Source organism: Peromyscus californicus, unplaced genomic scaffold (assembly GCF_007827085.1).
Source record: "Peromyscus californicus insignis strain IS unplaced genomic scaffold, ASM782708v3 Scaffold_22__1_contigs__length_63687245, whole genome shotgun sequence".
NCBI classification, from domain to species: Eukaryota; Metazoa; Chordata; class Mammalia; order Rodentia; family Cricetidae; genus Peromyscus; species Peromyscus californicus.
Genome location: NW_026294525.1, coordinates 8722627 through 9009407, shown reverse-complemented (window position 1 = coordinate 9009407; position 286781 = coordinate 8722627). Strand labels below are relative to the sequence as shown.

The following is a 286781-nucleotide window of genomic DNA, read 5'->3' as shown; positions in this document are numbered from 1 at the left end:
ATGTATTTCCGTGTCTGCAGAGACTGAGACATCGGGTCATGTGGGAATGCTGCTATGGTTGTAATATGCCTCCATAAACCAAGTGTTGAAAATAAAATCCCAATACAACAGTATTGGGAGATGCGGCCCTCTTGGGTGAGTTAATATTGTTATTACAGGAGTGGTTTTACTGTAATGAGGAGAATTTGGGGACTCTAGACTGGCGTCCAACGTGGTGGCAAGAGTTTCCACCTAAAACCTGAGAAAAAAGATTCTAAAACGGAGCGAAAAACAGCTTCCTAATTGTCTCTCTCAAATGAGCAGCAGCTGCCGGTTTGAGCTACTGGCGGGTTCCTAGCGTGTGCTCTCGACCTGCAGTATGGCGGGAATGAGGCCTCTGCAAGTGGCACATTAAGCTACATTGTGGATTTAGCCTTTGCTAGTACAAAACAAAAAAAGAGGTTTCTGGGCTACACGCTGCTTGGATAAAAGCATAGACCCACGATAGCTCCCAGAGCTGGTGGTAAAGTACACCGCCATGTTGGGAAACTGAGGTGGGTGGAGCCAGCAGCCACAGCTGCTGCAGTTTAAGGCAATAGATTCACAATAAGACAGATTCAGATGTAATAGTTTACAATGTGTGTAAAAGATACGTAGGCTTGAAAGAGACAAAAAAGATGATATATAGAGTTATAGAAACAAATACATGGTTTTAAAAAATAAAGTCTTTAAAGAGACAGTAAAATTAATATAAAAAATAAGCCACGTAGAGATGACTATTACACAGAGAGTCTGGATTGTGTTGTCTTTGGGATTCTTAACTACAGAGAGATATTTGATTGTAAAGGAAGCTGAGTTAAACCAGTACGTATATTTTAAAGATACTTTGACTTCAAAATTTGGATGTAAGGATATGTTGCTTTGGAAAAGAGTCTCTTTTGTTTCCACAGAAAGCAAGAGGCTATGGATTTGTTCCAGAGTAAGATACATCAGGTTTGACCAGCCAAGACCCCCTGAAAGGTCTCCGATGACACCATGGCCCAGATGATCCAACATCCAGAACCGTTTCAAGACAACTGGCTCAGATGATACAGCCTCATGGACTACTCCATGATCCTAAAATTTTCTTTGTTTCCCCAGAAGATACAGCGCCCCCCTCCAGCAGGAAGTAGTAAGAGAAGCTACGCCCAAATTCCCAAATATACCAAGCTGACTTTGGAGATGTGTAAAGGTTAAAACCTTCCTTTTTAAGAAAAGAAAAGGGGAAGTGCTGTGGGATGGTCTGTATGTCAAATGTGTTGCTGATTGGTCAATGAATAAATCACTGATTGGCAGTGGCCAGGCAGGAAGTATAGGCGGGACTAACAGAGAGGAAAATTGAGAGAACAGGAGGCTGGTGGGGGAGACACTGAGAGCCGCCATCAGGACAAGGAAGATGTAAAGTACCGGTAAGCCACAAGCCACGTGGCAAGGTATAGATTAATAGAAATGGATTAATTTAAGCTGTAAGAACAGTTAGCAAGAAGCCTGCCACGGCCATACAGTTTGAAACCAATATAAGTCTCTGTGTTTACTTGGTCGGGTTTGAGTGGCTGTGGGATTGGCGGGTGAGAGAGATTTGTCCTGACTGTGGGCCAGGCAGGAAAACTCTAGCAACACTAGACTTCATGCCCCCTTCCTTATCTCCTCTTTCTCTCCCTCTCCTCCCTCTTCTCCCTTCTCCCCTCTTCACTGCCCACTCCATTCTTGCCTTCCCATCTTCCACCATGGATGACACACTAAGAACACCCTCACCTTACCACTGCCTTGAGCTTGGACTTCTCAGCTTCCAGAATTATGAGCAAATAAAATCTATTCTTTCTAAATTCTTATGCAATCTCTGAATTTCTGTTATATCAACACAAATGGACTCTAGCAGATGGTGACTAACCTGAGGTGACCATGGAAGACAGACCCAGGGTAAAAAAGATTCTTCCTACTGCTTTGGGCGGAGAGCAGACAAGTGTTTACATTCTTCTGAGAAGTATTTCCTACCCTCCAACTTGCTCCATCTACATGATTGCCGCAAAGGGGATTATTTTCCATGGCCCATGCCGCTCCAGGAGCTGCAGATGTTAGATGTGGCATCCAGTGGCCAAATGGTTAGTATTGTGGTTTGAATCTCCAAGTTCCCCCACAGGCTGATGATTTGAGAACTTGGTTCCAAGCTTTGGCCTGGTTTTGAAAGGCTGTGGAACCTACAGGAGCTAGCCTGGCAGACGTGGGTGATTGGATGCTGTCCGTGGAAGGTTGAGTCCAAACTGGCTCCTGTCCCACTCTCCATTTCCTCCACATGCTCCCATAGCCTCGCCTTCTCCACCGTGATAGAATGAACTCTCTGGGACTGTGAGCCAAAACAGACCCTCCTCCCTTAAGTTGTCTCTGTCAGATGCCGTGGACACAGCGATGGGAAGGTGACTCATTCAGCTGTGGTCCTGTAGAAGGCTCTGCTAGCTGAGTACAGAGGATTATTGCATGACAATGAGGAAGGAGAAAGGATATTTGGTGGCTCTAAGTCCACAGCTCGCGTTATTCCTGAGTCCTATCTATAGTCTTGTCCTTAGACTTTAGACAGTCCAACTTCCTAGGAGAGCTGATCATAACTTACCATCACAATTCTGTCCAGCACAGTCTACATGAACCCCCAGAGGAAGAAGTCCAAGAGCCCAGTGGAGACAGCAAATATATCTAAAGCTTGATGAGCCTGGACCTTGGAGCATAGTGTGATCATGGGAACCAGCACATCCAAATGGTCTTGGAAGGAACCAGGCTGTAGGAAGTTCCCCGACCCTGGAAATCCTCCTCAGGGTAATATTTTCTTGTAACACATCATTGGTGACAGCAGGGATGGGGATAGCTGCCACAGCACCAACCCAACAGCTCTTCAGACAGGAGCTGACCACGAAACACATCAGAAGGCCAAGGGCATTCCTTGTGACCCAGGGTGATCTATAATTTTACCCAATGAAGAGAATTTACCCAGCATTTAAAAAAAATAATAGATTAGACAATTCAGCCAGCAGTTCCCCAGCAAGTCCCGTTCTCGCTGCTGTAACCCAGCACAAGAGGCACTGAGGGCTCCTCCCTGTGGCCCTGGGCTTGAGCTGGAGCATCTGGCATCCAGGGAGAGCTGATCACTGGGAGCTAAGCCCTGGAGAGGCGCCCTTGACAACAGAAGCCAAGAATGTGTCCAAGTCCGGAGGAGACACATCACAGCTCATTAGCCGACGGCCTGTATTTCCTAACCACCTATGCAAATATTTGTGCCTCCTTCTTTCCCCGTGATCCAGAATGATGATAAACTTGTGAGAAATGCACAGAGCAGTTATCGAGACAAAACTTTTCCTTGTACCGATCTTTCCTTGAACTAATATCCTTGACAACTAATTGCTAGAAAAATGAAGAGTCCCTGAGAATAATGATTTTTTCCCCACTCAGAGTCTTTTGGATTAGGAAAACAGTTTATGCATAGTCTCATCATTCCACAGCCTATAGACACATCACCAATTAGTGAATCCAGTGCTTCCAAAGAAAATCTCTGTGCCTAACCAAAGAAGCAAATAAGTTAGTTCTTTGGCCTCCTAATGGGCAATTCAAGTTGCTGCACCATGAGAACAGGGAAACAACCTGAGTCAGTCAGGGAAGGCTATTTGTTACATAGCTATAACGAAAGATTCCCAAACCTTGGTGGCTGTGGTGGTTTGAATAGGAATGGCCTACTCTATAGGCTCAAAACTTGAATGCTCGGTCATTAGGGAGTGACGCTACTTGAGAAAGATTAGGAGGTGGGGCCTTGTTGGAGTGGGTGTGGCCTTGTTGGAGAGAGTGTGTCACTGGGAGGGGTAGGCTTTCGGGTTTCAGATGCTCAAGCCAGGTCCAGTGGTTCTCTCTTCCCACTGCCTGATGATCCAAATGTAGAGCTCTCCGCTCCTCCAGCACCATGTCTGCCTGCATGCCACCATGCTTCCCATCAGTCTGATGTTAAATGCTTTCCTTTGTAAGAGTTGCTGTGGTCATGGTATCTCTTCACAGCAACAGAACATTGACTAAGACAGTGCCTTAAACGAATTTGAATCCTTTGTTCCACATCTAACACAGACTGTCAAGGTACTCCACTTACCACTGTCCCTTAGTATAGGCTGAGTCACTAGGCTGATAATCTCCAATAACCTATTTTAAGTGGCAGAGGGAAGGGCAAATGTAGGGACCATCACATAGGGTCTTACTCTTTCCACCCAGAAAATGTACACACCATTTACTTTTCATCAGCCAAAGTCGATCACAAGAGCACACCCCACTCCAGGTGAAAAGTGATGTAGAATCCTACCACATACTTGGAACCGATGTAAACTAGAAATACTTGGCAAAGGGTGTTAGAGAGAGGATTCAAGGGTTAAAAGCTCTTGCAGAGGACCCGAGTTCAGACCCCAGCACCCACTTTAGACAACTTACTATTACCTGTACCTCCAGCTCTAGGGGATTCAACACCTTCTTCTGGACTCCGCAAGCTCCTGCACTCATGTGTATACACCCTGACACAGGCACACACAGAGTTTAAAAATAAAAATAAAACTGTTGGGCTGGAGAGATGGCTCAGAGGTTAAGAGCACTGACTGTTCTTCCAGAGGTCCCGAGTTCAATTCCCAGCAACCACATGGTGGCTCACAACCATCTATAATGAGATCTTGTGCCCTCTTCTGGTGTGCAGACATACATACAAACAGAACACTGTATACATAGTAAATAAATAAATCTTTAAAAAAATAAAATAAAACTGTTAGCCAGGTGGTGGTGGTGCTCATCTTTAATCCCAGCACTCAGGAGGCAGAGGCAGGTGGATCTCTGAATTCAAGGCCAGCCTAGTCTACAGAGCAAATGCCAGGGCAGCCGTGGCTACACAGAGAAACCCTGTCTCTAAATAAATAAGTAAAGCTGTTTTTAATTACTTGAAAAAATAGATACTTGGAACATTAACCAACCACGAACCATCTTTGGAGATAATCATGAGATACTATCAATGGAAAGAAGTTTAGAAAAGGCCCAAGACAGCTGGGAAGAGTTCACAGAAAGGCCAGGCAATATCTGCCCTTCAAGGAGGGAAGGACTGGATGAACTATGAAGGGGCAGAAGCGACAACGTGGATCTGGCATGGGGAAGCTAGGCGGTGGCTCTGGGCATGGCATTTGCAAAGGACAGTGGGGAAATTGCCCAGTGTGTTGAAGCTCCCAGGACCCGCAGCCTTTAAGATCTTCAGAGAGGCGTTGGCAGACCTCCACTTCATGGTAGTGTAAAAACACGCTTTAATCTGATTCACAGGAAACTGGAAGGAAATATTATACTTAACAGCACAATAGAAGTAAAGAGTGTGGCTCTTACCACATGAGAAAATCTGAACACAGTTTAACCTGCCTTTTCTGTTCCACCACAAAGACATAAGTTGTTGGGACCCATGACAGTCAGGACATTCATCACGAGAGGGTGACATTTGTCTTCAAGCACTCAGTTCTTCCAACAGGTCTTGGGAAGGATGGCTGCTTCCAGCTTCCAGTCTGGCATCCCTAGGTGAACACCTGAACACACTCTCAAGAGTGATTAGAACACCATACCTGTTTCCAAACCACAGCCCAGTAGACTGTCATCAATACACACACACACACACACACACACACACACACACACACACACACACACACACAAATACAAGTTGCTGAAGAAGCTCTTGAAAAATAGCAAGCTTTAACTTGGGAAAGTCATAGGGCAGACAGGCAAAGCCAGACGAGAGCAGAGGAAGCACTCGGTCTCTTAAGCTAAGTGCTTAGGATCGCTAATGTTGGGCCCATCTACTCTGACACAAAAAGAACAAGCCTGGTTCTCAGCACCCACCTGAATCTGGTGGCTAACCACCCGTAACTCCTAGGGGAATGGGTAGATACCCTCTTCCGGCCTCTGCAGGCACCCACACTTGCAGATACACACAGAGATATACAACTGAAAAGAAAATACAACCAGCCTGGATGTTCACCAACAGATGAATGGGTAAAGAAAATGTGGTGCACACACACACTGGATATTTACAGCCATAAAAATGAAACACGCCATCTGCAGGAAAATGAATGGAACTGGAGATCACAGTTAAGTGAAATAAGCCAAATTCAGGGGGTGGAAAGACATAGTGCATGTCGCTTTCCTATTACTGGGACAAAACACCGTGACCAAGGCAACTTATAAAAGAAAACATTTAGTTGTGCTCACAGTTTCAGAGGATTAGGGTCCATGGTGATGGAGCAAGGTAAAGTGGCAGGAACAGTTGACAGCTCACAGCCCCCAGTAACACACCTTCTCCATTGAGACCACACCTCCTAATCCTTCCCAAACAGTTCCACCAACTAGGGACCAAGTATTCAAATAGATGAGCCTATGGGGGGCCATTCTCATTCAAACCATCACACATGGCAAGGAAGTCATGATGGCCAGAGCTTGGGGCATCTGCATTTGGGAAGCTGGGATGAATGCTTCTCCTTTGTATGCAGTGCCCCAGCCCAGGGAATGGTGCCACCCATATTTAAGGTGGATGTTCTCACCTCAGTTAACTGAATCCAGATAATCCCTCACATACATGCACAGAGACTTGTCTGCTATGTTATTCTAGACCCTACAGATCGAAACTAAGACTAATCAACATGAGTGTTGAAATCCTTACCTCCAGTAAAATGGTATTCAGGGGTGAGATCTTTGAGGGGTCATGAGTGGGTCATGAGGGTAGAGTCCTCCTGAGCAAAACTAGTGCTTACATGAAAGAAGTGCCTGGGAGGTCCTTCACGTGTTCCACCACGTAAGGATAGAATGAGAAATAGCAGCCTGCCCTCCAGAAGAGGGCTTGCCAGAAACGACTATGCCAGCATTATGGTCCATTGTCATAGCAACCTGAACTAAGATGAACTAGGAAAGGAATCACATCACTTTAAGAGAAGTGCCGAAAACTATTTCCACTCTGAATTAATAAAATGAATTATCACTCCACCATTGGCTGTCCCAAAGCAATAAACCATATGAGAAGTTAATATGAGAGCTACAATTTTTCTTATCTGGGACACTTATGTTCTGAATTTTCAAAATCTGTCAATGGACCAGCAGGAGAGCTCAGTGGGAGAAAGCACTTCCTGTCTGATGGTGTAAGTCTGATGACCAGAGTTCAGTTCTGGAACCCACGTACAGGTGGAAGAAAGGAACTAAATGCACAAAGTTGTCTTCTGACCTCCACACTCGCACCATGGCAAACGTGTGCACATGTGCACTGGTACCCACACATAGACATACACATGCACTGGTACCCACACATAGACATACACATGCACTGGTACCCACACATAGACATACACATGCACTGGTACCCACACATAGACATACACATGCACTGGTACCCACACATAGACATACACATGCACTGGTACCCACACATAGACATACACATGCACTGGTACCCACACATAGACATACACATGCACTGGTACCCACACATAGACATACACATGCACTGGTACCCACACATAGACATACACATGCACTGGTACCCACACATAGACATACACATGCACTGGTACCCACACATAGACATACACATGCACTGGTACCCACACATAGACATACAATAACAACAATAAATAATTTTGACTGGCAGTGGTTCTCCACTCAGTGTCATTTAGCTCTTCACTTTCGTTCCTTTCAGCTGAAGGTGTGGTAGCTTACACCTGCAATCCCAGCACTCGAGGCAGAAGCCAGGGAATCTTCTCAAGGTCGAGCCCAGTCTGGTCTACATAGTGAGTTCCGGGCCTATAGTAGGACTTTCTTGTCAGACTTTCTTTGGACCACCAGCTCCCAAATAATGACATGGAGACTTATTATTCATTATGGAAGTTTGACCTTTAGCTTAGGCTTGTTCACAACTAACTCTCATAACTTAAATTAACCTGTTTCTATTCATCTTTGTTTTGCCGCGTGGCTTTTTAAACTCTCCATGCTGACTTGCTCTGTGTCTCGCTGATGTCTCCTCTCCTCTGCCCAGAGTTCCTGTTTCTACCCACAAATCTTGCCTATTCTCTCCTGCCTAGCTACTGACCATTCAGCTCTTCATTAAACCAGTTACAACAACACATCTTCACACAATATACAAATATCCTGAAACATGGGCCACCCTAGGCTATATAAAGAGATCCTGTCTCAAAAATAGCCGGGGGATGTTCAAGGTCATTTAGACAGGAGGAACAGTATAGATCTAAGAAGCCTGTTGGATTTTGATCCCGACTAGTGTTTCTGGCAACATGTGACTCTGAAATGGACTCATCTTTCAGAAATTTATGAAATGAACATTTTTCTAAGTAACAAGAGTCACTGTGTAAACGAACTCAGAAAACCTTTTGCTAACAGGAAAGACAGTGTGGTTTACATGATGTATATCTGTCATTATTGCTTTTTGTTTTCCTCAGATTACATTAACACCACTTGTTACAACTTAACCATCCAAGTCACCTCGCCTGAGCATAAAGCTTCATAGAGTGTTGAAGTCATTTGGGTAGAGATTAAATGATTTGTGTTCTCTCTCTCTGTCTCCATTTCCCTCTCTCCCTCTACCACTGAGGTATTTACCCCCCCAGCTCACATTGCAACAGCCTTAAAGAGCAGACCTCTTACTCAGTACATTCATGCTTAAAATAAATGAGACTTCTTTTCCTAGACAAGGGGAGGGGTCGAGATCTTATTCTTAGTGCTAACACTCTATACTTGGCTCAAACACAGAAGACTTCAGAGTCACAAAGGGTTTGACCCCAAGACAGTCTAAAATCTGCCCCAGACAGAAGCAGACGCAAGTTAACAGTGTTTCCACACTATTCCTAGACTCAACATTTTGGAAACTTTTAGTGTCCTTCTATCTGACATTTACAGAGAAATTCCAAAAATGTCCAGTAAAGCAGGCTTTGAAAGTAGTTCTCTTCATCTGCACTGTCCACTTAGACATAACCAGTGAGTGCAGTTCAGCGCTGGCCCTCCGCATAGCGCAGAGACATCATCATCGATGAGTCTAACTGAGCTGAGGGACCCAAGACAAAGGAAGAAAGTGTTTATGGGGCCTCATTAACAGTTCTGAGACAGCTTCTCCCTCCACACTGCTTCTGCCTTCAAGAATAGACTTTATACTGGCTTCTTTATATTGCTAGGTTCAAGGAAGCCAGAGAAATCTCCAAAGACACAGCATTGCTCTAAACAAGTCTTTGGAAACAGAATGGGGTTGGGGGAGGGGGTGAACTTTAAACAGAAGTGTCAGCTTGCAAATCCCCTCTGGAGCAGACTCTCCAGCTTGGGCTCTCAGAAGACCCACATACAAAAGTCAAACAAATACGTACTCACAGTTGAGGATCAAATTCACAGGAGAAAAGTGGCTGTGAGTATGCCTTTAAAGAAATAAAAAGAAGCCGGGCGGTGGTGGCACACACCTTTAATCCCAGCACTCGGGAGGCAGAGCCAGGCGGATCTCTGTGAGTTCGAGGCCAGCCTGGTCTACAGAGTGAGTTCCAGGAGAGGCGCAAAGCTACACAGAGAAACCCTGTCTCGAAAAACCAAAAAAAAAAAAAAAAAAAAAAAAAAAAAAAAAAAAAAAAAAAAAAAAAGAAATAAAAAGAACATGCTTAGGCTCTGTGTTGGTTACCTCTCTCCTTCACTGTGAGGAAACACTGAACAGAAGCAGTCTGAGAGAAGAAAAGCTTACCTCTGTTCACAGTTAGAGGGTGACGGTCTGCCATGGTGAGAGAAGGCATGCATGCAGGGTTAGCTGACGGTGTGAGCAGGTTGGGATTGGCCACCTACAATAGAAGAAACATGAGATGGAGGGATGGTCATGTGGCAGCAGAAAAAGCAGGCTGGAACCAGGGATGGGTATATCTTTACGTATCTTCAGTATATATACTGACCCCAATCCCACCAACTAGACCATGCTTCACAAGGGCTCCAAGCCTCCCTAGACCATGCTTCACAAGGGCTCCAAGCCGCCCAGACTTCAAAGCATAAGCCTATGGTGGGAGGGGCAACATTTAAGATTTAAAATAGCAAACATCTCCTCATGAGGCCCTCAGGTACAAAAATCATCAGACCTACATAAACTCCAAATAAAATAAATATGAAAATAAAAAACCAGTGAAAAACTAGAGTGGTGGTTTAAATGAAAAATGACCCCCATAAGCTCATAAGAAGTGGCGCTATTGGGAGGTGTGGCCTCGCTAGAACAGGTGTGGGTGGCCTTATTGGAGGAAGTGTGTGAGTTGGGGTGGGCTTTGGGATTTCAGAAGCCCAAGTTGGCCCAGTGTCACTCTCTCTTTCTGCTGCCTTCAGATCCAGATGTAGAACTCTCAGCTCCTTCTCCAGCACCATGTCTACCTGCATGCCACCATGCTTCCTGCCATGATGACAATGAACTGAACCTCTGAACTGTAAACCAGCCCCAATTAAGTGTTTTTCCTTTATAAGAGTCGCCACAGTCAAAGAGAGGGAAGAGGGACTCTATGAGCAAGGGGCATCAAGATCATGATGGGGAAACCTACAGAGACAACCAAACCAAGCTAGTAGAAACTCATGAATTTTAGACCAACAACTGTGGAGCCTACAACAACTGGAGTAGGCCTTCTGCATAAGTGAGACATTTATGTAGCTTGGTCTGTTTAAGGGGCTCTGGCAGTGGGATCAGGGTCCATCCCTGGTGCATGAGCTGGCTTTCTGGAGCCATTACCTATTGTGGGACACCTTACACAGCCTTGATGCAGGGGGGAGGGGCTTGGACCTGCCTCAACTGAATGTACCAAGCTCAGCTGACTCCCCATAGGAGGCCTTACCTTTTTGGAGGAAGGGATGGGGGGTGGGCTGGGGAGGGGCACATCTAGGGGAGAGTGGGGAGAGGGGTGAGAGGAGTATCTGTGGTTGGTTTAAAATGAATAAAAAATTTCTTAATAAAGAAAAAATAGGGGTTGAGAATTTAGCTCAGTGGCAGAGTGCTTGCAAAGAAATAAATAAAAAAGTGAAGAAAAATAAGGAAGGAAAAAAGAGTTGTCGTGGTCATAATGTCTCTTCACAGCAATAGAAGCCCTTACTAAGACAACTAGCAAAGGTCAGGTTGAAAAAAACAGAAATATCTTTCAGAAATAAAAGATACATTGCTACAAAGAAGAGGTTATTGCAGAAATACTTACAAAAGCAACCAAGAAAACCTGTTTCAGCAAAGCAGACTGTCCATCAGGTGCTCATGCCAGGCAAGGGAAGGATATACTCAAGGGCATCCTGGAAATTGAGGCAAAAGGGGGATTGCTTATGTTGGTGAGACTTCGTGGGTGCAGTTTCTGATATGCCTGGGTGAGACCGTCTAACCGCAAACTCCCTGTTCCTCTGACTCTTACAATTTTACTGACCCCTCTTCCACCATATTCTCTGAGCCTTAGGTGTGGGAATGTTCTGTAGATGTGTCCATTTGGACTGGACTCCACAACTCCACATTTTGATTGGTTGTGGCTTTCTGCAGTGGACATGAGTGTGACATGTGGCCTCAACCTTACACAAAGAACTACAGGCAGCTAAGGAATGCCGAACAGGGGAAATAGTCATCCCCAGGGAAGAGCACACCAACTGGTTATCCAAAACCAAATGGTCAGTCCTGAAAACATACATATAAGTAACATTATACAGTGTGAGTAGATTGTACCTGTATATTTAGAAATATTTGTATGTATGTATATAATGTATGTATGTGTGTAATGGCAATTAGTGAAGAACAGGCTTTTCATGGATTCATTAGAAGATGTCTGTAGTAAATGAGTTTGCAAAAGGAATTAAAAATGAAAACTCAGATCAACCTCACAAACAAGAGCATACTTTATTAGTCTGAGAGGGGCATCTCAACGCTTGGATACACTGTAACCAGGAGTGCAGGAGACCGGTACAGGGTCTGAGTACAGTGTGGAGTTGCCAAGGGGAGAGCAGGGTTTCATTTAGAGTAAAATTGGGAAGTGAGTATTATGTCTAGATAAGTTGTTTCCTAAAAGCTGTTGGATGGAAGGTAGACCAGTTGTCTGTATCCATAATTCTTGGGGTAAAAGGTGAAAATTAATTGCTTTTCTTTTTACCACTTCCTGGAACTTCATGAGCATGAGATTTCATAGAACTTTGAGCCTGTTTTATGGCCTTGGCTCTGAGTGGATTTTCTTTAATGATACTAACCCAAAGCAGGATGTATGAATGTGAAGATAAGCCTCAGAAAAACCAGTCTAGTTAGGACGCAATGGAGGCAGGACAGCAAACATTAACGCATAAAAGAGGTACGGAAAGACATCAAAGAGGAGTTAGAGAGAGCACACTTAGCGGTTAACAACACTGACTCCTCTTCTGGAGGACCACAGTCACTTCCCAGCTCCCACACGGCAGCAAAAAACCAGATGGAACTCCAGTTCCAAGGAATCGATGGCCTCTTCTGGCCTCCACAGGCACCAAGCATGCACTTGGTCCATAGACATACATGCAAATAAAACACCCATACACATAAAAATGAAGTAACTTTTTTTTATTTTATTTTATTTTATTTATTTATTTATTTATTTATTTTTGGTTTTTCGAGACAGGGTTTCTCCGTGTAGCTTTGCGCCTTTCCTGGGACTCACTTGGTAGCCCAGGCTGGCCTCGAACTCACAGAGATCTGCCTGGCCCTGCCTCCCGAGTGCTGGGATTAAAGGCATGCGCCACCACCGCCCGGCCCTACTTTTTTTAATTTTTAAAGAAGATATCAAAGAGATTTCATCAGAATCCTAGAAAGTCAGAAGAAAGGGGATACAGATGTGGCAAAACCTGAAGATATAGCTGAATTTTCCAGAACCAGTGAAAGACATAATAAAGGATTTGCACAATGAATATAATAAGATAAATAATAAAAAATTCACATGTAAGTATAATGATCCTATGAAAGAGCCAAACCAATAATTAACAGAGACTGACAAGAAAGAAAAGGCTGATAAATGACTTTGCCACAACCACTTGGCAGCCAGGGGAAGGCTATATTCAGAGTCGTGAGGAAAACTGGGTTAACCCAATATTGAATCAAACACCTGACAAAATGACCTTTCAGGAACAAAGATAAAAAACACATTCAGATAAACAAAAGTGAAAGAATGTCCTGCCAACATAACTTCACCGAAGAAGTTTCAAAAGAACTTGGGTCAAGACAAAAGAAAATAAAACCGGAAGAAACATCCGTGTCTCAAGGGCAACTGGGCAAGAGCGTTGTTGATGAGACAAATGGTCTTGTTAAATAATAGCAATGTTTAAATTTCTCAGTAAGAAGCCCAACTCTTAAATAATGGGCCACTATAGAATGCAAATTTAAAAAATGGAAATTGGTTTAAAAATCTTTGTTCAGCATGGAAGCTAAAACTTTAAGATACTGATGAATTTCAAACTTTATTAAGTTTGGTATGGTAAGAGTTTGTCAGTTCCAAATGAGAATAGAGACAGGATGAGGAAATCAGTAAACTCAATGAACCCAAAGGCAAGAAAAAAAAGAAATAATAGGAGAAAAGTCACAGATATAGACAATTTGAGTGACACCATTGAAAAACTGACTTAAAGGACACCTGTATAACCCTATTAGCTGTGGCCATGGTGATACAGTCCTGCAAGCCAGGAACCTTGGAGGCAGAGGCAAGAGGAACGAACTAGTGTTCAAGGCTAGTCTCAGCTGCGTAGAAACCAATCTAACCTACAGGAGCCCCTTAGCAACAGCTGATGGGATGGGTATGCATACTTCTGAAACATACTTTAAATTCCACATGTGACTCCATAATACAGTTCTCAAGGAATATAGAGGGATGGAGGGGGCAACTTTCTTTTCCATGTAGGAATTAGAAGTTAAAAGTCAGGCTTCGTAGTTCCAGTCCACGGTCAGCTCTCTCAGTTGCCTGTGAGCCTGTGTTGAGCCAGGCCCATCATGAGGAGGGGTCAGAGTGGAGAACAGGAAGTGGGGTGTGGTGTGTGCGGCAGGAAGGGAGCAGTGGAGGGTACATTCCCAGGAACCTGACTTCCTCCTACTAGGCACCATTCTAAGACTTAGAAGTCTTAGAATCTAAGAGCTCTACCACGTCTCAGTGTCACCACAACATTTAACAGACAGCCCTAGTGAACCCTCTTTTCTGTTACAGGCATGCTTTGAAGACAGACTATCTTTAAAGTTCCCTGCCGGCCCCGAATGAAACATCAAGTGCAGTCCTGTGGTGGAAAGGCAGCACAGATATGAACTACAAGGTCAAAGGCCCTAAACGCTCTCACTTTCGAGGTCCCCACAGAAGAGTGATGCCGGGGTCGGAAATCTCCACCGGAGGAAGCATGCTGAATCTGCACGTGTTGTTAAGTCCCCTCCCGGGAGACCAGCTTGCCTCTATTCCAAAGTACCTTGGTTTCTCCTTACAAAATTCAACATCGGTAAGCCTCAGGGAAAAGGAAATGAAGGAAAACTTCTGTTTTAGTTCTGAAGTATGTAAACCTTTTTCAGAGCACCGACAGAAAGCAGAGGACTCCAAGGTGGATCCTGAAATGGAGACAGAGATAAATGAAGAGCCTTCTCCTCCTAGATTCCAGTTCTGTCCTTGGAAAGACCAAATCCCATCCTGATACTTAGGCTCTTGGACCCCGAGTAATGTAAGGAGTTAATTTACGGCAAAGTTGTATACTCTTTTGACATGAGGGTGTTTATTTTTGAAAAAGAGTTGTTTTCTTTTTCATTTTACATACCAATCCCAGTTCCCTCTCCCACCCTCCCCTCCCCATGTCCCCCAATCCTAACCCATCCACTCTTCAGAGAGGGTAAGGCCTCCCTTGGGGAGTCAACAAAGTCTGGCATACTAAGTTGAGGCAGGACCAAGCCCCTTCCCCTTGTGTCAAGGCTGAGCAAGGTCCCACCCTAGGGAATGTGCTCCAAAAAGCCATTTCATGCAGTGGGACTTATCCCGGGTGCATGAAATGGCTGTCTGGTTAATTTCTAAGAGTAAACTTTAACACCAGTTATGGTGGTACATGCCTTTAATCCTATCTCTTGGGAGTAGAGGCAGGTGGATCTTTGTGAGTTCAAGGCTGGTCTATATAGCAAGTTCCAGACCCTGTCTCAAAAATAAACAAACAGATAGACAAACAAACAAACAAATGAATGAATGAATAAACCAAGCTTTAAATTAAAACCTACTTCTGAGAACAAGTAGTTTTTTTTCTCTATTGATTCCAATGAACTACCAGTCAACACCAGTGCCCACAAGCCTGACCCAGCCAGGGACACCTCACACAGACCAAGGACAGCAAAACTCCCCCTGAGATCTTTTATAGCCGGAGAGAAAAAGGAGCCCCCAACCTAGGGGAACTCACCAAGCATGGGTACAGTAGTGACTCATGTGCCTAGGGAGAAGGAGATGTAAGAGTACCTGGTGCTGTGGAATATTATTGTAAGATGTGTTACAGTCGTCTCTGCTGTGGAACATTTGTTTTAATGATGCAAAGATGTGTTGCATTCTTTTATGCTGCATTTTTTAACTCTGTGAAGCTGTGTTACTTTGCCTGTCTAAAACACCTGATGGTCTAATAAAGAGCTGAACAGCCAATAGCGAGGCAAGAAAAAGGATAGGTGGGGCTGGAGGGCAGAATAAATAGGAGGAGAACTCTGGGGAGAGAGGGGATCAAGAAGTGAGAAAAAGAAGAGGAGAGGAAGAATCCAGGGGCCAGTCACCCAGTTACACAGCAAGCCACGGAGAAAGAAGTAAAGAAAGGTATACAGAAATAGAGAAAGATAAAGTCCCAGAGGCAAAAGATAGATTGGATAATTTAAGATAAGAAAAGCTGGTTAGAGACAAGCCAAGCTAAGGCCGGACATTCATAAGAAAGAATACTCCTCCATGTATTTATTTGGGAGCTGGGAGGCAGGTCCCCCTGGTAATCAGAGGGTGAGATCAAAAAGAGGATGGTGACCCAAGAAGATGGGGTCTCAAAGACAAGCAAGCCCTCAACAAATAAAATTTATCTCTGTTGGTGGGGCACCCCAAAAGTTCCGGAGTCCATGAGGCGAAAGTTCTGTAGAACACCTGGCATGGGATCTGGTGGTACAGAGGTGCCTCTGTGGGACACCTAAGGTAGGGGCTGGGGGTACAGAGGTGCCTCTGTGGGTCTCCTAAGGTGGAGCTGGGGGTACAGAGGTGCCTCTGTGGGACACCTAAGGTGGAGCTGGGGGTATAGAGGTGCCTCTGTGGGACACCTAAGGTGGAGCTGGGGGTACAGAGGTGCCTCTGTGGGACACCTAAGGTGGATCTGGTGGTTTAAAGGTGCCTCTGTGGGACACCTAACTTGGGAACTGGCCATATAGAAGTGTTTCCTCTTGCTCCTGCCCTCTGGAAACTCCCTGTGTGGAGGCTGAAGAAAGTGTCTCCTCTTGAAAACTGTCTTTCCACCACTCTTAGGCCTTGTCCTCTAGAACATCGATGTCTTTGTAGATCGATCAAGTCAGGGACACAAAGCTGAGACTTCCCAGTTGCTGGTTCCACATGTAACTCTGCGTTCACTGAGATAGTGTATTTGGAGCTTAGGCTGTATTGCTAACCAAAATGAGAAAAGTGTTCAAATGCTGTTTAATCCTGCCTGGGAATACACAGGTACGTTGTAACCCATCAGGCCACTGACATATGATCTACCTCCAACTCACATGGAGCCCTATACAGACACATACTTGAATAATCCCATCTTCCCTGCCTAAGGCAAAAAACTTAGCCTGGTTCTCTTTTCTCCCTTCCTTTTTGTTTAAAGAAAAAGTATAATTTCATCAACTCAGTCTCCTGTTTGTTCATAAACAGGAGGGCAAATTAAGTCCAAGCCTGGTTGGCAGTGGCTCTCTTGAGACAGACTTGACCCCACAGGGCCCTGTGAGCTGTAGTTAGGAATGTCTAATGCTGGTGACAGCAAAAACACTCTTATTTTTAGCAGAGAAACTTTGATACCACAGTCCCAGCAGCAGACCCTTCGGGGACCCAAGGTCCTGTCTCTGCTATGGTGTCTTGTTCAGTGCCGGGTGTTGTGGTCACATGGTCCCTGGGGACCTGCACACTGGGCCATGCTCAGCCTGCAGCTAGCACTGTGTTCAGGCTCCACCGTTCCCAGGTAGTTAGACATATGGGGAGAAGGGTGTCATGGGAGGTTGGTGGGGAGAAGGGTGTCATGGGAGGTTGGTGGGGAGAAGGGTGTCATGGGAGGTTGGTGGGGAGAAGGGTGTCATGGGAGGTTGGTGGGGAGAAGGGTGTCATGGGAGGTTGGTGGGGAGAAGGGTGTCATGGGAGATTGGTGGGGAGAAGGGTGTCATGGGAGGTTGGTGGTGTAAAGTCCATCACTTTACTTTGGTTCAATTTGCATCTGTTCTTTCCGTTCATCCTCAACTCACCATGGAAGTAGGAGAAACAGACTGGAGAATGATTCCCCCCAAGTTCCCTTGCAGTATGATCAATGGGCCCCCACACCCTCAGCTATGGGAAAAGGGGGAACATCCATGGCAGGAAACCACACAGATGGAGGCCAAGGCCACTTCCAGTGCAGAAATTTGACTCTGAATGGGCCTCTTCCATACATCCACCCCACCCCTCTGCAGTGAAACCCATTCACACAGAGGAGCCAGAATTAACTATTCAAAATATAAGTTGGATTGGCACTCACCTGCTCAAAGCCAAGCTGTGGCTTCCCTGTCATGGTATAAAGAAGAGCTCCTGCCTGCCCTGCCAGAGGGGCTTGCACCTAGCTATCCATGCTCCTCTGCCTCCGCCACCAGCCTCATCTCTCCATCCACCCCTCCATCACCTGTCTCCTGTGCACCTGACCCCAAGCCTCAAGGCATTTGGCCACTCTGACCTCACATATTCTGTTCCCCCTGCTGGGACCAGCTGCCTCATTCATCTACGTCCTTCTGGCTGATATGACTGCCTTGAAGAGGCCCAATCCTTGGTCTTTACCTCTCTAGGATTGGGTTAGACAAGGACCCCTTGCTATTCTCATCCACAGTGTTTTGAATCCTCCTTCATGGAATTCATGGTGGTTCAACAATAACACAGATGGCTGTGTGGTTAGGCGTCTGCTGCCTGCCTCCCTGTAGGTCAGACACTCCAAGCATCCAGCGATGGTTCTGATGAAGCTAGCACAAAGCCAGATAGAAATGGATGAGGGAACAAATAACACAGCCTGGGTTTCAGCTTCCCACTTCCCCAGTGTCTCTGGCTGCCATTAAGGTCACACACCTTAGCATCTCCTTGCTGGACTCAGACCAGCTAAGGACTCGGGGCTAAGGAGTTACTCAGCCTCTTTCTGACACCACCTTTCTATTGGTGGAAATATTAAGGCAACTCCACGTAGTTAAAAGAGAGGTTTATTTTGTGGGGTAACTCACAAGTAAAGGGATAGGTTACAGAGTCCGGTAGAGGAGATGTGCAGTCCATCGGTGTTCTCTGGAGAATTCTGCTCCATCTACATCCAGCATCCAGGGTCCAGAAACCAAGGGAGCCGGCACATCCGGATCTCAGGTCTTAAGGGCTCCTGTCTTGGCCCTGCCTCATAGGCGTGACAGTTACCAGAAGCCTCAATGGGGGTAGTACTTCCAGGTCAAAGCTGGAACAGCTACCCACTACACCTTTCTGCTCAGGAATTCTACCTCTCACCTCCAGGCATTAAGAACCTGCAAGAAACTGGTACTTTTGCAAGCAAGATGCATGTCCTACTGAGCCGCCTGCATCAGGTTTGGAGGGTACCAGCAGCCCGCTCCTCCACTCCCACTTACTAATGAGGACTTGAAGGGTCTCTCCTGACCAAGATGGTCGGAAGGGAGCCTTTGGCATAGGCTTTGCTAGGTGCCAGGGCTGCCCGTACCAGGAAGTAGACTCTTGGATCCTTGGCAGGCCACTCAGTCCCCACCCCCTCCATCCCTTGAACAGAGCTTCAGTCGTCAGCAGAGAGGAATAGGAACACTCCCAAGCTGCTGTGAATAGTAAGTCCTGACTTCAGAAGGACATTTGAGACATAATAACTTCAGACTTAAAGCAATATTGATAGAATCTAGCCACACAGTACTTTTTCCAGCTCTCATTAGGAAAGCAGCATTTCCAGTATTTCCACTCTAAATATTTCACTTCTAACATGGTCCAGCAATAAAACCAATCAGATGGGATTGGGGATTTAGCTCAGTGGTAGAGTGCTTGCCTAGCAAGCACAAGGCCCTGGGTTTGGTCCTCAGCTCTGGGGGGGAAAAAAACTAATCAGAGCCACTCTGTTAGTGGGTATGCCTAAACACACACTAGGGCCCCCTAAATAGCTCTTCTCTGGGACCCCAAGGTCAGTGGGGTGGGATAGAATTGAGGAAGGGTTCTCAAAGATCCCCAAAAGTGCATAAATAGTTTGATGGCCACAAAAAGATGGAGTAAGGCCTCCCAGCCACAGGAGGTAAAATGAGGTGAGAGAACCATCATTAAAATGTGTGTGATTTGAAATGGAGATGGGATATGTTTAAATAGCAAAACTTCTCGGAGACAAAATTAAGCTAACACAGGCAGCCTGGAATATTTTCATATGTAAAAACAACAATGAAGATTATCAGCCCCTACCCGTCCTGGGGGATTATTGTCTGAGAGCAGCATATGAGCAAACTTCTGGAATTAAAGCCCTTTAACAGAAAACATGTGCTCGGGCATCTCTTGATGATAATATGTTACAGAAATCAAGAGCTGAGATGAAGAAACACCAGTGTGACATGTAAACTGGCCACTCCAGACTTCAAACACTGTGAGGGAAGAACAGTTCAGGGGGGGGGAGCATGCTTTAGATTCATCTCTCTTCCCTTCTGCAATTCTTAAAAACATCTGTCTCCTTATCTTCCTATGTGATGGATGAAGCAACCAGAACCATAAGCACCGACTATGAGGGAGGTCAGGCCTCAAAACCATTTCCCTATTAATATTTAGTCGGAGGGTCAGAGGAATGAGCCCTTGACAGGGTTAGAAAACCTTAACCAAAGAACAGAAATCGGATTTTCACTTTTCAGTTGGGGGATGCGAAGAATGAAGGCCCATGGGGCCACAGCTTTTATCTTTTAAGGATCTGTTTGATTTTTTTACTTATGTGTGTGGGTGTGTCGTGGGTCTGTGTCTACACACTTGTGTGTGGGTGCCTGTGGAGGCCAGAAGAGGGCACTCCAGATCCTCTTGGCCTGGAGTTAGAAGTGGTTGTGAGCCATCTGATGTGGGAGCTGGGAACTGAATCTGGGTCCTCTGCAAGAGCAGCAACCCTCTCTCAACAGCTAAGCCTTCGCTCCATCCCTCTTCCAGCTTTGAAAACAGTCTGTGTCCCCACTGTCCCCAGCATCCCAACCCCAAGGACTCCAACAGCTGTCGCTCTCTCTTAGAATCCGTAAAGTACACAGAGCCCTTCCTCCAGTCTCCTGGAAACCACCAGCAGATCTGGTTGCCAGGCACCCGTAAGACATAACACTATTACATCCTTCCTCCTGAAACTCTCTTCCTTGGAGGGATTTCGTTTGCAGGTCTGTCATCAACCCCTCACCCCTTAACCATCGGTCGTTTTTAGACCTCCTTTGCAGCTGCCAGAAGCTGCCCCTCACATGGCATCTCACTGCCTGATTCCAAGCTTCTTCCTTCCTGAGGTGTTTACCTCATCCCTGGTTTCCCTAGGTTCCAGCCACCTCCCACCCCACCCCCATCTCCTGACTGTCTCCAAATTTGTAGCCTAAAGGATGAGTCTGTCATGTCCTCTCCTTCCCCCACCCCAGCATTCTCCTGAGGTTGCTCTTGGCCCTCATGATAGAATCCGAATTTCTCAGCTCTCGCTTCCCAAGCAGGACCCTGCTGGCTACTCCAGACCCTGCCCCACTGTCCCCTACAGACATCCTTCTCGCCAGCTGCTCTGGCAGGAGTCAGACCCTGGCCTCAGCCCTGGCCCTTCAAGTAGACTGCTCTGTCCACGTGGGATGGAGATGGCCCCTCCCTTCACCTCCTCCCCACTCACCCATACCCTTCATGTGTGGCCCAAGACAACTCTTCCTCCAATGTGTCCCATATCTGCTAAGCCTCACCAGGCATCGCTCTCTGCCATGTCCAGTGCTGGCCATTTGTGCTTCCTGTTTCATGGTTTAATTGATCGGTTTCAATCATGGTTTACCCTGGCTGTTTGTGCTTCCTGTTTCATGGTTTAATTGATCGGTTTCAATCATGGTTTACCCTTTCCTTTGACTTTTCAAAAAACAAAGCAGAACTTTTAGCTTTGTTGGCGTCCCCCTTTGTTTCATTGATTGGTATTCTTGTGTTTCCTCCATTCTTCTAACTTTTTTGTGTTTGTTTTGTGTTTAGCTTTCCAGGTGCTTCAGAAGAAAACAGCCCAATGACTTTTTTTTTTTATATCGTATCCCTTTTTTTTAAACATCATTCTAAAGTGAAAATATCCCCTAAAGTACAACATTCTGTGCATTTTGATATTGTAGAATTTTGGTTAAGCTTTATTCTTTGGTTACGTTCTATTGAGATGTATTTCCTTTTTCAAATATTTTATTTATTTTGAGAATTGCGTACAATGTGTTTTTATCATATTCAACCCCCATTCCTTCTCCAACCCCTCCAAAATCTACCCCACTTCCCTACCCTCCTCAATTTCATGATTTGTTTGTTTGTTTTTAATACCACAAGGAGTTCAGTTGTGCTGTCCATATAGTCCTGGGTGAGGAGCTAGCCACTGTAGCGTGACTGGCACACCAGGGACCACACACTTAGTGACAACTGTCTCTCCCTCTTAACTGTTAAACACATGGTGACTATCAAGTTACCTTCTGTTGTTGAACTTGGTCACATTAGACCTTCTGTCGTTTGAATCCTTTGAAATTGTCGGCGTTTGCTTCAGCACCCAGGGTATGATAGAGTTGTGCAGTGCTCAACGTGAGCATTGCAGACGTGTTCTCTGTCTCTTAATATGTCTAGGCGAGCATCTCTACTTGGTCTGGTTCAGGCATCTTTCTCAATATTTTTTAGTCTTGTTTAAATGTTGCCCACTTCTTCTCTTGGTTGCTGAGAGATCCACTGACTCCATAACAGTGAGAAATGACTTGTTTAATTTAAGCAACTTTTTGCCTTAAAATCAATGTATTTTAGCCAGCTTTTTTTTTTTTTTTTTTTTTTTGGCTGCTGATTACCCGGTATAACTCCTTCTGATCTTTATTCTCAAACATTTTTATCCTCATTTTTTAGCACGGGCCTTGAGAACAGAGCATCATTTAACTGAGTTTTAATCAAGAATGAAAGTCTTTGATTTTTTTAATGGAGTCTGCAAGCTATTACATTTAATTGGTGATAAATTTAGCTTTAAACCATTTTATAGCAAACTGTTTGCTGCACCCACTTCCTGCTCTTTCTCTTTTCTTGTCTTCCCTTGGAGTGAGATTTTTATCATTCCATATTTATTTGAAATTTTTTACATTTTCACTGTATTTTGATAGTCATCTTGGATATTTAACTTATCATAGTTTAGTGATAAATCCAACATTCTGATAGTGCCCACATGCAAACACACACATATGCACACATGCGAGCACACACATGAACACACACATACATGCATACATACATGCCGACATGCACCTGCACACATGCACACATGCACACACACACACACACACACACACACACACACACACACACACACACACCCCATAAGATGTTGGTTGTTTTATAAACTTGGGGTTCTCTTGGCTTTACTGCTAGCTCATTTCCTTTGCTCTTCTTTTCTCCTCAATCCCTAACCTACCACTTAGAACTCTTTTTTCTCTGCCTGAAGAACGGTCTTCACTGTCCTCTCACTGAATCCTTCTGGCAGTAAACCCCTGGTTGGTTGTCTACACAGCCTGCATTTCACCTCCTTGAGAATCTTCCTACTGAGGGTGACGGTCAGTGTTAGCAATTATTTCTTCTACTCGGCTGGAGATGGTGTGCTGAAGGCCTCCTGCTACTTCCCCACTACTACTATTTTTGCTTTTTATTTCTGTGATTTATTTTATGACGTTTTCATAACGAGATCAAACCCACGGCCTCACACAAGCTAGGCAAGTGTGGTCCATTGAGCTACACCCTCCACCTGGACATTTTTCAAGCAATCTTTGTTTTCTCTCTGATACCTCTCAGGGTGTAATTGTTTACAGTTTCACTGTAACACTTTTCACTTGTTTCTACTAGAATTCCTGGAGCTTTTAAATCTGTAGATTCTGATGCCTTAGGGGAAAATTCTCAGCCACTATTTTTTAATAAACGTCAGTTATGTCCAAGACTCCTCCGGAATATCCAAGTGAACAAACATAAAAGCTTCTCACTGTCTTCTATACGCCTACCATTTGTTGTTACCTTTTGCCATTGTGTGTTCTTTGTATGTTTCCTTCTGAACAACCCTTCAAGTTCACTAACTCTTCTTCCACTGTGTCTTGTGAAAAGGCTGCATAAACCGTAAGCTGTTGAAATGATCCGCTAAGTTAATGTGTTTGCAAATTCTACAGTGTTGCTTTGGTCTTGCTTGAATCTAATGTGTCACTTTTCGTGGTTCCAAATACTCTGCTAACTTCCTCGCACTTGTCTCCTCTGTCCCTGAAAGTATGGAGTATGGTTTCTGCACAGCCGCTCACCACTGTCCCTCTGTCTGGAACCTTCCTGACTGTGTTTCCACTGCTTCTTCTTTTCACTGATTCATTTTCAGGTGAGTTAGCACCTCAAGTGCCCACTGTTTCGTGATGTCTGTTTTACTGTGTGCTTGAGGTTATGCTTTTAAAACTGCTTACAGAGGGGCCAGCAAGACGGCTCAGCAGGTAAAGGTGCTTGCCACCAAATCTGATGACCTGAGTTCAATTCCCAAGACCCATGTGGTAGAAAAAGAGAGCTGACTCCTACAAGTTGTTCTCTGACCTCTACATAGGCACTATGGCATGTGTCCCCACACACTAAATAAATAAATAAATTTAAAAAATTATTTATTAAAAAAATTATTTTTGAAGCAGACACTCATTTAGCCCATGCAGGTTCTTGAACTATGTGCCAAGGATGGCCTTAAGTTCATAATTAATAGTAAGTCCACATGTCATTACTTGCAGGCTGGTGGTCCAAAGATAGTTCCAACAAGAAAGCTTGCTACATTTGGCACCAAACATGGGCCACATAAATCCACATAGGGCCTGAAAAAGCTGGGGGGAAAAAGATTCTGAGTCAGCTTGGTGCTCGCAGTATACAGAGGCATGGCTCTTTTAAGAAGACCTGCCACTGAGCACTTGAATGGGATTTATGAGCAGCAAGCAGTGTACTTCTTGGTGGCAGAAGACTAGGTGGAAGTGCCTACCAGAGCTGGGACAGATAGACTGGCTTCAGACCAGGGCCTGCAGGCATGAGACTCCACTCTCACTGACCCAAAGTGGGGGAAGCCAGCTGCCAGGCCATGTGATAAGCAGAGCCAAGCAGAGGAGGGACTAGCCACCGCTTAGCAATTTAAGGTTTGGCTCACATGGTCAGAGAAGGCTGCAGACATGCAAAACGTCAAGTCTAGCCTGAGAAAAACCTCCTAACAGATATAGTAGGCTTTAAAATGTCTTAGATGCTAAAGAAAGAAAAGAAAATGGGTATAGATGATTGCCATAAAAAATAGATTAAAAAAATAAAGTCAAGTCTTTAAAGAAAGAGTAAAGCAATATAAACGGAAAAGGCCAAGTAAAGATGGGAAATACACAAGGTGTCTGGATCCTGTATGGTGCTTTGTTGACTTCAAATTTTTTTAATCCTAATGAACAAAAAAACAATAGCTACTGAGAGATATTGGACTATGGAAGCTGCTAAATTAAACCAAACTATATATTTTAAGAATGTCTTAACTTCAGAATGGAAGTCAGAAAATATGTTGTGTTGGGGGAAAAGTTATGCCTTTGTTTCCACAGGAAACAAAAAGTTATGGTTCTCTTCAAAATTAATGAAGACCAGATTTGATTGGGGGAGACCTCCTGAAAATCTTGGCTACAAACATTTTAAAAAAAAGAAAAACTACAAGACAGGAGACAGGTTACATGTATGCTGATCCCTCAACATGAGAGCAGCTCTGAGACTGGATGAAACATGATAAATTTTGTTGGCTACAGAGCCCTCGTGACTTATTATTACATGTCATCCTTTCATATGGCATGGATGGAGGTTTGGTTATACAGTCCAAACAGACTTATAAAGTTAAAAGATGACTTTTACCTGTTCAAATATAAATCAAAAAAATCATCATAGCTGACTTGTGCATACCACACATTCCATATTTGTATTAATACAGATACATATGTTGCCTTAAAAGTTTATGTGTTTTCAGAAACAAAAAGGACCAGACACCAATGAAGATAAGTAGCCCAGGTGACCCAGACCCTCAGAATGCCTCTGTTGTAGTTTCCTCAAAATTCTACATCAAAAACAACTTCAAAGCTGCTAGCTGAGATGGTCTAGCCTCATCGACTACTCCAGTAAGGACTTCAGATAAGCTCTGTACTTTTCCATCACAGAGACTAAAAAAAATTAATACAGCTAACTCTCCCAGGATTTGGTCATTATCCCAATTTTCTCAGAGCCCCCTAGAGACACTGTCACCCCCAGATACCAGGAAGCATTCTAAAGAACACAACACTCACATTCCCAAAAGGTGGGATGGATGGTTTTTGGTCATTTAATGTATTATGGATGCTTATCATCATTTAGGGTGGTTGGTTACAAGTTGTTGTTCATCATAATCAGAGAGAAAGCTGAGCAAAGGAGATTAGATTCAGGAATCTCATTCTGAAAAGAAAAGAGGGGATATAGAAGTGATTGGATAAAAGAATAGATTATTGAATCTACTTTTAAACTAAAAATGCAACTACTAGTCTTTAATATTTTACACTGGTATGGATTTTTGTATATTGATACAAATTTAAGGTTATTTTTTGTTATATTGTATATGTTTCTGCTCTTGTTCAAGGTATTGTATCTATACAGCTCATTTGACAATGTGATGTAAATTTCTAGTCCTTAAAAGCTATTATTATAAACAATTTAGGATAATTAAGAAATGTAAGTTAATAGTCATCTATAGCAATCAAACTTATAGTCATGTTAGGTATGTTTTCAAGGTCAAACAGAGATATATTTTAGATAGATAGGTAATCTTCAAACACTTCAAAGACCTACAGAGTATGGCATTTAAGATGTTTTACTAACATAAGGATTTTCATGACAGTGAGACACGTCTGCTCCTGGCAGCACAAATTTACTTCAGAAAGGGATGACGGGAATCAAAGAACCTCCGTATGAAGTCTGCTTTCTATGTGGCAAAGCCAGTCATTTTGGGCAAGAAACTGCCCTTGCCTTGACTGCTGTCCAAATTGGACAAGAAGGACACAAAAGAAGGCAACTGCCAAACTTTGCCAAGACAGGGTAGGACAGTCCTTCAAAATTTTGCTTCACAGAAAATTCTGTCAGATATTCTAGCCAAAGATGGATGCCCCAATGTTGCAGAGGAACCTTGGGTGACTGTCCAGGCAGCCAGATACCTTTGTCATGTCTATAGCTTTAGAAGTTGCTTGTTTTGCACTTCCTGTTTACTCAAGTAATATTACATCCTTCTCTGGTCTCTAATAGAGTTGAAGATGAGGTAGTTATAGTTTTACAATTTCCCTTGTTACCAAATTTAAAAAAACTTACATAAGAGATTTTAAAGTGTATAAGGTTGAGAAACATAAAAGCTTATGTTGTTTATCTAAAAAAATGTTTTAAGGTCTAAAATGATATTCTTTTAGAATGGTAATACAAAATATGATAGAAAATTGTTTAGGTATAAAACTTTGGACTCACTGAGATAGAACAGTTAATACAGTACTCTCCAAATTTGCCAAATACGTATGGACTAAACATTGTGAATGTAATTCTTACCTAATAATTGTTCTTATTGTATATAGTTTTACTGTCTTAGAGTTAAAGCCTTTTCTTTTTATTTAGACAAAAAGTGGAAGATGTGGGATATCTGTACACCGTGTGAAGATGTGTTGCTGTGATTGATGTAATAAAAAGCTGAATGGACAATATCTAGGCAGAAGGTATAGGCAAGACTTCAAGGCAGAGTAAGAAAAACTGGGAGGAGGAATCTGGGCATGTGATTTCACCAGCAGACTTGAAGCAAGTCGGACATGCTGTACTAAGAAGTGGTAACCAAACCACATGACAGAACATAGATTAATAGAGGCAAGTTAATTAAGTTATAAGAGCTAGTTAGAAAAAAAAGCCTAAGCTAAGGCCAAGCTTTCATAATTAATAATAAATCTCCATGTTGTGATTTGTAGCCTGGTGGTCCAAAGATAATCTGACAAGAAAACTTGCTACAGATTTCTGTTTGTGCTCTTAGCAAATAAAGGTTGCCTGAAGATCAGAGGACAGAACAGCCACTGGATTAAACATAGAGGCCAGGCAGTGGTGGCACACACCTCTAATCCTAGCACTCGGTAGGCAGAGGCAGAGATCCGTCTGCATTTCTGTGAGTTCAAGGCCACACTGGACTACACGAGATTAATCCAGTCTAAAAGAGAAACAGAGCCAGGCAGTGGGGGCACACACATTTAATTCCAGCACTTGGGATCACACACCTTTAATCTTAGCACTAGGAAGGTTGAAACAGAAAATGATATGGCCAGGCAGAGAAAGGAATATAAAGTAGGAGGATACAGGAACTTGGGCTCTTTCAGGCTGAGGAGTTGGTGAGGTAAGAGGTGGTGGCTGTGGCTTGCTCTGCTTCTCTGATCTTTCAGCTTTCACCCTGATATTATAAGACCAATTAGGATTCGTGCAACAAATTTCTACTTGCCCTTTGGTCAACAAAAGTCCTGAGCATCACTCTCTCCTCCTGAGGTTCCTACCGAGTTGTTAGTTCATTGTTGCTTTCCAGAATTTTTTTAATGTCACATAAATTTCATTGGTTATTTTAGTAGAATTATAGGTCTGAGTTATCCTACCCACCATTAACAAAGAATAAAGGGTGTCCTTTGATACTTCAAGTAGTGCCCTCACCTTTACAGCATTCCTGTGAAGTAAATATCAGGGAATAAATACTGTTGAGATCTAGAGTACAGAGATTCTGTGGGAACCCAGAGAGCTGAGTTAACAGTTGATGCAACTGTGGATACCGGAGTCCCTCCCATCCTTCTCTCTCTCCTCACTGTTCATCTGTGTAACCACTGCCTCATGAAACCAATTCATCTTACAAACTGCCTTTGAATATGTTCTCACGTTTTCATGTTTTTCATCTTTAAAAAAAAAGGCAATTCTATCCTTGTATATTCAAAGGGCTGAATTTCTTTTCCTTGGGGAAAAAAGTCATTTGCACCAAACCATGGAGACTTTGAAAAACAATGTTATATGAGAATCCATCACTCTGATAGTAAGTGGGAAAGCCTCCAATGCACACTGGAGGAAAAAAAAATGCCATTTAGAAAGATGGTCTCTTGTGTTTAAAGTCATAATGATCATGAGTCCTGTGTAACATTTATTGAGACATAAATTGTTGGACTAAAACTTATACTCAACAGAGAAATGTGTTCCGACACCATTTTACCTCGCCTTTATTTACCATGTACCTTTTACCATTTGCCTTTATTTTTATTGCTCTACCACCAGGACTGATCCAATAATTTCAGAGGTGATACTGTACTACAAGCACTCCCATTCCTCACCTTCCACACGCTCAGCATCCCTCCAGATGAGCATCTGTAAGCATCACCTCCGAAAACACTCGGATTTCAGAAAAACACCAGGAATCAATCCAACAGTGCTTTGCTTATTAGAACAAAGTTTGAAGTCGGAGTTCCCTGAGTTTAGATGCTTCTCCAGTCCTCATGCTGCCTTCAGAGCCTTCAGTCTTACAGACTACCATGTTTTCCTTTCCAATGGACACAAATGCACAATAGGTAAATTTCTACATCTATGACAAATAAGAAGCCAGACAACGTCCTACAAAATAAATAAATAAATACTTGTAAGTGGTGAGACAACACAATAAATTTTAAGGTCTATTAATCTCCTCTTCATATTTCTATTATAAAGTGACCAAAAAATTCTAATGAGTGTCTCCAAGGTGAATTCCATTGTGATGAAAACCAAATCTATGAAGAGATATGAGGCACATTCTAATGCACTCAAGGCTAACCCATGGGCCTGGCAATGGGAGGTAATTTCTCTATGAGGAGGTCAAACATAAATGTATACAAAGAAACTTACAATCTGTTTGATGAAACACATGTAGTCTGACCAGCACAGAGAAAAATGTCCCCTCCTGAAACTCTTTGGTCCTGCATCACAGTGTACACCTGCTGCATGGTCCTATGAGGTTGCACCTGCTGCATGGTCCTGTGAGGCTGACTGGGTTTCCTCTACTGGACACTCTACTGGAGTGGCTCACAATGAGCTGGATGCTCAGCTCACTGACAGCAGGAAGTTCAAGAGCAAGCAGAAGCCCCTGGGGGTAGAAGGGTCCTGTGCTCCTTCAAGCAGCATTAGGAGGCATCTGTCATGCTCACAAGTATCTGTGGATGCTTATGTGCTCCAGGCTAGACAGGTGGTTGTAGGTGAGCCCTGCCCTTCCCATACTCAAGAGCCAACTCTAGGTGGCATCTCAGCTCAAGAGCCACATCCATCATTTTCCTTTTCTCTGTCATTCCCCCAAGCAAAACACAAAGCAAGCACCAACAGAGGAACTGTCATTGCTCCTAGTTTTCAGTGGGGTGCCAGACTCCCATGTGCTCCTAGTGATGCTGCCCAGACCTCTAGTACTCAGGGGAGCGGGCTACATGTGTGCTAAAGGAAGGTCCTAGGGGCACTCTGGGTGACAGACACACACCAAGCTGTGGTTAACACAGTCCACTTCTTCAGAAGGACCTGCTGCCGCCAACCTTCCTCACCTTCTAGATCTTGCAGACTTTTACTGACTTTGAACTTTGCACCCCAGACCTATCAGACATACTGTCTCCAAATTAATTGAGCTGCACCTCCAAAAGGCTTCTGACTTGCACGTGTTCTTGGTGGGTTATTCCACGCCTGGATAGCCACTAAGCAATGGGACTATGATACAGTGGGACTCCAGGATAGTAGGTTGGAGAGTTGGTGCAAAGGTATACCTGGAAACGACGGAATTCATCTTCCTGCAGAGAACCATCTACCCCAACATATTCTTTGAAAGAGAGTGTCCCAGCCAGAACATGCCCCCAATCTGTTCAGATTCTGCCTCGTCAGACCTCTACTAGCAAGAAGTCAGCAAGAAATAAAAAAAAAAGACTTCAACACTTCCACCCGTAGAGGGTAGGCTCCCCCGCCCCGCCCCCTTGACCTGACTAAGATCGCAGGAACCTGGAATGGGAGGGGATGGAGACGTATGAAGTGAATGCCCTACCCACTGCTGCCCGGAGAAAATGCCTTGAAAGCGCATTGCAGAGTGGGTCATTTAGAATTCTCTGTCCGGGGCCTCCCTGGCCCTAGCTTCTGCAGAAAGCAGAGAGCCAGGACTCCTACTGGAGTCATGAGGAGAGTGCCAGCCTCTCTGAAGTGATGCTTTTTCCTTCAGGGAACCAGACTCTGGGAATTGCTGAGCTAGGACGGGCTCCTGCTCCACCCAGTGTCTGGCTAGGCATCGTGGTGCCCACAGCTTCTTGACCATTACCTCATTACCAAACACTTTAGGCTACCCCTCCCAGGAGCACAGAAAGAAGAGAAGCTAAGATCCTAGTTCAGACCAGGCACCTCCCCTCTGTGTCCCTCCAATGAGCTCCCAGGAAGTCTACCCTACACTATCAAAGCCTGCTCCCTCTCATCATGGATGATAACATAATGGGCCAGGCATGTACCGGGGTGGCCTGAGGGTACTTTCATGGTATAGTTCCTCAGCAGGAAGCTTGAGTCCTGATTCCTCACTGCCAGCGTGTGGAGGGAAAGGCACAGATGTCTTCAGAGGCCTCTCGGGTAGTTCTTAGAAACCCTTGCATCTTCCTGGCTCACTCAACTGCACATACACGGACAAAAAAACATACCCTATCCCCACCCAACTCATAGCCATGCTGATACCCACTGTCCAGGCTGTTGGCTACCTATGAGGTCTCTACAGCAGGCTGTGAGAAGATAAGGAGAATTGATTAGGCACGTCCACTTAGCTGTGGACTGTGAGTGGACTAGGCTGAGCCAGTCTGGAGGTAATTGCCAAGGTGGTGAATCTACCAGGGTTGCTATGGGAGACAGAACCTCTAAGCCAAGGTGTTTAGGTTGAAATGGGGCCCTAGAGAGCATCTGAGGATACAGGCTTCCCCCTCTTAGAAGCAGATGACAGCTAGACTGGATATCAAAAGTATTTCCAGATCAGACAAAGTCTCACTGTCAGCGAAGGTTTCTGGAATCGTGGGGAAATAGTCACAGGTGTAGCAAGAGATGAGAAGTAGCTGAAGGATGGAGTCTTTCTGTGGCAGGTCTCCAAAGTCTCAGGTTCACCCACTCAGCCTAGCCCAGGCTCCCCTGCCACCCAGGATCATGCATGGCACAAACTGCAAGCTGCAGCCAGGCTCACACTCCACCTCAGCGTGAGAAACCTGGGAGCTTGACATGAACCACACGTTTGCTGGTGGCTGCCTTTTCTCTGGGCCATATTTCAGCTCCTTCTTGCCACTGTTCAAAGCCTGATTCTAAATCTGCAGTTTCTTTCAGAATTTCAGCTCTTCTCCAGAGTCAGACCAAAGCCAAGCAGAGTCCTGGAAAGAGAAGATCTTACTTACTCTGAGCATGTAAGAAAGCTTGATAGGAGCTGGTGAGATGGCCCCACGGTTTAGAGCACTGGCTGCTCTCCCAGAGGACTCAGGTTCAATTCCCAGCACCTACATGGCAGTTCACAACTGTCTGTGACTCTAGTTCCAGGGGACCTGACACCTTCATACAGACATAAATGCAGGCAAAATACCAATGGACATAAAATAAGAATAAATAAGTCATTAAAAATGATTTTTTTAAAGAAAGAAGACTCGATCATTTGGGTTTGTGTCAGACCCCACATACATCCACACACAGGGTGACACTAAAGACCTTCCTGTGTGTGACCTCACCAAAAAGCAATGGTAGCTCTCAGAGAGGCACTGTTCCTGTTCTACCTCACAGGAGAGAAAAATGAGGAGCTGGATGCCAATGAAGGCCACTGTGGAAGAGGGGTCAAAGAGATTGGAGAGCTTGGCTATGGCTGGCTTAGCCCCATTGAGTTATGAAGTCTATGAGGATAGGAACAAGGCATGGCCAGTACTGTGTCTCCAGGACCTAGGGTGGTGCCTAGACATTGAGGATGGTGCATAATGGTTGGCATCGATTGCCAGCTTGACAAGATCTTGAACCATCTAGTAACTCAAACCTGCAGGAATAACAGTCCCAAATGGCCAAGTGTCAAGGTCAAGGAACGGATTTGAAAAGATAAAGAAGACAGAAAGTTAGGACCAGGAGGTCTTGCACAAGCTAACAGCTTATGCCAAGCAAATTTATCAAGAAGTACAGAATCTTGTACACTACTTTCAGGAGGCAAATGGGCCAAGGTCAGCAGAAAGCTAGATCAAACAACATTGGCAAAGACAACACAGGGTACCTCCGCCTGAGAACCGACAACCACTGCCCTTCAGAGAGGAAAGCCAGGTTCCCGGGAACCAATACCAGATGCCAAAAGATACGCTGGGACTATTCAAGGCCCCCTCAACAGTCCTGCTCTCATGGACTCACCTTTAAGCAAACACAGACTCACCCCAGGCCACTGGTGCTCACTAGAATCTCTTGGACACATCTATAAAAATAAAGATTGGGCAGCATTCACCATCTTGAGCCAATGCCACTATGCAGATATGGCCAAGATCATCAGATCACAGAAGACTAATGTCTCGAAGTCTTTTCCCACCACACATTTATGAATGGTAAAGGATAAAAGAACTTTCTGATGGAAAAACTGAAGAGAACCACCGTAACAAGATGATCAAAGCTACTATCACCATAGTTGAGCCAATCAACAGCAGAGGCCACTTGACTCCACATACAGAGAAAGGTGTGTGGACACTAATGTCACACACCTGCCCGTGGTGCATCACCCGAATCCAAACAGACAGACGTTCTGTGAAAATCACACACAATGCCAATGTCATGAGAACTGAACCCAAGTCTCTAGGATTGGTCCAGATTAAGAAAGACCAGCCAGACACAGCAAAGAAATATTAAGATTTAGGGTTATGATTTTCTTTTACTTTTACATTGGTAAAATCTGAACCAAATTATTAAACTAAATAATAGTGTTGTGTGAAGACTCCTGATTCTGATCATCATCCTACCCATGCTGCCTCTCCCCTTTTTACGGCTTATATTACTGTCCAGTGTCACCCTGGGGCTGCAGTAGCTGTCAGTCAAGCATTGGATCACAGAGGAGAGGTATGGCTACTGTTATTTCAGCCAGCCAATGAGCTTCAACCATCCACAGTAACCTGTATCCACAAGTCTATATGTGTGTGCACATGCACGTGCATAAGCACACACACACACACACACACACACACACACACACACACACACACGTGCACATACACTTACACAGAAGACAGGGGAATATCCCTGTGGACCCTTTTATTCTGTCTCAACTACGCACAGGTCTTTGATCTCCACAAGAGTACTAGAGGGCTGAGAAGCAGCTTGTGTGGTCCCTGGGGACTGTGATCGCCCTCACCACTCCAACAGGTCTCCTTGGGTGTGGCACCACAGAGGAGAGTCAATAGGAGATGCAACTGTGAATTTTCCTCAGCCACTCCAATCCATCTTTCTCTATTACCCCCGCGTGTCCTGCCCACCATTGTCCTCAGTACTTGGTACTCTTGAATCCCACCCCTGCTAATATTCTTCCCTCCTGGCCCTGCCCTCACCCGTACCTGTTGCTGAATCAGGCTCAAGGAGAGATCATGTATCCATGTTGCCAAGCGTGACTCAGAAAGACCTCCTCAAAGCGAGTGATTAATGATGGGACTGGCAGGCTCTTGGTAGAACAAAGCTCTGTAAAGTCAGAATGCAGATGAAGTCTGTGTCTCTTCTCGAATCTCAACATGAGGCAATGCCCACACCATGCTGTTATCCACTTGTTCTCCACATTCTGCCCATATCTTTTTACTGAGGGCCTACTGTGTGCCAGGCATCTGCTGAACATCTGGCTATACCAAAACAACACATAAGAAATCAAGGACAATGTTCATACCACCATCCTGAACCCAGGGCCAAGTTGATCCTGCACAGGTCCACTCTTGCTGTGTGTTCATACTCAGCGGACCCTGCCCTTGAAACAGAGAGGGCACACAGGTTGTGCATGTGTTTCTGATGGCTTTAGCAACAGATGAGAGCTCTGCTGTGCCCTTCAGAACGTGCAGAGGTCAAAGTTCATGCTGTACTGACACTGGACTTGGCTAACATCATGGCTGATGGACAATGAGATGGGCACTGCGGTCCCACCCTAAAAACTTTGACATCACACTTGCCTTGACCCTGATTCTTTTCTTTCCCAGGTATGTGTGATGGGGGGGTGTATGGGTATGGGTGTACCTGTGTAGACTCATGAGCACACACCAGGATCCCGAGGTCCCCAACATTGCTATGTACTTGTCCTACCCACCCTACAAACAAGCAAGAGCACTTCTACCAAGAACCTGCCTTGGGCCCCAGTTCAGGTCCACAATTCACTACAAAAGAAAAGACTTAGAGTCTTGGCAACCCCAGAAATCCTCAGGCTGCCCAAACTATGACTCAAAGATCAATATGGTTTTCAGTTCTTAGAATGGGAGGCTGTTTCTGAAGGAACCTGGCCCAAACCTTCCCAATTTTATAAACAGACAGAGCTGTTCTGGGAATTGATCAGCTTCTCAGTCATGGGGGTGAGGAAAAGATGAATGATCAGTGTCGGTCGGCCCTGCCCAGCATGAGCTCACATGAAGACACTCAATGGGATGACACAAAGTCAGCATCCATGAGCTAATGGAGCATTTTCTTCATCCTGAAAAAACAAAAGGGGAATATAGCTGGGGCTGACTTTGGCAGTCTGACCTTGGCACTCTTAGTTGGTCTGTTCCATAAGGTTGAAGATGTAGGCTCTGGGGTGAGTCCATCAATGTCTGGGAGGCTGATTTATGGCCCGTGATGACAGGAAATGAAGACACAATGACTGAAGACAAAGCAGGAAGAAATAAAATGTTCTAGGAGGCCGCGAGTCCCGTTGGGGAACGGGTGAGAGACCTCCAGGAACCGGTTTCTCCCAGGAGCAGACCCCGAAGAACTAGAGAGACCCCCCACACTGTAACCCACAGGAATGATGAGACACACCAGGCCCCAGCCCTGCCCTGGGAGGTCAAGAGTTGAAGTACTGAGTGCAGGGGGTTATGGTGGACCCTGGAAGGCTTTCTTCACCTTTGTCCACCCACCCTTGATTCCAAAACACCCGATGCAGGAAGGAGCACAAAATTTCCCTGCAATGCATGGTTAGGAGTTAACTGTGGAACCCTCAATCAACAGCAAGGGGGCACTTTGCAGAAAATGTAAGGGGAAAGCCTCAACGGGAACTGAGGGGGCAATCCCAGTCATTGCAGGCTAGACTTAGAAGAGCCCAGCCAGAGGTGATCATCTGCTGTGCCCACCAGGGACAGGAAACTCTCCATTTATGCCTGACCTGCCTTAAAGGCCTCACAGCCAGAAAAGGGTGGCCCCTCTGGGACACGCGCCCAGAGTCCTGGATGAAGTCATTGCCGTGTGCTGTTATTCTAGTTTTTAAAGGGAAAAATTCCCTCTCAAGACCAGGGACCATTGCCAAATTGCTTGGTTACCAAAAGTGTGTTTGTAGTCATGTTTACAAACCCCATCTATCTCCTTTGCCTGTCTTCATCACCAGAAACCTTCTTGGTTCATGTCCCAGGGCCCGGCTTTTAAGATCAGACCGCCCGAGGCTGACTTAAAATCCACTCCTGTTTGGGAGTTGCACAATCCGGTTGTCCCTGTATCTCAGCTGCCATCATTTCCAGTAGCCAAAGAAGCGGCTTCAAGCCATGCTTCCATCTTCTTGTGTCCCACATCGTGCCCATGTCTTTTTACTGAGCCCCTACTGTGTGCCGGGCCGCCGATGAACATCTGGTGCAATGATTCTGTGCGTGCTAATCTGTTATCCTCACAGTAAGCCTATGAAGAAGATAGGAATAGTCCTCATCGACAGAAGGAGCATGTAGAAGCCCAGAACACTCTAAATGACGTGATAAGGGCCTGGGGAGATGGCTCCATCAGTAAAATGCTTTCTGAGCAATCGTGGAACCCTGAGTTCACTCCATGGTACCCAAGTAAAAAAGTGACACAAAGAGGCACACACCTTAGAAGGCTAACACTGGGGAGGTAGAGACAGGGGGATTCTTCAGGCTCACTGGCCAGCCAGGCTACCTAAATTAGCAAGCTCCAGGTTGAGGGAAGGAGCCTGGCTCAAAAAAATAAAGTGAAGAATGACTGAGGAAAACATCCGATGTTGACATCTGACTACCATGTGCACACAAATACACATACAAACATTTCTACACACACACACATATGTGCAAGAACACGCACACATGTATATACATACAAAAATTTAATATGATCAATGTCATATTGCTCCTAAGACCAGATTTGAACTCCAAAAGTCTGATCCCAAATCTCATGCTAACCTGCTACACTCCGATCAAATCTCATAGGCCAGTAGTGAACTGTTTAGATCACCAGTGCTACACTGCCTGCTGAGTGACAAGATGGAGATAGACCCAGGGGACAACTGGGCACACACAGGGGCCAACTTCCTCTAGAGTCCCCTTATTGAACAAACAATATCCCGGATTTGTCTCCTTGACCTTGGAGTCCTCTCTACAGCATCACGGCTACATCTCACATGTGCCCAGAGCGTAAGGCCCACCTTCAAAACACCACTGTGAGTAAATGGAAACCAGTTCCCCTTCTGAGCTGTGTGAACACAAGAGTGTGATCTCGTCTTGCAGCCTCACGGCTCTGTACCTGCTGGGAAGAAGGGACTGGCAATACCACAGGGGACTCAGCAAAGGCTGCAGTCTGGGATACCAGATGTCACCACAGATTTTCTCCTGAGTCTGTCACTGACATCTCACGCTAGGTCTTCCCTTTCTCCTGCCACCCTCTCTGAGTGGTTGTGGCCTCACAGAATTTGCTCAGCAAGCAGCTGGTAACATCTCCAGGGCTCCATGTCCTGGTGCAGGCTCTGGTGAACCACCCACGGCGATGGCGACACTGCGGCAAGCCACAGAGGGGGAACAGCCTGCTCCCATGAAGACTGGATGCCCAAACCTAACTCCTTTCTTAAGTTCCGAGAATGACAGGCAGACGCTGAGAAAGGTCTGTGTCCCATGTGGTAGTGTTGATCACACTCCACGGGAATGCAGAGCACAGAAGAACGGGGCCATGCAGGCTGGAGTGGGGGCTGTGATTCGAAGTGGTCTGCAGAGGTGTCACTAAGAAAGGGAAGGAGGCAGCTAGGAGACGAGGCAGAAGGAAGAGCAAGTGGAGGAATCCTGAGGCAGGAGTATATGACATGCCAAATGTCCCATGTATGCTAGAGGACGCCACCTCTTCCTCTGTGAGCACAGTGTTCTGGAGTCAGGGCAGCAGACCCCCAGGGCACTATGCAAACAGGCCAAGCTGCATCGGAAACCCATTCTTCCATGGAACACACGTGCCAACTCCTCCATCTATCTGAGTTTTCCCAGCTCTCGGAACAGGAAGCCATAATATATGCAGTCTATAGCATTGCTAAACAGAGTAAATGACAGTTTACCTGCAGCATTCGGAGGAGAAGAAACTCAGTTTCTCTAGTGTCCTGTCACCTAGACATAAGAGGCCCTGCCTTTCCTTACATTTCTGCTGCCGTACATGTGGGCACATGTGGTGATATTGTTCCCCAATATATTGTGCACCCTAATAAATTTATCTGGGGTCAGAGAACAGAACAACCACTAGACAGACATAGAGGCCAGAAGATGGTGGCACTCACACCTTTAATCCTAGCCTTCTGGAGGCAGAGATCCATCTGGATCTCTGTGAGTGTAAAGCCACACTGGAAACAGCCAGGCATGGTGACTCACGCCTTTAATCCCAGGAAGTGATGGCAGAAAGCAGAAAGGTACATAAGGCGTGAGGACCAGGAACTAGAGCCTGGTTAAGCTTTTAGGCTTTCGAGCAGCAGTTCAGCTGAGATCCATTTGGATGAGGACACAGAAGCTTCCAGTCTGAGGAAACAGGATCAGCAGAGGAATTGATGAGGTGAGGTAGTTGTGGCTTGTTCTGCTTCTCTGATCTTCCAGCATTCACCCCAATAACTGGCACTGGGTTTGTTTTTATTAATAAGACCTTTTAAGATTCGTGCTACAGGCATACCTTCTGCCAGGGTTAATAATATGACAGCAACATCACCTGATACCAGAGGAGGACCATCGCCAGCTGCCTCACTGAGACATCCAGGGCTGGTGACATTGGCAGAGAGCTCACCACAGAAGGCCATGGGCAAGGCAGAGAAGTCAAGTGACTCAGCTCATAGTAACGGGGTAGGATTCAAGAGAAGGTATCCACGGGGAACAGGCCCATCTGCCTGCCTGGGTTGCTTTTGCATTCCTGCTCCAGAAACCAGTGAGGCAGCATTGCAAAGGGCGGCTTCTGCTGAGGCCAGACTCCTACCTAGAACCTCAGGTGCTGGACTCCAGCCATTGTGGATGAAGTAATGGGTGGATACAGTATAAAGGGCTGGCTGCCAGCTGGATAGGGGCCTGGACCAGCTCACCATGCCTGTGATGGGGATGCTCAGGAAGACAGGGCTCTGATGGAAAGGGTGGAGAGCAGACAAAATAAAACACAAAATAAAGTAAAAATAAAACAACCTCATTACTAATCCAGCTAAAGGCCAACCCCATCTGTGGCCAACTAGGACTCTTGTAATTTGGTCGGCATGTCTTATTTTAAACTCATTGAACAGTTTATTTCCAGACTAGCCTGGGGCTGTGTCTACACAGTCACAGAATCACAGAATTTCCGAGGAGGAGGAACATTTGAGGCCATTCGGACCAACTGCCTATTTTCTGGGTCACGACACTGAGGCCCGGAGGTTGATAGTTCAAGACCGCTATTCTGCCAGTGTAGAGAAGGAATAAAAACGTCTTTTCCTGCCCTGTAACCTAAGTTTCTCCTGCTTTCCAGAGATACAAGAATCCATGCCTGAATCAGGCTGGCCTAAGCTCCTTAAGTGTGTTGAGGTGCTTGTCACCAAGTCTGATGACCCGAGTTTGATCCCCAGGACCTACGTGACAGAGGAGTGAACCAGTTCTCACAAGCTGACCTCTGACCTCCACACACATACACACTCAGAAACACATGCACAAAATAAATAAATAAATGTAATAAAAGAGAAAGGGAAGGAGTCTATGACTAAATGAATTGGTATGTTTGTGCCATGGGGACAAATATCTGGAAATATCTCACTCTCCTCTGCTTTCCTAATAATGGCTGCTCTATCTGTTTCCACAACTCACACCCCTGGATTTTATTTTCACTGCTTTTATTCTCCTCCCCTCATAAAAGAATCCCATTTATTTCTAAACATGTCTCCCTCCTCAGAAAGTGTGTACCTCCAATCACCCTCTGACCTTAGAGTACATGGTAACACCCAGGACAGCAGCAGGCAGCAAGCGGCCATGTGATGTGACGTCCATTCCATGGTGAACACAAGGGAGAGCTGAGCTGAAAGAACAATTATGGTTACACACTCTTTGTTCGTCTCCATGGCTCATTTTCTAAGAATGATGTTAGGCAAAGTCTTCCAGGCTAAGAAGTGGCCTGTGACTGAACCTTTGGCACCCTCTGCCAGCGCTCACACATGGACTCAATTTTCTGCCTTGGTGACTAATCTTATGTGATATAGTAAAGCAAGCAGAGTCCATACAAAGAGAGATGGGAGGACTCAGAGATCTACAATAGCTCCCAGGATGCAGATAATCAGGTCAGTGTGAGCAGTACCACACTGTGAGTAGTACCACACTGTGAGCAGTACCACACTGTGAACAGTACCACACTGTGAGCAGTACCACACTGTGAGCAGTACCACACGTGAGCAGTACCACAGACGAGACACAGGGCAGGTTTGAACAGTTCCCAAGATTCTGCAGCTAGGTTCTTCCATTTATTCCGAAGACTCAAAGGAGGTGAAGTCAGTAAAGACAGTGGACAGGGAGAGAAGGGGCTCCACCGAGGCTTCCAGGAAGAGGCTCGAAGAGGCCCTAGCCGAGCAAAGAGGAGAGAACGAGCATCCAGACAGAAGTAGCTGCAGCAGCAAGGCAAGCAGGAGACAGCACAGGGCACGTTGGGACACACACACGATTTAGTAGAGATGGAACGTAAGACACCGGGGTCTGAAGGTGGAGGAGATGAAGCTGAGAGGGCAGACACAGGCTGGACCAGGAAGACCATCATCTACCAAGCTGAGCGACTTGAACCTGGAGGGACGTAGGTTCTAGAAAAGGAGTTCTCTGAGTCCCCTGCAATCCTCCTTGAAATATCTGTGTCCACATAGTTTTCATAAATGTTTCAAAGACACCCATGACTCCCAAAAGTTTCTAAATCAACAAACAGAAGGGATGAGAGGTCATTGGCTTTTTTTACCTCCTTCCCATAAATTCAGCTTTAAGCCCATGGTATTTCCGTTTCCTTGTGGAAAAGATAACAAGAAATAGTTAAAAATATGCCCAAGGCTTATGGAGTGGGTTGAGGATACATAGAAATAGATACTAGCAGGGTATCTAGATACTCCCAAGGCATCCCAGCACTTGGGAGGCGGAGACAGGTGGATCTCTGGAAGTTCTGGGGCAACCAGGGCTACACAGTGAGACCCTGTCTTAAAAGGGAGTTGGCGTAGAAATAGCTGCTCACACTTATTCAGGTGAGTATGAGGACAGTAATAAGACCACCAAAGAAGAAAACGCATCCAGAGACAGTGGCCCCCTCACCCCAAGCCCAGCATCTGAAAGTGGAGGGAAAATGAACATGTGAAGAGGCAGAAAAGGAAGTGGTCCAGGAAGTTGAAGGGACAAAAGTACAAACTAGATGCCAAGAAGGATGAGGTCACACACTAACGGCTGTCAGGAAAGCAACTCATGCGGCCTCAGAACTACTCATTGGGTGTTGCAAGGATGAGGCTACAGGCCACCTTGACTAGAAAAGCAGTGTCTAGTCCAGCAGGCAGAACGGCTTCGGGTCTGTTTGCAAGGTGTTGAAGAAGAGAGTTCGAGAGACAAGAAGGAAGGGAGTTAGAAACGAATCAGGCCAGGCGCGAGGGGCGTGCTTTTCGACCTGCCCTCAGGGTAGAAGAGCCTTGAGCCTGCCGGTAGGCAGAGAACAGACAAGCAGAGGGGAGGGTGCGGGTCTGAGAAAGGGGAGGGCAGAGATAACCTCTGAGGAGACAGTGTGTATGGCACAGAGGGGAGCTGTCCCTGGGGACTAATGTGTTTCTGAACCCCACAGGGTTCCACAGAGAAGCTGCAAAGCCTAGGAGTTGATGGAGTCAGGAAGGAAAGGGTGAGGCTCCAACTGTCCCATGCTCCAGAGTGAGGTGGTGGCATGGAGCACTTCTGTCCGCTTCCTCTTTCTGTGGTTTTAAAAATAAGCATCTGTGTTGCTCATGGTAGGCTCTAAGGGGCTGCGGTTGGCTGATAACCATGCACTCTTGCATCCAACCCTGAGTTATCCATGGCTCAGGACTAATGCCCAGAGAACATATCCAGCTATGTCTGCCAAAGGTCAGCCTGACAGTTAACATTGTTTCATTTCTTTGTCATTGATCAGGAATAAAGAGCAGACACACCCATTCAGCTTGGTACACGGTGTGGGGTGGAGCAACGGAGCTCACATCTTGGAAAAAGAGAGGCAGAACTCAGTGACTTGAGTGAATTAGACAAGTGGATCAAAGGGAGAGGGGAAAAAAGAAGATAAAGTTTGCCAGGAATGAAGTTAGAAATGAGCATCACGCATGCATGGAGACTGAAGAGTCAAGGTCGCGCTCAACAGGAAGAAATGTGACCATGTAAACACAGCTTCTCTCCAAAGCCGGGGGAATATGTTTCCACTGCCACACTCCCAGACATGCCACCCCTGTCACAGTAGATCTAAAGAAAGAGTTGGTGTGTTTAAAATACGAGTGTTTTCAAAGTCAGGCAGGATAAAGAAAGTGGATAGGAAATGTTGCCTATTGAGAAAGGGCAAAGAATAGGAACACAAAATCATCTGAGAACTTTTGTGAGCATCCTAAAACTTTTTAGAAGAGAGTAACAGTGTAAAAAAGTGGTCATGTCTCTTGAAGAAGAATTTAAAGAAGATATCAGAAGATGGGAAGATCCCCCATGCTCATGGATCAGTAGGATTAGTATAGTAAAAATGGCCATCCTGCCAAAAGCAATCTGCAGATTCAAAGCAATCTCCATCAAAATTCCAACACAATTCTTCACAGAACTTGAAAGGACAACTTTCAGCTTCATATGGAAACACAGAAGTACACAGGAGAGCTAAAACAACCCTGAATGATAAAAGAGCTACTAGACGCATCATCATCATCATCATCATCATCATCATCATCATCGCCGATCTCAGATTGTACTACAGAGCAGTGGTAATAAAAACAGCAGGGTATTGGCACAAAAAGACAGGTATGCTAACCACTTGAATAAGACTGAACTCAGAAATAAGTCCACACACCTATGCACAATGATTTTTTTTTAAGAAGCCAGAAATACATGCTGGGGGAAGGGGAGACAGCATTTTCAGCAAATGGATGTCTGCATGTAGAAGAATTCAAATAGATCCATACTTACCCCTGCACAAAACTCAACTCCAAATGGACCAAAGACCTCAACATAAGGCCAGAATCACTGAACCTGATAGAAGAGAAAGTGGGGGATAGTCTTGAACTCACTGGTACAGGAAAAGTCTTTCTGGACAGAACATGATTAGCACAGGCACTGAGATCAGCAATTAATAAATGGGATCTCATGAAACTGAAAAGCTTCTGTATGGCAAAGGACACCGTCCTTTGGACAAAGTGGCAGGCTGCAGTATGGGAAAAGATTTTTATCAACTACACATTCAATAGAGGGCTAATATCCAAAGCATATAAAGACCTCAAACACTGGACATCAAAGTAACAACAAATACCCAGTTTAAAAATGGGATACAGATCTAAATAGATAATTCTCAAAAAAGGAAAACTCAAATGACTGAGAAGCACTTAAAAAAATGTTAACATCCTAAGTCATCAGGGAATGCAAATCAAAACTACTTTGAGATTTCATCTTACACCAGTCATAACAGCAAAAAATCAATAATACAAGTGATAGCTCAAGTTGGCGAGGATGTGGAGTAAGGGGAACACTCATCCATTGCTGGCGGGAGTGCAAACTTGTACAGACACTATGAAAATGTGGTGGTTCCCCAGAAAGATAGCAATCGATCTATTTTAAGATCCAACTATAGCCGGGGCGGTGGTGGCGCACGCCTTTAATCCCAGCACTTGGGAGGTGAAGGCAGGTGGATCTCTGTGAGCTCAAGGCCAGCCTGGGCTACAGAGTGAGTTCCAGGAAAGGCGCAAAGCTACACAGAGAAAGCCTGTCTCAAGAAAAAAAAAAATCCAACTCTACCACTCTTGGGCATCTACCCAAAGGATATTTTCTGCTACAGAGACACTTGCTCAACCGTGTTCATTGCTACTCGATACATAATAGCTATTGGAAACAACCTAGATGTCTGTCAACAGATGAATGGATTAAAAAAAAAAGGGATACATTTACACAATGGAATATTCCTCAGCCATTAAAAAAATGAAATCATGAAGTTTTCAGGTAAATGAATAGAAGTAGAAAAAAAATCATCCTGCATGACATAACTCAGACCCAGGAAGACAAGATACAATATGTATTGCTTATAGGTGGATGGTAATCATTGATAAGTCATTGATAAGCAAGCGACAATCCATAAACCACAGAGGTTAGGTAGAGAGTCAGGGACTAGGAGAAAGGGTAGATCTCCCTAGAAAGGGGAAATGTAATAGATAGTTATAGACTCACAGGGGTCAGGTGGATATCGGAATGAGAGGATGACACAGGGAAGAGGGAGGTGAGTGAGGAAATACAGGAGGGACAGCTAAAACTAAGGGACATTAGGGGAAGTCATATGCAAAACTAATACAGCAGAAGCTTCCTGAAATATACACTATATGAAGGCAATCTGAATGAATTTGTCAGATAACAGGAGAGACAGAGACCCAACTGGACATCTCTCATCACCAAATGAAGCTTCCAGTACCAGGACTAGTACTAGGTTACATTCAATCAAGTTCTTGGCCAAAGGGGTCTCGTGGGGACCCCCAAACAACCAAGGCTGTTGCCAAAGTTATTGATATCTCCCCATAAACTGTAAGGCCCTATTGCTGAAGAGTTCAAGGTCAGCCTGATTTCAAAGCTCATGTTTCCACTCCTAAGTCTAAAGGAGGGTATTTCTGGCAAATACATTAGAGATTAATAGTTAATATAATTAGATAAAAATGTAGTTCTGTTCATTTGTGGAATTAAGGCAGTAGGGGAGGTTCTTTATCTAATCTGAAAGAGAGAGAGAGTTCTTTCCATTCGCTTTTGTTATCTGAAGTTCCTTAAGAGACTAGCATACCAAATTTTAGGACCAGATAAGAAAGTTTAATTTCATTTCAGAAGAATGAAGAGTCAAAAATAGAGCTTAAGACAGAGCCCAAAGTTTAATTATCCTGAATTTTAGGCAACAACAATATAACAAAAATGAATAAGCAAGGGATGGTGCTGGGTGTCACAGTACTGCCTGGTGCTGGGTGTCACAGTACTGCCTGGTGCTGGGTGGCACAGTACTGCCTGGTGCTGGGTGTCACAGTACTGCCTGGTGCTGGGTGGCACAGTACTGCCTGGTGCTGTGTGTCACAGTACTGCCTGGTGCTGTGTGTCACAGTACTGCCTGGTGCTGGGTGGCACAGTACTGCCTGGTGCTGGGTGTCACAGTACTGCCTAGGCTGGGTGTCACAGTACTGCCTGGTGCTGGGTGGCACAGTACTGCCTGGTGCTGGGTGGCACAGTACTGCCTGGTGCTGGGTGGCACAGTACTGCCTGGTGCTGGGTGTCACAGTACTGCCTGGTGCTGGGTGTCACAGTACTGCCTGGTGCTGGGTGGCACAGTACTGCCTGGTGCTGGGTGTCACAGTACTACCTGGTGCTGGGTGGCACAGTACTGCCTGGTGCTGGGTGGCACAGTACTGTCTGGGCTGGGTGGCATAGTGCTGCCTTGCCTGCCATAAGGCCGCAGGTTCAGCATTCAGTACTGGAGGAGAATAGCAGCATGCCTGTCAGAAAGGATCCGTGGGTCTGATTGGACTGGAGGCCTCCTCCACAGGATGAAACTCATGCCAGATACTGCAAAGCCAGCCGAAAGCCCGCGGCTAGGGAGGCTGTAGAGAGGAACTTACTATTGCTGTTTGCTAAGTGGTCATGTTCTCAAACCCCCTTCTCAATATCTGCGTTCCCACCCCTAGACACGGGCTGCCCTTGACCTTGGTCAGAGAAGTTTCTTTTGCAGTGGGCAGCAGTGAAGGCCGACTCATAACTGGTCAAAACACTGAGACTAAGTGATCGCGAATGCTCAGCCGTAGATGGGACAACCGTGCCAACCTCCCCGACCACCACCCTGGGAATACTGGGGAAGAGAGGGTGGAAGGATGTAAGAGCCAGAGGCTGGAGGACGGCCGTGAGATGCTGTCCTCTGAACACCGCATGGATGTCACACACATGAGCTCACAGCAGCTGTGGATGGAGGGGGGCCTCCAAGGGTCCCGCCCCTGAAAAGCTGTTGGCATTTGATGGGTGCTTGTGGAAAGGGAGTAACTTTTGTTGTTGTTGTTTTGTTTTTTGTTTTTTGAGACAGGGTTTCTCTGTGTAGTTTTTGCATCTGTCCTGGATCTCGCTCTGTAGACCAGGCTGGTCTCGAACTCAGAGAGATCCGCCTGGCTCTGCCTCCTGAGTGCTGGGGCTAAAGGCGAGCGCCACCAGCGACCGGCGAGAGCAATTTTCTTTAGGGGTATGGGCCCCAGTGGATGGATGACCCAACACCAAGGTGCTTGTGGGTGGCACTAACTGGACTCAGTAGGTTTAAGACGAGGTGAGAGGCACAAAGTTGGGGGCGAAGTGAGGAGCTGGAGAGAAAGTGTGCAGTGAATGTGGTAAGATTTATCTTATACATATATAAAGAATTTTCAAAGAAAAATAAATATTTTAATTAAAATGTTATAAGATTATAAAGTTTTGCCATATAATCATTTTCTGTTTACCGTGTCAGTATAGCCTTGTTGTTTTGTTTTATTTTGCTCTCCCATCTCCCCTACCCCCTACCCCCCCCACCCTCCACACACACACCCCTCCCACAAAAAAATAAGGGAAATGGATTTATTTGCAGTTTGGGTAGATCAAGCTGGTATTGCAGTCTAGTCTTGACTTTAATCAGATTGTTTCCTTACTTTTCCTTTTTTGTGTTGTTGTTTGTTTGTTTTTTGTTGTTTTATTTTGAGATAGGATCTTACTGTGTAGCCCAGGCTGGCCTGGTACTTTCTAAAAAGCCCAGGCTAATGTCAAACTTGAGACAATCCTCCTGCCTTAGCCTGAGTGTGGGGACTGCAGGCCTCAGCCACAGCACATGCGGCTTTATCCGTTTGAACTCAAGCCCCTCTGTGTAAGGCAATCCATTTTCTCAAATACTTGAGAGAGAGGGGAAAATTGCTTTCTAATGTATGCCTTAATTAAAAGAAATTGGGGGGAAGACGATTAATCACAAATGAAACCCTCTTAAGCTCCCATGGTGTGGAAATGGCCAAAATTGCCAAGCGACTCATTTATCTGAAACTGGGAGGTCTCTGGCAGGAACGACTAGATACCCTCAGCTTTGAAGTCACTGGTTTATCTTTTTTATATAAATTCCTCATCTTTGGCTTTCAACACTGTTGCCAGGTTCCGTGAGAAGATGCCCGAAGATAAGTTACTAAGAATAGCCAGCAGTTCTGCGGTTGAGCAGGGACCTCCCACTTTCCTGCCCACCCCGAGACCCCGGGGCCTCCAACAACACTAAAATCCTTAACTGTCCTTCCATGTGCTGCTTGCCACACCATGTTCTCATGTCTACACGGACATCAGTCTCCTCCAGTGTGGCCACTCGGGTCCTGGAAAACCTCAAGGGACCCAAAGCCTTGGTCTTTCTGTATACTTCCACCTCCGTTTCCACATCCCGCGCAGCTTTGAGTCAAAGTGAGGAAAGATCTCTCTGTGGCCTGGAGCATGCAGAAGGGAGGTCTCCACACTCTGGGCAGTAGACGTGGATTCCCCACAGAGGACACTTCACCATCTCCTCACCTCCTTGAACTTCACACATCAGAAGGAGGAAAAGAGAGAAAGAAGGGGTGGGTGAGGAGGTCCTACTTGGAATATGCAGGCAGGCAGTACACCCTACCACTAACCCTGACCCTCCAAAGCCCTCAACTCCGTCTGCCTCCAGAGCCCAAATGTCCTCATCTTCTTAAAAAGTACTGGGGTGCTCTTCCCTCTGTCTCTTCACTAGATAATAATTACAATTGTTTTCACTACCAAGTGTCTTAAATATGTCCAGATCTGCAATGACTAACACAACAAACATATGGACCTATCATCTAGATATTTTAAGCATTGAGGACACAAAAACCCATGGGCTGGTAATGTCCTCCAATCAGCTCCGAATCCAATGGCCTCTGACTCACTCCTGTGCCTACACCATGCGGGTCATGAGTTTGCACCATGGATACTGGCTGATGTGTGATAAAAGGTGCTATGAAATACCATACTGTCTTCAATGGGAGCTTTTCATATTTAAAATACATGGGGGAACATGGGTCACTGAAGAAGTGCTTCCTATTGGCAGAATCATAAATCTTACTTTGTTCAAGGTCACCATTATCCGACCTTAGAACTGGAAGAAGTACGAAGGGTCCACCCAATCCTACCTCCTCACCTAGAAATGGAAAAAGTGCAATCCAGGGTCCCACAAAACTCACTCAAAACAGGGCTGCCGAGTGACTTCTCTAGTGTCACCTGGCTAATGCTTTTTCCATCATGACATATTTTGCTTTCACGAGAAATAAAATAAAACCCACGTGTCCTCGCCTCAGCCATCAGCAGGAGCTAACGGAAGAGCAGACATGGTACTCGGTGCCTGCTTATCAGGCTCCCTTCCTCTGGCTGGGTTTCCAGCCCCCCACTCTCCTCTGATTGTCCAGAGCCTGACTGTCCTGGGGTGGCTGTCTCCAGAGTTTGCCCCATTTTCCCATAAACTGCCACATGGAGTCCCATTCTCTCTGTCCTTAGCTGCAGCTGGCTGATCCGAACAAGGCCCTGGCCTGCCTGGTACCCCTTTAATGGCCTCAAATCCTACCATGTGAACAGAACTGCCTGCCCATGCCTCCCACACCTGCCCCACATCACTGACCAAAATTCCTTGAGTAGATCTCTCTCTCTGTCTCTCTGTCTCTCTCTCTGTCTCTCTCTCTGTCTCTCTCTCTCTGTCTGTCTCTCTCTCTCTCTCTCTCTCTCTCTCTCTCTCTCTCTCTCTCTCCATCATCACATAATATTACAAGATGCAAAGAACATAGAAAGGAAATAACAGGGGCTGCCTACATGGCTCAACAGGTAAAGGTGTTTGCTGCTAAGCCTGATGATCTGAGTTTGATCCCTGGAACCCACGTAGTGGAAGAGTGCTACCTCCTGAAAGTTGTTCTCTGACCTCCACAGGTACACCATAGCATGCACACATGCGTGCGTGAGCACACACACAAGTGCCTGTGCACACATATACACACGTATAAATAAATGTGGTTAAAATTTTTAAAGAAAGGAGGAACTAAAGAAGGAACAAAAAAACATACCTAATCCACTAACAACAATCTTACACTGAAAAGTAACTAATAATCTTCTTTTGAACAATTTGCCAAATGGCTAAGTCTTCAATCAATCAGTCAAGGCACTGAAATCACCAAAGACACAAGAAGACTGCCACACCCGCGTTTTTATGTCAGGGAGAAAGCGAGGCATCTGGACTTCTAATTACTTACAGCCTTGATACTCCACATGAATCCAACTCATACTTCCCAGATGCCTCCCAGAGAGGCCAGGCTCTGGTTTCACGGGCACCATGCCACCTCAGAGTGGTGTCTGTGTCTAGACTCCATGAAACTGAGGAGTCTTTGGTCCAGAAAGAATTCTGCCTACAACCTTCAGGCCTTTGTGATCAGCCCTCCAGGGAATGCCCCAGAGAGATCTGGTTCTTGAAGCCTTGGAACCTACCAAGTTAGACCCTAGGTCCAGAAGAAATTAATGCACTAGAATTAAGCTTTTGTAAATTTTAAATTTCTAAGGTGTGATGACTTCTGGGTCACTTTCCTGCAGAGCTGAACTTACTGCTGTTTCCAGCAGGGTCTTCCTACAGAATTCCTCAGTGGCTCCCACAGGAGGCCTTTTTTTCTTCCCTTTATCTAAGTTCTTGAGCCCTAGGATTTGGATAAAAATACATTTTTTTAAGTCCTAGTTGTAAGAAGGACCCCTGCAGTTGACCATGCACCATCACTAGGCTGGATCTATTCGCTTGGTCTCTTGCAGTCACAGTCGCTTGCATGTGTCTGTGTTGGGTGGTGATGAGCCCTAATGCACATACTAAACAATCCCTCTGCCACCCAGCCACACCAGCTCCTCCTCCATGTCTTCGTGTTTCTGGACACCTGGGAAGTGCAGCTGGTCACCTGCTCACTCAGTGCCCTTCAGAAAGGCAGGCCCAGAAACCAGAGCACTGCTTCTAGAACCTTCTTTGCCCTGAACCCAGCAAATGTCTCAAGCTCTTTCAGGCTCAATTTCTTCCTCTTAAACAATGGCAATAGTTTTTTACCTTCCAAGAGTTATTCATAGTGTATAAATGAGTAACTGCGTGTGCACCTCTGAAAACCATTGCCTAGCACACAATGAGCCCACATGTATAGTCTCACGGCTCTCAGTAGGCCTCATAAATGCCAAGTCCTGGAAGAATATTGGAGATGGGCTTGTATGCAACCCCTTCCAATACTCAAGACAGATACCTAGGGAGATTAACTAATCTCCCACATGTATGCCGCTGGTTGGGGTGGGTATCCCTTTGCTCTAGCCACAATCTAAGGTGCCTATCGCCCATTGCATCCTGAAGGCAGTTTTCTTTCTTAGCTCAAGCCCTCTCCTAGAGGCCACAAAGCCATCTTTAAAACAGACGATGTTCTCTGTTAAGCTACTAAGAAGGCCTGCTTGCACCCCAGTCAGCCTGACTCAACTTCCAGAGCCACATCTGACCTGTGCTGCATTTCATGAGCTTGGCCCAGAACCTCCTTTCCCTTCCTTTCTCCCCCCACCCCCTTTCAACCCTCTCCTTTCCCCCCCAGACCTTTAGGTCCTCTAGATACTCACCAGAGCCTTGCCTAAACTTTATTTAAGGGTCCAAAAGCTTGGGTTGGTTTACAGGGAAGATCCAACCCACCTATCATGGATCACAGTCTCCTGCTCATCACGCCTCCTACAAATCATCTCAGATCCAGAGCCACCAAGGGCCATGCCACCTCACCCCAACGACAAGAAAGTAACCACAGGAGAACATTTCACAGCTAGGCTGATGGACATAGTTTCAGCATAAGAAACAAGTTGGATAAATGTGCTTTCTTGTTAGGATTCTCCAGCGACTTATCCAGTGACGACTATGACACTTGTCGTAAAGTACATACATCTTCAGAATCCATTTCTGAGCAAGTGAGTAAAATTCAAGGCTACCCAAAACGAGTTGGTTGAGTTCTTGGGTGAAAAAAAAAAAAAAGAACACTTAGAAGAAGGGCCAAAACTCACAACAGAAAAATTCTGCTTTCAAAGTCTCCATAAACAGGCTATGCACTAACATTTCTATAAGTCATAAGGCTTTGAAACACCCCGGAAATTAGATCTCATTCCGTAATGTTTTCTGTGATGATTAGAGGGAATGGTGGGACAGCCCAGGGTTACAGGCAAGAAAAACATCTTCCCTATGAGTTCAGGGTAACAGTCACACATTTCCCTGCTTGTGCGGTCTATAGAGCAAGCATTGCGTTTGTTAAATTAATATTCTGTCAGGTTTCATAAGAAAGCGGTTAATTAAGATTACTTTATTCTGAGACTATGACGAAAGAATAACAAACCTTTAGTTGCTATTTTCACTTGCATCATCCTTAAGAAAGCCAGGTGGGTGGTCGAAGCTTGGAGGGTCTCCAGCGATGCGCCTGCACTTCTCAGATCTGGAGTCTGCTCCACCTGACGGACACACAAGGTCCTAGGCGGGGTCCTTCTAGAGGCAATATTAGATACAACTAAAGGCAGAACACACACAAACCCTTCCACATCTCCAGCAAGTCTGCATGGAGGGCTGGCTGTGTCCCTGGGGTGACAGTCTCAAGTGGAGACACTTACTTGGTTGTGAGTCTTCCATCACCCTAGTGGAGCATCTCAGATAAAGTCAGCATCTGGATGACAATTAGAAACAGGCCAAGTCCGTTGTCATTCTCACTGCTGGATGCCCGAGCACTCTCTCAGATCTTCTGCCCTGGGATGCACATGCTCTGAGACCTTGCTGATCGGGGTGAAACCCTCTGCTATAATTGAAAAACCATCTATCATGCTGTTTCTAGGAGCCCCGAGGCCTCCCTTTGGTCCAGCTGGTTTCTGCACAAGCCCTGCCAAAGCTGGAAGGTGGTGCTCCTCAGGTCTGGCTGTAGCAGAAACAAACCCACCTCGCACCCTGACACTGGGTAACTCACCAATTCAAGCTGCAACTCTGCTGGGCTCAGTTTCCCTGGTTGGTGGCCCTAGACCTCCACCCTACCAATGCCCTCATTTGTTACTTTTCTCTTTTATTGAATTTACATGTCTTCATATCATGCACAATAATTTTTAAAGATTTCTTTTTAGTTTATGTGTATGAGTGTTTGCCTGAATAGAATATATTTGACTGTCCTCACAACCTGCCTGCCTTAAAAGGCCCTTTCTGGACTACTCACCACTCTTTTCATGTCAGGATTTCAAGTCCTGAGTCAGCTTGACACAATCACTCATCTGCCCTCTAGAGGCTGCCCAACTGACCAGCTGTCTCAGGAGACTACCCAGAATGCCCTCTCCTCCCCACCTCTCCGTCCATTGCATGATTCTTACTCCTCCTTACAGATTCCATTCAGCTCCATCAGTACTGGTCTTTATGCAATCAACTGTAGGAGCGTCATGTGTCCCTAAGTCACCTAGATCACACTGTGTTACACACAAATGATTGGGAAAGACTTTAAAAAAAATCACCTTCACATGAAATGAAGTCTATTAAGTTAAGCATAAGGGGACATAAGGGGAAACATGGAGTGGGGATTACTGAAATTAAATTAAATCAATGATAAGGGTGGAACTGACTAGAAGGTAACCTGTAAGCACAGGCTGTGCTTCAGTGTGATGGGCCCACTCTGTGAGTCACTCAGGGCCACCTAGGCTCTGTCCCACACTGGCCATGCTTCTGGTTCTTTTTCCTTTTGACACAGGATGAATCGGGGCAGATAAAGCAAGGATATTACCGTCTGATGATGGAAAGCTTTCAAAAAGACACATAACACCATAAAGAATTCAAATCATAAACGCTGAAGAAAAACTATATATACCAATAGCTAGGAAAGAAAGAGGGTACAAATTCTAAGGAGATTCATAGAGGAAAGAGGCTTCAGTGAGCCCCAGAAGGAAGACAGGGTGAAAGGAAAAGGCAATTAGACATACTAGAATCTTCATGAGGACAGGAGAGAGCTAACAGACCACCCACGGTAAAGCAGGTGGTAGCACAGGTATGTTAAAGAGAGCTGAGCATGTGTGGAGGATGACAGGCAGGAGGAGGGACCTATTTCAGCCAATGAAAAGAGCCCAACCCAATCCTATGGTTGAGTATTCCCTGGGGAAGTGATGAAGGACAATGGAAATAGAATTGCTGGGCCTGAAGGTCAGGCCTAGCTCTTCCTCTGAGAAGCACAAGCCAGCATGAGGATTCAGATGTCCACGTGAGTTTCCTCTGTAAAGTGGGAGCCACCAAGGTCCTTGCCAAGGATGAGCAAGTTATAGGGAGGGTTGGGAGATGAGAGAAGCAGAAAAGATGTATGATAAACATTGAAAATTGTGATGACTGGTCAAATAAAGACAAATGAGCCAGGCAGTGGCAGCACACACCTTTAATCCCAGAGGCAGAAGCAGGCAGATCTCTGAGTTCAAAGCTGGCCTAGTCTACAGAGTGAGTTCCAGGACAGCCGGAGCTACACAGAGAACCTTGTCTTGAAAAAAAGAAAAAAAAAAGACAAATGAAGGGACATAGAGTATTGGTGAGTAGAAAGCTCAGTTTGCAACTTTCCCTCTGATGCTCACATACTTGAAAAAAAAGAACAGAAGTACGAGACTTAAGAGAACAATATAGTGTGGTGTGGGCAGGAAGAGGACAGAGCCTGGAGCGCAATGAGTGACTCAGAGCCCAAAGACTGCGAGACCCCACTCTAACAGACTGAAGCAATGTCATGCTAAAATCTGCTCTGCATCATTAGCAGTAGAGTGAGGTGACCAGGAAAATCATCATATTAGGCTGGAATGCCTTCAGATTCTGTTTTAGGATCTGAGTACCGGCATGCCTGATTTAATCTTGCCTGAGCCTCCAACACCATGGAACGAAATAGGAGGATACGCTATTCACGCAAAGAACCTTTAGCATGGCATATTATTCTGTCAGTTGTGCAGCAACACTCGTTTCCACCGCTTAGTTCATGATCAGTGAGGCAGGCACAAGACCAAATTGCATAGTTCTAAAGAAAATATAAACATACACACATAAACAGTATCTCCATGAAGCATAGCATTTGGCAAGTTCACTCTAAATAATTCACACTTGTCTTCTACCAAAACACAACCCTTATGCAGCTCAGCCCAAATATATATATACCCAAGCTTTATATATGTCACCACTGACAGAGTATGGTCTGTTCTTTGCATTCCGATGTTTTGTTTTCCTCAGACTGTGTTTATTATGTAAAATATTTTAGGGTTCCCAAAAGTGATGACATTGAAGTGATTCATTTATGTATTAAAAATAGATCACTTTCTGTATAGTTAGGCAAAGTAGACATGCTTGGCCAATATGTCATTAAATTGGCTGCCAAAGTTAGCCTGGCTGTGTGGTAAAGCAAGGGTAGTAGTCATAAGCCAAGTGGGAGACTGTCAAGACAAGGAGACTAGAGGACCAGGCAGGATGGTGAGGATGGGGAGAAAGAAGAGCAATTTTTCTAGAGGGAGGCATGAAGGGAAAGGGCAGTCATGGGGGTGGGTGGGGTGTTAGAGGTATGCACAGGGAGGATGGCCAAGTTCGCACACAGAGTGGGTCCTAAGAACAAGGATCCAAGTGTGAACGGGGTTGCTGGCCCCGTCACCTGGAATGAGAAGGATGAATCTCGGTCATGGTGTGGTTTTCCTTCTCCCATCTCTTCACCGTAAGATCACTCACTTCTCCAATACCCGGTCTGCACTCAACTGTTCTGCATCTAACAAACCCACTTGGCCACTCTTGGCACCCAGTAAAGGCTGGTTGCTTGTCTCTACTAACGTACAGTCCTTTAAGAGGCCTTCCTGAGCCCGTAGACTCTTGCTTCTTCACTGTGGGGAGGTGATGGAGACCTTGTACACTAGTGTCACTAGCCTTAATGCTCTGTGTGGATGAACAGGTAATCCATCTGTCCTTTTCTGAACTATAAGATCCCACAAGGCAAGAGTTGTGTTTATGAATGTCCATACCCCAGGCTGACATAGGGTTTGCGCTCAACTAATTAATATTTAAGAGTAGAGGTTTGGGGCTATGGAGCTGGCTCAGTGGGGAAAGTGATTGTTGTGCAAGCACAATGACCTGCGTTCTAGTCCCTAAAACCCAGTAACATACATACTGTAACCTCAGCAGGACATTATGAAGAGATTGGAAGAGGAAATGAGAGAATCCCCAAAAGCTCAAAGGCCAGCTAACCTGGAGTATTCTACAATGGGCAAGAGACGCTGTCTCGAACCACTTGGAAGGTGAAGACCAACACCTAAAGTTGTCCCCTGACCTCAGCATGTGACATACATGTGTGTGTGTGTGCCAACACACACCATAGACACACCACAAAAAGGGTTTTGTTTAGAATAGAAGTCCTCAGCCAGTGACTATTAAATCTTCTGGGTCATGTCTCAGAACACAGAGCCCACCCAAATCCTGGAGGTTCTAATCTCCAGGCTGCATTGGGCCACTGGCATGCTTCTTGGCTGAATTTGGTGCTGTCTACGGCCTTGAATCTTTTCTGTAGAGATGCTTAGCTATATTCTGTAGTGGCTCCTTCCCTCAATCTTGGGATTAGGAAGCCGCAGGGTTCTGCCAGAAACCTAGGCTCCTAGGCCAGATGAGTACACAGTCAAGTCCAAGCCCCAGGAAATAGTGCATGGCTAAGGAACCAGAGGAACTTAGGCAAGTCCCTGCACTTCTCGGAGCCTCGTCGTAACATTTAATAGTACCCTACAGCACAGAGTGGACACTCAAGCTGGTCATGATAACATGTCTAATTGAGGGCATGCCCTCACCATTCAGACCTGGTGATTCTATTAGGAAGGATGAGTAGCTTGGTTACTGACCTCATTAAAACCTCATACTAGCTCCCAAAAGCCTAAGCAGAGAATAGCTCTGTTTCTTCACATCATGGACGAGGGAATTCCATTGGAGGCAGGTGTCACACCCAAGCACCTGAGTGTTCCAGCAGAAGCAATCATCACCTTCCTGCCCTTACTCCACCCACCGGCTCATCAGTGCACACCTGCCCTCTTCCTGGGGAAACACACGAAGACGCTCCAGGTGGCAGGGGTAGTTGCAGGTCCATTCAGCCATCAACGGAGTCAGCTGCAAACTGTTCAGATCAAGAGGAAAGCAGCATGCTTTCATCCAACTTTGTCCAGGACAAAATTCAAACCAAAAAGAATCCTGTGAGCTCAAGTAGAAACCAGACAGAGGTGTCTAAAGAATGAACAAAAGAATGTGCTGGAAGGGAGCAGTGTGGGAGGATCATAGAGGCCCTGGTGACATTTATACACTGCAGACTATTAACTAGAAAACCAGTAGGTTTAACACTCCGTGTCTCCGAAGGGATTCGAATGGGGATGATAATGACAACCAAGGCCAGTCATTGGCCAGATTGTTTTATAAGAACCAATTCATCAAAACTTATACCCATATTTTGGGTTGTGTGCATCATATTCCTCATTCTATAGATGAAGAAACCAAGATGAAAATATCTTAAAGGGTGTGTCAGAGCCTGTAAATACCAGAGCTGGAATCTGCTGATGTCTGACTCAAGAGCAGTGTTCCCAATCACTGCATGAGTGTTACCTTCCAAAGAGCTGAAAAGCAGACAGAGCAAATAGCAGGTGGCAGAAGTAGGCATAATTTAAAACAAACAAATATAGAGCCTATATGATCACAAGTTCAAAGCTAGCCTGGACTGCATAGCAAGAGCCTGGATCAAATAAAATTAAATTAAATTAAATAAGTAAGCATAGTACTTTCCCCCAAGATCATTATTTTGTGTTTGCAGAAATCTAATCTGTTGCTCAAAACTCATCTCTCCTGGGACTGGTGAGATGGCTCAATGGTTAAGAGCACTGACTGTTCTGCCAGAGGACCTACGTTCAATTCCCAGCATCCACATGGTAGCTTATGACTCTGCAACTCCAGTTCCAGATCTTCTGACTTCCTCGGACACTGCACATGAGTGGGGCACAAACATACGTGTATCATATATATAAAAAATAATAAAATAACATTTTTTAAAATCTGCCCTGAAATATTTTCGTAGGAGGGCTGTCAAGAACAGCTTGTTTTCGTCTGTTTGGCAGGTAAGGTAAGATGCACAGATGTTAGACTAGCTCTCCAGTTATTCCGTCCAGTAATTCGTCTGGTGGGAGCAACCCTCCTCACCTCACAGGAACTGAAGAACCAATGACTCAAGGGACAGGACCCCAAGGACCGGCTCCCAGGCTGCGTCTGTACTTCACTGCCTCTGTCTTCTCAGACCGTGATTTCTAGAAGACATCTGTCAAAAAGGGAAGAGAGAATCACTGTAGGGAAAGGTAAAGAGAAGGACCAAGGCTCAAAACAGAAGTTAAAAACATTATCATTGAAAATGACAGACACCTAGAAACATAAAACATTTTCAGACTTGCAACTGAAATGGAAGACAGGGGGCACTGATAATGAAAGCATGCCCAGAGTCTTCCTTAAGCTGTCCCAGGTGTCCTGATGCAGGAGTGCTGAAGGCCCCGTGCTGAGAGAGGCCCCATCTGGATGCTTTGGAGATGTAACTAGGTGACCTCATGTTTGTTCCCTGAGCTCATTTTGGACGGCTCCGTGGATCAGCAGATTGTCTTCTGCGGCTTTTAATGTCTGCCTTTGCTGTCTTCCCTTGGCATGATCTCCTAGTTAGGAATTTCATCACAAACTTCCCTGAACTCTCTCCCTGTCATCCTGGTTGTTCATCATTGGACTCTGCTGAAGTCACTCATGTTGGTAGCTTTCACCATGCAATGCTCCTTTATAGATAGCTGTGGTAGAAACTGGTTGCTTAGCACCCACTGCTCCTGCTTCCTTCTGGGCACACAGACAGCTTCCCTGTCTATTCAGTGTACTAAGAGATCTACAGTGTGATCTGGTCCTGGTGGGAGAACCTGAGTGGAATGATGCTCTCTGTCTTCAGGATCCTAACACTACCTCTTACAGTACTGAGTTCTGCTTTGGTCACGTTGTTTGAGCTGCCCGTGGGATACCCAGCTCGATGGGTTTGAGATGAGTGTGAACTTGAGCTAGAATCATTGGCAGAGGAGCAACCACCGTGACCCACATCTATAATCCCAGCACTTGCAAGGCCGATGCAGGAAGATCCCCAGCTCAAGGGTACCCTGGGCTACATAGTGAGCTCAAGGTCTGCCTGTCCTGAGTGTCTTCCTGCAAGGCTATCACCAAAAACAGAAGGGGGGGAGGGAAAGAAGGAGTATGGGGAGGACAGGGAGGAGGGAGAGGAATTGGCAGAGATGTAAATGTCCAGAGATTTCAAAACAAGGATATCAAAGATAGATTCATGAAGAGCTAGCACTTAATAAATATTGAAATTCCATGAAAATTAAGAGAGGCACTTCCAGGAGGTGGCAGCCAGATGTGACAACTGTCACTACATGTTTTATGAGAGGAGGAATGAGAAACAGCTGTAGATTTTGATGGTGCTAATTCCACTGACAGAACAGGGCTCAGGGTGCAGAGCAGTTTTTGCAAGTCGGAGATATAGACAGAGGTTTCTGTCCCATGAGCAACTCTCAAATACCCAGCATCTGCTTCTCAAATTGCCACATAGAGGCTTATATCAATTATAAATGCTCGGCCAATAGCTCAGGCTTGTTACTAGCTAACTCTTACATTTAAATTAAACCATAATTCTTATCTATGTTTAGCCATGTGGCTTGGTATCTTTTCTCAGTAGGACATTCTCATCTTGCTTTTCTGTGTTTGCCGGTGACTCTCTCACTCCGTCCTTCCTCTTCCCAGAATTCCCCTAGTCTGGCTCTCATGCTCAATCTCTTCCTGTCCAGCTATCAACCAATCAGCTTTTTCTTAGCCAATGAGAGTAATACATAGTCATAGTGTACAAAAAGATGGTTCCACAGCACTGGGGGTAAATGAAGGGCAGGGGTGCAGGCAGGGAATAGAGACTTCTAGCATTTGTGAGAGCCAGGACTTCAGCAATGGGGCAAGGAATTCACATGGGACAGTGACAAACCAAAGCAGAAATTAGGTCCATGGAACTGGAGAGGTGGCTCAGCATTTAAGAGTGCTTGCTGCTCTTCCAGAGGGTCCATTTCAGTTCCCAGCACCCATGTCAGCAGCTCACACCTTTAATTCTAGGCCCAGATGATCTGATGCCCTCTTCTGGCCTTCATGGGTACCTGTATGTTTACCATTTTAGAAGTAGTGGGACTTGGGAGAGTGGAGCCTAAAACTGAGGCAGAGTAAAGTCTCGTGCAATAGCCGACTTTATCCAAAGCATCAAACAATTTATACTTGAGGGTAAAGTGCCCCAAAACAGGGCATGCCATACATGGCAAAAAACAAGTTTTCCACAGAGGCATATAAACAAATAACAACAGCCAGTTATAATGAATAATCTGAAGTACACTCACTCCTATCTACTCCACCTGGGAGGAGCATGAAAACACATCCCAAGAGCAATTCTGTGTTTTTGAAGAAACTGAGGCCACAAGACTCTTGTCTTGTTTTCTCACAAGAACCCAGAATTCTCACATGTCTCCATTCTTAGACTCTTCCACCCTAAACCTACACAAACATACACACACACACACACACACACACACACACACACACACACACACACACCACTAAAATAAACTTTTTAAACAATAGAAATTAGAGAGTATCTTAGGGTTCTATTACCATAATGAAATACCATGACCAAAAAGCAGTTTAGGGGAAAAGGGTTTATTTGGCTTACACTCCAGGGTCATAGTCCATCATTGGAGGGAGTCGGGACAGGAACTCAAACAGGGCAGGAACCTGGAGGCAGGAGCTGATGCAAAGACCATGGAGGGGTGCTGCTTACTGACTTGTTCCTCGTGGCTTGCTTAGTCTGCTTTCTTATAGAACCCAGGAATGGCACCACCCATCACTAGTTAAGAAAATGTCCTACAGCTGGATCCTACGGAGGCATTTTCTCAATCGAGGTTCCCTCCTTTCAGATGACTCTAGCTGCTGTCAAGTTGACATAAAACTATCCAGCACAGGGGTGTATCATCTCTTCAATTTGGAAATGATAGAGAAATGGGTGAATAATGGGAGACAACACACATTCCAACTAAAATCCAAAAACTAACGTACAAGATGTTAAAGGTGGCAGATGTACATGCAGGTTTTAATTTTCTTCTTTTTTTAATTTCTGTCTTTCTGGTGTTTCCAATGTAAACTTTATATTCATTTGTGAGAGTAGGAGCGCTGGGGACGTTGTTTCAGTGAGAGATGCTTCACTTACTTGTAAGCAAACAACCAGAGACAAGAGAAAAGAGCAACTTCCAGGGGCATTGTGAGGACAGAATTCCAGGCTAGTCGAGACTCATCCAGTGTCTTATTTTCTGTCACACAGGAGACAAAGACACCAGCCGAGGAAGACAAGGGGACATAGAATGAGGAGTTCAGAACCAAGATGCTGAGGACACTCGAGGAGTGTGGACCAACACTCATGCCCCACCCACTCAGCGCCAGCCCTGCCTCCAGCACACCTTGGCTGCATTACCTGCCTCTTCATCCAGACAGGCTCCTCCTTTCATTCTATAAAAAACAATTTTCCAAAAAGAAACTAAGCTCCTTATTGGTTCCTGTGTAATCCCACTCCAAACCTGTCATCCTTATCCCACCTGGGAATGGGAAACAACCATGAATTCACTCACCACGTGTTACTAACGGTGGATAATAATGCTGCTACTTCCTGGTGGTAAAGTTGCATTGTGGGATTTCTAGAGCTGTATATTTGAACCCAAAGGTAGATATTTCCAGCTCTGTCTTGGGTGAGAAAGACACTTTGCAAAAGAAGAAATTTGCATATGTTAGACCAACCTTGCATCCATGACATGAAAAGAACTTGGTCACAGTGTATGATCTTTTTGATATGTCCTTGAATTCAATTGCAAGCACTTTGTTGAGAATTTTTATATCTATGTTCATCAGAAAAATCGGTTTATGTATTAGCCTTATCTGGTTAGGACTATCTTTGCCGAATGAGCTTTTCAGTCCCTTCTCTGTGAACGATTTGAGGAGTGTTCGGTGGAATCTTTTAGAGATTTGGAAGAATCAACACCACAGTCCAAAGGGACTTCATTTATTTCAGTGTTAGATATAAGGGGCTTAGTCTGGGGCTAGAGAGATGGCCTGGCAGTTACAAGTATACACTGCTCTCGAAGGGGACCCAAGTTTAAGTCCCAGCACCCACATCAGGTGACTCACAACCACCCCTAAGCCACTCCAGCTCCTGGGAATCCTATACCCTCTCTGGCTTCCTCGGGTCCTAGCGTGCACAAAACCCTACACACACCGGTCAGGACCCAGCAGATTTGGAGAGCGGCAGGTAACTAACATGAGACAAGGGCTAAGAGCATCTAACGTAGAGACTGTGGACTCACACACACACACACACACACACACACACACACACACACACACACACGATTGCAAAGGGATTGTGGCTTGAGAAAGTACAGAAGTAGTTATCATCTGACCCGCACCTGAGCAGCGGGATTTGTGAGGAAACAGACAGGCAGCCACTGCTTCCTCCCAGTCCTGATTATGTGTTAGCTGCTCTCTCTTCACCTTCCTTCCTCATCTCACATTCTCCTGAGCCGACGAAGCCCTCGCTGGCATCGCCTCCTCTAGAAGCCATGTTTCACGGCAGCCGTCTTTCCTCAGTACTAAGCTTTCTCCTGTCCCAAATCTGTCACTGTGTCACTGGTCATGTCTGTGCTCTCCCGGTTCTCGTAGGACAGATGACTTTTGATGGTGTCCTGGGGACTTTGCAGGCCACATCACAGGGAGCAGGTGATTTTGGAAACACCCAAAGGCAGCAGCACCTCTGCCCCACGCACTTGGAGAGGACTCTGGGCTCTACCTCTGTTTACTGACGGTTCCCATGGAGACAGACCCATCAGCCCCATGGGCTCTTCCAAGTAAGAAAGGCATAAGATCAGTGTGATTTGTTCCTTGTCTCCAAGGACTGTCAAACAATTGGAAAGAGAGAGAGAGAGAGAGAGAGAGAGAGAGAGAGAGAGAGAGAGAGAGAGAAACTAAAAAAAGAAACACTGTAAGTTGCTTAAAATTTCTCAAGTTTGAAACACACAAGGAAACATCTTGTTTCTTGTTTCTATACATGGATTCCCCTAAAACATAGGACACTGGATTCTGGCGGGTCCTTTGCTAATGAGTTATTTATTATGACAAAGCCAGTTGTCAGTGGCCACATGGAGTCCCCTGGGCCAGAGTGTGGGAGGCCCTGGCTAAGGAAACCATGTCATTCCTTGAGCTATGGAATATTGTTCTGGCAGAAAGCTAGTGGCTGTATGTTCTCATTCCGAGGAAAGCATCCAAAGCCGGCCCTCCTCCAGTTTATCATAAGCATGCCATTCCTTAGACTGGCTTGCTTTTCCTGGGACAAGCTCTGTGGGCATGCTCTTCTGCTGGAGGGCTGTCATGCTTCAGCCATCCTGCACACACAGTAGTAAGGACCAGAGCCTCAGCTTGCACCGCTCCAAGAGACAGTGGGAAAAGTGATCATTTCAGGGTGTTCTCAGGGGGAGGGGCCTAGGACTCCAACCAGAGGAGCCCAAGAACAGCCTGCAGCTCGTATTTTTTTTTCCAGTTCAATCTATTTAAGATCTGGCTTACCAGGGAGGAGGGAAGCACATCTGAGAAATAAATCAACCCTAGTCCCAAGGTTCTGTTTCAATTGTTTCAGTCCGCAGTCTGCCCTTGCTGTGATGCTGTTGCGAGGGCCTGCTGCTGCACGCTCCCAGAGGCGGACTGTGTTCGCACAATTTACTTTCACCTGTGTGGTCTTTTGTAAAGCAGGCTTTCCGTGGACCCACGGGATACCAGAGCTGAAAGGAAGTTTAGACTCCAACTCTTCTAACGCTCTACCTTTGTGGGTGGAAAGATGAAGCTCCCGCAGCAATCCGGTGCAGAGCCAGGGACAGCACTGAAGGGTACAGAATCCGAAGGGTTCTTTCCACCTCAGAGTCAATTGCACTCGGCTTTCTTCTTGGTCAAGTTTACCTTCAACATTGATTCTGGGGCGAGGGAGATGACGGCTCAGCAGTTAAGAGCATTCATTGCTCTTGCAGAGAACCCCGTTTCTGTTCCCGGCGCTCACATAGTGGCTCACAACCATTTATAACTCTAGTTCCAGGGGATCTGATGCCCTTTTCTGACCTCTGCAGGCACCAAGCACACACATGGCACACATGCATACACACATGCAGGCAAAATACTCACACACATAAAAAAAGATAAATCCAAAAAAAATTATCCCAAATAGTTTTATTTTTTTAATAATAAAAACCATTGGAAGAAAGTAGAATGTTTATACATTGCTGATGGGGCTAGCAATAGCTTCAGCCACTGTGGAAATCATTGTGGAGGATCCTCAAAAGACTAAAAATACACCTGGTCATATCACGTGACCCAGATATACCACTCTTGGGTACATGCCTGAAGGACTCTAAGGTAACACGGCACAGAGATACTCGCACATCTGTTTTTATACCTCACTATTCACAAAGGCCTAGGCACAGATTCAGTCTCAGTATCCAACCACAGCTGAGCAGATAAAGAAGATGTGGTACAAATACACAATGGAATTTGAATCAGCCATAAACAAGGACAAAATTATGTTGTTTGCAGGGAATAAATGCAGCTGGGCAACATCATATTAAACAAACTCACACAAATATCACCCGTTTCCCCCTCGTTTGTGAATCCTAGGCATTACATGGGTATGTAAAATCACACATGCACATGAAACTTGGAAGTAAAAGTGAGAGCACAGGGGAATGTATTAGATTAATAGTGGGAAGCAAAGGATGAAGGGGTGGGTACAGTCAACACACATGATACACTTTAATGAAAATGTCTTTATAAAAACCATCGTTCTATATAATGAATATACATCAAAATTAATATTTAAAAATTGTGGGAGCCCACAGAGGTTTCCTAGTGAGATCTGAACTTGCTTTACCCAGCAGAGCTGCATAAGGGGATGGATTGACCATGTGTGTGGTTACCAAGTGTTAGGAAGGGTCTGTACTAGGCTGTGTTGGGGGAGGTCTTTTGTTCCACCCCTTGGCACTCCTAGAAATAGCCCTTTAGAAGAGACAGAAGGGACCAGCCTGGTCTAAAGAGCAAGATCCAGGACAGGCACCAAAACTACACAGAGAAACCCTGTCTCAAAAAACCAAAAAAAAAAAAAAAAAAAAAAGAGTATCCTGGGGGAAAAGTTGGGGGCAGGCCCCCCACAAAAAAAATCTTTAAAATTCTATTATTTTCTCAATACCTCTGCTTCTTTAGAGCTAATATTGCATTATTTTGGAATTCAAGTTATCAAAATTTGAAGAACCATAACACAGTCCTATTCAACTGAACCAAAAGACTTTAGGCTTTGGGGTAGTTAGAATGGCATTTAAGCCAATTCTGGGTCTATGTTTAGTGTCATAAGTAAACATGTCACATCTGTCATCTTCTTTTATTTATTTGAAGCCTATGGTTAGTCACAACCTATTAACCCAGCACCACATCCTCCAAAGAGAAATTAATCAAATCATCATGGTAGAAATGAGATTGGCATGTCAGACACTGTTGACATTCCAGCCAAAAACACAAAGCCAAGAAAGCAGTTAGCGGATAGGACATATGTTCAGCCTGACGCGGAATCTACACATACAATGCCCAGGCAGGCATAGACCTTGAGTTTTCTATAAACAGTAATTGATCAATGTCTGTGCACACAGGAAGGTAGATTCCACATTTCCTATAGAAAATGTTGTTTCAATAACAATTGTCCATAAGGTAATTTTTTTAACTGAATTTGCATTTTGGAGATGTCACCAATCTTGGTCTTGCTATCAGTCTTTGGTGTCTGCACTGGCTGCTGTTACCGAGGACCAGGGCTCAGATCCCAGGACCCACATGGTGGCTCCCAACCATCCCTAACTCCAGTTCTAGAAAATAAATCAGGGCCAAAGGAAGAGAGACCCATGGGGTGATGTCTGACCTAGGTGGGCGCCAGGCATGCATGTGGTACACATACATACATGCAGACAAAACACTCATACATAAAAGAATAAAATAAAATTGAAAAAAACATAACTTAGAGGCTTCTGTGATCTTCTCAGGTTTCGTAGTTTCCTAAAACCATTCACAGAATTCAGGAAAACTGTACGTGAGAAAGTAGTTTTAATATCACAGAAAGGAGTAAATCCAGACCAAGGTGGGGACACGTGGGGTGATGTCTAGGAGAGTTCCAAACACAGCAATCTATAGCCTCAGGATGGTTCAGCCTCCTGCCACATTGACCTCTAAGTAGCAGGGTTTTTGCGGGGTTTCATTATGTAAGCGGGCTTGTGGGAGCCACTGAGCTTTCCTCTCCCAGGAGGTCCTGCTGCTATCACAGCCCACACTTCTCTCACAGGTGGCCTTTGCTCTCCAGCAGGGCCAGATTGCTCATCCTGAAGCAGTCTAAAGGCCAAGCATGAGTCACCTCCTTGCTGTTAGCTCAGGTGTGGTCCAGCAGCCAGCGATGAATAACAAAGACACTCCTATCTTCTGCTCAGGAAATTCCAGGCCTTTGGAGGCTTCCTCCGGAGAACCAGGGACAAAGGCCAGCCAAGTTCATTAGACAAGCGCTGGGATGATAAAACCGGTGAAGAAGGGTGCAGCCAGGTACACCTGCCCCCACATCACCTACCACACAGAGGAGCCCACCTGTAGTCAGAGGGTAAAGCCAACAAAGGGATGTGGGATGGGAACAAGGGCAAGCCCCAACAACACAGGATCCTTTGTAGCCCCGCCTTTCCCAATCACAAAATCTTGGGTCAGCCACATAGAGTCGAATCCCCATCACTTCAAGAGACGCAAAAGAGAAATTAGTTACCAGGTAATAACCTAAGAAAAATAACAAATAAGTCCTAAATAAGGAAGAGAAAGCTGTTATTCCAGAGGAAGTTAACAGCTGTGAAACTCACCTTTGTTCCAGTTTTTTAAACAATATACCAAAGCATGGAATAACAGGAAAAAGTTTCCAGGAAAGACACCTGAGAGAGGCTAGACTGGCAGTGGATCTCAACCTGTGGGGCATGACCCCGACTGAACAACTCTTTCGCAGGGATCACCTGAGACCATCGGGAAAGCACAGCTGTTTACATTATGATTCGTAACAGTAGCAAAATTACAGTTGTGAAGTAGCAACAAAGTAATGTTATGGTTGGGGGTCACCACAGCATGAGGAACGGTATTAAAGGGGTGCAGCATTAGGAAGGTTGAAACGCACTGGGCTACAGATGGCTTGGTGGCTAAGAGAACTCTACCGGAGTTGGGATGCCAGCAACCACGCAACAAGCCAGACTTCCTGTGTACAGCTGCAAGCCCAGCTCCAAGCTGGGGGGACACAGGAGGATCGTGGCAGTTTGCTGGCTTTCAGCCTAGCAAAGAAAACACATAAGCCCCACATTCAGGGAGAGACCCTACCTCATAGGAATAGATGGAAGGTGATACAGGAGAAAACTATCACCTTCTTCTGGCCTGCTCAGTCACACCTGAACACACACACACACACTAGCAAATACACTCACACAAACGCAAACACACTCACACAAATACAAACACGAATGAATGAATGAACCTCTTTTAAAGAAAGCTAGGAGCAGGAAGAAACACAACACGAGGGATTGGCCTTTTAATCTCTGTTTCAAGGCAATTTCCATTACTTTCAAAGGAGGAGTAAAACTATGAGCTGAGTCAACAAATTCCAGAAATACAGACTGATTTTTAAACAAAGTCAGCACTCTCTATTCTGAATATTAATTTACATCCCCTGAAGCAGGTGGGAAGGTGTACTTCACTGGATGGGAAGTGGAAGACAGTGGTGGCTGATCACACCGATGACGTTTCCACCTCACAGAACACTGGAACCACTGCTTTCCACAGCAGGTGTGAGGCTGACTCTCAGAGCCGCTGGGATGCAGGTCCTAAGTTAACACTGGGGACACGGTCTCCCCGACCTGCAGAGACCGGGTAGCACCATCTGCTAACACCTGGAGCAAGAGCCAAGCAAATATCTGCCACAGCCCCGAGGGCCCATTTCAGCACATCATCAGAGCCCTGAATCCAGGTCGCTGGTCTGAACAGAGGTGGCCTAGACCACAGTGGGCAGGCCTCATGGCCTGAAATGTGGAAATTCCTTTCCACAGACTCTTCCCCAATTCCCACTACCAATTCACACTAATGCCAATCCCAGATACCCCTCATTGAATCCAAATTCTTTGGTACACATTTCAAAAAACCTCAGGAGTTGGGAGGAGTTAAGTTACCACATCTGTAAATTAATAATTTTTTTATTACACTTATTTATTTGTAGAGGGAGTGGCTCGTGCGTCCACACACGTGTCAACTTGCAGGGGGTCAGTTCTCAGCTTCCATCATGTCGTTCCTGGGGACTGAACTCAGGTCCTCACACGTGCACAGCAGACACTACACCAGCTGAGCCACACCCCTAGACCCACAAGGGGGCGGCTTGGGAGAACGAGAAGATAAGCCCCAGACTGGGGGAGAATATTTGCAAAAACTTTATCTGAGAAAGAACTGTTACCTACAATGCACAAAACCTCTTTAAGCCGAACAATCCTAAAATAAAGACCCTGATGAAATCATGGACCAAAGCTCTAAACAGACTCCCCAAAGATGACGCGCAGATGACAAATACTTTGAAAAGATGTCCCACATCATGTCATCACTAAACTGCAAACCGAAAGAGTGAGGACCAGCACACACTGTATAGAACAGCCAAAACCAGAACAGAGACAACACCAAGGGCAGAGGAGGCTGTGGGGCGACAGGACCGCTCGCTCACAAGCTGTGTGGGAAGGGGACACAAAGAGGAAGCGTGAAGAAAAGTGTGGGATTTCTCACAAAGCTTAAGAAACTCTCACCAAAAAAAAAAAAAAAAGAAACTCTCACCGTATAATTAAAAATTGCATTCCTTACTATTCACATAAATGAACTGAAAATGTATCACCCTCAAAAGCTGCACAAGTCGGTGTTTATAGATGTTTTATTCATAATTGCCCAAACCTGGAAACAGTCAAGACCAATAAAACTGAGGTCCATCTATAGATGAAACACTGTTTATCAGTTAGAAGAGACTAGCTATCAAACCACAAAATGATAGGAAGAAGCCTAAGTGCAGATTCCTAAATGAAAGAAGTCCATCTGAACAGACTGCACGCAGTACCACATGATTCCAACACTAATACATTACTTTAAAAGGCAAAGGAACACAGACGGTAAAAAGAGAAGTGGTTACCGGGGAAAGGACACGTGTTTGAAGGCAGTGACATCATCGTATATGAGACTAAAACAATGGAGAGAAATCGCTAAATCTTCCTGCAGCCCTTAGGTTATACAACATGGGCAGTGAGCCCTACGTGAATGGAGGAATGATCACATGCCGTTGTAAGTTCATTGATTACTCAATGAATGTGCCTCCCTGGTGTAGGATGGTGATAGATGGGGAGAGATACAGACTGGGGACAAGGAAGCTGCTTTTTGCTCAGTTTGGCTGAATCTAGACACATGGCTTTTGTTTTTGTTTTAAGTTATCTATTTGATTGGCTTATTTTTAAGGATGAGGTTGGTTGATGTTGGGGATGCTCTCCTTTATCTATAAGAGAATGCTCCCCTCCTTCCCTCAATCTTCTGTTCCCAAGTCAGGTCTCAGGACCTGCACCCACGTTTCTCGTTCTTTCCCACCTGCTTCCTATCTCTTGCTAACTTTGCTGAGTCAAGCTACATCTTCATTTCAGCTTCCTGGGGTAATGACTGCACAGTGACCTTCTCTCCTCTAACTCATCTGTTGAATTATGTTTAGTTAGTAAATTATGACTTTTAGTTCAAAAAGTCCTTTCTAGATGTTCTTTAGTTCTTCTTCAGTTTCTCTCTCTCTCTCTCTCTCTCTCTCTCTCTCTCTCTCTCTCTCTCTCTCTCTCTCTCTGTGTGTGTGTGTGTGTGTGTGTGTGTGTGTGTGTGTGTGTGTGTGAGTGTGTGGTCATGTATATAGAAGTCAGAGGACAAACTCGCTGTCAGTCCTTGTTGTCCACCTTGTTTAAGACAGAATCTCTTTGTTATCCTTCCACTGTGCACACCAGGCTAACTGTCCTTGCGCATCTAGGAATTCTCCTATCTCTGTCTCCCTCTCGTCTTCTGATGCGAACACTGAAATCACAGACATTTGCTTTTGGGGTCTGGGGATCTGAACTCAGGTTTCCATACTTGCACAACAAATGCTTTTACCCGCTGAGCTGTCTCCCCAGCCCCTTTTGATTTCCTGAGATAGGTTTTTTTTTAATTTTTGTTTTTGTTTTTTAATGTAGCTCAGGCTGGCCCTTATAGCTCAGGCTGTCCTTTACTCACTGTTCATTCTAGTTTGCTTTCTGTTTCTGTGACAAACACCATGATCAAAAGCAACTTAGGGGAGTGTACTGGCCAGGGTTCTCTAGAGAAATAAAACTGACAGAATAGATACATGATAGATAGATAGACAGATAGATAGGGGATTTATTAGAATGGCTTACAGGCTGTGGAACAACTAATCCAACAACTGTTGTCTACCTGTGCAAAGTCCAAGAATCCAGTAGTTGTTCAGCCCCTGAGGCTGGGTGTCTCAGGTGGTCTTCAGTAGTTGGGGAATCCCGAGGAAGTAGCCTCTAATGCCCGTGAAGGAATGAATTTGCCAGCAAGAGCAAGGGCAAACAGAAAGAGAATAACCTTCCTTCTTCTATGTCCTTTATATATAGGCTGCCACCAGATGTGGCCCAGATTTAAAGTGGATCTTCCCACTTCGAAAGACTTAATTAAGAACAATCCCTCACAGGTGTACCCAGCTACTTGGGTTTTAGTTAATTCCAGATGTGTCAAGTTAACAACCAAGAATAGCCCTCAAAGGGAGGAAAGAGTCTCTTCGATTTATAATTTCAGGTCATAGTACATCACTGAGGGAAGACAGAGCAGGACTCAGGCAGGAACGGAAGCAGGAAGCGTGGGGGAGCGCTACTTACTGGCTGGTTCTCTGGTTCTTGTTGGCTAGCTTTCTTACACAGCCCAGACCCGCCTTCCTGAGAATGACTGCCACGGTGGGCTGGGGGCTGGGCCCTCCCACACCAATCTTTAATCAAGACAATCTCTTATAGACATGGCCACAAGGCCAATCTGACCTGGGCAATCCCTTAATTGAGATTCCCTCAAATGATGCCAGACAGTGTCAAATTGACAGCCAGAGCTAACTAGGACAGTGGTGCAGACTGGCCCCTAATTCTTGGCAATTCTCCTGCCTCGGTCACCTGAGTGCTAGGATTACAGGCATGAGGCACTATCTCTGTGAAGGCTTTTTGTGATGTCTAAGATTCCCCACAATGCTCTAACTTCTTGAATTAATTGACCTGTGTCTCCTCAGACAGCTCGCCTTGTTTTCTCCTCTCCCCTCTTGGAACACGACTCACTTGAAAGGCTGTGTCTAGTCTTCATGGTTTCTTACCATGGTACACCCTGAAGGCAGATGTCTCAACCATGGAGAAAGCAAAGCAAGTACAGGGTCCATTCTCTGCCAAATCCCCTAGACCAACCCTCCAGCCTCGGAGCCAGAAAGGACTCCCAGGGGCATTCATTCACTCACCTCACACTGGGCCTGCCTTTCCTGGTGCTCTCTCAAAGTCCATCCTCCCACCAAGCCAGAAGAGAGACTAGAGAGAACGCAGATGAAGAAACCATGTTCACTCAGAGGACCCAGGGCTAGAGTCCTGCCTAACTAAACTCTAGGCTAAATCATGGTATAAAATCAAGGCATCAGTCAGAGAAAATCCTAAGCATCCTGGCAGTACGTATTGTTCTCTCTTGCAGCTGATTGAAGGATTGAGAAAACTCAAACCATTGAAACCTGGAAGAACCAAGAAGGGAGATCAGACACACTGAGAAGAAGTGCCAGAGACACAGACGGTCTTAAAAGCAACTCTCAGGAAATAACTGCTTTGGTTAGAAGTCAAGTTGGAGTAACACTCAGCTCATCTTTTCCCAGAAGGCCTGATTCACAAACTCACTATGCTTAAAACCCACTAGGATCCCCTATTCCCAAATTAAATTAGCTACCCAGTGTAGGTGGGGTTTTCCCATGCCAGGAGCCACTTACAAACTGCCACACAGAGGCTTATATATATTGTAAATGCTCGGTTGATAGCTCAAGCTTATTACTAACTAGCCCTTACATTTAAATTAACCCATTTCTATTAATCTATGTTTTACCACGGCGCTCACGGCCTTACCTGTCCCCTAGGATGTCTCATTTCCCCGGTGGTTGGCTGGCATCTCCCTGACTCTGCCCATTTTTTCCAGCATCCTCAATCTAATCACCCCACCTATACTTTTTGCCTTGGCTATCAGCCAATCAGCGTTTTATTAACAATGAGCATAATCCACAGCAACCCAGACCACCAAAATTAATATATATATAGTTATTTGAAGCTGAGCTTTTAACAAGACACATGTTTTTTTTGTAAGTTTCCTCATTGTTAATTTCAGGATAAATCTTGCATTCAGTAAGTAATATGAGGGGACTGGAGAAATGCCTCAGTAGTTCAGAGCATGGACTACGCTGCAGAGGACCTCATTCAGTTCCCAGCACCCACCTGGCTACCTGAAATCATCCATCACTCCAGTTCCAGGGGAATCCAGCACCCTCTTCTGGCCCCCATGGGCACTGTATTCACATGGTCTTCATACATACATGCAGTCAAAGCACTCATACACATAAAATAAAAATAAATGAATCCATTTGCGCAGCCTTGGTGCAGGGAGGAGGGGCTTGGACCTACCTCAACTGAATGTACCAGGCTCTGCTGACTCCCCATGGGAGACCTTACCTTGGCGGAGGTGGAAATGGGGGGTGGGTTAGGAGGGAAGGCTAGGGGGTGGGAGGAGGGAGGACAGGAAAATCTGTGGTTGGTATGTAAAATGAATAGAAAATCTCTTAATTAAAAAAAAATAAATAAATCCGTTTTTTTTTTAAGTAATGTGATGAAAATCTTAAACCATCAATGTTTTCAACAAGTAGGGCATTATTTATGGAGATTATTTAAAAGTGTAATAATGTCCAACTGGCTCTGGTACATTGCTTCACTATTTTACAAAAATAAATAAACGAGTGAATGAAAACTGCGGCAGCAGTCAAAGTGGCCAGTTTCCCCAGTCAAGGGCAGCAGACCGCACCTAGCCACAGACTGCCAGCCCAGAGTCCCGGCCTTTGTCACAGCCGGCAAATCAACAGCCTTGTTGTTTCTCAATCCAAGATGCATCGAGGATACACTTCAATGTTCCTGTGTGGCAAACAAGTCAGTGGGTCTACATCCACATCCCTGAACTCAAAGATCTCCACGCAGACTTTACCTTCAAAGTGCCCGAAATACCACCTCACCCCACCCCTCCTCTCCTCATCTCTGCATCCATCACCTTAGACGGAGCCGTCAACCTTACATAGCTCACCTAGGCCTGCACTGACCTTCTAAGTACCCTACTTGCTCACTCTCTCTGTTTGCATTCCAGCCCCTGGACTGAAAAAGCACAACAGCTTCCTGTTACCCAGCAAAGGCAAGAGCCAGACATGGTTCGCAAGAGACTGCTTGGCTCCTTCCCTTCCTGGAGCCCAGTCTTCCCACACCCCACTCCAGTAGGCTTCAACGGCTCCCGCCTGCTTGTTTTGTTGGTTTGTGGAGTAGTCACATATTTTTGGTTTTGTTTTGCTTTGAGACAGGGTCTTTCTATGTAGCTCAGGCTGGCCTGAAACTCACTGTGTAGTACCAGCTGCCCTCAGACTCACAGCAATCCCCCTGCCAAAGTCTCCTCAGTGCTGGGATAGCAGACGTGAGCCACCACGTTAGCTGGCCTTTCTTCTGTCTTTACACAGCCCCCTATTCTCTCCATGTTTGGGACACTTCGCCCACTGCTCTGCCTCTTGATCTTTGCTTGAACCTTATTTTCCAGAAGAACCTAGAAACTTCCTAACATCCTTGGGCAGGTTGCATGCCACCGTACTCTGCTGACAGGAGGTATGTCTCCTGTCCAGAAAGCATTGATTTGGGTCGTTACTAGGCTAATGTCCATGAGCCATGAGAGGGTATGTTCATTCCAAGTGAGTGTTACATCCCCCTAGCAGACAAGCAGAGAGAGAGAGAGAGAGAGAGAGAGAGAGAGAGAGAGAGAGAGAGAGAGAGAGAAAGATAATGTCTCTACAAACACAAGAGACATCAGGAAAGAGAAATAGTACACCAAACACCTAAGGGAAAACAATTATGTTAAGGAACCACAGAAAGTCACCACAATCTTCCTGGCAACATCAACCAAATAATAATAATAATAACAACTATATTGAAGTAAACTCTGCAATTTTAAAATAACAGAAAAGAATGTAAACTTGTTTGATATGAAAGGGATTTTTTTCTATAGCTGTCTAAAGTCCCTCCAGTATAGAGTTTATAAAGTGCTCAAAGAAAATGCGATTTCATTCTATTTTTTTAGACTTTTTCACAGTGTTCACCCAGGATAGATATTCAGCCAACCCAAGAGGAAGCAACCATTAGATTTACTGATCACTAAGCAACTCAAAGAAAAACAACCCTGAACCTCTGATTTAAACTATAGGGTAAGTGGTTGTAGTTGGAAAGAGCTGGGATGGTTATGTATATTAACTACATTTGAAGAGGTCACCATAAGGCCTGGTGAACCGTTAGCACTCAATAACCTATGATTTCTTAGTCACAGAGAACGTGCATTTGACTTCCCTATGCTGTGAGAACAATCATCTCTCCATCTCCCACTGAGCCATGGATGGGCACACCCCACGCCTGGACATCCTGGACACAGAGTTAGCACTGCCCTGGACCAGCTAGGTGTCTTTACTCACATTCCTTCATCTTCCTGGTCCTAAATCCCATCACATATAAAATGAGGATAGTAATGGCGCCCATGTTCCCAGGACTGTCGAGAGTAAATAAATGAATACATCGAGCACTTAGGACAACGCCTGGTGCTTTATGAGGCTCTGTGAATATTTGTTGCTAGTTGTAGAGGACAGATTAAGCCAACAAATGAAATGTACGTCCACTGTGCAATTTGGGGAGCTCTTTCCCAAGGGAGCCAAGAATTGAGGTGGGAAGTTAAATAATACTGATCTTTTTCACTGGCGGTTTGCAGTGGGCTAAACAGGATATCCATACTCCAATGTTGGAAGTTTGCACTCCAGAGCTTAAACTACGGTTTCCATATTTTTAATGTGTGTGTACGTGTATGTGTGTGTGTGTGTGTGTGTGTGTGTGTGTGTGTGTGTGTGTGAGAGAGAGAGAGAGAGAGAGAGAGAGAGAGAGAGAGAGAGAGAGATGTGGTGTATAAATGTGCATGTATATTTATATAAGTATGTGCACATGTGTTACCCAGTTTCTCTTTTCTCGTTCCTAAGTGACCTCTGCCAGCTTGTGAGCCAGGAAGGAGGCCATTTTCTTAACAGGGAGGGTACAGTGGTTCAGCGACAATGAGCTCAGAGTCCTTACACCCTGGCATCCAGCGGCAGCCTTTCCTGAGAGTGGGTGGCTTCTCAGAAGCCCCAAGTTGACAGAGGCAGCTGGAGCAATTGTCTGAGCAAGGTGTCAGGCCACTCTGCAGGGAGAGAGGTCTGCGTGGAGGCTAGCAGCAGCTGCTCCACGGAAGCAGAGGGGTGTCAGGTGGATCTTTGAGGGTGCCCTGAAATCTTGTCTGGAGACTGAAAATGACATAGCCTACTTCATCAGAGTGTGGGTACTCATCAGCGCTGTGGATGAGCCAAGGTCAGACAAGCTCTAAAAGGAAGGCCTAGGGGAGTGGGGACTCCTCTCTCTCAGTGCTGGGTGACTGATAAGACAGTCTTGTTTTGTGTCCTGGCACAGGAGTCACTGAGTATTTACAAAGAGAACAGAACCTTCCCTCCAGGTCGAAGCCTCTATTTTAAACAACAGAGCAAATGGCTTTTGTGTGTTTCCTCCATCACGGGGAGGATGAAAAGGGGAGCCTTCTTCAAGGAGACAAATCCCTGTGGGTTGAGCTGCTTCGTGGCATTCGGAGGCCCCCCTGTGGTGGAACCACGGTGAGCAACCCAGGGAAGGCCAGCAAGGAAGGGGAAGCTCTTGAAGTACTCCTGCTGCAGGGACCAGCTCCCTCTCAAATCTAAGCCATGACTGCTCCCAGATGGTGCTTATCCTATGGCCGAAGATTTAAAGCAAACATCTGGATCTGAAGAATCTGCATGCTTATGTCACAGAAAGAACGAAGTTCGGTCATCTAGGGCTATGATTCCCCATTGACTGATAAAATCAAAGTTCAAACCAAGGGCCAGCGAGGTGGCTCCGTGGGTTGCTGACCTGAGTTTGACGCCCGGATCCCACATTAAAGTTGAAGGGAAAACTGACTCTGCAAAGTTGTCCTCTGATGTCCACAAGTGCACTGTGGCACACCCACGTCCATGTATGTCATATATTCACAAATAATGTTATTATATATAAGATATATCATTGTTATTATTAAATATATAATAACATTTTATAAAGAATTTCCACATGAGGGCAAGGGGTAAACAGAATGTACTATATGCATGTATGAACTTGTCAAAGAAAAAATTTAATCAATAAAAGAAATAACATCCAGATGACTGCTGAGCCATGGGGGGGAAAATCCTCTAAGCAGGTCTGTTGTAGGGACATCCCACATGGGCCTGATCTCCCCAAGGATCTCTAGATCCTGTCACTTTGTCTAACCCCAATAAGTCAAAGTATTAGAGACCAAGAGATCTTGGAAACAAGGATTGTTAAGCTGTTACCCCTGCAGTGGGGGATCAATCCTGGCCCAGTTTCCAAAGCCGCCAATAGCCCTGACAGATCAGAGAAACCACAGTATTCTGTATGAAGCTCTGAGGAGATGGAACTACACAAATGTTTACAGTGAACATCCATTAGCTACAGATAAGAGGGGTGGGACACCGTGGGTCCGGAAGTCTTGGCCTTGAAGAGGTGTGCCACGTGGTGGTTGCTTTTATGGCTGTGGGCAATGGCTGAGCTCCTCAATTAGGGAGTCGGGGATCCAACACTGGTCCTTGTGAGAGAGTTCAGACTTTTTCCCTCCATCCAGAGAAAGAAATCAAGATGTTATGCATAAGGAAAGATATAATCTGAATGATGTCTTTAAAGTCCTCTGTGCTGATGTGGGGAAAGTGGTAATATAACCTTGTGGTTTTTTCCTAGCAGTGCTGCAACAAAGAAACTGGAGGGCTTAGCACAACAGAGGGTTATTCCCACAATCCTGGAAGTTAGAGATCCAGGATCACCCATGAGTTTATGGGTAGTGCAAATTAGACTCGGTGGGATACATAGTGGGATGGATGGATGGACGGATGGATAGATAGATAGATGATAGAGATAAATATAGAGAGATAGATAAAGATAGATATACACAGATAGAGAGAGATAGAAAGAAAAAAAGATAGATAAAGATAGATAAGATAGATAAGAGATATGAAGTTAAGAGAGAGTGGGGGTGGGACTGAATCTGGGAGGAATTATAAGGAGGAGTTGGGGAGTAAATGGGATCAAAATACATTATGAGCATGTATGAAATTCTTAGTGTTAATAAAAATATTATATTATTTTTTAATAAAGAAGCCCAGGATCAGGGCATTGGGAGGCATACTGCCTCCAGCACCCCTGGGAGAGGAATCCTTCCTTGCTTGTCCCCAGTTTCAGGTAATCCCAAGCACCCACACTGTCCTATGGCAGTCTCTGTGTACTCTTCTTTTAAACCTAGTTAAGACTGAAATGGAGGCCAGCCTGGTAGCATCACCTCCAAGTCTGCTTGCATCTGCAAAGATCTGATTTCTAGATAAAAATCAGGTTACAAACCACAGAAAGGGGCCTGGTGAGACAGCTCCGAAGGTAAAGGTGCTTGCACCAAAGCTGAGGACCTGAGTCTGACCCCCAGGACCCACATGGCAGACGGAGAACCAAGCTCTACAAGTTGTGCTGCGACCTCCACCCAGTAACAGTGGTACACGTTCACACAAAAATAAATAAATAAATACAAATAAACGTAAAGATGGTTTTTTAAAGTCACCGGAGGGCAGGGTAAGAAAGCAACATAGTTTCTGGTCCAAGTCAATCGATACTAGGGCTCTGGGAGCAGAGGCAGGGGCTATCAGGAGGATCCTGCAGGGCAAAGACCTGGGACGGGGGTGCTGGGACTCGGGAGAGAAGAGGCATGGTTTCCATCAGGTTTTGGAGCTCTAACAGAAGGACTTGTGGAGATTGGGAACAGGAGCGACTGAGTGACGTCTAGATTTTTAAGTAATGCACCTGGAAAGATGATGATGCCATGCACAGACAGAGATGCTAAGAGGAAAATCAAATTTGTAGTGCAAAATAAGTTCTTTTGCAAGCACAGTAAATTCAAGAGAACCGCTAGAGATCCAAACCTAACCACCAAGAAATACCTTAGCTGGGGGGTCTGAGTACGAGTTTAAAACTTCGCAGTTGTTAAAATTTGCATTTGAGCTGTTAGACTCACATGATTCTGGGGTCTTGAGTTCAAATTTTAAAAAAAACACAGATCAAAGTCTACAATAAAACCAAAGGTGTATCTGATAGTCAAATTCTGCCAATTAATCTCTAACAAAGGACACTCCGCTTCAGCTAGTTAGATCTTCCTTGTGTTGCTTTTGTGAGCGTCTTACAAGGTCTTCCCCTTTGCTTTCTGCCCCTCTGGCCCATGGGACAGCAGAAAAACACACGGTCTTATGCCTGACTCACAGTCATCTCTTGGGCTCTTTATTACAGAACTACAGATATTTGAGTCTGTTAGCAAATGTGCCCTGTACCACCCGGAAAACCTGTACTCTAAGGAACCACACAATTCTAGAAGTTATGGTTCATAGATTTGTCAAGTTACAGACCGCTTCAATGACTGACAGCTCACAACTGCTGGCTTTTAGAAGTTTATTCTAGAAATTAAAGTTAGTAAAGAGTTAAGAATGCTAATGAATACATGGTAATTAAAACCAGAAATAACAAGAGCAAGAATGATAGAAGTAGGCCGGGCGGTGGTGGCGCCTGCCTTTAATCCCAGCATTCGGGAGGCAGAGGCAGGCGGATCTCTGTGAGTTCAAGGCCGGCCTGGTCTACAGAGCAAGATCTAGGACAGGCACCAAAACTACACAGAGAAACCTTGTCTTGGAAAAAAAAAAGAAAGAAAGAAAGAAAGAAAGAAAGAAAGAAAGAAAGAAAGAAAGAAAGAAAGAAAGAAAGGAAGGAAGGAAGGAAGGAAGGAAGGAAGAAAGAAAGAAAGAAAGAAAGAAAGAAAGAAAGAAAGAAAGAAAGAAAGAAAGAAAGAAAGGAAAGAAGAGAATGATAGAAGTAAAGAAAATAAAACAGACTTTTGCTAAGTGAAGCTAGGAAGTAGAGATGAAATGGTTTGTCTTAAATGAAAAGAGGACAGTTCTTGTCTTAAACTCGATTAGCTGGTCCACGTGGGAAAGCCGGTGAGCATAGAGCAAAGGGGAACGGGTTGAAGAAGTTTTTACAAGGTTTGGGGAAGTGGAATCTTGAGAAAGAAGTTCTATGTACGGAAAAGCTAAGACATAAACTTGAATTAGTTTATCACTTGATATAAAGTTGTCAGAGGATTTTCTTTAAGTAGTCTGCCTCAGAAACTAAGCTGTCATCACGGATTTTTTTTTTTTTTTTTTAGTTTTTTGAGACAGGGTTTCTCTGTGTAGCTTTGCGCCTCAGGAACTCACTCTGTAGACCGGGTTGGCCTTGAACTCACAGAGATCTGCCTGGCTCTGCCTCCTGTGTGCTGGGATTAAAGGTGTGCACCGCCACCTGGATTTTGAAGAATACTGAACCTAGCTGGGTGGTGGTGGTGCACGCCTTTAATCTCAGCACTTGGGAGGCAGAGGCAGGCAAATCTCTGAGTTTGAGGCTGGTCTATGTAGTGAGTTTCAGGACAGCTAAGGCTACACAGAGAATCTCTCTCTCTCTCTCTCTCTCTCTCTCTCTCTCTCTCTCTCTCTCTCTCTCTCCCTCAAAAAAAAAAAAAGTATGTCTAGGACAGGACAGGAGGTGGGCCGAGGTATGCGTCTGAGATAAGGACACTGTAGACAGAACCATGATGGCAGGAAAGAGCGTGACAAAGCCTTGCCTCTGTGCATCCCAGGAAAAAGAGGACAGGACACTTAGAGAACTTGGGGCAGTATAGAAAGGAAGATGCTGGTCTCAGATCCATAAATTAGGTGAGAAATGTCTAATGTTTAATTTCTCTCTACCTTGATTTCTCCTCCATCAGATCGTAAGGTCAAACCAGGTGCTCTCTAAGGCATGCCGTCCTACTTGTCATGTTATTCACAACCTCTGACTCAGGAGCATCAAACTGTAGGCTTGAATCCCAGGAGAAGAAAGCCACACTGTAGTGGGTAGCTGTTCCAGCTTTGACCTGGAAGTACTAGCCCTAGTGTGGCTTCTGGTAACTGCCACACCTACCTATGCCCCTGGGGCGGGACCTAGATGGGAGCCCTTAAGACCGGAGATCTGGACTTGCCGGCTCTGTCGATTCCTGGTGATCCTGGATGCTGGAAGACAGACTGAGTCAGAGTTCTCTAGAGAACCCTGCTGGACTGCACCCCACCTCTCCCAGATCCTGTAACCAACCCCTTTACTGGCTGTAAGTTACCCCAAAATAAACCTTTTTAACTACGTGGAGTTGCCTTGATAAATCCCCACATTACCACACCTATGTTAAAGGTCCTACAAGATGACTGACTGAGTGGACCTTCCATGATTGTGGAGAACTGAATGTTGCACATCGAGAGCCAGAGTATCTTGGGCTATCTTCAGCCCCAGGGCTGGTTAGTTTTCTGTCATCTTGACACAAACTAGAGACACCTAAGAAGAGGGAACCTCAATGAAAGAATTGCCTCCATCTTGTTGGCCTTTACGTAAGTCTGTGGGGCATTTTCTTGATAACAATTAATGTGGGAGGGCCCAGCCCACTGTGGGCAGTGCCACCCCTGGGCAGGTGGACCTGGGTTATATAAGAAGGCAAGGTGAACAATCCATAGAGAGCAAGCCAGTGTGCAAAATTCCTCCATGGTCTCTGCTTCAGTTCCCGCCTCCAGGTTCCTGCTTGGAGTTCCTTCCCTGACTTCCCTCAGTGATGGACAGTGATGTGGAAGTGAGAGCCAAACAAATCCTTTCCTTGCCCAAAGTTGCTTTTGGTCAGAATGTTCCATCTCAGTGATATAGACACAAAGTAATACACCCCTTTAATACCACCCATCCCCCAAATCTGTGTGTGGTCTAACATCCATCCTTGTGAGTATTAGGTAAATCTTTCTGGGAAGTACTAACAGAACCCTAGCTTCCACCAACCCAGAGACTATGAACGTCATCAGGCGGCATCTGAAGCCAATGGCAGAGAAGTTTCCAAGCCTTAGTGTAACCTACCTACCTGATGTTTCTACCAATGGATTGAAAAGTGCCTTGATTTATGCCTTTCTTTGGTTTTGTAACTCTAAAAACTTCATGAAATTGTTACCACATTGGAACAAGGTCTTTAGAGTAAATTGAATCAGTGTTTCCGGGCCATAGTCATTTATAAGTGGCTCCAGAATAAACTATCTCTTCTTTCCTTTGAGATGAGAGCCATGTTTTTGCTTTGACAAATATAAAAAGAAAGACAGCAGGGAGGAGGTGTGGGCATATGCAAGTTTGTTCCAGAAGATCTCCCTCCCTCCTCTCCCCCCACTTCCTCCCTTCCCTCCCTCCTTCTCTCCCCCGCTTCCCTCCTCTCCCCTGCCTCCCTCTTTTCTTCTCTTCTTCATTCCCTTCCCGTATTGTCTCATCCGCGAGTCCACCCAGACAGCATCCCGAGCCTCAGCCTCTGCAGTATCCCTGGGCAGCACCCAGCCATTGATAATCCAGGGCTTGGGCGTTGGATGCCAACTTCAGACCTCCGCCACTCACCTCTGCTCTCGTCGTGGGCCAGCTGGGGGAACTCAATCCCTTCAGCTCCTGTGGGCAAGTTATAGAATTGCTCCGCTTGAGCTGCCAAAAGTCTCCCCGCCCCTTCCCGCAGATGCACAGGCCGCAGTACAAAAGGAAGGAGACTAAACAGGAGCTCGGAAAAGGGCCAGCCTCCCAGTGCTGCGGGAAGCCACCAGGGCTGACGTTGATTTAAGGCCTCAAAAAGGAGGAGCAGGAAAGGGCTGGTTTCCTCTCTGTTTTTAAGGCATGTGAGGAGCTACTGTGAACTGAGACTGGGAGCCCGGAATGCCTTGAACGATGTATATACCATGTTGGTTTTTGCATTGTGCTGTCGGCCAGCACGACAGTGGAACATCTGTTTCTAGCTAGAAAGCTGCTAGTGGGAAACATTCAGGCAAAGGCTCCGCTCCACTACATCCTACAGCAAGATCCGTGCCCTGCAGGACCCCGGGAAAGTCAGGAGTAAGGAGCCTTGTGGCCCATGAGCCTGCTTCAGCTCAGGCCCTGCTGAGCAGCACTGATGACGTTTCCAGGGGAAAACCAGCCAGAGATGCAGCTTGCGTCTTGGTGAGGCAGCATCCCAACCCCTCTGAAATGGATGAGAACAGGGATTCCCATCAGCAGCCTCAGTCATATTTCAGGCCTGCAGGGATGTCCTTACTGCCTGAGTCTCCTGCTACCATAGACAGAAGCCCCTGTCCCTGGCGGCTGGCCTTGGGAACATCTCAGTGGAAGATGTAAGAATCAAAGAGAAACGGCCATACTTGAAGATGTCGGATGTACCACTAATTCATATGGCTAAACTGCAGTCAAGTACAGCAGGAAACTGAAGGGTAGACTTGGGTTTTGACACTTTCGCATTATGGGCTGTTTTTTTTTTTTTTTTTTCACAGTTTGATTTTTACATGACAGTTGTATCTTTTGAAATGTGTGATCTTTCCTTTAGGCAAATATCCACACTGAGCTCCAGCTCTGACCATCCTGAGTATAAAGTTATGGAGCCAACTTCTCCGCCTCCTCTGCTCATTAGGAGTTTTCTCGAACTCTATATCCTTTAACCCTCTGTCCTGGTTAGTTTTTATTGTCACCCAGACACAACCTAGAGTACCCTGGGAAGAAAAAAAGCCTCAATTGAAAAATCGCCTCAAAAGAAATTGGCTCGTGGCCATGTCTGTGAGATTGTTTTGATTGATGATTGGTGTGGGAGGGCCCAGCCCACTGTGGGCAGAACCATCCCTAGGCAGGTTGCCTGGGCTGTATGAGAAAGCTATCCGAGGCATGAGCCATGGAGTAAGCCAGCAAGCAGCATCCTCCATAGTTTCTGCTTCAGTCCCTGCTAGAGTTCCTTCCCCAACTTCCCTGAGTGCATGACTGCAGTTTGGAAGGGTAAGATGAAGCAAACCCTTTCCTCCCCAAGTTGCTTTTGGCCGTGATGTTTATCACAGCCACAGGAAAGCAAACCAAGATGACCTCTTTTTACCTATCAAGGTCTTCACCCAGGTAAGTGAGGATGGCAAGCCCAGGAAGCTGAAGGCCATCATTCCTGACCAAAAGAGGTGTAACACTCAAACTTCACTTGAGAAATACACCAACAGATTCATGTTGCCCTGCTAGTTACGTGAGCCTACACAATAGTCATGTGGAAGGGCCCTCAGTCTTGAGATCCCAGAAGTCTTTGACTACAGGAGCCCATAGATAAAAGGTCCCCTCTGAGAAGTCTTTCCTGCTCTAAAATTTAACCTTTTCTGTTATTAGCATCTTGTTCCAAAACCTTCCTTATACACCTCATTTATATTTTTAATTGTTTTGTGTGTATGTATGTGTGAGCACATGGTGTTAGTGCATATGGTGTGTGTAGGTATGTGTGGCCATCCACACACATAGGCTAGAGGAAAATGTTGGGTGCCCTACCAATTCCACTCTCTGCCATATTCCCAGTCTTTTACTGAACCTTGAGGTGGCTTGATACTATGTGTGGTATACACACATATGTGTATGTGTGTGTGTGTTGCGGTGATGGTAGTTCCTTCTGAATTTCACACCTGCCATGTTGACGTTCACTAGCATGTCAACCTTTTAACATGAACACCTTTTCAGGGTGTTTGATATTCCAGCACGTATCGTGAAACCTCATGTTTGACAAAGGTTCTTCTAAGTTGGCAAGGACCCTGCTGTGCCTGGTCTCCAAGTTACCTCTGCTTTCCTGTGGCTACTAAGCCACATTGGAAGCCTTCCATCACCTGCAGAATCATCCAGGAACAGGTAGGTATATGGTGAGCAGCAATTAAACACCAACCTCAGCTGCACGCAGTGACTATCTCCCTGCTGCGAAGTACACCACTACCACCCTTCTTTGGGGCTGAAACAACCACATAAAACCCAGATATCACCCCAAAGGGAATAAAGAGGCAGTTTATTCTAAAGCCAAATATGAGTGACCATGGTCCAGCAACAGAGATGTGTGTTACCTTAAATACCATGTTCCAATATGCTAACAGGTTTTGGTTTTGTTTTAGGTTCTCTAGTTCAAAAATAAAAGAAAGTCATAAATCAAGTCAGTTTTCAAATGCATTGATGGTCGCACCAGGTAGGCAGGTTACAATAAAGTGGGGAGATACCTATTAGAGAGCTCAGACGCTCCCAGTGACATTCTTAGCTTTTAGATTAGCGGAAGGTAGTGTGTTGTGGAATATTGGTTTAAGATGTGTTACATTCGCTCATGCTGTGGAATATTTGTTTAACGATGCAAAGATGTGTTGCATTCTTTTATGTTGCATTTGTTTAACTCTGTGAAGCTGTGTTACTTTGCCTGTCTAAAACACCTGATGGTCTAATAAAGAGCTGAACACCAATAGCGAGGCAAGAGAAAGGATAGGCAGGGCTGCTAGGCTGAGAGAATAAATAGGAGGAGAAATCTAGGAAAGAGGGAGAAGAGGGAGGAGTGAGAAAAGGAGAAGGAAAGGAAGATGCCAGGGGCCAGCCATCCAGCCACACAGCCAGCCATGGGGTAAGAAAGATATATAGAATAAAGAAAAGGTAAAACCCCAGAGGCAAAAGGCAGACAGCATAATTTAAGAAAAGCTGGCTAGAAACAAGCCAAGCTAAGGCCAGGCACTCATAAGAAAGAATAAGTCTCCCTGTATTTGTATTTATTTGGGAGCTGGGTGGCGGGTCCCCAAAAAGTAAAAAGAGTTTAAAAAAAAAACTACACTAGTGATCTATAAACACATTCCAGAATGATCCAGCTAGTTGTCTAAAGAAATTGGGTCACACACACACACAGGTGGGTAATCCATGGCTACTAAGGGGTTAAGACAGCCCAAGGTCATTTGGTTCCAGATCGGCAATATCACGATTCTCCACAATCATGGGAGTTCCGATCAGTTGGTCAGCATAACACAGATGTGGCTTTATTTTTTTCTAGGGACTTGGATTCACGATGACCACCAGACTCATTGTGACTTTGACCTGTGCAGCTAAAGGCTAAAGTACAACCTGTGCTTTCTTTGTGTCTGAACACTTGGAGTGTGGAACTTTCCCTCACTGAGTTATGGATTGTTGTCTCAAGGAATTAGTGCCCCGTGTGTTCCGCACTGAAATGCAATCTTAGCAAGAAATCTTAGCTTGGACACCCATGGCTCTGCAAGCCTAGGGCAGGAGTGTTGCCAAAACCTCATGGAGTTTTCCGGGAAGAGTCATATGGAGATTAACGATGTCCTCCTCTAGTTGCCTCTTCCCTATTCCCTTTCTTCAAATCTTTCCAAAAGTGAGAAACAAAGTCCTAGTCCGCTGGAGGAATTCCACCCATCTGTGTGACCATTAGGAACAGAAAACTGCCACCCTGGACATAACTCGTCTCAGCAGAGCCAGGGGAAGGCAAAAGGGATGGGCATTGACTTTCATGTGTGCCAGGACTGCAGCTGTGGCATGGGGCACTTGTTTTGTGACACCAACGGCTTCATAGTGTAGTCTAAATGAGAAACTCGGGCCCTGAACCCAGATTTAATTTGTGCATGATCACAGCAGAGAAACCCAAGTACGTCTGATGCGGAAGCTCGGGCTGACTCCATGCTTAATTATGTTTTGAATCTTGGGTGTTTTTAAATATTAAATAGTTTTATGTCAACTTGACACAAGCTAGAGTCATCTGAAAGGAGGGAGCCTCCGTTGAGAAAATGCCTCCATAAGACCCAGCTGTAGGGGATTTTCTTAATTAGTGACTGATGGGGGAGGGCCCAGCCCACTGTAGGTGGGGCCATCCCTGGGCTGGTGGTCCTGGGTTAAGAGAGCAGGCTAAGTAAGCCATGGGGAGCAAGCCAGTAAGCAGCATGGCCTCTGCATCAGCTCCTGCCTCCGGGTTCCTGCCCTGTGTGAGCTCCTATCCTGACTTCCTTCGTTGATGAACTGTGCTATGAAAGTGTAAGCCAAATAAACCCTCTCCTCTCCAAGTTGTTTTGGTCATGGTGTTTCACGACAGCAATAGTAACCGTAACTAGGACAGATACCCAGGATGATTCTTAGTGACTGTGACTGGTGCTGCAAAGTCCATGGATACACGTACCTTAAAGATTCAGTCCCCGGAGCAATGCCATTGTGAGGTGATAATTTTTTTTTAAATCAGAGTCTCTCTTTGTAGCTCTGGCTGGCCTGGAATTCACTATGTAGAGAGGATGGCCTCAAAATCACAAATATCTGCCTCCTAAGTGCTAGAATTAAAGGAGTATGTGCACATGATGCCACCACAAATGGTTTAAAGGTAGAATCTTTAAGAAGTAAGACGTAGTAGTCTTCAGGTCACTGGGGACATGTACTCAAAGAGGACTATGGAGCCGTATTCCTCAACCCCCCACTTCTTTCTCTCCTATGCTTCCTGGCTTATGGCACATGTGAGCACACACACACACACACACACACACATACCTCACCGGGTTGAAGGAGTTTCTTTCTATTCCTAGTTGACCGTGAGATTTTATTTTGAATAAATATTGAATTTGATGATCTGTTGTGATAAAGATAAGGTTTGTTTTCCATGTTGTTTTCATTGTGTTTTTATAGTTGTTATTTGAACTTAATAAGGTGATGAATTGCACGGGCTAAATTTCAATTAAACTAATTTTGCATTCCTGAAGTTAACTCTTGCTGATCAAATAGACTCCTGTCTACCTTCATGGCTCCTCTCCAGTCTCCCAGATCCCATATATCAAAGAAACACACAATACTAGTTTTGAGACTAGCTTATTTCACTTAACATTATCTCCAGATCCATCCATTTTCCTGCAAATGGCATTATTTCCATTCTTTTTGGTATACATACACTACTATCCTGTAAACATTCATCCATGGACTGACACTCAGGCTGATTCCATAGCTTAGTGATTGTGTCAAGTGCCACAATACCTGTGGATGTGCAGGTGTTTCTACTCTTTTGATTTCTATTCTTTTGGGTATGTGTTAATTTTCTCAGCTAGAAGTTGAAGGGGCCTGCCTCAGACCTTTCTTGTTTTTGAAATCATAATTTAGTACTAAACATGTCTTTAGTGGCATGCCAAAACTGTTTTCACTTGAACTCAATAGAAAAGAGTTGCCAATCCCTTCTTCTGTTTGATTTTGTTTTGAGACAGAGCCTCACCAGGTAGCCCAGGCTAGCCTCAAATCTAAATCCTACTGGCTGAGCTTCTTGAGCACTGAGGCTGGTTATGGGTATACCACTGAGCCCGCCTTTCTAATTTCACTTTGGAATTTTTTTATTTTAATTTTTTTATTTATTTGAAGTGGGGACAGGTGCACAGATGCCCTGGTGCACTTGTGGGGAACAAAGGACAATGTGTAGGGGGTGGTTCTCTCCTTCCACCATGGGTATTATGGGGATCAAACTCAGGTCATCAGGCTTGATTACAAGTGCCTGAACCTGCTCAGTCGTCTCACTGGCCCTGAGGTTTTCCTTTGATCCAGGATGTTTTTAGAAGGTGCATTGTTTAATTTCCAAGATTTGAAGGTTTTTGTAGAGCCCTTTCTGTTATTGATGTCTGATTCAATTTCCTTGGGTTAGAAAGCATACATGTAAATAGAATGCTCTTCAGTGTGTGAAGATTTTTCTTACAGGCTCATACACAGGCTACCTTAATAACCGTTCTGTGTGAGCTTGAGAAGAAAGTGTATGATGCTGTTGCTGGGTGGTGTGTTCTGCAGATGTCAAAAACCGAGTTGATTCTGAGTGTTGCTCAGGTTTTGTAACATCTTTAACAGTCTTTCTCTTGTCTGTATCAGTTCGTTTCTGAGAACGGTAAATTGAAATCTCTGACGTGATTGTGGGAAGTCTATTTTTCCTTCTGAATCTGTTGGTGTTTATGTTATGTATTTCAAAGCTCTCTTCTTCAGGTGCTTTAATATTCATTATTATGATTCTTGATAAATTGGCCTCTCTGTGATGATGAATTTTCATATTTCAGTTCACTGACTTTGTTCTGAAATGTCTTTTCATATCTATGTAGCCATTTTGATGAGTATGATACATCTTTTTCAATAATTTTACTCCTATTTGGTCAAAATTTGCAATCTTCTGATCTCTTCCTCCCTTCTCCCCCGACACCAATCCTCTTTCTTTCTTCCTTAACCTTGATCTAAAAGACAAATTGACATGTCCTCCCTTGACTCAGAGAGTGAAACACAATGACAGCAGGACAGACTTCTCAAGTTATGGAGCTTCATGTCAGGGGTATATCAGCTAGGGGAAGTGGAGATGGTATGCCTGCCTTGAGCTCCACTGCACCCCAACTAATCTTCTTCATGGCCAATGGGGCTCTGCAGCTATCCAGATGTTCACCCCAATGCCCCACCCATGATCTATCCCCTGGCCGGGTCTGACCTCTACAGGTATTTTTGGACCTTGCTATATTTACAACTTTTATTTATAAATTTTAAATTTGACAGTCAGAATTGAATTTGCAGCATATACCAGAAAATCAGAACCTCTAGCCACACTGGATCAGCCTTTCTACCAGCAACTCTCCCTGACCAGACACTCTGTGATGTGGCTGGGATCCACCTGACGACTGCCTTCGTACACCTCACCTGTTGGTTGCCATAGTCACCTGAGGACTGCCTTCGTACACCTCACCTATTGGTTGCCACAGTCATTTCTTGTTGTCGCCTCAGACACAGTTGGAAACTGCTGTAGCATTAATGCGTGGAGACACTTTGGTCCTCTTTAGTGGATGTTACAAGCATGATGGCCGGATGCAACGACCACTTCCAATGGAACAAGGTCATAAAACATTTGTCCTGAATTATAAATCGTGATGACAACACTCAAGATTTTGCATTGAGAAGTCCTGCTCTAAGCCCCGCCCTTTGTCCTCACCTGCCTCGACTCTGAGAACCACGATGCAGCTGCTCACTCTTCACATTGGTTTAATTTTTAGAAGATTTGTTTAGGACGTTTGTATACTGACAAATTAAGAGATGTGGGCCGCGGCGTTTTTAAATCAAAATGGTATGGAAAATACCTCACAAGGAAATTTTGAACCTTAAGGAAAAGCCTCTTCTGACACATGTTTTCCATTATTTGGAGATGAATTGGAAGCTATGGAGACCAGGTTTGGCACTGTGACCACTTGGCCTGGTGACCTTCCCCACGGCTTTCCATCAGCGACACAAGCCAGCTTCTGAGCAGTGCTCTAGGGTCAGCTTCCAAGTGTCATCTGGCCCAATGCAGACCTTTGACAAAGAGAGGAAAGTATGTATTATGAAGCCCTCCAGCTCAGGCCCCAGTGAGTAAGTCAGGAGGATATGAGTTTCAGATGCTTCATTTGTTCCTCACATTTCATCCCAGAGGTGCCAGCTGCCTGTCTACCATCTTCTGGATTTCATTCTTCACTGGAGACAGAAAGGCAGCTTTGGACAAACCTTCCTCTTTTAACACATGTTGCCTTTGAGGGATGGTTTACTTTGAACACCTGCCTAGTTGAATAGCCACATTTCCTGAGTCGAAGGCACATTGTTGTTTTCTAGTCAGATACAGTGTGTGTGTTTGAACTCACTGTAGCAGGAGAATTCCAGGGAAGAGTTCAATTGGTGTGTCACGGATAGATCCCAAAGACTCCCAACTGTGCCTCAAGATACCTGATTGTTCCACACAAACATTCAGGGACTGTGTCAAGAAGAACTCACTAGCCCCACCCACCCACCCACCCAGGAAGAACTCACCAACCCCCCCACCCAGGAAGAGCTCACCAGCCCCCTACCCAGAAAGAACTCACCAGCCCCCCCACCCAGGAAGAACTCACCAGCCCCCTACCCAGAAAGAACTCACCAGCCCCCCCACCCAGGAAGAACTCACCAGCCCCCCCACCCAGGAAGAACTCACCAGCCCCCCACCCAGGCCTCAGCAGCTACTTTGACTCCATGGGATTCGATATGCACTTGTAGGGAAATGCTCTAAGGAAAACTGGCTCACTGGGGACAGCTCAGTGGGAGAGCACTTGCCTAGAAGGCACAAAGCCCTGGCTTCCATTCCCAACATCTCAGAAAATAATAGAACAGAGGGAGACGGGGCTGGGGCCAGGAGGAGGAGCTGGGGTGAGAGGGTGGGGAGTAGGTAAGGAGAGGAGGAAAAGGGGAGTTTGGAGAAGAGGTAGAAGGAGAGGAGAGGATGGGAAGGAGAAACAAAATTTGGCAAAGACAGAGAGAAAGAATATTTAATGGAGAGAGAAGATGAGGAGAGGGAGAGCAAAAGGGGAGTATTTGATGGATAATTCTTTCCCTTCTATGCATGAGCCCAGAATCTGGTCCTCAGAACCAGGGCTATTTCCTGAATTAGCTGCAGGAGTCCTGACAGACTCATAAGGCTGATTCCGTGCTGTCCAGTTTCCACTGACACTTCAGTTCGTTCTACATATTTAAAAGTGCTTCCCTGTTTGTTTGGGGTTTTGTTGCTGTTGTAGTTGTTTGTTTTTTACAGGGACTCTCTATCCCTGGCTATCCTGGAGCTCTATCTGTAGATCAGGATGGACTTGAACTTACAAAGACCCACTTGCCTCTACCTCCCAAGTGCTGGAATTACAGGTGTGTGCCTCCATGGCTGGCAATGCCGGCATGCAGAAAAGTTAGGGTGGTGGTGGTTTTGAATGAGATATCTATCTTCCAATAGTCCCCAGCATTTGGATACTTGATTCCCATTTAGCGGTTGCTTGGGGAGGCTTAGGAGGTGTGGCCTTGCTGGGGGAAATATGTCACTGGGGGTAGGCTTTAAGGTCTCAACAGCCACGTACATCCCCAGTTAGCTCTCTCTGCTTCCTGTTTGTGGTTTAAGATGTGAGCTCTCAGCAGCGGCTCCAGCCACCTGCCGTCTGCTGTCCCCACACCACCATCAATGAACTCTAACCTGTGAGGGCTCATCTTGGTTGTCAACTGGACCACATCTGGAATCAATCACATCTGGAATCACCAACTAAAACCCAAGCACCTGGGCGTACTTGTGAGGCATTTTTCTCTATTGGATCATGTGAGGTGGGAAGGCCCCATCCTAAATCTGGCATCACCTTCTGGTGGCAGACCACATAAAAGGACATGGAAGAAAGAAGTTTCTGCTTTTTTTGCGTGCTTGCCCTCACTCTTGCTGGCAAGTTCGTCTGTCCTTCTACTGGGGCGTTCCTTCACTGGAATTAGAATCTTCAGATTCCAACACAGAGTGAAGGCTAGCTGAGTCATCCAGCCCCGTGGACTGAACAACCACCAGGTTCTTCTCCTTTCCATAGGTCAATAACCACTATACACTACTCTAATAAATAACATATATGTATATGTTATTGTATATGTATATGTGTGTGTGTATATATATGGGATTCATTATATCAGTTCCATTGCTCTAGAATCTTGACTAATAACATGTCCCAAATAACTTTCTTCTGTAAGTCACCTTGGTCATTGTGTTTTATTTATCACAGCAATAAAAAGTAGCTAAGGCAGTTAGCAAAGTGTCCACATGCATTTGGACTTCTGAAGGCGACTGAAAACACACACACTCTTGGTTACCCTGAGCTGGGAAACTGATTAGCTTGCAAAAACTTGGTCCCTCCTACAGCCTGACCCCACTAGCCCTTCTTGAACAAAGACTTCTTCTATAACCAGGCTAACAAAAAGCTGAGTCCTAAGGAGCTCACTTGGGCCAATGGCTCAGACACTGCTCTAAACCCTAGACCTGCGTCTCAAATATAAAAGCTAGACCTCTCTTCCCAACCCTACCCAACCCCGCTCATCTAGCAAACTCATGTATACTTTAGGAATTTATGCTAAATAATTGAAATCAGAATTCTCACAAAGTTCCAATAACACTCTTGTAGTTTCCTGATTCCCGATGGAAATCATGGGAAGCCAGGAGAGAAAGAAAATCAGGAAGGCAGAGCAAGGCAGTGGGCAGGCATAGGGTCCCCCCACCTCACCTCTTATTCCTCATGAGCCCTGAGGATCATGGTTGCATGCAGATGAAACAGAGCCCCAGAGGCTATTGGGATAGGTATATGCCAGTATATGCCAGGCTGGGGAAACACCCAGCTGTTTAGGAACATGACCAAGGTCTCCAGCTTGGAGTGAGTTTCTAAACTAAACTGCAATTTAGAAAACATTAGATAGTTTTTCTTTATATCAACCTAACAGTAGGCTCCTAGGATAAAAAGAAAGCCAGTCCCAAGAGGAGCCTGGAGGAACCACTCTTTGGCCCCAGACACCAAAGCGAACGGCCTGATTTCTCCAAGACACGTGAATGGTCAGAGGGAAAATGCAGTACAGGAAATAAAATTAAGGAAATGGCAACTTTATTCTAGCACATCAAAGATAGAAAAATATTTGTGTTTCCTAATTTTACTAAGTAAAATGACCCTGTGGTAGGTTTTTAATTACGTTTTAAATTTTTATTAGATTTATTTATTTTATTTTATGTGTGTTCTCCCTGCATGTTACATATGTGCACCACATGTATGGCCCACAGACGCCAGAAGAGAGTATCAGATCCAATGGAGTCGCAAATGGTTGTGAAGCTACCATGTGGGTGCTGGGAATCGAACCTGGGTCCTCTACGGGAGCAGCAAGCACTCTTTACTGCTGAGCCATCTCTTCAGCCCCCAGTTACTTTCTTCAGTTTCTCTTCTTCCTATTGGCATTTCGGTTTTTCTACCTCGTGTTGGACCAGAGCTATGAAGCTAAATAAACATTGTGTATTGAGTGTCAGAAAATATTAAAAAATCACTCCATATGCCTTTATAAATGTTTTTATAATTTGTATATGTCCATCATGTCTTTACAAATATTAGCTTATTTATAAATTAATAGTATAACGTGTTTATTAATAATAAAAGGTCTATAAATATTCATTGCCTTTTACTATCTGCATTTTAAAGTCTGAGGAGGAGGAAAACATGGCTAGGGACACGTCACAGGCTTTCTCTGATTCCAGCGGAACAAAAATATCAGAGAAATAAAAATGAGGAAACATGGGGACTAGAGAGATGGCTCAGTGGTTAAGAGCACTGACTGCTCTTCTAGAGGACCCAGGTTCAATTCCCAGCAACCACATGGCAGCTCACAGCTGTCTGTAACTCCTGTTCCAGGGGTCCAACACCCTCACACAGACATACATGCAGACCAAACACCAATGCACATAAAATACAAATAAAGTATATTTTAAAAATGAGGAAACAGAGAGTTGGGCAAAGAGAGAGACAACTACCCACCCTATTATCCTCCTGCTACCCTAGGCAATGGCAGCAGCCAGCCACTCACTCAGGAAGACCCTTTTCCCAGCAGGCTGGTATCTTTCCTCTAGAGAAGGGTCTTCTGGAAATAGTTCATGTTTCACAAAGAAATAAGGGGGCGGGGGGTGAGAAGAAATAGAAAGAAAGGAGGAAGGACGTCATTTTATCTCAAAATATGGGCCAGAAAGGCACAGGATGGGTAGGGACGGAGATTGCAGCAAAAGCCAGATGGCAGCATCTTTTCCAAAGACTTGGAAGGTGACGTCGCCTCCATATTATGTGCTAATGAGACATCATCTCCATATTATGTGCTAATGAGCCCTGTCCGTGTCGTTTCCGTCCTTCTGACTGTATCAACCACTTGGAGCTATGAGGACTGTGAGTGTTGGGGTCCCAGCAGCCACAGTAGTACCATCAGGCCAGAACCTCATGTCTATGGATGAAATAAGAAAAATAGTGATTCATGCTCCACTTAGCGTCTACCGCTTCATAAATGATAAAGCTGTGTGGGGACATTAAGGATAGGGATTTTAATCTTTGTAATTTTTTGCAATGATGAAACACAAAAATATATTACTAATATGAGGCATGTGTATTTTTTTCTTATTATATTTGGCGCCAACTCTCCAGGACAGGCAGGAAACTCAGGCTTTCTCAGGCTTGCCCTTTCTCAGATGCAGAACCAGAGTTCCGCCATCAGAGACTGTGGCAGGTGTTCGAATCCTCAGAATCTGGGTCACAGTCATCAACCATGTCCAGGCTCCAGGACTCTCTACCAAGTCTTCAAAGAGAAGGGAAAAGAAAACACAATCTTCTGTCAGTGATGACCTGTCATCTTCAACCAATCGTTGTGTAACTGGGAAACAAAAGGAACTATACAGTGGTCAGTCTTTGGTGTGTGTGTGTGTGTGTGTGTGTGTGTGTGTGTGTGTGTGTGTATGTGTGTCTGTCTGTCTGTCTGTGTGTGTATGTGTGTCTGTGTCTCTATGTGTCTCTGTGTGTATATGTGTGTGTGTGTCTGTGTGTGTCTGTGTGTGTGTGTGTGTGTGTGCACACCCACACATATATGTGAAGGCCAGAGATGGATGTTGAGTTTCTTCCTCAGTCTCTCTCTACCATATTTGTTGTTGTTTTTGTTGTTGTTGTTGTTGTCTAAGACGAAGTCTCTCACTGAACCTGAAACTCAACAGTTCAGCTGGACTAATGGGTCAGCAACATCCTGGGATCCACCTACCTCTATCTCCCCAGTGCTGGGACCACAGACATGCGCTGCTGTGCCCAACTTCTTACACAGGTGCTGCGGGTCCAGCACAGCAAGACCTTTACCTGCTGGGCCACAGTCCTAGTGCCGTGCAGTGGTTTTAACGGAGAAGGTTCAATATAAAAAATTATTAACAATGATAGAGGATTAACTGTATATGTGTAAAGAGAATTCTAACAAATACCCAAGGAACAAAGAAAATTGCCAATGGAAGAATAAACCGAAGGGGAAGATCACCCCCAGCCCCAAAGAGAGGGTTCAGATCACACTGGAAAAGTCATGGTCTCAGCCCACTGGCTTGGTAGAGTGATGTGCTACATTGCCCTGTTGTGGATGGGGAGGTTGGCACACAGAGTGGTGTGAGCTGGGGTTAGTGAGCAAGGAGACTCCCACTGGGTACTGAAATGCCAAGCCCAGACAAGGAGCAGCAGCTGGAACTGGTGAGCAAGAAATAACCATCACCATGTGGAAGGCACAAAGCTAAGGAACAAGCCGCTTAGGTTCTACCAGATTCATTGAACTCCAGGGGAGCAGAGCTGAATATCCCCAACTTACACCACTGACTACTATAAATAAATAAATACCACATGGGGACTAGGAAGGGATGCCAACTCTTTCCTGTTGGTCTGGTGCCCTCTACTGATAGAGAACAATGTGCCAGCTGCAGAGAGACTCTCACAAGGTCTAGTTCCAGTATTACAGAGTAGGCAATGAGGGTATATTTAGACCTTTGGCAATTGCTAGACAATTAGTACTCAAAGAGAGGGTAGTACAGCCATTAGTTACAATCAGGTCGTCATGTCAAAAATATTTGAGAGCTCATCAACATTAGGCAACAGTTACCTCCTTGTTACCCTTTCAAAGGCTTCAGTGGGCATCATCTCTATGAAGTCCAGTTCCTATGACCACAGACTCCTATTTGCTCTCACAGGACACAAACCTTTTCTAACCCTTCTCCCAGGGACCAGGCTTGGGAACAAATTTCCAATGCGCATATAATTATCTACAATATCTGTTTGAAGACTGAGATGCAAAGACTGAAGAAGGTCACACCACTTTACTGCATTCCCAGTGAGAAATTGTGTAAGCCATTGTGGTTCCATTGTTAATGTCCCCAAGTAGATGGTGTGCTGGAACACACACTTCTGTAACAGGAAGTATGTTCAACTGCTGTAGCCACCCATAAATGCATCATCATTACATATACCTGCATTCCTGTGTGCACTCATAATGTGTGTGTATGTGTGTGTGTGCCTCTATTTCTGTATGCACTCATGATATATATATATTCCTGTGTTCTCTTTTGAGATATATATATATATATATATATATATATATATATATATATATAACCCTGTGTATCAAATTAATGAAAACAAAGTAGATCTTAGTACTTTTTATCATTTTTAATAATTAATTTGTTTTGCTTTTTAAATTTTCATACAAGTTATTAGGTATCACTATGGCATTTTTTAACAAAGTGTGCTTTGGTTGATTTCTCCTTTTTTCATTTGAATTAAAATTTTTAAATCTCCACTGAGTTATACAGTAAGTCTTATTTGAAGAAATTATCACTGTAAATAAGACAAAAAATCTGCAAGTGATACAATCCTATACCATAAAGAGTAGAAACAAAGATTCAAAATTACAGTAACAGGGTTACATACAATATTAGTAGCAGGTTTTTTTTAAGATCTCTTCATTTTATGTATATGAGTGCTTGGCCTGCATGTCTACTTGTGCCCTACATGCATCCTGGGTGTCTCAAAGAGGGTGTCAGATCCCCAGGAACTGGAGTTACATAAGGGTGTAAACCACCATGTCGGTGCTGGGAATCAAACCCAGGTCCTCTGTAAGCAAAAGCAATAAGTGCTCTTAACCAAAGAGCCATCACTCCAGCCCCCAAAGGACAGGTTTTAGTAAAGTCATCATAAATGAGAAAAGATACTTAAACTGTTTCCCAAGTCATACCAAAAATACTAAACTACTATCTTATAAACTCCCTTGGGAGTGTATTAACAGTGATGGTATTTAAGAATAAATCATGCGTGTTAATGAAGGTATGTGTGTAAACCTGCATTTAGCCCTGTGTCTGGCATATAGGAGGATCTCGGAACTATTTACTGACTTGACTGGAATGGAGAAGTTAGCAAACTGACTTTGATTTATCCAATCATATTTGAAGATAAGCAGAGTTAGACCTTAGCAAACATGTCCAGTCTGCAAAATTCAATCCAAGAGATTCTGTGCTTGACAATTTTGTCCTGGGATGGCTTTATTTATTTGTTTGTTTGTTCCTTTCTTTTTTTTTCTTTCTTTTTTTTAAGATATGGAATTGGAATAACACATTCCTAGAGAGCAGGGAGTCTGGACAACAACCACCTCCCAAGTTCTTTCCTCCTGATGCTGCTGCTAAGGTGAACCTATGAGAATGAGAACTTCACAATAATAAACAACTAGAAAATATATGAGAATGAGAACTTCACAATAATAAAAAACAACTAGAAAATATATGAGAATGAGAACTTCACAATAATAAAAAACAACTAGAAAATATAGTGGCTATTTAAAGGATAAAAATTTTAGGAGCTGTTAAAACATGAATTTTCATTAGCGTGTTCAAAAATGCATCTTTTATGTAGAGTGGAAACAATTAGGAGAACAGTCTTGGGCTTTGATCCAAATGAGACTCTCTGAGTTCAATTTAAGGAGTTTTGTTTGTTTCAAGATGTACTTATCACTTAGATGTGTGTATGTGTGTGTGTGTCTCTGTGTGTGTCTGTGTGTGTGTGCCTGTGTGAGTCTGTGTGCATGGTGAACTGTGAGCTGCCACATGGGTGCTGGGACCTAGACCTAGGAGCTCTTAACTGCTCAGGCATCTCTCCAGTCCCTAGATTTACGTTTTTATGGGTTTTCACTTTGTGAATGTGGGCGAGTTAGTTGGTTGATATTTTAAATTGTAGAGACTAGCTTAGTTTTGACAGAACAGTCTTGCTGGATAAACACACACACACACACCATCAAACAAAACTCCTTCAACCCACAGTGTTTCTTTAGAATCACCGCCACTAAATACCCAACAGAATGAACGTTAAGGGAGGAATTACTTGTTTGGGCTCTGGGTTTCAGGGGGATTTCAGTTCACTGGAAAAGTGAAGACGTGACCAAGCGTCACATGTGGTCTCATTCCCAGACTAGCTCCAGAGGTGCCTTCAGCCTTCCTCTAAAGATAATCCACATTACTGATGTCTTCAACAGCTTGGAGTCTCAATGCAATTCAGGCTTCACCTCACAGCTTTACATACAACCCATTCAGTAGCTTCCTTCAGGGAATGCCACCCTACTACACATTGTCTGGCCCTACAGGCTTCTCTCTGGAAGGTTGTGTATTACTCAGGATTCTCTAGATGAACAAAACTTACAGAATGTGTGGATATATGGTTTTGATTGGAAGGACTTACAGGCTGTGGCCCAGCTAACCCAACAATGGCTGTCTAACAAAAGAAGGTCCAAGAACCCATTAGTTGTTCAGTCCCCGAGGCTAGATGTCTCAGATGATTTTCAGTATCCTCTGAAATCCTGAAGAAGTGGGCTCTAATGCCAGGGAAGGAACCAAAGATGAGCAGGCAAAGAGAGAGAGCAAGCTTCCTTCTTTCATGTCTTTATATAGGCTTCCAGCAGAAGGCATGGCCCAGATTAGAGGTGAGTCTTCCCACCTTAAAGATCTGGGATAGATCTAGATCTTCCTATTTCACATCCCTCACAGGTGTACCCTTCCATTTTCGGGTTTTAGTTCATCCCAAATGTAGCCAAGTCAACAACCAAGAATGGCCAACGTGAGCCGGGCGTTGGTGGCGCATGCCTTTAATCCTAGCACTCGGGAGGCAGAGGCAGGCAGATCTCTGTGAGTTCGAGGCCAGTTTGATCTACAGAGTGAGATCCAGGACAGGCACCAAAACTACACAGAGAAACCCTGTCTCAAAAAACCAAAAAAAAAAAAAAAAAAAAAATGGCCAACACAGTTGGTGTAAGACCCATGACTTTATAACTCTTCTGCTCTGCATGCAAAGTGAGCACTGCATAGATAATGTCAAATCCTGCTGCCAGCTTGAGACACAGTCCAGAACACTTGGACCACAGCTGCGGTGACTGAACTGGAGAAAACACTTCACTGGGCAGTGCTGCTCAAGCAGAACAATGCCGGCTTTCTCTTCAAAGGGACCGGTTTGCATTTTCACATCTGGGAACTTGCAGTGTGGGTATGCGACCTTGCCTGTAGTTCAAAGTTTACAGCTCATCCTCAGTAATCTCCTCACACTTACAGCCACTTTGTCCTCGCTTGCTTTGTCTGTGTTAAACACGCTTTTCTATGGAAACAGATTCTTTTTACTACTCTTTGCTTCATTGTCTTATTTTTGTTGTTGTTGTTGTTGTTGTTTTCATTTTTTGGTTTTGTTTTGTTTTTCGAAACAGGGTTTCTCTGTGTAGTTTTGGTGCCTGTCCTGGATCTCACTCTGTAGACCAGGCTGGCCTCGAACTCATTGAGATCCGCCTGCCTCTGCCTCCCGAGTGCTGGGATTAAAGGCGTGCGCCACCGCCGCCCTGCCTCATTGTCTTATCTTAATTTTCAGTGTAAACCTGCCTTAAAGCAGTCAGATATAGACATGCCACAGTCTGCTAGGCTGTCTTGAAATTCTCCCTGCCAATTACTAATCTGTTACTTTTGAATCCAGAATGATTCAGTTTTCAGGACATGGTCAAACAAAACACAGGCAGATTGCTTGTGAGAGCGCTAAAATGATGGCCAGTTTAGTCCCGAAAATCCTTGTTCCTGTGTGGTACCCCAGGAGCAGTCCTCACTGTCTACACTTCTGTCCTTGTTTGCTTTCTGCTGTTGTCCTAAACACCAAAATCAAAAGCCACTTGGGGAGGAAACAGCTTATTTCAGCTTGCAGGTTACAGTCTATCACCAGGGGAAGCCAAAGCAGGGACTAGGGCAGGAGCCTGAAGGCAGGAACTGAAGCAGAGACCATGGAGGAACACTGTTTACTAGCTTACTTCAGGCTCACATTCAGATACCTTTCCCACATAGCTCAGGCCCACCTGCCTAGAAGTAGAAACGCCCACAGTGAACTGGGCCCTCATGTGGCACATCTGTGGGGCAGCAATCAAGAAAATGCCCCACTGATATGCCACAGACCAATCTAAAGGAGACAGTTTGTCCACTGAGGTTCCCTTTCCCTAGGAATGTCAAGTGGACAACCAAGATCAGCCATCACAACTTCCATCAGCCTTCTGGGCTGAACTCCCGGCAGAATGGCTCACTGAGCTCAGCTTACAGCGTTCTCCAGCTTCTCTGTCTCAAATCCCCAAACTCTTCCACATCCTTCTAGACAGGCCAGTTCCAAATTCCTAAGAAGCATGTAATCAGGTTTATCAGCATGGCCCTACTTCCAGCACCAAGTTTCAGTAGTGATTATGTTTGTGTCACTGTGATCAAAATACCTGAAAAGAATAGCCTTATACAGCAAGAATTTATTGTGTCTCGTGGTTTCAAAAGGATTTCGGTCCATCCCAGTGGGGAAGGCATGTCAGAGTGGCTCCATCAGGGCACCTGTGATAGTGGGTCTTCACATGGCGGAGGATCAGGAAACATAGGAAGCTAGATTGGAATAAGGACCGGGCATTACCATCAGAGACCTATCCCTAGGAACCCAAAGCCAGGCCCTACCTCCCAAAACTCTACAGCCTCCACACTAGCACCCCAAGTGATCAAGAACTCAAAACACAAGCCTCTGGAGGGCTTTCAGATTCCAACCATAGCATCACCTTTCAGACTTGTGGCACAGACATAAAGCGGTTGTTTTCTCTTGTATCTATGAAACAAAATGCAAGGGGAAGGGAGAAGGAAGGAGAAAGGGGAGAGAGAGAGAAGGGAGGGAGCACGAGGGAGGCAGTGAAGGAGGAGCTGGTTTGTGAAGCTTCTTTCAGAAGGAACTTACGTTAAATTGCATATTTATATGTGATTTGGAAAATACATATATATTCTGAAAGGATAAACAGATGTTTTTTTGGCAAATTGGCCATTTTAAAACCTTAGGCCTTATGGAGTTCTCCTTAAAGATAAGGACATGTAAACGGTGCATGGTACTCCCATTCTGTAATCCCAGCACTCAGAGGTAAAGGAGTCCAAGGCCAGCCTGGGCTACAAAAGACTGTCTCAAGAGGAAAGAAAAAAGCATGCACATGAACTTGGATCTAATTTGGAATGCATTGGCCAGAACATTGAAATCAAGGTAGGGCTTTTTTCTGAACACAAAGATAATGTTTATAATAATAAAATTATACTTAAAAGGAAAAAAGAGCCCAGCTGTCACAAATTCAAATTTGAAACACATTGCTACTTCGGGCTTTAATTCTTATTGAAGTTTGTAAATTATTAAAAACCAGGACTAATTACTATTCTTTTTGGCAGACTTCCTGCCTTGGTTAAAATACAAGTTTAGGGTCATTAAGATGTTCTCAGCAGAGCGGCCAACTCCTGAGAGTTGGGACTCCCCACACAGACTCCTGGAAGCATAGGAATGATCAGGTAGTTAGCTAGGAAAGCTTTCCTGGTCCAAATTCCTTCACCAATGCTGAGTGTAACAGAAAAAACAGCTGTGCTTCCTCCTGAGAATGCTGTGACTTCAGATTTGTCGCCATCCTCCTGCCTCAGTCTCTCCAAGTACTGGGGTCACAGACATGAGAAGCTGCTATTGGCTTTTCTGTCTATGTGTGTGGGGGATGTGCATACAGTGGGATGTGCACACAGTGGGATGTGCATACAGTGGGATGTGCATACAGTGGGATGTGCACACAGTGGGATGTGCATACAGTGGGATGTGCACACAGTGGGATGTGCATACAGTGGGATGTGCACACAGTGGGATGTGCACACAGTGGGATGTGCACACAGTGGGATGTGCACACAGTGGGATGTGCATACAGTGGGATGTGCATACAGTGGGATGTGCATACAGTGGGATGTGCACACAGTGGGATGTGCATACAGTGGGATGTGCACACAGTGGGATGTGCATACAGTGGGATGTGCACACAGTGGGATGTGCACACAGTGGGATGTGCACACAGTGGGATGTGCACACAGTGGGATGTGCATACAGTGGGATGTGCACACAGTGGGATGTGCACACAGTGGGATGTGCACACAGTGGGATGCGCATACAGTGGGATGCGCATACAGTGGGATGTGCACACAGTGGGATGTGCACACAGTGGGATGCGCACACAGTGGGATGTGCACACAGTGGGATGTGCACACAGTGGGATGTGCACACAGTGGGATGTGCACACAGTGGGATGTGCACACAGTGGGATGTGCACACAGTGGGATGTGCACACAGTGGGATATGCACACAGTGGGATGCGCACACAGTGGGATGCGCATACAGTGGGATGTGCACACAGTGGGATGTGCACACAGTGGGATGTGCACACAGTGGGATGTGCACACAGTGGGATGCGCACACAGTGGGATGTGCACACAGTGGGATGTGCATACAGTGGGATGTGTACACAGTGGGATGTGCATACAGTGGGATGTGTATACAGTGGGATGTGCATACAGTGGGATGTGCATACAGTGGGATGTGTACACAGTGGGATGTGCATACAGTGGGATGTGCATACAGTGGGATGCGCATACAGTGGGATGTGCATACAGTGGGATGTGCATACAGTGGGATGTGCATACAGTGGGATGTGTACACAGTGGGATGTGCACACAGTGGGATGTGCACACAGTGGGATGTGCATACAGTGGGATGTGCACACAGTGGGATGTGCACACAGTGGGATGTGCATACAGTGGGATGTGCACACAGTGGGATGTGCACACAGTGGGATGTGCACACAGTGGGATGTGCACGCAGGCCAGAGGTCAGTATCAGATGTTTCTTTGCTTGCTTTCCACATTTTTTTTTGAGACAGGGCCTCTTATTAAACCTGGAACTCAATGATTTGTCTAGGCTGGTGGGCCAGTGAGCACTGGGATTCACCTGACTCACTGTCTCATAAAAAATTCACTGTCACAATAACAGCGCCAATCTGCTCAGGAGGGAGGGTCCCTCTGACCCAAATATGCCCATGAGATGCCACCTTCCAAATATACCACTCTGGGGATGGAGTGTCCATCCCCGTGAACTTCAGGGACACAGTCAAGCCAGGACACATACCGTGGAACTTTTTGCATTTGCACAAGTCTCCCCTGCCTGTTTGCACAGAAGTGCTGTGCTCCCTGTGAGAGGAAAATGGAAGAAGAAAATAAATGTTTTAGATGAAACAAAGGCCGATGTGGTGGCGCATACATTTGGGGGGGGGGTGGTCGGGTGCGCGCAGAGGCGGGCAAAATTATGAGTTCAAGGAATGCCTGGTCTACAGAGTGAGTTCCAGAGCTACACCAAGAGACTGTCTTGAATACTAAAAAGAAAAAAGAAAAAAGGAAAAAAAAAAAGGAAGTGAAACAGATATGCTACATGTAAAATGCAAGTGTCTGATACTCAGTTGCCTAAAAAGAAAAACCACACATAGTAGTTTTTCTTTATTTTCCTCCCCCCACCAACCAGAATTGTGGTGCAACTCTTTCCAAAGTTCACGATGCAATTTATCATCAGACTGACTTCTGCACATTCTGAAGGACTTGGAGGACTCCTGAAAGCAGATGAAGAAGCCACGGAGAAGACTGTACTGCCTAGGAGGCAGCTGAGGTGGCAAGTGTAGGCTCCTCGGAGCTGCTGCCTCCTGGGACTCTGCACATGGTCCGAAGTCCTTGCCCATGCAATCTATGCAGCGCATCCTAACCAAACTGAAACGGGGACATGGGTGTGCGTGGTGCTCCCAGCGTTTTGTGATATTTACAGTAGAACAAAATGAAGCAGCCTGGATACAGCGGTCTCACAGTATCTGAGCGAGGTTAATTCCAGGGCCTCACAAAGTCTGAGGATGCTTGAATGCCTTTATATAAACGTCTTAGTTAGGTTTTTACCGCTGTGAAGAGACGCCATGACTATGGCAGCTTTTATAAAGGGAACATTTAAGTGTGGTGGCTCGCTTACAGTTGGGAGGTTCTGTTCATCACGGTGAAGAGCATGGCGCTATGCAGGCAGGCATGGTGCTGGAGAAGTAGCCTCTTGCAGGCAACAGGAAGTCAACTGAGTGTCACACTGAGTGAAACTTGAGAAAAAAGACTTCACAGCCCATTTCCAACAGAAGGTGTGGCCCAGATTAAAGGTGTGCCCTCCAGCCTCAAGGTCTGAATTAAAGGCCTGTGTCATCCAGCCTCCTCCAACAAGACCACACCTCCTAATGGGGCCACATCCTGTGATCTTACAGGGGCCAAATAAATTCAAACTACCACAATAGAACAATTGTAGCACTCATATGGAATCTATGGTCACCAACCCCACACAGTTTAAATCATCTCCAGGTTGTTTATTTGCCCCCTCTATCAAGATATCTCTTTCATTACTCTCCCTCTGCATCCCTCCCCCAACTCGGCCATCCCAATCCCTCATGTTCCCGTCCCCTGTATCTCCCCTCTGCCCCCCTGTTTACTCAGGATATCTCATCTATTTCCCCTTCCCAGGGTTATCCATGCATCCCTCTCTGGGATGCTTCTCTGGGGCTGTGGATTGTAGCCTGGTTATCCTTTACATGCCTGGTTTTTAACACGGATGCCAGGGATTAGAACTCAGGCCCTTGTGTTTGCACCATAAGCACCCTTCCCAGCTGAGCCATGTCCCCAGGCACCTGCGTGTGGTTTTAATCATCTACAGAGTAATCATGATATTCTAGCCATTCCTAGATTTGGGACCAGGAATGAAACCTATAACCAGAGAAGGAGCAAGATTACTCTGGAAGGAATCAAAAGGCCACAGTATTTTCTCCAAGCAACTTTGAATTCATGTTTACAGCAAAGCCAGCCCAAGAGGTGGTTGTCTAACTCACAACACTACATTGGTCTCGCTGACAAATTCTTTCTGGTGGCAGGCTGTTCCCAGGGTTCAGCGTGGACTTCCCTACAGGCACGTTCCAGGATCTTGGGCTGAAGGGAGTAATTGGAGCCTCTCTCCTACAAACATTAGCCACAGGTCATCAAGCTGGCATGGGGCTGGTCTGGGTGCCTCTTGTAAGCTTTCCATGTTCCTCATTTTTCCAAACTCCAAATCAAGACTGCTGCGCTCCTCTCAGCTTTCTCCAACATATGGGTTTTGGAAATGTAACAAAAAGAAAGTCTGAGGAGACATTGTAAGTGGGGGCCCAGCAAAAGCCAGAGGAAATGGAACGATGCGGCGTGTTCTGCTATTCAGCACGGCTGTGTTACCACATCCAAATGTGGCTTTGGCGCTTACAGTGTTTAGCTCACACCCCTGGCCATGTTCCGTAGACCCACAGACCCGACTTGTTGGTAACAGCCTGCTCTCTCTCTCTCTCTCTCTCTCTCTCTCTCTCTCTCTCTCTCTCTCGCTCGCTCTCGCTCTCGCTCTCGCTCTCTCTCTCTCTCTCTCTCTGAAGGGCGTTGTTTAAAGATAATTTGCCTGATTGTTCTTTCATTAGTTCTCTTATTTGGTTGGCTGAGTGGTTGGTTGGTTTTCAGAACACAGTTCCAGTACCCCAGACAGTCACTCACCAAGCAACAGAGGCTCCTGGTCATCCCACCTCCACCTCCCAAATGCTGGGATTGCTCACAGGCAGCACCATACTGAGCCCTGGCTGGATTTTGGTTTTGGTTTTGGTTATCTGTTTTTAACTAACTCTCCTTCAGTGACTTTCAGATATTTCCTCCTGCCTGCAAGGTAAGTAACATATTTTAATTCCTCTTCTGTACATTAATAAGTTGCTTGTCATATTATTGGGCTCCTGAGGAGATTTGCTTAACTGAGCTCCCTACATCGCAACCACTCGGTACCCAACAACAATAATAAGCTCCTATGTGGTGCTCACGCTATCCTGACACTTTGTGGGTGTTTCCCTCTCTGACACAAGCATTGTTTTAACACTTCATAGATGCAAAAGCTAAACAGCTCACCCAATGCCACACAGCTAATGGCACTGAGGCCCTAACAGATCCACCGCGCTCTTCCTCGGCACTCAACCTCGGTAATATTTCATGATGTCTTGCCCATGTTTATATTTTTATCCAACTCCTGCTTATAGCTTTTCCAAAGAACAAAAGAAAAAAATAGATCCATCCCAAATAATCATGAACACAGCCGAAGTGGGAGCCAGCATCCTTGTGATTGACCGATGAAAGCGGATTAGTTGTAATTCTGTTCTTCCCAGAGGATGGGTCATTCATATATAAGGAAATGACTTGGACACATTTGCTTTTCCAGGCCTCAGGGACAACTCACGGCTGTAATTTAGATCTGGAATGTTCCTTCACAGCCTGTGTGTCTCGAAAAGACAAAAAATAGGTTTCATTTATTCATTTGTTTGTTTGTTTCTTGTATGAGTATTATCTAACACATGCTTAGAGGGAATCCCTATGGTCAGAGCAAAAATGAAAAGAAAAGGAACCATCTCAAGTCAACTGGTGATTAGGAAAGTGCAAAGTAAACTAGGAGAGTGGGGGTGGGTCTTGGAGGACCAACTGATGGTGGGTGATAGGAGGAGGGGATGAATAAGATCAAAATGCATTGTATAGATGTATGAAAGTCTCAAAGAATTAATAAAAATGTCATATTATTTTTAAAGTAAAAAAGCATTTGACTTGTCACCTATGAGACTAGTAGTTTAATGTGAAATTATCGAGAATTGGAAAGAGATAAGCATGGTGGTCCACACTAGCTATTATTCCAAGTACCTGGAAAGCTGAGGTAAGAGGATTATGTGTTTGAATCCAACCTGGGCTACCCAGAAAGTCCCAGGTCAGCCTGAGCTATAGAGTGAAACTGTGTCTCAAATAAAAGTGGGAGTACCTATTTCTTCTGAATTGAAATATCCAGAGGAAGGAGGCTTCCAAGACTCAGGAAATAAAGGAGACATACAAGGCTCAGGAAGTTCCTGAAAGTTAAGATTCACACTTCACACGCACACACACACACACACACACACACACACACACACACACACGAGTTATATAAATAGTAACAAATTCTAAAAGAAACACTCCCATGGCAGTGAGTCATCAGCCATGCCAGGATGGATTTTTTTTTTCATGGGTAACAACTGTGTTTGAATCATGCATGCTTTGACTTTGTTAGCTGGTCCCTGTTTGGTTCCCAGTTGTGTTGTTGAAGTCACCTCTTACCCGTACTGCTGTGAGTGACCACAGTAAAGTCACTCATTCACTGAGCTAGACTTGGGTTTAGAAACCCTCTGTGGTTGGTCCTCAGTGCTCTTCCTTAGGGTAAACAGATGTGTGTTCATGTCTCCTCAAGGAAAGTCACCCCAAAGCGCAGAAAGGAGACTTTGGATCACTCAACCATAAGTACGTCTTTTTCACACCCGTTCCCTCAAGGCTCAGGGATCGATGTGGAAGAGGAAGAGGTGGTGGTCGACTCCAAGGAAACAGCATTTTCCAGACATTATAGGACGGATGCATACATTCAGAGACTGAGCAGCATGAGCAAGGCCTGCACAGGTTCAAACCAGATGGGGCCCCAGCACTGAGAGGGGGAAGTGAACGCAAAATTCCTCCCCTAAACAAGAAGCTATTTGCAATCGATGCCTCCTAGGGAAAGTAAATCAGTTTTCTCCAATGGAGTATTATCGAGCAGGCCTCAAAAACAGGAGTAGTTGGTCAACATAAAATTCCATGTTTTTTGTTTGATTGTTTTTTGGTTGGTTGGTTGGTTTGGTGTGCATGTGTGCCTGTGTGTGTGTGTGTGTGTGTGTGTGTGTGTGTGTGTGTGTGTGTGTGTGTGTGTGTTTTAAGAGTGAAAAAGTACGTGAAGTTGCCTGGGGGAAAGGGGTAAAAATAAGGTCAAACTCTATTGTACAGAATTTTTTTAAAAAAGAAAAAAAGCATTACAATCCAATTGGCAACCAAACAGGGACCAGCTAACAAAATCAAAGATGCTTTACGGAGAAGTGGTCGCATGGGTGAGAAAACATGTAACTAAAGCTGATCCTTATGAGGGTGGAGTATTCACAAGGGCAGTCCCAACGTGACTACCTGTCCCTATGTGGTGTGCACAGTAGGGGTGTCTGCATGTTCCTTCCAGTGGGTGTAAAAGGCCAAGCCATCTGGGACTGAACCGTCCTTGGGAGCCCCAGGTGACCTCTTTCCTGTAGTTGATATGGCGGCATGCCTATGGGGTAAATGGGATCTACCACATGAGCATAGAGGTGCCCCTAAAAGTGATGATGGCAGCCCTTGAAAGTAGCACATGGGGGCATGGTCATCAACAGGTTGTGACATCAGTTGCATACCTCTGATGATGGGTGGTAGGACAAGATGCTGAGGCTTATCTATCCATCCACGAAGAACTTGCCCATGTAAGGTAAGAATTACAGTGAAGAAAGGACATGCAGATGCTAACCTCTACAACCGGTCTGCTGAGGGAAGGACATGCAGATGCTGACCTCTGCACCTGGTCTGCTGAGGGAAGGACATGCAGATGCTGACCTCCGCACCAGCTTCTGGTTTTCTGGGAAAATGGAAAAGGGGGATGTTTCTCTCAGCTAACAAGATATAAGGGAAAGAAAATTCAAGCCAGATCTGTGCTAAAGAGCCCTTGTGGGGTCTCCAAATGTGGAACTGAAGGGACAAGTTAGAAAGAGAGGAGGAGAAAGAGGAGGTGGCGGAGCAAGGTAGAAATTATAGACAATAGCCCTCAGGTCTGACCTTTAATAGAGAGGAGGGTAAAATATATGATTCAGTGCCCAAGTGGATGCCTTAATAATAGTCTAGTACAAGAATCTATTAAATTCAAGAGATACGTTGTATCTAAATTGCTTGAAATTGGGGAAAATTTAAACAAGCAAGGAAAGCCACTCACAGGGTGGCTCCTGGGGCTACAGGATACAGGGTGATGGGATCTGAGTGACATGGAACTCGAACACTGGGCGGTAAAACTTCCTGCTTCCCTCTAATACAAAGGTTGCATAACACGGAGGAAAATCAGTTCTCGATGGGCTGGCTCACACAGTTATTAGGGAACTCGGCTATGGTCCCGTGAATAGCAGGAACTGAAGACAGTAGAAGATGGAGAGGCATTACTGAGAGAATTGGACATGAGCAGGGTGGTAATTGATGCCAGCTCACTGGGCTGGATAGCACTGGATAGGACCGGATAGAACCGGATAGGAGAGCTAAGAGTGCAGTTGATTGCACAGGGACCTAGGGACTTGTATGAGGCTTTAGTGGCTCTGCTGAGGCCCACACTGTGATCTTTATGAGGCAGGAAAGCCCCTAGCAGTCCTAAATATTTAGACTAGTGTGTAAATCGAGTGTGTAAAGCAGCCAAGAGGGCATGAGAGAAAGACAGAGCAGGCGCAGGGTCTGTTTGGGTCAGTCAAAGGCAAACGTGCCAGGATTTGGGTCAAACGGAACTCCTAAGGGAAAAAAGTAATAGAAAGCCGAACGCTGAGCTACTCGGCTTCTAGAAGGCTTCACAGCCCACAGAAACGCTAAATCGGTGCAGGTAAAGAGTTGTCCTAGAGAACAAGCAGTTAGCATCTCAGAGTGTGCAGTCCACATTTCTCTCCTTCAAGAAAGTGAAGATGATCCGCCCAGCCTGGAGGCCTTTCGGCAGCTGGGTACAGATTAGTGGAAAAGTAAGGCCCATAGTGCTGGCTTGGAGCCTGTCAGAACCAAGGCCCAGCTCTAGCAGAAAGCATGGCAGGCTACAACATAGACCTCAGGCCTGACCCAGGCGGAGCAGGGCAAGTCAGCCCCATGAAGACCGTCAGGGGTGGTAGAAGCACCGCATCCCTGTAGCAGGACCTGGATGAGGTCACGAGCTCATGGGAAATGACTGTGATGGGGGCGACCAATTGATTTCTGGTTGAATTTAACAACCACTTCACAGGAGAAAACGCATGCCTGGCACTATAAGCCAAAGCAAAAGCCTATGACTGGAGGGTCGTGGGCCCCATGGGGTGGCCACTGATAAGGTTTTGTTAAATGGATGACTTGCCTGTCTGATTGTCTTCTGAATATGTGTGTTTGTAACTCTGGATTTCTGCTGCTGCCAGTCTGTCAAGGAGAAAGACTTCTTTTTGCAACGGTTGGTGTACTTTGGAGACTCCTAACTGTTCTAGATCTTGAGGCTATAAATGACTGTTGCTGTGATATAGTGACTCAATGCTTAGCTATAGATGGAAGGAAATAATCAGGTAACTCCATAGCCCCCTCAAGGATCGGGGAACATTGTGGAAGAGGGAGCCAAAAGAATAAAAGAATGGAGAAAGGAGTGGAGTGCTGGGTAACTATTTCCTCCTGGAGAGAGGAGGGAGGCTGAGGAGGCTGAGGAAATAGATAAAAAGCACAAGGCCCAAGAAGTAAATGAAAGTTACAAGGCCAGGAGCTCCCGGAAGTCATAAGATCAACAAGATTCCTCCCCAGGGTTATATAATAGTAATAATGTCTAGGGAGAGGAGACTGTTATCAGCTGTGCATCTAAAAGGAAGAAGAAATCCAGGCGTGAAGTTTTATAAATCATCCTCCATGCTGGGGTGGTGCAGCTACCTTTGAGCCATCCATGTTCCTGTCAGTGACCCCTCATTCATCCTCTTGTAAGTAACCCCAATAAAGTGACAGGTTCACTAAACTAGTCTTGGGTGAAATCGTTCCCGTGGTCTCTTATCAATACCCTATCTAGAGTGGATGGACATCTGTCAGTGTCGCCCCAGAGAAGATCAATCCATGTTGGAGTGGAGGGGGAAGGATGTGGAGAAATAAGAATCTCCTACAATTCTTGGCAAATTTCGAAGAGCGACATTCAAGGTCAAGTTGGCACCAACTAGCACAAATGAAAACAGCTTCTCTCACAACTCAGCCATTCTATTTCGGAGCCGAGGGAACACCGTTGGGCCCCGGCTTCCAAACATAAATAGAAGTAATGATGTCCGGAGAGTTTGCCCATCTAGGCTGTCTTCAAAGCTCCAAATCACGGGATGCATCTTCTCAGCCTTCGGAGAAAGGAGTCATGGCAACGGGGGCTAAACAGGAGCAAATGGAAATGAAACTGCCTTCTTGTTCTGACCCCTGCCACTGCTCTCCTGCACTCTCTCTAGAATCACAGCACCAGCCCGTGTTCCTACCACTCTCTACCCTGCCATGAGCACACTGCTTTCACTCCACCTTTGTGGCAGCAGCCATCATGATGTCCCTCTCTGTCACTCAGTAAGGAACACACTGAGCCTAACACAAGATGTTCATCACAAGCCGGAGCTAAAAGTCTAATTGGATAAAAAAATATACAGGAGATAGTTTCATCCTGGCCAGCAAAACTAAACAGCCTTCCCCACAAGAAAGTAAACAACCAGATGTTTTGTTTGTTGAAGGCATCAAAAGACACATCGGTCATCGTGTGGCATCAAGCACACAGGCCTCGTAGGAGGCTGTGTCACTGACCTATCTCATCACAGTGAAAAGAGACCTTGTTCCCTACGAGGCTGGGCCAGTGCTGTGACTTGGATGTGTGTGTTAAACAGAGCAGAGCTGATGGCCATACAGAGAGAGAGAGAGAGCTTACAGCTCTGACCTCACCCACACTGTGCCATGGCCCAGAGCCACCCAGCCCAGGCAGCACTCTGTGACAAAGAGAAAGGCCTCCATGAACTCATCATGCTATGATTTACAACATAGAATTACAGTCAGCAAGTTGCAACTCTCACCTTAGCAAGATACTTAATGTGTTTTTGTTGGGGCAGTTGGCAGTGACTAATTTTCTAGCAACAGAAGTAGATGGATAAACATGTAAATATGTTCATAATTAATTCATTTCCATGGGCAAAGTCAATGCTTATGGCAAAAAAAAATAAATGAACAGGGATCTGGGTGTGGTAATGCACACTTGCAATCCCAGCAGTTGTTGAGATGGAGGCAGGAAGATCAGGAGTTCAAGGTCATCCTTGGCAAAATAGAGAATGCAAGAGTGGCCTGGGTTACAAGAGCCTATCTCAAAGTGGACGTGGTAGGCCAGGGATGGAGGGAAGTAAAAAGAAAAGGAAAAAGAAGAAGGAGGTAGGAGAGAAGGAATAGAGGAAGAGAAAACAAATTGGAAAGTTTTCTGCTTTTCATTGTGGTTTACTTTGGTCTGGTGGTGGTGGCAGCAGTTACGCTGAGGGTCTCACTCTATTGCCCAGGTGGTCCCGGGGCCATACCAGTCCTGCCTCAGCCTTCAACCTAGCTGGGACCTCGGGTGCATGGCACTGGGTCCCACTGGGTCCCATTTTTCTGCAGTTCTTCTGTCTTCAGTTTTGCTGTGGGGTTTCCAGGATTAAATGACTCCAGAAGACAGACAAAAGGCTTTCAACTAAAGGTGATGCAGCTGATTCCCAGTAAGGAGAGCAGCCCCGTGTGTCAGCATCAGCCTCTAGAGCATCTGCACAGTCCAGAACATAGGGCCGGCTGCCTTGTACATTCTGAAGCAGACTTGTTTTGCCCACAGTGTGAGATACCCGTCAGTGACATGAAGAGGTTTGCAAAACACAGTTGATTCACAAAGCAGCCAAGTGTAGAGACAGGCAGCCCAGTCTCAAGTTGACTTTGTCAAGGATAAGGTTCAAGGATCTCATGGGATGCAGGAGAGTAAGTGCAAATGGATGACCAGAGATCTAATCACTGTCATCTTCACGGCTCTTCACAGGATGGGAGTTCAGAAAACAATCTGAGGTGGAAGTCTGTGGCCTCCTGACATCAAAAGATCCAAATGAAAAGCCCATGATTTCAGTAGAGGTTACCTTCAAATCCCTGAGAAGCAGCCCGGCACCTGTTATCATCAAGCCACCCAGCAGAGGTGTTACCTACGGGAAGGCAAGCTGCTCAGCTGGGAGACCTCAAACGTGCTTATTTTTACAGTCAGCTACGTCGTTATGAGCAAGGGCACCCACGCAGCTCATCCAGGATTGCTCTCGCTTGTGCACGGTACTTCCTGCACTGGGAGAGCTGAACCCTCTGATGCCCCTACAACACATTTCTGATTGACTGCAGCGCTCTCTGTGAGACCCCTGCTGGTGCCAGCCTGCCCTTAATTCAACACTTTACTGCAGGTCACACCTTCCCACAAGCTGTGGGTGTTGCCAAGAGGTCGTGGGTAGAGAATATGAAACCAAACTTCCTGCTCAGGTTTTTACCCTGTAATCGAAGTATAATACAGTCCTGTTCTTTATTGAAGTCAGGATTAAGTTTTAAAAGTATAACTTAACATTGCTAAGGAAGAGCTGACAGTTTAACTTGTAAACCACCCTGTCCAACAGAGCTAGAAAACAAACCAGGAAGTTGAACCCAAGTCCCAAGTCTCTTCCTTCTAATGATCGTCTAGATACTGCGGATCCTGTATGCCTTCAAGATGTGAATTCCCGTCCGTTCGCAATCTAATTTTGAAGCCAAAGTTTATCATAAATGTTCACAGATGTTAGAGTACAAAAACTCAAATTTACGACAGATGCATTCCTGGTGGTTGTGAATTCATACTGTATTTTTTTTTTTTTTGAAGAATTCACAAAACACTCCAGTCAATGTTTGTATAAAGCCAAGTGAAAAAGTAACTGCCATTTTAGCTGAAGTTGGCCTTGCAACAATAATGAAAGACTAAAACCACATCATTAACCTGTTTATCACAATCTAAATAATCACCAGCAAATTTCAGATTAACTAGCCATCGAATACTCCAGAATATAACAATCTGGTAAACAGCATCTCCAAACAAAATGCAAAGGTCATTGGCATTTTCCCAAGACATGCACTCACAAATCCCTGAATTTATTTACTAGGTTCACAGAAACTTTCCTCTCAGAAGTTCCAAATAAATGTTGAAAGTCCTGCGAAGACCCAGGGGCTGATTCTCCTGCCTGATTCTCCTTGAAACCCTCTAAGAGAGGCTATTTTTCCATCGAAATATAAAGCCAGCTAAGCTAAACAATTTTAATTAACTTCTCTATCTTCCTCTGCCTCCTCTCTCTCCCCCCCTCTTTCTCTCATACACACACACACACACACACAAATACCTTGTAAAATTACGTACATAAAGAAAAATATCAAAAGTATCAAAATGATTATTTATGTCTGAATAAACAAGCAATATATAATATTTAGCATAATGTTTTATTTTATATGTGTAGTAGAATATTATTTTAAGATGTGTTACGTTTGTTTATGTCGCATTTGTTTAACTCTGTGGAGCTGTGTTACTGTGTCTGTCTAAAACACCTGACGGTCTAATAAAGAACTCAAAAATAGCAAGGCAGGAGAAAGGATAGGTGGGACTGGCAGGCAGAGAGAATAGATAGAAGGAGAAATCTGGAGTGAGAGGATCAAAAAGCTAGCAGCCAGAGATGGGGAGGACTCCAGGGGCCAGCCACCCTGCTGCACAGCCAGCCACGGAGAAGAAACAAAGAAAGGTATACAGGAATAGAAGTGGAAAAGCCTAAAGGCAAAAGGTAGATGGGATAATTTTAAGTTAAGAAAAGCTGGCAAGAAACTAAGCCAAGCTAAGGCCGGGCATTCATAATTAAGAATAAGCCTCTGTGTGTCATTTATTTGGGAGCTGGGTGGTGGTCCCCCCTAAAGAGTAAAAGAGTAAAAAAAAAAAAAACCCAACAACAATTTGGTGTACCAACTTGAAGCTTAAATATCCATCTAGAGCCTAAGAAAGCCGAACAACATTTTAAAAGAGTATACAGCTCCTTTAAGAGTTTCAGCCAGATAGTTTCTGTAGGTCAGTGAGCCATTGAGCAGCTAGTACATTAAGTAAAAACAAAAAACTAAGTAAAAAACGCCTGCCACAATGCAAGCATTGGCATGCTAGAGCTTTAGGAAGGTTGGATGCAGTTTTCAGTCACGAACCTCTGACCAGAGCGGTGGGTTTTAGGCTTGGTTTTCATGGCCTGAGAAGCAGGCAGAGCCAGCTGAGAGCCACTCGGGGAATCCAGGTGTACCCTGTCAATCTAAGGTTTGCTCACATGGTCAAAAAAGACTGGAGATAGGCAGTAAAAAAGATCCAGACGGAAAAACCTCTAAACAGGTTACCAAGTGTTTAACAATGTGTGTAGGCTTAAGAAAAGGAAAAGGGTATAGTCATAGAAAAAAATGAATAGTTTATAAAATAAAGTCTTTAAAGAGAGAGCAAAAGAAAAAAGCCACGTAAGATGGGAAATATACAGGGAGTTTGGATCCTGTTTGTTATTGTGTTGGTTTTGAATTTTTTGACTGTTGAGAAGCAAAAGACAGCTGCTAGGACACAGGGGATTGTGACCTGGACTGCTAAATTAAACCAATCTAGATATTTTAGGAATGCTTTAACTTTAAAAAAAGAAATCAAGGGCCGGGCGGTGGTGGCGCATGCCTTTAATCCCAGCACTAGGGAGGCAGAGGCAGGCGGATCTTTGTGAGGTTGAGGCTAGCCTGGTCTACAGAGAGAGATCCAGGAAAGGTGCAAAGCTACACAGAGAAACTCTGTCTCAAAAAACAAAACAAAAAGAAATCAAAAAGTGTATTTGTCAAATGGAAAGCAAAAATGCTTTCCTATGAGATATAGCAAAAATAAGGTTTTAAAAAAAGTTAACTGGGGCTAGAGAGATGGCCCAGAGGTAAAGAGCACTGGCTGCTCTTCCAAAGGACCTGGGTTCCATTCCCAGCACCCACATGGCAGCTCACAACTGTCTGTAACTCCAGTTCCAGGGGGATCCGACACCTTTTCACAGACATACATGCAGGCAAAGAACCAAAAAACATATAAAATAAAAATAAATTATTTTTTTAAAAAGTTGACAGGGTGTCATGAATTATTTGACTTACAACCACACAATGGGTTTTCTTTTTGAGACCCTATTTCTCCAAAATCTTCTCTGACTTTACAACAGACAGACAGAATAGTTCAGAAAACTGCCAAGTCTTGGTCATAGCCATATGGCCCACATCCCATTGTCAAAAACACAATTGTTCCAGCACATTCTCTAAATAGTTAGCTTTGGGCCCAGTGACACAATTGCCTATGGTCCTCTGAACAGAGGTTCCCATGACGTCCAGCTCAGCAGCTCTGTCCCACCACACCCCTTCACCATGTTTCACCAAGAGACCACAAACTGAAGTCTCTGAGCCTATTGTCAAAGATTAATCTTACTCCTTTAAGCTGATTTACTTAGATATATTGTCACCAAAGAGAAAAGGAAGGAGATGCTAGTGACCATGAGAAAGCTGTCATCAGGGTATGGAGGGGGACTCATCAATGACATATTAAGGAGGCATGCCGCAGACAAACACCTACAAAATCCAGTGTGATTACATATAATTTCACTATGGATAATGGTCAGTAACCTCCCCCAGCTTTCTGTTCACCAATATTTATGAAAATGTAGAAATAATAGTCTCAAGACAGCTGAGCAGTTAAAGGTTCTTACTGCCTAGCCCAAAGTCCTGAGTTCGATCCTTGGGACAAACGGGGTGAAAGGGTAAATAAACTGACTCCCAGAAGTTATCTTCTAGTCTCCAGGCATGCCCACACACACAACATATACAAACTAATATGTCTAAGGATAATAGGAGATGCCGGGCGGTGATGGTACACATCTTTAATCCCAGCACGTTGGAGGCAGAGGCAGGTGGATCTGTGAGTTCAAGGCCAGCCTGGTCTACAAAATGAGTTCTAGGACTATTACACAGAGAAACCCTGTCTTGAAAAAAAACAAAAAACAAAAACAAACAAACAAAAAAGGATAGTAAGAGACACTTTAACTGAACACAATGAATGCTTCTGCCATGCATCTCTTTGCTATACAAAGGTTATGTGGTAACTCTGTAGGGAAAAGGAAATGTCCTTGCTTGCTAAAATACATGACGTGTTTGGTGGCTGTGAGACACCACTTCAGCAACTTAGCCCCAAATGATTATGGGAAAACTAAGGTTCTTGTGCTTTTGTGTAAATCTAAGAGTGTTTCAAAGCAAAAAAAAAATATTTTAATCTAATAAATTTTGAAAAGTAAAAGATGATCAGTGTTCGGTGGGAGAAAAAAAAACAAAACCTGAAACATCTCAGGTAATGTGCATTTTAGCAGGGCCTCTTCCGACAGCACTGGGAACACACTGGGTTTCTGTAGAAATCCTAAACCAAGACTCTAGCACAAAAATGTAGAAAGCCTGCCCCCTACTGGTCATGTCACGAATATATTTAAGTCAAAGGGGGGGAAAATTAGGATTTCCCTGGGTAAGGGGTGGATGCAGAGCTTCTCAACTGGGTGTGGCACACTCCTGTAATTCCAATCCTTGGAAGCCAGAGACAGGAGGATCTGGAGTTCAAAGCCTGCCTGGACTATATGAGACCCTGTCTAAAGAAAAGGAGTGAAGTTTCTTACAGACACTAATCTACACAGGTTGTCGTAGAACAAGAGAAGCAGGGGCTTACTCAAAAGTCAACTCTGAGGCTCCTGGCAGAAAGCAGAGGGCTCTTAGATTTTCTGATGAGCCCTGGGGCATATTCAAGCAAAGGAATGCATACAGAAGACGTAGGACAGTAAGACAGCTTTCCATTCCTCAGCCTAACTCCAACAGAAGATGAACACGGCTCCAAACCCTTGGAGAAAATAAACTCTTTAGAAAAGAAACGAAAATACTGTATCCCCCTCCACTGAGCAGGTGTGGCTCTGTGCCAGGGTGGAGTCAACAAGCCTGACTACCTGAGTTCAATCCCCAGGACTGGCATGGTAGACAGAGAAGACCAAGGTGTCACACACACACACACACACACACACACACACACACACACACACACACACACTCACGAAAGAAAAGGAAGGAGGGAGGGAGGGAGAGAGGGAGGAAGGAAGGAGATGGAGACAGTTTAAATGCATAGCTGTGGAACAGGAGAGGGAGAAATCTAGAAAGGCTATATATACACTGCATGATTCCAACCACGACATTCTATTAAAGACACAACTGTGGAGACAATAAAAATAACAAACAAGATAACAGGTTGGCAGGGTTAGGAGGAGAGAGGAGGTGTAAGAACCACAGCACAGCATTTTCAGGGCAGAGAAACTATTCCGAATGACATGGGAAGATGGACGCCAGGCACTGTGTGTTTGGACACACCACTGCATGTGTGCAGCATCAAGAGCGAAGCAGTGTGAGCCACGGCCTCGAAACGACTTGAGGATCAACGCAGTAGATGAGTTCACAGCAGCAACAGTGTCACTCGGGCGGGGAAGGGGACAGTGGCTGAGAAGGGAAAGGAGCACTCCAGGAATTCTCTGTGCTGTCTGCTCCACTCGGGAGGCAGAGGCAGGCAGATCTCAGTGAGTTCGAGACCAGCCTGGTCTACAAAGCAAGTTCCAGGAAAGGCAGGACTGTTACAAAGAGAAACCTTGTCTCGAAAATATATATATAATCAAAATCTCCAACTATATTTCACTATTAACCGTAGTGACGACTGAACCTAGCCAAACTCAAGAGAAGAACGGAGACTTGGCTGTGTATTCACTCACATCTCCAGCATGCGAAGTGGTACAGACCTGTGTGTTTGCAATGAAAGTTCAGCTTTTGAAAGAAGAAAAGAGCTACTCACAAGTATTCAGTCAAACAGTATAGATGTATTGATTTCATGTATGTCCTGCTTCTATAAGCAGACAATATTCTAGTCAATAGAAAAAAAACTAGAAAAACAAGCAAAGTCTGTACTCAGATTAAAGCTTCAGGGGAGCAGGGAATCATGTTCAAATTCTCTAAGAATAAACATTCTTTAGAGGGGGGCACCATGTGATTAGATCCATGAGGTAGTTCGGGATGGACATTTTTGTACAGAAGATCTTCACTGCTGGAAGATTCCTTTGCTGTATTTCTCGTATGCACCGGAGACTGAAATACTGCCCCAAAAAAGGTTTAAATGGGACCCTGTCGTACAAAAGACTAAATTATAGCCCCCACCCTGAATTCACATTGAATTCGAGGGGTTTTGAATTGAACCCAGCAGGCTGGATGTGGAGAGAGAGAAGGTCTTTAGCAGCAATGGAGGTTAAAGGGGGTCGTAAGAGCCTAAGAACCGAGCCTCAGTGACCTCACAGAAGGAGGAAGAGGACTGAAGCAGTTAACAGCACTTGCTGCTCTTGCAGAGGACCTGGGTTCAGTTCCCAGCACCCACATAACATCCCACAGACATCTGTAACTCCAGTTCTAGGGGACCTGATGCCCTCTTCTGGTCTCTGAGGGCACCTGCATACACATATACATACACATACATACATGCAGGCAAAGCACCCATCCACATAAAATATTTTTTAAAAAGAACTCTCTCCTTTTCATTTCCCTCCCCTCCCTCCCTTCTCCTCTCCCCTCCACTCTCCTTTCCCCTCCTCTCCCCTCTCCTCTTCGCTCCTCTCTCCTCCCATCTCTTCTCCCCTCCCCTTCCCTTTCCTCTCCCCTTCCCTCTCTTCCCCTCTCTTCCTCTCCCCTCCCCTCTCCTCTCTTCTCCTCCTCACCCTCTCATTCCTTCTGCAGCCCATGTGAGGACACAAAGGTGGCTGACTGGCTACAAGCCAGGAAGACAGCCCTCAGCAGACTCTGAATCGGCCAGCACTTTGGTCTTAGCTTCCAAACGGTGAGCAAAGAAATGTCTGACCGCTCAGCCCCTCGGTCTCCATGGCACTGCTCTGTGGCAGTCTAAACTAACTAGTCACTGTGTCGACTTCCTGTTGGGAAAGAGCCAGTGAAGACACAGGAAGAAGCCACAGTGAAACTGACTGTTTTGTGTGCTGAACTAAAAAGATAATTTTTTAAAAAAGACTGGTGAATACAGATTAAATTAAACAAATAGCAGAGCTGTGTTCCATGCCTAGTTCATCCAAATTAGCTGACCCCAGGAAAATAATAGTATCATTTATACAATAATTACAAAAAGAAAAGAAAAAAGAAAACGTTCCATGAAGACAAACACAATTGTAAGCTGATTGGCTCTGTGTCCCTATTTCACAACCCAAATGATATTAATCAGGATGCCTTATTTGATATGCATGTACTTCGGCAGGATCATGAGCCCTGAGACCAGCAGGGACCATCAAGAAGTTCTAGTCTGGGGATTTCTGGTGCATTGTGGAGACCTCTCAGGGCCTGCCATAGGGAAGGCTGAACTCTTTACTAAGCACCAACTGTGTGCTAGAAAAGTGTTTGGAGACTTGGCCATGAAGGATGTGAAGAGTCCAACACCTCTGCCTTCTTAAAGCTTGTGTTCTAATGGGGAGATGCAAAGAATAAACAAGCAAACGAATAAATAACCAAGATAATTACACTACTCCCCGAAAGAAAGAAGCAGGCTAAGAAGGGAGTGGAGCTCCAGTGTCACTGGAAAGAAGACTAGTGACTGGAATTCAAAGACCCAACGGTGCAAAGACATGAAGAGTGACCTGGCGAATGCAGAGGCTGAGGCACTGGGAGCATTGAGAGCTAGGAGAGTGCCATGGAGGAGATTGAAAGCAGAGAAGAGCCAGGCCTTGCAAGGTGGAGGACGTGGACTCTAGTCTAATTGCAAAGAACGACACTGCAGAGTTCTCAGCAGGAGAATCTGAGTTCTGGGCTGATTCCAATAAAGGAAGCAGGGTTGGAAACTGAAGACCACTGAGGAGGTTTTGCAGAAATCAGGGGAGGGAGGATGGAGTGAGAAAAGTATATTTAAGAGGGAGAAATGGCCAGTCTTGATGATAAATTGGATAAGCAGAATAAAGAATTTAAGAATAACAGAGGCTGAGAAGACAATAATCCACAAAATGCTTGCTGTGCGAGCATGAGAACCTGAGCCTGGATCCACATAAAACTCCAGGCATGTGGCTGAATGACTGTAACTCTAGTGCTTGGGGTACAGACAGGCAGACCCCTGGAGCTCAAGGGCCAGCTGGTATAGCCAAAATGGATGAGCTCCAGATTCACTGAGAGACTGTGTCTCAAGAAAATAAGGTAGAGAGCCTGCCCTCCACACAGGCAAGCATGCACACACCCACGGACACATACACACACAGGGGAAGGAGATTAACTTCACTTGTGCATTTAAGCAATCTGATGCCACCATTTCCTGGAATGGGAAAGCTCAGAAACGAGCCTGCTCGGGATCTATCACGTCCTAAGTCATCTGCAGAGCAAGTCATTTTCTTCTTCATATAGAGCTTGGGACGGTGAGCTCCCATCCAGAGTAGAGGCTGCGGCTGGGAGTGTGAGCGTCATTAGTCAGCACTCTTTCAATACCAGGGGAAGAAAATCCAACCCAACTAGCTCGAGCAATGTAAGAAATAAACAAATGTAAGAAAATAAACAAAAATCTCACAGTCATTCTCATGTGTTTGGCTCTCATAATGAGCAATCAAAAGCAATGGCTTCAGGTACAATCTGATCCAGAGACCTAAACAAAGACACAGGCTCAGATCTCTCATCATTCAACTCTTCCTTCTTTCATTGACATGATCTGAATCATAAAGCCATCTCTAAGCTTATCAAGCATCCAAGAAAATAAAGAACTTGAGTAGTCTTGGTCCTGAACAGACCCTGTGGGCAAAACTCAGGAGAAGCAGGAGCTACCCATGGGGTCCCATACCTCACCAAGTGTCATAATCAGTATTCTATTGCTGTGAAGAAACACCATGACCAAAAGCAATTTGGGGAAGAAAGGGTTTATTTGTCTTACACTTCCACATCACTGTTCATCATCAAAGGAAGTCAGGACAGGAATTCAGACAGAATCCTGGAGACAGGAGCTGATGCAGAGACCATGGAGGGGTGCTGCTTACTGACTCGCTCCCCATGGCTGACTCAGGCCACTTTCTTATAGAACCCAGAACCATCAGCTCAGGAATCACACCACCCATGATGATCCACCATCAATCACTAATTAATAAAATGCCCTACAGGCTTGCCCCCAGCCTGATCTCATGGAGGATTTTCTCAGTTGAGGTTCCCCCCTCTCAAATGACTTTAAATGTGTCAAGTTGACATAAAAACTATCCAGCATAGCCAGCCCCAGTGGAATGAACGAATGTTCTTTCCCCAGAGATTAAGTGAATGGCTATCGCAGGCAGGGTTGAGAGTGGGTGCCAGATTGCTAGCACCGACCGACCGTCTCTACACCTCTACACACAGAGGCGTTAGTCCCTGCTCCTGGTCTAATCTGCACGTTCAGGATGGGCTTCTCTGCATCTGGGCCCTGCTCTACAACTGGCTTCCAGAGTAAGAGCCCTCCAGCCCATGGAGTCAGCAAAAGGGAAACAGAGTTGAGAAGGCACACCGTTTCTCAACTACCTGTGTCACAGTATAGCACTAGCCACAGGACCAGCTCTTCTCCAGGAAGGAAGTCTTGAGAAACTAGTGCCAGGCTGAGAAAACACTTCATTATTCTTGAAGAGGAAGGCTTCAGGCTTTGGTGAATTGAGCTGGCTCTGCCCAAGTACTGGGCAGGCTAAGGCAGCAGGTGTCATCTCTGGCATCTGTCCTGAAGTCCAGTCATTAACGTGGACTTATGACAGCCCATGCTTTCCGGACTGGTCTCTCCCTAGATGCATATTAGAATTATCTAAAAAAAAAAAAAATCTTTCTCCAAAAACACTCATGCACAGATCAGTTAAATGAGATCCTTCATGAGGGTATCCTCGACACTGCCATTTGGGTAAAGCAAGTCTGAAGTGACTCTAATATGGATCCAGGACAGAGTACTGTTTGGTTGAAATGAGGAAAAGATCGTTAACGGCTTTCAGTGATAAAAGGAGGGATGGACTAATGGCCCTACCTTGGGACAAGAAGCCTTTGCTAGACTGTAGACAACAGTTGGGGTATGAAGAACACGTCAAACAAACTAGAGATGTTCAGTCCATTGTTCAAGTACACACGGAAGAGGCACTGTGGTCATGGCCTTATGTTGAGAGTTGAAAAGCAGTGTATGTGAGCACTGCCCTCCCAAGGACTCTACCCTGAGGGAGCACTGATGTAAGAGATCACTCCTAGATAATCGGTTAACACTTCTTAGATTAGGTACAGCTAAGAGACAAAGCCCTGCAGATGACATGGTGACACCCTGTGATGCCAAGGAAAGAAAATGTATCTTCTTTCCACTGTGCACAGGCCAGAACTCTACCCTAAAATATCCCATTTTGTCTGGAAAAACTAAAATCTCACTTTATCCACCCCCCTTAATTTCAATATATTCACAAGAAATCTTACTCTTTAATGACTGTGAGTCTAAAGCATTAGAAGTTAGTTATACTTCCCACCTTCTCCCTACATGGAATACACTTATTTTGGACTTATTTCAGGCATTCTTGTAGAAAAGCTTAACTAAATAGAAAGAAAACTGCTGGGAAAACTGTTTTGAAAACAATTATGTGCTTTGGGACTGGCGGTTACAAGAGTGGATGCATTTCAAGCATGTGTACCTCTCTCCTCACCCACCAGTGCTGAAGTCAGGTGGATGGCAGCAAAACCATTCATCTGAGCTGCCAGTCCACAGCCCTTGGACGAGTGTGCCACCCAGACCTGTAGGTGACCCAGTGTGCACCACCAAGGACTGAAATGTGTGTGAATGCTTGGGCCCAAGCTGCCAGTCTCCTAGGCATAAATGGGAAAAGCTTTGTAAACGCAGTCAGATGAGATGGGTGGTGCTGATGCTGCCACTGTTGATGCTGTGTTTAAGCTGTGCTGACACCAGAAGTGAGCCTCTTTGGCCTTCTAACACGGACTAAAGACAGGTGGCTCTCGGGAATCCTCCAGGCCTTCAGAACCACATTGGAACTTCTGAGACATCCAGCCTCATGAAGTATGCATCTACCAGGTTCTCAGCCTCTCCAGCGTGAAGGCAGCCATGGTTGGACTACCCGGACTGTACCAGGCAAGCCCATCCAATAAATCCCCTATATATGTGCACTATATATGACAGAATTCTATGAGTTCTGTTTCTCTAGAGAACCCTGCGTAATATAGCCATCATGGCAGGAATCTGCTTTACCAAAACCTCTAGCTGGATTCGGGCTTGCCAGAAGTGCAGGCTTGTCCTGCGGATAGAACTTCCAGTCTCTTTACCTGGGCCCTAGCAGGGCAACTTTGAAGGTAGGGGTGGGGGTGGGGGAGCTTCTCATTCCCTTCCCTGCTCAAGGAACCGCAGCAGGAGTCTATGCTGCTTACGTTTTGGGAGTACGTCACTCTTCTGTGGCTCCACACTTTTCAGGTATTCCAGTACCCCCTTTTGATTTCTGACCCTCCACTTTCTCTCTTTGGAAGAGTGTATCCTGTTTTCCTGGCTCTTCTTGTTCACCACATCAGAGGTAGATTCTAATCCACATCTTATCCAAGAAATTATGTATTTTTCAATCTAAGTCTCACATATGAAAGGATGCTATTTGTCTTCCTTGAGTCGAATTTATTTCCATCGTCCTGAAAACAGCACTGTTTCATTCTTAACCCATTCACCTGGTCAGTCTAGGCTGATTCCATATCTTGGCTATTGAAAATGGCATTGCAGCAAACACTGGCATACAAGTGCCTGGACCCATGATAACCATGCCACAATTCAGAGAAGATGCAAGATGGCACCTTGAGATCCTCTCTCCAAGCCCATCATTTTACAGCAAAGGAGAGGGCCCAAACCAGGCATCCTGAACAGTAAGACTGAACTCACAGGGACTTAATCGAAGCACCAAGACCAGACCCCAAGAGCCCCAGTAACCAATTCAATGTTCTATCCATCACACACACACACACACACACACACACACACACACACACACACACACACACGCATGCACACGCACGGACGCGCACACATGCACATGCATGTACACACACGCACATACACACGCACATGCACGCACACACATGTGCACACACACATACATGCACACGCATGCACGCACACACACACACGGGCGTGCGCACACACATGGACAGGCACACACACACACATGCACACACAGCGCTGGCGGGGGCAGGAAGCAGGGACAGGAGCAAGCATACAGCCTTCACAACCATTTTTGCTGTCAAGCTTCTTTGCACCTTTGGCGCATTCACTTCTGTGCCTCGGGGCTCCTCATACTTATGTTAAACATAGCAAATCATGTCATTTGTTTGAACAGGCAGCCTGCATTTTATGCTCAGAACCAAAGGCACACAAGTGGAGAAGAACCCTGTGTTCTGGGCCTTCAGGGAGAATGTTAGTGGGCACAACTGTGGAACTGACACATTGCAAGCGAAGAGATTGCAGGTGCAGGCAGCATGAGCTCAAAGTCAAATTGCTATATACTGATGAGAATCTGGAAGTACTCATGCCCTTTCCCTTACACAAACTAAATTGGACACCTTATTTTTTGTTCTAGAAACATCCTAACAGAAGTTCCATTACTGTAAGCACACATGGAAGAGCAGTCTGCACATTATGAAAATAGGTCATGCCAACTTTTTTGTTTTGTTTTGTTTTCAAGACAGGGTTTCTCTGTGTAGTCCTGGCTTTCCTGAAACTCACTCTGTAGACCAGACTGGCCTTGAACTCAGAGATCCACCTGCCTCTGCTTCACAAGTGCTGGGATTAAAGGCATGAGCCACCACCATGGGCAATGCTAAACTTTTTTTTGAAAAAAAAAGTTTATTCTTGACACAGATCTTGATCATATTCACACACACACACACACACACACACACACACACACACACACTGTCATATATATTAATTATATTATATATAATAGACTATGTCATAGCAGATGCTCTGTCCTCTGACTTACAGCTTCCACTCCCTCTTCCCTGAGCCTAAAGTATGGGGGTTGTGTTGTAAATGTATTCATTAGGAGCAATCAAGCCGTGGTAAGTTGATCTCTGCATTTGACTAGTTGTAGATTTCTGTTGTCTGCAAAAAGACATTTCTTTGATGTATGAGAGCTACACTTATCCAAGGATATAAAGATAAGTGTTTAGAACACAGTGAGATCATACTACAGGAGTGGGCTCTCCTCTAGGTTCCATGGTCTCACTAGCCATAGGTAGTTGGCTAATTTTACAGTACCAGGCAGGAAACATCTCCTATCGAGTAGGCCGTAAGTTCAGTTAGGTGACTGCTGGTTACCCCCAGGAGGTTAAGTGCCACTATTGCACCTTTTGGAATGTCTTGCCATGCTGGTCATTAATGTGGTCCATTGGCATTACAGAATAGGGCTATTGACTGTTTTCCATTGGCAGCTTGTTGTCTAGAGAAAGTGGTACCAAGCAAGCTCCTATTCCCAATGATCAGAGTAAAGGAAAATATCAGAATCTTATGTAAAATATGTGATAAAAAGTTTTGTTGTTGTTGTTGGTGGTGGTGGTGGTGGTGTGTGTGTATGTGTGTGTTGGCCAGATATGGTTCATGCTTTTATCTCAGCACACCAGAGGCAGAGACAGGCAGATCTGTGAGTTCAAGGCTAGCCTGGTCTACAGTGATTTACAGGCTAGCCAGAACTACATAGAGAGACCCTTTCTCAAAAAAAGAAAACATTTGTTTTACCCCAGAGTCAAGACAGTATTGTGTTTGGTTCCTGTTTTCAGATGTTATGAGAACTTTAAAATTCACATATCAAACATTGTGTAATACTATGATTTATATTTAAAAGTGTTTGTTCTTCACCCTTGGCTTTGTTTCTTGGATCTCAAAATGCCTGTGATCTCTAGCAATGAGTATCTTATTCCTAAACTTCGGAACATGAGTATGCAGACTGTCTTTTTTGATAAACAATTGTCAAACTGTGGGGAGTGTCTTGTAGATGATATGACTGAAGGCTAGTGGCCCTAACTAGCTGTAAGATAGGGGCTGAATACCAAAAACCAAGGCAAGATTAGTGCTGAGAGTTGAACCCCACCCCCTAATCTTCCAGGAAAGGAAAAAGGCAGAAGGGTGAAGTAGTCACCAATGACCAATGGGGGAATTAGAGTCAAGCCTATTAACGAAGTCTCCAAAAAGCAGTTTAAATGTGCTTTGAGACAGGTGAACCTGGGGAAGTGCCTGGAGGAAAATGCATGGGGGGGGGTCTCCCCTGAAACACCTCACCCTGTTATCTCCACCTGGATATTCATCTGTACCCCTTATAATGGGTAAATGCAAGTGTTTTTCTGAGTTCCGTGAGTCACTCTAGCACATGAATCACCCCTAAGGAGGCAATGAAATTGGGAACACCAATATATTACTTACTTTTCTCACCAATGTTATCAAATACCCAACAAGAAGCAACTGAAGAGAGGTTTGATCACGGTTGAAGGGATGGTCCATCACACAGTGAGGAAACAGAATAGGCAGGCAGCTGCATGGTGACAGAAGCTCACCTCTCTCTCCACTGAGCAGGAGGCAGAGGAGGGAATGCCTGACGGCTCAGCTGGCTTTCTCCTCTCCCTCCTCTTACAGAGTCTGGGTACCACCCACATTCAAGGCAGCTCTCACCTCCTCAGTTAATCTTTTCTGAAAATGTCCTCACAGAAAGGTACTGTGCAGTACTAACTCTCTTGTAGAACTAAGCCTTCAACCTGTGAGTCTGCCCCACTCCAGAGAGTCAGAGTCAGTTATACAACACCCAACTGCTTACCCTGGAGAATCTGGTGCCAAAAAGTGGAGAGAGATTTAGGAGCAGGATAAACATTTCTTTCCTATATCCCTAATACTGTTTACTATACATTATATAATTAAATCTGTTAATACAGAATTTATATGACTTCTGGGTTTTAAGAATAGAATTTCAACTGCCTATTAGTAATCCTCTTACAGAAAGCAATAGAAATGACAGCATGATAGGATTACTAACGTTCCAACACATATGCATCATACAACTCTTGATAGTTGACAGATTTTATTAATAATCAAAAACACTTTGCACTTACAATAGGAAAATAAATGCTTCTTTGACCAATAATTAAATGCAAACTACCCAGGACCTTACAGGTTCTACAGCAGGTACCAGATATGATGTTCAGAAGACGAATGTTAGCTCGCTGGGATCAGCAGGATAGCTAGTGCTTTGCTGTAATTTATTTAAAAATATACCTAACAGCTTTCCTAATAGTAGATTAACTGTAATTACAACAGGCCAGTGTTTATAATTTAGTTTTAGATATGACTCACACACAACACACATCAGTCCTGATTATATGGCTTAGATACTTTTTATAAAGGTGTTTAACAGAAATTCAGATCTCACTTTAGACCAAGAAATTGAGATGCCATAAGGCAATTTCTAAACTCCAAAGTTTAACACACAATAGTTCAAGCAGCAGATACTACCTCAGAGAAAATACTTACTTTGCTTGTTTCTCTCTGGTGCTAATCATGTTAATGTTTGTCGAGTCCAACCATGACTGGAGCACACACTGTTGATTTAGTCTCACACACACAGACACACACATATTCTCTCCCTCTCTCTCTCTCTCTCTCTCTCTCTCTCTCTCTCTCTCCCCTTTCTTCCCAGATGAACAATATGCATTTCACTTATTTTGTTTTGTTTCTTGGTGTTTTTCTTTTTCCAAGACAGGGTTTCTCTGGGCAGCCTTGCCCGACGTGGTATTTGCTCTACCTCTCAAGTGCTGGGATTGAAGACAAGTGCCGCCACCACCTGGCACATTTCACATATTCCTTTCAGAAGAAATGTCAATTTACTTGTCTCTACTTTTAAAAAGACAGAGCTAAATCATCTAAGCCTCATTTTCCACTGGATGATTTAAGTCAGTCTTTAGTTTGTAAATTCTCTTGGTCTCTTAAAATCTATGCATTGGGGAGAAGACTTTAACTTAACAGACACAGTGTGATTCCTCATTCTCGACAACAGAAAACCACAGCAAAAATAGAGCCTCGTAGAAATTTCAACATTGAATTTTTTTAAAATCTGAAAGACTTAGTAGGAGTCAAAGTTGTATAAAGTCAGTAGTCCCTGCAATCTGGTACTTCAAGACAAACTGACCTAACAGACTTGTACTGGAGTCATTCCATCAAAGTCCCACTTTCCTAAGGTTTAAGAGTTCACTGCCTTGTAAAGGAAGGTGAGTGGTAACCACGTGACTCCCGTGTGCTCAGCCTTGTCACTGTCCTAGCCTTCTAAGTCCTGCCTTGCACAAGAATAAACAAAGAGCCATCAGGACAGAGCAGCCTTGACATTCAAAACACCTGACCAGCTTCTACAGCAAATTCTTAAAAAGTGCTTTGAATTTAAGTATTTTTTTAACTTCAGTCTTCAATATTGAAACTGCTAAGTTACTCCATTTTTCCCATTTAAAAAAAAAAAGGGGGGGGAATATACTCAAAGGGAGAATTAAAAAATAAACTTGGGACAAATTACTGAATAGACTTAAGAAAAACTCAATAAAAAAAAAAAATCCAGCTAGGCAGTGGTGGCGCACGCCTTTAATCCCAGCACTCGGGAGACAGAGCCAGGCAGATCTCTGTGAGTTTGAGGCCGGTCTGGTCTACAGAGCAAGATCCAGGACAGGCACCAAAACTATGCAGAGAAACCCTGTCTCAAAACAAAACAAACAAACAAAAAAATCCGGGGCTGGAGAGATTGGCTAAGTGCTTACTGCTCTTGCAAAGGATCCTGGTTCGAGTCCAAGTACCCGCATAAGGTGGCTCAAGGCCACCTCTAACTACTCCAGCTCTAAGAGATCCAAAAATCTCTTCCAGCCTCCATGGGCATCTGCACTCATATGAACAGACATATACAGACACACATAATTAAAAATAAAATAAATCTTAAAAAAAATACTCCAATAAGTAAAAGTTGCATGCAGGGGTTGTTGACCAGTCTTTTTATTATAAACACAAATGGACTGTTCAGGATAGAACTCTAAACGGCGTGCGTGTCCAACTGATAAAACATGACATGGTCACTGAGACTGGAAGGTGGCGAGAGGAAACGTGAGAAGACAAACTGTGAAATTCATCAAGGGCCCTGTGGCATTTCCAGTGTACAACTCCATGTGCACAGGAACAGTCAGAAACACTGTGCCACCTTGTCATGGAAAGGCCGTCCCTTTATTGAATAATATAAAGCCCCTCTGGTAAATATAAATTCTTGAAACACACAGAAAAAAATGAAAATAAATGTCTCTGAAAACTAAAGTTCTCAGGGAGACACCTACCGACCTCACTCAGAAATCTATTCGCCTCTACTGAGAAAGGTGCCATCTGGCCCAGGGTATAGTTTTGAGATATATAATTAAGGGGACTGAATGGTTTCCCAGAATCCCCTGTGGCCTAGTCCCCGTGGTTGACATCATCAAGCAGGCCCTAAATTGTCCATCTTGAGCACTTTCACACAATACACAGTTGGTTTTTAAAGACACTATTGAATGTTTTTGCATCTCTGCCTGTAGAGAACCCCAGAGGCACAATCACACTCCTCTCATAATAAACAGTTCTCAGTCAGGAACCAAGCTAGGAGGTCTGATGATTTGTTTTCAGTACTGAGGTAGAGTCTGGGGCCTTCCCAGCACAGACAAGGCTCTACCACTGACCTATACCCTTAGCCTCCAATTACAGATTTCAAATGAATGGGAAATTAATAATTATAAGGACCACCACGTGACATCCTCTGAACAGAGGACTACTTACCAAAAGAGCGATTTTGAATAGAAAAGGGAACTATTCATTTCTCTGTTTTATTAACAACTCAGGAAAAAACAAAACAAAACAAAAAAAAACTCCATTTTTTTTCTAACTGCAGTAGAACAGGATTCCAGACTCTCTCACAGGCCCCCAAAACAGAGAAGGAATATTTCTGATGGTCTTATAATGACAGTTACAGCATCCTAGCAACAAGGCTTTAATGAAAATGTCAATCAAGAGTAATTCACACAGAGTATACACTGTTCTCAAACAGTTGCCTAATAATAAATTTAATTAAAAGTAAGAAATTATGTTCATCAAATATGTGGATGCACATCAATAAGTGTTACAATAAAGCAGTCATAGTTACTGCAGTACTCTATACTACTACAAAAATAGCCATCGAGGCCTAACATACTCAATATGATGATAAGGCTTTACTTCTTGCAAGCTGTGTATCTTTCAGTGACATTCTCCCAGTTGATCACATTCCAAATAGCTTTCAGATAATCAGGTCTGACGTTTTTATACTGAAGGTAATAAGCATGTTCCCACACGTCAATCCCCAGCAGTGGAATAAGGCCTATCAAGAAGAGGGAAAAATATTACTCTTTAAAACAGCATCATCCACTTGTTTCTTACGTAATAAAAATTTGTGTAAGAATGACTATTCCCACAAAAACATTTAAAATTTTTATTTTAGAAGAAAACGTAATAAATAAATGTGTAACAGCCCCTGGAAAGTCAGACTACAGAATCCAATACCTGCTCTTAAGATAGCAACAGATTGCCAGGCGGCAATGGCGCACGCCTTTAATCCCAGCACTCTGTGAGTTCAAGGCCAGCCTGGTCTACAGAGCGAGATCCAGGACAGGCACCAAAACTACACGGAGAAACCCTGTCTCGAAAAACCAAACAAACAAAAACAAAGATAGCAACAGGTCATCTACTGTTGAGGCCCAGTCTTCCTCACAATGTCAGTCAGGAGACCCAGTGAGGTTTGCTGCTAAGGCTTCCCTTCCAAGTTCTGAGCACCAGGGGGTTGGAGGGGAGAAGGCTGAGAAACATGTTCTCCTCTCCAAGGGTAATTTTAGTTTTCTGGATGAGTCACTAAAAAGGTTAACAGGAAGCTAAACAGAGCTAAACAAGACCAAAGAAAAATGATCACTACCTTCAGAAATTAAATGGTATAAATGAAGAACATATATACAGAAGAGTGTGTGTGTGTGTGTTTTAATCCTCAAGCCAGATAAGGTGGCACAGGTCTGTGTTCCCACACATGGGAGACTGAGGCAAGAGGGTGTCAAGTAGGCCAGAACAGCTTGAGCAGTGAAGCAAGACTCTGTTCCAAGGCTTCCTATGAAACCGTCCAGAATGAGGAACACAACTCGTTCCTAAGAGAGTAGCAACACTTTAAATGACTTTTCATTCTAACACACTTGCAGTGTGGAGAGAAAGGACTATAGAAACCACAACCTCTCGGTGAGGGGCCCTGAGAAGCAGACCTGACTCTGAAGAATTCACTGTTCGTAAGTTTTTCATGGCTTTATCAGATTCTACAGCATCTTACTTCCCCTAAAACAAACCATTTATGTTCCTGGAAATCTGAGTATATGCAGAGAAGTGAGTGACATGGACAGATGGGAAGAGGAGCAAAGAGCCACTGTCGGAGACACCACATCAGAGACGAGCCACAGCCCACCCCTGCACGGCCCACAGCTGCACGGCCCACCCCTGCATGGCCCACTGCTGCACACCATGACACTCTGCCTCCTTCACTCCTCAGTGACATTTTATAAAGGACATCCATTAGGCCAGGGGAGAAGGAAGGGCTATTGAGCTGGGAGGTGTGCAGGACCTGAGTTCCGGTTCCAGTTTAAGCATGATACTCACCAGAGGAGAGCACATGTTCTCAGGTCAGGCTCAGTCTCTATTTCTTTCTTCCCTCTTTCTGCTCATCTAATCTTAGAGTTTTACTGTAGTGTATATTATAATTAAAACTGACCCTAATTTTCTACAGGTTGAAGCAGGACTTCTGATTAAAACATTCTTATTAAGAAGCTGACAAAGGCCGGGCGGTGGTGGCGCACGCCTTTAATCCCAGCACTCGGGAGGCAGAGGCAGGCGGATCTCTGTGAGTTCGAGGCCAGCCTGGTCTCCAAAGCAAGTACCAGGAAAGGCGCAAAGCTACACAGAGAAACCCTGTCTCGAAAAACAAACAAACAAACAAACAAAAAAAAAAAAAAAGAAGCTGACAAAAATTACATCTGCTTATTTTATAAAATACCAGTTTTTATTATGAAGACTCTGGTATAATCTACTAACACTTGCTGAAATTATTACATATTCCTAAGTTTAAACTCTGCTAATTTACCTTATTTCTAGTTTAATGCTTTCTAGAAAACCATATTTCTAAAATGAAATGATAGTTTTACAGCTTACCTGTGGTTCCTTCCAATGGGTCCTGGTTAGAGCAGGCAGCAATCTGTAGGCGACCCTGCTCCTTATTGAAGCCAAGCCAGCCCCAGCCTGAACCTTGAACTCCAACAGACACAGCTGTCAGCTTCTCCTTGAACTTCTCAAAAGACCCAAAGTCACGTTTGATGGCCTCCAGCAACTCTCCTGAAGGGGAAAAAAAAAAACAAAAAAAAACAGAAAAAGATTTCAAAGACTATAACAAAATGTTAATGTTCATAACACTAAAATATTCTTGTCAAAGGACCAGCTGGACAACACCAGTCAGAAGATACAGACAACCAGGGAGTCTATGTAACCCAGCGTTCCTACTCCCAGTGCCAGACAGAGTTTCCATTTGAATCATTTTTAATGAAGGCTGATTAGTGCAGCCAGTTTTTTTTTTTTTTGGTTTTTCGAGATAGGGTTTCTCTGTGTAGCTTTGCACCTTTTCCTGGAACTCACTTGGTAACCCAGGCTGGCCTCGAACTCACAGAGATCCACCTGGCTCTGCCTCCCGAGTGCTGGGATTAAAGGCGTGCGCCACCATCGCCCGGCTAGTGCAGCTAGTTTAACCAGGAAAGAAAGAACGTTCTCCATTGGCTTGCTTTCTTTCGGTTTTTCCCATTTGATAGTCTTGACTTTGATGTCTCTCATCCTATGTCCCCACTTAGAAATTGAAGTTACTGCTGTAGTCACTGTTCTCCAAGCCTAGACCTTCCATCTTTATCATACTGTTTTTTAAAAGAATTCTTCTCTCTTTTGCTCTTGAGCTAATGGTGCACTTAAGAGGGCTGGAGCATAGCTCCGTGAACAGACCTGACTGGCATTCGTGAAGCCCTGGATTTGACCCACAAAGTAAGGGAAAGAGAGAAGGAGAGGAGGCAGTGAGGGGGGAAAATACATACATACACACACACACACACACACACACACACACACACACACACACACACGCACACGCACGCACATACATGATAACCTGCCCTCAAACTTCTGATTCCCCTGCCTCCACCTCACAGTGCTAAGACTGCAGGCATGGACTACCCCATCCCCAGCTCAATCTTTTATTCTGTAGCAATATAGAATTAATTCTGCATTAAGCATATTGAACTGAATCAAATGGGTCCAACATCTCATTTCTCTCACTCTGTTGACCAAAAATAATTATCTTTTACAAACACAGCTAATGCATCAAGTGGTACAAACTGTGCAACAGAAACATCCACACCACTGACTGACCTCAGCACACTTTGTATCTGGTCACAGCCAAAACCCCGCAAGCACCAAGTCATGGTGTGGAGCGCTTAGGAATGAGGAGGTGAGCTTATGCGTGAATGAGTAACACCGGGTGCCTTTTTTTTTTTTTTTTTTTTTTTTTTTTAGCAATGGTTAAAAAAAAAAACTTGAACAACGGGAGTCTGGGAATGTACCTCAGTAGCAGAAGGTTGACCTAGCATGTGGAAAACCAGGGTTCAATGCCCAGCACCACCACCACAGAGTTGGGGGTCAGGGAGAACCAACAAAACCAGACACTTAGGGCATATGCAAGAGGGAGAAGAAATCAGGAGGTCTATGCGACAGCCCACACCTTCCCTAATGAGAAGGTAACTGAAATCACCTGAGCCTCCACAAGGCACACAGGGCGTCAGAAGAACGGCGCCAGTCATATGGATAGGGTGGTATAATTATCTAAAGTCCTACAGAAAATATGTAACGTACAGAGTGGCTAAGGAGTATCGGGTTTGTTTTTGTTTAAAGACAAGTAGACGGTGCACACCCTTCATTGCCCAAGTGTTTCTTCTTGTTGTTTTTGCTTTTATTTTCATGGAAAACTTGCTTTTCTGGGACAAATGACTTTTTATATTAGGAATAATAAACAAAGGCACTATTCCAAGCACTTTCCATACAATTCTGAAAGAAGCCCCGTAATTACCCCTGTATCACAGAGGTACATCAAGTACAGTACAAAAGGCTAGGTGTCTTACTCCGGGGGTCCAGGGCTAGAAGTGGAAAGTTCATCTTTCTAGTATTAGTTTTGTCCAGGCTTTTCCTAACACTTATCCTAGGAGAGGGCAGTGCATGTGATGTGATATGTGTGTGTGTGTGTGTGTGTGTGTGTGTGTGTGTGTGTGTGTGTGTGAGACAGAGAGACAGAGAGAGAAACTAGGTGACAGAATTCCCTGGACACATTCTCTACTCCTCCTCCCTTTGAAACTTAACAACTTAGCATGCCCTAACTATAAAAAATAAGCCAATATGATAACTCAGGGAGAATCTAGGTAACAAAAAAATGGACGGTCCTCTGGGGGCAAAGATCAGAGGGCACATACTTGGCATACAGAAGATACTGGGTTCAATCCCCAGAATAAAAAGAGAGGCAGACAGACAGGGGTGAGGGGGTGGGGAGACAGGGGGGCACTAGACGGCTCAGAGAGCAACAGCACTTGCTCTACAAGCCTAGTAAGGTAGAAAGAGAAAACCAGCTCCACAATGCTGTCCTGAGACACCTCCACTCATATCATGCACAGATATACACACAATAAGAATAAACTAATAAAATAATAATAAAAATATACTTTTAGCCAGGTATGGTGGCACACACACACACTTTAATCCCAGGAGGTAGATCTCTGTGAGTTTGAGGCCAACCTCGTCCTAACCTACATAGAGGGTTCCAGCCGTAGGCACACAGAGGCAATACCTCAAGACAATAGATAAATAATTTCTAAAGACTATATAAAGTGCCAGGCCAGACAGCTACACAGAAAAACCCTGCTTTTAAAGAAAAAAAATTAAGGGGGAAAAAACAAACCCAACGATCATTTCTACTGTACACCAAATACACAGCTGTACCAGCACATACCAACCTTTGGGTTCTCCACCTCCTTTAGGGCTCAGGTTTGTCCAGAAAATGCTATGATTAATATGTCCCCCACCATTGAACTTCAGTGCAGGCTGAAGGGCAACCTGAGTCGTCACATCTCCTGAAATAGAAAACACAAACACCTATTAAAAATTCTTCTTCTCCAGGCAGAGCTCTGAGTTCAAGGCCAGCCTGGTCCACAGGGCAAATTCCAGGACTGCCAGGGATACACAGAGAAACCCTGCCTCAAAAAGTTAATGAAAAAGAAAAACGAAAAAAAGTCTTCCTCTCTAAGCCTGCAATGGAGTACTACAATCAGGCATTACAATAAAACAGCTCTTTTTCAGCAGTACTCACTAAACAAATAAAGCTCTGACTACACACACACACACACACACACACACACACACACACACACACGCTCACAAAAAAAGGATTAAAATTAAGATGTTTTTACAACACTCAGGAAAGTTTCCCAGGTGTCAGATGTCACCTTGAAGGAAGTGCTTTCTCAACTGGGATATTCCCGCCTCACCATTACCTCATCCTTCCCGAAGCTGTTATTTCCTAAATCAGAGTCTTTTCCCGTATTCAAGGTTCATGTGATTTGCTTATTGCAAGTAAATCTTCCAGAATGTGGTAATCTCCTCTTCTTGGTTTGGCCATTTACCTCAAGCACAGTCATGCTGAAATACCACACTTCTCCACTAGATGCCCCTGTCAACCAGCTGTCACTGACATGTTAGACAACCAATTTCTCAGATCTGAGGTTCAATAAAAGTACATTTAAGAAAAGGTAAATTTTATCATGTAGTTTTTCAAGCAATACAGCTAACCCAGAGGCATGATTACCAATTATTTTCCTTGTAAAAACTACTAATAGAGTAAAAAGACAGAATTCTAGTTTGACTAGCCATTAAAACAGTATTCCCAGGAGTTGTGGTCGCCTCAACAGGTTAAAAAAAGAAAAGCTGTTGCCAGGAAAACGTGACAACCCGACCTGAGCGGGCAATCCCACAGTAGAAAGAGAGCATCAACTCCCAAAAACTCTCCTCGGACCCCTCGCAGCTGGGTGTGTCACTCCTGCATCCACACATATGCACACACACACACACACACACACACACACACACACACACACAGGATTTCTACTACCACAACATTGCCCTATACATCTTCCAGGGGCAAACACAAGAGTCCACATACTATGGATTTTGTTGGCTAAGCTCTTAAAAATATAAATAAATAAACTTAACTATCTGTCCATTTTTGTGACAGATACTGTTTACCACAAAATAGGTATTTTTCCTTGTGAACTTTGACCCCGAAGTTAAATCAAGAAAAAGTACCAAGTCTAACCGGTGCTGGCCCACTAACTTAAGTGCTGACTCTCCCACAATTAGTAAAAGGTGTGACATAGGAATTCCGCGGGGGCATCTCAGGGGGCCAGGGAGCCCAAGTCCTAGACTGAACAATCCTACTGTTGTCCAAAACAACGACACTCGTCACGACGCGCGGGCTGCAGTCTCCTGATGCCACTTCAGACCCTCTCCCGCACCTGCGGCCAGGCCACCTGCGGATGCTGCAAAGCCCCAGCCACTTCTAGCCACCAGCCACCCTGCCACCCTGCCACTCAAGGGCACCCGGCTGACCCAGCCTGGGCACTCTCAGCCCTCCCGGCAAATGGCTGCCAAGGCTACCTGAAAAAGCAAACTTTCCCAAAGCCACGTTATATAACAACCGCAGATTTTTTTTAACCATCCATAGGCAAAACAAAAATCATAAATATTCATTATGCAAAAAGCAGTGGCGTCCGGGAGCCGTCTTTTTTTTAAAGGACTTCCGGTTGACCGGTGCTAGCTGGCAACACGGGTGACAAGGACGGACTCACAACAGTAAAGTGTATCTATCGGGTACTTCTGCGAGGTCCTGCGTTTTCCGGGATAGGAAAGGACGTTTTATGCAAACCAACTGGGGGGGAGGCACTCCCCTGCATCGAAACCGACCACGGTCTGGAAAGCGGGGAGCAGGTGGGAAGCGGTGTCCCCACCGGGGCGCCTCCTGGGCAGGGGCCTCCCTCGCACCTACCCTTGGCCAGGGCCTCGCGGTACTTCTCCTCGGTGACGTTCAGGTTGTTCACGTAGGCCGCGTGGTGCTTGCTGTGGTGCAGCTGCATGATCTGCGCGTTGATGTGCGGCTCCAGCGCGCCGTAGTCGTAAGGCAGGTCGGGAAGGCTGTGCTTGTGCCGGCGGCAGCCCGCGGCACCCGCCGCCGGGGCCAGCCTCCTGCCCGCGCTGAGGGGACACAGGAGGACGCCGCGTCACGACACCGACACCGCGAACCGGCCACCCCCGCCGCCCCGAGACCCCACCCCACACCCCACGGGGGACGCCGCGGCCCCGGGAGCCGCCGCTCACCTGCACGCCGCCCGACACAGCATACTGAGGAGCCCACGGCCTCCGCTCTCCTCGGAACACGGCCGTTCGCTCCCAAGCGCGCCTCGGCTCTGCGCCGTCCGCACCGCGTCCGCAAGGACAGCGCGAGCTGGCGACCCTGCCGGCCGCGCCCATCAGCGGAGGGGAGGACGGCGACGCGGGCGGCCCGGCCCGTGACTACGCGGCGCCCATGGGAGGCCCGCGCCTCCCCCGCGCGGAGTTGGTACGGCCCGCGAGCATGCCGTGGCCACGCCCCCAGCGTGGTCACGCCCCCTATTCGGTCCTAGCCCCGCCCTCTCTTGGTCCGCCCCGTCCAGCCTGGGCCAGTGGGCTCTGGTGCCTCCTCCTCCTCTTCCACGCTCGCCCCCGGGAAGTCCCCGAGATCGTCCTCCGGGAAGCCACGGCCCTGCTGCTGGTCAGAGCCATGGTGTAATCAGGGCCTTTCTGACCCAATTGCTTGTGCCCGGAATGACCTTCCCTGGGGCCTTCTCCAGGCCGGAGTCAGGACCGCAGCCAGGTGTCTTGATCTCCCACCCGCTGCCCTGCAGCAGGGTTCCTCAACTTCAGTCAGGTCGCAGGTTTGCAAGTGTTCATCTTTGTTACCCCTGCCATTGGCATTACTGACTCCAGGTGCAGCTTGCCAAGCCTCGCAGTTAACGTGCAAGAGTCGGCATTAGAACTCCAAGTTCATCTTTCCGAAATCCTGCCTGCCTGCCGGCCTGTACCCTGCACGTTCTGTGTATTCGATGACTTCCAAAACCAACTGCTCAACCAAATGTAAAAAAAGGACGTTGTTTCCCTTTGTGGCCTTATAGTCTAATAAGCTATGACTATCAAATGTTTTTGTAACAATTATACATAGAATTAAAGACAGCCTTCCTCTGCCACGGATAGGCTTTGGATTTAGGCCATCGTTTGTTAGAACACTATCAAAGGAAACAGAAGGCCAGTGGCTACGTGGTTCCCTGGGTTTTCTTCCGCCCCCCTTTGCACCCCTCCCAAGGATGACTGGGCTTGGGGTAAGAGGAATTCGGGAGGATGCTTTCAGGCAGAGAGAAACTTGTTCACGGGCCTCAGGAGAAGTGCTGAGTGCCTGTGCTTGGGTGAAAGAGACCGGGGTTGTGTTATGGATTCCTTTAAAATTCAAAAATCTAGCCGGGCGGTGGTGGCGCAGGCCTTTCATCCCAGCACTCAGGAAGCAGAGGCAGGCAGATCTCTGTGCGTTCGAGGCCAGCCTGGTCTACAAAGCAAGTTCCAGGACAAGACAGCCAGGATTGTTACACAGAGAAACCCTGTCTCGAAAAACCAAAAAAGAAGAAAAAGAAAAAAGAAAAAAAGCCTGAGTCAGTATGGTTGAAAACAAGTGGACCCATTAGCTGAGAAAAGGCAGTCCTGAAGGTATTCCTCTGGTGAGGTGGCCTAACACTGTTACCCTGAGGGGCAGGCTAGTCCATTGCACATGCTCGGATTTAAAATCTCTGCGTGAATAGATCTTAGCTGGGTCCTCTTCTGTTTTTTTGGGGGGGTTGTTGTGGTTTTTTTTTCAAATTAATGTTTCAGGTTAGTATACAAAGTAATGGGCTTGATTATGACTCTTTCATCTCTATTTCTTTTCATGCATGTCTCAAATCTTACCCAGGCAGGAATCTAAGTGAAAATGACTTGTACCTGGCATTGATCATAATCTCCAGAGACACAGTCCCAAATGCCATCATCCCAAATGCTGAAGTCCCAAAAGAACCAAATCCCTAAAATGTAAATTTTCTACAGTTACAATTCTGAAAGACTATAATGCTGAAATCCTGAAGCCAAAATTCCCGACATCTCAATTTCCATGTTTTTTTTTTTTTAAAGCAAATGAGAGATTTCATAAACTGGGTAAAACCCAAGTTTATGAAAACTAAGGAAATTAGTTTATGAAACTAAGGAAATTTCTAGTCACAGAATATAGATTGCAACAATTTGCAAATGTGCCACCTGCCCTGACATTCCTTCCAGCTGACAGAAGCTCAGATTTTCTATCATGAATCAAAGATACATTTGCAAAAGGTAGGGACCACCACAAATGGGAGGGTGGGGCGGGCAAACTCCAGGTCCGTAACTGTTACCCATTAAAAGCATACTCTCAACACATGAGGCCCCGATGTTTATAGACCCGGAGGAGCTCGGATGACTTATCCAGCTGAAACTAGTGGGTTTCAAGATGGCTGCACCAAGGACAAAAACAAGACGGAATGGTTACAAGAAACCAACAGAGCAATCCTCCCCCAAAACCCTCCAGCTTCAGTTACTCTGAGTTAACTTAAAAATCATTAGTTCTGGAGGCCACACATTGTTACTACTGAGCAACACATTGTTAGTTTCCTGCTAGCTTTGACATGTGGATTTTGAGAACCATCGCCTAGGCAACTTTTGCTAAAAACCCTGACTCATTATCAAAGTCTGCCCACCCGATGATGGGTGACTTAAATGGTATCAAAGGTTTGCATCTCTGTCTTCGTAGTCTGTGTGCCCCTTCTGTCTTGAGAGTCAGACGCGGCTCAGCTTGTCAGCCATTGGAGAAATGTTTTGTTGAAGACTGTGGCGCAGTGTGAACTTGGCCTACTGCCCTCTGGAGCAGTTGTGTGGCTCTTCTGCCCCAACCTGCCTTTCTCTGGATCTCAAGCACTTGTCCTTCAGCCTTAGTGTATGGTCCAAACCAAAGCAGGAGGCTAAGATATTTATGCAAGACGATGATGTGAGGAAAGACAGTTCCTGTCCGGCCTCTGCCTGTCACTCTGGAAACCTCAAGGCCAGTGGTTGCACACAAGAACATCTGTTGAAACTGTGCTCATGACTAGTGCACAATTACCAAACTTTAGTCTCCCCTCACCCACAACTCAGTAAAGGCTTTGCTGCTGTTCACTGTTAGGTTTTTTTTCTCAGTCACCACTGTCTCCTTTTGGCTTAAACTGAAGTTGGCCAGCTTAGGCTGATGTCCCAAAAAGGGGGGCTTGCCTGTCTTCCCATTTGTAGTATTTGAAGAAATCTCCTTCCTCTGCCTCCAGAGGGCTTGGAGTACAGGCATGTACCACCACATCTAGCTGCTTGGTCTCACTGTTTCCCTGCCCCAAGAGCCTATCATCTAGTATCAATAGCTTGAAGAAGCCAGCAGGGTCACTAACTGGTTGCAAAATAATTCTACATGTGGTATGAAAAGACACACAGGGATGCTGTTCAGTCACCAGGGCTGCTTCCTCCAAATCTGTGCTCCGACAATGCATGTGAAATGCACCTCACACCCAAAAGGTAGAACTCAACCCTGTCTTCCCACCTCTTTTTTGTATGAAGATGATGTATGTACATGTTCATATGGGTGTATACGTATGTGTCTGTGGGTGCTGTTCTCCTGGAGTCCAGAGATCAGTATCGGGTATCTTCCTAAATCGGTCTCTGCCTTATTTCCAGAGACAGGGTCTCTCACTGATGCTGGAGCTCATCAATTCCCAGAGTACTCATCTGTCTCCACCACTACCCCAATAGCACAGGACTTACAGCCAGGCACCACCACACCTGGCTTTTATATGCACAGGACTTACAGCCAGGCACCACCACACCTGGCTTTTATATGGGTGCTGGGGAGCTAAACTCAGGTCCTCACCTACTGAGCCACCTCCCAGCCAACTCCCTTATCCGTGTATGTGTGGGTGTGTGGTTTTAATGTGCAGCCCAGTCCAGATGCCTTGAACTCCCAATCCTCCTGCCTTGGCATCCAGAGTGATGGGATTGCAGAGGTGTACCACCATGCTCAGCTGTCAAACCGTTCTTGTTGGTATACAGCCTATGGTTTTAAACTCGCTCCGACTGCCTCTATGCATCTTTCCCACTTAGGCCTATCATCCCAGTTCCTGACTTCTCTGTTTTTTGCATTTAACTCAAGTCATTAGTTTTTTAACCTGAGGCTTGCTACTGCCCCTTTGTTCTGACCTTGGGCCATTTGTCCCTAGATTACATTTGCTTCTTTCCCAGCATCAGTGAAGACCCAGCCTCCTGTCTTTTCCTTTGACTGGTCCCAGACCAACTCTTCCCACCCTTGCAAGGAACCCAATAAACCAGAACAGAACCAAGGAAGGGTGAAAAGAAGGTTCATCCCATGCTCAAAACCAACCAGTCCCTCCAAAAGCTCCCCCACTAAGGACTATGCAATGTCCCCTACCTCCCTTAGAGTACCTCACATCTATTACTACAATAAAAGATATTTGGCTTCCCTGTGGCCACCAGGTGGTGCTCCTTCCCAGAGTACAGTACTATATAGAACTTTCAGGAAAAAGTATGCCCAGTGACCACAATTCCATGTGCCTGGACTATGGATAGCCCTGTTCTGGTGTCTCAGTGAATAACCACACCTCACTGCTGTTGTTGGGCGAGTCACTGATTTTTTTCCTCTGGTGTTTGGCAGTTAGGGTAGAAGTGTTATAGAAATAATATGCCCTCTCAGAGAGAAATCACTCTATACACTTAGGGATTAATTAAGGAAAAGCTCTTTAATAGCCCTTGACTTTCATAATGGGCAGCATAGACACAGCAATGCCCATAATGGCCTGACCCATAATGGTAAGCACAGGCAAAGTGAATTTTATGATAGCATGACTCATGGACCTTTGGTACTGGCTAGTTAATCATGGTGCTTCCAGGCATGAAATAGGTAAGAATCTTACTGCATTTTTGTTTGATCTGTATAAGCAGAAAAACTCTCAAAGGTTACACTGGATTGTGGCAAAAGGGAATCTTGACCTGTGAACCAATTTCTAGACTTGAGACAATTTGCAGATCCAGAACCCCTTGAATGAAGAGACGGCCAGGTTTCCCAGAGGAAACGCCTTGATAAAATACCTAAAGTTTTACTGTTAGCCTTTCTCCAGGGGCCAGAGAGAGGGCTCAGGGGTTAAAAGGGCGTACTATTCTTGCAAAGACACCCACGTTAGATGGCTCACAACTGTCTGTAACTCAGTGCCTCTGGCATCTGTGGGCACCTGCACCCATGCACATACCCACACAGATACAAATAATTAAAGTAATAATAAACTCTAAAAAAATAAATATTACCTTTATGACTCAAACATTTTGGATAATTAGATTTGCACTACAACCCTTTCTCGGATTATTTTATTAAATTGACAGTTTGCTTCATATAGTGACCACCAGAGGGTTCCACTATAAAGAATAGCAAGAATCACTCTCACTTCACTATTAGAGAACAGTCCACGGAGTCATCCTTTGGTGCCACACCACAGCCCTTATTTCCCAGAGGTTTTTGTAAAAGTTTTAAAACACATTGATAATCTTTGTCTGAGTTAACCATGTCATTGTGACTTACACTGTGTTTTTTTTTTCCTGTCTGTGTAGCCCAGGCTAGCCTGGAAGTTAGTATCCTCCCACTTGAGTGTACAGGAATGCACTACCAGGTCTGGAGCACAATTATTTAAAGGAAGAATAAATGCTATTTTCTTAATAATTAATTTCCAGAGTAATACACTGACTTAACAGTCAATTCCAATGGTGAAAGAATAGTTTCCTCTTATTCTTTCCTTCTAAGAATAACTGTGGATTGTGGCTGGCTTGGGGTTTTTTTGAGGCAGGTCTTGCTAGGTAGCCCAGGCTTCCCTCACATTTATAATAGCTGCCTCTGCTCCTGGGTTTTGGGATCACAAATGTGCTGAAGTTTTCATGTACTCAGTATTTGCTATCAATTGTAATCATTTCCCTTTTGATGCTAAAATTATCCCTAATTTGGCTTATGGGAAATTCTCCAAGCTGATTCCTGTGATGTCAAATTTTACTTTTGGCACATATACTACATAATGGACAATGGCAAGACTATGTACTGTATAAAACAGAATTGTAACCTACACCCTGGAGCAAACTGTCTCAAGAAGTCAAAACCTTCCTGTTTCAAAAAAACTAAAATGTCAAAACTTTAGCAGTAACAGCCCAGGAAGCCACCCTGCTGTACCCAGGCTGGTAGGAAGTCAGTGCGCTCTCTACTCATAATTCAGGAAGCTAGACCATACCTCCTATAACAATCAGTTCAAAATGCCCAGGACTTGATTGAACACTGACAGCTCCCCCAATTTTGTCTCCTGACTCCCATGTAAACCAGGGTGGCCTCAAACACCCTGTGAAGTTGAGGATGACTGGATCCTCCTGCCTTTACTTCCTGGGTGTGGTAGTTATAGGTGTGTGGCCCCACACCCGGTGTGTAAAGTGCCGGGGACTGAGGCCGAGGCTTCCTGTGTACCAGGCACTCTACCAACTGAACTATGTCCCCAGCCCTTGTCTCCACTTTCAACCTAGCCAACTATGCCCCTCTGAGGCAGACAAATGGGGTGATGGCTTCCACCGAGTCACCCACCTCTTGCTGCTGTCCAGTGTCCAGACCCCAGTCGGGGCACAGCTGAAGCAGCCCCTCTCCCACTGGGAAGCCTCTCCTCTGCCTGCGCTGGAATCTCCGCGAACTCAAGTCATGACTTAGACGATGACTCCTCCCTCCATGTACCAAACTCTCAAAAGAGAGCCTCTGCTTACTAACTTTTTTAATTTTTATTTTTGAGCCTTGGCTTTTCTCATTTGGTTTGTTGGGGTTTATTTGCAAACTTTTATTGACATGTAACTTGCATGCAAGAAATGTGACCTTTTTGTGTGTGTTTGATTAGTTTTGGTTAAGTGTGCACATCTGAGTAACCAAGATAAAGAGCAAACACGTAGCCTGGTTAACCACATACGGGTTACAGCCCTAAGTTCCGTGATCTACCTTTTCAGTTACTTCCTCTTCTCTCCCCCTTCCTAGCGCCTGCTGATCTCAGGTCCATCACCACGGGTTAGTTTTGTCTTTCCCCCTAAATCCTGCGGCTGGCTCTTACTAACTCAGACACTTCCTCTGCATTTAAGGCAGAACAAAGTATTTGACTTATGTCCCCCGGAACTGGAAGCAGGAGCTCCGGATTTTTTTTTTTTTTCTTCTTTTTTTAAAGTGGAAAATAGAACTTAAGGGCTGGAGAGATGGCTCGGCAGTTAAGTGCGCTTGGATGCTCCTCCAGAGATCCTGAGTTCAATTCCCAGAAACCACAGGGCAGCTCATGATCCAATGCCCTCCCTCTTCTGGTGTGCAGGCATACATGCAGACAAAATGCATAAATGAATTTAAAAGAAAAAAGAGAATAGAAGTTGCACACCAAGAGTGAGTGCTAGCTCTGCCTATAGCTACCAGTGGGGGAAACCATCCTGGTGTGCCTGGGAGAATTTTTTAGATTTATGTGTATGTTTCGTCTGCATGTATGTATGTATGTGTACTGTGTGTGTGCCTGACACCATCTGAGGCCAGAAGAGGGCATCATGGATGCTTGTGAACCACCATGTGGCTGCTTGGAGTTAAGCCCAGGTCCTCTGCAAGAGCAGTAAGAGCTCTTGACCATTGGACCAGGTCTCTAGCCCTTGCCTGGGAGTTTTAAACTAAATGGCCATTACCTCAGGAAACCCCTTTAACACCTGGGAAAAAGGGACAATCCATCACCCTTCAAAGCCTTTTCAGTACACAAAATTAAGACATTTCTCTTATTTTCTTAAATGAGCATACATCAATTATACAAAATAATGGACTTCATTACATCTTTTAAATTTTATGTACACATATGTGCCTCTGTGTGTGCCCACAGAGGCCAGAAGAGGAGGTCAGACTCCCCTGGAGCTGGAGTTACATGTGGTCGTGAGCATCCTGATGTGGGTGCTGGGAACTGAACTCAGGTCCTTCCAGGAGAGCAACGAATGCTCTGAATCCACGAACACTCTGGTGATCTCGTTATTTTCATGCGTGTATATTGTACTTTGATCCTATTTCCACCTCTTTACCAATGTTTTGTCCTTCCTCCCACTGGTCCCCTTAGGACACTAACTTTACAATGTGTTCAGGCAGTTGGAGAGACAGCTCAGGCGTTAGAGCACTGACTGGCTGTTCTTCTAGAGACCCAGGGGCAGTTCCCATCACCCAAATGGTGGCTTGCTACCATCTCTAACTCCAGTCCCAGATCGGCCACCCTCTTCTGACTTCCACAGACACCAGGCACACAGATATACGTGCAGGCAAAATACACATACAAAATAAAATTCTAAAATCTAAAAAAAATTTTTTTAAATAAAATGTGTTCATATATATGTCTGTGTGTCATGCTTGTGCACCACATGTATGCCTACAGAGACCAGAAGGGGGCATCAGACCCCCTGGAACTGGAGTTACAGACAGTTGTGAGCTGCCATGTGGGTGCTGGGAATTGAACCCAGGGCCGTTGAAAGAGCAACAAGTGCTCATAATCACTGAGCCATCTCTCCAGCCCCAAGCTGACATTTCAAATTTAAACTTGGTTTTTCTGAACGTCTTTAGTTTTGTATTTGTATCTCATTTTTTTTTTTTGCACTGGACATCTTTGGAGACAGTAACATTAAAATATTTGTACCACAATATGCGTAACTTCAAACCGTAATATACATAACTTCAAAACCAACAATATTATGATTAATTATAAACCACTTAATGAAACTGAGTGATTATTACTTCTCATTTATAGGACAGAGCCCTCGGTAGGCACAGTACCAGAGTTGTTCAAACACAGCTAATGTATTCTTTCCTTTGTGTATCTCAGTTACACTATTTTACTTAGAGTGAATTAGTTTGTTTCAATTTACTTTGGACTTTGGAGGGTTTTTTACCTTTTGGCTATGTAAATTTTGAAAATTTAGATGTCTTGTTTCTACCTTTATCTCCTACACCCATCACTGTCTTTATGAGTAACTATTACGTTTCTGCAATATCCTTCCATCTTTCCAATGAATATGTGCCTACTTATATGTGTATATGTATTTTTTTTAAGTTTTATTTTATTTAACGATTTATTTAGTTATTACATATACAGTGCTCTGTCTGCATGTATGCCTGCAGGCCAGAAGAGGGCACAAGATCTCATTATAGATGGTTGTGAGCCACCCTGTGGTTGCTGGGAATTGAACTCAGGACCTCTGGAAGAACAGCCAGTGCTCTTAACCTCTGAGCCATCTCTCCAGCCCCGTGTGTATATGTATTTCTATACCTTGCTTTATTCACTTAACGTGAACCCAAGACTCATTCCAAAGTAATAAATGACTTTTGGTTTTTGAGACAGGTTTCTGTGTAACAGCTGTCCTGGAACTCAATCTGTAGACTAGGCTGGTCTTGAGATCCTCCTGCCTCTGCCTCCCGAGTGCTGGGATTTAAGGCGTGCGCCACCACAGCCGGTAACACGTTAACTATTAATGACTGCATCCCCCCATCAGAAAATGGGATTTCACCGGGCGGTGGTGGCGCATGCCTTTAATCCCAGCACTCGGGAGGCAGAGCCAGGCGGATCTCTGTGAGTTCGAGGCCAGCCTGGACTACCAAGTGAGTTCCAGGAAAGGCGCAAAGCTACACAGAGAAACCCTGTCTCGAAAAACAAAAAACAAAAAACAAAAAACAAAAAACAAAAAAAAAAAAAAAAAGAAAGAAAAAAGAAAATGGGATTTCAATGTATACGTCCATTATAAACAAAGTTGATCTTCCTTAAATGGTAAAGGATCTTTGTCTATAAGAATCATCTGTTCACGTCCTTCCCCATTTTCTTTAGTTTTCCAAGGCCCCTGCGATGTAAACTGAAATATTCTCTAGCCTAGTGGGGCTACACCATGGCTCCTTTCATCATCTGGTCTATGTTGTAATCTCGTATCCTTGTAAATCACCTCCGCCAGGACACCTTCACTGGGGATTAGCAGTTCTCACAACGCTGGCTAAGCCGACCAAGCCTGAGATCGGCTTTCCCGTCTGAGGAGTGCAGAGGAGACTGCCGAGGACCGTCGTTCCTGCAGTCGTCGGGATGACTGTCTAACTGGAGTGTGCTCCATTTACAGACCCTCGCTCGGCTGCCTTCCGGGGCTTCCGCCGTGCGACCCGTCCTAGAGCTGCCTGGCCCTGCGCGCAGCCGGCGAGCGGGCTGTTGCTAAGTCCCCCCAACTCAGAACCGGGGACACCTCGGCGCGAAGCCGCTGTCTCCGCGTTCCGGCGACGGCGCGCGGAAGCATCCCGCGCGGGGCCGTGTACGGGACAGCCAATCGCGAGCCGCCTGCTCGGATTCCTCCGCCCAGGCCGTGCTGCAGCCGCAGGTGGCCCGGCCGAGCGTGTCCAGCGGCGGCCGCCGTCCCGAGATGCCTCGCGGGTGACCTCCGACCTCGCGGGCCCGCCCTTCTCTCCGGCCGCTCCCCTCCCCAACCCGAGCCGAGCTTGCAGAGCCCTCACGGGGCAGGTGCGCGACTCCGCGGACGGTCGCCGTGCAGCGGCTGGCTGCGGCGGCTCCTCCACGCCCCGAAGCCCCGAGCGGGCCGGCCGGCCTCCCTTCGCCTCTCCTCCTCGCCGGAGGCGCCCGGTGGGGGTGACCGGGGCCGTGGCCGAGAGGCGCGTCCCGGGTGAGTGGGCCACGGGCGGGGTGGCGGCGGTGCGCTCGGGGCGGGGCGCGCTCGGGGCGGGGCGGGGCCGGCGGCGGGGCCTGGTTTCCTCCTTCAGCGCCATTTTGTGGCTGCGAGACCCGCAAATAAAGGCGATCGCCGGGGCTGCGGCGGGAGGAGCGCGGGGGGGGGGAGGCCGGCTGCGGCGCGGCCTCGGCCTCTGTGACTGGCGGCGCCCGCGCAGCCTCGGGCTGGAAAGGTAGGTGCGGCCGGCGGCGGGGATGACCGCGAGGGCCTGCGGGGCCGGGAATCGAGGCGCGGCCGCCCCAGACCCGGGGAAACGCACGCCGGGCCCGAAGGGCGATCGGGCCTGGGACGGCGCAGGCTTCCCGTTAGCCTGGGCGGCTTGCTGCCCGCGGAGGTACTCCGCCGCCTCAGGGCCATTTTACTTCCGTCCCTGGCGGCCGGGGACAAGGCGGGCGTTCCCGCGGCCGGGGAGGCGGGGAGGCCGGAGGCCGCCCTCTCGGGGCTGACTGGCCATGCCGGCCCTTTCCCCGCCTCTGTCGCCCCCTCCCACCTCCCCAAAGCCTGGTTCCCGGCGACCCAGAGATACCGACGAGTTCTGCCAGGCACAGACGAAGGGTTCGGTTTTTTCTTAAACCGAATTCCACGTCACGCAGGAGCTTGTCACTGCAGCCACGTTCTCCTGTGGCCTTCCGTTTTTAAATAAGTGCATGCATTGTGAGGACGGGGATTGTTTTTTGTTTTTGACAGCTTCGAGAAATTTTTCGTCAACTTTCAGTCTTGCTTTGGATCTCTGCGAGGCTGATTTGACCATTTTTAAAATTGTTTTCCTTAAGAGTGAATGCACAGTTAAAAAAAAAAGGCCTAAGTTTTTGTGTTTGTGTACGTTTTCTTACGGGGCGGGGGACGGCTAGGGATGGAATCCTAGGCCTTGTGCATGCCAGGCCAGCCTTCTGCCATTGAGCTGTTCTCCCAGCCCACAGTTCTTGGTTTGATAATGAGGAAGTCAGTTAACTCAACCCCAAAGGACTAAGACACTCTTAGCTGGTTGTAAAGATCGCTGAGCATGCTATAGTCCTAAGTCTCTCTCATGTGTTTATAAGTTTTATTTATGCCTCTCGTCCTTTTCACTCTAGCTATTTTCATTTAATATTATTGTTTCCAAAGATGAGTGGAAGTCACAGATCTGTTACTACAAATTCTGGTGTTTGTTTTTTCCCCCCCTTTAACTTACATTTTTGAGCATTAGGGCTGGAGAGTTGGCTCAACAGTTAAGAGCACTTTTTGGTCTTGTAAAGGACATGAATTCCCAGCACCCAAATGATGGCTCCTGGCCATCCTTAACTCCAGTCCTGGGATTATTACTTCCGCTTCTGATCTCTGTGGGCGGCACCAGGTCTGCACGTGGTGCACATACATACATGCAAAACATTCATAAACATAAATCTTTTTAAAATGACAGGTTTTGTAAAACATTCATAAACAAAATAAATCTTTTTTAAAAATCACAAATTTTATTTTAAAGCTGAGCATCAGGTTTTCTCATAGGTATCGTAGACGTTTGAAACGATTGAAACCAAATTTTCAAGGTGGCTAGGTTTTATTCATTCAGTAACAACTGATGAGGCAAGTCACTAGGTGACTTCTGATGTGACTGAAGTTGAGTGTAAGCATTTGGGCAGATGTGTTTCCAAGAGTGCTCTAGTCCTTCAGTCTGAAGCAGACTGTGTTTGCTTTAGTGGACCCTTTGGCAAAGCAAGATGTAAGATAACAAACATTACTCTTGTTTTTAATTACCTCCTGCTTTCTACCTCTGAATACTTTGTATTTCCTGTAGCTAACTAAACTTGGAGAAAAATTTTCAGTATTCCCACAGTTGTATAAGCTACTGGATATAGTGTGAGACTCTTCCATCAGACTAGAATTCAGTGCTATCAATATTCTCTGCCTTAAAGATGGAGTTTATTTTCCTAATGTTATATTTTTTCTTTTTTTAAAGATTTATTTATTATGTACATAGTGTTCTGCCTGCATGCATGACTGCATGCCAGAAGAGGGCACCAGATCTCATTTATAGATGGTTGTGAGCCACTATGTGGTTGAATTGAACTCAGGACCTCTGCATGAGCAACCAGTACTTTTAACCTCTGAGGCATCTCTCCAGCTCCTGTTACATTTTTTTTCTGTTGATTGTGTTCAAACAGTCCTTGTATAGTGTTTTTATGCCACCAATCATAGAGGTCTGCAGCACTTTTGCTGATACAGAAACTGAAGCCCAGAGTTAAGTGACTTGTTCAATAAGGCGGATGTGACTGACTGAAATAGTAATCTGATTTCTTTTCTTTTCTTTTTTTGGTTTTTTCAAGACAGGGTTTCTCCGTGTACCTTTGATTTCTTTTCTTTTTTTTTTTTTTGGTTTTTTCAAGACAGGGTTTCTCCGTGTACCTTTGATTTCTTTTCTTTTTTCTTTTTTTGGTTTTTTCAAGACAGAGTTTCTCTGTAGCTTTGCGCCTTTCCTGGAACTCACTTTGGAAACCAGGCTGGCCTTGAACTCACAGAGATCCATCTGCCTCTGCCTCCTGAGTGCTGGGACTAAAGGCTTGCGCCACCACGGCCCAGTCTGTGCTCTTGATTTCTAACTAGTCCCTTTGTACTGCAGTGCTGTGGCTCCAGCACTGTAGGTAATGGGTTTCCTATATCCATTGTGGTTTATTTCAGGGAGGCATATACATGCCTTCTTGTATACGTTGTTTTGGCTTCTGCTCGCCTTTCTCCAGAGACTGCTAAGTTGCCCAACTTAGGATCATAGTGTTATGATCTGGAATGCTAGGCACCTAGTGAACTAAAACTGAATTCCACAACCTAAGCTAGGCATTGATGACGTTCTGAATTTGAGATATATTATCTCTGAACGGTCTACACAAATAACTGAAATAAAAAATATACTTATTGCTAGGTGGTGGTGGTGCACTCCTTTAGTCCCAGGAGAGGCAGAGGCAGGTGGATCTCTGAGTCTGAGGCTAGCCTGGTCTACATAGTGAGTTCCAGGACAGCCAGGGCTACCCAGAGAACCCCTGTCTTGGAAAAAGTATATATTATAATAAATATATATTTAACATATATATATATATATGCTTATTTATTCTATTTTATGTGTATGGGTGTTTTGCCTGCATGTATGTCTCTGTTCCGTGCCTTTGCGGTGCCCTTGGAAGAAGAGGGTGTCAGATCCCCTGGAACTGGAGCTACAATGGTTATGAGCTACAGTGTGGGTGCTGGGAATTGAACCCAGGTCCTAGGAAAGAGCAGCTAGTATTAACTTCTGAGCCATCTCTCCAGCTGCTTTCTCCCCCTTACATAATTTTAAAACTAGTCATCTTTAGCCGGGCGGTGGTGGCGCACGCCTTTAATCCCAGCACTCGGGAGGCAGAGCCAGGTGGATCTCCATGAGTTCGAGGCCAGCCTGGGCTACAGAGTGAGTTCCAGGAAAGGTGCAAAGCTACACAGAGAAACCCTGTCTCAAAAAAAAAAAAAAAAAAACCTAGTTATCTTTAAACCTCTTGGAAGGTTGCCAAGTTGAACATGTTTGAATTTTTCTGTTTTGCCTTTGTTTTTTAAGATGGTATGTCTCTGTATAGCCATAGCTGACCTGCCGCTTCCTTGCAGGTAGAATTTGAAACGCTCCAGCCTCTGCCTCTTGAGTGCTGTAATGAACTGTATGTGCTGTCCATACTCAGCATGTTTTCGTTTCTGGTTTTTGAGACAGGGTCTCACTGTGTAGCCCTGCCTGGCCTGGAACTCAGTAAGTCCCAGTTACTCAAAATGCCAAAGTGTGTTGTCTTTTTTTTTCTCTCATTTGCAATTCCGGGGCTCAAACCTCAGGCCTTGCATGTGCTTATATCATGCAGTTTACAACTATATCTCTACATCCCTAACCCATGAAAGATTTTTAAATAGAGAATATTTAAGCTAGTAATTTACAATGTGGTCATTTCGAGTGTTTTCCTAAAATTTTTATTTCTTCTGTACAACAGATCTAGTTTGAGAACCCAGGGTTCAGTGGCGGTATGATTGGAATATGTAGTTCATATGGGAGTATATGTAAAATTGATACTGGAAAATGTTTAATACATTTTTTTGTAAATCTCAAATATTCATTAAGAGATTAAATAGCTTTTAAAAGTCAATACAACAAATTCTTCAGTCAAAATTTTAATAGTTCAGAATTTTCAGACAGATTTCTATGTACCTTTGGCTGTCTGGAACTCTCAATGCAGGCTGGCCTCAAACTACAGAGATCTACCTGCCTGTTCCTCCAGAGTGCCGGGATTTGAGGTGTGCACCACCACGCCCAGCTGATAGTTTGTAATTTTTGGTAGGTATAGATAAGAAAGTAAAATGGAAAAAATAAAGATGTAAGGGAACTTTGATGAGTCTGCTGTGAGTACTAGGACCTAGGAATAACTGTGTGTGTTTCCTGGTTAAATTTGAATGTTAGACAACAACAGAAAAACAAAACCACCTGGGCAGTGGTAACGCACACCTTTAATCCCAGCACTCTCTGTGAGTTCAAGGTCAGCCTGGTCTATAGGAGTTCTAGGACAGCAGTACTCCTACACAGAGAGAAACCCTGTCTTGAAAAAGAAAACAGCAGATGTGTTCATTATAAGAATAAGAACCTTTTTTTTTTTTTCAAAAGATTTATTTTATGTATATGAGTGCTCTATTGACTTTATGCCAGAAGAGGGCACCAGATCCCACTATAGATGGTTGTGAGCCACCATGTGGGTGCTGGGAATTGAACTCAGGACCTCTAGAAGAGCAGCTAGTGCTCTGAACCTCTGAGCCATCTCTTAGCCCCCCAGAAGAACTCTTTTACTGATCTTTAATTGTGGGTGTGTATGCTAGGGTGCATGTGCTTGCCTCTGAAGGCCAGAAGTGTCAGATTCCTTAGAGCTGGAGTTGTGAGCTGCCTTATGTGGATGCTGGGAACTGAACTCATGTCCTCTTGGAGAGCAGTTAACTGCTGAGCCATCCCTCTAACCCAAGAACTCATGTTTTAATTGTGTATAAATTATTACTTCAAAATCAGTTTAGATTTGGAAAAAAAAATTACTGGCCCCCAAACTAAGTCAAGTAATATTTAGTGCTCATAAAAAATCTTTGTGAGATTAACTTTCCCTGTTCTGTACATTGGCTCCCCAACTTGTATTGTAATACATTATTTAAGGTACATTTGTTACTGTTTCTGTCTTTCTGTAGTGTGAGTTTATGGTTTAATAAGTAATGACTGCCAGGTAGGCCATGCCTTTAATTCCAGCACTTGGGAGGCAGAGGCAGGCGATCTCTGTGAGTACAAGGCCAGCCTGGTCTACAGAGTGAGTTCCAGGATGGCCAGAGCTAGCTACATAGTGAAACCCTGTCTCAAAAGAAAAAAGAAAAGTAATGATTGCTGCTAGTGTTCATTCTAAAAGATGGGAGCAGGTAGTGGTTCTCTTGAGTTACCTATCTTTTGCAACAGTTAAATGAATTTTGTATAAATATCTAAAGAAGCTAATTTTGAAATATAGATTACTTTGACTTGCAATTATGTGGTATAAACATATTTTTATTAAGATAAACATTGTATTTAACGTTATTAGAGAGTAGTGAATTATGTGATGGATTCTGCTTCACTGTAAAAGCATAATGTAGAAGTCAAGGACAGGGAACTAACTGATGCTGCCCCTCTGTGGCCCTTCAGCAACATGCCTAGATTGCCTCTGAGGTCTGACTTACAGGGAGCTTTTTAAAAAGTTACATAACCATGATAATGAAAGATGTTAAGCAGAGAGGAAATTTGTTGAAAGTTACAGGTTAACTCGTGTCTTTGTGCTTTTTTTTTTTGGTAAATTGAAGCTATCCTGGGCTAAAGTCAGTGATAGAACACTTACATAGATAGAATGTGAAGGAAGAGTCCTGGGTTGAATCCCCTTCACTGCAGTGAATGAATGGATCAAACAAACTGTTGTGAAATAAAATGCTATTTTAATAACTATTTCATATTAACATTTGCTAATAACTGGTTTGAAAGAAAATCAACTGAAAATCTTTTCCTCAACACTCCCCCCCCCCCCCCCCCCGCTTTTTTAGGGTGCAAGATGACCAACGAAGAACCTCTTCCTAAAAAGGTATGTTGTTTCAGCAGCTTCACTTCATCTTTTTGTGTTCTTATTTTTCACTTCCTTTCCCTGATACTTTGCATCAGGGGGTGCAAAGTGTTAGACGTGTATCTGCATGTGCTCAATTTAGAATGGATGATGACAGCTTATGGAAGGCGTTACAGTATTCTTGTGGTCTGCAATTCTTAGTCTGAATTATATGGATATTTCCTTATACACATGTTATGTACAATTTCTAAACTTTCTTTTACAGATAATTTATATACATATATTTCTATTTACTCTCATTTTCCCTCCTAATTTGTTAAACCACCAAGGTTATAACTGAAATCCTTCCACTATGGATTTTTCAAGACTACAGCCAGTTAGTTCTTATAATCTGTTTTCCTCTTTGATTTTTTAACTTTTGATTTCCCAGTTCTATAGTCCTATACTGAGTTTAGCTATTACATTTATAGTATAGATACACTACATATACCCTGAGGTTTTGTTAAAGAGAATAGTATAGTTTATGGAAGACTTTGAAACTTGCTTGGAAAGCTTGGTGTTTGTTCATTAAATATTTAATATCTGTTGTAGAAAGTGGAGTGAGTAAAGAACTGAGTGTGCAGGAGCTGTGTTTGCTTGCTCTGGGCTCATGTTTCTCGGTTTGCAGTGTAACACTGATGTTACTGGTTAATACTAGACACTGTAAAGGGAATGCTCTCTGTGCTTCTGGGCTGCGTGCACAGTGTGCGGGCACTCCTCCACTGAGCTGCGCTTCCTCACCAAGAAGTTTGCTTTTTAAAAAATACTTATTTACTTCTTAGTTATGTGTATGTATACATGTGTCAGAAATGTGCAGAGTGCAAGTGTTTTAGGAGGCCTGAGTTACAGGTGGCTGTGAACCACGTGACATGGTTACTGGGAATCGAACTCATGCTCTTAACCACTGAGTCATCTCTCCAGCCCAGTATTTTCTTTTTTTAATAAGGGAAATTAATAAAGCCTTCGTTGTTTGCTTGTTTGTTTTTAAAATATGGGGAAATACTTCTAAATGTATGAAACAATTTCAGCTTATGTTCTACTTTTAAACTTTGTTGGAAAGTTAATAAATTGATAAGTTTTAAAAATATTCAGGGATGGAGCTGGAGAGATGGCTCAGAGGTTAAGAACACTGGCTGCTCTTCCAGAAGTCCTGAGTTAATTCCCAGCAACCATGTGGTGGCTCACAGCCATTTATAATGAGATCTGGTGCCCTCTTCTGGCATGTAGGCATACATACAGGCAGAACTCTGTATACGTAATAAATAAATATTTAAAAAAATATTCAGGGACATTCTGTGAACCTCGTTCAAAAAACTAGGGAACTGGTACACTCTGAGTTTTCAGATATTCTCTTCATGTGAAAGTGCTGTTTTATCATGTGTGCAGCTTTGTGTGAGAACCACCAATCAAGATCAGCATCTGAATGGTCACCACAGGGCCCTTGTAATTATAATGTTTCCGTTTCTTTAACTAACCTGAGTGTGTGTGTCTCCTTTTGAGATTATTTTTTCACTCAGCATAACAAATATTTGTTTCATATATCAATAGTCTTATTTCTACTTACTGCTGAAAAAATGTTGTATAATATAACTATCATGGTTTTATACACACTTACCTGTTAAGAGACATTTGGATGATCCCAGCTTTGGGCCGTCACAAATAAAGCTGCTCGTGATAAACTTTCTTTGGGCTGAATGCTCAAGAATGCACCTACTGGGGGTTGGAGAGATGGCTCAGTAGGTAAGAGCACTGGCTGTTCGTCCAGAGGTCCAGGGTTCCATTCCCAGCACCCACATGGCAGCTCATAACTAACTGTAACTCCAGTTCCAGGGGATCTGACACCTTCACAGCAATGCAAATTAAAAATTTTAAATAGCCGGGCGGTGGTGGCGCACGCCTTTAATCCCAGCACTCGGGAGGCAGAGCCAGGCGGATCTCTGTGAGTTCGAGGCCAGCCTGGGCTACCAAGTGAGTTCCAGGAAAAGGCGCAAAGCTACACAGAGAAACCCTGTCTCGAAAAACCAAAAAAAAAAAAAAAAAAAATTTTTAAATAAATTGTAAAAAAAAGAATGGAACTACTGAGTCACGTGGAATGTGCAATTTTAATCTTGCTGTTTTGGCTTTTTCATTTTTTAGCAGGGATTTTTGTTGTTGTTTGTTTGAGTTTCTTGTATCTCTGTATGTTGGGGAGATACCCCGAGGTGGGAAAGGGGTATTGGATCCTCTGAAGCTGGAGTTGCAGGCATTTGTCACGCCCTGACTGACGTGGGTGCTATGAACTGAAATGGTGTCCTCTGGAGAGTTCCAGGCACTCTTAACCATGAAGCTGTCTCCAGCCCTCACTTGTAGTTTAGAGGCTATTTTTGTAGTTTAGAGGCTATTTTTCAGAGTTGTGAGGTATGATGAGTACTGAGCCATTTAAATAATCCAGCTTGGGAGGCATTTCCTAGCTCAGCACAGAGCTCCTGTGGAAACAGCTTTGCACTCTGGAAGAGTACTCAATCCATTTTTAATTTTCTTTATAGGTCCGATTGAGCGAAACAGACTTCAAAGTTATGGCACGGGATGAGTTGATTCTAAGGTAAAATGTTCTTTTATCAAAAATTCAAAGAATCTATAGACAACTTACCGTGACTGCTATGTAATACTTACCTTTATGCCATCTGAAATTTGGGTTTGCTTATTTTTATTGTTGTTGCTGATTATATTAGAGACAGTCTTCCTGTAGAAGTTAGGATTCTCCTGCCTTAGCCCACCAAGGGCTAGGACTAAAGGTGTGTACTTTGTTGTTGTTGTTGTTGTTTACTTTTTGTTTACTATAGTTTTTTACTATAACATAAGCTTAGGTGCTTTCTAGAACACAGAAATCAAATTTTCTTGCAGAGCTAAGATTTGTTACATGGGAAACATTTTTTTTTTTAATATATGGCTTGCTGGAGAATATGTTTCTTTGTTTAATCCTGGCTGTACTGGAACTTGCTCTGTAGACCAGGCTGGCCTTGAACTCACAGAAATCTGCCTGCCTTTGCCCCTCAAGTGCTGGGATTAAAGGCGTGCGTGCCACCATCACCCAGCTCAATCTGACATTTTTTCATGTTAACATAGACTCAAGTCACTTGGTATGGTTTTTGGACATGTTTCCTATGGTTCTTCAGTATATAAACAAGAACTATAACATAAGCTTAGGTGCTTTCTAGAACACAGAAATCAAATTTTCTTGCAGAGCTAAGATTTGTTACATGGGAAACATTTTTTTTTTTAATATATGGCTTGCTGGAGAATATGTTCAGTTTAATAAATCAGCAGGCACAGGGCTCAGTAGATAAACACCTTTTCTGTGCAAACCTAGCTTTAACCTGAGCTGAATCCCTGGAACCCACATAAAGCTAGAAGGATTTAAAAAAAAAAAACAAAATGCCGCAAAACTATCCCCTGGGCTCTTCCACATGTGTGTGTGTTATGGCAAATGTTGAGCTCACACACAATAAGTTTTAATAAAAACAGTAGGTATGGATGTTGGTTTTTTTTGTTTTTGTTTTTGTTTTCCTCAAACAGGGTCTTAACATATATTTAAGTTGGCCCCAAATTGGAAATCCAAATTAGTCTTCTGAATGTTAGGAATGCAAGCATGTACTACCATGCCTACTCAATTGTCTTTGTCTTATATTTGTTTTTCTTTTATTATGTAACATTTGAAGAGTTATAATCAAAGAATGATTCCCCCCCACCCCCCATGTTTTGAGACGGGGTCTCTCTGTGAAGCCCTGGCTATTCTGGAACTCAATTTGTAGATTAGACTGGCCTCAAACTCAGACATCTGCCTGCCTCTTCCTCTCAAGTGCTGGGACTAAAGGTGCATATCAGTACTGCCCATCCCAAAGGAATGATTTTTATGATTTTTATTTTATGTGTATGGGTGGTGTTTTGTCTGCATGAATACCTGTGCACCATTGCCTGCCTGGTGCCTAGGGCAGCCAGAAAACGGGATTTAGAGTTAGGAGCTGTTATGTGGTTGCCCGGACTCAAACAGGTCCTCTGGAAGAGCAGCCTGCTGTTAACAACTGAACCATCTCTCCAGCCCCTGGATTAAATTGTTTGTTTGTTTTTATTTTTCAAGACAGGGTCTCTGTGTGTAGCCCTGGCTGTCCTGGAACTCTCTGTAGACCAGGCTGGCCTCGAACTCAGAGATCCACCTGCCTCTGCCTCCCAAGTACTGGTACTAAAGGTCTAAATTTAAAAAATTAAATTATTTTTAAAGCTTCCTCTTAGTTCTGAATTTCTATGGTTAGATTATAAATACTTCATTAAAAGAAGCTAGTTAAGCACATCATTCTAGTAATGGTATTTTAAATATAAGGAACCAGAAAATGGGTTGTTTTGTTTTTTCGTAGCTTACATATATTTTTTCTGTGCTTCTGGTTAATAAGTTTTTGACTGGTAACTTTTAGATAAAAATAAATGAATTTTAAAATTTGTATTCCATTGATTTATTAGAGGGGTAGGCATGTGCTGTGTAGAAGTCACATGGTAGGGGTTCTATGTTTGCACCGTGTAGAGTCTGGGAGCTCAAAGTCAGATAAAGTGCCTTTATCTACTGAGCCATTTCACTGTCCCTAAATCAAAGTTACTGAACTTTGCTGTCTTTATATTTTTCAAGGACTTTATTTAAGTTAAGCAGATTTATCAGGGGAGATGTAAGGGAGAGAAGAGAGGATTTCATTTTGAGGAGATGAAGAGACCATTGCACTGTTCTAGAGGTTGGTCTTCATTCAGTGCTAGAGGTGGAGCCCAGGGCTTTCACACCAGGCATGCACTAGCCGCTGTTACAAGCCAAGTTCAGTAATTTCCCACTGTGGCTTGCACTACGCTGCTCAGACTAGTCTGTTGTGAACCTCTGCTGCTTTTTCTGCCACAAGTCTATATGTAGGACAGTTTTCCATTGTGCATCTTTATCACTCTTGTCCTCTTGCTGACAAAAACACCTTTCCGTTTTGGAAATACTATAGTTCTTTACTACAGTTCAGTACTAGAGTTGCTTTATGATTCTTAGACTCTTGCCTGCTTGCTTTTTTTTTTTTTTTTTTAATCAGTCTTAACAGTTTTTCTGTGTAGCCTAGGCTGGCCTGAACTCCCAGTCCTACACCTCAGTGTCTTCATTGGTAAGATTACAATTGTGTGCCACTAAGGCCACTTGGCTTTTTTCAAATTGGATTCTTTATTGCTGACTTAACTCCTGAGCACAAGCAATCCTTCCTTATAGTCTCCAAAGTTGTTAGAATTATTGGTGTGCATCACTGCCACCATTTGTAGTCTCTTGATTTAACAACTAGAAGAAACAAAATATCGGTTATACTTTCTTTCAAAAATTCTTAAATGTGTATGTGTGTGGTTGTGTTCACGTGATTGCAGGTCCTTTGGAAGCCAGAGGTGGTGGACTGTTACAGGCAGTTGTGAACCACCTGATGAGGGGGCTGGGAGCTTGAGCTCTTCTGCAAGAGCCCTATGCTCTCTTAACTGCTGAGCTATCCTATCCCTCCAGCCCCCAAATAGTGATCTTAGTAACAGTTGAAGTAGGACTGTTTCTGCTAAGTAACCTTTAAAAGTTTCTAAAATGTGCAATTTATACTTCTTAGGAAATCCTTTTTAAAAACTTTTCAGTGAGTTTTTTTTCTCCTTAAATACTTCCATGGTTTTAAATCAACTGTTTAATTAGTCTGTTTTCTCAGGTCTGAGGGATTTGTTTTTGTTTTGAAATGTGTTGTAGCCAGGATGCCCTTGAACTCCTGATCCTCCTTTTTTCTGTCATTTTATGGATGTCCCTGTTCGTGCTTTGGAAGTTTTTTTTTTTTTTGGTGGGGGTAGGCTTTGTTTTGTTTTGTTTTTTTGTTCCTCTAAAATAGCTCTTCTAGACTCCACAAAGAATCTGTGTTGATTTCTAAATAGTCAGTGAGCTCTTATGTATCCTAAAATGTAGGGGGCCCTAAAAATAAGCATTCATAGTGGTGTCTATGTAGAAGATGATTAGCTAGGGTGTTTGGTTTTTCGAGACAGGGTTTCTCTGTGTAGCTTTGCGCCTTTCCTGGAACTCGCTCTGTAGCCCAGGCTGGCCTCGAACTCACAGAGATCCTCCTGCCTCTGCCTCCCGAGTGCTGGGATTAAAGGCGTGTGCCACCACTGCCCGGCTCCATTAGCTAGTTTTATTGCATGTCTGATGATAATTATAAATCATCTTCTAGAATTAAATTTTAGGTGCCAGGGATGTAGCTTTATTGGTAGAATGCTTGCCAAGAATCCATAAGGGCTTGGGTTCCATACCCAACCATGTCAACTGGGGTTTCTGTATCCCTGCACTTGAGGTGGACACAAACAGAGAAGCCAAAGGTCATTTTCAACTTTGCAGTGAGTTTGAAGCCAACCAGAGGTACATGAGACACTGTCTCAAAGGGAAAAGGTCAAATTTAAATTTTACTTAGCTGTACCTATTTAATAAATAAATAAATAAATAAATGCTTAAAATAAGCATGCTGACAGACATTCAAAGAAGGGTATTCTCTGTCAGGGGGTGCTCAAACACAAGCCTGAGGAAGTCTGTATTGTTAGTTGTTGTGATTGCCGAAGCAGCTGGTGACTGTACATTGAGTAGAGGACTATAACAAGCAGGGAACGTCCCTTAGTTCCCTGATGATAGGAAGCACATGGCATTTCTGCAGGTTGTTTGCCAATTAGATGTCATTTTTCAATCTTGAAAAATATTCTTTAACCTATTCTTGTAGGTAAAAAAGCAACTTTGCCAGCGGGCCATGGTGGCTCATGCCTTTAATCGCTGAAGGGACACTAGCCTACCCAAATATGTGACTCTGCAGACCTTATCCTTCTTCCCTCTCCCTCCCCCCACACACACACCTTTAGATTACATCCCTAAAGCTAGCCACCAAGGTCGTTTCCCTTATTTGGATACTTTTCTATGCCAGACTCATTCCTGAGGATAAGTACCAAAGTCCAGCAATCAGAACCTCCTTTGGTCACCTAATTAACATGCCCAATCAAAATATCCCATTGTATTCTAACCCATTCTAACACAGACCTGCCCTTTTCCTCCTCTTAAAAAATTACACTGACTGTTCTTCTGGAGGACACGGGTTCAATTCCCAGCACCTACATGGCAGCTCACAACTGTCTAACTCTAGTATCAGGGGACCTGAGACCCTTGGCAAAATGTCAATGCACATAAAATAAAAACAAATTTTTAAAAATCTTAAAATTATACCTGCAAGTCAGAAAGCAGCCACTTTATCTTTTCTTTCCCCCTTTAATAAAGGATCTCACTGTGAAAACAAATGTTTGGGTGTGGTTTGTGCCTAATCCAGGGTCTGGAAGGGAGCCCCCGCTGTCCAGGGGTCTTCTTCAGTGGCAACACTCAAGGCAGAATGGATCACTTGCAAGGCTCGTGTGGTCTATGTAGATCCAGCAAAGATAAAATAGTGAGATTCTGTCTTCAGCAACAAAAACATAACATTGCTTTACTAAGAAATAGAGGGAAGTTTGAAGATTCTGAACACAAAGAAATAATTAAATATCATTTTAAAGAGATGGAAATGCTAATTACCATTTTGGTCATTCCATACTGTATTCATGCATATATTAAATTATCACACTGTGCCCCATAAGTGTGGACATGATCATTTAAGACTGGGAAAAATACTACTTTGAGATAATGCATTTTCAAAAAGAATAGTTCCTTGCAGTTGAGCACATTTTTCTCTTTTCAGGGGAGAGCATAACCAAAACTAGAATATTCTGCTTTGTAATCTTAAGCATTAGTGGTATCAAAACAAATGTGGTGTGATCTCACTCAGAATCTAAGAAGAGCATGAGGGCCTGCTTGACATGGTCACAATAGAGAACACTTATCTTTATATTCCCCATCTCTCTCTCTCTCTCTCTCTCTCTCTCTCTCTCTCTCTCTCTCACTCACTCACACACACACACACACTCTCTCCCTCTCTCTCTCCCTCCCCCCTCCCCCCATTGAACTGGGCAAGTGCTTTACTGATCAACTATGGTCAGGCTCCCTTTTGGTTGTGGGGGTGGGTGGGTGGAGTAGGAAAGGTCTCTCTGTAGCTCTGGCTGTCATGGAAATCACACTGTAGACCAGACTGGCCTTGAACTCAGCCTGCCTCTGCCTCCCAAGTGCTGGGATTAAAGGCATGTACTACACTCCCCGGCTCCTTTTTGTTTTAATATCAGAGTCTTGATAAGTTGCCATACTGGCCTGGAGCATGCCATCCACCAGCCTTCCTAGTAACAGGATTGTAGGCAGGTTGCCACCAGGTCCAATTTATGTGTGTTCTTTTACCTTGGTATATTTTCTTTTACCTGTCTTATGTAAATTGAGATGAAATGAGGCTGATGAGTGTATTTCTGATTAAACTATGTTTGTGGTTATCTCAAAGTTAAAAATAATCAAACACAGTTCTTATGATTGTGGGTATGATTTTGGGGGAGGGGAATTCCAAGACAAGGTTTCTCTGTATAACAGTCCTGGCTGTCCTGGAACTCACTGTAACCCAGGCTGGCTCGAACTAATAGAGAGCTGCCTGCCTCTGCCTCCTGAATGCTGGGATTAAAGGAATACACCACCACTGCCCAGCATGATTTTTTTAAATAAAGGTAATTTCATTGTAACCACTAACGTGAATTTGTTTTTTACTAGATGGAAACAATATGAAGCATACGTTCAAGCTTTGGAGGGAAAGTACACAGACCTTAATTGTAAGTTTGATCTTCCTAAATGAAGATTGTATAGTTGTCTTTGGAAAACTTGTTACAGTATAAATTGCTTTGTTGAAGCAGATAAAGTTTTGCTCAAGCAATTTATTATATGAGATGTGTCCAGGCACTGTAGGAGCTGGAAAATGTAATGGATGATGTTTGAAAGATGACTTCTTCTGACAAATCCCTAGGCACCAAGGAAGACATAATGTATTCTAATATATAATGGCATGCCTGATTTTAGCGAAATGAAGTACAAGTAGGATAACTCAGACCTGCTTGGACTTTTGGTGTGTACCTAACTACCTTCTACTCAGGAATTTTAACTACATGAACTTCAGTATAGGAGGGACAGTGCACAGAAAAAAGCATAATCCACTTTTGAGAACCTAAATGACACTAGGATGTAGCTCTTTGTGTACAGATTTTCCGAAATCTGCCAAACAACAAACCTTATGCCTTAAAACCACTAGTGGTCTGGTACTTTCCTGAGTTAGAATATCATACTGTTGTGAAGTATAATAACTATAGTTTTTCCAGTCCAGATAACTGAATCTCCCAAAATTTTAATAATTGTGTGGTTATATTACTCATATAGATTCGGCTTATAAAAGTTTATAGTGAGCTGGGCAGTGGTGGCGCACGCCTTTAATCCCAGCACTCGGGAGGCAGAGCTAGGTGGATCTCTGTGAGTTCAAGGCCAGTCTGGTCTCCACAGCGAGATCCAGGACAGGCACCAAAAACTACTTGGAGAAACCCTGTCTCAAAAAACCAAAAAAAAAAAAAAAAAAAGTGTATGGTGTTTGTTCATGTAGTCAGTGGCTTTTGTTTTGTGTTGTCAAAGATGTCCAGGAACTTAAGATCTCCTTGCCACTGCCTCCTGAGTGTTGTGATAAAGACAGCATACTGCTCTGCCATGCTAAGCCAGTTAGTGCCATTGTTATATTGAGTAGGTTAGAATGTATTATTGGGATTTTTGTAAATATTGAATGTACTATAAGTGAGTGTAGGTAGTGTGGCATCTTGTGTTTAGGTGGGACTGATTTAAGTACAGAAACAGCTGGTGTAATAATATGGTTGGGGAACATTAGTCATTGCTTCCTGGGGGTGGGGTCTCATGATCAGAACAAGTACCATTGTTTCAAAAACAGTATGAAGACTAAAGGCAATTGATTTTTTTGATTACTCTTGACAGAGACAACTTTCTTTTGGTTAGTTCAATTTGACCTTGAAATGAGATTTGTAATGTTTTGGATATCTTTTCTCTTACTCAGCAAATGATGTGACTGGCTTAAGGGAATCTGAAGAAAAACTCAAGCAGCAACAGCAGGAGTCTGCACGCAGAGAAAACATTCTTGTCATGCGATTAGCAACCAAGGAGCAGGAGATGCAGGAGTGTACTGTAAGTATCTCAGCATTGTAATCTCTAGTTGAGGAGTCCACATCAGCCCAGGTCGTTTTTAAATAGTGCTAATGGCAAAGAAAGGCATACCTGGTTAAGGGCAAGGTGCTGGAGAGTGATGGGAATACTGAAGGTCTGGGGTGCCTGCTTTCATCCTGATTCCTAACTTTGACAGTTCGGGGTTTTTGTTTTCTGTACCTAGACAGTTTGCACGACTCCAACCGACTCTCCAGCTGTTGTTTACACAGTGGCTCTTTAGACCATCGTGTCTGCTCAAGAACTGGGTGGTGGTACTCTATCACCATTTTGGTTTTGAGTTTTGTTGTAGGTTTTTATTTTGTTTTGGGTTGCATTTTTTGCTGTTGTTTGTTTTTTTGTTTGCCTTAACTTTTTATGGTAATATTTTTAATATTTATTTATTTATTTATTGTTTTGTTTTTTCGAGACGGGGTTTCTCTGTGTAACTTTGGTGTCTGTCCTGGATCTCGCTCTGTAGACAAGGCTGACCTTGAACTCACAGAGATCCACCTGGCTCTGCCTCCCAAGTGCTGGGATTAAAAGTGTGCACCACCACCACCTGGTTTATTTTTATTTCATGTGTATGAGATCTTGGCCTGCATTTCTGTCTGTGCACTACATGTATGCCTGGTGCCTGTGGAGGCCAGTAGTGGGCATTGAATCCCCTGAAAGTGGAGTTACTAATTGTTGTTAACCACCACATGATTGCCAGAAACTGAACCTAGGTCCTTTGCAAGAGCAACTAGTGCTGTTAACCACTGAGCGGTCTCTCCAACCCTGGTCCTATTCTTTATGCCTTTCCCCTGAATAGTACAACATTGTTCTTGTAGTTACAGAAACCAAAAAAAACAGGAAGGGCACGTAAAGTTGGAATTTTGGGTAGGAGTTTTGAAAAGTAATTAAGGGCTTGGGGACTTAGGTTTTATTCTAGATATAAGTAATGGCAAGAGGTTTTTTTCTTAATTTTAAATTTTTTAAATGATTTTTTTTTTTCAGTGACAGGGTCTCGCTATGTAGCTCTGGCTAGCCTGGAACTCCCTATGTAGACCAGACTGGACTTGAACTCACAGAGATCCACCTGCCTCTGCCTCAGTTCTGGGATTAGAGGCGTGCACTACCATGCCCAGCTACCAGTGCAGAATTTTTCAGCAATAGATTCCTGGGGTTAATTAACTGATATTTTGGGCCGGGCGATGGTGGCACACGCCTTTAATCCCAGCACTTGGGAGGCAGAGCCAGGTGGATCTCTGAATTTGAGGCCAGTCTGGTCTACAGAGCGAGATCCAGGAAAGGTGCAAAGCTACACAGAGAAACCCTGTCTCGAAGAAAAAAAAAAACTGGCATTTTGGGTCGATATTTTGGCTTGAGTTTAGAAGGTAGATTTCTTTCTTTTTTCACTCTTGTTTGTGTGTGCTTGAACTATGTGGCCCAGCCCTAAAATCTCTAGTAACTGAGAATGACTGACCTTGTGATATTCCTGTCTACCTTCTGAGTGCTGAGATTACAGGATGCACGTACACACCTGGTCTTTGCCACTGTGTGCATGCTAGGCACACTTTCTACCGAGTGAAAAACCAGCTCATATAATAACCTAATTGGTAGGATGTGATAAGATAGTCTCGAGGCACAATCAATAAAACTTGATCAATTAGATCTTGTTAGGGAAGGATTTAAGAGTAAATCATAGGTGGATCTCAAGTTTATGTGACAGACTGACTGTGAAAGTGATGGAATTTAGAAAGAACAGAACATAGTGTTAGGAAAACAGGACCTGTAATCTTAACCTCTTCTGCCCATCACACTACCAACCTCTAGGTAGAGTGGTTAGTAGTCATCAGAGGCAGGCCAGAGAGTCGGTTCAGCTGTTAAGAGCACTTGTTGCTCTTGAAATAAGACCCAATATACGGTAGCTTACAGACTGTAACTTCAGTCCCAAGGGATCCAAAGCCCTTTCCTGACCTCTCTAGGAACCAGGAATACATGCGGTGCACATACATACATGTAGGCAAAACACTCATAACACGTAATAAAATGGATAAATCTTTTTGGTTTTGTTTCATATGTTGAGACTGGTTCTCTCTATGTAGTCCTAACTCACTGTATTGACCAGGCTGACCTCAAACTCAAGGATTCACCTTGATCCTGAGTGCTAGGATTAAAGGCATGTGCCACCACACCCAACCAAATGAATAAATCTTAAAAAAAAAAAATAGTGTCTGGGCAAAAGTTAGTTTTAGTGAAAGTAGAAATTATGAATTGTTGAATTTAGCAGTCAGGAAAATAATAGGCTACTTTAGTGGGAACTGTTCTATTGAAGGTTGAAATGGAAGGAAGATTGGAGTGATTTAAGCAGGTACTAATTTCAAATAAAAGTATGAGACTAAGATTATGTCTGTAGGGTTAAGGACCTGAGTTCAATCCCCTGGAACCATGTGAAGTATTGTACATGGGGAGGTGTGCTTGTAATCCCAGCCTTGAGGAGGCCTAGCCATGGATCGAGGCAGATCCTAGGGCTTCCTGGACATAATCAGTAAGTGTCAGGCCAGTGAGATACTTTGCCCCTAAAAACAAAATGGATGTTTTGTGGAGGAAACTTACCAGGGGTTTACACCCAGGCTAACACTCAGGGTTGTTCTCTGGCCTACACAGAAGCACACATGCCTCCATCTTTCCATCTTCAGTGAGATTTCAGTGTGAAAGTCAGGACAGCAAGCAGCCGTTAGTTCTACCCTTCCACCATGTGAAAGGGTCTTGGGGATTGAACTCAGGTCAGCAGACTTGGTAGCCAGTGCCTTCACCCACTGAGCCCTCTCACTGGCCCTTACATTCTTGATTAGATTTTGTTGATTTTTTTTTTTTTTTAAAGATTTATTTATTTATTATGTATACAGAAGAGGGCGCCAGATCTCATTACAGATGGTTGTGAGCCACCATGTGGTTGCTGGGAATTGAACTCAGGACCTCTGGAAGAGCAGGCAGTGCTCTTAACCTCTGAGCCATCTCTCTAGCCCCAGATTTTGTTGATTTAGTGTGGTCTGAGTGCACACGTTCCATGACACACAACACATGTGGAAGTCAGGACAGTTGCGGGGAGTTGGTTCTCTTCATATCATTCGGATCCTGGGAATTAAACTCAGGTTAAACTGTGACTTTCCTCATGTTCTCTTCCCTTGCAAAGGGATTTGATTCTAGCCGTGCTTGCCTCCTTTTCATGACTAAAAGTAATGACTGTTGGGATTTAGTCTGAGTCAGTGTTGTGAAGATTGTTTTAATTCATGATGAGAACACTTGATACACACTCTATGATGTGTTTTATTCTCCTGTTACATTTGTTTAGCAGCTGGCATTACCTTGAATTAAGAGGCATATTTTTTGTTTAAAATGTATTACTTTAAATTTTTTTCATAAGAGCTGGGCTAGATGGCCCAGTGGTTAAAGTGCTTTCTTGCTGCTTATGCAAAGGACTGAAGTTCTCTTTCAGGATCCACAGCTATTATATAACTCCAGCTCCAGGATCTGATGGCTTCTGAGAGCACACTCAGGTGTGTGCTCATACTAACATATAGGTAGAAAAATAAAATAAATCCCTTAAGTTAGAGCAAGTTTGATGGGCTCATAGCTTTAATCCCTGCTCTGTAGAGTATGGGCTTCTAAATTCCAGGCCAGCCAGGGCTACGTAGTTAAACTTCATCTCAACAGAAAAACATAGTATCTCCATAAATTAAACATCATTCCTTTCTATTTGTGTGCAGGGAACTCACAATTAAATTCAGTTTCAGGTTAATCAGTGTATTTGTGCCTTCTACTAAATTTATGGTAGGGAATTTCAACTTTCATCCTGTTTAAACCTGAGGGTACAGTTGGACAAAGATGCTCTACCACGCCCAGTAGCCTGATTCCACCCCAGCACCCATGTGGTGAAAGGAAGGGGACTGAAAGCCTGCCTCTGAGCACACCACTCACCATACAAACACAAAGTAATTCATGTTTTAAAATGTAAAACCAAACGTGAGGGCAGCACAAGACTCTGGGTCCAGTTGTACTTTGGATATGAAGGAAATGAGGTTATTTTAATTCATAATTTAGAAAATGTGCTTTTAGAGTGCTAGTAAATAGCACAACTGAAGTTGAAATTGAAAGTTTCATATGTAAGAAAGAAGGTTCTAGTACCAAAAAGTTTTCCACTGGGAGTCAAGAAGCATGAATGCTGGGGTTGGGGATTTACCCTGGGTTAGGTCCTCAGCTCCAGGGACAACAACAACAAAGAAGCATGAATGCTGGGATTCTACTCACATCCGGCTTGCTCAAGCTAATTCAGTCATGTACAGCATTGCTTTCCTATGTTTCATACATGGAAGAGAAAATAGGACTGTATTTCTGCTTAAGCTGCTATAGAATTTTACTTCTATAATGCCATAATGTCACTACTCTGAATTTAAACTTAAAAGTGCAAATTGTAATACATTGTAATCTTGTATCAGGGAGTTTTATGTAGAATAGTTGGCTTAGACAGAAGTTGTTCAGGACAAGTAAGCTAAGACCTCACCAGTTCTTCTGTAATAGAATTTTAAACTTTGCTTCTTTCTAGTAGTTGTCAGTGTCCTTAAAATAAAAACATTGTTGCTTGTTTTTGTTTATTTTGAGACTAGGTCTCACTATATAGCCCTGGCTGGCCCAGACCTCACTGCATAGATCAGACTATTTGCCTCCTAAGTACAGGATTAAAGGCATGTACTACAATGCTGAACTTGTATTGTTTTGTTGGCTGGCTGGTTTAGGTTTGGGTTCAAGATACTGTTTTTAATAATGCATGTGTGCGTGCGTGCGAGTGTTTCTGCAGGAAGTATTGGATCTCTCCTGGGCTGGACTGCCCAGTGTGGGTGCCAAGAGCTGGAACTCTGCCTTTGCCTCTGTAAGAGCAGTTCATACTCTTAACTGCTGAGCATGATACAGCCCTTGTTTTGTTCTAATACTGTTTTGGTTGCAAAGTAAGATGTAACCTCATCTTAATTGCCTTAAACACTTGTTTTTTAATTTGTCCCTTTTTTCCCCCTTTTGTGGTTCTAGGAACCAAAACCTAAGGCCTTGTGCATATAAGGCAAGTGATCTACTGCTAGGCTACTTAAAACCCTCCGCTCTCCTTCCTAAGTGCTAGAGTAGGCATGCGCCACCATACTCGGTTTTAGTTGGTACTTTTTCTAGGGTTTGTTGTTGTTATGGTCTGAAATGGTGTGTATTTGTACTGGAGATTGGACTCAAGGGCCTTGCTCTACATGCTCTTGTCTGTTATAGAACTACACCCTTACCCTTAGGGAGACTTTTGGTAACAGAGGGGTTATACACCTAACAGGTAGGCTGACCACTGTCAAGTTAATAAAAGGGAATTTCCCCATCTTAAGAATTTCTCCTGATTTGGTAGTAATTGTTTCTTTTGCTTTGCACAGACTCAAATCCAGTACCTCAAGCAAGTCCAGCAGCCGAGTGTTGCCCAACTGCGATCAACAATGGTAGACCCAGCGATCAACTTGTTTTTCCTAAAAATGAAAGGTGAACTGGAACAGACTAAAGACAAACTGGAACAAGCCCAAAATGAACTGAGTGCCTGGAAGTTTACGCCTGATAGGTAAACAAATCATACTCCCCAGTCAAGACTTCCCTGACAGTCCCACCTCGAGAAAGCTGTGGTGGGACAGCCAAGTACTCGTTTCCACACCAAGACTCAGACTTTTTTTGAGCCAAAAAAGCCACATTCTTATACTGTCCAGCTTGTAATGGTTAATGTAAAACTTACCAGATGAACCTTGTGTTTCAGCTTTTCTCTTCCCCTTCCCCTTGCTTCAGAGGCCTGATGCCGTCGGACTATTCCGAAGAAGAGGCCACCTCCGAAAAATTCCCCTTCTAGAACATGTAGACACTTGAGAAATGTTTCTGTTTGAAGAAAATAGAGGGGAAAACAGAAGTCTTAAGTCTGTGGCACACTGTGTCTTCAGACAGTTTGGAGGTTTTAAATCATGAATTGAACATGTAAAATTCCAGTAAAATGTAAAAGTGGAATATGCATCGCTCTTAACCTTGAGCATAGTGACTTAGAGACACTGTACATCAGTTATGCCAATAAGACTGTGGACTTCATGATCGTTGAACTACTGGGTCAAAACTCCAATGAGGAGAATTTTGCCTTTAAAGGGTTTACATGCTAAGAACCAACTAATAAGCTGTGAGACAATCAAGTCATAACTACCAGTACAGGTAGTGCATATATTTATCCATTAGCTCTGAGCTCTCTATTACATAATGGAGCCTTAAATCTATGTGGTTTCTATCAATGGTTTGTTCTTTGAATGGTCGTGGAAACTGTAGATAACCTTAACGGAGGACTGTACAAACGTGAAGGTGTGGTCTCACACTTCAGGTTTCAAGTGTTTGAAGCATTCTGAGTATGCATTTCACAACTAGATTGTATAAGGTATTAGCCGTGAAGAGACTCCCGTTACTCAGTAAACCCTCATTTCACTCAGCAGGCACATGCTGAACAGCATTGTCGTTGGTGTTAAATGGGGGAATGTGTTCCTTCATTGTATTTGGGCCTTTTGTATCGAATTCTTGATATTAAATTAAATGTGCCTTGAAATAGTTGGGTTTTTTTTTTTTAATTCAAGGAATACTCTGATAATTTTGTTGTACTCTTTAATATTTTACTTTGGGGGGGGCTGTGGAGAGCAGATCAACACTTTGGAAAAATTATTCTGTGCTCTTCAAGGTGAAGGAAAAGGCTGTCTCGTTTAAAAGACTTTATTCCAGGTGGTATAAAAGACAAGGAGACTTGGCATTTGGCCCCAGGATATTGCAGTAGAACATAATGTGGGACAGTCTCACAAGGTTCCTGCCAGAAGATTGGGGAAATAATGTGTTGGAACTCTGGGCTGGCCCAAGTGAGACTTGGTGTGAATTGGAAAAAGGTATAGTGATCATTCTAGCAGACTCACTTGCTCATTTAGATAAACGAGGCATTATATTCTTCATGCTTCCATCCAAGCCTGGAGGTGAATTTTTTTTCGTCTATAAGTCACCAGTTTGAATTTTCGCTTGGTGATAATGGAGTCTGAGATGAGTAGAAGATAAATGTTCCAGCTTGTCCCAACGTTTAAGTGCAGTTTTAACAAGGGTGACTTAAGTTCTCTTAATCGTTCAAATCAATTGTAAGTATCTTATATGTTTGCTTTAGGGAACTGATTGTGGGGCAGGGGTGGGTCGGAGGAGTGATTTGTATAACTTTACAGGAACAAGTTTGCTTCTAAAATTGTCATGGGGTTTGGAGGGTAAGTAACCAATCTGTTTAAAAGTAGTTTACTGTGACCAATTGGATCTTTTGTATTTATTTTATGCATTTTCAGATCACAATAGAAAAAGCCCTGAGTATATTTTTAGTAGGTTAAGTAGTAATCTGTAAAATGTGTTACTAACATGTGTTCACACTTAGCTAGTCTTTCTTTGCTACTTGGATACAGTAACTTTGAGGCCTGTGGGCCTGCTTCCTTGTTGTAACTTCTCTCTTCATAAGACAATGCCTGCTCGGTATACACTTGAGGAAGGAGGGACGGAAAGTGTCACTCCTGGGCCTGTGTCAGCCTGGCCCATTCTGCTCTGCAGGACCAGTTACTGCTGTCAAATAGCTTGGGTATCATCAAGATAATATGTGCATATGCAATGATTTTATGTATATTGGTTTTAAAGAAATGTAATCATACCGTACGAGCATATACTTCAAAGCGTTATTTTTTCCCTCCATTTTTATCTCTTGGGTATGTTTAAGCATATCTAAATTACTACCTTTTGAATGGTTACTTGGTATTTCTTTTTATTAGTTAATCTTATTTTAACAACCCATAAATGGGGTTTTATTATAAAATTAAATCATAAGCCAGAATAAATCAAGTATTAAAAATACATTGTTAATTTGAAAATAAGTAGTGATTAATCAGTAATCGGTGTGGAATGATTCAGGTGACTGGGTTTTGGGTTTTCTTGTATGTGTATATGGTATTTCCCCTCTGTTTCAGTTCCAATTTTGAGGGATAAAGATTTTAGCTGGGTGTGGTAACTCATGCCTTCAATCCCAGCATTGGTGAGGTTGATGCAGGAGAATGGGGAATTCAGGGAGTACATTCATATATTCTGTCTCAAAAAGTGAACAGAAGAGCTAATGAGAGGTGGACTGTGATTCTCTCTGTAATACTGTCTGTTTTAAACTATCTCATTTGACAAGACATTCATCAGAGTGTTAGGAATATATTGGTATCTTCAGTTTACACTTAGTCATTTAGGCAATTATATGTACATCTCCACAAAATAACCTGGCTTTCTTCCCTTGATAATGAAAACAATATATGATGTCCCTTCTTTTTTGTAAGTCTGTAAGTATTTCCTGTTAAGATCTTTGGGAGTTTTGGTTTTTGGTTTTTTTTTTGTTTTTTTATTGGCTTTTTGAAATAGGGTTTCTCTGTGCAGTTTTGGTGCCTGTCCTGGAGCTCGCTCTGTAGATCAGGCTGGCCTCGAACTCACAGAGATCTGCCTGGCTCTGCCTCCCAAGTGCTGGGATTAAAGGCGTGCACCACCATTGCCAGAGACTTTTTTTTTTAAGGTGTTATAGAGATGGCCCAGTGGTTAAGAGCACTGGCTTCTCTTCCAGAGGAACCAGGTTCAATTTCCACCTCCTACATGGAAGCTTATAGTCATCTAAAACTGCAGTTCAGAGGATCTAATATACTTCCCTCACACACAGACTTACATGCAGGCAAAACACCCATACATATGAGAAGACAACAAAAATGTTTTTAAGAAAGATGCTAAGGCATTTGTTTTTAAAGATTTTTTTTTTACGTGTGTATGAGTGATTTGTCTGCATTTCTGTCTGTGCACCACATGCATGTAGCGGCCAGAAGAGGGTGTCAGATCCCTTGGAATTGGAGTTAGAGAAGGTTGGGAGCCACCATGTATATGGTAAGAATCAAACCTGCGTCCTCAGGAAAAGCAGCCAAGTGCTCTTAAATGCTGCGCTAACTTTCCAGCCCCCCATTTTTAAAAAATTAAATGAGAGGAGTGATCTCTGCTTTTCTTTTCCAAATATTCACTTGTAATTAAGTTCTCTCTATTTATCTTGTGGTGCTGAGGATTGAGCCTAGGGCTTTGACCATGCTAGATAAGCACTTTATAATTAAGCTGTGTCCTCAGCCTTTTCTTTGGTAGCGAGTACTAAGGATTGAACCCAAGCCTTAATGCTAAAATCAGAGTACACTCCCAGCCCCACACCATGTATGGAGTGTGTTTATGTGTGTTGTGATGACCACAGACACCAATTTTAATCAGCATAGTTACTAACATAAAATTGAAGCAGTTTTAAGGTGTTTTAGTTAAGAATAAGTTTAGAGGTGATTCTTAAGACAGGGTTTCTCCGTATGGCCAACAATGGCCTAGAACTAGCTTCAGCTTACACTAGAACTTCATCAGCTTCCTAATCATTCATCCATGGGGTAGTTAAACTGTGTTAAGCATTTTTAAATATTTTACTGTAAAATTCTTTATGTCTCTGGGGTCAAGTGACCAATTAATGTATTTTATAATTGTTTTTTTTCCCCTTAATCTTTATTAATTTACAGGAAAGTAGAACTTTCTGGTGGAAAATTTTGATGCATATGATTTGCAAGAAACAGCTGGCTAGATGTGGTGGCACATGTCTTTAATCCAGTGCTTGGGAGACAGAAGTGTGCAGATTCTGTGAGTTTGAGGACAGTCAGGTCTCATAGTTCTAGGTTAGCAAGACTGGGTCTCTCGGTGTAGCCCTGGCTGTCCTGTGGAACTCGCTCTGTAGACCATGCTTACCTCGAACTCATAGATCCTCTTGCCTCTGGTGGGATTAAAGGCAGACACCACCATGCCCAGCTAGACCCTATCTCAAAAAAGAGAAAGAAACAAAGTTATTGTTATATGGGCAGCCAAATAGAAGGAAGGAGATCATTGTCTTACAGTGGTGTCCACATCTGGAGGTTAAACTCTGAGGAGGCTGATAGGAAGTGGAGGGAATCAGGAGCTACTGTAGCAGTGAAGGGAATGTGTTAAACAAATGGAACTCTTACTGTGTGCGCTCAGAGCTTGTACCTTGGTTCCTTTGAACAACAGTAACCTGTTTTTTAATGTTCCACAAATATCTGTAAGGAAATTTTAACTACAATTTTTTGTTGTTGTTGAACTGTATTATAATAACATAAGCTATAAGTTAAGGAAATCTGCAACATTCCTAGTAACAGAGTTCTTTCTCTACAAAGCAATACTGTTGCTAGGGCTCTGGTGTCTGCTAGGATCAGATGGATTCTGTATATCTGGCAAGTGCAAATCCCATTAGAAATAGGAAGAACAGTACAGTACAGAAGTGTTCTTATCCAGTGAGATCATTCCAGACTTAATCCAATGAGAAGAATGTGAAAGTGTCCATATGCACATCTCAAAGTCAGTATCACAATTGTGAATTAAAGCCAAATACCTTTGAAGTTAATACTTTTCTGCTGTTATTACTAAGGCTAAAAGCAGTGAAGTTTTATTGGATTGTTACTTGTTTTATTACTCTGTTGGTTCTCTGTATGAGTTGAATAGTGTAGGGCACTATTATTTGAAAATTAAAATGTTCAAAAGTATAATGTTCCTGATCTGACAGATAATTTGAGGTTTGGAAAATAATCCTGGATCTTTGTGACTTGGGAATATACAGTCTTAATCCAGTATTAAAATGCTCATCAGGCATAGTGGCTCACACCTGTAATCCTAGTACTTAAGATGTAGGAGGATTACAATTTCAAGGTCATCCTCTACACATAACAAAAAAACCCAAATTTATGTCCCAGTTAAGTTAAATAAGGAATTAATGGATTTCTATTTGGCAAGTCTTTTAAAAGCTATATTCTTGTATCGAAGATACTTGTACCAGAGAACTACCTATTAAAAGGAATCCTTTATGTGTGTTTATTAGTAAGAATATATTCTCATTCTTTTACAGGTATTTTATGGGTGGTAAAGGGGCATACATTTATAATTGATTCTATACATATTTTTTAAAGAACTTTTGTTTGATAAAGCTTAGTACCTTAGTATTACATTAACAGTATATCCAAGGTATATGTTAAATGGCCTGCTTATACTTCAAATGATAATGTAGCTTGCAAACCTTGATCCAGTAGAAACAAAAAGTGGCTATGGCTACTTGGCACTTTTGTTTAAGGTTTATTTTTGCTGCTCTGTTGGTAACTACCGAAGTGCAGAAGATGGACATGTTCCAGAAAAGAAGATGGTAATTACAGGGTGGCATCTGCTGTGACACAGTTATGTTCTGTACATCTGCTGTAACGGTTGTGAGCAAAGGCTGTAGAGAGCTTTCTCCTTCATTTTGTGATGATTGGCTCTTTCCTTTGCAGCCAAACAGGCAAAAAGTTAATGGCGAAGTGTCGAATGCTTATCCAGGAGAACCAAGAGCTTGGAAGGCAGCTGTCCCAGGGCCGTATTGCACAGCTTGAAGCAGAGTTGGCTTTACAGAAGAAATATAGTGAGGAGCTTAAAAGCAGTCAGGATGGTAAGGGGGTTTGTTGTTTAAAGTTTGCTCACCTTTGCACTGGCAGTAAAGGCCGCCAGGCTCGCGGTAGATAAGTTTCTGTGCATGTTCTGGCTACATAAAATTGTGCATGCAACACCTACCATTGACTCCTAGAACAAAGCCATTTACTTAAGTTAGAATATTCCCCAAGGTACTGATAGCACATTGAGAAATTTTTGTGAGTTTTTGTTTGTAATAAAAGGTGTTTTGTTTAATTTCTCTTAAATATGAATCTTGGAAACACTTGGCAGTTTTTGTGGTTAAAAAGTAACATAATTATATTTCCTTAAGGTCCTCTTCAGTGAAAAGGAGAGTCACTATTTAAATTTGCTGAGACAAACCAAATGTAATTGTTACCATAGTCCTTTTTTTGTTCAAGCATAGCTGCGGGGTTTTTTTTGTTCGTTTGTTGTTTGTTTGTTTTTTTTTTTTCTTGTTTTGTGAAGTGAATTAATAGTAAGAAATAGAGCCCCACTGTGAACATGTAAACTGAGAATCAGTTATTTGATGGTTGGTTGCAAAGAAAGTTGGTAGGTAATACTGTCATTCTTAGCTTTCACTATGTGTAAACATGGTAAGTGGGAGATGTTATATAGCAACTGAGAGGCTGTTTTTCTTAAAGCCTTTTTAGAAAGTTAATGGACTTGTATATTTTAGCAATCTCCAGGTATTTCTTAGGGGATTTTGTTCTTGTGTGTGGATCAGACTTCTTTGGGGGATAAAGAACCAACATGTCCTGAGAGCTGGACCAGCTGTAGATTTAATTGAAGGCACTAGCTGAGGGTGAAGAGAAGGGACCCTCCGGTCAATGCAGATAAGATTTTATAGGCTATTGTCAGTTGTATGAGGCAGGATGGTTGGAATCTTTTTTTTTAATATTTATGTATTTTACGTATGAGTGCTCTACTTGCATGTATTTCTGTATCACAGAAGAGGGCATCTGATCCTATTATAGGTGAGCGACCATGTGGGTGCTGGGAATTGAACTCAAGACCTCTAGAAGAGCAACCAGTGCTCTTTACTGCTGAGCCATCTCTCCAGCCCAGTTGGAATCAATTTTAACTTGGTTACTTTAATATTTAAAGCCTCCAGCTACCCTCCAAACTCATTCTTAAATGGTGATTAAAATTCCAGGTAAATTTTTTAGGTATGCTGTTCCAGTTTTAGAATAGTATTTATTCTCTTGGTAAGCATTTATTGACTGCTTTGTTGCTGGCACTTAATATTTGAGGGGTTGGAGAAGGAGCTCAGTAGGCATAGCACTTGCCTTGCAAGTATGAGGACCTGAGTTTGGATCCTAGCACCCCAATAAAAAGCTAGGTATGGAGCTAGTGGTGGTCTGTCACTCCTGTGTGGAAGGTGAATTTTGGGGTTTGGTGGTCAGCTCGTCTAGCCAAAATGGCAAGCTCCAGGTTCAGGGAGAGGTAGAAAGCTATAGAAGAAAGACACCTTATATTGACCTCTGGCCTCTCATACACACATGCACAGGTGAGTGCATGTGTATACACATAACAAATGTTTTAAAATATGTTAAGATATTAAAGTAGGTTTGACTCTTCTTTGCACAGAACTGAATGACTTCATCATTCAACTGGATGAAGAGGTAGAGGGTATGCAGAGCACCATTCTAGTTCTTCAGCAACAGTTGAAGGAGACACGACAGCAGTTGGCGCAGTACCAGCAGCAGCAGTCTCAAGCTTCAGCCCCAAGTACCAGCAGGACTACATCTTCTGAACCTGTAGATCAGGCAGAGGCCACAAGCAAAGACTGCAGTCGTCTGGCAAATGGACCAAGTAATGGCAGCTCCTCCCGCCAGCGGACGTCTGGGTCTGGATTTCACAGGGAGGGGAACACAACTGAGGATGACTTTCCTCCTTCTTCAGGGAATGGTAATAAGGCCTCCGACAGCTCAGAGGAGAGAACTGGCAGAGGAGGGAGTAGTTACATAAACCCACTCAGTGCGGGGTATGAAAGTGTAGACTCTCCCACGGGCAGTGAAAACTCTCTCACACATCACTCAAATGACACAGACTCCAGTCATGACCCTCAAGAGGAGAAAGCAGTGAGTGGGAAAGGTAATCGAACTGTGGGTTCCCGCCACATTCAGAATGGCTTGGACTCAAGTGTAAATGTACAGGGTTCAGTTTTGTAATATTTTTTCCAGCAAATTTTTATACAGTGTCATTTAATTTGGGAGAGGATGCTGTCAAAAATTAATGCATACTTTTGTCACGATTTGCCTTTTTGTGGGTGTGTTTTTTGTTTGGTTCCCTTTTTTGTTTTGTTTTTCTTTTTTATTGCTTCAATACCTCTGCCACTTTGAAAATCGTAACAGTTAATTACTTTGAACGTTGCTAAAAGAACATTTTGTGTAGGGTCAAGTTATTTTTATATGAGTTAATGTGAAGTTGTAAATGGGAATCTATAACGATGATGTCTGTATAAATCTGTGTCTATCTAGAACCTGTGCTGTGTAAGGGCATTCTTCCTCATGCTGTTATATACTTATGCACCATTCAGACTTGTTAGAGTAGATGTGGGTTTATGACTGCCAAGGTTGCCCAGTACAGTAGTTTTTATCACTAAAAAGTTGGACTTGGAGTCCTATAGTAGTTTCAGTGTTAGATAAAGTTTTTCCACCATACATCTGTGCATTCATCTTTAGGCGACTGAATGTTTAAGAAATCTGTGTGCATAGTTACTAAGTTTTTATGAACTGTTGTGTCTTGTTAATGCATATTGCCCTGTGACTCCAGTATATCTCACTTGTACTGACCAAACCTAAATAAAAAAAATTTTATTATGACTCCTCTATTCGTTTTTTTTTTTTTTTTTCCTTTTCTTTTGGGTGTGTATAGCAGTTACTATTTATTTTCACTGAACTGCTAAATTCCCGCTACCCTGTAACATATACAAAGGTCAGATTAAAACAGTCCATGCATTATGTCTGACTGTGCATACCTAATTTTTAATTTGCACTTTTCTTTTGCAGAATGAAGTAGGAGTTTATGACTGCAGTTCATGGTTTTGCTTTTTTTCCCTTGACAGAAAAATCTCATTTAAAAACATTTTTAATTTTTATGTTTCAGTTGAAGAGCAGTTTATTGATCTGATTTCAGGGAATCGGTGTATCTTTAGTCAGGGATGTTTGTTTTAAAGCACTGACCAAGTAATGGTTTTTCCTAAACAGCTTGCTTGCACAGATTATAAGGAAGTGTATGGTGTGAAGATGGGAAAAGTGTTGTGAAAGGTTGTTATAGTTTGTCTCACTGTTGATATAGTTAGTAATACTAACTTGCTTTGGCACCTACTAAAAAATTAGTAATACTAAGTATTGAGGTCTTAAGGTCTCTAGATTACAACTTTTCATAGATGGTTATGATGAAACATTTCTTCTAAGAACAACAGGATTCTTAGTTAACTTATTATCAAGGAACTGTAGAAGTGAAGTTGTAACAGTTGAAACTAAGATACTTCTTTGAAAAGAACTGTTGTATTTTTGCTTGCCTGGCTGGTAAATAATCTATGGTCTTGGCTTCAGAGGCACTGTGCTGGGTGGTGGTAGCGCGCCTTTAATCCCAGCATTCAAGAGGCAGAGGCAGGAGGCAGGTGGATCTCTGAGTTAAAGGCCAGTCTGATCTACAGAGTGAATTCCAGGACAGTCAGGATACAGATTAACCCTGTCTCAATTAAAAAAACAAAAACAGAAAAACCCTGCACTGTCTTAAGCTTTTGTGCAGTCCTAAGTGAATAAAGCCTATATGATTTTAAATAAATTTGTATATAATTAACCAGTTTGATGTATGTTAAAAGACTCCTTTGATCTCTAGGCGGTGGTGGCACACGCCTTTAATCCCATCACTCAGAAGGCAGAGCCAGGTGGATCTCTGTGAGTTCAGAGGCCAGCCTGGTCTACAGAGCGAGATCCAGAACAGGCACCAAAACTACACAGAGAAACCCTGTCTTGAAAAAACCAAAAAAAAAAAAAAAAAACCTCCCTTGATTTATGAATTACTATTGGGCTTTAGCTACATATATATATCCTTTTACCCAATTTACACAAAAATATAACTTTTTCTATCCTATTGGTATCTAATAATCAGTGTGCAAAAGGAAATTGTTCAACAGCAGTGTAACTGACTAAATTTAATATAGGCTTAATGTCAAAATAGATTTCACATTTCTGTTAATTCTGCTTGGTAAGTAACTTAGGATTTATGGTTGCATGTGAAGTCAGCAGTCCTCATTTCTGGAATTGGATGCCTCATTTGCTGGGAAAAGGTGATGGACCCTATTCAGGTGAAGTGGTTTAGGACAGTAGTAAAGTTGAGTCCTGGCATTACTGGTAATCTTGTCATATGACTAGAGCCCTGCTCCATAAAAGGTCATTAACTGAGTTGGTAGAAGTGAAGTACTGTTTTGAGCTCAGGTTGGGTGTCAGCAACATTTATTTCTCACAATTCTGGAGGCTGGGATTTGTGAGGTGAATGTGATGTGCTGGCTGATTTGGTTCCTAGTGAGGACCTCAGATGTATCTCCAGAAGGTAGAGACGTCATTTCACTTCTCAGCCTGTGTGGGAGGGTTCAGTCATTGTAATCCAAAGGTCTCACCTCTCATCAGTGGGAAATAGTTTCAGCATACAGTCAGGGTGTAAGGGATACATCATCAGTGTGCAGCAAGTGCCAAGCACACAGTGACTGCTCAGTAAATGTCAGCCACTGTTAAATCTTGAAGTCTCCGTCCTGGTGACAGACCACCTCTTTGTCAAGCTACTACTCAAGTAGAAGTAGAAGTCTGGTTTGGGTTTTGTTTTCCCCGAGACAAGGGGTTTTCTGTGTAGCCCTAGCTGTCCTGGAACTCTGTAGACTAGGATGGCCTCGAACTCAACAGAGATCTGCCTGTTTCTGCCACCCGAGTCTTGGGATTAAAGGCCTACACCACCACCACCCAGCCAAGTACAAGTTTTTACTTGATAATTTACCAAATAAATTTGAAAAGTAGTTTCTTCTGGTATTACAGGGCCTTGAAGTTCCATTAAAAGAAAGCTGTTGCCTCCTAGCCAGAAGATGAGAATCTACCTGTGTGGAGACATACCATTATCCTCTCCCTTAGGAGTTAATACAGTTGGGCAGGTCAGTCACCTGGCTAAGGGACCACTGCTCAGGAAGGCAGATCCACCTTCAGGCATGCTAAGGAATAATTATACCTTTAATGAGATAATGTAGTCTTCCTTCCTAGAAGTTTGCTCTAGAGCAGTCAGCTTACAGAGCCACAGCCAGGCAGCTTCCTTAACTGGTTTGTTATCTGAATTACAGTGGTTTTTACTTCTTTCCCTGGTCTAAGTATGCCTTGCTCTCTCTGAAGCCCCCTACCTCCCTTTAAGAAAAAGATTTGTGAGTTCAAGTCTAGCTTGGTCTACAAAGCAAGTTCCAGGACAGCCAGAGCTGTTGCAGAGAAACGCTGTCTCGGGTTGGGGGGGGGGGGTTATTTTATGTGAAGTGTTTTTATGTAGGTGTGTGTATCATGGGTGTGCCTAATATATGCTGAGGTCAAGCGGCCATCAGATCCCCTGGAACTGGAGGTTACAGGCAATTGTGAGCTTCCTGCCATATGGGTGCTGGGAACCAGGTCCTCTGTAAGAGCAAGTGCTCTTAACAGATGTGCCATCTCCTCAGCCCCCAGACTCATTTTTGCCATGTAGGAGCTTGTCCACCACATGGCTGCCCACCATGGCTAACTCAAATGATACTGCTTTCTCTTCCTCGTCTCCCAACCTGTGCAACTGCAGCACTTTGTCATTGTCCTCATAAAATGTGGTAATGACACCTTCAATACTTGGTAACACTGAGGCTGCCCTTTAGAGAACTATCATTGAATGTCCCTTGATAATATCCACTCCAAAGTTGGCAGGCCACCTTCATGTTTTCCTGCCTGTGTTCGCCCTTCTGAATAAAAGGAAGAAACAATACAAACCTGAGTGGGGAGGACAGTCTTGGAGGTTGCTATGCCAAAATTTGGAGACTGGAGCTGGGGGTGATCAACGTGATGGCTATGCAGTAACTGAAAGAATGCATGATATAAAAGTATGGAGTTAAAAATGGCAGGCTAAGACAACAAGCTTGGTTAAGTACACAGTCCTTGGAAGCAATTTGAGGGCAGGGGTGTGGCTTATTGGTGGAGTGCTTGCCTTGCATGGTCAGAGCCCAGGTTATCCCTAGCATGGCCAGAAAAGGTCTATGGACAAAAGGAATTAAAAGCAGTAGAAATCTAACATCGGAAGGCAGTTGTCATTCGCAGTTTGGTGAATGAACAGTTGGTCGTGGTGGTTGTCTGCTGTTGTCTAATCAAAACACTTGGAGTCGGCTGAAGCAGGACTGAGAATTCAGGCCAACCTGAAGCTACTTTCTCAGAGTGAATGCTGGGAAGACAAATGTGAACATGTACAAAAGTGCTTATTAAAGAGACTTCAACACATGAACTTGTCCCCTCAACTGTAATATGGCTTTTTGTAAAAATAATATTCACAAAACAGCATTTTTCTGATAACTAGACTCCTGCAACTATTCGTGAAACAACCCTAGAATGACTGCAAGACCCCTTCAGGACAAGCAGTTCGTAACACTGTTAAAAATCTTCTTTTTTTCTTCTGCTAGCCTAGCAGCACAAGAATCTAGGTGTTAAACTATTCCAGGGCCTGGAAAGAAGACTCAACAGTGGAAAGCACTGACTGCTCTTGCAGAGAACTTGGGTTCAGGATCTAGCATCCATAAGGTGGCTCACAACCATCTAGAACTCCAGTTCTAGGGGATCTGACTCCCCTCTGGCTTCCACAGGCTCCTGCACACATTGGGTGCATACACATACACAACACAAATATTTAAGGAAAAAAAAAAAAAAAACGCTGGGCATGATGTGCATGCCTTTAATCCCAGCATTTAGGAGGCAGAAGCAGGCAAATCTCTGTGAGTCTGAAGCCAGCCTGGTCTACAAAAGTGAGTTCCAGGACACCCAGAGCTACACAGAGAAACCTTGTTTTGAAAGACAGCACCAGCAAAACTATTCTAGCTCTCTGCCTCCTGCGGGGATTAAGATGTGACCAGCTGCTTCCTTCTACTGCCATGTTTCCTTTGCCTGCCGCCGTGCCTTGCCATGATAAACTATCCCTTTGGAACTGTAAACCAAAATAATAAATGATTCCTTCCTAGGAAAAATAAAAAGAAACTACTATTCTTTTCTCCATTCATTATTTTTAGCTTGCATCTGGCCCATGCATGGCTCTTAGTAGACGATTGTAAGGAGCTGTAATGAAGACTTCACAGTGTTGCTCTGTTCATTCAACAAAAGCAGTTAGCTTCTTGAGATCTTCTCCTCTGCATACATGCCTAGTGTCTGCAGTGGGCGGAAGAGGATGCTGGATGCCCTGGAACTGGAGTTACAGAAAGTTGTGAGGTACCATGTGGGTGCTGGGAACCAAACCCATTTCTTTGCAGGAGCAGTAAGTGGTCTTAACCACTGTGCCATCTCTCCAGCCCTCTATTTTCCCATGACTCTGGCCACTCCTTAGTCCCCTTTGTGGGCTTACTCTGACGGCCTCATACCCAATTTTGCAGCAGCTCCCCAGGAAGCACCGTGTCCACCCCATCACTTCAGTTACCACCCATGATGTTGACAGCTCTGAAATCCTTCTGTCTAACCTTGTTGTCTATGAGCAGACTGGCCCTCTCTATTTAAACTTTCTATAAAAAATACCTAATTTATCACATCTAATCCAAAGCCATTATAACTACCTCTTCAGCTTATTTCTTCTATCTGAAGACTTGGTGAATGGTATAACCTTCTCTGGAGAAGCTAGAAATCTCTTGAACTCTGCTTAGGAATTACTTCCTCCAGGAAGCCTTCCTAAACCCTACCTTTGGTGTCCCCTCAGCTCTTATACCTAATTTCATCTCTCTACTTAAACACATAATTCTTAGTTTCCAGTCTCCTCTATTATGCTCTACATAGTGTTCTTGATCCCTTCTTACACTGTTCTATTGTATATGCCTAGCACACTTTAGGCAGCAAGTCTGATGAACACTAGTATATCCCTTATGTTCTGTGCATAAGAGTAAATGGATATGAGCTAGGTGAGGGGGCACAGGCCTATAATCTGAGCATTTGTAAAACTGACAGGAGAATCAGGAGCTCAAGGGTAGACTGGGCTACATGACCCATATATATATATAAAATGGTTCTGTGGAGTTTGCTCAGTGATTAAAGCATTTGTGCAATCAAGAGGACCAGAGTTTGGGTTCTGAGAACTCATGTAAATGTTGGGTGGATGTGGAAGTCCACCTATAATTCCAGTCTCAAGGTAGAGACGGGATCCCTGGATCAAGCTGACTAGTTAGATAGGCTGCATTGGTTAGCTGTTGGTTTACTGATTGCTCATGCCTCAAAAGTAGAAGACCAGTTAAGAAAGATCTGACACCAGTTTCAGGCCTCTACACATAACACACATAAAAAGTGAGTAGGAATATATTCTTTTAGGGACAAGGTCTGTTTTCACTTGTCTCCTGCCTGGAGGCTCTACCGGGAACCAGCAGAGGAGAAGATCTCAAGAAGCTAACTGCTTTGGTTAATGAGCAGCAGCCACACTGTGAAGTCTTCATTACAGCTCCTTACAATCGTATCTGGCCATGCATGGGCCAGATACGAGCTAAAAATAATGAATGGAGAAAAGAGCAATAGTTTCCTTTGATGTTTCTCTTTTTCCTAGGAAAGAAATAATTTATTATTTGGGGGTTTGGAGAGATGGCTTAGGGGTTAAGAGCACTCACTGACTGCTCTTCCAGAGAACTGGAGTTCAATTCCTATGACCTACCAACCAGTAGGGCAGCTAACAACCTGTTCTAACTCCAGTCCCAGAAGATCCAACAACCTCTTCCGGCCTACTCGGGCACTGCATGCACAGGACACAGACATACATGCAGGCAAAACATCAATACACATAGAATAAGAATAAATACATCCTTTAAAATTGTAATGAGCACGGAGCATGGGTAAGTCCCTTAAATTCTTGGACTCGTGGGAACAGGCAGCACAATCCGAACTACTTACTACAAAGGTAAGACTTAAAGTGAGCGCTTGCAACGGGGAGGACCACTAATTCCAGACCCTAAGGATTTCTCTAGCGGGAAAGTGTTCTCTTTAGCCCCATCTCAGGCGTCTACACTTACCCATTTTATTTGACCCATCCACATCTCTCAATATCTTAATGATTTTTCAGTCTACATTTCAGGAGGAGGCCCCAGCTTACGTCAGTTTTTCCTCACAACCTGTGTGGTACCTTTCTCTTACTTCACGGTCCACTGTTCCCGCTCACTGCGAGACTCGCCTAGAAAGCCTCTCCTTTCCAGCACAGGATTCCGCTTTCCTAAATAGGTGGCATTCTCTGTGGGCCAGCAAGCTGCAGAAGCAAACCAAGATGACTCTCCTTTCCGAATACATGGGCACTGTAGATGGCCTGTGGTGGTGGTGGTGGAGCTGGGGGGTGGGGTGGGGGGTGGAGCGGACTGAGAGTGGCCAGAGGGAGTCTCCAAAAGGCACGAATGACACGAGGCAGACAGGTGAGAAGCAAGCCTAACAGAATGACTTTGGCTGCGTAAGAAGTCCGCAAGGTTTGAAAACAGCAGCCATCCATCGCCCTAAGGATCTTTCTTGGAAGCTGCCAGCGCTGAGGAGGACCTTCCAGCAGGGGCGGGACGTGCCTACCCAGGAAAGGCTAGGCTAGGCTCTCTGGAGTGGGAACCCCACCCAGGTCGACACCCCTAGACCGTTTACACCCGACCCCACCTAAGACTCCTAGACCGTCGGCACCCCACATCGCTCTCCGACACCCCTAGGCTCCCTTCGTCCAACCCAGCACCCCTGGATCGTCTACGCCCACCCTGACCCGACACACCCCGCTGCCTGGATGCCACCCCATCCCACACAACCAGAGTCTACAACCCCACCCACCTCGGGGACTTGGGCCCGCCCAGCGTGTCGCGCAGGCGCGGGGAGGCGTGGCGTGGAGGCCATAGCCCCGCCCCCAGCACGGCCAAGGAGGCTGAAGGAAGTTTTACCTCAGTCGTAGACGGCGCCTGGCTGACAGCTGGCCGGAAGCGGAGCCGCAGGATGAACGCAGGCTCGGACCCCGTGGTCATCGTCTCCGCGGCGCGGACCGCCGTAGGTGAGTGCCCCGCGGGGCCGCTTCGGCCTCCCCCGACCCGGGCGCCGAGAACCGGGCTCGCGTGACCGGGAGGGGGCGGCCGGCCGCGGATGCCACGGACCTGTGCCTCGCGCCTCGCCCGCGGCCCCGCCCCTCGCGCTGCGATTGGTTCCTGCCGTAGAACCACCGCTCTGCCAGACTCACCTATTGGCTGCCCCTGGGACGCGTTCTCTCTCCTGATCTCTGATTGGCCCGCTCTGCCAAGCGCCATCGGTCACGCTGTGGTGGTGGGGGCCGGGAGCAGGTGGTCCGAGCAAGGGGCTCGGGGCAGGCCTCGGCCTTGGCATTGTCCTGGAAGCCCCCATCGCCTTGGCCCGCCCCGGCGCCAGCCTTTTTTGTATGGAGAGCATGATGCCGCATCCTCCTCCTCCTCCCCGGTGGTCCTCCGTGTGCTCCGGGTTCAGATCCCTCTTCCCCATTCCGTTACAGGCTCCTTCAATGGTGCCCTGTCTACTGTGCCTGTCCACGACCTGGGGACCACTGTCATCAAAGAAGTCCTGCAGAGGGCCAAGGTGGCTCCAGAAGAGGTGTCCGAGGTCATATTTGGACACGTTTTGGCGGCAGGTAACTCCTCAGTAACCCCAGGAGAAGTCAGGCTCATTAGAAACAGACCATTTATTTGCACACTCTCACACACACTCGCCACCGGACATTTCTTGGCTCAGAGTTCCCTCTGCCAGGATCCTTATGTTCCCCCCCCCCCCCCCTTCCTAAGGTGATGATTCTAGACCACAGATCTGTACTGCCTTTGCATTGTTAGAAGCAAGGCCAGGCTGGTGCATAGGAGAGCATGCATAGTGCGCCACGTGCCCCGAAAATGCCACACATTTAGTAAAAGCACTGTGCCAGCAGCAGGAAGGCTGGCTGTAGCAGAACAGGTATACCCTTGTCCTCTTGTCATGAGATAGGCTGTTCCTCACTCGTGGGAGCTTCATCACTGACAGGAGAGTCTAAGAATGCCTTCACTTGACCTCTGATTCCTGCTGGGTTTGTAGACCAGTGACCACTGACCATTGCGTGCTGATAATTGATTTGGAGCCTGAAGTGTTAGTATTCAAAACCAACTTCTGGGAGCTGGAGAGATGGCTCAGAGGTTAAGAGCACTGGCTGCTCTTCCAGAGGTCCTGAGTTCAATTCCCAGCAACCACATGGTGGCTCAGAACCATCTATAATAAGATATGGTGCCTTCTTCTGGCATGTAAGCATACATCCAGGCAGAACACTGTATGCATAATAAATAAATCTTAAAAAAAAAAAAAAAAAAACTTCTGTTCTTACTCTGTCTGAAACCTTGCCCATTTGTAGGTGTGCAGGTTGAATACTCCCATGTTTGAAACACTTGGAGCCAGAATTGTTTTGATTTCAGATCCCCTCACCAGATTTTGCAATATCTGTGTGTGTGTGTATATTGAAGTATCACTGTTACCTAACTTGGTGTCACAATTGTTATCTCAAGAAGCTTAGGTTCAGTCAGTTGTCTTTTGTAAGCTAACTAGAACAGTAAAAGGGATAATAAATAGCAGAAAAGGGAGATTTATTTAATTTGGCTAAACTGGGAAGAGAGGCAAAGAGACCCAATGATCTTTCACATCTATTTTCATGGTCCAGATGTGAGATTAAACTTTAGATGGAGGGCTGGAGATCTGTACTTTTTACAGCCTGGTCAAGTTATGGCCACACCCACCAGTGACCCATCCTCTGGGTCTCTCTACAAAGTGGTCTGACAGGTTGTCAAAGTGTGTAAAATCTTTGTCCACCTCTGCCTGCTACCAGGCTTTAACTTCTTCCTTCTCCCAGCATAGGATTCCTAGGTTGTAGAGCACTTGTGTAGTACACACAAGCCACTAGGTTCAATACCTTGCATGGAAAAAAGGAAAAAATAATAATAAGTTTCATACTTTGGAGCATTTGAGATTCTTTTTTTGTTTGTTTGGTTTTTGGTTTTTTTGAGACAGGGTTTCTTTGTGTAGTTTTGGTGCCTGTCTTGGATCTCACTCTATAGACCAGGCAGTCCTTGAACTTAGAGATCTGCCTGCCTCTGCTTCCCAAGGGCTGAGATTGAAGGCATGCACCACCACCACCTGGCTCTTTCTTGAAAAAATAAAAAGTGTGTGTGTGTGTGTGTGTACTGTACATATGTGTGTGTATACATGTATATAAGTGTGTTTATATGTATGTGGTGTTTTGTCTATATGTTTGTCTATATACTGCATGCATGCCTGGTGCCCAGGGAGACCAGAAAGGGCATTAATCCCCTAGGACTATAATTACAGACCATTGTAAGCCAGACTGTTGTATGTTGGTTCTGGAAACTTGGGTCCTCTACAAGAACAATATGTGCTTTTAATCACTGAACCATCTCTCCAGCTAGCGATAACACTGTCTATGTCAGGTCTCTGTTATGGGGCTCATATTTGGCTAAGTTAGCACTATCATATTCAGTAATCATTTCTGAGCCCTAAGTACCTTGAGGATGGGAACTAGGAAAGGTGTGTGTGTGTGTGTGTGTGTGTGTGTGTGTGTGTGTGTGTGTGTGTAGTTATTTACCTAAATATTTATGTCATTTATTGTTTAAAAAACAGATACCTTATATAATAATACCTTTATTCAATAGTATCTTGTTAGTTTTGAACAAGAAGGCTTTGAACATGTGCAATCCTTGAGGCAAACTTCTTACCTTTAACTCCTGAGTCCTTGGATTACAGGCATGAGCCACTACCCTCAGTCAGAAAATTTTCTGATTCCCTGTCTGGTCTTGAACTCATAGAGATCCACCTGCCTCTAGCTCCTAAGGGCAAAAAAAAAAAGAATAATTTTATGTGTTTTTCACTTCTAGCCTAACCTCAGATTAATGACACTAATTAATACAGTTTTTAAGTTTTTGACACTGTCCCATTGGTTAGTATTTTTCCAGCAAACACACTAAGGAAATATAGGTGGAGTTTTCTGTGTCCCGGCAGCTGCTTCTAATAACCACTCAGCTACTTATTATTAATTATAAATGCTTGGCCAATAACTCAGGCTTATTACTAACTAGCTCTTACAACTTAAATTAACCCATTTCTATTAATCTTTGTGCAGCGTCAAGGCTCGTAGCTTTTACCTCTCCTGTGTGTCCTTTCTTTCCATCTGTATGGTGACTCCTCAGACTCTGCCCTTCTTCTTCCCAGCATTCTCTCTACCCCAGAAATCCTGCCTAGCCATCAGCCAATCAGCTTTTTATTAACAGTGAGAGTAATACATATTTACAGTGTATGAAGAATTGTTCCACGGCAAGGAAAGTCATAGATGCAGGTGCATCAGAACTTGCAAACTTGCACAGGGTTCACTCTTTGCCATTCATCATACAATGACATTTCAACTTAGAGCATTTCCAAGTTTTGACTCCATCCCTTCTCTGCTGCTGCTGCTGCTTTTCCTTTTTAATAAAGGAAAACATTTAATTGAGGTGGCTATGCACAGTTTCAGAGGTTTAATCCATTATCATGGCAGGACATGGCAGCCTGCAAGCAGACATGGTGCTGGAGAAGGAGCTTCTAAATCTTGATATGCAGGCAACAGGAAGTAGAAGGTCCTCTTCTCTGCTTCTTTTTTTTTTTTTTCCTGGTTTTTCAAGACAGGGTTTCTCTGTAGCTTTTCGACTTTCCTGGAACTCACTCTGTATGCCAACCTAGCCTTGAACTCAAAAGGATCCACCTGGCTCTGCCTCCCAAGCGCTGGGATTAAAGGCATGCGCCACCACCGTCTGCTGCTTCTTTTAAGGAAGTGGTTTGTTTTGTTTTTGCCAACTGAAGGATATCTCAGGTGAATTACAGACAGGCATTTGTTGGTTCTAATTTTGTTATATGGATTTAACTTTATTTTTTACTTTCTGAGAAAAGGCCTTACTATGTAGTATGGACTGGCCTGGAATTCGCTATATAGTTCAGATTACTATGAAATGACTATTTGGTTCATGCTAGTCCAAAACTTAATATGTCCCCAGACTAGCCTCAAATTAATTGTGAACATTCTGCTTCAAGTGACAAAATGCTGGGATTATAGGTGAGTTACCATACCAGCATGATTTTCTACACAGCTTTTTTTTTTTTTTTTTTTTTTTTTTTTTGGTTTTTCGAGACAGGATTTCTCTGTGTAGTTTTGCACCTTTCCTGGAATTCACTTTGTAGACCAGGCTGGCCTCCAACTCACAGAGATCCTCCTGCCTCTGCCTCCCGAGTGCTGGGATTAATGGCGTGCGCCACCACCGCCCGGCTTCTACACAGCTTTTATGCACAGAATTTCACTTTAAGTAAACCCCATTTTTGTTCTGAGTGTCGTATGCCTAGCCTCTGGGAGAGAAATGTTCTACAAGTCTGAATTACGCCTTGTGCTTACAGGCAGCAGAACTAGCTGGCTGTTACCCTTGGTCTTAACTACGTGTCTTCCCGACCAGGAGGGAAAATCTGGCCCTCTCTAGAGAGGAAGGTCTCGAGGTTCCGTCCCAAGGTGTTGGGAACTTGCTTGTGGAGGAGTTGCACAAGGGTGCCCTCTGTCCCAGGTCTAGAGTGGCAGGCAGAGAGGGAGACATGCATCTGTGCTGCTGGAGAACTGAGCTGGCCTGAAGGCATGGGAAGTGGCAGGCCATCTCCTTGACTCAGCCCTCACTTGTCCCCGATGTTTACCTTTCTCCTGATGGCTTAAAGGCTCCCATGTTCCCTGTTCCAGGTTGTGGGCAGAATCCTACTCGACAGGCCAGTGTGGGGGCAGGGATCCCCTACTCGGTTCCAGCATGGAGCTGCCAGATGATCTGTGGCTCAGGCCTCAAAGCCGTGTGCCTTGCAGCCCAGTCCATAGCCATAGGCGACTCCAGCATTGTGGTTGCAGGAGGCATGGAGAACATGAGCAAGGTAAGTGCCGAGGTGCCCATCCTCCTCCTCCTCAGCCACGGTGCATGTCCTGCTGAGGAGCACAGAAAGCCACTCAGCCTGGACCCCTGCCTGAATGAATGTTCACTGTTCTCCAGGTTGCATGAGAAATCCTATGTGAAGAACAGCCTGTCAGCCAGGCAGTGGAGGAGGCAGAGGATAACTTTTCTAAGCTGTTGTTCCAGAAGCATACAGTGTTTTCTGAAAGGAACCCACAAGATTAGTTGTTGCTGTCCCTGCTTACTATGTAGCCGAGGCTAGCCTAGTACTTGCTGTGTAGTCTAAGCTAGCCTTAAGTGCTTGCCTCTCCAGCTCTGCCTCCTGAGTGCTGAGATTACAAACATATGCCACTGTGCCCAGAAAAATCTTTTTAAATTTTTGGATATTTTCCAAGTATCCAAAACTTAACTTTCTCTCTCTCTCCTTTCCTTCCTTCCTTTATTTATTTTGATTTTTTGAAACAGGGTTTCTTTATGTAGCCCTGGCTACCCTGGATCTCACTCTAGATCAGGCTGTCCTGAACTCAGAGATCCTCCTGCCTCTGCTTCCGGAATGCTGGGATGAAAGGCATGAGCCACTACCACCTGGCCAAAGCTTTTTTTAAGAGCTGTCTTCTTTACAACTTTAAAAGTTTAAAAGCTCCTTTTTATCATGCTCAAAAAGTTAATAAACGGGTCTATTACAGGAAATTCATCTTGAGAACACTAAAAAGATATTTCACAGGCCATTGACTAACTTCTGAGGTGTCATCCTTACAAAGGTCATGAAGGCCACCTGAATCATCCAGATTCATAATTCAACTCCTCTACTTATTATCAAAGAATAAAAATTAGATAGTTCAACAAAGGAGCAACTGCTTGGTTATGTCAAAATCTTGGTTAGGTCCCCAGATTTTCTACTTGAAATATTGTCACATTTTTCATTTCCATAGGAGACTGTTTCCCATCATGCATTACTGCCATTCTCCTCTTCTAACAAAATAATAATAATAATAATAGAGGCTGGGTGTGGTGGGGCACACCTTTAATCTCAAAAGAGAAATGATAGTAAATACAACACATTTCTCACCCATATTACTGGGAAGTGGGCACATGCCCCCACACCAGGTGGAGTCAGGACAACTGCTGGGGTAGGTTCTCTCCTTCCCCCAGGTGGGTTGTGGGGATTGAACTCGGGTCATCAGCCTTGGTGCCAGTGCCTGTATGACTGAGCCATCTCACTGACACTGCCTTGCTTTCTTTTTCTTTTTTTTTCTCCCCTTTTGGTTTCACTTATTTATTTGTTGGTTTTTCAAGACAGGTTCTCTGGGTAACCGTGGCTATGCTGTAACCTGCTCTGTAGACCAGGCTAGCCTCAAACTCAGATACTTGTCTCTGCTTCCTGAGTGTAGGGATCAAAGGTGTGCACCACCTTGCCACTTCCCCAGCCCCCAGAATTTAGACAGGGTCCTGTGTAGCTTGGACTGGCCTGGAACTCCCCATGTATTCCAGGTTGGCCTCAAAATCACAGAAATCCACCTCTCACTGCCCACACCAATGCCTGCACTACCTTTTTTTGGAGAGATGAATCTAAATGTTCTTTGAACAGAGTGGGACAGTGGAACTGATGAGCTGTGCTGTTTAAAATACCTAGCTCATACTCGATTGAATGGCCCACAGCTGAAAGTATTAGGGCAACTGAACTCAACAAGTCAGGTAGGATTCTGTGCACCTCGAGCAGCCTGCTCCTAGATACAGCTCATCAGCCCAGGGTACAGCACATCCCTAGGCAGTGTTCTTTCTCCTTTTGACCTGGAGCCAGAGCTCAGAACAGTCCACACACAAATAATCAAGACCATGATTTGCACACAGAGCACAAGGAGCCTCAGCAGGACAGATCCCTACCACTTCAGGCCTGACCAGAGGGAAACAGGAGATAGGCTAGCTTGTTTTGGACTTGCTTTCCCTCTGTGAGGAAGAGTCGAGTCACATGTTGCCCCCTAACCTTCTTGTCATGGCCCTTGATCAGGAGGGACCCCAGGAACCAGACCTTGTTGATCTTCTAGAGGGTAGGACATGTAAAAGCCACCCATGGTGAAGCATGCCCAGTCCCTGCTGTTCAGGAGGCTGAGAAGCTCGTGAGCCCAGAAACTCAAGACCAGCCTAGATCACACAGCCAGACCTCACCTCAAAAACCAAAGGAAAGAACATGGCCGGGGATCACAGGGAGCTGTCCTGTCCAGGAGGCTTGCCATTCAGGTCTGGGTCACCCAGTGCTGTCCTTCAAGCTGGCCCTGCAGTGGAACAGTACCTTCTTGTGGAGGCATCTCCAGGTCTGACCTTGGAGCCACTGGTCAGAGATCAGTGAGCTCAGCAACTGCAGAGCTCAGGAGAAGAGCAAAGGTCACAAAGTGAATGGAGTCCTTCTGGTTGGATGTAGTAAAGTGCAGGCCTGCACCTAGGGCTGCTGTGTGTGGTCACACAAGCCAACATGGCGTCAGTGCTGTTAGTGGGAACACTGATGTCCAGAGCTGCCCCCTAAATGTATGGCTTTTACTTCTTTGCTTCTTAAAAACAATAAGCATATCATATTATGGGTTTAATTATGTCATTTTCGTTCTTAGATATCGTTGTACTTTGATTCACCTCTGTTGACTCCTTGCCCATTATTACCCTTTCCATTGTATGCTGGCTGCTTTTGAAATGCTGGAAGTTAAGAATAACTTCTCGAAAACCCTCCTCTCAGTTCATGTTGCAACCTGAGTATTCTCCCTATGGCTATTCTGTCTCCTATCAGAATAGATATTGGATGTGCTGGAGCAATGAACAGTAGTGAAGGGCTTGTACTATTCTTGCAGAGGACCCAAATTCAGTTCCTATCATCCATGTCAGGGGCCTTACATCTGCCCATAGTCCAGCAGGGCGTCCAATACCCTCTGGTCTCTTTGGTGTGCACTCACGTGGTACCCATAAAGTCATTCAGGCACACACCCACACAACATTTTTTAAAGTAGGTACATGATTCTGGTTTTTATGCCATCTCCTTAGGTAATGCTTACTTCTCTAGAAGGAAAAAAATGAAACCATCAGGAATGAAGACACAGAATGGACAGGTTTGAGAGAGAAACGGGCAAGTTACAGAGGAATAGATTGCTAAGAGAAGGCAGGTGGGATTGTCTGCTAATGCCAAGAGGTTTCAGGCCCTGACCTGGGGAAGCAGGTAGTGGGGAGAAGGGCTTGATGGGTAAATGAAGAGGGAGGAAGCACTGTGCAGACCATTCTGAGTCTGAGTGGGATCCTAAGGAGAGGGTTGATGACAACCAAGTCTAACCTGTTCTTATTTCCTGTCTCCAGGCCCCTCACTTGGCTCACCTGAGAGCAGGAGTCAAGATGGGGGAGATGCCGCTGGCTGACAGCATCCTCTGTGATGGTCTCACAGATGCGTTTCACAACTACCACATGGGCATTACAGGTGAGGCTGATGTGGCTGCACACACCGGCTTTAAAGAAAGTGGTTGACAAGAGCATGTGACAGTGAGGCTTGTGGTTACCATAGTGCCCAACATGTGTTTTAGTGAGGAAGCTGAGACATACCGAAGCTCACAGAGAGTCCTGGGATATTCGTGGTGTTGGATCCTCATGGAGCTTCCCGAGGTGTCCCTGTGGTCTGCTTTTGACTTGATTCTGGAGAGCTCGTCACAGCTGTAGATGTCATTGATCAGAGTAGAACTTTGGTGGTTAGACCTTACACACAGGCAAGGTGAGAGGTCATATCTTCCCAATGTATGTAGCTCACTCATTCTATCCTTAACGTTCCCGTTCCCTGTAGTGCCTGCTGAAAGCATGACCCACATTTCACTGGCAGAGGGCAGATACCAATACAAAACAGCCACAGATGACATAGGATTGAAGAAAAACAGGAAAGCAAGACGACAGATTTTCACCTGATTTTAAGGTCATAAGAGCAAAAGGTGAGACAGTAATAGAAAATTAAGTTAGGAACCTGAACGGGCAGCAAGTGGCTTCCTAAAAGGCACATTTTGCTAATGCCATAGCTGAGCTACCAGTTGAAAGATGACTGTTATCTTGACCGCTGATGATGGATCAGTGGTCAAGAGTACTGGCCTTGTTGCTAAGGATCTGAGTTTGGTTCCCAGCACCCACATCAAGTGGCTTATAGCCATCTGTAACTCCAGTTCCAGGGGATCCTGTGCCTTCTGGCCGCCACAAGTACTGCATGTACATGGTGCACATAAGCTAGTTCAGCCCCATACACATACACCTAAATCAAAAAAATTTTTTAAAGAACTTAGTTGGGCACTGAGGCACACAACTTTAGCCCCAGCACCTGAGAGGCAATGACAGACAGATCTCTGTGAGTTTTAAACCAGTCTCATCTCCACAGTACTCTGTGAGTTTTTAGGTTAGCCAGGCATACACCACATTTAGATCCTGTCTAAAACAAGCAAAAAAAGACTTAAAAACATGACTATTATTTATAGGCATGAAAGCTCTAGTTCAGGGGCTAGAGAGATGGCTCAGCAGTTAAAAGCACTTATTGCTCTTGTAGAGGACCCATGTTCAATTCCTACCTTCCACAATGTGATTTCACGGGATCCAAGGGCACCAAGCATGCATATAAAACACTCAAGCATAAAATTCAATAAATTAATTAATTAAAAAAAGTATTTAAAAGAAAACTATATTCCAAAATGTTCATCCTGCCCAGGAAGCTGATGGTCAAAACCACATCCTTAGGAAGCTCAGCAGCATAGAGGCCACTGTGAAGTGTCCACTCTCCTCAGTGTGCTCCTCCTCACAGACAGAGCTTTCCCTATGGATTTAGAATTGTACACACATTTTCTCTTCAAGGAACTGAAAGGAGAAAATTGATACTCTCTACTTGTAGATCCTTGGTGTCGAAGAATGTTATGATTCTTCTGGACCAATCCCTTCATTTCATCAAATAAGAAAGCAGAGCCCACAAATACTGGCTTGTAAGAGAAGGACTAGCAGATAAACTAGTTCTTCTGGTAACACAATTGTATTGTTAGTCATGTGTCTAGGTCAGCAGTTATCAATCTTTTCAATTACCAAGAAGGTGATTGAAAGACCTTTTCTCAGGGGTAGCCTAACCATCTGCATATCAGATATTTACATCACGATTCATGATAGTTAGCAAACTTAGTTATGAGGTAGAAACAAAAATAATTTTGTGGTTGGGAGTCACCACAACATGAAGAACGGTAAAGGGTCTCAGCATTAGGAAGGTTGAGAACCACTGGTCTCGGTCCTTGTGTCCTATGTTGACAGATGAAGCAATTAGAAAATCAATACCTTTACTGTATAACAGAAGTAACATTTGACCGTGAGATAAATAAACCCTGGGAAGTGAAGCAGCTTGTTCAAAAGCTGCAGCAATGGCTGAGGTTCCATGAGAAGTAAGTATCAGTCATATGAAGAGGGTAATGGGAAACGGCTAAGCGTAAGCACAGGAGACAGTGTGTGGGAATTCAGGGAGGTCTTGAGGATGTGTCCCACAGGGACTCAAGGCTTTTTTGCTCCATGAGAACAACAGCACAGAGAGCTAAAGAGCACCACAGACCACGGGAGGTCCTATAGCTCTTACCTGGATCTTAGCCAGTTTCTCAAGTGATACTCAGACTACCTGCCTAAACATTACCAAGATGATCATAAAAATTTAGATCCTGAAGCTAGAGGCAGAGTTCCTGTTGGAGCACTTGTTTAGCATGTGCAGTCCCAGGCTCTATCCAGAAAAAACAAACAAACAAAAATGTAGAAAGTTCCTCTCCAAGGGCACCAAGCATAACTGATTGTCCATAACCAAGATAAACTGATTATCACCCGTGCGGACAAGCCGTTATTCAGTGAGGAAACACAAGACAATGTGATGGAAGAGAGGGGCCCTGGTCTTCGGAAATATCTAGCCCCGGGTTAGATGGCTCAGTGTCAGAAGTGCTTGCTAGAGGGCTGGAGAGGTGGCTCAGTAGTGAAGAGCACACTGACTGGCTATTCTTCCAGAGGTCCTGAGTTCAATTCCCAGCAACCATGTGGTGGCTCACAATGGCTTCGTAATGAGATCTGAGATCTGGTGCCCTCTGCTGGCCTACAGGCACACATGCAGGCAGAACACTGTATACATAATAAATAAATGAATCTTTAAAAAAAAAAAAAAGTGCTTGCTGCACTTACAGAGGACCAGAGTTCAGTCCCCAGCACCCATGCAGGAGGCTCGGTTCCAGACATCTGATGCTGTGTTCTGACCTCCTCAGGCAGCTGCACACATGTTTACATACAGACACACACACATAAAATAAATAAATCTTCACAAAATAAAACACCAATATCAAACCTAAGGAGCACAGAAAGTATGAAGATCTAAAGAGATTTATAGTGAAGAGCACCAGATCCTAAGCAGTGCAATGGCATGAAACTCAGAGATCCTGCTGCCTCACTGTGTGCTGTCATACCCAGCAAGCTGGTTTATTGTTAAGTCTTATTATGACAAAAGGTAAAGTTTGAAGATGAGCCACGAAATGGTATTAATGTTGAATTTTCTGATTTAATTTTTTTTTTAACAAAAATGAGAGAAAACCTGCTATAGTTCCCTCCCTCCACCATGTTCATCAAAGGTCAAACTCAAGTCATCATGCTTGGCAGCAAACGTGTTATCCTGTGAGTTCTCCACAGAGGGAAAACCTATGGACTTATACTTCCCGGAAGGTTCATGTAGGGAATGCTAAGTAAATGAGGTAAAAGTATCAATGGTAAACCTGGATACAGATTTCTGGAAGTTTGCAGACATAGAGAGGGAAAGAGGCTTAAATGTGAGTAACTTGAGCTACCGAAACCCAGCTCACCAATATGCTGTTTTTGCCTTTTCTCCTCCTCAGCTGAAAACGTAGCCAAAAAATGGCAAGTGAGTAGAGAAGCCCAGGATCAGGCTGCAGTTCTGTCCCAGAACAGGGCAGAGCGTGCACAGAAAGCTGGCCACTTTGACAAGGAGATTGTGCCAGTGTTGGTGTCTTCCAGAAAAGGTGAGTGTGGAGAGCACAGTAAACATGAGCCTGTTTGCAGGCATCAATAACGCCTGCAAGGATGGTACGTAGGGCCGTTTGTGAACTGGTCTTTACAAGTTGTCAAACTGTAGGCTTTATACATCTGAATGTGAGCAAGCAGATGATGATGTGTTATTGTTGTTGTTTGCTTTGTTTGTTTGGTTGGTTGGTTAGCTTTTCAAGAAAAGATTTCTCTGCATTGCCTTGGCGATCCTGGAACTCACTCTGTAGACCAGGCTGGCCTTGACCTCACAGAGATCTGCCTGCTTCTCCCTCCTGAGTGCTGAGATCAAAGGTGTGCACCACTACTGCCCTGCATGTTGTTGCTTTGAGACATGGTCCTACTGTGTAACCCTAGATGGCCTAGAGCTCACTCTGTAGACCAGGCTGGCCTCCAACTGGTGGGTGATCCTCCTGCTTCTGCCTGCTGATTGCTGAGATTACAGGTGAGCCACTACACCTGGATGGAAAATGCTGTCTACACGGGATATGGTCAGTGGAAAACTGTCATCTTCAAACTGTCCACAGCTGCGGTGTATGTCCAGTGGGTTCCATGAGAAGTGGAGCATCAGTTTGTAGTTGTCAGGAGACAGCAGCTTTCCAGACCTCTCAGGAATGGCTTCTATTCTGCAGAGTTGATCTTGTGTTGTCTTACATTCACATTCTGAAGGGAGCACTTTTTTAAAAAGATTTATTTTACCTTATTTTCAAGTTTGTGCCTATGTCTGTGAGTATATGCACACATATGTGTATGGATACACTTGGAGGCTGTTTGAAGGCCTTGGATCCCTAGGAGCTGGAGTTATAGGTACTTTTGAGCTGCTGGAGGTAGGTGCAAATTCTGGTCATGATGATTGAGCAGCAAGCACTCTTAAAGGTGAAACAGTCTCTCAGCTCCTTAAGCATCATGTTAGGACACTGTCCATGCTCTAAAGCAGAATCTGCAGACAGTGCCCTTATCAGTAACTGACATCCATGCCCAGCTCAACAGAGGGTGGATTGTCTCACTCAGTTTTAGCCAGCTCAATGCAATCACAAACCCATGTACATACAATACAAATACCTCTGTCCTTAGGAAGGCCTGTGGATTTGGAACACAGCCAGACTGTCTCATGAAGAGTTCTCATGGGGTAGCATGTAATAATTCTAGTAATTCCTACTGGAATGGAAGTGGGTAAATGCTAATAAACCTTTCTACCCAATATGAATCCTCTTGTTTCTGAGACATCCCCAATCCCAGCTCTCTGCCTTCTCTGTCCTCATCCCAGGTAACTGGTTTTACTTTTTTCAGGTCTTACTGAAGTGAAAATTGATGAGTTTCCTCGCCATGGGAGTAACATGGAAGCCATGGGCAAGCTAAAACCTTACTTTCTTACTGATGGGACGGGAACCGTTACCCCAGCTAATGCATCAGGTTCGATTTCTGAAGGGCACTGAGGGAAAGTGCCAACTCTGGTGAGGTCTACCAAGTGAATATGTCTTTCTACACAAAATGATTCCTAAAGCTGGGTTTAAGGGCAAAGCTTACAGTTTCTATATGCCTGGCTATTTAATCTATACTTAAGTGATTTGCTTTCTTGACATCTAGATTAAACATACAAATGAAAAGAATAAAATTGAAACTATGAAGTTGTCTGGGCGATGGTGGTGCACACCTTTAATCCCAGTACTCTGTTAGTTTGAAGCCAACCTGGTCTACAGATTGAGTTCCAGGACAGCCAGGGCTACACAGAGAAACCCTGTCTGGGGGAGGGGGAAACTGAAGTTGCCAGGCATGGTGAGGCACTCCTTTAATCCCTGCACTGCACCAGAGTTCTGTGAGGTTGAAACCAGCCTGGTACACATAGGGAGTTCTAGGCCAGCCAAGGCTAGAGAGAGCCTGTCTCAAAAGGAAAAAAAAAAAACTTCAGAGTTTATTTTTCTTCCTACTTTTCCAGTTCCAGAAAGTTCCCAGTATCTGTGAATGAGCCCTAGGCTTGTTTCTTTAGTCTCCTTCCATCTCCCTCCCCAGTGCTTTAAGAGACTCTTGTAATGTTGTGTGGTCAGTATCATATTCTAGACTTTACCATCTTTTTTTTTTTTTTTTTTTTGGTTTTTCGAGACAGAGTTTCTCTGTATAGCCCTGACTGCCCTGGAACTAGCTCTGTAGACCAGGCTGGCCTCAAACTTACAGAGGTCTGCCTGCCTTTGTCTCCCAAGGGCTGGGACTAAAGGCATGCACCACCACAGTGACCTTGACCATTTCTGAGGACACTGTAAAGTCTGATGAATCACAGCAAAGGGCTTTGCTAACTTGTCTGTAGCTTAATGGTTTCAGGTAGAAAAAGTGGCCTTGGGTATATACCTGGGGTTAAAGAGCACTGTACAAACCAGGTCACTTGTTTACAGGGATAAATGATGGTGCCGCTGCTGTGGTTCTTATGAAGAAGACAGAAGCCGAGAGTCGAATGCTGAGACCTTTAGCAAGAATAGTTTCCTGGTCACAGGCTGGTGTGGAGCCTTCCATTATGGGAGCAGGACCAATTCCAGCCATCAAGCAAGCTGTGAGTCTTACTCTAGCCTTTTGTTTGTGTTTGTTGGTTTGTGGCAGAGTTCTGTGTAGCCCAGCTGCCTTCAATCCTACTGTGTGCTCAGGACAACTTTGAACAACCTTGGACTCCTCAACCTTCAGCCTCTCCCTCCCAGCTCCTGCACATGTGTCTGCCTCATCTTTGCAGACCTCATCCTTGGCTTGGGTGATGCTCTGGGGCTGCTAACTGCAGCTCTGCACAAGCTCTTCTTCAACCTCTCCATCCCCTTTCCACTCTGACGTGAAAGGACGGGCTTGATTTTGTTACTTCTACCAGCTTATTTGCCTTTAGGAAAACATTGTAATTCCCAGGCCTGAAGTGAATTTAGTTCTCTCCCTAACATTTGGGTCACATATTTGTGTATGCTCTTGTGTCTTGGGGTTTGTGTGAAGGTAGAGGACACATTGTTCCATCTTAAAAAAAAAGAAACCAGGCAGAGGTGGCGCACGCCTTTAATCCCAGCACTTGGGAGGCAGAGGTAGGTGGATCTCTGAGTTAGAAGCCAGTCTGGGCTACAGAGGGAGTTCCAGGACAGCCAGGGCTACACAGAGAAACCCTGTCTTGAAAAACAAAAAAACGCCGGGCAGTAGTAGTGGTGCACGCCTTTAATCTTGGGAGGCAGAGGCAGGCGGATCTCTGTGAGTTCGAGGCCAGCCTGGGCTACAGAGTGAGTTCTAGGAAAGACGCAAAGCTACACAGAGAAACCCTGTCTCAAAAATCCAAAGAAAAAAGAAAAAGAAAAAACAAAAAAAAACCCACAAAACCAACCTATATACTTGAAGTTTTGAGAGATGGCTTAGTGATTAAGGGCACTGGCTGCTCTTCCAGGGGACCTGGGTTCAATTTTCAGCACCCATGTGGAAGTTCACAACCATTTGTAACTCTAGTCCCTGGGGATCTCAGGCCCTCTTCTAAAACCCACAGGCACCAAGCATGTATGTGCTGTACTTACATACATACAGGCAAAACACTCATCACAAAATAAACATTTTTAAATATATTTTTTAAAAACTACATTTATTTGTGTGTGTGTGTGTGTGTGTGTGTGTGTGTGTGTGTGTGTGTGTGTGTGTAGAGCCAGGCCAATCCAAGGCTTCTCAGATGCCCAGTTGATAGGACAAAGGGAAGCTAGTTTTGTGTCCTTGCCCAGGGACAGATGTGGCAAGATCCAGTTTGGAGCTGGAGTCAAGACCTTGAAGGAGTTAAGGATTCAGTTCCTGGAAACCTGTTTTCCCCCATGAAGAAACTAGAACTATTAGTCCCAAGGCCACTGTGTGCTCGCTCAGTCTGTGGCACGTGAGATCCCTGTGCTCCCCGTGGGCAGCGTTGCCTGCTTCCTGCTGACTTTGTTCCGTTGTCCCATTTCACCCGAGAAACTGTAGGTAAGGTGCTTCTTAGAAAGCTTGCTTAGCATAAGACATAGCTTGTGCAGAACATCCTGGCCTCAGCTTTCCTGTCTTCTTACCTCCCGGTCACCAGATCTAGGACCCTGTCACTGAAGAAGAGTGACCTGCTGGTCCAGGGTGTGTGTGTATGTGTGTGTATGACCTGCTGGTTGGGGGGTGTGTGTGTATGTGTGTGTATGACCTGCTGGTTGGGGTGTGTGTGTGTATGTGTGTGTGTAGGCCTGGTGCATGTGTGGAAGTCAGAACAACTTGCAGGAGTTGTTCTTGTCTTATATTTGTGGGACCTGGAGAACTCCAGAGTAAGGACTATCATCATTGAGACCACGCACTGTATCCTTCCCCTGCATTTTTGAGACAAAGTCTCACACTAGCCTGGAATTTTCCAAGCAGGCTAGGTGGCTGTCTGGCCCCAGAGATCTGCCCATCTCAGCCTTCCCAGCAGTGTGGTCACAGGTGCCTCACCATGCCTCATGGAGTTTTTGTTGTTGTTTTGATTTTTTGAGACAGGCTTTCTCTGTGTAGCTCTGGCTGTTCTGGAACTCACAGAGATCCACCTGCCTCTGTTTCCCGAGCATTGGGATTAAAGGTGTGTGCCACCATCACCCAGCATACTTTGTTTTTCCAATCTAGGTTCTGGGGATTGATGTCAGGACATTTGTACTTTACCCATTGGACCATTTTCTCCAGCCCCAGATCATTTTTTTATTTTAGTTTTACTTTATGTGCATGGGTGTTCTGCTTGTATATATGTCTACAAACCGCTTGTGCCAGTGGAGGTGTTGGATCCCTTAGGACTGGAGTTACAACCTTTATTACGAGCCACCGTGTGAGTGTGGGAACCAAACATGGCTCTTCTGGAAGAGCATCTGCTGCTGAGCCATCTCTCAGCCCCTAGACTTTTTTTTTTAAGTCAGATTCAAGTGTGCTGTATCACCTGCATATAACAGACGCTATTTGTTTCATATTTAGGGCAGTTTAGACTTTCTACATTAAGGAGTGTTTTAGAGTACATCCTTTTGGTTTTGAGGCTGGGCCTTGCTCTGTATTAAGTTAGACATTGTCCTGCTGAGCTCCTGAGGTGCTGAAATTACAGGTGTGTGACCACATCACCCTAGAGCACCTCATCCACTGTCTGAGTGGAGTCAGCTTCACTCAGGGCTCGTCTATACAATCCATACTGACCTTGGTTGCAGGTGGGTTCATTATACAGGCTGACTGCAGCCTCTTCAGCCCTTGGTTTATAGACCAAAGCCACCATGGCACATCTAGCTGTATAGGCAGTTTCCTAAGAAGTGTATCTTTGAGGGGTATATTACATATATCAGGCATATCTTTTCTTCGTTTTGAATTATTGTGTGTGTGTGAGCATGCAGGTGCCCATCGAGGCCACAAGAGGGCATGTGATGCCATAGAGCTGGAGTTACAGAGATTTGTGAGCCACCCAACATGAGTGCTGGGATCTGAAGTCTCATGCTCATGATAGAGCAGCAAGTATTCTTAACCACTGAACCATCTCTCCAGCACTTCATGTATAGACCTTTATGTTAGTAATGAATGATCTGATTTTGGTTCGTCTTTCCTGTAGGTTGCAAAAGCAGGCTGGTCCCTGGAGGATGTTGATGTGTTTGAAATCAATGAAGCCTTTGCAGCGGTGTCTGTTGCCATAGCCAAAGAACTTGGATTAAACCCCGAGAAGGTAACTAACAAGAAGTTGTGTGGTTTGCCAGTGAACTTGCACAATCCATGTTTAAGGTTGTAAAAAGCAACAAATGAGGTTATTTCCCAGGGCAGGTCACCTTGGCAAGAGATGAACAAATACTAGTTAAGGTTCAGTTGACTTGTTTGTTGCTTTTCACAGCAAAGAACTGAGTATGTTAGTTCACAATGAACAGGACATTCTAGAAACAAGGGGTCAGAGGTGTCACAGGCAGTATTTACATGAAAGTTGAGTTTGAAAGGGTGGTTTGCTAGCATTAACACTGAGAGGAGAAAGATAAGACTGGGGGTGTTAGCCTGTGTCCACACAAGACTGACTTAAGATCCTCTCCTTTCCTCTAGGTCAACATCGATGGAGGAGCCATTGCCTTGGGCCATCCTCTGGGAGCATCTGGCTGTAGGATTCTAGTGACCTTGTTACACAGCCTTGAGAGAATGGGCGGGACACGTGGTGTGGCAGCCCTGTGCATTGGGGGTGGGATGGGGATAGCAATGTGTGTTCAGAGAGGATGACCTGCCTGACAGCCATCAGCCTTGAATGTTCTTATTAAATCAGTGAAACACTAGATAGTAGGTGAAATCAGAGGACCAAAGTGAGGACAGGAACCCAGGTGGACAGCTTGCTGAACTTTAATGTGAGTCACCCAAGGCTAAGACATTGCACCTGACACTGCTATAAATAAAAGGGAGATCCAATCAGTCATCAAGGGCTCCAGAGTGAACGGCATTTTCATAACTTCCATGTTTATCGTCTTTGCTTTCTGGGTGCAATTTTATCAGATCATTGACTTTGTTTGTTTTGGTTTTGTTTTTTTTTTTTGTTTGTTTTTGAAACAGGACCTCACCACGTAGCCTGGAGATTGCTTTGTAGATCAGGCTGGCTTTGCACTCCCAGAGATCCACCTGCCTCTGTCTCCTGAGTACTGGGATTAAAACCATCATGCCTAGCCCCCAAAATGACCCATTCGAAGAATGGTGATTGCAGCTTCTGTTGCAAACTTCAGGCTCTTCACTTTAACTATGGTTGGTTCAAAAACTCCTGCTTGCTTGTTGTCTCGTGGCTTCCCATTAATCAAATCAAGACCAATCCTGTAATGGTGAAAATCTGATTCAATGACCTCTTCCACGCTGATGTGGAGTGTTCCAGCTATTCTAGCCCAGAAGACTGGGAGTTCTAACAAGTGTACCTCTGGGAGTAGAAAAGTGAGCAGCAGGTAGTTTTGATGTATTTGTTTCTCTCTGCTCTTGACTGGATAGGATGTTACCTGCTCTAAATTCCTGCCTTGACTTCCCCTAATGATGGACTGTAACCTGGAATTGTGAGCCAAATAAACTCTTTCCTCCCATATGCTGCTTTTTGTCAAGGAGTTTTGCCGTGACAACAGAAGTAGAGCAGAACATGAGAGTGTGTTAAGGAGAGACAGCTTGATCAGAGAAACATGGTTTACAGCATGTAACTGAGAGGTACAGCCAACGACTCCTGGAGCAAAATACGTGTTTGGGGCAGGTTGGGCAAGCAGAGTTCATTTATTATGGACATTCCTAACAATGTTCCTCAGATGAACCTGCCAGGAGTTAGTCACATGCACTATGGCAATCATAAGCAAACTGTAATAGAGATGGATTCTAAAAGTCAGTTATTGAAGCCATGTGCTGAACCTGCATGATTGGTCAGTGATGGACCAAATACACAACAGCAGTCCCCCAAGAGTATAATGGAGGGCTGGAGAGATGGCTCAGTGCTTAAGAGCACTGCCAGCTCTTCCGGAGGTCCTCAGTTCAACTCCCAGCAACCACATAGTGGCTCACAACCATCTCTAGTGGGATCTGATGCCCTCTTCTGGCATAAAGTTATACATGCAGATAAAGCACTCATATACATAAATAAATAATAAAATCCTTAAAAAGAAAAAGTATAATGGAGTGAAAAATGCCTCCCCCCGAGTGACGTCACAGCAGCTGTAGTCAGTGCAATGCATCACTAGCAAATAGACTACAGCCCAGATAGTTTGCACTAACCTGCACAGTGGCATAGTCTTAGATGAAAGTTACAAAGTTATTAAAGTGGTGGTGCATGCCTTCAATCTCAGCACTCAAGAGGCAGAGGCAGGCAGATTTCTGTGAGTTCAAGGCCAGCCTGGTTTACAGAGTGAATTCCAGGACAGCCAAAGCTACACAGAAACCCTGTCTCAAAAAACAACCAAAAAAAAAGTTACACACAGTATATGACACTTGATAATAAGCAGTGGATTTTGTGTACTCTCTCTACTTTTTACATCATTTTCTAATTTCTAACATGAGGCCATTATGCTGATCATGCTGATAACTCCGTGGCTTAAATAGTCCACCTGTTTTAGACACCTGAAGCTAGGACATAATTCCTGGCTTGACTAATCATTATTATTATTTGTTTTCATTCTTTTAAGACAGGATTTCTCTGTGTCCCCCTGGCTGTTTTAGAACTCACTTTGTAGATCAGGCTAGCTTTGAACTCACAGAGATCTGCCTGTCTCTGCTTCCTGAGTGCTGGGATTAATGGCATGTGCCACCACTGCCCTGCTTGACAAATCGTCATTTTAGAATATGCTCCTACAAAGTCAGCCACTGCAGGCTAGCGCTACACATCAGGAACATGTCCTGCCTCTGCCTCAGGAACTTGCAATACAAACTGTACAAACATTTGGCAGAAACAAGCCCAGGTTTATTTGTGTGTATATATGTGTTCCCATGTTTGTGTTTGCACATTCGGAGATCCCCTGGGACTGGAGTGGTGAGTCACCATGTGGATGCTAGGACTGAACCTGGGTCTTCTTCAAGAGCAGCAAGTACTCAACCACTGAGCCATCTCTCTAGCCCCATTTTTAAATGGGGTGGGGGCGCTGCATGTGAATACAGAGCTTGAGGAAGCCAGAAGCCACAGATACTCCTGCAGCTAGAGGTTACGGGTAGTTGTAAGGACATGTGGGTGCTGGGAATCGAAGTCTAATCCTAGGAAATTTAAATAGAGTCTGTCTGCTCATAGCAAATAGAAGGATTTCAGAGCTGCCAACATAATGGGTGGTAACTGGGCTGGACATGATGTTTCCTGGGAGCTGCTGCAAAGCTGAATAATGGAGAAGTTACAGTTAGCCCACAAAGGTACTGAGGGACGGCCACAGAGTAGGGGAAATGGGATGGAAAGGGCATGAAGCTGCAGATGCAAACCAAATGACTGTCCTTTCAGAATGTTGGGGGCCTTGCAGCTGACCTGTGAGGGACTCAGGGGTGGGAAGGATAGCCAGAGCAGGTCTGCAAGAGGCATGACACAAGGCATTGTGGGAAATGTAAGTAAAATGTCCTCTTTTCTATCAAAAGGTTAAATGAGATCAAGGATGTTCCATCTTTAACTAGAAAAGACATCACCTGGCAAAAGTCCCTTCCCCAGTCAGCATTTTTCTCAGATAACAGTATGTACTCAAGGCTACATCTCTCAAAAGTTACACTTGAGTTAGCCAATGACATCAGAATGTAAGGCTAAGGCTAGGCGTGGTGGCACACAGCTTTAACCCCAACACTTGGGAGGAAGAAGCAAGTGGATCTCTAAGTTCCAGGCCAACCTGATCTACATCATGACTTCCAGGTCAGCTAATGGCTTCTTTGTGAAATCATGTCTCAAAAGGGGGGGGGGATAATTTTGGGGGTGGAGAGAGAGCTCACAGGTTAAGAGCACTTATTCTTACAGAGGACCTGAGTTAGTTCCCAGCAACCATCATAACTCCATTCCAGGGGATTCAAAGTCTTTTTCTGACCTACCTGGAGATTCTGGAACATACATGGTACATATACATGCATGCAGGCAGGCAGGCAGGCAAAAAAACAAAACACTGATATGCATAAAATAAATTTAAAAATATTTATTCTTCCAGAAAAAAAAAATGTAAGGCCAAGCTCTAGCCAGCTGGAGTGAAGCATGAGTCCTTCCTGTCAGGAATGAAAGCCTAGCCTCAACCACAGCCTGCAGAATTTAACACAGTCCTACGCCCTCTGTAGAAATAACACTTTTGGCTTGCCCACATACTGTGGATTGTGTGACCCTTTGGTGGGGGTGGGGGGATTTCAGGGGGAGGACAGGACAGGACGACACACAGGACCCAGGCCCATTTCTAACTTCATAAAGGTAGAAAGTGCTAGCAAATTCTAACTTTGGCCACTCCACGGGTATTTTTTTCCTTTTTTTTTTTTTTTTTGGTTTTTTTTTTTTTTTTTGGTTTTTTCGAGACAGGGTTTCTCTGTGTAGCTTTGCGCCTTTCCTGGAACTCACTTTGGAGACCAGGCTGGCCTCGAACTCACAGAGATCCGCCTGCCTCTGCCTCCCGAGTGCTGGGATTAAAGGCGTATTTTAAACAGCAGTGATCCATGACCCTAAGGGACCTTCAGTGAGGATCCACAGAGCACCTTCCAGAAGCGACCCATCGTAGGCCCCTGGGGTTCTCTCCTTGACAAGTTCTTTGCATCCAAGTGCCCAGGCATACTTGTAGGAAGTCCCCGTGAGCTGACTGACACTATGTCATGCTCCCTCTGGCTCATGGCAGGGTTCCGGAGTTCTGCCAGGGCAATTCTATTCCCAGCTGAACCAGAGGTAAACTTTTAGTCACCCTCATTGCTTCAAAAATACACAAAACAGAACCCACGATGTGAAAAAGGGAACTGTGACCCCCATGGTACCGAGAAAGATTTGAGGAGTGCGTTGTATGTGTCCGAAGTCCACAGCCTGAGACTTCCCGAACACCTTGGGCCTTTGCGCTGACCACACCCACCCCAACCTACACACCACGAATCCCCAGGTCTCTACCCGGGACCACACACTGTCTACATCACACACACACACACACACACACACACACACACACACACACACACACACACACACACACATCTGCCACCCGATCCGGGACCACACACTGTCTACATCACACACACACACACACACACACACACACACACACACACACACACACACACACACACACACACACACACACACCCGCCACGGTCCAGCCCTCCCTGAGCCTGGGGGTTAGGGGAGAGGCGGGGTGCTGAGCCGGGGCGGGGTGGGGCGGGGCGGCTGTAGGCTCCACCCCCAGCTCAGCCGGACTCAGCAAAGTTTTCCTCAATTGCTGCTAGAGCTGTGCAGACGCCCCCAGCGGAGCAACAGGATGAACGCAGGTTCCGACCCCGTGGTCATCGTCTCAGCGGCCCGAACCGCCATAGGTGGGTGTCCCCGAAGGCCTCCCACCCGCTACCCGGCAGGTGCACAGAGTACCTGGCCGACAGCCCGCTTGCATGGTGGCCCATCGGTCACCCTGTGGTGGCAAGTGCAAGGCACTGGCGGTCTGAGCTCAGGCCCTGGGCAGCTCTGGGCTTGGCGAAGCATTAAAGTCCCTGTCGCATGTGTCCTCCTCCTCCTCCTCTTCCTCCTCCTCCTCCTCCTCCTCCTCGGTGGTCCTCAGTGTGCTCTGGGTTCAGGCGCCGTCCCTCTTCCCCATTCCGTTACAGGCTCCTTCAATGGTGCCCTGTCTACTGTGCCTGTCCACGACCTGGGGACCACTGTCATCAAAGAAGTCCTGCAGAGGGCCAAGGTGGCTCCAGAAGAGGTGTCCGAGGTCATATTTGGACACGTTTTGGCGGCAGGTAACTCCTCAGTAACCCCAGGAGAAGTCAGGCTCATTAGAAACAGACCATTTATTTGCACACTCTCACACACACTCGCCACCGGACATTTCTTGGCTCAGAGTTCCCTCTGCCAGGATCCTTCTGTCCCCCCCCCCCCTCCCTCCTTCCTAAGGTGATGATTCTAGACCACGGATCTGTACTGCCTTTGCATTGTTAGAAGCAAGGCCAGGCTGGTGCATAGGAGAGCATGCATAGTGCGCCACGTGCCCCGAAAATGCCACACATTTAGTGAAAGCACTGTGCCAGCAACAGGAAGGCTGGCTGTAGCAGAACAGGTATACCCTTGTCCTCTTGTCATGAGATAGGCTGTTCCTCACTCGTGGGAGCTTCATCACTCCCAGGAAGAAGACAGGAGAGTCTAAGAATGCCTTCACTTGACCTCTGATTGCGTGCTGATAATTGATTTGGAGCGTCAAGTGTTAGTATTCAAAATCAATTTCTGTTAATTGTTAGTATTCAAAACCAACTTCTGTTCTCACTCTGTCTGACACCTTGCCCATTTGCAGGTTGTGAGGATATTTTATCACCATGTCAGGTATTTACTAGTTAGAATAGAAATTGTTATCAGGAGTCGGTTTGTTGCTGCGCAAAAGCTGGCCATGTTGCCTTTTGGGAGGAACTTGGAAGATGTTGGAAACTTAGGCTGGAACATCCCTTGCTATTTGTAGTACTTAATGGGCCATTTTAGTGGAAGTTTGGAAGACAGTAATGCTGTAAGAAATGTGGACTGTGGATGCCTAGCTCAAGAGATTTCAGAGGGAGAGTTTATCATAAACTGGGCCTGGGGTCAGTCATGTGATATTTTGATTGAGAGTCTGTTTGCTGATCAGGATGATGCTGAAGACTCAGCGTGAGCAGAGACCATCCTCACCATGGAGATGAAACCTTCTATGGTTCATTAGGACAATAAGGAAGTGTTTCCCTAGGATGGGCACACAGAAGCTGGCCTAAGTGGGGCCAGGCTACTTCTTGACCTGCAAATGAGATTCAGCAATCTAGTAGCAATCTAGTCTGGTACTAGTTTTGAAGGCATGGAAAATGCAATTTTGAGGGGTGCTGGAGAGCATGTGAGGCTTGGCACCTTTTGGCACCGTCTGGTCTTTACAGAAAGTCTCTGAGAGGCAATTATTGAAGGTGAAACCTCAGGTGGAACAGAGACTCCAGGATATTGGAGCTGCAGGTAAGGACTGAGCTAGAAGCAGCAGGAAACCTTGTGGGGTGAAAGGCAGAGCAATGGACGCCTAAGCCCTTTGCATCCCAGAAGGCTGTCTGACCTGAACTATGAGGTTTTGATGTATACTGCTAGATTTGGGTTTTACTTAAGTGTGGTTGTTTTTTATTTATTTATTTACTTATTTATTTTTGGTTTTTCAAGACAAGGTTTCTCTGTGTAGCCCTGGTTGTCTTGGAATTCGCTCTGTAGATCAGGCTGGCCTCAAACTCACAGAGATCCACCTTCCTCTACCTCCCGAGTGCTGGGATTAAAGGTGTGCACCACCAAACCCAGCAAGAATATTTAAGTGTATAATTTGCTTTTTATTTTTATTTTTAGGAAGCCCTGTTAAGTGACTTTGAACTTTTAAAGAGACTTTGGACTTTTAAACACACAGGAATTTTTAAAGACTTTGGACTTTTAAAAGTTGCACTGCATTTTATATTACGATATTAACCTGATACTTTAGGGACAAGGATAAAAAGTTATCATTTAAAGGTGATAAGTTTCTGTGTGGGGCTAACAAATAGTGTGCTGTGCTGGTTAGTTTTTTGTTTTGTTTTGTTTTGTTTTGGAGGGGTGGTTCTTTTTTGGGGGAGAGTTATTTGTTTGTTGAGACAGTGTCTCATGGTATACCCTTGGCTGTCCTGGAACTCACCATGAAGACCAGGCTAGCCTAGAACTCACAGAGATCCAGCTGTCCCTTCATTTTTATTTGTTTAGTACATCTCAGTCTATCTGTGTGCACATACATGTGCATGTATGTATATATACATGCATAGATATGTGAGGGTGCCTGTGAAGGCCAAAAGAGGGCTTTGAATCCTCTGGACCTAGAATTACAGGCAGTTGTGAGCTGCTTGCCATGAGTGCTGGGAACAAAGTTCAGGTTCCCTCAGCTAGGGTTTATGATTTCCTGAGCCATGGGCTTTTGACCAGGTTTACACTACCAACCCATGCCTTCTAGAGAAAGTGTGCTCCACTTCCGTAGGGTATCTTTGTTCAAACTCCCTTTTAAAATGTACTTTTAAATTAGCTTACAGAGTAGTTGGTTCCGTAAGGGTTTTTCATTCATCCCTTCCTCTTCCCCATTATCCATCCCTATCCCTGGTTAAAATTTTAGCCCCCAGTATTCCTTCTTTTACTGTCATATACCTGTGTCTAATAGCCCCTCACCCCCTAAGACCTCTTCCTCTCCTCCTCTCACGGGTCCATTCTAACTTCCTGAGCTCAAGAAATTAAACACACACATCTAAAAATCCAAAGCTCCCTCTTCCATACTAAGGTAGTGTCTGACTTTTTTGGTGAGGTGTGTTTCTTGGAGGCAACAGATAGTTCCTGCTTTTCAATCCAGTTTACTAGTCTGAGTCTTTTGATTGGGGGATTGAGATCATTAATATGCAGATATTTTTGAAAGGTGCTCATTGATGCCTGCCATTTTGTTGAATTTTAGTGTTTTTGTTTGTTTGTTTGTTTTTTCTCTTTCTCTCTTGCCTGGTATTATTCTAGCTTGGTTTATTCTTTCCTGTGGCTGCATGGGTGAATTTGTTTATCTCTTCTAAGTATTTTTTTCAAGTATGTTCTGTAAAGTTGGCTTAATAGCCATAAATTCCTTTAGTCTATTATTGTCATGGAAAGTTTTTATCTTTCTTTTAATTATAACAGATAGTTTTACTGGTATAATATTATAGGTTGGCAGCATTTTATCTTTCAGAACTTGTTATATATCTTTCCAAGCCCTCTGGCTTTGTAAACTTTCAGCTGAGGGGTCCAGCTGTTAAGAGCACTGACTGCTCTTCCAGAGAATCGGAGTTCAATTCCCAGCACCCACATGGCAGCTCACAACTGTCTGTAACTCTTGTTCTAGAGGATCTGACACCCTCACACCAACGCACACAAGATAAAAGTTAAAATAAAATACTTTCAGTTGAGTAATCTGGTGTCATCTGATGAGTCTGCCTTCATGTGTGACTTGGTGCATCTCTCTTGATGTTTTATATTCACTTTCTTTATTCTGTATATTAAGTGTTTTAATTATAATGTGACAAGAAGAGTTCTCTTCTGGTCTTTTTTCTGATATTTCAAGGTTTCTCTGTGTAGCCCTTGCTGTCCTAGAACTCACTCTGTAGACCAGGCTGGCCTCGAGCTCAGAGATCCACCTGCCTCTGCCTCCTAAGTGCTGGGACTAAAGAAGTGAGCTACCATTGCTCAGCATCTATTTTTAATCTAACATTACATTTTCTATTTCCAGAATTGAGGTTGCTTTTTCTTCACCAGTTCTATCTCTTTGTTGAATTCCTATTTCATATCATCCATCTCCTGTCTTGTTTCATTCAACCATTTGTGTTCTTGAATATGATTGTAATAGTCTATGTCTGGGGTTTCATTTAACTCACTCTCACTAGATACCATTGTTTTAGGGTCAATTTTTTAGAGGAATTACGTTGTCTTGTTTATGTTTTTTGGTTTTTGTTGAATTTCGTTTTTGTTCTTTGAGACAGGATTTCTTTGTGTAGCCTTGGCTATCCTGGTTCAAGCTCTGTAGACATGCCTATGCCTTCCAAGTGCTGGGATTGAAGGAGTGCACCATCACCTCCCAGTTTATATTTTTTATGTTTCTTATGTTTCTGTGTTGAGATTTTAGGTATCTGGTGTTATTTCTTTGCTTGCCTGCTTTTTTTCTTTTAAATCAGCTATATTCTTTCAGTTGAAGTATTTGCAATGTTCAAGTGGGACTTGGATATGGCAGTGTTGAGTGTGTAGTTTAGAAAATAATTCCTCAGACCAGAAGCTCTGGATGCCTGACATAAGCTTTATATTATTCTATGGGAGAGTAACAAGAGATGTTTGGTAGTTTCATTAAGCAATCATCATACTAGCCAATTAATAACAGTGGTCCCTTTGACATCAGTAACTTGGAGAACAACCAAAGATACTATGGAATGCATTGGATTTCAATTAATAAGATTAGGAGTGGGAGGGAAATGGGGTGGGTAAGGATAAGGATTAAGTGGTAGATGGACTTGGAAAGGAGAGCATGGGTAGGAAGAAGTATTTAGATGGACTTTGTAAAGGTAGAGTGGGTAAGGATTAAGGATTAGATTAACTTTGAAAAAAAAATCGAGGTGAGTAGCTGGGAGGGGAAAGTTGAGACTGTTATTGTCCATAGATTTCAGAGTCTGTTAAAGCTACTGAAAGTTATAATTAAGAAGTAACAAAGAGAAGAAGGCCAGGTGATGGTGGTGCATGCCTTTAATCCCAGCACTCGAGAGGCAACCTGATCTCTGAGTCTGAGGTGTCTACAAAGTGAAAGTCAGGGCTACACAGAGAATCCCTGTCTGAGAGAGAGAGAGAGAGAGAGAGAGAGAGAGAAGGAGGAAAAGGAAAAAGAAGAGGAGGAGGAAGAGGAAGAAGAGAAAGAAGAATAAAAATAAGAAGAAGAGGAGGAGGAGGTGAGAGGGAGGCACATAGGAATATGAGGATCCTATTTAAGGCGTGTCCAAAGAGTGTGGTGAAGAACAGCAAACTGGGTGAAGAAACACACACAAAAGGCCTAAAGCCTGAGCAATGTACAGAAAAAGCAAAACCAGCCTGAGAGATGGAAGAATAAAATTAAAGAGGAGAAAAGGAATACTTAGGGAGTGAATTGCTGGCCCAGTTGAACTAAGCCGGAAGGTAAAGTTCTCAGGTCCCTCTGGCTGTCTGGTTCCACAGGATGTGTGGCAAAGAGAATGGGAGCCTTTGCTATCTGCAGCCTCTGTTCTGAGGCTGGGAAGGGCAATGGTAAGTCCTTGGCTGGTGATTCCCTCCAACTCCAGCATTCCACAGTGGCCCTTCCTGGTCCTGCATATCCTGGATATGTGAAGAACGAACTTCCCTGGCCTTCTGCTACTTTTATATTTATTCTAACTGAAGAGAGTCCCCTCAGTTAAAGAAAAAAAGGCATTTATCAGTTCTTATTTTGCTATATATATACTATATATATATGTATATGTGTGTATATATAATATGTAACATATATGTGTTGCTTGTAGATTTTATTTATTTATTTCAGTTTTTTTGAGACAGGATTTCTCTGTGTAGCCCTGGCTGTCTTGGAACTCTCTTTGTAGACCAGGCTGGCCTCCAGCTCACAGAGATCCTCCTGCCTCTGCCTTAAAGGTGTGTACCACTAACGCCCGCCTATTTTTTATACTTTTAACTATGTATATGTGTATATGAGTTTAAGTACTTGAGAGAAATGCCCACAGAGGCAAAGAGAGGGTGATAGTACCATGGAGTTAGAGTTACAGGCTGAGAACAGAACTCAATTCCTCTGCAAGGACTATAAGGATTTTTAACCACTGAGTCATCTCTCCAATCCCCACGCCACCTTTTTTTTTTTTTTTTTTTTTTTTTTAAGACAGCTTTACTATGTAGTGCAGACTGACCTAGAAGTTGCTATGTAGTACATGTGGGCCTCAAATTGACCATGTAACACTTGCTGGTCTCAAACTTAGAGTATAGCCCAGGTTAGCTTTGAACCTTGTGTATGATATCCTGCCTAAGCTTAAAGAGTGTTGTGAATCACTTCAACGGCCTGATTTTATATATAATTTGTTACATATGCTCTATTCACAGTATAGTGAGTAGTAACCCCCCCTTTTTGTTCTGAGTGTTGTATGCCTAGCCTCTGGGAGAGAAATGTTCTACAAGTCTGAATTACGCCTTGTGCTTACAGGCAGCAGAACTAGCTGGCTGTTACCCTTGGTCTTAACTACGTGTCTTCCCGACCAGGAGGAAAAATCTGGCCCTCTCTAGAGAGGAAGGTCTCGAGGTTCCGTCCCAAGGTGTTGGGAACTTGCTTGTGGAGGAGTTGCACAAGGTGCCCTCTGTCCCAGGTCTAGAGTGGCAGGCAGAGAGGGAGACATGCATCTGTGCTGCTGGAGAACTGAGCTGGCCTGAAGGCATGGGGGGCGGCAGGCCATCTCCTTGACTCAGCCCTCACTTGTCCCCGATGTTTACCTTTCTCCTGATGGCTTAAAGGCTCCCATGTTCCCTGTTCCAGGTTGTGGGCAGAATCCTACTCGACAGGCCAGTGTGGGGGCAGGGATCCCCTACTCGGTTCCAGCATGGAGCTGCCAGATGATCTGTGGCTCAGGCCTCAAAGCCGTGTGCCTTGCAGCCCAGTCCATAGCCATAGGCGACTCCAGCATTGTGGTTGCAGGAGGCATGGAGAACATGAGCAAGGTAAGTGCCGAGGTGCCCATCCTCCTCCTCCTCAGCCACGGTGCATGTCCTGCTGAGGAGCACAGAAAGCCACTCAGCCTGGACCCCTGCCTGAATGAATGTTCACTGTTCTCCAGGTTGCATGAGAAATCCTATGTGAAGAACAGCCTGTCAGCCAGGCAGTGGAGGAGGCAGAGGATAACTTTTCTAAGCTGTTGTTCCAGAAGCATACAGTGTTTTCTGAAAGGAACCCACAAGATTAGTTGTTGCTGTCCCTGCTTACTATGTTGCTGAGGCTAGCCTAGTACTTGCTGTGTAGTCTAAGCTAGCCTTAAGTGCTTGCCTCTCCAGCTCTGCCTCCTGAGTGCTGAGATTACAAACATATGCCACTGTGCCCAGAAAAACCTTTTTAAATTTTTGGATATTTTCCAAGTATCCAAAACTTAACTTTCTCTCTCTCTCCTTTCCTTCCTTCCTTTATTTATTTTGATTTTTTGAAACAGGGTTTCTTTATGTAGCCCTGGCTGCCCTGGATCTCACTCTAGATCAGGCTGTCCTGAACTCAGAGATCCTCCTGCCTCTGCTTCCGGAGTGCTGGGATGAAAGGCATGAGCCACTACCACCTGGCCAAAGCTTTTTTTAAGAGCTGTCTTCTTTACAACTTTAAAGGTTTAAAAGCTCCTTTTTATCATGCTCAAAAAGTTAATAAACGGGTCTATTACAGGAAATTCATCTTGAGAACACTAAAAAGATATTTCACAGGCCATTGACTAACTTCTGAGGTGTCATCCTTACAAAGGTCATGAAGGCCACCTGAATCATCCAGATTCATAATTCAACTCCTCTACTTATTATCAAAGAATAAAAATTAGATAGTTCAACAAAGGAGCAACTGCTTGGTTATGTCAAAATCTTGGTTAGGTCCCCAGATTTTCTACTTGAAATATTGTCACATTTTTCATTTCCATGGGAGACTGTTTCCCATCATGCATTACTGCCATTCTCCTCTTCTAACAAAATAATAATAATAATAATAGAGGCTGGGTGTGGTGGGGCACACCTTTAATCTCAAAAGAGAAATGATAGTAAATACAACACATTTCTCACCCATATTACTGGGAAGTGGGCACATGCCCCCACACCAGGTGGAGTCAGGACAACTGCTGGGGTAGGTTCTCTCCTTCCCCCAGGTGGGTTGTGGGGATTGAACTCGGGTCATCAGCCTTGGTGCCAGTGCCTGTATGACTGAGCCATCTCACTGACACTGCCTTGCTTTCTTTTTCTTTTTTTTTCTCCCCTTTTGGTTTCACTTATTTATTTGTTGGTTTTTCAAGACAGGTTCTCTGGGTAACCGTGGCTATGCTGTAACCTGCTCTGTAGACCAGGCTAGCCTCAAACTCAGATACTTGTCTCTGCTTCCTGAGTGTAGGGATCAAAGGTGTGCACCACCTTGCCACTTCCCCAGCCCCCAGAATTTAGACAGGGTCCTGTGTAGCTTGGACTGGCCTGGAACTCCCCATGTATTCCAGGTTGGCCTCAAAATCACAGAAATCCACCTCTCACTGCCCACACCAATGCCTGCACTACCTTTTTTTGGAGAGATGAATCTAAATGTTCTTTGAACAGAGTGGGACAGTGGAACTGATGAGCTGTGCTGTTTAAAATACCTAGCTCATACTCGATTGAATGGCCCACAGCTGAAAGTATTAGGGCAACTGAACTCAACAAGTCAGGTAGGATTCTGTGCACCTCGAGCAGCCTGCTCCTAGATACAGCTCATCAGCCCAGGGTACAGCACATCCCTAGGCAGTGTTCTTTCTCCTTTTGACCTGGAGCCAGAGCTCAGAACAGTCCACACACAAATAATCAAGACCATGATTTGCACACAGAGCACAAGGAGCCTCAGCAGGACAGATCCCTACCACTTCAGGCCTGACCAGAGGGAAACAGGAGATAGGCTAGCTTGTTTTGGACTTGCTTTCCCTCTGTGAGGAAGAGTCGAGTCACATGTTGCCCCCTAACCTTCTTGTCATGGCCCTTGATCAGGAGGGACCCCAGGAACCAGACCTTGTTGATCTTCTAGAGGGTAGGACATGTTAAAGCCACCCATGGTGAAGCATGCCCAGTCCCTGCTGTTCAGGAGGCTGAGAAGCTCGTGAGCCCAGAAACTCAAGACCAGCCTAGATCACACAGCCAGACCTCACCTCAAAAACCAAAGGAAAGAACATGGCCGGGGATCACAGGGAGCTGTCCTGTCCAGGAGGCTTGCCATTCAGGTCTGGGTCACCCAGTGCTGTCCTTCAAGCTGGCCCTGCAGTGGAACAGTACCTTCTTGTGGAGGCATCTCCAGGTCTGACCTTGGAGCCACTGGTCAGAGATCAGTGAGCTCAGCAACTGCAGAGCTCAGGAGAAGAGCAAAGGTCACAAAGTGAATGGAGTCCTTCTGGTTGGATGTAGTAAAGTGCAGGCCTGCACCTAGGGCTGCTGTGTGTGGTCACACAAGCCAACATGGCGTCAGTGCTGTTAGTGGGAACACTGATGTCCAGAGCTGCCCCCTAAATGTATGGCTTTTACTTCTTTGCTTCTTAAAAACAATAAGCATATCATATTATGGGTTTAATTATGTCATTTTCGTTCTTAGATATCGTTGTACTTTGATTCACCTCTGTTGACTCCTTGCCCATTATTACCCTTTCCATTGTATGCTGGCTGCTTTTGAAATGCTGGAAGTTAAGAATAACTTCTCGAAAACCCTCCTCTCAGTTCATGTTGCAACCTGAGTATTCTCCCTATGGCTATTCTGTCTCCTATCAGAATAGATATTGGATGTGCTGGAGCAATGAACAGTAGTGAAGGGCTTGTACTATTCTTGCAGAGGACCCAAGTTCAGTTCCTATCATCCATGTCAGGGGGGCCTCACAACTGCCCATAGTCCAGCAGGGCGTCCAATACCCTCTGGTCTCTTTGGTGTGCACTCACGTGGTACCCATAAAGTCATTCAGGCACACACCCACACAACATTTTTTAAAGTAGGTACATGATTCTGGTTTTTATGCCATCTCCTTAGGTAATGCTTACTTCTCTAGAAGGAAAAAAATGAAACCATCAGGAATGAAGACACAGAATGGACAGGTTTGAGAGAGAAACGGGCAAGTTACAGAGGAATAGATTGCTAAGAGAAGGCAGGTGGGATTGTCTGCTAATGCCAAGAGGTTTCAGGCCCTGACCTGGGGAAGCAGGTAGTGGGGAGAAGGGCTTGATGGGTAAATGAAGAGGGAGGAAGCACTGTGCAGACCATTCTGAGTCTGAGTGGGATCCTAAGGAGAGGGTTGATGACAACCAAGTCTAACCTGTTCTTATTTCCTGTCTCCAGGCCCCTCACTTGGCTCACCTGAGAGCAGGAGTCAAGATGGGGGAGATGCCGCTGGCTGACAGCATCCTCTGTGATGGTCTCACAGATGCGTTTCACAACTACCACATGGGCATTACAGGTGAGGCTGATGTGGCTGCACACACCGGCTTTAAAGAGGCTGACAAGAGCATGTGATGGTGTTATTGCAGAAGTTCTGAGTCTGAAAGTTGTCCTGCTAATCTGTTATGGTGTGGTAGCGAACTTGGTGATTCTCTCTCTCTCTCTCTCTCTCTCTCTCTCTCTCTCTCTCTGTGTGTGTGTGTGTGTGTGTGTGTGTGTGTGTGTGTGTGTGTGTGTGTGTGTGTTTCTGTCTGTTCAACATACAGATCTAGGAAATTGGACTCAGATCATCCATCTTGGCAACAAGTGTCTTGAGTCACTAGTCTATTTCATTGGCTTTTTGTTGTTTGTTTTTGCTCTTTTGGGGGCCCACCACCCACAGAGGCTTATTCTTACTTATGAATGCCCAGCCTTAGCTTGGCTTATTTCTAGCCAGCTTTCCTTAACTAAAATTATCCCATCTACCTTTTGCCTTTGGGCTTTTCCTGTTCTCTTACTTCTGTAATTCGTATTCTTACTCCGTGGCTTGCTGTGTAGCTGGATGGCTGGTCCCTGAAGCTCTCCTCCTTCTCCTTGATCCTCCTCCCAGTTTTCTCCTTTTATATATCCTTTCTCCTGCCTCGCTATTGGCCGTTCAGCTCTTTATTAGACCATCAGGTGTTTTAGACAGGCACAGTAACACAGCTTCACAGAGTTGAACAAATGCAGCATAAACCAAAGTAACACATCTTAAAATAACATTCTACAAAAGTTTTTTTTCTTTTTTTTAAATACAGGGTTTCTCTGTGTAGTCTTGGCTGTCCTAAAACTCATTCAGTAGACAAGGCTGGCCTGGAACTCAGAGATCCACCTGCCTCTGCCTCCCAAGTGCTGGGATTAAATGCGTGTATCACCACACCTGGCTTTTTCTTTTCTCAAGACTTAATAGTAAAATAGATCAACTTTGAAAATGAGCTAAGAATTAGTATTGATGTTAAATTTCCTGACTGTTTAAAAAGGGTTTTAAAATCTATATTTGTGTGTGCATGGGCACACAGGTATGCAACTACTAATGTGATTGTCTGGAGGTCATAGGTAAACCTGCAGTTACTCTCCCTCTGTGGAATCCAGGTCTTCAGCATTGGCAGCAAGCATCTTTATCTTGCTGCAGAGACATATTATCAGCCCAATTCTGTTTTTAAATAATCTGTAAATATTTTGTTCAATTATAATGATATAATTCAGAGGTAAAAGGGAATTGTATTTCCATCTTTCCCTCAGGTGGTTAAGAAAGAGAATGTTCAGGTAAATGGGGCAAAAATATCAATGGCATATCTGGATACTGATTTCTGGAAGTTTACACTTCCTTATATAGAAAAGAGAAAGAAAAGCTGGGCATGGTGGCACAAGCCTTTAATCCCAGCAGAGGCAGGAGGATCTTTGTGAGGTCCACGACAGGCTCCAAAGCTACAGAGAAACCCTGTCTCGGGGAAACAGAAAAAAGAAAAAGGAGGAGAAAGAAATGAAATGCCTCTCAAGAGGCACTGGATTTCAGGTCCACTATCAGGACAGCAGAACCAGTCTGCAGAGCAGTGCCTCTCCTCCTACCAAGAGGCCTGCTGATGTGTACTATTAATTCTGGTTAAATGTGACTACCTTGAGCTACCAAAACCCAGCTCATCAATATGCTGTTTTTGCCTTTTCTTCTCCTCAGCTGAAAACGTAGCCAAAAAATGGCAAGTGAGTAGAGAAGCCCAGGACAAGGTTGCAGTTCTGTCCCAGAACAGAGCAGAGCGTGCACAGAAAGCTGGCCACTTTGACAAGGAGATTGTGCCAGTGTTGTTGTCTTCCAGAAAAGGTGAGTGTGGAGAGCACAGTAAACATGAGCCTGTTTGCAGGCATCAATAACGCCTGCAAGGATGCTATGTAGGGCCGTTTGTGAACTGGTCTTTACAAGTTGTAAAGGTGTAGACTTTATACATCTGAATGTGAGCGTGAATGTGAGCGAGCAGATGGTGATGTGGTGTTCTGAGACATGGTCCTGCTGTGTAGCCCTGGATGAACTACAGGTCACTATGTAGACCAGGCTACCCTCCTCCGGCTTGTGCCTGCCGAGTGCTGGGATTACAGGTGAGCCACCACACCTGGTGGAAAATACTGTCTACACGGGATATGGTCACATGGGAAACTGTCATCTTCAAATTGTCTACAGCTGCAGTGTGTGTCATCCAGTGGGCTCCATGAGAAGTGGAGCATCAGTCTGTGGTTGTCAGGAAGACACAACTCTCCTATGCAGTCTAAATAAAGCCTTTCCAGTTGCTCCCATGTACATCTCATATCCCATTTGCAGAGGACACATCATGTTAGGGTACTGTCCATGCTCTGAATCTGCAGACAGTTCCCTTATCAATAACTGACATCCATGCCCAGCTCACAGAGGGTGGATTGTTCTACTCCTGACTCAATCAGTTTTAGCCAGCTCAATGCAATCACAAACCCATGTACATACAATACAAATACCTCTGTCCTTAGGAAGGCCTGTGGATTTGGAACACAGCCAGACTGTCTCATGAAGAGTTCTCATGGGGTAGCATGTAGTAATTCTAGTAATTCCTACTGGAATGGAAGTGGGTAAATGCTAATAAACCTTTCTACCCAATATGAATCCTCTTGTTTCTGAGACATCCCCAATCCCAGCTCTCTGCCTTCTCTGTCCTCATCCCAGGTAACTGGTTTTACTTTTTTCAGGTCTTACTGAAGTGAAAATTGATGAGTTTCCTCGCCATGGGAGTAACATGGAAGCCATGGGCAAGCTAAAACCTTACTTTCTTACTGATGGGACGGGAACCGTCACGTCTGCCAATGCAACAGGTTCAATTTCTGAAGGGCACTGAGGGAAAGTACAGACTTTGGTGAGGTCTACCAAACGAATCTTTCTACACAAAGTGCTTCCTAAAGCTGAGTTTATGGAAAAGCTTGTCCTTTCTATAGTGTTGATTATTAATCTGTTCTGAAGTGATTTGCTTTCTTGACATCTAGACATCTAAGAGCTCCAGAGTAGCTGGGTATGGTGGCGCACACCTTTAATCCCCAGCACTTGGGAGTTAGAGGCAGGTGGATCTTTGTGAGTTCAAGATCAGCCTAGTTTATAAAGTGAGTTCCAGGACAGCCAGGGCTGTTACACAGAGAAAACTTGTATGGACGCTACCCTTCCTCGCCCCACAACCCCCCGAAAAAAAAAAACAAAACTCCAGAGTACCACAGGCCTTTACTTCCAGCACTTAGGTGGCAAAGGTAGGTGGATCTTTTTGGTTTCAAGGTCGTCCTGGTCTAAGTAATGAATTCTAGGTTAGCCAGAGCTATATACTCAGACACTATCTGAAAAGTAAACCCTATACTCATCCACTACATACTTTTCCAATTCCAGGAAGTCCCAGTACCTGCAAGGCCTTGGCTTGTTTCTTCAGTTTTCTTTCTTCCTCGGCGCCCCATCCCCCTCACCTCCATAGCTATTGGGGGCATCTCATAATGTACGGTCGACATCATATTCCAGACTTGACCCATTTTTGAGTACACTATGCAGTCTGATGAATCACAGCAAAGGGCTTTGCTAACTTGTCAGTAGCTTAATAGTTTCAAGTAGAAAAGGTGGCCCCGGGTTAAACCTCGGGTTAAAGAGCACTGTAGAAACCAGGTCACCTGTTTACAGGGATGAACGATGGTGCCGCTGCTGTGGTTCTTATGAAGAAGACAGAAGCTGAGCGTCGAATGCTGAGACCTTTAGGAAGAATAGTTTCCTGGTCACAGGCTGGTGTGGAGCCTTCTATTATGGGAGTAGGACCAATTCCAGCCATCAAGCAAGCTGTGAGTCTCTTTAGCAATGAGTATGTATGTCTGTGGACACACTTGGGCACATGTATGACAGGGCTTGAGGAAGGCCAGGCTGCTTTTAAACTGTGTAGGCAGAGGATATTGAACTGCTCCTCCACCTAGTAGCTTCCCAAATGCTGAGGTTACAGTGAGCATCAGCAGTGACCTTAACTTTAAAATTTTCACTTTTCTGTGTGCATGTACATGGTGTCAAGTGTGCTGCTCTGTAGTAAGCACTCTTTAAACCTCCACTCTAAACCTTTCCACTCTCGAATGTAAGGAGGTGCTTAGACTTTGCACCACTAGGTTTCATTTGCTGCCTCTTAGCCCCAAGACCTGCCCACCCCAACCTCAACACTGGGATTACAAGTGTCTATCTCGAAGCCTGGCTTTCTTAAAATATGGGTTCTAGGACTGAACTCAAGTGCTATTCAAAGCATTTTACCTGCAGTTCTCTGCCAGTTCACACTTAAAAATACTAGATCCAAATGCTCTGTATTAGACCCAACAGGACAGTTTGGACTTCCTTTCTACCTTGCTCTACATAGCCCAACCTGGCCTCAAATTTAGTTGTCCTATCCAGCCTCTTAAATGCCCCAACTACAGGCCTACCACTATCTATCTAGCTAGAGAGTAACTTCTACACTGTGGTGTGTCACTAAAGGAGTCCATCATACCGCTCTTATGGGAACATTATGTAGGCTGATTTTAGCCTTTAGAACCCTTGGGACACAGGTATAAGCCACCATGACACACCTAACTTCATAGTAGCAGTTTCCAGAATCCCATACATCATGTATCTGTCAGTAACTAATGGTTTAACTTCATTTTTCTGTAGGTTGCCAAAGCAGGCTGGACCCTAGAAGATGTTGACGCATTTGAAATCAATGAAGCCTACGCAGCCCTCTCTGTTGCAATAGCTAAAGAACTTGGATTAAACCCCGAGAAGGTAACCAACAGGACCAACTTGTGCTGTTTGCTAATGAACTTGCACAATCCAAGTTTGTTTCTGCCAGGTGTTCAGTTGACTTGTTGGTTTGCAGAGCAAAAAACTAAGTATGTTCATAACAAATGGACGGGACATTCTAGAAACAAGGGATCAGAGGTGTCACAGGCAGTATTTACAGTGAAAGTTGAGTTTGAAAGGGTGGTTTGCTAGCATTAACACTGAGAGGAGAAAGATAAGACTGGGGGTGTTAGCCTGTGTCCACACAAGACTGACTTAAGATCCTCTCTTTTCCTGTAGGTCAACATCGACGGAGGAGCCATTGCCTTGGGCCATCCTCTGGGAGCATCTGGCTGTAGGATTCTAGTGACCTTGTTACACAGCCTTGAGAGAATGGGCGGGACACGTGGTGTGGCAGCCCTGTGCATTGGGGGTGGGATGGGGATAGCAATGTGTGTTCAGAGAGGATGACCTGCCTGACAGCCATCAGCCTTGAATGTTCTTATTAAATCAGTGAAACACTAGATAGTAGGTGAAATCAGAGGACCAAAGTGAGGACAGGAACCCAGGTGGACAGCTTGCTGAACTTTAATGTGAGTCACCCAAGGCTAAGACATTGCACCTGACACTGCTATAAATAAAAGGGAGATCCAATCAGTCATCAAGGGCTCCAGAGTGAACGGCATTTTCATAACTTCCATGTTTATCGTCTTTGCTTTCTGGGTGCAATTTTATCAGATCATCAATTCGAAGAATGGTGATTGCAGCTTCTGTTGCAAACTTCAGGCTCTTCACTTTAACTATGGTTGGTTCAAACACCCCTGCTTGCTTGTTGTCTCGTGGCTTCCCATTAATCAAATCAAGACCAATCCTGTAATGGTGAAAATCTGATTCAATATCCTCTTCCAAGCTGATGTGGAGTGTTCCAGCTATTCTAGTCCAGAAGACTGTGGGAGTTCTAACAAGTGTACCTCTGGGAGTAGAAAAGCTGGTAGTGTAGTATCTGCCCAACATTTAGCAAATAGTCACATGTTGCATGCTGATATTATGTTCAGCCAAGCTGTGCATACAGTTTGGTGGCCAAAAGATTCCTTTGCCTAGTGACAGCAGTTGTCTTGCTTGGTGTTAAGTATGCTTTATGAAGTCCTCATAAGGACCAGATAATGTAATGACACACTATTCTGAGACTGTATTCACTGTAAGCTGAGGGGGCTGCCTGAAAAGGGTAAGAATAATCTAAGATCATACTCGTGGACTTCCTATAGACTACCCAGAGTGTCAGGATGGAATCCAGAGTTTACACCTAGAACACAACACTGCTAAAAGTCAGCAGCCACCATCAGATAGGTACCAAGCAACAATGATACCTGTAATGTTTCAGTATGTGACAAACATTTCACAAAGGTGTAGAGAGGGACAAAGGTACTATGATGAACTCATGACAGTGGACAATGGAACATTGTATACTCACCACTTTAGATTTTTACGTTCTGGATTAACTTGAGCCTCATTGTGGAAAGCTCTTAACTTGGCAACCAGGTCAGTGGAGTCCTGGGCAGCATTCACTGCCAGTGTATTAGGAATAACAAGAAGAGATCTTGCAAACTCTGCAATAGCAAGCTGTTCCCGAGATCCCTAGGAAGAAAGACATGCAGTGTCTTCAGGAAAGAAAACAAAGCACATAGCAGTAGGTCCCGACAGGTCTACCCAACACCACCATCTCCTAGGCCGCCTTTCCGAATCCACCCTTACCATACTGGTTGCATAGTTTTCAAGGTATATGGACAGGGCAGCTTCTACAGCACCTCCACCTGGGACCACAGATTTTGACTCCAAAACTCTCTTCACCACACAAAGAGCATCATGTAAAGACCGCTCCATTTCATCACACATGAAATCATTTGCTCCTCGTAAGATAATTGATGCAGATGTACGAGCTTTAGTACTACAAAAAACCAAAAAGTCATTAGTGTTTTTTAATTAATGAAAACAATGTTAACTGCAAATGCCCTTGGTTAAATCTTGTTCACATTTAAACATAAGGCACCAAGAACAATGTCTGGACCATGTAGAAGAGACAAAACACATTTCATCCCAATTTACAATGGCCCAGTATATTTTATCCCATGCGTATAACTGCTCCTACCACTGAGAGACTAGAGCAGCAAATAAATGGGAAAGAATTTTTACAACAGAATCTCCATTGCTTTGTAACTTATAAAAGTAGTTCTTGCCGGGCGGCTGTGGTGCACACCTTTAACACCAGCACTCGGGAGGCAGAGGCAGGTGGATCTCTGTGAGTTCAAGGCCAGCCTGGTCTACAGAGCAAGCTCCAGGACAGGTACCAAAACTGCACAGAGAAGCCCTTTTTCGAAAAACCAAAAGTAGTTCTTACTTTTTGATTAAGATCAGCTCATCATCACAAATTCTCTCCTGTACGACCTCTTCTGCTTGTCCCAACATTGTAGCTTCAAAAGTTTCTTCGCCTTCCAAATTGGCCAGTGTGGACAGAATACTTGCTGTATGAAAGAGTCATAATGATACATATTTTTTTTTCATGGTTTCACTTTAGTGGTTTTCCTTATAAGAAAAGCAATGCATTATTTCAAGGTTACGGACAAGCCACTACAACCTAACACAAGACAAAACTGTCATTTTTGAGATAAAATCAGTTTACTCATTTCCAACAAACTCAGCATTAAACAACTTTTCCAATTACCTGGGGGGGGGGGGGGGGGGGATGGCTCCATTAGAGCACCACAAGGAAGAAAAAAACTTTTTGAAACTTAGTACAAATATTACAACTGAAAGACCTTTGACCTAGTCACATATATTACTAAGTAGTTTGTCTCAGGCTGGAAGAAGACATACCTCCAGAAGCTTTAGCGATACGCTTGAGGTCTCTTTTTAAAACTCTTCTAACAGCCATGGCACCAGCCTCCACAAAATACTTCAGACACATATCATCTATCCCACCAGTGGTCAGAATAACATTGGCCCCAGTTGCCAGGATTTTCTGAATTCTCTCCTTGGTGATATCTGATTCTCTACAGAGAAAATACCAAAATGAACAACTTCAGCATTTTAAATAATGCGGCTGTAACTTTTACTAGTTACACATTATATTAACTATTCTTTCCCACTAAGACTATAAGTTCAATCAGTCCAACTTATGTTAATTTCAAGGACTTGAAAGTAACACTTGCCCTTTCAACTACAATTTGAGTTCTTAATTAAGGGTGACAAAAACAAAAACAAAACAACAAAAAACCCACCACCTTGTGCCCTCTCCCACCTTAAGGATACAATAGATTATTAAGGACAATCCAAAGACAGCATCACTAAAGCTGAAGCTGTATCAAGTCAAGACAAGCAAGAAAGATAGAAATCCAGCCTTACATAGTGGGATAACAAAGTGGTTCACGATGGCAGTGGTGGCACATGCCTTTAATCTTAGCACTTGGGAAGCAGAGCCAGGCGGATCTCTCTGAGTTCGAGGCCAGACTGGTCTACAGAGGGAGTTCCAGGACAGATAGGGCTACACAGAGAAATCCTGTCTCAAAAAACAAATAACAAAAAGTGGTTCAGAGTTGAACCAGCAGAAGTTATATAAGATCAAAGAATGAAGACCCATGAGAGGTCTATAAGAATATGTTAAAGAGCAGATGGTGAAGACGCTTCAATATTCTGAGCTAAAGCTATGATTGTCAACATTTGTTTTCAAATGAGCCTACAATGTTAATGCGAAAATGACTGAAAAGATGAAGACTTCAGAGACGGAAACCAGAGATAAGTAATCTGTCAAGGACAGACAGCTTGACCAGAAAAGTAAGAGTTTATAAAATTGTGTTCCTGGAAGGTACAGCCAAGGACTCCTGAAGCAAAATACAGGTTTTAGGACTAGTTAGGCAATCAGAGTTCATCTGTGGACATTTCTTTCTTTTCTTTTTTTCTTTTTGAAGACAGGGTTTCTCTGTGATGCCCTGGCTGCTCTGGAACTCGCTCTGTAGACTAGGCTGGCCCCAAACTCACAGAAATCCCTGTCTCCGTCTCTTAGGATTAAAGGCACGTGCCACCACTGCCTGGCTCATTTGTGGACATTTCTAACAAGTCTGAGATGAACCTGCTAGGAGGCAGTAACATGTACCATGAAAATCATAAGCAAATGGAAGAGATTACAAGTCAAGTATTAAAGTCACGTCCCAGTCACATAATGGACACAGTGGTCAGCGATAGGCCAATTACACAACAGCACCGCCCAAGAGTACAATGGAGGAAAGCATGTCTGCTAGAGTGACGTCACAGCAGCTGCAGTCGGCACCACCAGCTGTGTCACACCGCCTTAGCACACAGCATCTGGGGTGAAAACCACAGCAGCCACCCAGTACCGAACACTTGAGGCAACACTATGCTGCCCATTTTGACCACAATTCCTAGCTTAAATGATCCACCTGTTTCAGACACATAAAGCTAGACCACGCCTGCTTGACTAATCATTACTTTATAACATGCTTCTTCTACCCAGTACAAGTGTTGATTTACAAACATCCTTTCACAGGCAAAACTCTCCCCACATACCTCTGTCTAATTTGGTCCAACTTCTCAGGGTCTGTAATAACCACCTGTACACCAAGCTTCATTTTTGTTTTCTGCAGGCTGAAGTCAAGACAAGCAATTTTTGCATTAACTATTCTCTTGGGCATGCCTGCAAATGAATAAAAGGTCAACTATAACAATGTTAGGGTTCATAAAAGACAGTTATCCTTAAAACCATAACAAAAAATTTCATGTTATACATAAACCAAATTTAGACGGCAAGTAACTACATTAAACCTTAGGAAAGTCTGATGATTGCAAGGGCACACAATTCTTTCAATCTATACCCACCACAAATTCTTTTTTTTTTTTTTTTTATTTTAAAGGCAGGGTTTCATTATGTAGACAAGGCAGGCCCCTAAATTCAGAGACTTGCCTACCCACCACTCCTCAGTGCTGGAATTAAATGCCCGTGCCACCATGCCCAGCTCCCTATCTCAACTATTCAAGCCTATTAAGATAAACACTATGAAAAACACAGACAAAAACCAAACAACAAAAACCAAACCAAACAAAGTGACTGAACCGTAGTAGTCTCAATTTCCAAATACCACTGAACCTTACTCACCTTGAGATCCCACCACACAATTGAGTGCATAGCCATTGATCAGCATGCTTTCTATCTGACTTCTCCCATGGGCTTTTAGAATATTAACAGAATTGACTGGATATCGAGGCTGGCCTTTCATATCTGTGTATTTAACAGCAAGTACAGCATCCACTACCATATTAGAGAAGAAATCTCCATTTCTGAGACAAGAGTTAAAGACAACAACAGACTTGGGAGTAATTCACCAATGGAAGAAAGTACTATTCCTACAGTCAAGGTGACGTGTGTACATTTACCTCCGCCTGCATCTCACATCACCCTTCGCCGTGGCAAGGCTGGAAAGGCAGCAGTAGTCTCAGCCATTTTTCTCTAACAAGATCAGTTTGCATTAGCCTAGCATTTTAAATTTTATTGCATAAAATTGACATTCTATGAAACCTAGCCTTATTTTTAAGAGGGAAAGGTGGGCCAAATTTCACTGGAACATTTAAGGATACATTCCAATAATTTTGGAAGACATGGATGTCTTAGCAGCATTGATCAGACAGTCTCTTCCAAGTTCGTCTGTGTTAATAATAAGGTTCTCACTGATATAGCGCACTGCTTCCCTGTTACAGGAAAGGAAAATACAGATACATCACTCAGAAGTTTTGCATTTCACCACACTTAACACACTATCAAATGTCACAGGCAATCGTTTTCTGTTCAGCCATTTCATATAGGGGGAAGACACGGAAAAGTCCCCCCTCTTCAGATCACGGCACCTTTCCTCTATCCCACAAGCATAGCCACTAAAATCTATTAGGAGAGAATGTGGTAGTCAAACGGGAGAAAGCAGCACACTGGGCCGAGTACTTCAAACAGTACCACCTGAACGCGAAGCTAAGACATTTCCTATTTGAGATTAGTCACAACATTAAGACAGACTACAACCACTACACAAAATATCATTTTCTTTGAACGTAATCTTACTTGCAGGCAAGCCGATAGCCACTAATAACTGACGTTGGATGAATCTTCTGTTTGACTAGTTCATCTGCATTTTTCAGAAGTTCTGCTGCAATAATTACCTGTTGATTAAACACTGCTTTAAGTATTCATGGCACAGTGTATATACAGAAAAACATTAAAATGACCTAACGTCATTATTTTTGTTTTATTTACTTATTTGTTTTTTCAAGACAGGGTTTCTCTGTGCAGCCCTGGCTGTCCTGGAACTTACTTTGCAGACAAGGCTGGTCTCACTCAGAGATCCACCAGCCAACGCCTCCCAACTGCTGGGATTAAAGGCATGCACCACTATGCCCAGCTACGACCTAGCATTATTAACTAGCCACAGTAGACAAGCGAGTGGCAGCTTTCTGAAAATGTAAAATGGAGACCACTACAAAGTATTCTGTGCAAATGGCCCAAGCCACAAACACCAGAAAAATGCTAAAGCCCCAGCGCAACAGAATTTATTAGTTTTTATTTTAAATATATCTTTTTTTAATTTTATAATTTAATTTTACATATCAGTCACAGAATTTATATCCATTACATTTAGAGATTGAATGCAACAAAAGCTAAATATCGAACAATTGAAATGATTTTTGCTATTCTAGTATGTTTAATTAAATCTTAAAATCATTTAAAATATAGAACACTAAAAACCACTTTCCTGAATTTAAAAAAAAATCCCCAAAAGAATCTGTCAACCTTTTTTTGAAAGGAATTAAGGTATTTATTAAATCACATTATTTTAAACAAGTTAGACAAAGGCCATTTTTCACTGTTTAGGATCATAAGATTCCAGTCTTTTAAGGCCAAGTTAAGTCTCTAAATAAATTTCCCCACAATCTGTTTAGCTAGAGTTAACATCTTCCTCATTAAACAGTACTATACCAGTATGCTGGATAATTCAAGTGTGTTTTATTAACCATGTTTGCTGACTAGCTATTAGCACTGTATGGTAGCAAATTAACTTCCTCAACTTTCTATTCTGAATTTCCAAGATTTCCTGCCCACATTTAAAATTCAAAAGTATTAAACAACAAACAAAGAAGCCCAAACCTGGTAACACTTTCTTCTTTAAATAAGAAACTCTTTTCTACATGTAAACATTATCATGGCAAGTGGGTTGAAAATAAGCCCCCAAATTCATGAGACCCCAGTATTTAAAACAAGCTTATATTCAACTACCTGAGTTCTTTTCCTACTTAAATTGCACAAACTAGTTACAATGATTAGTTTTCAAATGTTTGTGAGACCATAAACACGTGACTTATTTCTGACCTAAAGCAAAGGATTCTGTGATGGATTCAACTTTAATAGTGACCGTTCTCTAGCCACTCCCAGGTAGTGCCTCACCACTGAAGTAGTTCCATCTCCAACTTCTTTGTCTTGCAGGTCAGCCAGCTCACAAAGAACTTTAGCAGCAGGATGTTCTACCTCCAGTAACTTCAGGATGGTGGCACCATCATTAGTAATGGTTACATCCTGAGAAATACACACTCAGCTTTAATATATTTAAGTAGAAACAAAGACTTTACAGAGAAAACCATTTTGAGGTTTTTTTGAAATTATTTTTATCAAGGCAACCAAGAACAGTTAGATATACTTACACCAATATCATCCACCAACATTTTATCCAAGCCAACTGGTCCAAGAGAACTTTTAACAATGTTGGCAATAGAAGCTGCAGCCATAACTGTAGATGGGGAAAAAAAATCAGAACAATTCACAAACAAGAGACATCCAACCACCTATGATTTTCTCAAGTCTACAAATCTGGGGGGGAAAAACTCAACTATTTAAGGGCTAATGAAGCTTAACTATTTTGAGTATGTCAAATGTTACAAAAAGTTTTCAGACAGCCTGGTCTACAGATCGAGTTCCAGGACAGGCGGCAAAGCTACACAGAGAAATCCTGTCTCAAAAAAATAAAATAAAATAAAACAACAACAAAAAAAATCTTCCAAAGAGTAATCCCTGCCACTGTTCATTGCAAAACATTTTTAAAAATAATTTATTTAAATTTATTTTATGTGCATTGGTGTGAAGGTGTCAGATCTCCTGGAACTAGATTTACAGACAGTTGTGAGCTGCCATGTGGGTGCTGGGAACTGAACCCGGGCCCTCTGGAAGAGTAGTCAGTGTTCTTAACCACTGACCCATCTCTCCAGCCCCGCAAGAAAAATTTTAAGGTACACCTCAGACTTTTCCTTCAGACTCTAGCAAGTTTTAATAAGAATAGTAGATAGTCCATCTGAGTAGTGATTGTATTTCGGGGGGAGGAGGCTTTAATAAAAAAATTAGTAAACATAACCACGATTCGAAGACCTTAAATGCTTTCAAAAACAGGCTCAACTACAGCTCACCACGTGCTAATTCCTATTAAGGTTAACAACGATAATGGTAGCTAAGTGTCGCTTACTAACGTTCAATTTGCAATCCGTTAGGTTTTACTGGGAGCAGCTGTCAACTGCAAGATCTGGACATCCAAGAACCCGGCCAGCCAGCCGGAGGGAAGCAACGCAGGGACCACCTAAAATCTGCGGGCATTTTCTCAGGAGCAAATGGGACGGGTTGGAAACTACTCTTCTCCGGTCATGTCAGGGATGCTGCAACCCGGCTAGAACCTGAACAAAGGGGCCGTGGGGCGTGGCAGGCGAGTAGGTCTGGAGCTCGCCTTCAATGTTAACGCAGCTCTCACTCGGGGCGCGGACGCCCACACCCATCCTGCGCACTTCCCCCCAAAAAACGTGCTGAGCTCCCGACCGTTCTCCCCTTACACGGGAGGGCGCAATGGCGGCGAGCCGGCCCGCGGGTGAGGGCCGCACTGGGCCCGGGCCTCTCCTCGGGGCACTTCACGGTGCCAAGGGGGTGGCCCCGGCCTCCCGACCGCGCCTGGGCCTCGGCCTGCGCCGCCGCGGGCCTGGCCCGGCACTCTCTCGTCCTTACCGTTCTGGGAGCGGATCGCCTCCCCGGTGCTGCGGTCCCCGAACACGGACAAAGGACCCTCCATCTTTAGGGAACCTGGCCAAGCTCGCTAACACCGCACACAAACGGTATCTCCGCTCCGAGCCCGGTCAGCGGCCACCACGACAGGGACCACGGCGTGGAGAGGCCCGAGCGACGCCGCGCGGGCTGCTGGGTAACACGCCCCGCCCGCTTCCCACTTTCCGCTAACCGCGAGGCACGCTGGGAAGAAGGGATTGCGGGGGGGGGGGGGGAGGAGAGGCTGAAAATGCCGGAAGTGGAGGGTCCTACGATTTTTTTGTCCAATTAGAAGCTGGATAAGAAAGGCGCGAGAGTGGAGAGCCGAAGTCAGGCCGCGGGTTGCGCATGCGCGTTTGCACATTCTAGTGCTTTCTAGGGAAGTGGGTAGGGTTGAGGTGGGGTGTGAGGGAGCAAACGAACCCCCCTTGCTAGGTTCAGGTGGGAGCCTGTGCGCCTTTCGTCTTTGAGCTCTCATATTTAGGTGTCAGGAAGCATACGGCGAATCAGCTGAGGCTCAGTCCAGGCTCAACGAGAAAACCGTGCATCCCGCGCTCCTCTGCAGAGCTCAAGGCGGCTGCGCCCCCCAGTGGTCGGCAGCTCTGCGACCAGCCCCGCCAAAACCTCAGCCTGGGGGGAACGCCCGAGAAAACAGCGCGCCCCGCCCCTCGCCTCGACGTCACCGGTGATTGGCGGATTAGAGATAACTGACCGCTCGCTCGGCCACTCAGGACTAGGGAGCTTGTTAGTTCCGGGTCACGGAGACACCAAGGACCTGCTGGCAGCTGTAGCTCTTCCCTCAGTTAATATGGCTGCGGGCCGCTAGTCCTTCTCTCTGACAGCGGTGAGCAAAGGCAGGCCAGGGCACTGGGAGGCTTTGCCGACGTCCCGTCAGCGATGGCGCTTCAGCCGCGGTTCTGGAAATGCCTGTCTGTTTGCAGGAGCCTGGGTAACTAATCTCGCCCCACTCCGTTGCCTGCGCTCTGTGCACAGTATATGGGAATTTGCAAATCCGGTTTCGTCCCCCGGGTTCCGTGTGGGAAAGTGAACGCACTAACCGCCCCGGGGTGACCGTAGAAGGTTGTGGGTCTGTGGTGATCACCTGTGGGCAGACGGCCATTTCTCCCCGCTTCTGGGCCTTGTGATGGGAATGGTCAGAGCATGCCCCGCTCGTGCCCGCATTGGTCATTTTAAACATCCACGGGTTCGTTTTCATTTCCTAGAGTGTGGGTTCGCGGCCCTCTCAACCAGTTCCACGCCCGCGATTCGGCACGAAGTGGAGACGAAGGAAAACGAGGCTGTGGCCCCAGAGTTCATCAACCGGAACCCTCGGAATCTGGAGCTCTTAGGTGTAGCCAGGAAAGAACGGGGCTGGGCTACAGTGTGGCCCAGCCGCGAGTTCTGGCACAGGTAATTAAAGCTGTGCATAGCACCTCACACGTCATTTTCATAAGTCCTTGATTGACCGACCCTGCCCGATAAGCCCGGGGGGTTGTGTCAGGAAGATGACTAGAGTAGAGCGACCATGGAGCAAAGTAATAGTTGTCCTGAAGAAAACGTTTAAAGATAACAAGAGACTATGTATTGACGCCTCTCTGAAGAGGTGACATGTCAAAAAGCTGAGATCTAGCCGGGCCAGCGGTGGCGCACACCTTTAGTCCCAGCACTTAGGAGGCAGAGGCAGGCAGATTTCTGTGAGTTCGAGGCCAGCCTGGGCTACAGAGTGAGTTCCAGGACAGGCACCAAAGCTACACAGAGAAACCTTGTCTTGAAAAGGCAAAAGCAAACAAAAAAGCTGAGATCCTAAAGAACAGGAAGACGATCAATCATCGGCCATGAAGGACATTCTAGTAGAGGAGGTTACTAGGCTGGGATTGAGTTTAGTGTCTGTGAGGAACCTCCAGACCTGTGTACCTGGAGTTCGGTAAATAAAAGGGTGAGTGAAGTGTGATGAAAACAGAGTAGTAAGTAGAATTAGGTTATTAGTTTACGGATTAGGGTAAATAATAGAGAATAAAGTCTGAACCTTAGTTTTTAAGGTGGGGAATAATCGGAAGGGCAGTTACAAGACTTCATAGAAATGAGGTACTTTCTTTAAAAACTTCTAAATTTTATTTGTGGAGGCTGGAGCAATAGCTCATTGGTTAAAAGGCACTTACTGAGCTTGCAGAGGACCCAGGTTCGGTTCCCAGCACCCACAACTGGCTGTAACTCCAGTCTGTAACAACAGACATACATGTAGGCAAAACACTCATACACATAAAAATCAATGTTCAACTTTATTTTGGGAGAACTGTGAGGGTTAGACCAGGACCTTCAGCACCCAAAGCAAGTGCTCTGCCTCTGGACTGCACTCCCCAGCCCCAAGATGGCTGTTTATTGAAAACATTGTGTTTACCAGGAACTATGCTAGTTGCTTTGAATTTATGTATTTTTTTCATTTAGTTATGTAAACTACATTATGAAGCAGGTGTAATAATTTTCTCGACTTTACAGAGACTGGGGAATTCAAACAGAGGGAGATATGATGAGTAAATGCCAGAGCTAGGATTCAGACATGTTCATATGTGACCTTAGAGCCAGAGCGTTAGTTTATTACCGGAGTGCTACAGTGTGGAGGTGGGATGTTTCCTCGGTATTTGTTAGAGTGGGATTTTTCTTTTTTCAGTTTATTGTTGGTGTGTGCATACTCATAGGTCTTTGCATACGCCACACACTCCTACATCACATTCTGGCTTGTAAGTCCTGGGCATTGAATGTAGGTGGCCAGTCTTGGCAGGAAGAACCTTTACTCACTGAGTGATCTTTTTTTAAAAAAAGATTTATTTATTTATTATGTACACAGTGTTCTGCCAGCATGTATGCCTGCAGGCCAGAAGAGGGCACCAGATCTCATAGATGGTTGTGAGCTACCATATAGTTGCTGGGAATTGAACTCAGGACCTTTGGAAGCAGCCAGTGCTCTTAACCCTGGAGCCATCTCTCCAGCCCCCACTGATCTGTCTTAACAGCCTAGTCACTACACTCTTGAGAAACACATAGGCGTTTACTCACCTGAAGTAATTGAACTTTTTGGTAAATAGATTGTTTGACAATTTTCTTTTCTTTTCATCCCATTTAGGTTGCGAGTTATAAAGACTCAGCATCACATAGAAGCACTGGTTGAGCACCAAAACGGCCAGGTGGTGGTTTCAGCATCTACTCGTGAATGGGCTATTAAAAAACACCTTTATAATACCAGAAATGTGGTGGCTTGTGAGAGCATAGGACGTGTGTTGGCACAGCGCTGCTTAGAAGCAGGAATCAACTTCATGGTCTACCAACCAACCCCTTGGGAGGCATCCTCAGACTCGGTATTTTTATTTCTGTATATTTACCTAAAAGATAAAAATTTGGGGAGTTGGTGGTGGCACACACCTTTGATCCCAGCACTCGAGAGGCAGAGGCAGGCGGATCACTGAATTTGAGGCCAGCCTGGTCTACAGAGTGAGTTCCAGCATAGCTATGACTACACAGAAAAACCCTGTCTAGAAAAACAAACAAACCAAAAGATAAAAATTTGGCCTGGTATGGTAGAAGCAGAGAGAGATGGAACGCTTGAGTTCAGGGCCAGGTCTACAAAGCAAGTTCCATCTAGTCAGGGATATAGAGAGACCCTTTCTCGGGGGGTGGGGGGGGTGGGGGGGTGGAGGGAGGGGGGGGGGAGGTGGTAAGTTAGTTGTTGGTGACACAGGTCTATAATTCCAGCTGTCGAGGGTTTGAGGCAGAAGAATCTCAAGTTCAAGGCTTGAATAACTTAGTAAGACCCTGTCTCAAAATTTTAAAAGGAAAAGTGGGGACTAGGGCTATAAGTCAGTGCCTTGCCTGGCATGCTGGATGCCTTGTGTTCCATTCATAGTGTGTGTGCGTGCGCGCGCGCGCGCGCGCGCGCGCGCACACACACACACACACACACACACACACACACACACACACACACGGTACAGAACTGGGGATGCAGCTCTGAGAGCATTGCCTAGCATGTGCAGTCTCTAGCAACATACAGAGACAATAGAGGACATTTTATTAGTTCTTGGTATTAGATACACTTACATTATTTTCTGAGGATATTCCACGTGTTAGGCCTGTGGCTGGGTACTGTGACAGCACTTGATTTTCGCAAGTCCACAGGAGCTAATGCTCCCACTCTCTGCACAAACTGAGGTCAGTAAGTATTTCAAGTTTAAAATGCTAGATGACGGAGTCCCTGGAGTCTAGGATGTTAGCCCTGCACTTCCTGTTGTTAACGCTGGCGTCGGCCTGTGTAGTTGAAGATGCTGGTCACTGATAGCTCTCCGTTTCCTTTTTCTTACGTTCCTAAGATCACCAGAGAAAAACCAGTGCAGGCTGGGAGGTCCACAAGATGAATCAATCTTATCTTTGTCTCTTGGAAGGCAAACATGTTTCAGGTTTTCTGAAGGTTAACAGTGTTGTCCTTTTTTTTTCCCTCTCTGATCTTCAAACCAGATAAAGTGTCTACAGAATGCCATGACAGAGGGCGGTGTGGTGCTTCAGGAGCCTCGGAGAATCTATGAATGAAGTAGAAGCATGAACTGCTTTGAAAGTATAAACATAAGACCATCAGCTACTCGAGCTGTCCAAGGAAAGCATCTGCCTCTGAAAACAGAGAGAAAAGCATTTGGAAGGAAAACCAGACTGAAAGCTTCATAGCAATAATGTAACAGTGGAAAATTTTTTAAAGTGAGCCTCTTCCCACTTCTTTGTGCTTGTGTGGTTTTGTTGTTTTGATCAAGGACTAAAGTTGTCCCCTTTCGTGGACATCAGTACTTAAAAGCAGTTATAACCATTTGAAGAGCAAATTAAAACGTTTATAACGAACTCAGAACCCTTCTTGTGTACTCTCTAAGCACCTTATGACTGCAGAGCAAATGTGAAGTCTCTGTAAAGCACTAAGTATCATGGATGGCTCCTGGCCAGTCACCAGGGAATGAGGATTGCTTGCTGCCCAGGATGGGGGCTAGTGTTTCGTCTCGTTTTTAATATCAGTGTAACTGTAAATACTATGGCAATATGCTGCAAATGCCTTGTAGACTTCCTTGGACTCACTTCCTAGCGATTTTAGGCAAATCTTAGAAATGAGTGTGAGGAGCAGCCAGCGGGAGGTGGAAGTGATGGGTGGTGAATGTTCATTTGAGAATTCAAATCTGGCTGTAGAAGAAGCTTTATAAATAAATAGTCACACAACGGGTTGGAAAGGTGGCTCAGTGTGGTTAAAAGCACTGGCTGCTCTTGCAGAGGAACTGGGTTTGGTTCCCACGACCAGAAAAGTAAGTAGGTCACAGCTGGTACTCAAGTTCTAGGGAATCCAACACCCACTTCTGGCCTCTACAGGTACTGCACACATGTGGTGCACATGTACGTGCCAGCAAAATATACATAATAAAGTTAGGTATTAAAAATGTTATGCAAGTTAACTTAGGTTGGAGCTCAGGGAGATCATGGCAGCTCTCTAAAAGTTGATATAATGTAAAAAAGACATATAAACAAGGTGACTTTTAGTGCAGTTTCCAAATACTGTGTACCTCAATAGCTTTATTCAGGAGTGGGATATATTACTTCTGAGAATTCATTATTATTTTAGAAAAATGGTAAGCATATACCTCTTTTTTTTTTAAACACTGATTCTGAGGCATTCAGCATCTAATGGCATAGGAGTCATATCAATATCATAGAAGTCATATCAATAAATACCCAAGTGGAGGCAAAGGTATATATTTTTCCCCCCTCAGGTTAAATATGTATTGAAGCACCTCACTTAGAAGCCCAGGTCTCTAGGAGACTGTAAGTCTAGAACTGAGAAGATATATCAGACCAGAGACTAGTAAGCGTGGAGACTGGTCCCTGGGTACCATAGGCAGACATTGCTGCAAGGTAAAGACCACACTAGCTGATTGCAACAGCTTCCACTTTCCCAGCAAGTTAAAGTCAAGGCTGTGGGCATCACACGCAAATTCAGATTCACACCAACCATGTTCTGGCCCTAGCGGGCCACGTGCACGAGCTTTAAGGTCCTGCGCAGCGGAAACGCGTGGGCGGCACGTGGCGGCATCCGGCGCGCCCGGGAGCCAGCGGCATGGACGTGGGCGCCGATGAATTTGAACAGAGCCTCCCACTCCTGCAGGAGCTTGTCGCGGGTGCGGACTTCGTGGGTAAGGTATCTGGGGTTGGCAGACCCTGTCACCAGAGTCGCCTGCCAGGGAGAGCCTGGGGACCGGTGTGTGTGGTTCAGTACAGGATCGGTCTCCAGGCCAGAGGAGTTCAGAGAGCGTCCCTAGGAAGGAGAGGAGGCTTTCCCACGGGGCCGGAAGCAATCACACCCACAGCCCCTGCTTCTGTTGTCCGGAACAGCCCCGTTTGAAACCATACCCCAGGCTCCCGTTGCCTCCTGTTGATTAAATTGGCTTCTTGAGTACCCAAAAGGTGCGCGCGTGTGTATGTGTACCCACGTGTACCACCTGGAGCACTTACAGTGTGAAAGGCGGTGGCTGGCTCTGTGCCTGAGGTCTATTTTGCTCTCCCGTAGGTCTCGACATAGAGTTCACAGGTCTGCGTTCAAACTTGTCCCGGCCCCAGCAGATCAGGTACTGCTGCTGTTTAGCAGCCCACAGAGGGGAGCCTTCCTCGCCTGTGTCTCGTTAATGACACCCTGTGTGGGGTATTTTTTTGATGGGTCGCTCCCACCTGTTGAGAGAGAGAGAGCTTTTGTTGGCCAAGTGCTAGTACATGTTCCCTAATTGTGGTAACAAGGACAACCGGGCCCTGATTGAGAGTAGCTGAGCCTGCCCCAGAGGTCTTGTGCCGGCATCTGACCCCCCTTGCTGGTGCCATGAGATGCCTCTCTCTTCACAGTCTTTTTGATTTGCCGTCTGAGTGGTATGTGAAGACCCGTCAGAGTGTTCAGCAATTTACAATCTGTCAGATTGGTGAGTCTGATGTTCAGCTCTTTGTTGTGGATCGTTCAAGGTTTTTTATTTTACTGTGTAGGTTTCCTGTTGCTCTTTGACCGTTTTCAAAGATATTGTGTGTCGTTTTGTATGCTTGTTCTGTTTTCATTGTGAGTGTGTGTGTGTGTGTGTGTGTGTGTGTGCCACTTGTAGCGTTTACTGTGTGAAAGGTGGTGGGGGTGGCTTTTGACCAAGCAAGAATTTATCAGCATTATTTTGTGGTCTAGACAAACCAATGTCAGGGACAATCACTGTTAAACCTGTTCCATCATTTGAGCAAAAATGTATGTGTCAGTGAGTATATGCGATTTAAATTTTTTTTAGATTTGTTTTATGTCTTTAGTGTTTTGCCTGCATATGTATAGATGCCCACAAAGGTCAGGGGAGGATGTCAGATCCCCTCTAACTGGAGTTACTGATGGATATGAGTCACCATGTGGGTGCTGGGAACAGATCCCCTGTCACCACTGAGACATCTCCCCGGCCCCAGTGTATATGATTTTTTAAAAGAAAACCTCCAGGAACAGGATTGTACACATAGTTTAAACTTTGGATTTTTGGTTTTTTCTTTATTTGATAGAGTTTGGAAGTCTGAGTTCCCATACAAACCTAGGCATTTTCACAGTTCCATGGTATTACAAACTACAGATTAGGACTTAGTGTCCTAAATAAGGTCTATTTAGTAACTGTTTGTTTATAATTAAATGCATTTGCAATATTGACAGCCTTCATATTTACACACGACTGCACTTTGTGTGCCTGGAATAGTTCTATCAGTGAGACTGCAGAATTAGAGTGTGTGCATTCCAGTGTTGGTGAATACTGCCAGTCGTTCACAATGTTTTCAGTGACCGACACCAGCAACAGCGAGTGTACATTCCCATACAAAAACCCTGGGAAAGTCTGAAAATTTTTAACCCAACCTGATAGTCTAAAAACTGCTCTTAGTTTTATTCTGATTTACATTTTATAATAACTGGGGTCAACAGCTTTATGTGAAGGACTAGATAGTACCTAGAGTTTTGCAGGTGATGTGATTTCTTCTACAAGGCCTGCCTTTGTAATAGGGGTCCTGACTTTTTCAGTAAGATGAATTACAGATACAAGCTCTGGGCCAAGTTTTACGGACCCCTGCTTTCTCAGGAGAGGAAAATTTATGTGTGTGCACATCTGCCTTCTCTGGAGAGAAACATTTATGTGTGTGCACATCTGCTTTCTCTGGAGAGAAACATTTATGTGTGTGCACATCTGCTTTCCTTTGTTTTTGGACTTTGCTGCCTTTTTTTTTCTTATATATTTGAGAAGTACAAGAAATTGCTCTTAAGTTTTTTTGTTCTGTAGAGAACTTTGGAAATTTTCCACTTTGAGTGGCTTATTTACTTAGTAATACAGGGATTTTTAAAGTAATCAAATCTGTCTTTTTTGTGGGTTTTTGAGTTAAAGTTTATTCCTTATTTATGAGTGTGGGACACGTGTGGAGATCAGAAGCTAACTTGGTGGAGTACATTCTACCTTCCGCCCTTACAATCAGTTCCAGGGATTAATCAGGTCACCAGGCTTACATGTAAGTGCCTTTGCCCACTGAACCATTTCTCCTGAGACAAAATCTTATACCGAAACCCAGGATCGCCTCGAACTTACAAAAATCTTCCTGCCTTAGCCTCTGAAGAAGGAATAACTTCTAATCCTCCTGCCTCCACCTCCCAAGTACTGGGACTACAGGTGTGTGCCATTGGGCCTGACTCTTGACTCCTTTGAAAGCTATGAAAATGCTGATCTAATACTTCTTGTGCTTGGAAAACTGGCCACCATTACATTTTGGTAATTTCAGCACAAGCTGTGGTATGGCAGGTCTCACGCTGCAAGTCTGTTTTTCAGTAAGGTTTTGTACCCCTGCCTTTTCTGCAGCCCACTCTGTGTCTGTGGGTGCAAAGCGTGGGCGGGAAGGTTTGGTCTTTGGTTGACATCAGGGGGCTTTGCCTCGGCATTCATTACTTCTGCTTTTGCTGTTCTAGGACTGTCTGTGTTCTCCAGCATTGAAGGAGAGTCCAACAAGTATGTATAACGACTATAACACACACAGCTTTTCCCGTCCGTGCTTGGCAGCCCTGCCCTGGGCGTGTGAATCACTCTGTCCTGGACACTCTGTTCTGACTTCTGGCTCTTGCATACATACCGTGCTCTGCAGATTGGCAGTAGTACCTTTCCTGTGGGGCCTCTCCTGGCCTGTGTCTTAAGTGTTCTGGCTCTCATTTCCATCAGCTGGCCCTCGTGCATCTTCGGGGAGTTAGTAAAAGTGTGCTGACATCCAGAGAGATGTTGAGCTGCCTGGAAGCCCTCAGGCACCATCAGTCAAAAGAATGCTGCATCTTTGGGGACACCCTTGCCGGGAAGCTGCTGCAGGAGGCTGACCCTGTGTGTGTTGGGGGTCACCTCCCAGCTGCTCTGGCTGAACATCGGGATCCTCTGAGTGGGCCATGGGCCTACTTCTGCTTTAGACTTTGCTCCCCGAGGATAGTATCATCGCTTATTTTCTTTGGCCCTACATAGAGCACCTAAAATACATCCAGCCTTCAGAAAACATATAGATACTTAAGAAATGAAATCTAGCCCACCCCAGGGTCCGATGATGTATGAGCCTGGCTGGTTTTTCTGTCCGTCCTGTTCTAGTTTGAGGTTTCTCATCACGTTCTCTTTTATAGGTATGTAGCCCACTCCTGTAACTTCTTTCTCTTTCCTACAACGTTTGGGATCTTGGACTCAGAGTTCTCTTTCCAGGCGTCTAGCGTTCAGTTTTTGAATCAGTATGGCTTCGACTATAACAAGGTATGAACCTGGAGAAGGGGGCCGTGGCTGTGGAGGGGTACTCTGAATGTTCTGAGTCGCCATCCCCCACCCCTTGTCTACATGAAGCCAAGGGGTTCCCCCTCACTCTGCTGCCCGGCCCTCAGACAGCTCTTACTAGTCATCTTGTTCTGTTCCCGTCTTCAGTTCCTCAAAAATGGAATCCCATATATGAATGAAGAACAGGAGAAGAAAATTAAGCACAGTATCCTGAGAGGGAACTGGAGAGTCCGAAGGTAGGGTTCACATTCCCACGTGCCTTTGGTTTCCTATTGCTGTTTCCATCCTCCTCTCCAGATGGGGATGCTGGCCCATCCATCCACACTTAGCTGGGACGGATTTGGCCGCCTGTACTTTCCTGAGAGGCCGAAACTCTTTCCCATCTCCTTTCAACTCCCATGTGAACATTAATCTTGAAAATTAAAAAACGTGGTTTGGGAGGTGAAGCTCAGTTACTAAAATGCTTGCCTCAGAGGACCCCAGTTTGATCCTTAAAACATATGTTTTTAAAATGTGTTTGTAATCCTAGCACTGGGGAGGCAGAGAGAATTGAATTCCTAGGGCTTGCTGGCTGTCCAGCCTAGTGGACTTGGTGAGATTCAGGCCAGTGAGAGACAGACTCTCTCACAAAGTGGTAGAGAATACTCGAGAAAGGACAGGTTGCTCTCTCTCCCACTGCCAGCACCTTCACATACAGGATCCAACATGGTGGGACACACTGGTCACCCTAGCACTCAAGAGAGTGAGGTAGGATGATTGTGAGGTCCAGACCAGCCTGAGCTACATAGGAAGACCCTCATCTCTAAAAAAGAAAAACAGAAAGGGAAGAAAGAAATGAACTCTTAAGTTTATTAACTCAAAAGAGACAGGAATTGAGTCTGTGGTGTGAGCTGAGGGATTCACAAGATAGCTCTGTTGGAAGCACAGAGGGCGCTAAGACTCCAGTGTGTCTGTGTGGGCCCTAGCCGGCCTGACCCTGCTCAGCACGGGCCTTGTCTGTGTCGCTGGAGAAAGTGGCCTCCTTTGGCAGGCCCAGACCTGGCAGCCTCCCACAGGTTTGCACTAAGGTCCACAGTGACCGCAGTGAGGTGGTAGCTTGGGTCTGGAGGGGTGAGCTATGACCACCACTTAGTTGCCAGTTTTGAACTATTTAGTGCTTTGGGATTGAGATTTTTCACCTTCATCAGAAAGAAAAATCAATTAGCCTTGATCTGAAGTGTGGTTTGCACATGGCCTGGATAATCTTGATATTTTGGTGGTTTTGTTTCGTTGTTGTTGGTTTTTTTTTTTAACTTTTTTTTTTTTTTTTGTATTTAGTATTGATGTTCATACAAAAGTGTAGGTTTTTTGAAAGGAAAGACAGGAAGTCACTTACAGAACTTCACTGCTAAAGCCTGCCTGCTTTTCAAAGGGGGGTGACTTTCCCTTTTTTCTCTGGATACCTGCCAGGATTCTAAGCATGCTTGCTCTGACCTTGTGGCCTTTCCCACTGTCTCTCTGAAGCCTCTCCCCTCCCCTGAGCCACTTGCCGACCTCCATTGCCAAGTCTGCTTGATTTCTTGAACCCTAACTCCAAAGGCAGGCGCAGCTGGCTCTCTGCCTCCTCTGTCTTGCTTCCCCCACAGCTGCTGCCTGGATTCACAGCTTGCATGCCCTGTTGTTTTCCCCTTCAAACGCTAATTAAACGGTCCTCAAGGTTCAAGAATAAAAATAGAGGGAAAACAATTTGAATTTTTTTAAAAGTTATTTTGTATGCGTGGGTGTTTTACCTTGCATGTATGGCTGCACCAGTGTGTGCCTGTTACCAACGGAGGCCAGAATAGAGTGTCTGATTTCCTGGAACTGGAGTTAAAGATGGTTGTGAGCTGCCATGTGGGTGCTGAGAATTGAGCCCGGGTCCTCTGGAAGAGTAGCCAGTGCTCTTAACCGCTGAGCCATCTCTCCAGACCCCAGTTTGAATTTCGAATCTTTTGTTACTTTCAAGTGTTGAAGAAAGAGCTTCGGTTTCTGACAGACAAGCAGAGGATTCGCCCATGTCCTTGTCTTGTCCTCATGTTTCCAGCCAGTTCATTACAGATCCTCTGGGAGCGCAGACGGACATCCTGACAGTAGTGTGCGCTCACTGCAGGGCCCTTGCTCTTCTTCCACCCCATCAAAGCTGGCTTGTATTCCTGTGGACCTCTGAAGAGCAGAGATGAGAGCTTGCCTTCCTCTTGCACGAAAAGATGCGGAGAACAAATGACCACTTTCATTGTTGCTGTTAATTTTCACTATGAGGTCACAGCGTTAAAAGCAGAGGTTCCAGGCACGTTAGTCTTAGGATTGTCTTAGGAGTCTGGTGTGATCTCTGCCAACATTTCTGCTTTCCTGTGTCCATTTTCAGCTCTCTGGATAAAGACCAAATTAAGGTGGTGATTGACAAGGTGACTCGGTGGCTGGACCTGGCTGAGGAAGGTGACCAGATGACTCTGTCTGGCATTTCTGGTAGGCAGGAGGCCATTCCTCCCCATCTGGGAGCATGGGGGTGTCATGTACCAGGAGGTGGGGAGGATATTCTCTTTCCTATAAGTCCTGATCTAAGATGCCTCATGACTGAGTCTGAGATATTTGCTCAGTAGGTAGCTAATCCTTGGGGTTAAAGTCCTGACCTGAATTCCCAAGTCTCAAAGGCTTTTTAACCTGCGTTGAGTGTCAAGGGTAAGAATCACCCCTGAGCCGATCATTTCCATCCCACTGGAGTGCCTGTTTTAGTAACTTACAGCAATTTATGACCTAGTGTAGCAGTGCTCAGGGCATGGTCTGTGGACCCTTTGCCACAGAGTCTGTGAGGTCGAAACGATCTTCAAAGTGTTGCTTGGCCATGACATGTTAATGCTTTTGTGCCGTGATGATGTGGTGAAACCCACCTGCACCATGGTACAAGCTGTGGTCGGCTCAACCTCTGCTGGTAGCCACTGTACTCTCCCCGGCCGCTCGGGTCGGAAAGGAAACTTTACGCAAGACCCTCCTTGGTGGGAAATAATGTTCTCAGTTTTGTCAAGCCCCAGCCTTTGGTCACCTTTTACTTAAATTCTGTGTGTCAGCCTAAGTGTAGAAAAATAAGCGGAGTGGCTGTGTTGGGGATGCGCACCTGGGTAGCGTTTTCAGTAGAGACCTGGATCAGCTGAGTGCATGTGTGCATGCAGTGGAGATCAAACTCAGAGCCTTGTGCATTCTAAGTACGTACCACTGAGTGGCATCTCCAGCCTCAGCTGTTTCTGCTGCAAAAAAGAATTTTTTTCTTTTTAGCATTTGTTGTTTTATGTGTGTGGCTCTTTTGTTCTTTTGCCTGCATCTGTGTATGTGCACCGCATGTGTGTCTGGTACACAAGGTGAACAGAAGAGGGCACTGGATTCCCTGGAGCTAGAGTTACAGATGGTTGTGAGCTGGTCTGTGGGTGCTGGGAACCAAATGCAGCAAGTACTCCTAGCTACTGAGCCATCTTGCCAACCTCTTCTTTTTTTATTTTAGTGGAATATAACTTCTACTGGAAATGATCTAGACCCGAAGTTATTTTGACCTGGGTGTTTGCAGTCATTTTCCTCAAATGGAAAATCCTGTCACTTTAAGACTCTGGGTTTGCTAGCCGTAAGAAACAGGTATGTAGGAGAGCGAGACTGTAGCTCAGTTGGTAGAGTACTGGCCTAGCATGCACCAGGCCCTGGGTTCAATCCCCAGCACTTCATAAAATCAGATGTGGCCATACACACATGATGTGGAGGCAGGAGCATCAGGAGTTCAGGGTCCTTTTATCTGTATAGTGAGTTCGAGGCCAGCCTGGGCTACCTGAGACTGTCCCAACAAAAACCACAAAACAGAAACTTGGATCCGTTGCCATAAGCTTGACAGCCTTTCAACAGTGACCTTTCTGATGAGGTCAGTGGCTGTGTGCACTCATGCTTTCTATTGGTGTTGGCCTAGTGAACTGTGTGAGCATCTGGAAGACAGACAGAACCGCAAGCCAGCGTCTTCCGAGTAATGGGCTTATGCTGTTCTAAAAGCAAGGCCCAGGGCAAGCCAGTGGGTCTCGTGCCACCCAGTGACGAAGTTCCTTAGTAACAGCCAGTACCTAAGGGATTACCATTAGTGAACGTTAAACAGCATACAAAGACCATACGCAGCCAGCAGCCTGGTGCACACCCCAGCACTCGGGAGGCAGAGGCAGGTGGGTCTCTACAAGCTCCAGACCAACCTGGTCTACATACCAAGTTCCAGGCCAGCCTGGTCTACATGGTGAGACCCTGTCTCATAACAAGCAAAAGCTCCACCCCCAAAAAGCCTCAAAGAGCCTCCCAGCCCCCAGAGTCACTTGAGACTGGCGACCTTCTCTTTTCCGCCATCGGATCTGTTGGGCCTGGTTTTGGTCTTTTTGTTTGTTTGTTTCATTTTCTAGTGTTTAAGGACCACACCATAGCACAGTAGATCAGATGCAGAAGTGGATGTGATGCCAGCAGATGTTAGACATTGTATTTCTCTTTCCCCTAAATGTAGTATTTAAAAGATTTTTTTAAAGAATTCATTTTATGTGTATGCGTGTTTTGCCTCCGTGTGTATATGTGCACCATGTGCATGTCTTAGGCGTCAGGATTGGAGTTTGGGATGGTTGTGAGCCACCATGTGGGTGCTGGGAACAGAACCCAGGTTTTCTGCGAGAGCAGCAAGTGTGCTTAATCACTGACGGAGCTCTCTAGCCCCTCCTTCTCTTTTGTTTCTTTAGACAGATCTTACTGTGTAGCCTTGGCTGGCCTGAAACTTTTTAGGTAGACCAGGATGGCCTCAAACTCACAAAGGTCTGGTTGCCTCTGCTCTGAAGTTCTAGGAGCAAAGGCATGCACCACCACACCCAATTTACTAAATATTTTTGTTTGAGAAACAGTTATTTTTCTTTTTCTTTTCTTTTTTTAAAAATTTTATTAGATGTATTCATTTTTTTGTGCTTCTTTCTTTTTATTTAGATTTTATTTCTTTTATGTATGTGTGTATGTATGCACGAATGCCTTTATTCCAGGAGAGGGCATCAGATTCCACTATAGATGGTTGTGAGCCACCATGTGGTTGCTGGGAATTGAACTCAGGACCTCTGGAAGAGCAGCCTGTGCTCTTAACCCCTGAGCTATCTCTCCAGCCCACTAGTTATTTTTCGTAAGTGTTATTTTTAACTTTTTGCTAATGAAGTGCCTTTTGTGAGTTGTAACTAGTACCAGTTTCTAACAGGGTTCATATCAACAGCTGCAAAATAAAGAAACCACCAGGTGAGTGTCCCCAACTGAAGAGCATTCCTGAGACCCCAACCTTTGAGGACTTGGCCCTAGACCATGACAGCAGGCACGTGGCCTGGGCGCCCTGGAAGCAGGTTTCCGGTGCAGTCCACTAGTCACAGGCTCTCAGCTCTTTACTCCTTCCAGCCGTCTTCCATGGGGAAGGAAAGTTGGAAAGTTTGATAGTGTCCCAGGGTCTGTGCGTACCTTGTGCTTCCTCGCTGCAGGGTTCCAAGCCTTTGAGGTCCAACTGGTGCTGAGGCAGGCCCTCCCCAACATCTGGACAGTGCTGAAAGACGAGGGGGTGAGTCCTCACCTAGCTGTGCCTTCCTAGTGGCCCCTCATCTCTCTCTCGGTCAGCCACATTTGGCCTCTGAAAGGCTTCTATCGTGTGTGTGTGTGTGTGTGTGTGTGTGTGTGTGTGTGTGTGTGTGTGTGTCTGTCCGTGCATCTGTCTGTCCATCCATCCCTTCGTTCCGTGTTAAAGAGGTGCCTGCTTTCCAGCTGTGTCCCCAGGTGCGCACTCTCTCTCTCTTCACGGCAGGTCTGTCTGTCTGTCTGTCCGTGCATCTGTCTGTCCATCCATCCCTTCGTTCCGTGTTAAAGAGGTGCCTGCTTTCCAGCTGCGTCCCCAGGTGCGCACTCTCTCTCTCTTCACGGCAGGTGGTTGTGAAGAAGGTCAGCCAGCCCCATCGCTGGTACCTTGAGCACGCCTCTTGCGACCAAGTCAGCTGCTGGAAGGAGCAGATCCTTCTCTCTGCAAGGGGCTTCTCTGTCTTCTTCCAGATGTTGGTGAAGGCCCAGAAGGTAGGAAGCATCTGTGTTTCCTGTTTTTGTTTTTTCCCATCATCTTTTGTATTAATGGTGGTGGATTTTGAAGGCTTCTCTGCCAATAAAATTATCTTTCTTTACTTAACCTTATTCAGAAGGCCAAGAAAAGATTAAAGATGTCTTTTTTACAATAAGTGATTCTCGGGGGATGGGGAGATGGCTCTGTGGTTAAGAGCACTTGTTGCTGTTGCAGAGGACCCAGGGTCGATTCCCAGCACCCACAGGGCCTCTCACAGCCATTTGTAATTCTAGTTCCAGTGGATCTGACTCCCTCTTTGGCCTCCGTGGGCACCAGGCGTACATGATGTATAGACATACATGCAGCCCAAACACCCATAGAACATAGACTGACTTACTAGTAAAATTTTCAGGTGACTCCTTGTTTTTGCTAACTAACTTCATGGACCCAGCCTTGTCTTCCTGTGGTGGCTCAGTTTGAGGAAAGACTATGCGTGTGACATGCTCCTGTGTTTTGTCCCTTGCAGCAGCACAGGAATTTTAACAAGTACCTAAAATTGCTTAGAGAAACTGTGTCTTCCTCAGAGTCCCAGTGTGTACCCTGCCTGAGGTCTCCACTGTTCACTCATTTCCTCCTCCTCCTCCTCCTCCTCCTCCTCCTCCTCCTCCTCCCATCTCTCTCTCCACTGCCTTTTTCCCCTTCTCCTCCCGCCACCTTTCTCCCTCCCTTCCTCCCTCTCTCTCTCTCTCTCTCCCTCCCTCTGTCTCTCCCTCCTCTCTTTCTCCTCCCTCCACCTTTCTCCCCCTCCCCCCTTTCTCCCCCTCCCCCTTTCTCCCCCTCCCCCCTTTCTCCCCCTCCTTCCCCATTTCCTTCCATCTCAGCAGTCCCCTTACCTTAAGTGGGAGCTGAGAGACAGCGATGCTGGAGTATCAGGTGATTTAGAGCTGTGACTTTATTGAAAGAAACAAAAGCCCAATTCCAGACTGAGCAGCGTCAGAGCCGAGTTTAGAATTCCCTTTCTCTTACCTGTTGCTTTACTCCAAGTAGCCCTTGGTCGGACATAACATGATGATGGACCTGCTGCATCTCCATGAGAAGTTCTTCCGACCTCTTCCAGGTAGGGGTGAGGCTGTGCTCTGCTAACCTCAGGTCTGTGTCTGTACCGTCTTCTGGGTAGAGACCAAGAGACTTCCACAAGGAGGGTTAATGTGATTACACACCCTCCTCTTGTGACATTGGGCAAAATCGGAACTGTGTGAAGCAGAGAGCCCACCATTCCTGGCTTAGTGCCTTGGCTTTTCCCTCTGTTCTGAGTCCTGACATACTTGTGAAGACTGTATTTGAGCTTCAGGCTCCCTTTCCTCCTCACGCCATTATAAACCTAACAGACGTCATAGCGCTGACTGCCCAGGCTCCTTTTCCATGCTGGAGCCTGTTGATGGACAAATGGCAGGGTAGCATAGTGAGTTGAGATGGCAGTAGCGACCTGGGCATGGTGGCGGGATTAAGCGAATTCATAAAGGTGTGCCGCACACTAGATGGAAAGGTGTGCCGCACACTAGGTGGAGAGGGGCGGAAAGCTCTGGAAGGAGTTGTGCAAAACAGGCCTGGGAAGAACAGCCACGTTGGAGCATACTGGAGAATTCAAAGGCAGATAGTAGGAGGCACTCAGAAAGCCCGAGCAAACAGGAAAAGTTATCATGGGAGAGGGGAAGTGAGGCACATAGAGAAGTCGCCGCAGCTGGAGCGGTCCTTGTCGCTCTGGGGCCTGTGGGAAATGTGGGCAGTGGGCAGGTGGAAGGGAGGGGTCAGGACCTTTTCACACGTCAACGGCGAGGTATCAAAAACCACAGTGCTGAAAACGGCACTCGGGTGGGCACAAGGGCCCCAGGGAGAGGACCTGGCAGCAGTTACTGTTGGGGAGGAAAGGGGAGTGTGGTGGGGGGAGTCCCAGGGCTCTCTGTATGGGAAGTGTGTGTGGTGAGGTTCCGTCTGTAGTAAGCCTCATCAGCTGTATGCGGCGTAACTGCACAGAGTATAACCTGTCAAGGGCCCATCAGAAACCCTTCTCCTACCAGGGTGCTTTTCTTAATTATAAGGTGTTGGGTTGATTTTGTCTTGGACAGTGTTAGCCGATGGTGGCTGTAGGTAGGGCCTGGAGTTTGGTGGAAAAGCCAGGTGACCTTTCCCATAGAAACTGGCAGTAGTGATGTGTCTGGAGCGTCACAGCCCTGGACGAGGGGTACGGATATTTCCAGTCCTCGTCTGTTCTGTCTGCTGTACCGGTCAGCGCTGGTGGCAAGTTAGCCTCGAGGGTGGGTCTGTGTTATTCCCATGAGCCCACAAATTCACGCGTCCCCATCTGGACCTTCCCCCCCAGAAAACTACGATCAGTTTAAGCAGAACATCCACAGCCTGTTTCCTGTCCTCATTGACACCAAGAATGTGACAAAGGACATCTGGAAGGTAATGAACAGGTTGCTTTAGGGCAGGGGCTGTCGAGTCTACGCAGGTGACACCTTTCTCTGGATTTGAACACATTCTGAGTCCCAGTTATGTTGTCTTTGTGTGTAAATGTGTGCTTTTCACTGGATAACAGAGCAGTAGTTTTGTGGGGGTTTTGTTCTGTTCTTCAGACAGGGTCTGGCTAGGCCCTCCTGCCTCAGCCTTCCACGTACTGGAATCAAAGGTGTATACCATCATGCTTGGCCCAAACAGCTTATTTTAGAGCTCAGTACATATTTTATAAACCCGTGAGGGATGCCTAGGGAAAGGGATGCCTAGGGAGAGGGATGCCTAGGGAGAGGGATGCCTAGGGAGAGGGATGCCTAGGGAGAGGGATGCCTAGGGAGAGGGATGCCTAGGGAGAGGGGTGCCTAGGGAGAGGGATGCCTAGAGAGAGGGATGCCTAGAGAGGATCAGCCTAAAGGATGAGGGACCCCTCATAAAGTCTGGAGAAGTACTGAGGCCATGGGTTCTCTGACAAAATTACAAGGGAGTTTGCAGACTGATCCCAGCTCTGCCGTCCACTTCATGTGTGGTCTAGAGTAGAGCCAGGTGATATTTTGAAAGCTCCCCCCCCATGACTGTCCTGAAGCCCAGGTCACACACTACCTGTGGAAAAGGGAAGCATTGAATGGCTTTAAATGCTCTTAGGAATTAAACAGAATAACAGCCAGGGGAATCCATCAGTGTTCTAAAGTCTCGGGATGGTGGCTCAAAGTGGCTGTTGGTGGAGGGGCAGCAGAACCGGAAGGGGGTCTCCGTCTGGTACAGGGTTGCCCAGAGAGGCCCTTAATACTTGACCTTCTCCTGCTTCATCTTTGATTTTGGGACTTACTGATCAGATGTCACCCCAAGACCTTCTGATCCTAGAATGCCGGGTATTCTGCATGCATGGCCCGGACTTAGTCCAAAGTCTCAGATTCCTGTGTTCTCAGACTTCCCCAAACAGAAGGTGTGAGTTCTCTGGGTGACACTTACTCCTAGCCAGCGTTATCGGGACGTCTGGTCTCCTGACCCTGGAGAAGGAACAGGGCAGATAGGTCCCCGGGGTGGGGGCGGGGGGAGGTGTTGAGGCTGGGATTTGCCAAGTCCGGGTAGTGACCCTTTGTGAGGCCTGTAGCAGATGTTGACCCCAAGCCCAGTGCCCTATTCTTCATGATTGCAGGAACTGCGTTTCCCACGAGTCTCCAACCTCTCAGAAGTGTATGACGTGCTGAGCAGGTGAGGAAGGGGCTTCTGGAGCAAGGCCTGTGGCCTCAGCTGCCCAAGCCACAAGGGACCCCTGAGATCTTTCTCTGGTTTTAACTAAGTCCAGGCCTGTAGCCGGAAGTTTTCCTGTGTCCTGCAGCTACTCAGTCCCAGATAAACACACAGGCTTATTATTAATTACAAACTGTTTGGTCTGTGGCTCAGGCTTATTGTTAGCTAGCTCTGACATCTTAAATTAGCCCTTTTCTATTAGTCTGTATTTTGCCACATGGCCATGGTGTTACCGGTCTGCTGGCATCTTGTTCCTTGGGCAGATGGATGGCGTCTGCCCTGACTCCACCCTTCTTCTCCCTGTGTCTCTGCTTGGATTTCCTGCCTGGCTCTTCTCCTCCCTTACCATAGGCCCAAGCAGCTTTATTTATTAACCAATGGGAGCAACGTATATTCACAGCGTACAGAAAGACCATCCCACAGCACAAGGCCCCTGGTTTTGATGTATTTGTATGTGATTGGCGTGCTTTTCATTGGACAACAGAACAATGACTTTGTGGTACAGCTCCTCATGCCTTTGTCCTGCCTCAGACAGCATTCTTGACCCCACTTCTGAGAAGAAAAAGTCAGAGGTCAGAGGCCAAGTCAGCCTGCTGCCTGTCTCCCTGAACACTTGACAGGTCATCTTTACCACTGTCTCTCCTGTCGCCAGCAAGACGGGATCTCAGGTGTCCCAGGCTGGCCTCCCCCCACTCTCCCACCCCCCAAGTAGCCAAGGATGGCCTGAACTACTCCTTTTTTTTTTTTTAATTTTTATTTACTTTTATTTTATGTGCATTGGTGTTTTGCCTGCAGGCCAGATCTTTGAGTTACAGATAGTCATTAGCTGCCATGTGGGTGCTGGGATTTGAGCCCAGGTCCTTTGGGAGAGCAGTCAGTGTCCTTAACCACTGAGCCATCTTTCCAGCCCCCGGGCCTGACCTTCTCTCTACTCCCCCAGTGCTGGGATTACAGGCATGTACCGGTATGCCTGGCTTTGTGGGGTGCTCGGGTAGAACTTTTAACAGCTGAGCTGCACCCCACATACCTCCCTTGTTTGAGGCCTGCAGGGCTGCTCTCTCTGGGCTCACTGTCCTCTCCTCGCCATCTTCCTTCTCTTGGACGCTGCCTACGTGTTCCTTCCCTGGGGATCCAAGCCGCCACCTCTCATTTCTCTTACCATCACCACTTAAAACTTAAAGCCAAGCTACTCGTTTTCTGGCCCTCTTCCTGGCTCCCACGGTAACCCCTATGGCTTTGTCATGGACGTGTGTGAAATATGTGGAGTAAAAGGGTCAGACCTTCCTTCCCGGAGGGAAGCCGTTGGTGAGGTGCCTAAAACTGGTGTGGCAGCATGTCTGCTCCCTGGAGACAAGTTACCCACCTTGCCTTTGGTTCCTTCAGCAGTGTCACGAATGCCCAGGGCTGTTAGGTTTTCTCCCTCTTCACCCGTTACTCAGGGTACCTATGCTGGGCCTTGACAGGATGTTGCACATAAGGCATTAGGGACAGGCTGTGGCACCTGTGCGGGTCAAGGCTTGCTTTACAGCGTCTCGGAGCTTGGGCCTTCTCCTCTGTCGGAGGTGCTCTGGATTTCTCTTTTCTGGTGGGAGGGCTGGTTGGTCTCCTTAATTGTGTCTCTCCTCATCTCCTAGGATGTGTGTGTGTGTGTGTGTGTGCATGTGTGTGTGTGTGTGTGTGTGTCCGTCCGTCCGTGTCCGTCCCTCCTCAGCCCCCCTCTTGCCCAGCACCGTTTTTCAGCAGCCTCCACCCCTCCTTCCCTGTGTCCCCACCACACACTGCCCTTGTGCAGCCGCAGGTCACAGTTGCCTGGTCTGTCCTCTTGTGTTTTGTTTTTGTGTGTTTGAAGTGTCAGGGATTGAACCTAGAGCCTCGTGTGTTAGCGCTAAGAGCTCTGCCACTGAGCTGCCGCTGTAGCCATCAGGGTAGGCAGCTCTAGAAGGTCCTCTACCATCTTCCTTCTCCATTTTTCTTCCCTGCATGACCTGAAGACATCTTCAACTTAATATTCAGTTTTGTCCCTTAGGCCCATTCCAGGGCCTGCAACATCTGCTGAGTCTTTAGGGCACCAGGCTCAATGCTGATGGCCACGTGTCCATTAAGCGGGCACTAGAGTGAAGGGAGAATTTTTTTTTTTTTTTTTGGTTTTTCGAGACAGGGTTTCTCTGTGTAGTTTTGCGCCTTTCCTGGAACTCACTTTGTAGACCAGACTGGCCTTGAACTCACAGAGATCCGCCTGGCTCTGCCTCCCGAGTGCTGGGATTAAAGGCGTGCGCCACCACTGCCCGGCCTGAATTTTTTTTTTTTTAACTCCCAAACTCTGATCCCATGCTTCCTGGATTTAAACCCAGGATTTGACACTCAGTGTTTCATAACTTACTTTGAAGAAGCCTCAGCCTCGCCATCTATGAAGTGAGCAGGTAAAACCCTGATGTAACTCAGGAGGTGGCGGTGAGGTCAGGTGAGGTCAGCCGTGGGGGAGGCTGAGGACAGGCCTTGGGCTTGGTCTGTGCTTGTTGAAACTTAGCAGCCGTCACTGCTGTTGACAACCCTTTTGACCCTGATAGCGGTACGTGGCACAGGGGCAGTCATGATGGCCCAGAGAAGGTCAGCATCCGTAAGTGGGAAAGATTCTGGGTGGGAGCGAATGCGGTAGAAGTTTCCATACTGCCAGATGCTGTCACCCGCCTGGGCCCAGAGCCACGTGGTCTCAGAGCCGTGCCACCCACACCTACCTACTCATTGGTGTCCAATTGCTGTTTCCCTGTAGCTGTCTCTATAACCTCTCTTCTCCCCATTCTCAGAATCACAGCTGTTTCCAGCTGTTGGTTTTACAGTGCAGGGATTGATCCAAAGGCCTTTCCACAGTCGGCAAGCGCTCTACCACTGAGCCCACATCCCAACACTTTTTAAAATATTTTTATTTTGAGGCAGGGTTTCACTAAGTTGACCAGGGTGCCTCCGAGGTCACTGTGTAGCCCAGTTGACCCTTTTGTCTTCTTGCCTCTGTAATCTCAGTGCTTTTGGAAGTCTCCATGTGCCTTGGAGTACCTTTCCACCTGGCCTGCAGCTGTGCTTTCCACAAGGGCCAGATCTGCTCCTCACTGCCACCTGCTCTTCTCAGCTTGCACACTGCCACTCATTCCTTCAGCCACGTTAGTTCACATGGCTCAAGACTGTCCTCCAGTGCCACCTGCTTCTGGCAGCCTGGCGACCTGATGTCACTATCTGGAGGGACCCTGGATGGTGCCGCTATCTGGAGGGACCCTGGAGTTTCTGTTTGTTCCCCAGGACACGATGTGGTTATCTCTGTACCAAGAGACTCCAAGCTCCACAGGACAGGTAGCTGCCTGCTTATGTGGTGTCCAGATGTTTTCCACAGCCTGGAACAGTCCAATTAGAGTCCCTTTTATCTTTCTCTTGTTCTGTGGTCTCATCAAGACCTTATCTGTCCATACTTAGATCCATGCCTTTTATTCTTAAAACATTTTTGGAGGGGAGGTTGAGACAGGGTTTCTCTGTAACTCTGGCTGTCCTTTAACTCACTCTGTAGCCCAGGCTGGCCTCAAGCTCACAGATCCGCCTGCCTCTGCCTCCTGAGTGCTGGGATTAAAGGCATGCGCCACCACAACTGGATCCACACCTTTTAAAAAGGATATGCTGAGTGTGTTATCTTTATAACTTAAGAAGCTTGGGGACAAGAGGAGGAGTTACTTTCAGTGAGTTGAATTTTTACCCCCCACCCTTTTTTCCCCCCAATAGTAACTTGAATCCCACTCAGAATTCTGGACCAGTGATTATTCATGCGAGACAGTGTAAAAAATACGGTATGTCCCTGAGCTCTGGCCCTTCGCACAATTGGCCAAGGGCCCTGGGGCCAAGCTGAAGGTTCTGTGGTCCCCCGGGCAGCAGGCTGTGGAGGTTTTGGTGGGCATTCCTTCCTGGCCTGCCTTCCTTTGCTCCACACAACTCTGCCTTCCAGATATGCTAACCCAGAGAACGTTCAGGTCACAGGAACCTGATTTCTCTTAACGTGTGGGGTATAGTCTGCCATCTCTACATGGCAGGGACCAGGGTGACAAATGTTTATGAGCAGGAGAAGGGCACACAGCGTGTGCCACAACTGCCATGGTGGTTGAGTGGGATGGGGAGAGGGACTTCTTCCTCACGATGTGTTCTAATCACCATCTGTCTCCTCTCTTTTGGAAAACCACTTCAGCCGAGACCAAGTGCCCCCATGAAGCAGCGTATGACGCCTTCCTCTGCGGGTCAGGTAACGTGTTCCTCAGAAGGGCGGTCAGCTCTGGTGATGTGTGCTGGGTCCATGTTGGGTTGCACATAGGGTTGAGTTTGCACGTTTCCACAAGCCTTGAGACCGGTTACTTCTCTTGCTTTTTCTTCTAGTTCTCTTGAAAGTGGCGCACTTGCTCCTGCAGAGGGTGCATGGGTGAGTGTCCTCCCTTCCGTCCTGTTACCAAGTCCCCAGGTCTCAACCAGGACCTCTGGGTCACAGGACCACCAAATAGAAGGAATGTGTTTCTGTGGGTTTCTCACCCGGAGCCTGCCAGTGTTGAAGCAAGCAGTCTGCTCCAAGGAGCCCTTTCCTGCCTCCCCGCCTCCTGCCTGGGTCCTGCCCCTGTCTCGGCAATGGGGAAATTGGGGACCCACACAGCAGGGTTTGACTAGAGTCCTAATTCCTCCTAGAGAACGTCCTGGCTCAGTGCCTGGGCTTTGTCAGCTCCGAGTGTTCTCACAGCTATTGGAAATGACAGTGGGCAAGAAGACAAGATGTTCAGATGAAAGACAGATCACAGGGGTCCACAAAGATGGCAGGGAGCACGGTGGCCAGGAGAGGTGCCTGGATGGAGGAGCACTGAAACCCAAATCAGAACATGAATGCATTGCCCCTGGTGGTGACATCCTGATGCCCCCGAGCATGTGAGCACCAACAGCACCTTTGATGTGTGACAGAGCTGTTAGTGGGTCACGTTAGTTCAGTAGGACTTGGTACCCACAGAAGGATTCTATCGCCGTTGTGACCTGTTCTCCAGGACTGGCCTAGAAATGTTTTGAACTATGATCTGTTCATTTAAGAACCGCCTTAATTGGTCTCTTTTGGCCACAGACATAAATACAAATGCTGTGTGACATATTGATGTGAGGCTTATAGCTAATGTGAGGAGCCTGCCGGCTGGTCTCCCTCTCTCCTCTGATGGGGCAGCATTCAGGTGCTCGCTGGCAGGTGCTGTGTGCTGGCACAGAGTGAGCTGCTTGGGGCAGCGTGGCTCAGGGCCTGGGGCCGGGCCTCGCTCCCTTTGTCCCTTTTAGCTTCATGACTGGAAAACCCTTCTCAGGTTAGAGAAGCTCATGGCTGTCCGGGCCTGCCGACTCTGGGATCTGCATTTGGGGTGCAGCTGGTGGGAAGGCTGGTGGCAATGGATGGCCATTTGGAGTCAAGGGCGATGTCACTTTAGAGAGGATAAAGTGGAGTTTCCTCCAAACAAGGACCCCTCATTCTCCGAACCTGCTGCCAGTAGCTGGTCAGCAGAGACCAGAAGCTCTTGGTCCAGACTCTGCTTGTATGTGTGAGGGAAGCCCACCAAAATGTGCCCCAAGACTTGGGAGAGGTGGTAAGAGGTTCCTGAGGCAGCTCTCCCCTGTCTTTCCCCCAGAGCCTTAGCTATGACTGAGGACCTGCACAGAAACCTGTGTGCCTGAGGGCTTCAGGGTTTTCTCTGTCCCTGCAGCAGTGGTCCTGCCGAGGAGCCCACCTTCCCTCAGTACCTCGAAGTGCTGGCGCCTTACGTGAACCAAGTGAATCTTATCCGAGCTGGGGTTCCTAAAATTGTGAGTATGGCCCACTCTGCTCCCTCACCCGGGATGTGCTCCGGGGTTCTGATGACAATGCAGTGGGAGCCGAGGAGGAGGAGGTGCTCACCATGACACTGGTTTCTTCTGTTTTTTCTGTCAAAACCCACATAGACTGGCTCCTTCCTTCCTTCTCTACTTTCTGCTCCAGCCCCAGGTAGAGCCCTTTCTAGGTTCTTTAGCATTTTCAGTTGCATGAATCTCTCTTGGTTTTGTTTTCCTAGAATTTTTCTGGCCCAGATTACCCCAGTATCCGCCCTCCTGTACTTATCCTCACCGTCAGGAGGTGGCCTGGGGTCAGCGAGCATCAGGTCTACCGTGAGTTCCAGAACCTCTGCAAGTTCGACGTCAGGCGGTTCACCCGAAGCCAGTTCCTGCTCCTGACCAATAAGTTTAAGGAGTAGGTACCTGAGTCCCGGCCCCTCCCCTCCTCCCTGCCTCTTCGCCTTCAGTGGCTCTGGTCACGTTGTCTGCTGACTTGAGCAAACTTCTTTTGGCAGTGTCCGAAGTGTCTTGAAGGAGTACAGGAGCCATCCAACCCTGCAGGTCTCCCTGTACCGGTACTGGAGACATTCCCCCAACATCACCTGCCTGTTACAGTGAGTGACCTGCCTGCCGAGGTCCCATTTGGTCTGATTCTGGCCCTGTTCACTAACTGCTCTGAGTTGTCAAGCGGTTGCTGATAGGTGTGAAGCAACGCTTACTCATTCAGAACATCCCACTGGAGTGTTGGGCCCTGCGTTCTCAGTGAACCAAAGTGGAATCTGAGCTAGTTGGGAGGTAACAGGAATGTGATAAGCAACTGAGTGGACTGTATGTGGCATTAGTGCCATGCATATAAAAATGTAGGGAAGGGTGGGGACCGGGAGAGAACCGAGGGGAGGGGTGCAGAGGAGATGATGGGAGTCTCGGTAGGATTCGAGGTAGGGTTCGGGGAAGAAAGGAGTGAGCCAGGCTGTGGGGAATGCAGGCAGGCAGGGGGCAGCAGCCCTTCAGTGGAGGTGCCTGGTGAGCAGAGGGCCAGTGAAGGGAACCAGCAAAGGGATCAGGTAAGGAATGGGTCCCATCCGGTGGGGTCTGTGCCTGTGAGGGCTGTGGATACGGGAGAAACCGAGTGTTGAGGGATTGAGAGGAGGAAGGACATAATCCAACTCCCATTTGCAAAGCCTTGCCGCCTCCTGTGCCGATGGGAGGGGCATCAGGGAGCAAGTATAGCTGTGAAATGGTCCAGCCTGGGTGAGGGAGGGGACCAAGCATGCAGCAGCCCTGAGAAGGGTTAAGTCGTGTTTGAGGTTGGGGCCCCAGTGACTGGGGGCTTTGTGAGGCTCCAGAGGACTCGGGAGCCATGGACAGTCTGCTTGTGGACAGCCTCTTGTCCCGCCAGTCTCTGACCTACAGCTCTGGGGAAGTCTCTCTATTGACCCCGAGAAGCAGACTCCATTGGCGCCTGGAGAAGGGTTGAAATGACATCTGTGCTGGGGGTGTAGCCCAGCTGGCAGAGCGCTTGCTTAGCTCTGGCTTCATTCCCTAGCATCACCTAAACTAAATGCGGTGGTCCACACCTGCCAGCACTTGGGATGTGGAGGACCAGGAGTTCAAGGGCATCTCTGGCCACATAGAAAGTCTGAGGCCAGCCTGGGATACTTGAGATCCTGTCTCCAAGGGTGGGGGGCGGGGGGAAGAAGGACCTTTGGACAGCGTTGGGAGGAGAGAATGCAGAGCAGGGCCTGTGCTGGTCGCCCTGGTCCCCAGGCAGACCCTGCCCCCGTCCAGGCCTCATCTGTGTCCTTGTCTTACAGAGTCTGCAGCATCGTCACCACCTGGGCCATGGTTGCCTTCGTCCTGGGAAGATGGAGCCCCAGAGTGCAGTGAGCCGCCTCAGCTTCTGCCCTAGCTTCCCGAGATGGCCCTCACGGCCCGGCCCGTCTGTATGAACCAGTTTGTTTTCAGGCAGACCTGTGTGGTCCTTTGTAGATACTTTGTTTTGTTCTGAATGTGAGATTCTGTAAATATGACTGATGATAAAACAAAAACAAACAAACAAACAAAACCCTTGCATGTAGGACCTTTGTCCATGGCCAATGTCCATGGCCTGTAAACTGCCGGGCGATGTCCTGGCCACTTGGGTTGGAGCCACTGCCCCAGCATGCCCAGAGTTTTGGTGGGTATGTGTGAGTGAAGGGGCTATTTGACATGGAGCTGGCGGAGGGGAGGGAAGGGGCTGCTGTGGCTTCTGTTGATGCTGTGTGAGTACCACACTGCAGGTATCTGGCCAACACTGGGATGCAAAGAACAGTGAGTGAGACCTCCAGAGCTCCAGGCTTGCGGAACTCGTGGTTTAAGAACGGGAAGAGATCAGTTGCAGACAGTGATGCTGTGGAGGAAACCCTGAGGCAAGGTCACAGAATGGAGGGATGTCAGTCACCCAGGCTTGGGAGGCATGCCCTTGCTGGGGACTCAGACTCCCAGCATTCTGTCCTGCTGATTCTGCCCCAGCCGAGCAGCACGGGCAGCATGTGAAATTCATAGTTCCATGGTCGGAGCAGGCCCAGCTCTACTGTCACGTTACTGCTCGAAGACTGGACACAGCCATCTCACCAGAGCGCTTTGAAAACCTTAGTTCCCACAACGAAGAGAGGAGCTGTATCATTTTTTCTCTCCAGAGCTGAGAAGACGACCCAAGCGTTTTTCCTCTAAGTTGTGGGGTGGAGCGAACTCACTCCCCACCCCAGATCCTCAGTGACTCGGGGTTTAAGATGCCTCTCGGGAGCCTCTTCCTTTTCTCTCCCCGACTTCCTTCTCTCTCAGAGCAGCCTCAGCTCTAGGCTAACGTGGCTTGTGTTCCTGCCTGCAGACACCTGGGCCTCTCTGCACCCCCTGCCCCACTCCACCCCACCCCAGCTTTTGTAGAGCCCTCCTTCCTCATCGGGGCCCCATGCTCATGCATTGACACCTTTTACCGAGATCACAGCTGGGCCCTAGTTTGGAAGGCCCCATCCTACATCTTCCTTCCACCAGGGCTGACGTGGTCCCCTGGGACTAGGCTGGTTCTGAGCCCACTTGCCCTGGTAGCCACACTTCACCGTCCGTTATGGAGGCCACCTCCCTCAGATGACATGCCCACTGCGATCAGCGGCATTTAGTGGAGACGTGTGGAAGCTGGTGCAGGATGGATGACTGGAGGAGCCGGCTGAGGTAACCCCTTATCACCTGACCTTTTTGTGCACAGAGCCTCCTGACCCCAGTCACCATCTTATCTTCTCTCTGCTCCTCTGAGGGGCCTGAGTGAATCCTTTAGTTCCAGGGTCTTAGGTGACTTCTCATTCAGTTGGACATTTATTTTTTATATTTTTTTTTTGGCTTTTCGAGACAGGGTTTCTCTGTGTAGCTTTGGTGCCTGTCATGGATCTCGCTCTGTAGACCAGGCTGGCCTCGAACTCACAGAGATCCACCAGCCTCTGCCTCCCGAGTGCTGGGATTAAAGGTGTGTGCTACCTACCACCACCCGGCTGGACGTTTATTTTTAATTTTAATTTTTTCTTTTTCTTTCTTTTTTTTTTTTTTTTGACACCAGGGTCTCTCTATGTAGCCCTGGCTGTCCTAGAATTTGTTATGTAGACCAGGCTGGCCTCAGACTCACAGGGATCACCTGCTTCTGTTTCCTGGGTGCTGGGATTAAAGGCCGTTTGACTTATTCTCTCACCTCTAGGATCAAATTGTCATCAGCTCCCCACAGATGGCTTCAGTTTTCCTGAGGGCCACCTGATGTATGCGTGGTAGAACTCGGCCAACTTATCCCCACATGACCTTCCTGTGTCTGGGTGTGGGATTTTCTTCTCTCTCTCTCTCTCTCTCTCTCTCTCCCTCCCTCCCTCCCTCCCTCCCTTCCTCCCTTCCTTTCTTCCTTTCTTCTTTTCTTCCTTTTTTCTTTTTAACTTTTCAAGACAGGCTTTCTCTGTGTAGCCCTGGCTGTCCTGGAACTCACTCTGTAGACCAGGCTGGCCTCGATCTCAGAGATCTGCCTGCCTCTGCCTCCCGAGTACTGAGACTAAAAGTGTGTGCCACCACTGCCTGGCATGGATGGGTTTTCAGTGGAGCTCACACTTAGTTTTGAGGTCCCTGTAGCCTGCTGCCCACACGGCCTGAGACTTGCTAGCCCCAGCTTCCCACCAGCCTGACTGCTTGGACACTTATCTCTGTTTGGATGGAAAATTGCTTTTTATCAGCATAGTTCTTTTCCCTCTCCTTAACTTTACTCATAAACTCTTCAGAATGTAGGAGGTCTGCCATGAACAGGCTATGCTAAGTTTTTAGAACTGTGAAAAAAATAAACCAAATAAAGCCTCTCTCCGGAACCCATTTTTGAGAGTCCAGGCACTTTGGCATCCATCCATCGCCTCTGCTCCAGCTTTCCAAAATTCTAAATAAATTAACCTCAGAAGCCAAGAATTTGACTTTTGAGGCAAGCCTGCTCTCCCCTGAGATGACTGATGGACAGCCCCTCTAGGGAGGAGGACAGGGACCCTCAGTTAAAAATCGCAGTGTTTCCACCCATTGTTGCTGTTTTATAAATAAAGAATACTTTTTCAACCAGTATTACGGCATTTGACAGACTCCTGTGCCTGCTGACCTCTGACCCATTGGTTGGGTACTCCTCTTAGTGTCCCAGTGCCACATACAACATGGTACACATGGCCACTATCTTAGTGAAAAGGGTTAGCTCCCAGTTTAGGAAGTCCAATATTCAAGGTCACGATTCCCGCCCCCACCTTGCTTTCCTTTCCTCTCTGAAGAAATCACATCATGGTGGAAAAGTGTAAACGCACCTTGAAGACCTTGGGCCCAGGCACCTTCCCATAGGCCTCACTTCCTGCAGGTCTACCATTCCCAGTGGTACCACCCAGTGACCAAGCCTTCAATACACACACCCTTAGGGGACGTCCAGCGAGCGAGCACTGTCCGAAGCTTAGCAGGGCGGGTGTGGGCTCCTTACTCTCTCTTTGGGACCGTTCTCCTGAACCAGGTGCCTGTTTTCATTGCAGTTACGAGCGCATGTGCGCCCACACCACCCCGTCTTGAACTGGTGGGAGCCCTGTCTAGGCTTTTCAGCACCAATGGAGCTTCAACATAGAATTCCTAAATTGTTATAGTCCCAGTCACATGACTTCACATTAGCCTGGCGTTTTGCTCACATGCCACTTCTACCGAGAGACCTTGCCAGACCACCATGACCAAGAAAGTATTCTATCCCTCTCCCTCCTTTATTCAGCTTTATCTTTTATCCCTAGAGCCCCAAGTACAGTGTGACACCTGCAGGGGCCTCTGTGACCGTCTGTCCACAGAGACTCGTGACAGGACGGGCCTCAGTCCTGTTGCCACTGAGGAGAGAGAGGAGCTGTATGCCCTCTGCTTTTGGCAAAGTTGTTTTTAAAAAAGATTTTTAATTTTAAAACTGTGTGTGTGTGTGTGTGTGTGTGTGTGTGTGTGTGTGTGTGTGTGTGAGAGAGAGAGAGAGAGAGAGAGAGAGAGAGAGAGAGAGAGAGAGAGAGAGAGAGAGACTGACGAGGATGTGTGTAAATGCAGTGTCCTTGGAGTTCAGAAGCAGATGTCAGATCCAAATTGTCATCCCCTAGAGCTGGAGTTGCTGGTAGTTGTGAGATGACCAATGTAGGTCCTGGGAACCGAACTTGGGTCCTCTGCAAGAGCAGTATGTGCTCTTAACCACCAAGCCATCTCTTCAGACCAACCCCTCAAGGTAGGCTTTGAATGTTACAGTGGGGGACGTTACACAGACTGGAGAGATGGAGCTCCTCCCGTATTCTGTATCATTAACTTAGGACAGGCTTCGTGGCTTTTTTTCCACTCACAGCTGCTTTTCACCCGAGATGTTTTCAGGTGATCTCAGGTATGTAAGTCTATGAAGTTATAAATCAAGCATTTATAAGATGGTGGTGTAGTGGTGTGTACCCTTAATCCCAGCACTCAGGAAGGTGGATCTCTGGGCTGGAGATCAGTCTACATAGTTCCAGGACAGCCAGAGCTATATAATAAGACTATCTAAGACATAGAACATAAGTGTTTACTAATAATCACAACTTTTCTTTAGCATACATGTAATTTTAACATTAAAGATGAGGACAGATTCACAAACTCATGAGATAACTGCTTATTTTTATATAAAGGACGAAATCTTGGCTGACTATTTGAAAACCTCATCAGTGTTTTTCAGAGTTGGCTGATATTCTGATTTTATAATCGCCAGTTCTGAGGATGCTATTTCATATAAATTCATAGTACAAAGTGGTAGAAGTATGTTTGGGGCCATCTCAGAAATTGCTGGAATTATGTCCTAAGCCTAAGCCAAAATTCATGTTACGTTTTTAGAGATGAAATTTAAGCAGCTCAACCAGAAAATTTTAGAACCAAGCATTTGTTTAGAATAAAAATTGTTCTAATCCAAAGATACACTGCTGCTGGACTGACAGATGCTGAGGAGTTATGGGAGAAATCATCAACCTTCATTGTCCCTAATGAAACCTATGTGCAGGAAGCTTTGTGCTTACGGTCCGAACATGACAGTTCACAGCACACAATCTCAGGTCTGTGTTTTCAGGCAGCTTTTGTTGGCACTGTGTGGGGTGACAGCATATCCAATGCAAAGCTGGTCCAGACATGTTCTAACCCAAGGCTGCGGTTAAGTTAGGTGATGCTGGAGGGGCTGTGGGCAGAGGAGTCCTGTGTGTGGATGGTGAGCAGATGCCCATGCTGTCACAGATTCATGCTGATGGATTTGAAAGACAGTTCATGAAATATATCTGACAAGGCAAAAGGGGACATTAGTTCAGTAAAATGTGTCACAACACCTAGAGCCCGCACTGGGAGCGTGACTGTCACTTGGACCTCACATCGTACTCCTTGGACTAGGCAAACGAAGGAAGCGTTCCTCAAAACACAGCAGGGAATTCTCAAGAGGTAAGAGTGAAATTTTAAGAACTATAGCCAAACTCTCAATCACCATAGACGGAGTACACAAATTATTCCTTGATAAAACCAGATTTAAACAATACCTATCCACAAATCCAGCCCTACAGAAAGCACTAGAAGAAAAAATCCAATCTAAGGAAGTTAAACACACCCATGAAAACTCAGGCAATAGATAATCCTACCCCAACAAATACCAAAGAAGGGAAACAACGCTACCACCAAAAAATAACAGAAATTAACAATCACTGGTCATTTATATCCATTAATATCAATGGTCTCAACTCATTTATAAAAAGACACAGGCTGGCCGGGCGGTGGTGGCGCATGCCTTTAATCCCAGCACTCGGGAGGCAGAGCCAGGCGGATCTCTGTGAGTTCGAGGCCAGCCTGGACTACCAAGTGAGTTCCAGGAAAGGCGCAAAGCTACACAGAGAGACCCTGTCTCGAAAAACCAAAAAAAAAAAAAGACACGGGCTAACAGAATGGATACAAAAACAGGATCCATCCTGCTGCATACAAGAAACACACCTTAACTTCAATGACAGACACTACCTCAGAGTAAAAGGCTGGGAAAAGACTTTCCAATCAAATGGACTTAAGAAGCAAGCTGGTGTAGCTATCCTAATATCTAATAAAATAAACTTCAAACTAAAACTACTGTATCAAGCTGATGATAGAAAAAAATAAAAACAACAGCAACAAAAAGAACTATAGCCAGTGGTGGTGGTGGCGCACACCTTTAACCCAGCCCTGGGGAGGCAGAGGCAGGTCGATCTCTGTGAGCTCGAGGCCAGCCTGGTCTACGGAGTGAGTTCCAGGACAGCCAGGGCTACACAGAGAAACTGTGTCTCAAAAAAAAAAAAAAAAAAAAAAAAGAAAAAGAAACATAAAAGAAAAATCCCAAAACACCAAAACCACCAACACCAACAAAACGAAAGCCCCAAACAAACAAAACTGCCCCTGACTGCGGCCTTTGCTGCCGACAGTCGCTATGGAAGGACCCTCCCATGACGGACACAGTGTACCTCGGGCACATCGTTCTCTCACAGATGAGGTACCCGAAGCCCTAGGAGACAGGAAAAATTGGTCAGGGGTACAGAGTTGAGCAGGGTCTGGACCCAGGATTAGCTGCCCCAGGGTATGTGTGAGGGCATGGTGGAGCCACACACAGTGTGACCCATGGAGGGGCCTGGTCAAGAGATGAAGAGGCAAGGGACTCTGGTTCCTCCCAGCACCCCCACAGGATGAGAGAGAGGCCTGAGTGGGAGGTCTCTAACAGGCTTCCTGCTCTGGGTCCGGGGTAGTGAATGGTGCCTGAGTCCTGCAGCATGATGGACTTCTCAGCAGGGAGCTACAGGTCAGTGTTTTGGGTGTTCCGCTTCCCCATATCATGTGCTGTCTGTCTGGACAGGCCACAGCAGCCAGTGGCAACACCTGCCACCTTATTAGGTGAGGCTATCCACTGTCTCTGAGCTGGCCATTAGAGATCTCAACTCACTGGTACTTATTTCAACCATCTTCTATTTCTAGATCTTGGACAGGACCATGCTGGGTCCTTTGTGTCTTCACTTCCATTTCCACCAATCCAAGGGGCCTCCACCCCCTGCTGTGAGGCCACAGAATCCTGACGTGGTGGGATTCACCTCCCTGACCTCTTTCAGACCCCCATTTTCTTTTGTGGCATCCCATCCAGTCAGGTTAGCAGGTCAGGTGCTCTGGTACCCACCGATGGGCAGGTACTAAGTTCTTGGTCTCCTGGTGTCTCTTCTGTCATTTCTAGGCTCTTAACTGGAAATGTTGACTCAGTGCTTAGAAAATGGAGCAAGCATGACTTTTCCAAGGAGCAGTGGCAGGTCTGAGGAGGTCTCACAGCCCAGTTCCATCTGCTTTCTTCCGCCCTCAGTTGGATGTCAGTAGAAGCCTTCTCCCCAGTGGCCACCTTGGTTCTGAGCAGATCCCCACCCTTAGGGCTGAACGGATCCTCTGAAACGTGTTGAAGTCCTCGCCTCACCTGTAACTACCTCCTCTGGAAGTAGGGTCTGTGCACTTCATGAGGGTGAAGGACACACACATTTCAGCAGCGTTGCATGGCTCACTGGCAGTGAGTTTTCAGGTTACATTCACAGAGTCTACAGTTTCTAGATCACACCACCATCTTCAGTCCCTTACCCATAATGCCTCTGGCCAAGGTCTCATGGAGCCTAGATTGGCCTCAAACCTACTATGTAGCCAAGGATGGCCTTGAACTCCTTATTCTTTCTGCTTCCATCTTTAAAAAATTACTTATTTTATGAATACGGGTATTTTGTCTGCATGTGTGTCTATGTACCACGTGTGTGTCACAGAGGCCAGAAAGAGGGGGTGAGATTCAATAAAACTGGAGTTTCAGATGATTGTGAGCTGCCATGTGGGTGCTGGAAATCAGAACCTGGTTCTCTGGAAGAGTAGCCAGTGCTCCTAACCACTGAACCATCCCTCCAGTCCCCGCCTCCACCCTCTGAGTGCTTGGGACTACAGTCACGTTACCACACCTAGTTTATGGGGCCCTAGGAATCAAACCCAGGGCTTCATGCATGCTAATCAAGCAGTCTACCAACTGAGTTACATTCTCTCTCCCTTGAAATAATTTGTTTTTTGTTTTTATTTTGTTTGAGACAGGGTTTCTTGGTGTATAGCCCTGGCTGTCCTGGAACTTGCTCGGTAGACCAAGCTGGCCTCAAACTCACAGAGGACCATCTGCCTCTGCCTCCCAAATGCTGGGATTAAAGGCATATGCCACCACTGCCCAGCTTGAAATAGCTTTTTTTTTTTTTTTTTAAGATTTATTTATTATGTACGCAGTGTTCTGCCTACATGCCAGAAGAGGGCACCAGATCTCATTATAGATGGTTGTGAGCCACCATGTGGTTACTGGGAATTGAACTCAGGACCTCTAGAAGAGCAGTCAGTACTCTTAACCTCTGAGCCATCTCTCCAGCCCTTGAAATAGCTTTTTTTTTTTTTTTTTAAAAGGTTTATTTATTTATTATGTATACAGCATGTATGACTGCATGCCAGAAGAGGGCACTAGATCTCATTACAGATGGTTGTGAGCCACCATGTGGTTGCTGGGAATTGAACTCAGGAGCTCTGGAAGAGCGGTCAGTGCTCTTAACCTCTGAGCCATCTCTCCAGCCCTGAAATAGCTTTTTAAAAGTCACTTTAGAGAGATGAAAACAGGAGGATCAGGAGATAAAGGCCATCTTCCACTGCTTCCTGAGTTCAAGGCCAACCTGAAAGACTAGTCTCAAGAAATCTAAGAGCTATTAATCCCAGCACTGGGGTGGCAGAGGCAAGTGGATATCTATAAATTTGAGGCCAGCCCAGTCTACAAAGTGAGTTCTAAGCCAGCTAGGGCTAAATAGTGAAACCATGTCTTAATAATAATAAAAAATAAAAAGCTAAAAACCAAAATATAACTTTAAGTAGCCACTCAATTTTAGTCCTCCTGGCAAGCAGGGATGGATTGTTGTGTGTTTTATCCTTGGTTGACAGTTGCTTAGGGCAGTGTGCACATTCAGGCATGCTCAAGCCTTCCCTGGGGAGTGTGTGAGGAGTGCATGGGAGCACGCTTCTGAGACTGTCACCTCCACACTCGGAGCTCCCCCTGCTCCTGGTGCTTTCCCTGGGCCCTGACTCCAGTGATTCTTGAGCCTCAGCTGCGAAGGCAGCCCCCACTTCCAGAATAGTCCAAGTACATTGACTCTGGGCAGGGGCAAGGAAGACTCGCGCCTGCCCACACCTGCTGAGGCCGGCTCTCTCCTTTCCTGCCGCCCGGAGGCAGAGGAAGCACACAGAGAAAAGCCAGAGCAGTGGAGCCAGCTCACTCCGCTTTTTCTCCCTGGTTTACCTTTATCAAGTGAGGCAAGAGTGGGTCAAGAGCTTTGAGGTGGCTAGAATGTGTGAGAGTTCATCCTCCATGGGTTAACTAAAGTCGGTCAGCTGTAGCAAAGAATAAGGTTGCCTGAATGTCTAATGCTGCCTGATGGCATTTTTAAATTGTTTGTTTGCTTTTAAAGATTTATTTTTTTTATTATTTTTAATTGTGTGTATGTTGTGTGCACGCGTGTGTGCACGTGTGTGTGTGTGTGTGTGTGTGTGTGTGTGTGTGTGTGTGTGTGTGTCTGCATGGGGGTATGAGCCAGAGGCCGGAGGCATTGATTGGATCCCCCTGGAGCTGGTGTTACGGGCAGCTGTGAACCAGCTGATGTGGGTGCTGGGAACTGAACTCAGTTCCTCTAGAAGAAGAGTACCTCTTGGGTGCCTGAAACTTCCTGGAGCTGGAGAAAGATGCCGCACAGGTCCTGGCCTCAGGGATTGGTCAGCCTAGAGGCTGAGGGGGTCCAGACAAGAACACGCTCACTATGCACCTTCCCCTGAACCTTAGACAAGACCACAGACAGTGCATCCTCAAGAAATGGTTATAAGTGAAGAGGTGATAACAGTGTTATAATAGTATTTGGAGTTCTCTCTTCTTATATGGAACCAAAGGCATTTTATGATTGAATTCTGCTATTTAATTTTTAAGTATTTACATTGTTTAATTTGTGTGGGTGAGTGGGTGGGTGCACACGTTGGAGGTTAGAGGACAATTTGCAAAAGTAGGTTCTCTGTTCCCACGCAGACTTAGCAGCGAGCACCTTTACCTCCTCAGCCTTCTCACCAGCCTGGCTCCAGCTGCCTAACTACACAGTTACTAATACATTCAGAGACAGCCAGTGTTTCTCGGATCCCCGGTGACATAGACTATGAAATAAAATACTTGTCCTGAACTGACTGAAATCAGGGTCAGGAAAGGATGGAGTCAGTTGAGCATGAGATCTGACCTGACCCCTCAACTTCTTCGAAGAGCCTCCTTCACACCCGGGGAAGCTCCCGAGGGCTTCTGTTAGGATTCTGAATTACTTCATTCATCTATAACTCCTTCCATCCCTGAAGCAGTTCTCCACAGCAGAGTGAACCTGGAGGCTGAAACAAGTGACAGCAGGCGGCAGGGAGTAAGAAAATCTCCCCGGAGCTGCTTTAGGTAAGTCAAAAGCTTGTTTCTCTGCTTTCTGACATTAAAAACGGAAAGAGGGGCTGGAGAGATGGCTCAGAGGTTAAGAACACTGGCTGCTCTTCCAGAGGTCCTGAGTTCAATTCCCAGCAACCACATGGTGGCTCACAACCATCTGTAATGAGATCTGGTGCCCTCTTCTGGCCTGCAGACATACATGCAGGCAGAACACTGCATACCTAATAAATAAATAAATCTTTAAAAAAAAAAAAAACGGAAAGAGAAAAAACGCTTGGATCTCAGGGTCTCTCTTGTGGTTTCACAGCTAGTCCTGGGCTCAAGAAGGACACTGGGGTGTGAAGGATGATCTCTTCAGCTACATCTCATTGTCAAATTCAGGAGGGAAGGTCACCGTGACGGTCTCTCCCCACATTTCTCAGAGCAAGCCAAATACACCCCGCCAAAGGGCAAGCTTTTGAAGGAAGGTGGATGTTATGGAAGGAATAACGCTTTCAGACTTGTAACTCGGAAGTGACCCATCTTCCCTCCAGAATCCAGTCGGAGCCCATGCTCTTCTGGGGATGATGTCAGTTGCTTCCTCACAGCTATGTGATTGATGAGGGTGTAAGGTTACATCCACAGCTGAGAGGTAATGGCAAGACACTCTCCTAACTCGGCCACCAAAGGAAAGGTCCAGTTCCCTCCTCAGCATGAAACTCAACAAACCAAACCCAGTTCAGGATGGCGTGAGGTGGAACCATGAAGGCAGAGACTCAGTGGCATCTGAAGAGGCCCCTCTCGCCACTTGACTAATAACATTCACACGTGGCAGGGAGTATAGCTCATGACAGAGTCCTTGCCTAGCATATGAGGTTTGTTCCCCAAGCACCACACATACACATACAGCAATTTATTTTAGGCTTTGCCATTTGTATGAGCTAAAACAGCATTCAGATATTTTATTTTACTTTATTATTTATTTTGAGACAGGATCTCATTAACTGGCTCAGGATGGCCTCAAACTCATGGGAATCCCCCTGCTTCCACCTCTAAGTGTTCCGATTATGGATTTGGATACACCTGGCTCTATTTTGTTGTCTTAATTAGCATTTTTGGTAACTACTGAGTTGAACCACTTCTGACTATGGGTCATTTTTGCTTGTTTATAGTGGGATTATAAATTGTCCTTCATTTAGTCTTTACCCATTTATCTATTGGTATCCCACCATTTTTATTCTTGGTTTAGTTGAACATTCCATATATTAAGGGATATTAGCCAGTTGTCATATTCATTAAAATACATTTTTCTAATTCATGATTTATCATAGTTGTAACTTCTCATCATAGTTGGAACAGGCCCAAAGCCACCGAAATTTAAAGCATTCAGTATAATTCCTAGTTTGTCGGGTTTACATTTAAGGGTTTATCTTATGAAAGCCAGTTGTATTATGGGATTTTTATCCCAGTAAGAAAATGACTGGATGAACAAAATCTATAAATAGTGCTGAGAAGCTGGGCTTGACCTTAAAATAGTGAAGTCCTTCCACTGTGTCTTGGGATTGCTGCAGAATGTCTTCTTTGCAATAAAAACAGAAAACACTCCATTTCCAAAGTATCGGCAGCAGCATTTCCAATCAGCCGCTCAGCAAAGAGCTGAGGCAGGAGGGACGGTGTGTTAGGGAGGTTAGGGTAATAGCTGTATGCTGGGACAGTGGAGGGAAAAACATGGATTTGTTTTGTACACATTTTACAACAAAATGCACTACATGCTGTTCCTGGGTATGTAAGCACCTCATAATTAAGCAAAGGAGAGGAGGGGAGAGGAAAGGATGGGAAAAAAGAGACCAGGAAGGGTAGAATGTGCCTGTAATCCCAGCACTCAGGAACCTGAGGCAGGAGCTTGGAAAGTTTGAGGCCAGATAGCTACATAGTAAAACCTGGTCTCAAAACACTAAGTAAGGATAGAAGAAAATCAGAGAAGGAGGGAGACTGGAGGTGTGGGGGGAGGCAGGAAGGGAGATAAAGAGAAAATGTGCATGCCTAAGCAAATCTTCACTCATGCTTGTTGAGGCTCCCTCTAATTCTTATAGGATGACATCTTTAAAGGTTCATGGGACATCCTATCTATCTCTCAGTTGGTCCCATGGTAAATTCTCAGTGTATGAATAGTGAATATGCTTGTAAGAAAGCATGGATGTCTGTCCCTTATATGTACTAACATGTTTCCCTCTGAGGCATTCGAAACATAAGATGGAAAGAGGGACCCAAGGGAGAAGTGAGGAGTGGTATTGATGACAAAGGTATGAACAGTTGAGACGATCTCTCAAAGACTGACCTGGGTGTTACGGTCTCAAGGGTGGGTCTGAGGGTCAGACTTCTTAGGTCACAGTCCGGCTCAACACCATCCATACCCTGAAATCTTTCTAAACCTCTTACCTTTATCTGTGACAGTAGATTAATAACAGTGGATCATAAGAGTGACAAGATTAAGTGAGACATTGTTGTGCTGGGAAGGTGGGATCAAGCCAGGGTTAGAACTCTGTGCTAGAGTACTTGCCCAGCATGTATGATGTTCAAGAGCCAATCTCCAGCACTGGCAAAAAAAAAAAAAAAATGATTAGCTTCCATCAAGTTATCAGTGGCCAAGTGTGTCATGGGTACAGGGTATTTTGTTATCATTTATTTCCAGGAGGAATGAAGGACTTTCTCTTTAATCTTGGTGAGCCGCCAGGTGGGAAGATGGTTTCGGAATGGTGTTATTTTCCCACACAGGGAATCCTGCCTGGGGATGTCCTAGCAGGAGGTCATAAAGGTGGGGAGAATTGTGCAACATTCTCCCTCGAGCCCACCGCCGGCTTTTCCTCAAAGATCTTCTGCAGTGCTTCTTTTAGGGACTTCCTGCTCCTCTTCCGCCGCAGACTGCCTACCACAAAGTAGACAATCGGGTTGATGCCGCAGTTAATAATGGACAGCATGTTCAGGTAAGGGAGGGATTTCCATACAGACGCATCCGTTGTGTCGAAATAGTAGCCGATGATAAGCGACACCTTCATGGGCATGGCGAAGACGAGAAACAGGATGACCGTGGCCATGATGATCACATAGAGCTTGACTGGTTGCCGTGGCTTCAGGTTGCAGCAGACCTGGATGAAGAGGATTAAATTGGAGAAGACCATGAGAGGCACGAAGACCAGGAATGTCAAGACACAGGAAAATATGTACACATAACGGCACTCTGGGAACTGGGGCATCACTTCCAGAATGCAGAAGAAGCTCTCCAACCCAGACACGAGAACAGACAGGGACCACAGCAGTGCACAGGCCACAGCCGACTGGTGCTTTGGGCGTCGGCACTGGTACCAGATTGGGTAAAGTACTGAGAGGCACCGTTCCACACTGATGGCTGTGAGGAGGTGCAGGCCCGTGTTGTAGCCAAAGATCATAAGGAAGATGGCATAAGTCAGCAACTTGTTGTCATGGATGTGGAAGATGTTCACTAGTTGAATGATGGATGAACAGAGGAGATTCATGAAGTCGGCAATGGCAAGGTGCAGGAGGTAGATGGTGAATGGCTTCCTCTTGACACAGAAGATTAGGAACCATATGAAAAGTCCATTCCCAGCCAGTCCCAGCATACACATCACCAGGAAGATAGAAACATAACTGTACTCAGCCACTTGCTCTGAAGACCAGGCAGTTTCATTTAGAGATTTGTTTCCGGTGTATTGTGTGGATTCCAGAGGACAAAAGGTCGTTGCCAAGGGCTCCATTCTTGGGAAATCTCTTTCTCTGTGGTCTCCTGTGGTCACAAATGGAAGACAGTGACAAGTGTCATCTACTCTACATCTCAAGATGGTTTTGTATTACTGGGGAGGCTCTCTCCCACGTGGTGATACTTTGTACTCTAACAAATAAAGCTTGCCTGGAGATCAGAGTGCAGAGCTGGCCACTAGACAGACACAGAGGCCAGGCCGTAGCGGCACACACCTTTAATCCCAGCACTTGGGAGGCAGAGGCAGACGGATCTCTGTGAGTTCGAGGTCACCCTGGTCTACACAAGATTGATCCAGTCTAAAAGGGAAGCAGAGCCAGGCAGTCGTGGCACACACCTTTGATCCCAGCCCTTGGGATCTCACAATTTTAATTTCAGAACTAGGGAGATGGAGACAGGAAGTGATACGGCTGGGCAGAAAGAGGAAGTGATAAGGCGGGAGGAGACAGGCGCTCAATTGGCCCTTTCAGTCTGAGGATTCCTAGAGGTAAGAAGTCTTTCTAGTGGCTGGCTGCTCTGCTTCTCTGATCTTTCAGCATTTACCCCAATATCTGGCTCCAGGTTTTTATTATTGAGACCAGTTAGAATTTGGGCTACGCTCCCACATGAGGGATAAGGGGAGCCAGAGTCCCCTGCTGTGTCTTCTCATCTTCTCCATCCCCTGCCCCGTTCTCTCGTCTTCCGTTTCTCTACCCAGCAGATGCCATTGAAATGTCCACATCCCCTCCGCTAACACCAGGGCTGACTTCCAACCTCAGCCCCAGCTACTGGCATCCACAACAATTCTTCTTTTTGCCTGGCTCTGTGGGCAAGCCCACTGTGTTTCTTACTTCTAAGAGTTCTTACTAGAACTAGGCGACAGAATTAGGAACAGGATTTTTTTTTTTTAAGGATAACTTGAAATACACCAATGACAAAAGCCAACGCATTAAAAAAAAAAAAAGAAAAAACCATGGCTGGGGAGATTGCTCAGAAAAAATGTTTGTGCAAGCCTGAGGACCTGAGTGTAGATCCTCAGCATTCACATAAAAATCTGGGCATGGTGCTGGGCAGTGGTGTTGCACACCTTTAATCCCAGCACTTGGGAGGCAAAGGCAGGTGGATCTCTGTGAGTTCGAGGCCAGCCTGGTCTACAGAATGAGATCCAGGACAGCCAAGGCTACACAAAAAAACCATGTATCAAAACAAAACAAAACAAAAAATCTGGGTACAGCAGCATCTATCTATAGCCCCAGCACCAGGCAGTGGGGACAGACAGATCCTGGGGCCTCAGTGGCCAGCCAGTCTAGCTGGAACATCAAGTTCCAGGCGCACTGAGAAACCCTGTGTTAAAAAATGAGATGGGGAACTGACTGATTAAATAGGAGACACCTAATATTGTCTTCTGTCACTCATAGATGCCTGCAAAGGCAGGAACCCACACACACATACACACATGCACACCACCACATACCCTTGCATATACCAGAAAGGAAGCAGAAAAGAAACAGAGACAAGAAAGAGAGAGAGAGAGAGAGAGAGAGAGAGAGAGAGAGAGAGAGAGAGAGAGAGAGAGAACGAGAAAGAGAAATAGAACACACAGAGAGAGACAGAGACAGAGAGAACAGGCAACTCTGGCATAGGTAGAATTTTGCTGATCTCTTCTGCCATGTCTCTCGTTAGCTATTTTCCTGTTCCTGTGTCTCAGTTTGCAGTTTAGAACAGCTACACTCATTTACCAGTTCACCAAGAAATACAGCTAATGGACAGTTGGATGCTTCCCTCTTGGACATTGAAGGTCACTCCCTTGGGTTTAAGGAGAAGACAACTTTGTCATGATTGGGAAAGATGGGAAGAGGGGTAGGTTGAGAAGGAGTTTCTGTTGAGCTGGGGTCCACAGAGGAGAAGGTTATCAAGAGCGGACAGTCATGCAGAATTGTAATCTCCAGACCCAGGACAGCCTGGGTGCCCAGGTGCTGCTGGGTGTTGTGATGGCATAATTCTTACTTCTTCCTTACTCAGTGTCCCCATTGCCCAAAGGATGACCTCATCATGGCCAACCAAAGTGTGGGAGGAATTCAGGAAGCACTGACAGAGCAAGGACATCCTATCCTAGGCTGTTTTTATAGACTTGGCATAAAAGACATAAAGGACAGCAGTCTTCTCTTTACAGGTAGATAAACTTTTATCTATCTATCTGTCTATCTATCTATCTATCTATCTATCTATCTATCTATCTATCTATCTATCATCCATCTATCTATCATTTATCTATCATATCTCTCTCTCCCTCTATCATCTATCATATCTATCTATCTATCTATCTATCTATCTATCTATCTATCTATCTGTCTGTCTATCTACAGCTATCTATCCTATCTATCATCTATCTATCTATGGTGGGTTTTTGAGACAAGGTTTCTCTGTGTAACGGCTCTGGCTGTCCCAGGACTTGCTTTGCAGACCAGGCTGGCCTTGAACTCACAGAGATCACCTGCCTCTGCCCTCCACCCCCAGTGCTGTGATTAAAGGCGTGTTCCACAACCACCTGGCTAGACACTGTTTTTAAAGATGCTTTCAGTCTCTCCTAGAAACTCAGAATTAATATTTCTGGAGACTCAGCAGGATTTCCCAGAATAGCTGGTAGATTCAGACTTAACGTGAGTTAGAACTGGGTTTTGCTATTATGGACTTCACATTGGGTCTTCATTCTTTTCCTGGTGTACAACTCCTAAACAACCTTGGGATCTCCACAGCAGTTTATCTTTGTCTACAGTGACTGATGGTTGGCTGCCCCCTAGATAGCTTCAGGATGGACTTGGTCACTGGAAGGTTCACTGCTCAACCCGCAGGGAAGGAGAGGGCCTGAATGTTGAACTGACCACCAGTGGACAATGATCATGTCGGTATTAGAGTCTCCACAGACCCTCCCCAAACAGAACGGAGTTCAGAGATATTCCAGAAAACAGAACATGTGGAGATTCCTGGGGGTGGGGGCAGAGAGGGCATGAAAACTCTGTCCCTTCACCATTCCTCACACTTCATATCTGTTCATCTATAGCCATTGTGCCAACATTTGAAATCCACTGTTAAGATTTTCTGCTGAGCCGGGCGGTGGTGGCGCACGCCTTTAATCCCAGCACTCGGGAGGCAGAGCCAGGTGGATCTCTGTGAGTTCGAGGCCAGCCTGGTCTCCAAAGCGAGTTCCAGGAAAGGCGCAAAGCTACACAGAGAAACCCTGTCTCGAAAAACCAAAAAAAAAAAAAAAAAAAACAAAAAAAAAACAAAAAAAGATTTTCTGCTGAGCTGGGCAGTGGTGGAATACACCTTTAACCTCAGCACCTGGGAGGCAGAGGCAGGTGGATCTCTGTGAGTTCGAGGCCAGTCTGGTCTACAGAGTGATGTTCCAGGACAGCCAGAGCTATACAGAGAAACCCTGTCTTAAAAAAAAGAAAGAGAGAGAGAGAGAGAGAGAGAGAGAGAGAGAGAGAGAGAGAGAGAGAGAGAAAGAAAAGAGAGAGAGAAAGAAAGAAAGAAAGAAAGAAAGAAAGAAAGAAAGAAAGAAAGAAAGAAAGAGAAAGAAAGAAAAAAAGATTTCCTGCTGAGTTCTACAATCTGTTTAGGGAAATGGATTGAACCACAGGTAAAGTGACTGGAACTTGTGGTCAAGGTCTGAAGAGTGGCCAGAGCTGTGAGCGTGGATGTTGTCTCTGAGTGCAGGGAGTCAGAAATCTCTAATTTCTTCCTTGGGATAAATTACTTCAGCAACAATTTCTCATGGGAGACCTTAAGGCTTGAGTCAGAAAAGCATAATAGACATGAACACTGGCTTTGGGCTCAGAGATTTAGGGTTAAATTCCATCTCCAGGACAGGATTATCTGACCTTGGGCGGCTTTCATTCTGTAAGCCTGTTTCTCTGTCTGCAAAATGGAGGTAATAACAGCAGCACTTGGCACAGCTTTCGAGGAAATCAACTGGTCACCTCCTTCTCCTCCTCTTTGCCCCTTTGCATATGCGTGTGTGGAGGTTGACATGAGTGTCTTCCCCATAGCTCTCTATTTTGTCTGTTGAGGGAGAGCATGATGACCGTAGGGGTTTTTGTCAGCTTGACACAAGCTAGAGTCATCTAGAAAGAGGGAATCCTGGTTGTGGCTCCATCACATTGCCTGTAGTCAAGTCTGTAGGACATGTTCTTGATTGATGACTGATGTGGGAGGGACCATTCCACAGTGGGTGGTGACACTCCTGAGCAGGTGGTTCTGGGAAGTATGAAGCAGGTAACTGAACAAGAGCCTCGGAGCAAGCCAGTAACAGCATTCCTCCATGGTCTCTGCTTCAGTCCCAACTCCAGGTTCCTGCCTTGAGTTCCTGTCCTGTAGGACTGTGCACTGTAAGATGAAATTAATCCATTCCTTCCCATGTTGTCTTTGGTTATGGTTGTTATCAAAACAATAGAAAGATAACTCGGTCACAGGGTCTCTCACTGAACCTGGCCCCCAAGAACTCGGCTAGTTGCACCAGGGATCCTGTCTTTGCCTCGCAAGCACTGAGTGAGATTTTAGGCAGCCACCAGACTCTCCCAGACTTTAAATGGCTTCTGGATTCCAAACTCTGGTCCTCACATTTGCCGGCAAGCACTTTACACACAGAGCCATCTCCACAGCCCTAGATTTCATTTTTTTTTAAAAAGAGTACTTTTATTCTAAGTGTTTGACACATTAGTACAGACACATGCAGGTCATTAGATTGGCCATTTTCAAAAAGTTTGGTTTCCAGGCCTAAGGATGTAGCTCCCCTGGTAGAATGCTTGCTCATCTCTCAGGATGCCCTGGGTTCGATCCCCTTCACCACATACACTGGGTACGGGGTTTTATACCTGTAATCTCAGGATTCAGGAGGTAGGAGCAGGGCTATCAGAAGGCAGTGTCATACTCGGCTACCTAGGGAGTTAGACAGAGGCTGGTCTAGGCTAAAAGCAACCCAGCAGCTGTGTGTAATATCTGCACAAGATCAAACCAGTCAACATTCTAGACTGGAGTGGGGAGGGGCTCACAAGCCACCACCCCTCACTGAAGAGCCAATGACAATTGATGACCCCTGGAGGAGGGAGAGCCACCTTTAAGGCTACGGCCCCCGGCAGGTCAACTATGCCCCAGCAGATGGCCTCACGCTCATATGGACAGCTCAAACCTGACTCAGTGGGTTATTTAAAAAAAAAAAAAGGAAGAAACTGAAAACCAAAAAAGGAGATGAAGCTGGGAAAAAGGGATGGGAAGTGGACCTGAGAGGAGTTAGCGGGAAGGTGGGGGTAAACATGATAAAATTATACTGTAATTATTGAAATTCTCAAAGAATAATAGAAATGTTTTTAATTTTTTTTTTTGGAAGCAGCACAATTGAGGTGAACAATAAAGCTTTTTCTGTATTGATCACTTTTCTCAAATAAAACAAAATTTGCTAACTTGATGGGGGGAAAAAAGACATCTGAAAGTTTTAACTGGACAGCTCAGGGCTCAGCAAGGTGGTATAGTCTCGATGTTCTGTTTCTTCTTGAACAGAATGCTCTGTGTGCTTTGCTCATGTTTTCTGCTTGTGGGAATTGAGGTCCTTACTGGCCTGTAAAGGTGCATTGATCTGTTCTGTGGCTTCCAGTGGTCTTCTCCAGGTAGAACGCAGACCTCCAGGCAGGCCAGTTGGACTTCTCAAGGGCTGGTCCCGGCACAGGTGAGTGCGGACCCTTCCCACTCAAACCCCTCTCTCTTCCCTTCTCTTCGATTCCACTAACTCAACTGTCACAATCCTCTGTCCAAGGGCCTAGGCTAAGAGCAGAATCAGGGGGGTGGGGCAGAAAGATCCCACAGGGTGTCTCTGTCGTAGACTAGGAGCCACCAGGGAAACCACTTGCAACAGCCTGCCTGGAGACCGAGTGTTGAGTGCGGAGCGGCATGTCAAGTGAGCTCATGCTCATGGTCACACTTCCACGGACGTCTGAAGAAATAAGGGCATGGGTCTGTCTGTGTAACACTGCCCAAACTAACCTTTCTGCCTGGATCCAAGCGTATCAGTAAACAAAAAGGAACTTACTTGAATTGTATGTCTTAATATTCTGGCCATAGGAACAAAGCATAATTCAAGAGAAAAAGTAGAGCCAGGTGGTGGTGGTGCATGCCTTAAATCCCAGCACTGGCGAGGTAAAGGCAGGCGGATCTCTGTGAGTTCAAGGCCAGCCTGGTCTACAGAGTGAGTTCCAGGACAGCCAAGGCTACACAGAGAAACCAGAGATAAGGAGAGGGAGAGAGGGGGAGAGAGAGAGAGAGAGAGAGAGAGAGAGAGAGAGAGAGAGAGAGAGAGAGAGAGAGAGAGAGAATGTGTAGACTTGAGAGCAGAACAAATCAGTACAATTATACTAATCATTCTCTGATTGGCTGATTCCATATGATTGTTAAGGAACCCAGGGAGGTTGGAGGCCATCCTCATTTAACATGTTGAGGACTCTGGACTCTGAGGACCTGCCTCGGTTCCCCAACCTGCTACCAATACCATTTCCTGCAGGTAAAAGCTCTCTAACTCCTGCCTGAATGCAGGTACCTATACCTCAGTCACCACTGTAACTATCCCGGGAAGTTCTCACTGCAGAGAAGGCAGGAGGACATAACAGGGAAGGGCGTTTCCAAGGAGAAGCTGAGCTCATCTTCAAAGTGGGTAGAGTCTGCTAAACCTGCCGCGCACGGACAGTCCCACATGTTCTGATGGGGGTCGGCCAGTGGCTTTGCAGGCACCCCATTTTGGATTTCTAGCCTGGTGTCCAGAACATGTTATTTATGGTCTTTTCTAATGATTTCTCTCCGCCTCTCCTCCTGGCTCTCAGATCCAGTCAACCAAAGAAGCTCAGCGGGAGTTAAACGTGCTCACATCTGTGCGACAACACTCTAGTAGGAAACTACAAAATAGAACAGAGCCACATTTTATTTCTGGTGCCGCTTCAGTGTTCCAAACCAAGTGTCTCTCAGTGGGTGTGCAGACCCAGCACCCTGCACGCTGCGCACACACCTGTGAGCATGCCCACCCACACACATATGGAACATGATTATTAGGTGACCTTTTATCTTTTTTATGGTGCTCATAGGGGAGGCTCTATGGTTTCAGTCAAGCCAGAAGACCCCTGTTTCAGAAGACATACGGCCCCCCCAGATAGCCCTGGGGAGCCTCTCAGAGCGAACTCTCTTTCCACTCAGCATGGCCCTCTTTGCAGAGAGCTGGGGTGGGGGGGAGGAAAGCTCCCTGTACACTCAGTCATAGAGCTCTTTCTGGAAGGGGCAAGTAAGGAGCACTCACAGTCTGCCGGTGTGAAGCCACTGTGGTGATCTCTGGTTCTTCCCTTAGGGCTTGCTATTTCGGTTGGTTCTCAGGCCCTGTTCAGCAGACAAGACGGTTCTGGAAGGCTGAAAGAGCCCACACCAGTCTGGCACCAGTCTGTTCTCAGGGTCTTATTTTGGCCTCATCTCTGGCCAGTGAAACTTAGATTCCTGTTGGCAAGCCCTGAGGGCAGAGGGCGGGGCCAGTTTTCCTCTGAGACCTGTCAGTCAAACCAATAATCACTCGACACTCTTGGTGGTTTGCATCAAGTCCCAGCTAATGGGAAAATATCCCAATCTACCCCAGTAGGAGCCTGGCATTTCATCACGTTCAGGTTGTTAGTGAACCGGAAGCACATCTCAGCACTCTGCTTATAGGTGCCTCTGTGTCTCCCATCCCTCTCCCTCCTGCTTCCTGCATTTCTACTCTCCCCACAGTCGGGAGGGCCAGCCTACAGGCACCAGCCCTCCACCCACCCGCTGGGACAGGTACTGTGGGGTTTCTTGGCCTGTTCCCACTGAGATAATTACCCTCCCCACTTCTCTGCTACAGACGATGGCCAGAAGACATGATTATCAGGGCTACGTGTGGGGAGGTGTGCGTTAGAAGAGAAAGTGGTGTTCCCAGAGGAATGTCGGCTGGGGAGTGGGGAGGGGTGTGGCTGCCTCTGTCCCAGACCCTGTGTCTGTCCTTTCTGGGGGCTGCTGCGTTGTCCCGTTTTCATGAGATCTCAGGAAGGAGGCTGAAAAAGAGGCATTGAGGAAAGCCTGTGGCGTTGCTAGCTCTAGCAGCTAGTGTGTGCACACAAGCGTGTCCCGGCGCACACACGTGGAGTCGGAGGACAGCTTTTAGGAGTTGTTCTCTTCTACCACGTAGGTCCCAAGGCTCAAACTCAGGTTGTCAGCTTGGTGGCAAGTGTCTCTTCACTGAGTCATCTTGCCTGTGCTACTTGAGGATTTTTTTTTTTAAAAAGTCAACGGTATTTGTAGAAGACTCCCCCCCTCCACGTGAGTCACAGCCTTTGTGGTCCTTCTCCCTTAAGTGCGGAGAAAACCGACTTGATTCTAACTAAGACGATGTGGCAAAGCTGCTCGGACATTGTTTCGATGCTGAGTCTGTTGGTTCACTTGGACAAGGTCTACAGACCAGTGCACCTTGAATTCCTAGTCCTCCTGCCTCCACCTCTTAAGTATTGGGATTGCAAACGTGTGCCCCCATGCCCAGAGTCTACGTTGCCCTTTTGTTTTGAGATGCTTTCTTGAAGTTGCCATCCTTCTGCCTCAGCCTCCCAGCACTGGAATGAACTCCCATTACACCCAGCCCCCAGGGTTAGCTTCAGCTATGCAAGACACGAAGACACGGAGATGACTGTCACAAAGGAAGACACTTATTTCATAGTCCCCAGAAGTAGGTAAGGCAGGGACCCAGCCACAGGCCCTTTAGGAAGTCCTGGAGTTGGTCAGAAGACAACAAGAAGGTGGACTGTGGGCAAGCCTTTACTGTGGCCCAGAGGTCACTACATGCAGCTGCCTGCATTTCTCTTTAAGACGCATAATGATGATGAGAATAATAGTAATAATTAGTATTATTCTCCTTATGTGTATATGCGTGTATATGTTCTTATGTGTGTATGTATGAGTGAGTGCAGACGCATGTGTATGTGTGTGTGGGCAGAGAACAACTTTCAGGAGTCCGTTCTCTCCTGCCTCCATGGGTTCTGGGGATTGCCTCCACGATTCTCGGGTCCAGGCTTGCTCAGAAACACGTTCACTCTACTTGATGAGTCATCTTGCTGGCCATGGCCCCAGCTTTATAGGAGGTCCTTTGGGGCCAATGTGCGAGTTTTTCTAATGGCCCCACTACACTCCTGCCCATTATTCTTACTATACATTTGTCCAAAAGCAGCAGAAATATCTAGATCACTGTTTGTGTGCTTCCTTAAAATTTTCTTTGCCAAATCAACTAATTTGTCATCTTTAAATTCAGTGCCATTGACTCCAAGGACACGGACACAATGCAGACAAGGTGCTCGCCCAGATGGATGGTTCTCCAGCCTAGTTCTCCAAAGACTCTGTTCCCATCTCACCCTCAGGAGCGCAGTCCGATGTCTTTCAGAATCAGATCTTTTAAGCTCACACCCTATTAAGCTCAACTTGAAAGATTCTAGGTGCATCTCTAGCTCGCTTCTCCAAGCCTTTCTAAATGTCCGCCCCCACCAGCGTCAAAGACTTACTCCTCACCGACAGGACAAGTCACGACAATGACCTCCCTCGGTGCCGATGTTCTATGAGTCAGCCTTTGACTCATGGCTTCAGAGGTGTCAACCCATGGTCACTTGTCTGTAATGTTTCGGGGCCAGTCATAAGACAGATCATCATGGCAGGGAGCAAAGGTATTCATCCAAGAAGTGGGACAGTGGGTGGGTTGGGAGGACCAGTGACCCCCAAGGACCTTTTTCCTCTGAGCCATGTCTCCAGTCCCCAAACAGAGTGTTTCATGACATAAACATATCTGAGCACAGATTACCACCCAGCCTACCAAGCAATATTAATTAAAAAAAAAAAAAAAGAAAAGAAAAAGCAAACCTACCACTTGATGGCACCAGAAAATAAGGGACCCACAGGGGCCTCTCGCCTCCTGGTAGAACCCTGGGCATTTTCCCAAGTGCCTGGGAGGGATGCTATTTTTTGAGGTGGTTTTGAATGTATCTCTGTTCTCAGAGGCTCTGTAACCCGAGGCTGGGACTGTGGTCTCTGGGAAGTGGGTTCCAACAGACTTCGCCGCCCAGCCCGAGTTTAATGCAGACTTTGAAAGTTCACTGTGTTGCCAGTGAAAGGAAGACTGTTCTGGAAACTTCCAAGGCTGGTCTGTAAAAATACCAGCGGTCTCTCACGGAGGACTAAGCATGGGGTGTTTATTTTAAGACAGACCTGGAGGTTTAGGGCTGATGGGGGTGGGGAGGTGGGGCGAGTCCTAGAGAGGGGACGCTAGCTGTTCTTCTACGTCCACTCACGTCTCTTCTGACAGATGTGTGCAGTTCCCCCACCAGCCCATTCCTTTGCTCTCTGCAGACACTAGCCTGATGCCGTATGATTTAATTCCTTTCTGAAATCACCTGGAGTCAGTGTAAAATTCCAGGTTGAGGGCTCTGTCCCTCAAGACTGCAGTTGCCAGGATGAGTCTTCTGGGTGAGCCACAAATTGGGGCTCCCAGGGCCCCCCTTCAAGTTTGTTAGTGTGCTCAGGAGACTTCCAAACACACCAACTTACTGTACCAAGTGGTCATAGGGCTACACCTTAGAGCCGTCGATGGAGCTGCTCAAGGGAGGAGTTTGGGGAGGGACACCGTGTCCAGACCCTCCATGCGTTCTTCAGCCAGTTTCCTAATCCCCGTCCCTTTAGAGTGTTACAAAGTTTCTATTACCCAGATATACTTGGTTATGTCACTGGCAGTAGCCGGTGAGCTCTACCTCTGGCCCCGGTCCTTCCTCCATGAGAGTCTCAACCTTCTAATCACATAAGCAGCTCCTCTGGCAACCAGTCCCCCTCCTGAGGGCTTTCCACACTCTCCTCAGGAACAGACTCAAGGGAGGCCGAGGTGGGTTGAAAAGTTATGAAACAGTAACCCTTTCTACCCATCAGGATGGCTGTACCACACACACACAGTCAACACACACATACACGATGTAAGCAAGTGTCGGTGAGGACATGGGGCATCTGGATTTTGAGAGTGGAACAAGATAGAAAAGGCTACCGGGGCCTATGGAGAGGAGACTCTGAGGAGGGACATCCCCTCCCCACCCCAAAACAGCATGAGTAGTTTAGCATACTTATGGCTTGCCATTACAGACAGAACTGGAGAAGTTGCTAAAAGCTGAAGCAGCTCCCTCCTTTTGGCCACTCTGTGTCTGAGTCCCTTCCTTTGTCGAGGATTCCCCACCGTGTGTCTCTTCCTGACCTTCTATGCACATGCTGGCCACGGGCTTTTGACCTTGGCACGGCACACCAGTCATGCTCCGTGTACCTCAAGGACTCTGTTCGTAAGGGGCAGGGACACAGAAAGCGCCTTCAGCATGGGGGTGACAATGGCAAGATGCAGCACATGACGGAGGGGACCATGGGTGGCAGGATGCCACTGACTCATGGTGCTTTGTGGAGGCAGCAGCCACGACTTGGTGGAGCTATATCTGCCGCACGCTTTTAGCTCATGCAGTTGTTTTTTTGGCAACCTAACTTAACAGCCTGGATTATTTTT

General features: G+C 45.3%; 8 protein-coding genes, 2 long non-coding RNA genes and 2 other non-coding genes across 14 annotated transcripts; 5 read left to right on the top strand and 7 right to left on the bottom strand.

The window, feature by feature from the left end:
• Window positions 1–25818: 25818 nt before the first annotated feature.
• On the bottom strand, window positions 25819–57503 carry LOC128118328 (uncharacterized). Its single transcript, XR_008221152.1, has 7 exons — window positions 57393–57503; window positions 51812–56325; window positions 51544–51689; window positions 43094–43156; window positions 34097–39974; window positions 28856–29132; window positions 25819–25934 (listed from the first exon to the last, which is right to left on the bottom strand). It is a non-coding gene; the product is annotated as an uncharacterized LOC128118328 (long non-coding RNA).
• A 69858-nt stretch (window positions 57504–127361) lies between these two features.
• Sod2 (superoxide dismutase 2) lies at window positions 127362–138007 on the bottom strand. Its single transcript, XM_052750867.1, has 5 exons — window positions 137860–138007; window positions 137531–137736; window positions 135447–135563; window positions 132565–132744; window positions 127362–130705 (listed from the first exon to the last, which is right to left on the bottom strand). Exons 1-5 carry the CDS (start codon window positions 137880–137882, stop codon window positions 130560–130562), a joined length of 672 nt encoding a protein of 223 aa, XP_052606827.1. The 5' UTR covers window positions 137883–138007; the 3' UTR covers window positions 127362–130559.
• A 9973-nt stretch (window positions 138008–147980) lies between these two features.
• On the top strand, window positions 147981–179204 carry Wtap (WT1 associated protein). Of its 2 annotated transcripts, none has more exons than XM_052750865.1 (8): window positions 147981–148377; window positions 154513–154550; window positions 157094–157149; window positions 163282–163340; window positions 164615–164742; window positions 170205–170383; window positions 176223–176377; window positions 177967–179204. In XM_052750865.1, the coding sequence occupies exons 2-8, from the start codon at window positions 154521–154523 to the stop codon at window positions 178548–178550; spliced, it is 1191 nt and encodes a 396-aa protein (XP_052606825.1). In that variant the 5' UTR covers window positions 147981–148377; window positions 154513–154520; the 3' UTR covers window positions 178551–179204. The 2 variants fall into 2 exon arrangements, with proteins under 2 accessions (XP_052606825.1, XP_052606826.1); XM_052750866.1 differs by lacking the exon at window positions 147981–148377 and adding an exon at window positions 148457–148615.
• Window positions 171966–186620, bottom strand: LOC128118326 (uncharacterized). Its single transcript, XR_008221150.1, has 3 exons — window positions 186506–186620; window positions 182373–182459; window positions 171966–174706 (listed from the first exon to the last, which is right to left on the bottom strand). It is a non-coding gene; the product is annotated as an uncharacterized LOC128118326 (long non-coding RNA).
• LOC128118323 (acetyl-CoA acetyltransferase, cytosolic) lies at window positions 186470–205655 on the top strand. Its single transcript, XM_052750864.1, has 9 exons — window positions 186470–186612; window positions 187081–187215; window positions 191359–191540; window positions 194891–195008; window positions 198451–198594; window positions 199907–200029; window positions 201004–201158; window positions 204177–204287; window positions 204650–205655. Exons 1-9 carry the CDS (start codon window positions 186558–186560, stop codon window positions 204818–204820), a joined length of 1194 nt encoding a protein of 397 aa, XP_052606824.1. The 5' UTR covers window positions 186470–186557; the 3' UTR covers window positions 204821–205655.
• A 3816-nt stretch (window positions 205656–209471) lies between these two features.
• LOC128118321 (acetyl-CoA acetyltransferase, cytosolic-like) lies at window positions 209472–225368 on the top strand. Its single transcript, XM_052750861.1, has 9 exons — window positions 209472–209557; window positions 209843–209977; window positions 216280–216461; window positions 219814–219931; window positions 221606–221749; window positions 222640–222762; window positions 223601–223755; window positions 224600–224710; window positions 225008–225368. The coding sequence occupies exons 1-9, from the start codon at window positions 209503–209505 to the stop codon at window positions 225176–225178; spliced, it is 1194 nt and encodes a 397-aa protein (XP_052606821.1). The 5' UTR covers window positions 209472–209502; the 3' UTR covers window positions 225179–225368.
• On the bottom strand, window positions 225280–233996 carry Tcp1 (t-complex 1). The gene is made up of 12 exons (XM_052750860.1): window positions 233796–233996; window positions 232457–232542; window positions 232203–232331; window positions 230826–230923; window positions 230351–230461; window positions 229872–230053; window positions 229286–229412; window positions 227579–227754; window positions 227103–227226; window positions 226460–226652; window positions 226179–226342; window positions 225280–225578 (listed from the first exon to the last, which is right to left on the bottom strand). The coding sequence occupies exons 1-12, from the start codon at window positions 233857–233859 to the stop codon at window positions 225362–225364; spliced, it is 1671 nt and encodes a 556-aa protein (XP_052606820.1). The 5' UTR covers window positions 233860–233996; the 3' UTR covers window positions 225280–225361.
• LOC128118818 (small nucleolar RNA SNORA20) lies at window positions 226761–226887 on the bottom strand. The gene has a single exon (XR_008221343.1). It is a non-coding gene; the product is annotated as a small nucleolar RNA SNORA20 (small nucleolar RNA).
• LOC128118819 (small nucleolar RNA SNORA29) lies at window positions 230549–230685 on the bottom strand. The gene has a single exon (XR_008221344.1). It is a non-coding gene; the product is annotated as a small nucleolar RNA SNORA29 (small nucleolar RNA).
• Window positions 233997–234127: 131 nt separating the features above from the next.
• Mrpl18 (mitochondrial ribosomal protein L18) lies at window positions 234128–238709 on the top strand. Of its 2 annotated transcripts, none has more exons than XM_052750863.1 (4): window positions 234128–234780; window positions 235055–235241; window positions 236953–237035; window positions 238338–238709. In XM_052750863.1, exons 1-4 carry the CDS (start codon window positions 234729–234731, stop codon window positions 238403–238405), a joined length of 390 nt encoding a protein of 129 aa, XP_052606823.1. In that variant the 5' UTR covers window positions 234128–234728; the 3' UTR covers window positions 238406–238709. The 2 variants fall into 2 exon arrangements, with proteins under 2 accessions (XP_052606823.1, XP_052606822.1); XM_052750862.1 differs by having other exon boundaries at window positions 234593–234780; window positions 236953–237184.
• Window positions 238710–239560: 851 nt separating this feature from the next.
• On the top strand, window positions 239561–262885 carry Pnldc1 (PARN like ribonuclease domain containing exonuclease 1). Its single transcript, XM_052750859.1, has 19 exons — window positions 239561–240040; window positions 240415–240472; window positions 240741–240814; window positions 242851–242890; window positions 243538–243661; window positions 243827–243915; window positions 246063–246163; window positions 249205–249281; window positions 249641–249784; window positions 250815–250884; window positions 252148–252233; window positions 253438–253493; window positions 257295–257359; window positions 257752–257805; window positions 257937–257979; window positions 259280–259379; window positions 259625–259800; window positions 259901–259999; window positions 261200–262885. Exons 1-19 carry the CDS (start codon window positions 239965–239967, stop codon window positions 261270–261272), a joined length of 1605 nt encoding a protein of 534 aa, XP_052606819.1. The 5' UTR covers window positions 239561–239964; the 3' UTR covers window positions 261273–262885.
• Window positions 262886–272430: 9545 nt separating this feature from the next.
• Window positions 272431–282721, bottom strand: LOC128118771 (mas-related G-protein coupled receptor member H-like). The gene is made up of 2 exons (XM_052751589.1): window positions 282507–282721; window positions 272431–275218 (listed from the first exon to the last, which is right to left on the bottom strand). The coding sequence occupies exon 2, from the start codon at window positions 275187–275189 to the stop codon at window positions 274224–274226; it is 966 nt and encodes a 321-aa protein (XP_052607549.1). The 5' UTR covers window positions 275190–275218; window positions 282507–282721; the 3' UTR covers window positions 272431–274223.
• Window positions 282722–286781: the final 4060 nt, after the last annotated feature.

Coding starts and splice junctions, on each gene's coding strand:
- Wtap (XM_052750865.1), top strand. CDS start 154,521: ATGACCAACGAAGAACCTCTTCCTAAAAAG. Junction 157,150..163,281: donor CGGGATGAGTTGATTCTAAG/GTAAAATGTTCT, acceptor GTTTTTTACTAG/ATGGAAACAATATGAAGCAT. Junction 176,378..177,966: donor GCTTAAAAGCAGTCAGGATG/GTAAGGGGGTTT, acceptor TTCTTTGCACAG/AACTGAATGACTTCATCATT.
- LOC128118771 (XM_052751589.1), bottom strand. CDS start 275,189: ATGGAGCCCTTGGCAACGACCTTTTGTCCTCTGGAATCCACACAATAC.
- Mrpl18 (XM_052750862.1), top strand. CDS start 234,729: ATGGCGCTTCAGCCGCGGTTCTGGAAATGCCTGTCTGTTTGCAGGAGC. Junction 235,242..236,952: donor AGCCGCGAGTTCTGGCACAG/GTAATTAAAGCT, acceptor CATCCCATTTAG/GTTGCGAGTTATAAAGACTC. Junction 237,185..238,337: donor GGGAGGCATCCTCAGACTCG/GTATTTTTATTT, acceptor TCTTCAAACCAG/ATAAAGTGTCTACAGAATGC.
- Tcp1 (XM_052750860.1), bottom strand. CDS start 233,859: ATGGAGGGTCCTTTGTCCGTGTTCGGGGACCGCAGCACCGGGGAGGCG. Junction 232,543..233,795: donor GGCGATCCGCTCCCAGAACG/GTAAGGACGAGA, acceptor CCCCATCTACAG/TTATGGCTGCAGCTTCTATT. Junction 230,462..230,825: donor GGCTATCGGCTTGCCTGCAA/GTAAGATTACGT, acceptor TTCCTGTAACAG/GGAAGCAGTGCGCTATATCA.
- LOC128118323 (XM_052750864.1), top strand. CDS start 186,558: ATGAACGCAGGCTCGGACCCCGTGGTCATCGTCTCCGCGGCGCGGACC. Junction 186,613..187,080: donor CGCGGCGCGGACCGCCGTAG/GTGAGTGCCCCG, acceptor ATTCCGTTACAG/GCTCCTTCAATGGTGCCCTG. Junction 201,159..204,176: donor TTCCAGCCATCAAGCAAGCT/GTGAGTCTTACT, acceptor TCTTTCCTGTAG/GTTGCAAAAGCAGGCTGGTC.
- LOC128118321 (XM_052750861.1), top strand. CDS start 209,503: ATGAACGCAGGTTCCGACCCCGTGGTCATCGTCTCAGCGGCCCGAACC. Junction 209,978..216,279: donor TGGACACGTTTTGGCGGCAG/GTAACTCCTCAG, acceptor TCCCTGTTCCAG/GTTGTGGGCAGAATCCTACT. Junction 222,763..223,600: donor CACGTCTGCCAATGCAACAG/GTTCAATTTCTG, acceptor ACCTGTTTACAG/GGATGAACGATGGTGCCGCT.
- Sod2 (XM_052750867.1), bottom strand. CDS start 137,882: ATGCTGTGTCGGGCGGCGTGCAG. Junction 137,737..137,859: donor CTGTGTCGGGCGGCGTGCAG/GTGAGCGGCGGC, acceptor GTGTCCCCTCAG/CGCGGGCAGGAGGCTGGCCC. Junction 132,745..135,446: donor AGGAGGTGGAGAACCCAAAG/GTTGGTATGTGC, acceptor TTTCCCCTTCAG/GAGAGTTGCTGGAGGCCATC.
- Pnldc1 (XM_052750859.1), top strand. CDS start 239,965: ATGGACGTGGGCGCCGATGAATTTGAACAGAGCCTCCCACTCCTGCAG. Junction 240,815..242,850: donor ATTTACAATCTGTCAGATTG/GTGAGTCTGATG, acceptor TTGCTGTTCTAG/GACTGTCTGTGTTCTCCAGC. Junction 246,164..249,204: donor GACTCTGTCTGGCATTTCTG/GTAGGCAGGAGG, acceptor TCCTCGCTGCAG/GGTTCCAAGCCTTTGAGGTC.